The following is a 253,600-nucleotide window of genomic DNA, read 5'->3' on the forward strand; positions in this document are numbered from 1 at the left end:
TGATTTTGGCCGTGCTTTAATCCAATTAGTCCACAAAAATGGTGATTGATTGCGTTCAGGAGCAGCTGTGAAACCAAACCGTTGAAGCCTAAACCACATCAAAGGAAACGTTGCGCTTAATCATTGCTATTTTGGAGGAAATCATTCATTAGCCTGCTTCGATCGAATCGTGGCAAGCCGTGGAAAGCGGACAACGTGAGCTTTTGACGTTTGTTTCGTCTGCTCGTGCACCGGATGGAATTTGAAATTTCGTTTGAATAGTTGTTTTTAAACAATTTTGTGCGCCACAATCAATCAGGTCCCCATTCATCGCAGTAGGTTTCACGTTGTCGGCTTGTTTCAGCAGAATGGTATCCATGGAGACCCTCGTTGGGTTGATTGACACGCATTTTGAAACTCTGTTGATACGCCAGACATGTGCTGCGTTCTCACACAAAACGACGATGCATGGGTTGCTGCGATTGCTCGTCACCTGTCACAGGTCGTTATTTTGTTACAGGAAATGGAGCTTTTTCTAAAATTTGAACAGCAAAAATAACCTTTTTGAAGTCTGTGCCCTATCTTGCGCACTAAACGGCTCCGATCCAAATTTATTCAAATATATTCAGCTGTCCACCTAGTGTATACGCCCAGGTCCAGTGGGAGTCATCCCCTGTTGCACCCATTTTCCGCACACTAAACGAGTGCTCTTTTGATTAATTCTACTCACAGCTTCCCTGAGCTGATAAAATGCATGCAATTTAGCTCACTCTATCCTTCGGTTGATACCACCAATTTTGCCCCTATTTACCTGTGAAATTTTAAAATATTATTTACTTTTTGTGGACACTGTGGTCACGACAATCGCAGCAACCCGTGCCGCTGTGACTGACAGCGGGTGGCAGCATGCCAAACCCTTTTTTATTCAGCGCCAGGATGTGCACAATTGTGCGATTTTTCGTTTCCGGTTTCGTCAGCTGGAATAAATTTAATGGTGGAGCAAAAGTCGGAAAATTTATATTACTTAAAAACAGACAAAAGAGCTTCTGTTGGAAGTTACATGCGGTCCAAGCAACCGGTATCAATTAAGATTCATCTTTATTGCCACTTTCCGGGTAATTTGAGACTGCACTTTCGAACGAAGGTCTGGTCTTTCTTGGGGATTGTGAGTTTGTTTCAGTTGGACGGATTCTAAATGTCAAGGACTGCTACGATTTGATTTCAACCTCATCACACTTCTTCAACCATACTTTCCCCGCACAAATACTACGTCATTTCTAGCCCGGCCATAGATAAGATTATGCACAGACAAGTTTTTCACCGCGCGCCAGAATAATTTTCTGCGAAACCAAAACAGGTGCTCTTACGTGAATCCAGCTAATCACAGCATGCCACGAGAGCAAGTCCGACCTTTCTTGACGTGCACTGTTAAAAATAATACAACATTTTCAACTGTATTTTACCTCATTTATTTTCATTGCTTTTTAACTGTGTACCTGTTTGACTTGATCGCAGTGTGCTGTGCGGGGTTGGTTTGTTTGTACGTAGCGCCCACCATAGCGGTTTAAGGTAACTACGATGCAGATGTGAACTTCGCTTTTACATGAAAAACTACGCAAATCTATTTCCAAGAATTCTAGGCGAAAAATCGTCAACCCAATTTGCATGAGATTGCTTTGATTGCAGTCACGCAGCGATTGGCACGATATGTTCCAGTGTGGCAAGCAATGTTCGAGTGAATATAACATTTCACCACCCTATTTTCGAATTTCGAAATTTGATCCTGGTAGAAAAATAAGGGTAAGCCTCTCTCTCTCTCAATTTTTGGAATTCATACTCGAGCTTCAACTTGAATTATGCTGGAGAGGGATCAAACGAACGCACTCTGAAGATAAAATTTATTCATCACAGTAGCCTGATTATTGAGTTTATTTGTCATTTAACGTCATAAAGCTTTCTAGGCCCAGTGAAAAAAATATAATTTAACTCAAAAATGACGAACTCCTCGTCACAGTGTCCTGATGCAAACAATGATCGAGCTGTAGCTGTCACAGCCCTGCGAAGTATGTTGGCTGACATATCGGGCAGTCAGTCAAAAAAACCAGCTAGAAGTCGCCTGACAAAAAACTTTTGCTAGAAAGAGATAGGAAACCTGATGCAAACAAACGTCCAGCTGTCATGTAAACATACTTTGAATGTGTTGGTAAATTTCTGAATAGAAAGCCTTATTTGGAATTGATCTTTTTCCAATTTTTCAATTTGTTAAATATTTTACATTGTGCAAGAAAAATTCAATTTTTCATCCTCTACCCACTGTCATTTGTCACGGTGATGGCGCGGAAGCTGCAAACGCGATCAATCGAACTTTGCACTTGTTTTTCGAAGAAAAATTCGCCGAACCGACGGAAACTGCGTCAAAGCAAGCCGCGCTTTTGATCAACCGGCAAATCAGTCTACTTCATTTGGCTGATTCGTTTCAGTGCCAACAACTCTGCTTATGCAGAGTGGCAGCCCCCTAGTGCCTACTGGAGCATTGCGGTCACAGACAGTAAGGCTTAAAATAAAAAGGAAAAAAATGAGTGACAAACTATCAAATCACACCTCTGATTGTCTGTGGTATATTTTTCGTTTGAAGTCGTGCATCGTTCGCCGGAATTTGCGTTCCAGTGACCAAAGCCAATCGCTTCGACGACATTTAATCCGATATCCAAAAGTGCCATGGCAGGGAGGATTTGAGTGGCTGGCTTGGGAATGGTGAAATTCTCGGAACCCATTCAATCAAAATGCTTGGTTGGTGAATTTCAACATGTTTGTTGGTTTTTTTTCGTGAAAATAAACGGATTTAACGTTATTTTTACAGTTCATCACGCCAAACCGAAAGAAAGTAGCGAAAATGTTAGGACATAAAAGTGGCACATTCCATTTGCCGGAAAATCTGACGTTTCAACGACGTCGCATTGGCAACGCAACGAAAAAGGTGCCAATCAAGTGTGTCATGGCCTGCTGGTCTTTCACCAAACGTTAGCGACTTACTTTTCTACACGATTTGATGTGCTTTTTGTGAGAACTTCTGATTGTGAATTAGTTGTGAGGAAAAGTTATTTTTGACAATTTTGACAACTTTGACAACTTTGACAATTTTGACAATTTTAACAATTTTGACAATTTTGACAATTTTGATAATTTTGACAATTTTGACAATTTTGACAATTTTGACAATTCTGACAATTTTGACAGTTTTGACAATTTTGACAATTTTGACAATTTTGACAATTTTGACAATTTTGACAATTTTGACAATTTTGACAATTTTGACCCTTCTAAAATGATTGCTTCGAAAAAAACATCGCACGATTAAGTATTTTTGCGAAACCGGAAGTATGTTCTCAACCGCAATCGGAATTACTGTGAGTTGTGACTGTACTGTGTGTTTTCATGATGGTGGTCATCCGCAGACAGTGGGAAAGAGCAATTTACGACAGGTGCAACAAAGGAAACCCGACTCTAGCTGGGTGGGACGATATTTATTACCTGGAAATGCATCATTCATCGAAAAAAAGAGAAAAACTGGAATTGTTTTTCTTGAAATAAGATCAGATCACAACGAAAAGTATTGTTTTTGGTGTGCGATGTTTTCAAACCTGTCAAAATAATTAAAATAAAAAAAAACATACAGTTTTTTTCTCCGTGTTCTAGGTCTGGGATTCCACCCCATCGATTCCAGTGAAAATCCCGCAGCTTCCATCGAAAAAACTTTGAAAAAAATAAAGAACAGTAATCCGTGCGATGTTTTATCTGCTGATACCGTATGTGGAAACTTCGCACGCCATCCGCGGAACCATCGGCCATTAATCAAGGCAACCATCGTCTTTTTGTTTTGTTCGGTGTGTTACTACTTTTGCTGGTTAAGACAAGGGTTACTGCGATGAACGCAATTTTCCTAGTGTCATCCATCTTTTCCGGGTTGAGCGTCTGAGTCTGGGAATAGTAGTAGGCACACGACTGAGGTGATGCGTCAAATTTTCTGGAAAAGTAATATTTTTTTGAGCGATTGATGGTTCAATTTATTTAATTTTATTCTTCTTTTTATGAGCTTCCAAAAAGTCTGGAAAGCGATGAAAAAATTTCAACAGCGTCGTGTGACAATTTACACAAAAAACTTTATGGTTGTTCACATTACTGTGATTGGATTATCTACCACAAAAGTTCAATTCGAGTTTCAATCGCCTTTTATCGTTTTTCTATCGAGCTATTCAGAGCGTATCAATAAAGTTTGCCCTTTCGATTCGTCTTCTTCGAAGAAAATGGAAAAGTTTTCACCCCGTTTTTCATCACAAAATAAGTTCAATATTTCGTTTCCTTTCGCGATTTGTTTTCGATAGCAACTTTTGACGGCTAACTCGATTTCGTCCGATGCTGAGTGTAATGACGTGTCGACCCCCTTGGCCTGGAAAAAGTTTTTTTTTATTCTTCCGATGTAAAGGCTACCAAATTGAACTAAACAATTTCTATTTGATTTGCTGGTCATCACCGAAGGTACGAAATACATGAAAAGTGTTTTTTCATAGTTTACGGCGTTTTTTTTTGCGGATTTCAAGGTTGTTTGAACCCAATTTTGGAGGGTGTAATTTTCTCAGTGTGTCTAAATCACAGGTTGCTTCACTCTTATTCAAAACTACGTAGATTTCGTCGAATTCAAACTTTATCAGAAATTAATTAAATGGACCTAAAATCTGTCATTTACCCGTAAAATAATTTCTGAGTAATACCGGTTGCGATGTCTACTGAGTTATTTCTGATGAAATTCAATGCATTATTTTTGTTTACCTGCTTCTTACATTCATTGCGCAAAATTAGATCGGAAACCATGAATGGTAATGTCACGAATTAATGAATCGTAGTTGGCCATGCCGCGTCATTCCGGAATGGCGTGGCCATCGGCGATGGAATGTTAGGAAAATAGTTTTTGGAATGTGTTCGATTGTTGATTGCACGACCAGTTCCGGGAAGGATGTTCAATTTGACCTAAATTGGGTGCTAAAGCCCTATGTCAATTTTTATGTACAACGATAAAAAACACGATCAAAAACAATTTCTGATCACTTTTTTTCATTTTAATGCATTTTTTTTTTTTTTGACAGGACAACATTTTTTCAATGGATCAACTATGGTCCCCTTGGAACGAGCTGTCAAGTAGGAACTTTTCTGTCAAGAAGGACCGCGAGGTTAATTTTTCAAAATTGATTTAAAAATCCATTTTAAACTCTTTGTGGTCGCACAAAGGGTCATTGTACTCAGAAAAATAAGCTTTATCGCTGTGAACAATAATATCAGCAATCTAAGCTTCATTTTAGGACCCAATTCGCTTTTGTCAAGGATTCTATTTACTCCACCTGCAAGGATTTAGTTTTGTTGATCCAACTTTTAATTAATTTTCCAAAGGAGGAAGCACCGGATATTAGCTTTGGCGGGGGTGGTTGGTCATACAGTCGGAATCTTCTTGTGTGAAAAGAGAGTGCTCAGCTGTCGCAAATAAAAAGAAGGTTTCTTCTGGCCCTGACACCTTGCTACTTTCTGAGAAGCCACGATTTAATCCAAGCAACCGGGGATAAGCAGAAACTTTTCAATCTCAATCTCATGTTGTTATGGCAACACTGACACTGGTTGCTTCGATTTAAAATCTTTCGATTACTGTTCCAAATTGCTCTTTTTATTCTGCTTTACATGCCATCTACAGTTAATGTTAGTGTTTGTTGAACAAGAATCGCTTGGCACGAGCAGTAACAGACCAAATAAAGTAGCAAGTTCATTTTTCAAATTTTCGTACACCCACGCAGCTGAAGCTTGGAGGATTATAGGTAATCCCCGAGGGTTTGTCCTGGATTTAGCAAATCCAGGACAATTTCACACACAGTTTGGATTTTGTTTTAATGGCACGCTGTTGCTCTTAATTCCATTGAGCGGGGTTTACTCGTTTTTTGACAGCTTTTTCGATGAAAAAAGCATTTTCAAACAGATTTGAATTCATTTTTTTGTCTCAAATGTAAGTCATTTGAGAACTGCTTTTATTGCTGCCACGTGCAACAAAGCAGCTTTTATTTATTTTCTGTCTAGAGTAAGTCGCCAGAGAAAAAAAAAACATAACAATAACACAAAAGTACGGGCTCAATTCATGTTGCCCACTTCTTGATGGCGGCTTCTCAGAGTGGATTTCTTCTGGCAAGTGCAATTTTTTGTCAGAAATTATCCTTATTGAATGACGATTGTTTTTGCTTCAATTTGTTTTGACCTTTTAAAAGTGAAAAATTAAGAAAAACATTTCCCTGGAGATTTTTGTCTGCTTATCTGTGAAGCTGACGTTTTGTGTTGACCTCACGCCTACTGCGTTCTCTTGAGTGGGTGGCAGGGAAATGTCATTAAATAACCTCAAATATGGACCAACTTTTTTACTTTTCAAGCATAAGGAACGATTCTCGAATGATTTTTGAATAAATTACGACTCCAATATGGAACAATAGATAATAATCAATCAACGATAAAGAACTGCCTACATTAGTATAATTTATCATCCAACAATTAAAGTGATTTATTAGTTTTGGTTGCACGTGCATGCTCCCTGATAATCACGGCACACTTTGATGCACCCAAAGTTCAGCTTGTCACGTTCCGGTCATGGCACCCTTCGATGCTATAGCAAACCGTTTGACTTGTTCGACCAGCTGATCCGGAATTTTGCGATAAGAGTTGCCATCGACCTTAAAATCTCTAGAAAAAATGGAAAGCACGTTTTAACCATCTTGTGTGTGAGTGTCTCTCCCCTCGGGATTAGTGTCCATCATTTTGAGGGAATTCTATCACGTTTTTTACATTTTTAGAGATGAAAAGAGAGAGAGAGAGAGAGAGACAAAAAGCTGGGTTCAAAAAGTCAATTCAGTTAGTTTGGGGAAAAAAAATGATAAAAATTCGATGATAATTTGTCAAAAACAACCTTGGAATACCCGACAACGAGCATCGCCAACTTAGGGGGAGAGGGGGTAATATGCACCCCCGGGGCAAAATGCACCCCCTGCTTTTCTCGGTATTTGGAAGAATTTTCGGGGGAAAAAATCATAGAAATTGTAAGCTTAACACTGCTAAACCATGCTGGAAAAATTTGAGCATCGTGGTTTAAAAACAGCTTAAGTTATTTGCAAAACTTTAAATTGTTGTGTTTTCATCTAATTTTCATTGAACATTCATTATGATTTTTGAACAATATAAAAAGCATTTATTGTTATTGTAAGTGTTGAGGCATATTTGTTTTGCCATAATCTTCATTATTCTGTAGATAGATGAGTCCAAAACATCAAAAAATGCATTTTTAATTAAATTTTCTGCAAAAAGCGTGGTCGGGGCAAAATGCACCGCTGTGAAGCTCCTTTGTAAAAACAGCGGTGTCATCTAGTGGTGACTAGTGAAAACTGCTTTTACCCGGTGCATTTTGCCCCATGTTGTGGTGCATTTTGCCCTGTTGTTGTAGTGCATTTTGCCCCAATGTTGCGGTGCATATTGCACCGCATGGTTGTTTGAAATGAATCAAAAACATTTTTAGAAATCTGCTATTTTTAAACAATTTTGAGGGTTTCAGAGACTTTTTTCCCTTGGATGACGTTAAATAATAGTTATTTATGAACATCTAATGAAATTCTTTCACAGAAATGCTGTAATGGATGAGAAATCACAGTTTTCCCTTAGGGGGTGCATATTACCCCCTGTCCCCCTATGTTCACCGCCTACTGTTTGCCCTTCCGTCAAACTTGCTCCTCAAACAGCGGTCCGGCTCGGCTTGCTACGATGTTCTTCCGTGAGAAAATCAAAAATCCTTCCCGCATAGACCATCATCCAGCAACGACAGTCGTTCATTGACTACTTGCTTGTCTTCCTCTATGACAAGCAACGAATTCCTCGTAGTTCCAAAACTGGCCACCATGCGGCGCCACCACTTCGGTCAAATCAGCTGTTTGGCAGCGCATGCTCTTTTTGGCGTGGCCTGCCTGGACCAACATGGAGCGAAATTTCGTGGCCAAGGGCATCGCGGCGGGGCCGGATGGGGCAGACGTCCGCGGTTGAGCGAAAAGATAACGGGGGAGGAAAACATTTGTCGTTTTAAATTGGGGTGTCTTTAAAGGCAATCTATCGCCACGTCGTTTTTTCCCTCTTTCACTTATCGGAGAAGGCTTTGCCTTTCAGGCGATTCCATGGAGACGCATGGTAATCTGATGCCAACCGGTCGGATTTTTAAAGGTTATTTTCGGTAAATCCAATTTTGTACACAAAACCTAAACTAACTGCCCACGGGGTTTAGCAACATGTGCCAAACACGCATGGCATGCTTGGCCGGGTTCACATTCCGTTGAAAGAAAAGAGAAGGCGAAATTGATTTTTTGTGCAAAGCCTGCTTGGACTTGTAGTGGGGCTTTGCCAGCTATTTTCTATTATTCTATATTTTCTACTGGGTGGAATTTTCATTTTGGTTAAACTTTGCCGTCAAAAAAAAAAAACGGGAAAACATTCAGTTAAAAAAAAAATGCCAAAAAGTTCAACAACTTCATTATTGTGTTAAGATTATGGTTCATTTCTCTTCCCCTGGAACTGGATTGCCTTCAGGGAAGAAGCAAAAAATAAACAAAGTACAAACTTTCCTAATTGCGGGGGGTCGACCGGTTGCCGCTTTTTGGCCCAGATCCTGGGAACTCACTCCGGTCCAATTAGAAGAAGAAGTTGCCGGGCTCAATCGGTCGACTGATTCGCTAATAAAAAGTTCCGATGAAATTAACGCCATCCGTCGGAACTTTTTCAAAGTTTTTTTTTCGGTGAAATGTTTATCTACGGCTTGGAACGAATTAGTAAAAATATGAATGTGGAGGAAAATTTAAGACATCTTTTTGATGTTGTCATCTTTTTTAAATGGTTGCTACTGTCGGACCCCTCGTGCCGCAGAGGTCAACTGTCAAAAGCGAAAAAGACTCCCAAATTCAAGTGGCACAGTGATTGATCGTACTAAAAATCTATGTTGTGACTCTTGTATCAGTTCATAGCGCACAAATACCGCGCGGCCAAAAATGTTCATTATTCAGCAAATACTCGAAACGTCAAAAAGCGGGGGGCTGGCAGCAGGCGTCGACGACGCCGTCATTTTATTATCTCGCAGACACACCAGTCAGGGCCTGCTTCGATTAGCTCGTTTATTTCCCTCCCCGGTCCAGTTATTATCGGGGAAGGGAAAGGTGGTTGAGGTCTGTTTGAAGTGTAAAATTCAATTTTGAAAACTCGACAAAATTTCGAGTGCGAAAATCGCTTAACGGTGCTGGTTTTATTTTTCGCGCCGAGGGGTCCGCGGATGTTGCGAGAAGAAAAACAGTAAAAACGAAAAGCGGCGAGTGTCGATGACAGAAGGGATGTTGACTTTATTTTCATTCTGTGAGATGTTTTGAAAACAAATAAAGGCATAAAGTGTGCACGTTGTAAGTGTGTACGGGCGGTATTGTTTGTCTTGGGAAATATTGTTCTCTGCGATGATACCATGGCGCAATGTTTGTCAACCCGCAGATGCCTTCGTATACAGTGCACGGCATCGCAGCAGGCGACGACGACAGGGTTGAACAGGACTGAAAATTACTTTTTTAATTTTTTTTAATATTTTTGGTCAAAAATAAGACTGTAAATTGCTATAAATTTATACCGTCAGTGAAAATGGATCCATGAACGGCAACGCCCCTGCCAAGCTGTAAATTAGCTCATCCATGAAAAGCAAAAAGCAATTATCCAGCTTCAATAGTGCAGATTACACCGAGAATAACATCACCGCAAGTCTACTAGCAAAGTGTGCCACGAAATCTCCGATGATGGCGTCTCACCCTGCCTACTCGGATTTTAGAAAATTCAATTAAATCACGCGTTGATGCTTTTGTTTGTACCTCTACGTCCTAAAATTAAGCTCAAATTGGTATTTTCATCGGTTACAACGTATGACCGCAAAGGAATTAAAATGGACTTTAAATTTAATTAAAATTAAAATAATTAAATTAACTTCTTGACAGAAAGTCAAGAATGGATGAACTTGACAACTCGCACCAAGGGGACCAAAAAATGTAAAATATTGTCTCGTCACTTTTTTTTGCATCGAAATAAATAAAGTGATCAGTGATCTGGTATTGAGGCGCGAATCAGTCTATTTTTAAAAAAACCATGCAAAATTTACGCCATTTTCATTCAAATCATTTTATTTATTTTGCATAATTTAGCAAACTTTTTATTCTTTGCTCGCTAAAAACATTGATCTAACTTTCCCGTGTTGGCTCACTCCACGAGGACGACACTTCCGCTCTCTAAATTGAAAAAGTTGCAACATGTCGCGAGAACTTTCCGTGAGACAGGTCATGGCTGGAGGCTGCTGAAAACGAACACTAGCGTACCATTTGAAAAGAGCGTGTAGTGGAAGAACGAGTTTTTTTGGCAATTTAGTTTTGGCACCCTTTTTGAAATGTTTTGTTTCCTTAAAAAATGCAAACACTGCTTACTTAGGTAGAACTCTAGTCGCAAAGTTTATCTTCTGGAAAAATGCTTTATCCGAGTAGGCTGGGGGTAAAAAATGCTTTTGTTGAAGGAAGGTGGAATTTTAACTTTAAAACAAGTTTTTTTGTTTTGAATGAAAAACACACACTGAAGGTGGAGGAGGCGTTTTTCAACACTGGCGTCGTTTGCTGCAGGAATGAAAGTTTTTTTTTCCAGAAAGTTGGCAACGAAAAAAACGAAGTTGGCAACGCCTACTGCGTTGCTGGCGTCACCTGCCGGGAAAGTGCCGTTTTCTGGGATCAACTTTTGCACGGAATTATCCTGGCTAATTACACGACACCGAGCGAGTTGACACCGTCAGCGTCGCTGCCTCTAGCATTAATCGGGTTACTGAGATCAGTCAGAAGAGCCCTCCCTCTCTCGGTTGCATTTTAAATTTCCAGGAAATTTCCATTTTTTTTACTTCGTTTTTTGCAACTCTCAAGTGCCTCTGCGGCCCCCGATGGGATATTCGAATTGAGAGCGATTTCGGTTTCAAACGGACGCATCTGCCTGCGGGAATTCACCACCTCCCATTGTGAAAATTCACCACACGTGCATCGAAGGTTGCTTGCTGCCGAAAAGTCTGTGATCCAAGTTGGCGGCGTTGAAAGGGGGAGAACTTTTGTGGCATGTTTGAAAAAATACTGTTGTATTTTAAGGGGAAACACGTTCGATCAGATTACTGGTCGGGGACTCAGCCGCAGAAATATGGTTTGAAAGATATTTTTTTTAATTCTTTTCATCTAAACCAAACCGTAACATTGTGGAAATCACACACTAGTCACGATATGCATGTATTTTTCTTCACTCTCTGCCTTCGACAGTTGCCATTCAGTAATGCTGTTGGTTTTGTAATCGCATATATGCTATCTGAACATCCGGCAGCTGGTGACTTTCCTCAGAACACACAATCTAGTTGCCGGTGCCAGTTTGTACTGAAAGCCGTAAAAAATCAAAGCAAGCGAGCTGGAATTTCCATAACCGTATGCATTTCAAATGTTTTGCTGCGTCTGCTGGAAAGCGGAAATGTGTTTGAGCTCGGAAAAAGTTCAAGGACAACTAGATGATGTCGTTCAAATATTACGCATTCTTTCTTCTGTTTGATTGTTTTTTTTTGTCCGAGTTTTTATCTTTACAAGAGTAAAGCTAAAAGTAAACATCTTTGTTCAAAACTTGCGCTTACGAAAGGTGCACGCCCGAAATGTCAAAAACGCGCAGTGGTACCAACATTAGAAAATGTCAAGCCGTGGCACACTATTTTTTTTTTTTGTAACGTTGGTGCCACCGCGTAATTTTGACATTTCGGGCGTGCACCTTGCGTAACGCCATCTTCGCATAAAAATCTGGATAACACATATTTAGTCAGTATTAAGTGCAACTTTGTTTCAGATATTTTCGTTGTGCTCAGACTCGCTGTATGGTGGCAATCAATGATCAAAGAGTGCCTTGAAATTTAGCGCACGTTTGCAGCGCAAGTTTGCAGTGCCTGCAGGAATTGCTTCGTTAAGAAAGGTAGAACTGCGAAAAACTTCTCTGCGATTTCCTAGAGGAGCGATGGTTAGAGCAAATCGCTTTTGCAAATTCTGTTGCGTTGCCATCACAACCAAAATGACAATCACCGCTTACTGGGATAGCATTGAAACGACACCAAGCTCAAAGTAGTGATAACGACCGGTATCGCTAATTAGCATCTAACAGCCTGCTATGATCAGTTTGTGTTTGAGCAGCTAACGGCCTGAGTTAAAGTGAAATTGTCTTCGCAAGCCATCAAAAACGAGCATATCTTCGGTAAGATCGCTCGTTACGTTAGATTAGCATAACTTTCCAAAAATTTGACGTGCAGCCGAAAGTTGCTTGCTTTAAGCTCGGTTAGTTTATCTTTCCAGCTTTGGCTCTTTGTTATAACTGCGAGGTAAATTCCAAGTACCTGGTTACCCCTTTCAAACATGGCTCCGCTCGAAGATGCAACTTTTCCCTTATGGAACAACTTAAGCCGGTTTTTGAACTCAATTTTCAGCGCAATTGATGTGGCTGTTCATCGGGAAAAAAGAAAAAAAAAATCATTGTAGATGAACCTTTATTTCTTGACAGCGCATTTTCGTGGGTTGCTGCGATGACATTTTTTTTTAATTGAAAACAACTTAGTTTTCTAGCTATCAACCTGCACAAATTTGGATTCCTCCGACTTGTCCTTTTCCAAAGCCTACTTCAATCTTGCGCTCCTTCTACGAGGAAGCTTTCTCAATAAATTTAAACGGTTCTGTACCATTCCTCTCAGAATCCCATTCCCCGGAAAGGTTTATTTTTTTATCAACAGAGGGACCATCCATAAACCACGTGAACACTTTTGTTGGGAATCTTCCTCGTCCATATAAAAAAAATACTTTTTTATGGATCGTGAACAATCGATGTGGCGTCAGTTGATTTGTTGCAAAGCAAAATGCAAACAAACGAACAAAGCAGGTCAAATTGTCAAACAAGTGCTTGTTTTTTTGATTGTTTGTTGGCATAGTGCAAACCTCCCAAAAAAATGCACTTTTTAGCTATAAATTTTTTTTGCCAACTTTTCTAAAAAAAACATAATTTTTGAAAAACTGAACAAATTCAAATGTCGCCTTTCATAGTCATGAACGAGCTTGACCATCTCTGTAAATATTTTTTTCTCAAAGAGATCTGAAAACTTCCTATAAATTTGCTTAAGGGGTTACATAATGTAAATCGGCAAAACTGCCGAGATATAGCTTTTTGAAGTTTACAGTATAGAAGCAAATCAGTTCAAAACTTTAGTGAAGACTCATCAAGCTGGTCAAAAAGTTTATTTCAAACAAAGCTAAACATATTTTTACTTTTTTTTCATATAGAAAATCGTCAATTTTTTACCGAATATCCAATCATACACTTAAAAAAATATAAATAAAAATATATGATTTGAAATTTTTAGATTTTCTACATCTAATAACTTCATAAGGATGCACAGCAACCAAAAAAATGTTTTTTGTCTTATTCCAAAATAGTCGAATTCACGGACTCCATACTGCCACAAAAATGGTAAAAATTGTCAAACTCTGTTGTGAATAATTTTGTACGCAGTAGGGGAAATATACCCTTTCTAATCAAACACCTGTCTTCGTCATATGGAGAGCATGCTTAACGAAATTCGCCATAAATATCTTTTCACTTGAGCTAACGTGTTCAAAGCGCTTAAGATAAGATATTAATTCCAACTACTGGCAACATGTTCTTTTGAACATGGCTAGTCACTCAATTGAAAAAAAAAAAATCCCGAAACATGTAAATAATTAGCAAGCGCCATCAAACAAAACAGACGTGCCAAGCTTTTTGACGTTTGAGTTTTGACGACCCAGTGAGCCAGTGCTGCCAGGAAATTTTCTCCATAAATGCTACTTTTCGTCAGTGTTCGCTTGAAATTTCATCAAAATTGGAAGCACTAAGCAGACCCAAAAGAGCGCTGGAAGATAAAAAGAACTAAGCTGAAAATAGAAAAATGTTCTCGTACTTCTAAATTACTAAAATGTGTGTAGCAAAAAACTAGGTGCAAAAGCGCTTTACCTCTCTATTTCATACTCTCCGAGATTTCTTCCAGAATTTGGACGATTTCGCAGCCTCTTTAAATGTGCGTCGATCATGTAAATTTTTTGAGTGGGAAATTATGAAAACCTTGGAAATTAATTACGCGCACCCTTCGTCTACAGAACAAAAAAAAAATTAATATTGCTCGTTTATCCGTTTAAAAAAAAAGACATTCAAATTTGTACGATAAGAATACTGAGAAAAATAATGAGAGTTATATTTATTTCATGACAGATCCTATCAAAGCAAGCTTGGCAAGGAAATGAAAAAAGCGTGCTGCTCGGTTGAGTGAGTGACGTTGATTTGTTAATTCATTTTGTTTAACCTGTCTGTCGGACAACCTTCCCAGATCATAACTAATGGACCATATTGTAATAATCTTCTCTCCGTCCACCTTTTTTTGTCGGCAGCCACCCTTTTGGAAGCCATTTGTAATAATTTATGACCGCCGGACCACCTTCCCTCTGTTCGACACCGTAATAATCGTATTTCACGGGATCATTGATCGGAGAAGGGCAGCACCCCACTTATTGCTCTTTCTTTCAACGGTTATTTTTGAGGCAAAGTGTCGTAACAGGCAGAATTAAACCTTTGAATATTTAAATCGAGAAAATGTCGCTTACGTCACTTTGCGCAGTCTCCAACCTCGGGGTTTGTTGACCGCCGAATGTTGCCCATTATTATAAGGGAATTTATTGATGTTAAATATGGTTCGAATCAAGAGAAGGAAACAAAACTAAGCAAGCCATGAAAAGGTCGGGCCCACAAGAGAACTGCGCGTCTCCATTTTGAGTTGGAATCGCTGAATCGTGCTTTGCAATTTAATGTCTGGCATTTTTATATATCTTTATTTTATTTTTAGCAAAAAACGTTCTTTTTTTGTAAATTTTTAATGTCAATCATTTCTTCTACCCGGTGAACACATCAATAAAACATTCTAGTCAGAAATTAACCAACACATTCAAAGTATGTTTACATGGCAGCTGCGGTTTTTTTTTTTGCGTCAGATCTGCTTTCTCTTTCTGGCCATTGTTTTTTTTTTGTCGTATGCGACTTCTAGCTGTATTTTTTTAATGGCTGCCCTATATGCCAGCCAACATATCTTGCAGGGAATGTGACAGCTCGAGCTCGATCATTGTGTGCATCAAGACTCTGTGACGAGGGGTTCGTCATTTTTGGGTTGAATTATATTTTTTACGCTTTATTTGAGATTTTCGCAATTGGGTACTAAAGCCCTATGTCAATTTTTATGTACAACGGTAAAAAACACGATAGAAAACCATTTCTGATCACTTTTTTTCATTTTAATGCAAATTTTTTTTTGACAAGACAGCATTTTTCCGATGGATCAACTATGGTCCCCTTGGAACGAGCTGTCAAGTAGGAGCTTTTCTGTCAAGAAGGACCGCGAGGTTAATTTTTCAAAATTGATTTAAAAATCCATTTTAAACTTTTTGTGCTCGTACAAAGGGTCATTGTACTCAGAAAAATAAGCTTTATCGCTGTAAACAATAATATCAGCAATCTAAGCTTCATTTTAGGACCCAATTTTAATCCAAGCTATCCCCAAATCCAACCAAGATTGTTCTGTTTGTGGATGGCATGCTGCGTTTGTTTTGTTTTTTTTTCTGTTTTTTAAGGTTCTAAAGTCAGCTCAAAACAGTTCTTTGTATCGCAGCGTGATTGAAAAGAGCTTCCAAAACGAAAAGTTTTGCCCAATTTTATTACCTTTCCAGCTGTTATCTGAGGGATTTTCTATAAATTTGTCTAGCATTTGGCAGCCCGGTTTGATTTATGCGTTGCATGTGCACTGTGCTTGAATGTGGCAACTTTTGCGTGGTTGCACCAGAGATCTATTACAGAATGCAGTGCAGTAAAGTACAGTTTATGGCTTTCAGCACTCTGGAAGCACAGAAGATCGAAATATTTATGTTGGGAGCACTTTCGAGCACGTGTTATAGGTTATGAGCCACACGACACGAGCAATTGAAATGCTGGAATTTGAAAGTTTTGACCATGTTTAGTAGCGTGTCCCAAAAAAACACGAAGTCGAGGAATTCAATGTGCTCAGTTCTCAAATGATAGAAATTCATGTTAGAAACAACTCTCTCATACATAAAAACTTTCGGAAAAATTGTTTACCACGTTCCCTGGGCATTTTTTTGAAAAAAGTCAGTTTTTTCGACAATTTCACAAAATCTGCTTAGAAAAATGGAAAATTTTAAAATTTCAAATAGCCTATACCATTAAATGATGGTCTGTGGTCCAATAAACAAGTTAATGTATTGATTTGGCCTTTTAAAACCTTGTTTTCACTTTCCCGGTAGCTTTTATGTCGAAAAATACGAGTTTTGCTTTACTTTTTTCAATCTTTTCCTCGGTATTGAACACAAAAATTTCCTCATATGTGAAAATACATGCATCTTGTAGGAAATTTTCCGCCGAAGATTTTCGTCTAAGCAACTTTGAAGTTTCATCAACTCTGAGCTGAGATATTCCAGTTTTTGTGAAGAAAGAATATTGAATATTTGAAAATGTTGATATTAATCATCATTGGCATACAATATTAAGGATAATTTAAGCCTAATTTGAAGTGCGGCTGTATCGCATCTGTTTTTAAACATGATTGGTTCATCCTTCAATACTAAGGGCCACCTGGTGTTGTTCTCTCATGGCATACTACGTGCTAAATCAATGAATTACTTTTAGCAAATAACTCATATTTAGAGCATTTTGCATTTAAACCAATCGATGCATGTTTGCTGTGTTTCCATGGATACTAATAAACAAATAACAAATCGATGCATCTGTGCTCTCTTATGCTATCTAGATAGGAAAACCAGTAAGCTTAGTACAAGAGCACAGAGGCATCGAAATATATGGTTCGATTGTACGGGGTTGGCAATTGTCCACGCTCCATCCAAAAAAGTTTTTTTTATGGACAATTGACCATGAGAAGGGGAGTGAGCTGAGATTAAAAAAAAATGTCTACGTGATTAATGGATGGATCCCTATAGAATAAATTCCAAATATTAGTGATATTTTTAATTTACCTGAACATCGGATTTATCAACAGGAGTTATAAGAAGGGAGTGTAAACGTTACGTTGTGGTTCAGATCACGGAAATGCGTACAATTGAACCTTATATTTGTTATTTGTTTATTTGTATCCATGGAAACACAGCAAACGTGCATCGATTGGTTTTAAATGCAAAATGCTCTAAATATGAGTTATTTGCTAAAAGTAATTCATTGATTTAGCACGTAGTGTGCCATGAGAAAACAAAACCAGGTGGCCCTTAGTATTGAAGGATGAACCAATCATGTTTAAAAACAGATGCGATACAGCCGCACTTCAAATTAGGCTTAAATTATCCTTAATATTGTATGCCAATGATGATTAATATCAACATTTTCAAATATTCAATATTCTTTCTTCACAAAAACTGGAATATCTCAGCTCAGAGTTGATGAAACTTCAAAGTTGCTTAGACGAAAATCTTCGGCGGAAAATTTCCTACAAGATGCATGTATTGTCACATATGAGGAAATTTTTGTGTTCAATACCGAGGGAAAAGATTGAAAAAAAGTAAAGCAAAAACTCGTATTTTTCGACATAAAAGCTACCGGGAAAGTAAAAACAAGGTTTTAAAAGGCCAAATCGATACATTAACTTGTTTATTGGACCACAGACCATCATTTAATGGTATAGGCTATTTGAAATTTTAAAATTTTCCATTTTTTCTAAGCAGATTTTGTGAAATTGTCGAAAAAACTGACTTTCTTCAAAAAAATGCCCAGGGAACGTGGTAAACGATTTTTCCGAAAGTTTTCATGTATGAGAGAGTTGTTTCTAACATGATTTTCTATCATTTGAGAACTGAGCACATTGAATTCCTCGACTTCGTGTTTTTTTGGGACACGCTAATGTTTAGCTATAATTTGAATTCGGCATCGCTGCTAAATTCTGAAATTCTGAAATAAGCTTCATTTCACAACTCAAATGGTAATCGCAGCAACCCGTAAAGTGTCGTGTCAAGGACATCGCTTGCTTTTTGTTAAAAACGAAAGCATCGCGTGCTTTGTCTGCCCAAGAATTCAATTAAACTCGTAATGAACAAACTTCATCTTGGTCAGGGGGAACCCCTCCAGTTTTGTCTCTGTCAGACGCCACAATTTACTAGCGAATTTATCTTCTTTTTTTTCCTGCACCGAACAAATTCAACAGAAACGTTTAATGAATGGGGAAAAAACTAATTAAATTATGCCACTTGGCTCACAATAGAGCTTTTCAATGAATAGAGTTTTAAATTATAGCGTCGTCGTAGCATGCCATGAATGCCGCGTTGTAGTAGGTGACATGTCGTCCTTTTCACACGGCGACATCGTTACCGTGCCTTTGTGGACATAGTCATGACCTGCTAGACGTGACAGGGTTGCTCGCAATTAGGTCGGAGGTTAAATGGACCAAATTAGCCGAAGCTAAAATTAAGGGTAATTTCTGGGGCATCCTGTCCTATTTCTGGACCTTGAGTGGAGATAAAAAATATTGGAGTCTGTCATGGAAACGTGTTGTTTGACGGGGAAAATCATCAAGATAATTGTTTTTCAAATTTCGATCATTTTGACAATTTTTTTCTGAGAACCAAAATTCTTACTAAATCGAGCAAATACATCTGTCAAACGGACCCTCTAATAACCCGTAAATGAAATAGATCTGATTGGTCACGACTGGGTCGAATTCCGAGAAGAAACAGCTTTTACTGTCTCCGGCAAAATGTGCCCGGCTCGACCGACAAGCCGTTGAGGGACCAAATTTAACCCCATTTTCGTGACAGGCCGGAAAAAACACAAAATCAATGGCCCAGCAATCCAAAACTGTTCAAGGTCACGGCCTAACGGTTTGTCAACTGTTTAGAGTTTTTTTTCTACCAGTCACATAAATTTCTCCGAAAACTGTCAATTTGATTCACCGTGCACGAAAAACCTTTTTTCGTCTCGTCGAACAAATTGTCAAATTCCGAGAACACGTAATCGTATATCATTGAGCAAGTTAAAATCAAATCAAAATCGCTAGATCAAAGAGTGCCACGCGAAATCCCCTCTGTAATTGCTTGACACTTGATCGAATCAATTCCATCCAAGTAGCCAAATAAAAATCACACGATTTTCCCCTCAAAGCCTACTTGATCCTAGTTTGAGCCTTTCTTCCGAAGAAAGTAAAAAAGCGTAAAAATTCAACCCCTTTCTACTCCCCCAGGTGAGTACTAGGAAAATCCGTTCCCAGAAAAAGGGGTCTAACCTTAACTGTGTTAGACATGGCTCCTGACAAGCGGAGTGCTCGAGAATGTGCTGTTTGTCTACGATGATGGCACTCCCCTGGGAGCAAGGTTTGGCAATCTGCCAGCGCACAATGACAAGTATTGTGAAAGCAGACAAAAATCCAAACACGAGCGCAAACTGTCAAAGCCTGTTGCGCCACAGGCTGGTGTACACGCTTACGATAAACCGCTCCATTTTTGTATGGCGCAACAGATTGTTTTGCGCAACAGAAGAGATGCGCACTTCGGTTTGGTGGAAGCTACATAATACCTACGGAGTTTGGTTCGATGCCCCCGTCATGGCCTACTTTTGTAGGACTTTTTCTCTGTGGGATAATCGATGCTCGCGAAACGTTTCAAGAGGGCGCACCTGAAATTTTTTTTCTTGTTTATTCAAAGTGGAAAATTTTGATTGAAAAGATTTTTTACCCATTTTGTGGAATAATCATTTTATGAACCCAACCAAGGACAAATTTGCACCAGAACTTCCCTTTCATGCTGGCGCAGCGAAGAATTGTTTGCATCCCGAGCGGAAAATTGCGTTTCCATTTTCCGCACACACCTGAATGGTTGCTGGGAAGCCTTTTTCCCCGTTGTTCACCTTTAAGCAGGCGGAGCACTTTTTGAGAAAAGAATTTCGTTTGAAAGACTGTCAATGGCAGGCCTCTAGGAAAAAAAAACTTGCGAAAAAGGTTGGTCCAAAACTCAAGGGGACATGCTGCGTCAAGTATAGTACTTCAATCTAGTTTGCCATGATTTCACTTTATTCTACTCTAGATTAAAAAAAAACTATTTAAACTATCCTCAATTTTTTCCAGCATTAAGTGCTCCACTTTGTTCTAATCATTAGTTCATTAAATCCAGATTAATGAAGCCCTTTCAGCTGCTACCAGCTCGGCTAACAGGTGTAATTAGTTACTCTGAAGGTGCCGGGAAATCCACCCAGCCTGCCTAGATGTAGCTCCTGCAGGTGGCTTGAAATTTTGTAATATAATTCCATTTTATTAACATTCAATTTTCAATTTTCCCCTTTTTCCCCACAGTAGGCGGATAGGTTCTCACCACGATCCACCCTAATGACACGGATCCAAATCTAGTGAGCTGAAGCACGCCGACATCAATCAAGCTTGCCACGCTTTCTGCAGGGTTGTTTCCAAGGGAAACGTCACGTTCTTCCCTGGTTGCTGTGATCATTAACAGACAGGTGATAAGCTTTTTCACGTTATTTTGAGATGTAAATTAGATTTAGAAAAGCTTTAAAAACTTTGCTCATTTGAAATATTCGTGTGAATGACCAAACTTTCCGTTGAAAACACTTAACTATTCAAACACATTTAATTATAGGCACTTTCCCTAAAGCAAAGCTCAAAATGAATATTTCTGGAGTTTTTTTTAAAGGTCCAATAAATCAAATTTTTAGTTTTTGCTTTTTGAGTGTTTTTAATACCCCTGACTCAAGGCGGTTTCAAAAACACCCAAAAAGCAAAAACAGGAAATTTGGTTTATTTGACCTTTTCAAAAAAAAAACCTCCAGATTTTAACATGAGCGCGAGCGAAAACTAATTCAGTTGCCACAATAGTACAGCCCAGACTCGATTACACCGGCCAAGAAAGTATTCAAAGTGCAAACTCGCATATTTTGACAGTTGTTAGAAGAAACGTAAGCATGCATACATTTTGCTTTGTTTGCAAACACAAAAAGGAGCGAGTTTGTTTGTCATAATCTAATACTTCCTTCATGAGAATATTTAAATTTAACTATTTTGGGGTTGCTCAACCCTGATTTAATTTTAAAATTCAAACAAAAAAAACACCGTTTTTTTTTCTTTAGTGAACTTTAGATAGTCGAGTCTTGACTGCAATTGCAAGCTTTCTCCCTCGCTATAATCTATCGAGTTTCTAGACAGGAATTATCGCAGTTGGCCATGGCCATGACTGTAGATTTCAACCTCCTTTGCAGACAAATAATACCCTTCAGGGTGGCCAGGCCAACTACGATTGTTTAAACTGCACTGCAAAGTTACACTCCAAAACAGAGTGAATCGCAATTGAAATGAAGTTAGTGTTTGCGATTTGCTACCCTAATTGCATACTTTTAGGGAGGAAATTGACTAGTAAACGATTTTTTTACTCTCGTTTTTACGAGAAGATTTTAATGTTATGTTCAACAGTGTAAACCAAGTCAAACATCACAGATACACACAAAGAAAGATCGTGCAAAGTTTTGGCGTTAAAACTCCCAAAAGCGATCCAATTCTTACCCATTCTCGGAAGATCCGAATACACCATATTTTTGGGATTTTTTGCTTAAAAGTTATCCGCTTTCAAAAATGTCCATTTTTGCGCGGCCGGCTCAAGATTATACCCCGAATAAGCCCGGATTTGGGCCACCCTAGTGATTAATAATATCCTTTAATTTTTGATGAAATATCATTTCAAGAAAATTAATTCAAACTAAATAATTTCAAGTTTCTATAAAAACAACATATTTTGAAAACCTTCCATTTCAAATGAACAACCCAACGTTCAGTAAAACATGAAAACAAAGCCTACTTGATTGGAAAGTGACATGCCAATCCAAAACAACAACAAAAACAAATTCTCATAAATTTTTAAAACGAAATTGGTTTTGAAACTACCTAGTCGTTCAACATGTACCTCAAAACTGAAAACCAAAAAAAAAACAAATATGCAATAAACATTGATTTCACCTACGCGAGCGATATCCCTTTTCCAACATGTTGCTTGCTTGCTGTTTTGGTTGTTGGGCTTAGGGGGTGAAAAAATATCGTACAATATGTATCAGCTTTCCTGATAGGAGCGCATACTTGGAACCAAAATGGGGAGAAGGGGATAATTTCACCAGAAGAAAGTGAGCCCTTTTGGAAAGCCATCTGAGAGGAAAGTGAAAGGAAAACCGAACGACGCTGATTATGTTTTGCAATCAAAGCAACCTACGCTTGTTAAGTCACGAGCTAGAGAGAATATAAAAACAATGGTTGCTATGTTGAATTTTAAACAACCAGCTCAGTTACCATGAACATTATTTGTTTACATATTGACATCATCTGAACATTGTTTGAATTTAATGTTACAGCGATTGGTTGCATTGTTGTATAGTATTTCTCATTGTTTGCGATTCATAACAGCAAAACAGTCAATAACCTGTACCATTCAGATCAAAATGCCATTCATAATTTGAAACGCTTCAACGGAAATTCTTAAAACGACAACTGTTTTATCTTTTTAATCAAACATTATTAATTAACGATGCCTTATTCTCGAAAAACCGATAATCAACAAATCAAACCACGTGGTTACAAATGTTTCTTGTTTTCACCTTGACGGCTGCCTACTTGGATGTCGTTACTCCAGCAATTTAAAATTGTCACGAAACTTTCCACAATTGCACCCCGTAATCGATGGACTACTAATTGAATGGTTTCACCATTCAGGGCTAAATTATTCATTAGAGCAAAGTGGAATGTAGCAGGCGGTGGTTTTCCCACAGGGGACAATTTGTGTCGTGGCATCGCGGAATTGTAGCGGAGGGATTGATTTGATGGAAACAATTTTCTAATAAATATTAAAAAAAAAAAACATTATACCGATTTAAACGCTAAGCATTTAACAGCAAAGCAAAAAAAAATCCACGTTCATCGGTTATTAACGTCATCCACAAATAATTCAAAATGTACCCCACGACATCTTCCAACGTCGACATTCACCGAAAGACTGTTCATTGACTGTTCCTCTGTACTCCAGATAACGCTGAGTTTCCGCAACCGACCACCATGTGGCACCACCAGCAATCAGCTGTTTTACACGAAGTTGCACGCATGCCTACTGCGATCTTGAAGCTTTTTCCGCCAACAGAAAAGCTTCCCAGCAGAAAGCATGGCCTGCTGGCTTCTGATGAAATCCCATGGAGACGCGTAGTGTTTATACTAATCAAGTCGAAATTGCGATTACCTTAGTCAACATCCGTGCGTCGTAGCTCCCCGCAGTAGGCCAGTTGTTTCCAAAAGTACCTACGCTTCAAATTTCAAATAAATTTGGGTATGACTGGACCAACATATTTTAAAACGTTGTCCGCCCGCTGCCCACCACGCTAAGTAGGCGCTTAAAATGTGGTTGACGTCACACAAGAAAATTGGCAAAAATGTCAAAGTGTACACTCAGTTTGTGCAAATTTCGCATGGCTTGCTGTGTAAGCGACTGACGTTCCGATAAAACTTTTAAAGGTTTTTGGTGGTCACTTTTTCGTTTGACACTTCTTAGTTTGTACCCCGTTGGTTTAACAAAGTCAAACTAAAATGTGACGAACTGTCAGTTTTTACACGGTGCTCACGCACACTATCAAATCAAATGTTTGGTAAGATGTGTGAACTCCGTGTAAAAGGGGTGTCAAACTAAAAAGTGACACCGTATAGTATTTTAGTATTTCAGTATTTTAGTATTGTAGCATTTTAGTATTTTAGTATTTTAGTATTTTAGTATTTTAGTATTTTAGTATTTTAGCATTTTAGTATTTTAGTATTTTAGTATTTTAGTATTTTAGTATTTTAGTATTTTAGTATTTTAGTATTTTAGTATTTTAGTATTTTAGTATTTTAGTATTTTAGTATTTTAGTATTTTAGTATTTTAGTATTTTAGTATTTTAGTATTTTAGTATTTTAGTATTTTAGTATTTTAGTATTTTAGTATTTTAGTATTTTAGTATTTTAGTATTTTAGTATTTTAGTATTTTAGTATTTTAGTATTTTAGTATTTTAGTATTTTAGTATTTTAGTATTTTAGTATTTTAGTATTTTAGTATTTTAGTATTTTAGTATTTTAGTATTTTAGTATTTTAGTATTTTAGTATTTTAGTTCTTTTTTCAAAAAAGTGAAGCGAAGAAACCCAAAATAAACCCTTCGATGAGTCGTCCATAATCTTGTGTTGAGTCGTCAACGAAAAAACAAAATATAGTCGTCTCTCAAGAAGATAAAGCCACGACTTGCACTTTTCCCCTCTATCTTTTTTTTCGAAAGAAAATCGCTCCATTTACCTACTGCAGTAAAAGACTACCGTGTTTATGTTGTCACGTGGAAGACATCTCTATCTGTCTACACTCGGCTTGCTTCGATTGCATCGAGCAAGGAAATCCACCGACCTTCGTTTTTCATGGCTTGCTTGGCTGTCGTGCCACTCCAAGTGCACGTACGTGAGTGAGGTTCGGTGTGGCAACCATTTTCGCAGCTCGTAAACGCGGAGGAGCACAAAAACAAGCCGGATCAGAATTTTCCGGAAGGTACTCAACGTCGTAGTTGTTTGGGTCGTTTTATGAGCTCGGTTTACTTGTTTTTACCTTTTCCTCCGCCGAAGGGTCACGGACAACAGATGAACTGACTTTTTATGATAAGAGCATCACAACATGATTTTTTTTAAAGAAAAGTGGCATGCTTAGGCACAAAACTAGCTAGGCCGATAATAGAAATTGCGTTTGCTCTAGAGCAATCTCGTCAGACGAGAATAGACTTGGGAAATATTTTTGTAAAATGCTTGTAGAAGGAATGCGAATAATTTTTAGTAAAAATCAGATTAAACAGAAATGTTCACAAAAAGCTGCTCTACTGGTTGGTTTACTTGGTTTTAGTAAATTTCAATTAACACTCCAGATTATCCAACCGCCTAGTAGGATGAGATTGGGCATTTTTCCTCAGTAATCTTTTTTTAAGCTATGTAAACACAGTTTATGAGTAAAATTATCGAATAGTTTACTTTGTTTTGATAATATTTATTGTTTTATAATTTTCACAAAAAGTTAGATTTTCTCCTGTCCCCAACCAAAGTAAACGTGCTCCGTCCCGTACGTAAACGACCCTGGCCACACGCCAGACCGACGCCAAACGACGCGCGGCAGCTTGTCCCCAACCTCCTTGACGGTCCAATCACCTTTCGGAATTCCGGTCGCCTTGTAAAACACGGCCACGTCCCTGTTGCAAAACAACCGCGGCGGCGTCAAATCTTCCGGCGGTGACCCGTTGAACCGGTCCAAGGTGATTCTGGCCAAAACGGCCCTCAAATAGGCTTGCTCTTGCGGTTCGGGATTCCCCTTGAAGTAGGTTCTCAAATCTCGGGAGACTTTGATTTTGTCCAGCGTGATCCCAGGAAGCGTCACCCAGCTATCCCGGGTCAGATCCGGACTGACAACGTACTGAACCACGTTCAGCTTCACCTCGAGCAGCGTTTTCAACGCGCTAAATTTGACCTGATTCAGGCTGAGTTCCGACGAATCTACGGTGGCGTTGCACGAAACCACATCCAAGCTACCCATGACGCTGAGTTCCACTTCCGGTTCCTGCGCCTCGTCGATCGCTTCCTCCAACAACCCGTCCATCACCGGAACCGCAACCGTTCGAGCCAGCTCTTCGTCCGTGTTCGGTGGAATCGCCGTCTCCAGGATCCGCTCGAACATCTCCATGGCCATCGATTCCGCGCCGCACCAGTCGTGCACGAGCGACTCGTCGGAAACGGTTCCCCAGATCAACCCACTAATAACCTCCTTCGCAATCTGGAACTTTTCCGCGTCCAACTCCAGCTCCAGCTTGAGCGCCTCCAAATTGTCCCGTTCCACCTCCAACACGTAATAATCCGCCGTCAGCCCGCGAATAACCCCCCAAAATCGCACGTTCCGAACGCATTCGCCTGCGGCCAGCGTCTCCAGCTTGCGGTCGATAAAGTAGTCCGTCGACGGCGGTAAAGCAAACCCCATCTGCGCCCACAGCGGAACCTGCTGCAGGACGCTGCTCACCGTCACCGTCGGACCCAATTCTCTCTCCTCCAACGCCCTAACGTAACCAAGAACCCGCTTCGCGCACTCCACCCTGTGCTCGTGCTCCGCCCCCTTCACGTCCCGCACCTCACACTCCGCCTCCACAAAGTGTCCCCGCTTGACCTGGCGGCAGTACTCTTCGAAAAAGTCCACCACATCGCCGGATGTTTCGGTCAGAATGCGCGCAACCAGCCGCATCAACAGGGTGTATCTGAAATAAAAAAGGCCGCCATTTTCGAAAAGTCGACTCAAAAAATGGGTAAATTTTACGCATTGTCCCCGTTGTCGCCTATGCGCGACTGGAGCAGGTTCCGGGCGCTGGATAGGGCACTCTCCAGACTCACCCGCTGCAGGGAACGGGCCTCGGAGGTGGACACGATGTCGCGCTCCAAAAAGGGGGCGGAAGGATCTTGCTCGGTTGTTGATTCGGTGGAAGCCGCCATTTTGTGTGCAGGGCAGAAAGCAAAGGTGACGTCTGGGAAAGGCGTGGGTTGCTTTGATCGGAGCACGTGATTGTTGGCGACGTAGAGTTTCAAAACATATCGATGAAAAAAATCAAATTAAAAATTTCATTTCTTTTTTATTCGCAATTCGCAATTTCGCAATTTTCAGTGTAAGAACGGGCCTTGACCGATCTTATGCACAAGGTTCCCGACGAACACGCACTGCCCTTACACCTACATCTCACCCTTGCTCTGAGTCAGTACGAGCAGCACGCTAGAACACGCTTTGAGTGTTCGTGCCAGGCATGCACACCTTCTTTTCCGGTTACGCATTTTAACTCGGCCGGGGGGTGGTACATTAAGTAGGGTTTGATGTAAGTATAAGCGCCTAACCATTTATAGTGTGCCTATCAATTTTCATTAAAGCAAGTACTGTTTTATTTTTTGTTTGAATTCAAAAACTAGTTGTTATTCTACTGTGTACTGTTTTCTCCTGAAATCTTCCCTAATGTTGAATCGTGTTAATCTGTTGCTATTTCTTCTGTCGCGGTGTTTTGTTACAATGTTTTAGACCTAAGCATGTTATTCAAAAGTTTACCAAAAATACAATAATTTTATGTGTGTGATCATTCAATATATTAAGTAAGGACTCGAACCATACTTGTTTCAAGAAAAGGGCGTAGATTTAAACAATAGACAATAAAGGAAAGCAAACTACATAAAGTTCGATACTAAAAGAATAATTGTAGTTTGAAGGAAAGAAGAGTAGAAGCCGATGAAAATTACATTTTAATAAATAAATAAGTAAATGGGTAAAGGAAAGATCAATGATAAACAGAAGTTAACATCGTTTCGTTTACATATTAAGGTAAACTGTTTTTGTTAGGGAAAACACGTTTCAGTAATTATTGGGAAATGAGAGCAGAAGAGTAGAAAGATGAGTGAAGCAAAATTAAAGTACAGTACTGGTTCGGTAACTGAGCTTGTTTGACTGAACTAGGGGAAATCTACCCATTTTAATCCTAATAAGCGGTCGTGTATGAATGATGCTGGATAATCTAGAGTCTCCCTTGAATTTTACTAAAACCAAGTACACCAACGAGTAGAGCAAGTTTTTGTGAACATTTCTGTTTATTTTCACTTTCACTAAAATTTATTCTATTTCTTTACCAAGCATTTAACAAAAAAAAATCCCAAGGGTATTCTAATCGAGGCGAATGCATTGGGCCACGCCCATTTTTCTAATATCGGCTTAGTTCTTTTTTCTTCCAACACTCTGTCGAGTGTTGCCATTTGCGCTGACAGTTCAAACGAACACTCATGAAAAGTGGCATTTATAGGGAAAGTTTCCTGGCATCGCTGGCTGTGCTGCTGGTGGTGTTGACGGCCAGCCTTTGTTCTTTTTTGCCTTCGTCTCTCGCTCGGTTTTCTTCAGCCTTCGATTGGAATGCAAAGTGAAAATTGAAACGTCAAACGACTTGGCGCGTTTGTTTTTTTGATGGCGCTTGCTAATTTATTACATTTTTCGGGATTATTCTTCAAGTGAGTGCCTTAATAATGATCAAAAGAACATGTTGCCGGTAGTTGGAAGCAATTTCATATCTTAAGCGCCGTGAAAAAGTAAGCGAAAGTGAAAAGTTAATTTTGGCGATATTCATTAAGCGTTTGAGGGATTCTAGTGTGTGTCATTGTGTGTGCCAACAAAATGATGAGAAGTGGTCTCGCAAAATACAAATTATGATCAAAAGTGCATTAAATGTGATCTTTTTGGCCAGTAAGTGGCATACATTTGCGTGCTTACTCGAGGCGGTGCTGTTGCTGGTAAGTTTATAGCCCAAATAGTATTTTTGGAGCTTTAATCGAGCATCAAACTCTCCATATGACGAAGATAGGTTTTTGATTAGAAAGGGTAGATTTCCCCTACTTGGGCTGTAGCCCACTTAAAAAGCAGACAAACGTAAAATAACCAAACAAACCGGAATGATGAGGGGCCACAAGCTGGATGCACAAGCAAGTTCAGCAAATTAGAAATCATATTTAAGTTTTAATGAAATGTTAAGTCAAAATTTAAGGAAAAATTAAAGGTGAGCTCTGAAAGAAATTTAATCAACCATCATTTTACATTTGTAGAGAAAATGTTATGCATCGGTCCCCTCGTCATTTTTCGTTCAGCCCAGTTTACGAGCAGCATTCGGTAACTTGTTGGAAATGTGCAGAAGAAATACCCCGTGCTGCGATGTTCTAGGTACATCCACAACAGTTCGTTCAACATGCTGTGAATCAAAACAATACCTTCTACAATCACAAATGACTTCCCTTTCCCACATTGCCACTTTGTTATAGTTGTCCATGCTCTGCAAAGAAAGGGATGTTAATAAAATATAAAAAAAACTATAAAATAACGATACAAATACTTTCCGGAACCTGAGTGCCATCAGGTTGATGTTGTTGCTGTTGTTTCCAATGTGATAGATATCACACCGGAGACGTCTTGATTCGGTTGTCCTGGTGCGACCGTCCTCCAGTCGTAGACCCAGGCATGACATGAAAATGAAGACAAAAAGATGCATTAATACATGAACTTCTTGCTCACGAATAACCCAATCCCACCCAAAACAACACAGCTAATCTGGGTATGCACCCAAACCAACTGCGTTGTTCCGTGCCCTCCTCATTCGGCTATTTCAATATGATTGTCCTGGAGAATCCTCCCTAAGGATCGTTAAATTCCGAAGTAACTTCCCAAAAGGGCACAACCCCTGTTGCAAACAAACAGTTCACTTTGAATGTGACTGGAATAGGCTGCCTGCTCACACCCAAGGCTACGCTCCATTGAAAAATCACTACGGAACTCCCTAGTGATGGCCGTCCACGCAATCATACTTCGTCATGATAGTGCTACCTTGTCACTCGCCTATACGTCAGTTACGTAAATACATGTGACAAGACAGGGCAATCACCACGATTCGAAACATGGACATCATCGACCGCCAGCTAGACAGATGTTCAAGTCATCATCTAGCATACGGGGAGGCATGAGGATAGGGAACTGATGCAGGACCAGAGCTATACTGTTCAGACTCTCATAACCAAAAATACTAACAACCAACGTTTGGCGGATTACGACAGTCGCAAACAGGACTGCCGATACAGTCAGTTCCGCTCCTTCCAGGATGTCCTGCACCTGGGCATCCCTAGTATCCAAAGGCATTAAAACATAGTTCAAACTAGCAGGACTGGGAACTTTATTTATTGCACTGTGGTTACTTGGAATCTTGCAGCCCTTGGCCGACAAAAAAAAATCATTTCTTTTTTATTTAACAAAAATAAAACATAACTTTTGTAGCTTAAGAGCGAGTTTTTCACCGATGTGAAACAGGTCGTATCGAGGTGCTCCGATTTGGATGAAACTTTCAGGGTTTGTTTGTCTATACATGAGATGATCTCATGCCAAATATGAGGCCTCTACGACAAAGGGAAGTGGGTTAAAACGGGCATTGAAGTTTGAGGTCCAAAAAACATGAAAAATCTTAAAATTGCTCGCATTTCCGTAATACTTCATCAATTCCAACTCTCTTAGATGCATTCGAATGGACTTTTGAAGCCCTTCAAAATGTGCTATAGACATCCAGGATTGGTTTGACTTTTTCTCATAGCTTTTGCAAATTACTGTTAAAAATGGATTTTTTTTAAACCTTAATAACTTTTGGCAACAGCCTCCAACACCCATACTCCCATAGGTCAAAAGTTAGGGAATTTCATGGACTATAAGCCTACGGTATTAACTTTTTGGCCAATCGCAGTTTTTCTCATAGTTTTACGATTTTTCTAGAACAAACATTTAACAACGTTAGTTTTTGCCCTGTAGGCCTCCATAGCGACACTTTTTGGTCTCAATTTCGTCATATTCGGAATCCTCAGAAAATTTCACATTAGATTGAGGTGTTGGAATTTTTAATTTGATTGGAAAAAATGCCATTTAGAATTAATTAAAATATTGTTTAGCATTTTGTTGGATGAGGGGTAAAACAAGTTTTCGCCTACTTGATACAGCATTTGACGTATTGATCATAGGGTGAATAAGATCTATTTCTTTTTTCAAAAATGTTTTATTTAATTATTTTTTTAATCAAAATTACAACTCCAATACTTCTAACTTACGTAAAATTGTCTGAGGATTCCGAATATGACAAAATTGAGACCAAAAAATGCCGTCTTCTTGGCCTACAAGGCAAAAACTAACGTTGTTAAATGTTTGTTCTAGAAAAATCGTAAAACTATGAGAAAAACTGTGATTGGCCAAAAAGTTAATACCGTAGGCATAGTCCATGAAATTCCCTAACTTTTGACCTATGGGAGTATGGGTGTTGGAGGCTGTTGCCAAAAGTTATTAAGGTTTTAAAAAAATCCATTTTTAACAGTAATTTGCAAAAGCTATGAGAAAAAGTCAAACCAATCATGGATGTCTATAGCACATTTTGAAGAGCTTCAAAATACCTTTCGAATGCATCTAAGAGAGTTGGAATTGATGAAGTATTACGGAAATGCGAGCAATTTTAAGGTTTTTCATGTGTTTTGGACCTCAAACATCAATGCCCGTTTTAACCCACTTCCCTTTGTCGTAGAGGGCTCATATTTGGCATGAGATCATCTCATGTATAGACAAACAAACCCTGAAAGTTTCATCCAAATCGGAGCACCTCGATACGACCTCTAGAACAAACCGAGCAGAATCTACAAATACTGCCTCTTAATAATACCTTTTCTTCATTTTTATTCATCATCATCCCTAACTTCCCCATCTTCCAACTCATCGTCCAGATCTATTTTCACGATTTTCTCCACCTTCTCCTCCTCAGACCTCCTTCTCTCCCTCTGCTCCTCCTCACTGCGACTCCGCCTCCGGTGCCTGTGATGCTGATGCCTCCGTACCCGATCCGTTCCGCCGTCCTGCCGGTCCAATTCGATCAACTTCCGCGTGGAAGAGTAAAAATTCCGCAACGTTTCCCGCTTGTTGTGCTGCAACACCGAACTGACCGTCCTGCTGAGGAACCGCTTGTTGGTCTTCTTCAGCGGACACTCGCGCCACCCCAGGGCTCCAACCTGGGCCGCCCGGACCCGGCCCCGCTGCACGTCTCGGTGAATTTCGTCAATCGCTTTCCTAAAAAAAATTATATCAGAATTTTTAAACATTCAAATTTGACCATTCTAAAATTCTAACTGTTTCAACTCCTCCGAGCTCAATCCGGGTTTACTGCTGCCGGCAATGTTGACCGTGCCGACGATTTTGTCCCCACCGGCACCGCCGGCCAAACTCTGGACGGATCCCTTGAGCAGCGCACTTCCATTGGGCATTAGGGCGGCAGCGGGGGCGACCGTTCCGGCCGGAACCGGCTTCGACACGGTGATTGTCTGCACCACTGCTGGGACCACCGGCGCCGGAACGGGGCACGGAACGACCATTCCGGCCGAGATCGGAGCGATGGCGACACCCGCGGGCTTTACCGTGCCCACGATGCGGCCCGGCGTCCAGTTCATCGGTGAGATTTGGGGGAATTTATTTTGGTTTTTATGGTTTTTGTTATTCGATACTGTGTTGTGCTTGGGACCACTTGAAGCATTTGTTTGTAAACAAATCGATAAACGTCAAAGCTCATGCAAGGTTTCTGAGGTTGGCAAGGTTGCTTTTAAATAAGCATTTTTCAGTTTTTTCCGTTTTTTTTGCGTTTTTGAAAATAAACCTTAATTTGTAATTTGTGCGTGAATGATAACCTGTTAGTTAACAACTATTTATCAGGTCAAGAAAAATTAAAAAAATGTTAAATATTGAAGTCAAACGAAATCTCATAATCCGCTGTTCCACTCATTCATAAACCTTGAACGCCTTGTACGGTGCTTGTTACACAAACTTGCATGCAACTGGAATCGTACGCAACATTCTACACAAGGAAAGTCGATTTAGGGAGCGTTCTTATATTTTATTACGCATTAAATGCAAACTTTTGCAAATAGTGAAAATTAGAGACCCTAAATAGGGAGACTGGTCTAAGCTGGCTAAATCGATCTGGCAACGTATGTTTTGAGCTTGGCAACACTGATAAGTTTTGCTGGGCGTAAAGGCAAATGCTCGTTTGGATACGTCAAACTCGTGTCTGTTTGGGTACGTCAAATTCACTTCGACCAGTCTCCCTATTTAGGATCTCTAGTGAAAATCTGTAGTTTTTTTTCAAAAAGGTCCTATAAGCAAAATTTTTATATTTTGCTTTTTGAGTGTTTTTGAATGACCCTGACTCAAGGAGGTTCCAAAAACACCCAAAAAGGAAAAAAAAAATGTTTATAGGACCTTTAAAAAAAACTCCAGAAATACATCCTTTCTGATCGCATTCCTATTATCGTCCTATCAGCACATTGAACATATTGCATAATTTGCAATTTATAGTTTAAATAAAAGCAACCGTGCAATACTCTATTGTTGACTTTTCTAAAAATTGTGCTTTGATAGCGGAAACTGCAAAAGTGATGAGATAAGGGGCCCTTTTATTATTTTTCTGCGCTTCAAACCCGTTTCTGATAACTTTTTTTTGTTTGAATGCAAACAGCATTGGTCCCCTTGGAAAGAGCTGTCAAGAAAGATAATATCTGTTAAGAAACCAAAAAGTTCATTTTTCAAAATTCGTTTTTAACCCTTTGTGGTCGTACAAAGGGTCATTAGCTTCGATAAATATGATTTATTGTAGCGAACCATAATATCATTCACTTAAGCTTAATTTAAGGATCCAATAAGGAAAAAAATAAATCAATATGACCAAAATTACCAGAATTACCAAAAAGACTAAAATGATCAAAACAACCTAAATAACCAAAATGACCAAAATGACAAAAATTACCAAAAAGATCAAAAAGACCAAATTTTCCAATATAACAAAAATGTCAAAAATTACCAAGATGACCAAAAATTAACGAAACGGCCAAAATTACTAAATTGGCCAAACCGATCCAAATGACCAAAATTACTAAACTGACCAAAATTACCAAATTAATCAAAATGACCTAAATAAAAAAAAATACCAAAACGGCAAAAAAAAAAATTGATCAAAATCGAACAAAATTAACTCAATTACCAAATTAACCGCAATAACCAAAACTGTCAAAATGACCAAATTGACCAAAAATTACACAATTGACAAAAGTAATCAAAATGACCAAAAAGACAAATTTGACCAAAACGACAAAATTGACAAAAATGACCAAAACAGAAAAAATAACATAATTAACAAAAGCGATCAAAATGACTGACATGACCAAAAAACAAATTTGACCAAAACGACCAAAATAACCAAATTGACCAAAACGATCAAAATGACCAAAATGGACATAATGACCAAAATAACGAATTTGCCGATACCGCCAAAATGACAAAATTGACCAATACGGCCAAAATGATCAAATTGACCAAAACGGTCAAAAAGTTCAAAATGACGAAAATTGCCAAATTTGCCAAAACGATCGAAATGACTCAATTAACCAAAACGGCCAAAATGACCAAATTGACAATAACAATCAAAATTACAAAAACGGGAAAATAAGACAAAATTGACCAAAACGATCATAATAACTAAATTGTTCAAAACGGTCAAAACGATCAAAATAACCAAAATAGCCAAAACTACCAAAACGACCAATAAGCCAAAATTGACCAAATTGACAAAAACGGCCAAAAGACCAAGTTGACCAAAACGACCAAAATAACCAAATTGACCAAAACAGTCAAAAAGACCAAAATGACGAAAATGACCAACATAACCAAATTGACCAAAATAACAAAATGACCAAACTGACCAAAACGATCAAAATAGCCAAAATGAGCAAATCGGTCAAAATGACCCAAAAGAAAACTTTGACAAAAACGACCAAATTACCACAATTGACACAAAACGGCCAAAATATATAGCCAAAATTGCAAAAACTACCAAAACGGTCATTTGACCAAAAAGACAAAATTGACCAAAACGATCAAAATGACCAAAATTACCGAATTGACCAAAATAATCAAAATTACCAAAACGGCCAAAATGACAAAATTGATCAAAACGGCCAAAATGATCAAATTGACCAAAACGGTCAAAAAGTTCAAAATGACGAAAATTGCCAAATTTGCCAAAACGATCGAAATGACTCAATTAACCAAAACGGCCAAAATGACCAAATTGACAATAACAATCAAAATTACAAAAACGGGAAAAAATGACAAAATTGACCAAAAAGATCATAATAGCTAAATTGTCCAAAACGGTCAAAACGATCAAAATAACCAAAATAGCCAAAACTACCAAAACGACCAAAAAGCCAAAATTGACCAAATTGACAAAAACGGCCAAGAGACCAAGTTGACCAGAACGAGCAAAATGACCAAAACCAAAATGACCAAAAAGACAAATTTGACCAAAACGACCAAAATAACCAAATTGACCAGAACAGTCAAATTGACCAAAATAACAAAATGACCAAAACGATCAAAATAGCCAAAATGACCAAATCGGTCAAAATGACCCAAAAGAAAACTTTGACAAAAACGACCAAATTACCAAATTGACACAAAACGGCCAAAATGATCAATATAGCCAAAATTGCAAAAACTACCAAAACGGTAATTTGACCAAAAAGACAAAATTGACCAAAACTATCAAAACGGTCAAAATTACCAAATTGACCAATATAACCAAAATTACCAAAACGGCCAAAATTACCGAATTGACCAAAATAACCAAAATTATCAAAACGGCCAAAATGACAAAATTGATCAAAACGGTCAAAATGACCAAATTAAGAAAATGATGAAATGACCAAAATGATAAAATAACCAATATGACTGAAATTACCCAAACTAGCCAAATAACTAAAATTACCAAAAGTTACCAAAATATTCAAATCAATCAAGGATTTCACAATCTTACCAATACAATCTCCAGATTTGTGCAATTATTTTATTAATAAATGTTTATTGGTAAAAATGTACATTTTTCACCTATTTTCATCATTCGTTTTTCGAATCTGTCCAAATTAAACTTTCTGCCCGCGATTTCTTCGCTTGTGTTTTTTTTTCTTTGTTTAAAATTTATACAAATGTCACTGATGCTTTTTTTAATGTTTTATTTGTAACATCAACATTTTATTTAGTTTTTTTTTCTGTCTGCTTCTCCAATGATTTCTGTTTGTGCTGTCTTATGTGTGTTGTTTGGATTTACATTTACACTTATATTTTTAAAATGTTTTGTTTTTTTTGCCGTTCTATTTGTCTCCACTTATTTCTCGCTTCACTCTTGATAACCAAGTGTTGTCTGTGTTTAAACGTTATTGTTTTGGGTTGTTTTTAAATATGTTTTCCTGTGTTATTTTGCTCTTTCCTGTTTGTTTGTTTTTTTTTTTCAGATATCGCTCTCTCTCTATTGTTTTCTGTGACTTGGCATGACTGGGCTTTGGTCCCCGATTTTTTCCGCTCTCAAATTTCGCTAGACCGTTTTGCTTTCGCTCCTACTCGTAACAATAACGTGATTTTTTTGTTTGTTTGTTTGCTTTTTTTCGCGATTCTATCTACTTCCTTTTTTATGACAAATTTTCCGTTTTCACAACGCGCGGCGCTGCACACAAATTATTTCGTCGCTTTTTTTTTTGTTGCTTTTCAAAGTGCCTAAAAGTTGTGTTTATGTGACAATGAGATGAATGATTTTACTGCTATTTAGTTTTTTTTTTAAACTTCATTCCATGAAAAAACGGGGGAAAACACTTTTAGCGATTTATCTAAATTAAACGAACGTTGTGTGTGTCTGTGTGGGAATTCAAATGCAAATCCTGTATTATTTTATGAAAAATGGAAAAATGGGTGCCCGCTACAAAATTTATCATTTCATTAAATTTAATAAATATTTATTTTCCTATTAACGACGCGATGAATGTAACAAACAAATTCGATTTACAATTTTCTCGTTAAATATTCTCACTAAAGCGTAATGATGGTGAAATGGATTTCGTAATAAATACTTAACATTACTGACTAAACAAAACCGATTTCTAGCAAATCTATACTAAAGGTGGGGGCAGGTTCGAAGGAAAGAAGTGGATCAAATCAAGTATATACAAATTAAACTCGTAGATTCTTTCTTCATCTTCGTCTCTCTTTTTTTCTGTTGTCTATGATCGCTCGATACTGAGAAAAGCCTTTCAAAAGTTTCCGGTTTTACTTCTTTATTTGAAGAGATCACGTAACAAGTAGCACAGTTTTTTTTTGTTCAAAGCTTTTGAAACTAGTTTTTAAAATGTTTTAAATTCAAAAATGGGATTTTATTGTTTAACACAAAACCAATTTTAATTGCTCAATTTTGTTCTGCCTAGCTGGTGGGATTTGCTTTTCTATTCATTTAAAAATATTGTTGATCAAGAATCAGTCCAAATTCAGCCAAATTCATCCAAATTCACCAAATTGACCTACACAATCAAATTGACCTAAACAATCAAAATGATAAAAATTTACCAAAATGGACAAAATAACAAAATTTACCAAAAAGACTAAATCGATCAAGACGATCAAAATGACTAAAATGAACAAATTGGACAAAATGACTAAAAAGGCCAAAATACTAAAACTAAAAAGACCACATTATCCAAACGATCAAATTACCAAAACGGCAAAAATGCCTAAAACGATAAAAATGACCACATTGGCCAAAATGATCAAATTTACCAAAACGGTCAAAATGACTAAAACGACCAAAATAGCCAAATTAACCTAAACAATCAAAATGACAAAATTGCCCAAAATAAACAAAAACACCAAAACGATCAAAATGACCAAAATGTCTTAAACGATAAAAAAATACCAAATTGGACAAAATGACTAAAACGGTCAAATTGACCAAATTCACTAAATTTACCAAAATGACCACACTGGTCAAAACGATCAAAATTACCAAATTGACCAAAATGGCCAATGCCATTTTTATCGTTTTAGCCATTTTGACCGTTTTGGTAAATTTAGTCCAAACCAAATGTCTTAAACGATAAAAACATACCAAATTGGACAAAATGACTAAAACGGTCAAATTGACCAAATTCACTAAATTTACCAAAATGACCACACTGGTCAAAACGATCAAAATTACCAAATTGACCAAAATGACCAATGCCATTTTTATCGTTTTAGTCATTTTGACCGTTTTGGTAAATTTAGTCGATTTGATCATTTCGGTCAATTTGACCGTTTTAGTCATTTTGTCCAATTTGGTAATTTCGGTCACTTTTTATCGTTTTGGATATTTTGGTCGTTTTGATCGTTTTGGTCTTTTTGGTCATTTTGGTCAATTAGCTCATTTTGGTTATTTTGGTCAATTTGATGATCAAATTGACCAAATTTACCAAAATGACTAAAACGATCAAAATAGCCAAATTGACCAAATTGACCAAAACGATCAAAACGGCCAAAATGGCAAAATTGACCAAAATGGCCAAATTGACCTAAACAATCAAAATTACCAAATTGACCAGAATGGACAAAATAACAAATCTACCAAAATGACTAAAAAGACCAAAACGATCAAAATGACTAAAATGAATATATTGAACAAAATGACTAAAACGGCCAAATTGACCAAAATGGTTAAATTGACTAAATTTACCAAAATGACTAAAACGATCAAAATTACCAAAATGACAAAATTATCCAAACGATCAAAATTACCAAAACGACAAAAAATACTAAAACGATTACTAAAACGATAAAAATGGCTAAAATGGCTACATTTGCCAAAACGATCAAAACGGTCAAAATGACCAAAATGATCAAATTGACTAAATTTACCAAAATGACTAAAACGATTAAAATATCCAAATTGACCAAATTTACCAAAACGATCAAAACGGCCAAAATGACCAAATTGACCGAAACGACCAAAATGGCCAAACTGACCAAAATGGACAAAATTTACCAAAATGACTAAAAATTGGACAAAATTTACCAAAATGACTAAAAATTGGACAAAATGACTAAAACGGCCAAATTGACCGAAATGATCCAATTGACTAAATTTACTAAAACGGTCAAAATGACTAAAACGATCAAAATTTCCAAAATGACCAAATTATCCAAACGATAAAAATTACCAAAACGGCAAAAATTACTAAAATGATAAAAATGGCGAAAATGATCACATTGGCCAAAACGATCAAAATGACCAAATTTACCAAATTGGACAAAATGACTAAAACGATCAAATTGCCCAAAATGATCAAATTGACTTAATTTACCAAAACGACCAAAATGACTAAAACGATAAAAATGACTGAAATTACCACATTGACCAAAGCGATCAAAATTACCAAATTGACCAAAATGATCAAATTGACTAAATTTACCAAAATGACTAAAACTATAGATATCCAAATTGCCAAAACGATCAAAACGGCTAAAATGACAAAATTTACCAAAACGACCAAAATGGCCAAATTGCCCTGAACCATCAAAATGCCCAAATTGACCAAAATGGACAAAATAACAAAATTTACCAAAATGACTAAAAAGACCAAAACGATCAAAATTACCAAAATGAACAAATTGGACAAAATGACTAAAACGACCAAATTGACCAAAATGATCAAATTGACTAAATTTACCAAAACGATCAAAATGACTAAAACGATCAAAATGGCCAAAATGACCAACCGATCAAAATTACCAAAACGGCAAAAATTACCAAAACGATAAAAATGGCTAAAATGCCCACATTGGCCAAAACGATCAAAATGACCAAATTTACCAAATTGGACAAAATGACTAAAACGATCAAATTGCCCAAAATGATCAAATTGACTGAATTTATCAAAACGACCAAAATGACTAAAACGATAAAAATGACTGAAATTACCACATTGACGAAATCGATCAAAATTACCAAATTGACCAAAATGATCAAATTGACTAAATTTACCAAAATGACTAAAACGATTAAAATATCAAAATTTACCAAATTAACCAAAACGATCAAAACGGCCAAAATGACACACGCAATTAACAAAATTTACCCAATTGGACGTCCATTTGGACGTTTTTAACATTTTGGTAATTTTGGTCATTTAGGTTATATTGGTCAATATCTTCGTTTTGGTAATTTTGGCCGTTTTGATTAATTTAGTTATGTTGGCCGTTTTGGTCGTTGTGGTCAATTTTGTCATTTTTGACGTTTGGTGGATTTGATCAATGTGTTCATTTTGATAATTTTGATCGTTTTGGTTGTTTTGGTAATTTTGCTAAAACGGCCAAAATAACTAAAACGATCAAAATGACCAAATTGATCAAAACGGCCAAAATGACAAAATTGAGTAAATTTTGTTAATTTTGTCATTTTGGCCGTTTAACCCTCTACAACCTAACCCCGCCTCTAGACGGGCTTCAATCTGAAAAATCGCCAAAAATCCATTTTCAACCAATTTTTGATCTTTATAAAGCATTGGAAAGAAGAACTCGTAAAATTATAGAAAAAATTTACGGCTGGAAGTTTGACTTGTTTTATGTGACATTGCCAATCATTTTAAAAATGTATTTTTTTAGGTGTCAACTTTGGCTGTGTTTTTTTACTAACATTTCCTAATTTTTTTTTTGCTATTTTTTTTGCCTCTACGCATTTTTGTACAATTTAAATGATAATGGTGCCATTCTAGAGCAGAAAATGTGAAAAACAAGCAAAAATTGAAAAAGTGACTGTAAAAACATGAAAAAATAGAAAGGCAAAATGTTATGATTGGAGGTGGTAGAATAGGCCAAATACTACCAAAAGCAAACATAAACTTAATAAGATAAATGCAAATTAAAATACTAAAAATAAAACAAGAAAAACATAAAACAAGAGAGGTAAAATTTTACGTAGAACAAAAGTTGTTCAAAATGACCTCCTAAACAGGCGAAAAATAAAAATTTTAGAAAAAAAATTTAGGCGGTAGAGGGTTAAGCGACCAAAATGACAATATTGACGAAAACTACCAAATTAACCAATGCAGAACCCCACCAAACAAAAGCAAATCTCTTCAACCAGTTTCGTTTCTACAAATTTAATTAGTTTCCGTTTGCGCCAACTCGAGAGAATTTTCTCCTTCCAACAATTGAAGCTCAGATTTCCCCTCGAAAATCGGATCCCGGTTTTAACATTTTTCACAAATCAAACTTAATAAAAAATCAACCTAAATTTCTCTACCTATTTACAACAGCAGTTTCACACTCTCCTCCTTCAGTGCGCGCCTCTTTTAGCTCCGTTTGCAAGAAAGTTTAAAATATTCACTACACATTTTCGTCCCGCCGACGCCCCTAATTTTCTTTTTTCATTCCCGAAAACCCGGTTCAACCGAATAAATAATCTTAAAAACATGGGTGGAAACCGATTCCGTGTTTTAAAACAAAAGTAAAAAAAAAACAAAAACCTTTAAAGTCAATGCGACGACGTCATGATGATCACGTCCGGTGCCGACTTCCGGATCGTGGACTGCCCCGTCGGATCGTGCTGCTGCAGATCCCGCTCGAGCACCACCTTCTGGTGATGCGGATGATGCTGGTGATGTTGATGGTGCTGATGGTGCTGATGCTGTTGCTGAACATCCGGATGATCGTCCTCGCCGCCACTGCCCACCCCAATCGAAACGCCCCCGCTGAGGTCCTGCATCTCAAACTTGTTGCGGTCCCGACTCCGATCGAGCGTTCCTCCTCCTCCTCCTCCGCCCTGGTGATGGTGGTGGTGATGATGGTGATGTTTGACCTTCGGCGGAGGAGGCGTTACGGAGGGCAGTTGCTGCTGCTGCTGCTGGGAGGAGGGTGGAGGTGTTTGACCTGGGACTCCCGGCGATTCGTAGCCGAACGTCGAGAAGCGTATACTGTTGGGGTTGGGCGATTGGGTCACCTTGTTCTTGAACACGGGCTGGAACAGGGATTCCCTGGGGGGGGTGGGAAGACGAATGAAAAAAAAAAAAAATAAGATTAAACTTGTAACATCCCCTTAAAAAAACCTCACCTCGTCTGACACGCCATGTCGCACATCCCCGCGTCCCCGACCGCATGGTAACTGCTCCTCAGAATATCCTGCAGTTCCTGCTGCTGCCGGATGATGTTCGCATCGTTCTTCAAATCTATCCTACTGCTACTGCTAAACATCCCCCTCCCCTCCACCACTTCCCCCTCCGCCACTTCCCCCACTCTCTCCACGTTCCCCACCCGGTCCTCCGCCCCCTCCTCCCATCGACGGTGAAATGACCTCCCGGTAGTAGCTGTTGGCCGCGTTCTCCAGCACGTTCAGCGGCGGTTCCTTGTCGAAGGCCGGCGGCGGAAACTTGGTAATGTCCAGGTCGACCGGCTTCTTCGTCGAGTGCCGGCCCAGCTCGTTGAGTTTGCTCTCGCGCGACTGCCGGATGTGTTCGCGGATGATTTTGTGGTCGCGCACGATCTTGCGGACGATTTTGATCACGAACGCGATCACCATGCTGGCAAGGAAAGGGAGGTTGGAGTTAGGTTCATGTTTCAAGTTTTGTTTTATTGTAATCTGTGTTACCTGCCAAAAATGAGACCAAATACGACCATGATGATCGTAACGTGTTCCGATTGGGCTTGGGCTTGTTTCTGGAAAAAAGGGAAACAAATTTAGATCACTAAATGAAAATCATTTTTTAACAAAATTAACAGAAATTGGCAAAACTGTCAAAATTGTCGTAGTTTACAAAATAATTAAAATTGTCAAACTGTTTATTTTTGAAATAAATTACTAAATATTAAAAATGTATAAAATTAACAAAAAAAAACTGAAATAATATAAATAAAATATTTATAAAATTGTCAAAATTTATAAATTGTAAAACTAGTTAAATGCTCAAAAAATCAAAATTGTCAAATATGTCAAAAATGTCAAAAATGTCAATATGTCAAATATGTCAAAAATTTCAAAAAATTCAAAAATTTAGAAAATTTCAAAAAAAATATTTTTTTATGAGAATGTCAAAAATGACAAAAATGTCAAAAAAGTAAAAAATGTCAAAAATGTAAAAAAGTCAAAAATGTCAAAATTGTCAAAAATCTAGATTAAATTTTCAAAATAACCTATCCCTCATGGGTTTTCTTTGCAGATAGGACCTATTGAAAATTGAATCTAGAAATGTCAAAAATGACAAAATTGTCAAATCTGTCAAAATGTCAAAATTGTCAAAATTGTCAAAATTGTCAAAATTGTCAAAATTGTCAAAATTGTCAAAATTGTCAAAATTGTCAAAATTGTCAAAATTGTCAAAATTGTCAAAATTGTCAAAATTGTCAAAATTGTCAAAATTGTCAAAATTGTCAAAATTGTCAAAATTATCAAAATTGTCAAAGATGTCAAAATTGTCAAAATTGTCAAAATTTTTAAAATTGACAAAATTGTCAAAATTGACAAAAAAGACAAAATTGACAAATTTGTCAAAATTGTCAAAATTATCAAAATTGTCAAAATTGTCAAAATTGTCCAAATTGTCAAAATTGTCAAAATTGTCAAAATTATCAAAATTGTCAAAGATGTCAAAATTGTCAAAATTGTCAAAATTTTTAAAATTGACAAAATTGTCAAAATTGACAAAATAGACAAAATTGACAAATTTGTCAAAATTGTCAAAATTATCAAATTGTTAAAATTGTTAAAATTGTTAAAATTGTTAAAATTGTCAAAATTGTCAAAATTGTCAAAATTGCCAAAATTGTTAAAATTGTCAAAATTGCCAAATTGTCAAAATTGCCAAAATTGTCAAAATTGTCAAAATTGTCAAATTGTCAAAATTGTTCAAAATTTAAAAATTGTCAAAATTGTCAAAATGACAAAAATGACAAAAAATGACAAAAAAATGACCAAAAAAGTCAAAGATGTTAAAAAATTTTAAAATGTCAAACATTTTAAAAATGTAAAAAAAAAAAATCAAAATTATCAAGGTTTAAAAAAATCTAAATTGCTAAAATTTAAAAAAAATTCAAACTTAATTTTTAAATAAGATTACAAAAAACAAAAAAAAAATGGCAGAAAAAAACTGAAAAAAATATCAAAAATTATTAATAAAATTTTCAAAATTTGTAGATTGTAAATAGATTGTTAAAAAGCCAAAATTGTTAAAATTCCAAAATTGTGCAAATTGTTAAAATTTAAAAACAAATTTGATAAAATTGCAAGAATTGACAAAAATGAAAAAAATAGCAAAAATTAAGTATCTTTATAAAATATAAATACAACAAAGATGAAGTGCAATAAGACATACCAGTTGACATGTAAAAGAAAATAAAAAAATAACAAAGTCAACAAAATCACCAAATTTCACAACTGCAAATTGAAATGCACAAAAATTTTAGAATTCTAAAATATTCTAAAATTCTGAAATTCTAAAATTCAAAAATATTCTAAAACATCCCAAAACACTAAAATATTCTAAATTCTTATTTTATCTAACAAATCTAAAATATTCTTAAATATTTCAAATCATTCTAAATATTCTTAAATTCTAAAATTCTAAACTATGCTTAAAATATATTAAATATTTTAAAATATTTTTAAATATACTTAGATATTCGAAAATATTCAAAAAAAATGAAAAAAAAAATCTAAAATATTCTTAAATACTCTAAAATATTCTAAAATATTCCAAAATAGTCCAAATTATTCTAAAATATTCTACAATATTCTAAAATAACCTTAAAAATTCTAAAATATTCTTAAAAATTCTAAAATGCTAAAATTTTAAAATATTCTTAAATATCCCAAAACATTCTAAAACATTCTTTAATTCGAAAAAAAATAACAAATCTAAAATATTCTAAAATTTCCCAAAACATTCTAAAATATTCTTAAATTTTTGAATTCTAAAATATTCTAAATGTTCAAAATTATTCTAAAATATTCTAAAATGTTCAAAGTCATTCTAAAATTTTCTCAAATATCCCAAAACGTTCTTAAATATTTCAAAATATTCTAAAATGTTCTAAAATATTCCAAAATATTATATAATATTCCAAAATATTCTGATATAATCTAAAATATTCTGAAATATTCTAAAATATTCTAAAATATTCTAGAATATTCAAAAATCATTCAAATTTTTTTAATATTCTAAATTTTCCTAAAATAATTTAAAATATTCTAAAATGTTCTAAAATATTCTGAAATATTCTAAAATTTTATTTAAAAAATATATTTTTTTAAATATTCTGTAATATTTGAAAATATTCTATAATATTCGAAAATATTCAAAAAAATCTAAAATATTCCCAAATTATAAAATTTGAAAATTATTTGACTCTTAAATTCTAACATTTGAAAATATAAACATTCTAAAGCTACAATATTTTAAAAAATCGATCGTGCTTGAGCTTATTTCTGAAATTAAAACGGAAACAAATTAAAATCAATTCATAAAATTTCATTTTTTTAATTGAAAAAAATTACCAAATCGTTGAAAAAATAAAGCATTGAAGCAAATCTATTATTCTAAATTTCTACAATTCAGATATTCAGACTTTCTAAAATTCAAAAACTCTTAAACAGAAGTTCCTAAGCATATAATTTAATAAATAATAAAAAAAAATTGAAAAAATTAAAAGCGTAAAATAACAAAACAATCAAAAATTTTATAAATTAAAAATTCTCAAAATTCTAAAATTCCAACAATTAAAAATCTTATAATCTTTTTGTAATTCCGTCGTGAAACTACTTACTTTTCCTGTCATTCTTGAACGACGAAATAGCCTACTTTTCTGTACCAAAAATAACAGAATCGAATAGCAACACTTTTCAAAATAAATGCTGAAAAGTTCTTCTTTTCAGCACTCAAATGGGCATGAGCATGAGCATGAGCATGAGCATGGTTGACTGCCAATGAGCTGCTACTCCGTTATTGACAGATCAGCTGAAGTTAAACAATAAATCAAAAATGATCAGGAGCCAACCATCCGTTCACTGTTTAACCCCTGAAGACCCCGACTTTATTAGTCAATACCAGCGCCCTCCCAAGAAGCCTGCAGTTCAACTAAAGGGAGGAATGTTAGTCCGATAGTTGAAGTTGCAGACTCATCAAGCACATAGTTTTTCGCTATATACTTGTTGATACCGCTTGAGACCGTTGAATCCACAGCATCTCCTTCAAGCATCACGTGATTATTTTTTTTTTGGGTTGGTTGGATAAGGTATTGAATTTTCGATGCCTCCCGAGCTACGACGCTATGGGGAGGACTTTCATAACAGACCCGTCGCCGAGCCTTCCGAGCAACGATGCTATGGGAAGGTCTTTCTGGTTAACACACAAAATCACTCACACACAGTTATTTTGCTCCACTATTAACTCAACGAACCAAATTGTCAGTGCGTCTTTCGTTCATTATATAGAAATGGCTTTTTCACCGCAAAAAAAAATAAAGCCTTATTCGAAAAATTTAAACACAATCCACCCGACGCCGTGCCTTCCGATCAACGATGATATAGGAAGGGCTTTGAAAATCACAAAAGAAATCACTTTTCACTCCGATTTTTTTTTACGACCACGCGCTCCCTTGGTCAATTATGCACTGATGACGCTGCATTTTCAGAGGGTATTTTTTTTTTCCTTACAGCACACAATACACGACAAAAATGCTAAAAAAAAGGCACAAACAAAAAAAATCACTTTTCACTCCGAATATTTTTCACGACCACGCGCTCCCTTGGTCAATTATGCACTGATAACGCTGCATTTTCAGAGGGTATTTTTTTCCTCACAGCACACAATACACAACAAAAATGCGAAACAAAAGGCACAAACAAAAAAAATCACTTTTCACTCCGAATATTTTTCACGACCACGCGCTCCCTTGGTCAATTATGCACTGATAACGCTGCATTTTCAGAGGGTATTTTTTTCCTCACAGCACACAATACACAACAAAAATGCGAAACAAAAGGCACAAACAAAAAAAATCACTTTTAACTCCGAGTATTTTTACGACCACGCGCTCCCTTTGTCAATTATCTCTTCTTTTCAGCACTCAAATGGGTGCTGAAAAGTTGAACTTTTCAGCACTTGTTTCGAAAAGTAACACTTTTCAAAATTTTTTGATTTAAACGATTTATTGACAAAAAACATGAAAATTTGACATAAAATTTCACTCAGTGTGTGTTTTTTGGAATTGCAAAAAATGTTGTATGGAACTCATTGCAAAACTTGATTTTTTCAGCACTCTTCGTATTTATCCAACTCGGTGAACCTCGTTGGATAAATGTACGACTCGTGCTGAAAAAATCCTATTTTTGCAACTTGTTGCATAAACTACTATTATGATACCAGATTAAAGCCCTAAAAATTCACTTTAGATAATAAAGTCATGAAAAAAATTGTTTGTCTTGTTTTGAATCACCGATTTTTGATAATTCTTTAATAATGGCTTCAAATAATTTGAAAATGTGTCCATCCAAGATGCCGGTGATTGAATATTGAAAAACTATATTTAGATATGTAACCAGCACTGTTACACTCAAATTTTACTGAAATAGGGTCGCAGAGCCAAAATTAAAAATAAAAGCCAAGAAAATAAAAATATGAAAAAATGATGATCGAGGCCGACATGTACTATAAAAATCAAAATCTAATAGTCTTTATTTTTTAAATAAAAAGTAATAAAAAAAATCTAAAAATTTAAAATATAAATCTGAGAAAAGCCAAAAATTCAAGGAGTTTTTTTTAAAGGTCCAATAAACCAAATTTCCAGTTTTTGCTTTTTGGGTGTTTTTGAAACCGTCTTGAGTCAGGGGTATTAAAAAACACCAAAATAACAAAAATTGAAAATTTGGTTTAATGGACCTTTTCAAAAAAAAAAAACTCCAGAATTCACGAACCATTTAAAAACATAATTCTGTTTATTTACAATCCAAGTAGCCCACACGTACCAAGCAAACCCCATAATTTCCCACAAATTCCCCTCCGCAGCGTTCTCCTCTCACCTGACACTCATCCTCGTCCCACCGGAACCGGCAGTTGATGCGCCCGTTGCACCGCAAATCCGCCGAGATGCAGGTCGCATCCTCGCAATCGTACTCGTCATCATCGCAAGCTACAATAAAAAAACATGCGATTAAAAAACCACGGAAGAAAATTTCTCCGCGCAAAAAAAAAAACTCACTCTCCCCCGCCGCCTTCTCCCTAAATGCAGTAAACAGAATCGAGAAGGTGCTGTTGATGGCGGCCGCCTCCGCAAAGAACCGGATGTGCAGCACGTTCGACTTGGACACGACCGAGTCCGCGATCGAGCCGCAAAAGTTTTTCAATCTGGAAGAAAGAAAACGTCAGTTTGCGGGGTGGAGACGCACGGTTCATCACTGCGGGGTAGGTTGAACCGGACGACTCCATCAAAGTGTGCCTTGGCCCTTTGGATTCGGTTGTCGGTTGTCAAGTAAAGTGCAAACAAAGCCTGCCTGCCGGTGAGTTGTTTACTTTGCCTGGCATGCTGATGTCATAAAGATTCAAAACTCTATCTCTCTCTTGGGGAGGGGACACGGGACGGAACTTACCTCGACGGCAGATCGGTCCGCTCGGTAAACACGTCCACAAAATTGCTCTCGCAGTCGTTGGGTTTTTCCAGCTTGAACTTTAGGAACGAAAGCTGAATCTGGAGGGAGAAAAAAAAAACGTGGTGAAAAATGTCAAACGAGATAAGCGGCAAATAAAGTGTGCGGTCAGTGTTCGATCCAAGCAAACACTGGCCTGGCCGTCTGGTCGTCGCAAACGTCAGAAACAAAAAAAGCATGGCGTCGTCACGGCCTACCGTCTGCCTGCTACTGACCTTCCATCCGTCCGGCACCGTGACCACCCACATGCAGTCGAGCGAGAGGGCGTGCTCGACGACGGTCTGCTCCTTTTCCCGGGGGACGTCCGTCCGGTTGAGGAAGCCCTCATGGAGGCCGGACACCTCGATCCGGCAGCCCTCGTCGTCGTAGATGGCTGTTTGAGGGGAAAGAAGGGGGTGGGGGAGAGAGGATGAAAATAGACAAAAAAATAGAATTGAAGCAGGGGCGTAATAAGGGTTTATGAGTATTGTTTTTAAACAAAAAAGAAATCCATTTTAAGGTGAAGCCGTTAATTATTTTCATCATTGAATTGATCATCACTTCAAAATGCTCTGTATTAATAAGAGTTGTTTATGCAACAAGTTACCAAAAGAAGATTTACATTTACAGATACATATTTTTTTGCAATCCCGTAAAACACCCTTTGGATGGAACTGTAAGTCAAATGTCCATGAATTTAGTCAATGCACCGTTTAAGTCGAAACAATTTTGAAAAGTATTACTTTTCGAAACAAGTGCTGAATAGTTCAACTTTTCAACATCCATTTTTTTAAAGTGTTTCTATTTGAATCTGTTGTTTTTGGCAGAGAAAAGTAGGCTGTTTATGTAGGCTAGAATGACAGGAAAAGTAAGTAGTTTCACGACGGAATTGAAAAATTGTATTTTTTAAGCGCGAGCCGTACATTTATTTATAATACGATAAATAAATACGATGAGTGCCGAAAAAATCAAGTTTTGCAACTTTTTTTGCAATTTCGAAAAACACATTTTGAATGGAATTTTATGTCAAACATTCATGTGTTGAGTAAATTCACCGTTCAAAACAAAGAAATATTGAAAAATTTACTTTCCGATACTAGTGTTGAAAAGTTCAACTTTTCAGCACTGGTATTGAAAGGTATTAATTTTCCATTCTGCTATTATTGGTGGATGGAATAATCGCAAAAAATCAATTTCGACCTTTTTTCACCCGCGAAAGAGAGAGGAGGCAAATCACGCAAAAGAAAATCGCATCCGAAATTCTCGAAGAAAATCAATCTGCTGGTGATTTTTTGTGAATTCCCTTGTCAGCACCACTTAATAATGGTGCAAGTGTAGTAGTGAAAAAGATGTCGCGCCGTATAATCAAGATGATGATTTTTTTAGATTCTTTCTACCGATCTTTCGTGCGCGATGCCATGCTCCCTTTGGATTTTTTCTCTTGATGAACGTCCAGAGATTTTCTTTTGATGATGATTATGTCATCGCTGATTGGTAGGGAAAAGTAGGCCGTTTTGTTTCTCTAGAAGGACAGGAAAAGTTGACAGTTTCACAGTGGAGTTGCAAAAATTCAATTAATGGAATTTCAGCACCAAAATAAAAATTATATAATTTTGTAATGGACCCGTGGGGTTTGTCGATTTTATACGGTCCATCCAAACCATTTTTTTGCATACATAAAACGACGCTAACTCCAAATTTTGTAGTATTCATTTAAAATGATCAAGTAATGTTAATTACCGTCAACAGGGGTGACATTGGGTCTGGGGGTGGGATTAGGAAAGTTTTTGCTGAAATTTGTATGACTCAAAATCACCCCTGATGACGGTATGTAATTTGTTCATTTGTTCAAATCGATTTTTCAACTATCGAATTCGGTAAAAAGAAACTAAGTGTGTTACAATCAACACATAGCATTATGTTATATGAGTAATCTTGAAATCTTTATTTGAAAAGGTCCTATAAACATAGGGAATCCCATGGCTTAGAGGAACTTAAAAAAACTCTAAAATTCTGGAAATCTGGTTTTCGACAAATCAAAAATTTGTGTAAAAATACTGATTTTGCAATTGCACAAAATCGATCAATTTTTAAAAGATTTTTTCATAAAGATCTTGAAATTTATCATTTTTCAAATTATCTTGAAAAATATTTAAAAAAAATTCCGGGTTTCAAATTTCTACAGAATTTTATAGTTTCAAAATCTATGAAATTTAACTTTTACTGTAAATATATGAAAATTTGATAAATTTGACAGCAATAAAAAAATCAATTGAATATTCGAAAATATTTGTTTTGAGAAGGGATTTTCTGATCGAGTTGGTGCCTTCGGCACTATTGTCGGAAAAGTTTAGGACTTTCCAGAAAGGGACCATCCATAAACCACGATGTCCACGCTCCATATAAAAAAGGTTTTTTTTAGTATGGAAATTGTGGGGGAGGAGAGGGTCTGAAATTTAAAAAAAGTGTCCACGTGTTTTATGGATGGCCCCAAAAAATTAGTACACGTAAAAAAAATACCGATTTTTTTTATTTTACTTTATATTATTCAAAGTTGATTTCATAAAAAACGTAGCTTTTATTTACGATTTTTTTATATGTTCTTTTGACACCTTTTACGCCTGAATTCAGAATGGTTCAAGTTCAGTACTGTAATCTGGGGGTGAATCGGGACAGCTTTTTCGCAAATAAAATAACAAAAATTATTTTTAGATGCAAAATTCAATATAAACACTAAAACAATGTTCCAAAAAAGTTTTTTTTACAAATTTAGGCCGTTGCAAAGATTCCGTCGCCCCCCCCCCCCCTCCCCCCTCCCCCCTCAAAACAAATCAGTGGGCAAAAAAATATTTTCCCAAAAAACTTTAAAATTTCCATGAAAATTGAAGTCTAATTAACTGAAAACAATCTAAGATGCATTTTCAAGAGTATTTTTTTGAAAGTGCTAAAAACACTGATTTTGAACATTAACAAACGTTGGGCTAGATTAGAATTAAAAGTTACTCTCAGTTCCCTTAAACATAAACAAAGATTAAATAAAAATACGTATTTTAGGAATCTATCTTTTAATTATAAAAATTAAATAACAAAATCGTTTTTTTTTTTTCGTTTAACAATTCATTTTGAAATGTCCTAATCACAAACCACCACATTGTAGGGTGGTTTGTATGGAAAATCCAACTATGCAAAATGGTTTCATTATACATAGGGAATGCTTCATTAACATGCAAAATAGATAGAATTGTCGATTTGGGAATGCATAGAGAATTACTCCTTTGTGAAATTTTCCAATCACTTGATTTTGTGGTCAAAGTCCACTAAGGCCGATGCAAATATTTAAAAAAGTTTTTGTCCCTCGGCCCTGGCCGAGGTCAAAGGGGGAGCAAAAAAATAAAAAAATATAAAAATTTAAATAACAAGCCATAGTCTTCACATTTAAACGAAAAAAAGTGTTTTAAAATGCATTTTACACTAGTTCAGTTGTTTTGCAATCATTAGTTTTCAAAAAATCTAAGATCTGACAAAAACAAAAATTGCAATGAAAAAAAAAAATTGCATCGAAAATTTTCAAAAAATCTTAAGATTTTTTAATAAACCCAAACATGCTAAAAATGATTTTAAACGCAGGAGAATGTATTTTAATTTGATTTCAGCTGGTTGCACTTGAATTTTCATTGAAATTTTGAAGTTTATTGTAAACATATTTTTTTGCCCCCTGATTTTTCGGGCCAATTTTGAAGGGGGTGACAAAAACTTTTAAAAATATTTGTACCAGCCTAAACATAAAAATAAATGGCTTATGGGAAATTCCCTGGCTGTAGAAAAAATAAACCGTTGACCGCTCAAATTAAAGATAAGTTGATGATTTTTCTCTTGGCGTTTTTTTTCAGATTGAATATTAAAATTTTCCATTTTTTTTTAAAGTAAATTCAATTTCTAATTTAATAATTGTTGAATAATATGATCACCGACAAATTTGACAACGAAAAACATCGAAAAGAAGACAAAATCTTTTATATTTCTTTGCGATTTTCAAATAAATTATGCAGTCACCCCTTGCTCCGCCCCTGCCAACCAAGCTAGGCTGCCCCACTAAGGTGTGAATAAACAGAGACCCAAGACGCGAACACGACACCTCTTTGGTGTATAATGAGAATGTCCCCGTAAGAGAAACCATTTTCACCTTTTCTCTATTGATTCCCATCCTCCTCCTCCCAAAACAAACGCGACATAATCTACTCTTTTTTTTTGTTGTGTCTGGTCAATCACAGGGGGGGGGGGTCCAACTCCTTTTCAAGCTAATAAGATAAGGAACCTAACTAAAAATAAGAAGAAACAAAATAAAGAGGATGAAAAAAAGGGACAGCGCCGAAGCGCTTTCGTTGGCATCTGTTTGTTTGCCACTTGAGTGAACTTCATCTCTTGGGATCTAGTAGGCGGCCGGCGGCATTGCTGCGGTTGCGAGCTTAGAAGGTGCTGACAAGTGCTTACTTTGGATTACTTTGATTGTTGCGAAAACAACCTTTCATTGATCGGTCAAGATTGTTGGCGATGAACACACACACAAGCAAGACGGTACACGAAAAGGTATTCCTTTGTTTTGTTGAGAAGGGACCATCCATAAACCACGTGGACACTTTTTTGGGAATCTGTTAACCCCCCCCCCCTCGTGGACAATTGTTCATACAAAAAAAATCTTTTTTGTATGGATCGTGGACAATCGCCATACCCCCCCCCCCCTAAAGTGTCCACGTGGTTTATGGATGGTCCCGAAGGTGAAAAACGAACTTTTCAGCTTGAAAAATGCGCAAACTTTTCACTGGACAGTGACGAAGCAGCGCCACCTTTGGTTTTTTTTTTTTCACCGTCAACTCCTCGCAAGAAGTGGCCAATCTGTCCAAACCGAACATAAAACCTCCATTAAACTCATGAAAAAGCGACAAAACGGCAGACGTGCTCCGACAACTGTTTCGCGCTAAATTACAACACGTTGTCCGCGGGAAGCATTAGCGTTAGCATTAAGAGGAAGAAGGAGGAAAAAAAAGAAACACCGCGCACCGGTAGTCACTCGTAAATAATGAATTGAAAGACTCTAAAGCTAAGCTCATTTATTTTACTTTTTCAACGTACGCTGACGCTGCTGTCCTAAACGAGATTTTTTTCTCATTTTTTTTCAACAGACAGACTTGGATTAGACCAGAGTCGCGTCTGTTTTATTTTCGATTTTACGAGCAACGAACGCGGTCGACGTCGACCACAACCAATTTTTGCCGTCTTGAAAAAAAAGTAATATTAAAAAATTGTCACTATACCCAGCCAACTTTACGCTCTCATAATGGCAATGACCAAAATGACGACGCCAGACGCCACCTTAAGGTGATGCTGCCAAGACGAAGAAGACCAAGCAGGCGACGACGCCAATTCAAACCGACAAATGAGACTAATTTTCCGCGCGCGCACCAAAAACAAACAATCGACTCGATTCACCAGAAATTGAGCGACGACCTTCGCGCGATCCCAGCAACCATCGGAAAAGTGCATTCGAGCTGTCACATTTTCGCGCGCGGCATAAAATGTCAAGAGTATAGTGAATGCCGCGACTGGTCAATGGTTGCTTTGTTGAAAAATACGTGAAAAATGTGCTATTGACACCCCCCCCCCCCCCCCCCCCCTCTTCCCCTTTTTCTACAGTGGGAATTTGGTAGGGAAAAAATACACGCACTGTCGTTTATTGGGTGCAAAAATAATAATAACATTAACATGGCTTTTTTCGTGAAATTGGTGGATGGCACGCGTAGGTCTTTTTTTTACTTTTATTGTTTTTATTTTGGCGTGAAGGTTTTGAAACGGGGAGCGGAAAACAATTTAAACATTGTTTAAAATGTGTTGATTGGAAATTGAGCGGCTATGAATGTAAATTTTCTCTATTTGCAAGCGTAAATATTTTTGTTATATGCTGCACGGGTTACTCAGAATTTCAAAATTATTTATTCATTATTATTATAATCAATAGTCAGGTTCTGATGGTAATTTCAAACATATTTTTGTGATCGCTTTTTATAAGCGCTTTGAAATGGGTTTGATTTGTCAATTTTGATGATTTTGTCAATGTTGTAAATGTCAATTTTGACAATTTCGACAATTTCGACAGTTTTGACAATTTTGACAATTTTGACAATTTTGACAATTTTAACAATTTTGATAATTTTGACAATTATGACAATTTTGAAAAATTTGACAATTTTGACAATTTTGATCATTTTGACAATTATGACAATTATGACAATTATGACAATTTTGACAATTTTGACAATTTTGACAATTTTGACAATTTTGACAATTTTGACAATTTTGAAAAATTTGACAATTTTGACAATTTTGACAACTTTGACAATTTTGACAATTTTGACAATTATGACAATTTTGACAATGTTGACAATTTTGACAATTTTGACAATTTTGACAATTTTTACAATTTCGACAATTTTGACAATTTCGACAATTTTGACAATTTTGACAATTTCGACAATTTTGACAATTTTGACAATTTTGACAATTTTGACAATTTTGACAATTTTGACAATTTTGACAACTTTGACAATTTCGACAATTTTGACAATTTTGACAATTTTGACAATTTGGTCAATTTTGTCAATTTTGTCAATTTTGACAATTTTGACAATTTTGACAATTTTGACAGCTTTGACAATTTTGACAATTTTGACAATTTTGACAGCTTTGACAATTTTGACAATTTTGACAATTTTGACAATTTTGACAATTTTGACAATTTTGACAATTTTGACAATTTTGACAATTTCGACAAGTTTGACAATTTTGACAATTTTGTCAATTTTGACAATTTTGACAATTTTGACAATTTTGACAATTTTGACAATTTTGACAATTTTGACAATTTTGACAATTTTGTCAATTTTTCCAATTTTGACAATTTTTTTTTTCAATTTTGTCAATTTTGTCAATTTTGTCAATTTTGTCAATTTTGTCAATTTTGTCAATTTTGTCAATTTTGTCAATTTTGTCAATTTTGTCAATTTTGTCAATTTTGTCAATTTTGTCAATTTTGTCAATTTTGTCAATTTTGTCAATTTTGTCAATTTTGTCAATTTTGTCAATTTTGTCAATTTTGTCAATTTTGTCAATTTTGTCAATTTTGTCAATTTTGTCAATTTTGTCAATTTTGTCAATTTTGACAATTTTGACAATTTTGACAATTTTGACAATTTTGACAATTTTGTCAATTTTGACAATTTTGACAATTTTGACAATTTTGACAATTTTGACAATTTTGACAATTTTGACAATTTTGACAATTTTGACAATTTTGACAATTTTGACAATTTTGTCAATTTTGACAATTTTGACAATTTTATCAACTTTGACAATTTTGACAATTTTGACGATTTTGACAATTTTGACGATTTTGACAATTTTGACGACTTTGATAATTTTGACAATATTGACAATTTTGACGATTTTGACAATTTTGACGATTTTGACAATTTTGACGCTTTTGACAATTTTGACAATTTTGACAATTTTGACGATTTTGACAATTTTGACAATTTTGACAATTTTGACAACTTTGACGATTTTGACAATTTTGACAATTTTGACAATTTTGACAACTTTGACAATTTTGTCAATTTTGTCAATTTTGTAAATTTTGTCAATTTTGTCAATTTTGTCAATTTTGTCAATTTTGTCAATTTTGTCAATTTTGTAAATTTTGTCAATTTTGTCAATTTTGTCAATTTTGTCAATTTTGTCAATTTTGTCAATTTTGTCAATTTTGTCAATTTTGTCAATTTTGTCAATTTTGTCAATTTTGTCATTTTGTCAATTTTGTCAATTTTGTCAATTTTGTCAATTTTGTCAATTTTGTCAATTTTTCAATTTTTCAATTTTGTCAATTTTGTCAATTTTGTCAATTTAGTCAATTTTGTCAATTTTGTCAATTTTGTCAATTTTGTCAATTTTGTCAATTTTGTCAATTTTGTCAATTTTGTCAATTTTGTCAATTTTGTCAATTTTGTCAATTTTGTCAATTTTGTCAATTTTGTCAATTTTGTCAATTTTGTCAATTTTGTCAATTTTGTCAATTTTGACAATTTTGTCAATTTTGTCAATTTTGTCAATTTTGTCAATTTTGTCAATTTTGTCAATTTTGTCAATTTTGTCAATTTTGTCAATTTTGTCAATTTTGTCAATTTTGTCAATTTTGTCAATTTTGACAATTTTGACAATATTGACAATTTTGACGATTTTGACAATTTTGACGATTTTGACAATTTTGACGCTTTTGACAATTTTGACAATTTTGACAATTTTGACGATTTTGACAATTTTGACAATTTTGACAATTTTGACAACTTTGACGATTTTGACAATTTTGACAATTTTGACAATTTTGACAACTTTGACAATTTTGTCAATTTTGTCAATTTTGTAAATTTTGTCAATTTTGTCAATTTTGTCAATTTTGTCAATTTTGTCAATTTTGTCAATTTTGTCAATTTTGTCAATTTTGTCAATTTTGTCAATTTTGTCAATTTTGTCAATTTTGTCAATTTTGTCATTTTTGTCAATTTTGTCAATTTTGTCAATTTTGTCAATTTTGTCAATTTTGTCAATTTTTTCAATTTTTTCAATTTTGTCAATTTTGTCAATTTTGTCAATTTTGTCAATTTTGTCAATTTTGTCAATTTTGTCAATTTTGTCAATTTTGTCAATTTTGTCAATTTTGTCAATTTTGTCAATTTTGTCAATTTTGTCATTTTTGTCAATTTTGTCAATTTTGTCAATTTTGTCAATTTTGTCAATTTTGTCAATTTTTCAATTTTTTCAATTTTGTCAATTTTGTCAATTTTGTCAATTTTGTCAATTTTGTCAATTTTGTCAATTTTGTCAATTTTGTCAATTTTGTCAATTTTGTCAATTTTGTCAATTTTGTCAATTTTGTCAATTTTGTCAATTTTGTCAATTTTGTCAATTTTGTCAATTTTGTCAATTTTGTCAATTTTGTCAATTTTGTCAATTTTGTCAATTTTGTCAATTTTGTCAATTTTGTCAATTTTGTCAATTTTGTCAATTTTGTCAATTTTGTCAATTTTGTCAATTTTGTCAATTTTGTCAATTTTGTCAATTTTGACAATTTTGACAATTTTGACAATTTTGACAATTTTGTCAATTTTGACAATTTTGACAATTTTGACAATTTTGACAATTTTGACAATTTTGACAATTTTGACAATTTTGACAATTTTGACAATTTTGACAATTTTGACAAAAAATGTCAATCATTTGTCATTTGTCACAAAAATCAAATTTGACAAATTTGCGATCTGGTTTAGAGGATATGATTTTTAAATTAATAGGGGTTTTTTTTAAAAGAAAATATCGAATAAATCTTTAAAGAAATGCACATCTGAAAAAATAATTCTGAAAGCCGAATAAATGTCTTACAATTTCTCTCTGGAACTTTGACAATCGGGTTTTTGAGATACAGCCTCACAAAGAATTCGAATTGACGAAAATGAATTTCTCTTAGTATCACCTAATTAGCCTGTTATTTTGAACTGACGATACCTTGAAAACTATTGGTCCGATTTTCAATGTAAAGAATTGATAATTTTTTGAGAAATTTTCTGAACTCTTCAAAAAATTTCTAAATTTTCAAATCTATTTCTTACTTTTGAAAAAGTCTAAACATAGATAACTTTCCTTATTTCATATTTTCAGACCAACTTATTTTTTTCAGAGATCAGAAAATGTCACAAAATTTTCAATAGTTTTTTTTTTGGAAAATATTAAGAAATAAATACCTCATTTCCGAAAATTAAAACAAATATTCACAGACGCCATAAAGAATTTGCAATCTAGTTTCCATACAATTTTGAGAGCTTTCCATAAAAAAATGATTTGATGTCTTCGACAAAGTTGTATTTTTTGCGTACTAGGGGAAATATGCCCATTTTAATCACTCTAAGCCGTTCGACCAATTCTCATCACTTTTGCCGTTTTCCGCTATTAAATCAACATTTTCAGATGTATCAACAATGGAAAGTTGCTTGCTCACTTTTATTTGAGCTATTTATTACTTTGGAACAGTCAAAAACATTTTATGACAGCTGTAATTCATGATCAAAGTGCTGATAGGCCGATAATAGAAATAGGCTGAGAAAGGGTATAGTTCCCCTACTTCTTATTCTTCTTCTTAGGGAAAGCGACACACTTATAAAAATAGATTTTTTTTAATTTGACTGTTCACTATTCCAATATCATTTTTGGATATGTTTGATATGACAAACAATGCCATCTTTTGAGTTATGGTACAAGTTGGTTAAAATTTGGCATTGTTGTCAATTTTTCGAAAAATAAAGTTGAAAAATTATTATTTTTTGGATCTTATTTAAATGTTAAATTTGCAATCGAAATTCGCTTAGCATAAATTTTGATTATTGTGATTTTTTTTTAAATCTTCTGATTTTCAAATCAATGGTAATATTGCAAAGTCACAAAACACTAATTTTCAACCGTTTTGGTGATGGTTCTTTTTTTTGTGTGAAAGCCCTGTAAGTCATCAAAAAAGTTATTATTTGAAATTCTTTGCCCTGTGGTTCCGAGTATGGCCTACTGTGGGAACGTTTGGTTTTTTAAATGCAACGTGAGATACCAAGAGACTCCATGATAATGCATTTCAATGTCAATTTCCATTTTTTTCAATGTTCTACTCACACGACGTCGGCCTCGGCACGTACTCGTACACGACGACGAACCCGCCGTACTCGATGTTCTCGTCCGAGTGAAAGTGCAGCCACAGAAACCGCTCCTTGGACGTGATCATCGGCGGATACGTCGTTCCGCAGTACTTCCCAATCAGGGTAGAAAACCCGTGCGCACCGTCCCGGATCTGTCAAAAAGAGATTGAAAAAAAACAGCCTACTGTGATGACTACTGTGATTGACGTTTCGCGATTTCATACCTCTAAATAGTCGTATTTACACTCGTCCGACGGTTCCACGTGGAAATGGTCGCGAAAGTCCAGCCGGACCAGGGACCCGACGGGCGCCTCGAGCACCACGACGCAGTCACTGTTGTTGGGGTAGTTCCCGGGCGCCCCCGGGCTGTACAGCATCTTCTGGTCCGGGTTGCCCATCGTGAAGGACTCGCAGTGCGGGAGCGCGGACGCTCCGGCGTATTCCGGCGGAACGGCCCGCTGCGGCCGGATGTCCTTCCGGGCGATGAAGCTGACGCCGCCGTCCCGCTCCAGGTTGATGATGTGCTCGGCGGCCACATTGGGCGTCGGTTCCGTGACGGCCGCCGGCGGAATTCCACCGAGCAGCTGGACCGGCGGCGACGACGTGGCGGAAGTCGTGGATGTGACCGTTCCCGTGGCCGTGGCCAGCAACAGGCAACAGCCGAACAACAGGGACGTCCCAGCTGTCAGAAGGAATGTGTTTGTTAGTGGATCTAATTCAGGGGTGACCAAAGTATGGCCCGCGGGCCAAACGTGGCCCGCGAGGTGATATTTTGTGGCCCGCGGGCCCATTTTGAATGATCATGTAAAATGGTCCGTTGACCACTTCTGGAGTTTTTTTTGATAAGGTCCAATAAACCAAATTTCCAGTTTTTGCTTTTTGGGTGTTTTTAAAACCGCCTTGAGTCAGCGGTATTAAAAAACACCCAAAAAGCAAAAACTGAAAATTTGGTTTATTGGACCTTTTCAAAAAAAAAACTCCAGACTTGTAAAGTTATTTTTTATCTTCAAAGTTAAGGTTTATATTAAACTTTTATATGCGCTAATCTTTTTTATTTTTTGTTAATAAAAAAACTTATGATTTATTAATATTTTGATCCCCACTTTAGGATACAAAAAAATTGTTTCTAATATTTAATGATTAAAACAATTTCACTGGTTTCAATGTGAGTGAAACTAGTAAATATTGTCAAAACTTTCGTCAAACATTTTTAGAAATATAAAAAAAAAAGTTCAAGTTTGACTTAGGTAGAATTCTGTAATATTTGCCAAAATATAAGTTTTCTTTATTAATTTGCAAGTCATAATAACCCTTTTATGAACTGACTCTGAAACATACATTGCACTTCCTTCGGGATTCGAACTCATTACAGTTAGATAATGTATCTGATTGACTACCAACTGATTCAGGCAGACAAGTTGTGGAAATCTGAGGATCAAGTTTGTTGCAAATATTTTTCAAAGCTTTCGTCGATGAAAATCAATCCACCCCTCTACCATTTTTGATAAATTGGCTCGGAAACAAGGCGCAAAAATATATTTCCTAAAAACTTTAAAACTTAAAAAAAAAAATAAATTTAGGTGCAATCAGCTAAAATTAATTAAATATGCATTCCTTTGCATTTAGAATCATTTGAACATGTTTAGGTTCATGAAAAATAATTTAATTTTTTGTTTATTTCCGTTGAAATATGTAAATGTTTTTTCTGTTAAATGTTTTTTTGTCGTATTTTTTTTTTTTGAAAATAATGAATCTTTTAAATCAAAATAACTTAATTTAATTTTTAATAACCTTTTTTTTTTTGTAAATTTGGCCCGCAACCTCATTTGAGCTTCAAATTTGGCCCGGCCTCCAAAAACTTTGAGCACCCCTGATCTAATTGAAGAACGGACTTTTGCATCGAAGGAGGCCGTGGCCAAAAACCTACACGGAAAGGAGTTTGGTCTCGAATTTACTTTTTACAATTTTAACAATTTTTAATTTTTTATATTTGACAATTTTGATAATTTTGACCATTTTGACAATTCAGACAATTTTGATATTTTTGCCAATTTTGACAATTTTGACAACATTGACAATTTTATCAATTTTGATATTTTTGTAAATTTTGACAATTTTGTAAATTTTGACAATTTTGATAATTTTGACAAATTTGACAATTTCGGCAATTTTGACAATTTTGACACTTTAAACGATTGTGTCAATTTTGACAATTTTGACAACATTGATAATTTTGTCAATTTTGATTTTTTTTTAAATTTGGCAATTTTGTCAAGTTTGTCAATTTTGACAATTTTGACTATTTTGCCAGTTTTGATTTTTTTTAATTTTGACAATTTTGTCAATTTTATCAATTTTGTAAATTTTGTCAATTTTGACGATTTTGACAATTTTGACAATTTTGTCAATTTTATCAATTTTGTCAATTTTTCTCAATTTTGTCAATTTTGTCAATTTTGACAATTTTGACAATTTTGTCAATTTTGTCAATTTTGTCAATTTTATCAATTTTGTCAATTTTATCAATTTTGTCAATTTTATCAATTTTGACAATTTTGACAATTTTGACAATTTTGTCAATTTTGTCAATTTTGTCAATTTTGAAAATTTTGTCAATTTTGACAATTTTGACAATTTTGACAATTTTGACAATTTTGTCAATTTTGTCAATTTTGTCAATTTTGTCAATTTTATCAATTTTTACAATTTTGTCAATTTTATCAATTTTGTCAATTTTATCAATTTTGTCAATTTTGTCAATTTTGACGATTTTGACAATTTTGACAATTTTGTCAATTTTGACAATTTTGTCAATTTTATCAATTTTGTCATTTTTTCTAAATTTTGTCAATTTTGTCAATTTTGTCAATTTTGTCAATTTTATCAATTTTGTCAATTTTATCAATTTTGACAATTTTGACAATTTTGTCAATTTTGAAAATTTTGTCAATTTTGACAATTTTGACAATTTTGACAATTTTGACAATTTTGACAATTTTGACAATTTTGACAATTTTGACAATTTTGACAATTTTGACAATTTTGACAATTTTGACAATTTTGACAATTTTGACAATTTTGACAATTTTGACAATTTTGACAATTTTGACAATTTTGACAATTTGGACAATTTCGACAATTTTGTAAATTTTTACAATTTTGATAATTTTGACAATTTTGATAATTTTGATAATTTTTACAATTTTGACAATTTTGAAAATTTTGACAATTTTGACAATTTTGACAATTTTGACAATTTTGACAATTTTGACAACATTGACAATTTTGTCACTCTTGAATTTTTTGTAAATTTTGACATCTTTGACAATTTTGTCAATTTTGTCCATTTTGACAATTTTACCAATTATGACAATTTTGTCGATTTTGCCAATTTAGATTTTTTTGTAAAGTTTGACATATTGATAATTTTGTAAATTTGACAATTTTGACAATTTTGTAAATTTTGATAATTTTGTCAATTTTGTAGATTTTGTAGATTTTGCCAATTTGGATTTTTTTTTTCGTAAAGTTTGACAATTTTGATAATTTTGACAATTTTGACAATATTGACAATTTGGACTATTTCGTCAATGTTGACATTTTTGACAATTTTAACATTTTTGACAATTTTGACAATTTTATCAATTTTGACAATTCCGTGCAACCTCTCACCTGCAATAACGTTGATTCCGACCAGAAGCACTGCTATAAATCCTCGGACACTCATGTCTCTCGATCCTCCGCGGCCACGCCCCTTCCCCCACTTCTCCCCGGCCTCGAATCCGTTTTGTCCTGTATATTTTCAAAAACCGTTACTCCTCGCTTGCAGGCTTTGCTCGAAATTCCAGCCTCGCTTCCTTCCCGTCTCTACACCGGCAACTGTTTCTTCCGAGCTCGTTTGGTGGTGATGCCTCCTCCTCCGCTTGCCCCCTCCGGGACCATCCCCGGAGTCTCGAGTGTCGGGGCCGACTAGATTGAAATTTGTCTTGATTTTAGCACGGGCTCCTTCCGTCGTCTCAGCGTTCTGCTCGTCGCAGCAGGCCTTGGTTCAATCCGGTGTGCACTGTTTCAAGCGAGGGGAAGAAAATAGACAAAATGGGATTAGAAGAGTGTTTTACCCCTCGGCACGCGGATGGTTTTTCATGGGCTGCTATGATAACCAAAGCTTCTCCGGTAGTCGATGAAGATGGCGCTCGCTCGCGATGGCGATGGGTGAAATTAGTGCGATAAATCAATTTCACTTCATTTTCAATCTGAACTTCATTGAAATGTTGCCTCCGGCGTTGTTGATGGGGTATTTTGGGAAGGAGGAGGGAAAGGGAAGTGGAAATGAGGTGGTTAAACGGGCAGGTGGGTGGATTGTCTTGAAGAGTGTGTGTCGGTAAGCAAGATGAATGGAAGTATTTGTTCAGATAAAAATCTTTATTTAGAGGGGAAAGTATTGTTGTCAGACAAGCAAATCTATTAGGAAGAAATTTTGTGAGATTTTCATACATTTTAATTTTTTAATAACTTGTGTTTTAAAGGACCATTTGACCCTGTTCTAAATATTTTTCTGAAAATTGAAAGTGCATGTGTTCAAATTGGCACATGCTCGAGTAATTTTTATCATTTTTTATTAGTTAGTTTTATCCGAAGAAAAATTTTGGCCAGAATTTGGAAATTCGAGTATGAACCATTTATCACCGCTAGCCGGTTCCGGAGTGGCCAGGTCGGCCCAGAGAGCGTCGGCATGACCTTTAATAGTCAGCATTTTTAATATCATAATGTTTGATATGTCGCATGATAAGGTTTCTTGAATATCCTGGAAATGGTCAGATTGGGCCAGACAGCGGCGACACGACCTTAAAAAGTCCGAATTTTAAATTGCAAGATGTTTGATATGTCGCATGATAAGGCTTCTTGCATATTCCGGAAATGTCCTCCAGAGGACACCGGTAACCGGTTCCGGTTGATCCCGTTGAGTCAAAGAACATTGGCAGAAACTCATAATGTCATAACTTGTGATTTTTTTTAAATTTTATATGCAACATGTAGGGTTTCCAGCGAAACTGTCATTGGAACCGGTCTTGTGATATCCTAGAACCGGTTTCGGATTGGCCACAATTATCCGGAACCGATCCCAAACAGTCAGGAGTAGTATGAATTTTCGTTACAACAAGTCCATTAGTAAAATATTGGTCCAAGTTACGATTTTATATGTATTAAAAACGGTAGGAATCTAGTTTTCGGATGTTCTGGGTTTACAGGACCGATTTTCACTTAAGACTTGAGACAGGTCCTTAAAGTTGTGGCTTAAAAAAGCACTTCGAAGGTTACTCCAGTCGGAAGAAAAAAACACTTCGTTTGCAGCCAAAAGATCCAAAATTGTTTGAGATCAGTTGATGTTTTAATATTTCAGTTTAAAACTAAAAAAAAAAACTTGTTTTTTTTTTTGACATAGAGAATGTATGGACAATTTCAAATATTAATCCAAATTATTTATTTTTTTTCACTCTGATAATAATCTTAATTGATTTTACTAACAAAAATATTGATTTGCTCAAAATTTGACAGATTTTTTACACTTTTGCTTAAATTAGCCCATCTTTTAGTTAGTTCAAACAAAAAATGAATAAGGACGAAAATTAATCGTTGAATAAGTCTTGACCATTCTCTACTTGTAACAAATTATTTAATAAATTTCTTTAATAAGTCCAATATTATTGTAAGTTCTAATGTTTTTTTATGCTATATTTTTTAACGAAAAAAGGGATCAACTTGACAAAAACGCCGTTTTACTCAACAATTTTAGTTAAAAATTGTCAAAATTTTGACAACTACTTGCCAAATTTTTTTTTCGTTTTTCTTATTTTCTTGTTTTAACATCAAATTCGAGGTCTGCAACTCCAGTTAAGTCAAAATTGAATAGTTGCTTGCCTATTTAATCTTGGATTTCACTTTAGCGTAGTTTAGGGGTCATATTGAAGCTCAATAAAAAAAAATCTGGAGTTTTTTTTTAAATGGTCCAATCAATTGAAACCGCCTTGAGTCAGGGGTATTAAAAAACACCCAAAAAGCAAAAACTGAAAATTTGGTTTATAGGACATCTTAAAAAAAAAACTCCTAAATTAGACAACAGAATAATTTTTTTCTCGTGATTCGATTATCCGAAATGAAATTTTTCCGAGGCCTTCGGATAATCGAGTCTGGACTTTATTGCAAATTTAAACACACGGATTAAAAAATGTCCGAGAAATCATAAATTTCTTTTAAATTTGTGTTGTGAATTCAAATCCATGCATGAGAATTAATAAAATCATTAATGTCTTTCATAAATTCGTGAATTTACCTTATGATTTAATAATTTCATACATTTAAATTCATAACAAAAATTTAAAAGAAATCATTAAAAGAAATTCGTGATTTCTGGGACATTTTTTTCTCCGTGTGTTGAAACTGGCATTATTTCAGTGTAGACGCACGGTATTTTACTCTTCGTTATCATAACCCACGGAGATTTACATGAGCTTTTAATGCCAAATATGGAAAACAAAGAATGGAAAATGTATTTTTCTACTTCATGTCACAGTCAAATCAAATTTAAAATCTAAAATTAGAATACATGATAGTCTATAAAATCACATGCAAATTATGAATTTTACATACGATTTCATGTAAATTTTGGTACATGTTTCATAATGTTACTTTTTTTGTGTTGGCGGTAAAAAATTGTTCTTAAATTAATCCATGTTAGATATGAATTAACATCAACGTCGTTTAAAGCAATAATAACGACGAACATTAAATTACATAAACCCTGTTAAAATAAATCAGTACCGACGAAGAGCTTGCTGAAATCCCAGAAAACCCCCGTAACAACTCGATGAACCGCCTACTACGATTTAAATTCAAAACAATTTGTAAAATCGAAGCAAGCACTCAGAGAGCCAAAAATACAGAGCCCGGGCAAGGCCTGCTTCGACGGATAACGTCGTTAATATATACATTCAATAATCCAAAGCCTGTTTCAATTTATTTTCCTCCTTCATTCGATTTCTAGGAATAGAGTCCTTCCACCTCCAAGCCCGACCCCCCGCCAATTCCACCGGAACCTCATCTTCCGCATCGGTCAAAGGCATCGATTTCGGGGACATTGACTCGACTGGAACAGACACGCGCGCGCAACGGTATAATCAAAACCGCCTTGTTGTTGCTCAACTTTTCCCGTCTTCTTCTGTCCCACTCAATTATGCCACCCCCTCTCTCTCGATCTCTGTCTCTTTCTTTTCTAAATGGTCCCCAATGACAGGGCATCTTCTTCGGATGTCGTTCACCGTCTTATTGTTGTTCAGAAGGAATTTTCATAAAGCGAAGCAGCAGGCTCTGCTGACCAAACACCACGACTCTGTTCGCTGGCATGGCCTACCTTGATGGCACTGTTATGGTGGGTTGACGCAAGTGCTGGATTTTGACGTTTCAATGGGTATAGATTTCGGAAATCGTGAAAAAAATTATGATTTCTTGAATAAAATTCATGAAATCATGAATAAAATGCATGAAATCATGAGTTTAGTGCGTTTTTTGACAATTGGCGACCTCATTGTTAAACCACCTTGCGTCAAACTGTCAAAAATCGACCTGCGGTAAGCCAGCACCCCGTCGAACGACGCTGAAAAATGTTCGAGGGGCCACAAGAGCCACCTTTTGAATAGAATATCAATTCTCAAGTGGCACACACCGGCGACATTTCGGGGCGATGTCTCCATCTGTTCACTGCGCCATCTATCGGCTCGCTTCCGAACTAATTTAACCCGGGCATGGTCTTCGGGTCTATATGACCCAAGAGCATGATAAAAGTTATCGTAACTTTTGACCTTTGGCACTTACAGAGCTGAAATTTTATGACTTTGTGTATCTTACCAAGACACACATTTGAGCCAAAAATGGACTTCCGGTGGCCACCGGAAGTGCCCCCCAGAAAAAAAGTCACACTTATGGTACTCGGGTCTATATGACCCAGAAATGTTTTTGGCTGCCAAAATTCGGAATCTTGACCGATTTTGGATGTCTTGGCCGCAAATGAAAGGTTAGAATGTATACTTTGCGATTCCGACTGGCAGAACCGGTTTTGGGCACCGTGGCCACCGGGAACCTGCTACAACCGAAAAAAGTCCTTTTTGAGGTCCCGACTTTGAGGACCTGTATCTCCGGAACGATAACACATAGCGGGTTGCTTCCAGTTGCATTTGACGGGTAATAACCTCAACTTTAAGCTCCCGTAGAGATGATTTGTCAAAAGTGGACACCGGTTCCGTTAACCCGGAACATCCGAAAAACATGATTTTTTCAGCTTTTGTTATAAATTCAACACATTAGTCAATTTTTCAACCGGATTTTTGTAAATCATTATATACATACACTACATACTACTTCTGACTGTTTGGGATCGTTCCGGCCAATTGTGGCCAATCTGGAACCGGTTCCAGGGTACCACCAAAACGGTTCCAATAATGGTATCGCTAGAAACCCGTCATGTTGCATATCAAACTTCATGAAATTGAAAATTATGACCATCTGAGGTCATGCCGATATCCTCTGACCCAACCTGGTCACTCCGGAACCGGTTACCGGTGGCCACTGGGGGACACTTCCGGAGTATGCAGGAAAGCATATCATGCGACATATCAAACGTCATGAAATTGAAAATTATGACCATCTGAGGTCATTCCGATATCCTCTGACTCACCCTGGTCACGCCGGAACCGGTTACCGGTGGCCACTGAGGGACACTTCCGGAGTATGCAAAGAACCCTACCATGCGACGTATCAAACTTCATGAAATTGAAAATTATGACCATCTGAGGTCATGCCAATATCCTCTGACCCAACCTGGTCACTCCGGAACCGGTTACCGGTGGCCACTGGGGGACACTTCCGGAGTATGCAAAGAACCCTACCATGCGACGTATCAAACGTCATGAAATAGAAAATTATGACCATCTAAGGTCATGCCAATATCCTATAACCCAACCTGGTCACGCCGGAACCGGTTACCGGTGGACAAGAGGGGACACTTCCGGAGTATGCAGGGAAGCAAATCATGCGACATATCAAACTTCCTGAAATAGAAAATTATGACCATCTGAGGTCATGCCGATATCCTCTGACCCAACCTGGTCACTCCAGAACCAGTTACCGGTGGACACGGGGGGACACTTACGGAGTATGCAAGGAAGCATATCATGCGACATATCAAACTTCATGAAATAGAAAATTATGACCATCTAAGGTCATGCCGCTATCCTCTGACCCAACCTGGTCACTCCGGAACCGGTTACCGGTGGCCACTGGGGGACACTTCCGGAGTATGCAGGAAAGCATATCATGCGACATATCAAACGTCATGAAATTGAAAATTATGACCATCTGAGGTCATTCCGATATCCTCTGACTCACCCTGGTCACGCCGGAACCGGTTACCGGTGGCCACTGAGGGACACTTCCGGAGTATGCAAAGAACCCTACCATGCGACGTATCAAACTTCATGAAATTGAAAATTATGACCATCTGAGGTCATGCCAATATCCTCTGACCCAACCTGGTCACTCCGGAACCGGTTACCGGTGGCCACTGGGGGACACTTCCGGAGTATGCAAAGAACCCTACCATGCGACGTATCAAACGTCATGAAATAGAAAATTATGACCATCTAAGGTCATGCCAATATCCTATAACCCAACCTGGTCACGCCGGAACCGGTTACCGGTGGACAAGGGGGGACACTTCCGGAGTATGCAAAGAACCCTACCATGCGACGTATCAAACTTCATGAAATTGAAAATTATGACCATCTGAGGTCATGCCAATATCCTCTGACCCAACCTGGTCACTCCAGAACCAGTTACCGGTGGACACGGGGGGACACTTACGGAGTATGCAAGGAAGCATATCATGCGACATATCAAACTTCATGAAATAGAAAATTATGACCATCTAAGGTCATGCCGCTATCCTCTGACCCAACCTGGTCACGCCGGAACCGGAGGCCACTGGAGGACACTTCCGGAGTATGCAGAGAAGCATATCGAATCAAACGTATCAAACTTCATGAATTTGAAAATAATAACCATCTAAGGCGGTGGTCACCAAAATGCGGCCTGCAGGCCGTATGTGGCTTACCGAGGTCTTCTGTACGGCCTTCGGGATGGTTTTGAAATTATTTTTGAATCCGGCCCACTTTGCGTTCTCATATGAAGTTCGCTAGAGAAATCATGAACTAAGTTTCTTTAAAAAGAAAAAAATATGTTTTTTTTTTGACGAAATAACCATAATTGATTTCTGGTTTCTACAATATTTATAAGGTCGTGGGAAGTAATTAACTAGTGGTGCCTTATTTTCCTGAAGAATTTATAAAACGATTAAATTACTAAATTTGGAAATAATGAATATGAAACATTCATTCCTTTAAAAATATAAATTATGAATGTGATAGTGTGACAAAAACTTTGTTTTATCTGGGAATCACGTTGCTAAAAATACTAAGAATAAATAAATATCCAGCAGTTCTAAACATCAGATCACTTTCTGACTAAAACTTGTTAGAAATATTGAATAAGGAAATTATAAAATATGAATTTCGGACTAATATTTTTTGGTTCAATTTTGTTATCCTAAAAAATCGACAGAACATAAAAATTCTATTAGATTATATTTTTGATCTTTTTTTTGTGCCCTAATCTTTGATTCAAAATGAAACGAGAAGATTGTACTTCGTACGAAAAGATCGTAAAAAATTTCAAAATCATTGAAAAAACACTTTTTTATCTTGTTCAATTATACAAATTTTTCGAAGCAAAATAAACTTCTAAATTTCAATCAATATGATTTTTTCCTATAACATACGAATAATTCAAAACTTATTACTGTTACTTCAAAATTCACTCAAAAAATCATTGAAAAATATGATGAGAAAAATTTATGAAGGATGTTGATTTTTTTTTTCAATTGATTATGTATAATTGGTGACAATTTCTAAGTTGTCAAAAATTTAGTTGTTTGTCAAAATTTCAATTTCAAACTATTCAACTCTACAACTTATTTTTTAATTATATATTTAACATGTTGCCCACGACTCTGGGGCAAATTTCCAAATTAGCCCGCGATGATCAGCTGGCTGAGGACCACTGATCTAAGGTCATGCCGTTATTCTCTGACCCAACCTGGTCACTTCATAACCGGTTACCGGTGCCAGTGGGGGACACCTCCGGAGAATTCAAGGAAACATGTCACGCGACGTATCAAACATCATGAAATTAAAAATTATCATCATCTAAGGTCATGCCGATATCCTTTGACCCAACTTGGTCACTCCGGAACCGGATACGGGTTGCCACTGGGGGACATTTCCGGAGGGTCTGTAAGTTAGGTAATTTTGGAAGGTTCAACTAAATTTATCTACTACAGAAAATTCAAACCGCCATCAATTAAATGGTTCCGGAAGGGTAATCGGTTGTGTAGCTGCTAGTGTGATTGCGTCCACATTTCTTGTGACGAGTAATGTGTCATCACGCCTTCTATCGGATGGGAAAGTAGAACGTCGGTTCCAGCCTCAGTTGTTGTACGGTCATTTGATCATTCCAGTTTTCTCCCAGCTATAATTACAATCAACACTCCAAACCAAGCCTGCTCCGGTGGAGTCGCTGGCGGCGGTTGGACTCCCAATCCAAAGGTTGTCAGTCCGAACCCTGGGATGGAAGGTTCCTTGGAAAATAAAAAGGATTTGGTGCTCTCTCCATTAAAACCTTTTAAATCTTAGGTTCGAGAAGAAACTTCAAACTTGGTTCTTTGCATGTTTCACAAATTTCCTCCATTCCCAACCCATTTTCGGTTCCAAATTAATCAGGATGGGCCGGAGGACATGAACTTGTCTCCCAGTGGCCAAGTTGGATTAAAAAACGTGGGCAAGACCTTTGGTGGTCATAATTTGCAATTTCATGAGGTTTGATATGTCACATGATATGCTTCCTTGCATACTCCGGAATTGTCCCCCAGTGGCCAGCGGCAACCGGTTCTGGCGTAACCAGGTTGGGTCAAAGAATAGCGGCATGTCCTTAGATGGTCATTATTTGCTATTTTATGAAGTTTGATATGTCGCATGATTTGCTTCCCTGCATACCCCGGAAGTGTCCCCCCGTGGCCACCGGTAACCGGTTCCGGCGTGACCAGGGTGAGTCAGAGGATATCGGCATGACCTCAGATGGTCATAATTTTCAATTTCATGAAGTTTGATATGTCGCATGATTTGCTTCCCTGCATACCCCGGAAGTGTCCCCCCGTGGCCACCGGTAACCGGTTCCGGCGTGACCAGGGTGAGTCAGAGGATATCGGCATGACCTCAGATGGTCATAATTTTCAATTTCATGAAGTTTGATATGTCGCATGATTTGCTTCCCTGCATACCCCGGAAGTGTCCCCCCGTGGCCACCGGTAACCGGTTCCGGCGTGACCAGGGTGAGTCAGAGGATATCGGCATGACCTCAGATGGTCATAATTTTCAATTTCATGACGTTTGATATGTCGCATGATATGCTTTTCTGCATACTCCGGAAGTGTCCCCCAGTGGCCACCGGTAAACGGTTCCGGAGTGACCAGGTTGGGTCAGAGGATATCGGCATGACCTCAGATGGTCATAATTTTCAATTTCATGAAGTTTGATATGTCGCATGATATGCTTCCCTGCATACTCCGGAAGTGTCCCTCAGTGGCCACCGGTAACCGGTTCCGGCGTGACCAGGGTGAGTCAGAGGATATCGGCATGACCTCAGATGGTCATAATTTTCAATTTCATGAAGTTTGATATGTCGCATGATTTGCTTCCCTGCATACTCCGGAAGTGTCCCCCAGTGGCCACCGGTAACCGGTTCCGGCGTGACCAGGTTGGGTCATAGGATATTGGCATGACCTTAGATGGTCATAATTTTCTATTTCATGAAGTTTGATACGTCGCATGGTAGGGTTCTTTGCATACTCCGGCAGTGTCCCCAGTGGCCACCGGTAACCGGTTCCGGAGTGACCAGGTTGGGTCAGAGGATATCGGCATGACCTCAGATGGTCATAATTTTCAATTTCATGAAGTTTGATACGTCGCATGATATGCTTCCTGCATACTCCGGAAGTGTCCTCAGTGGCCACCGGTAACCGGTTCCGGCGTGACCAGGGTGAGTCAGAGGATATCGGAATGACCTCAGATGGTCATAATTTTCAATTTCATGACGTTTGATATGTCGCATGATATGCTTTCCTGCATACTCCGGAAGTGTCCCCAGTGGCCACCGGTAACCGGTTCCGGAGTGACCAGGTTGGGTCAGAGGATATCGGCATGACCTCAGATGGTCATAATTTTCAATTTCATGAAGTTTGATATGCAACATGACGGGTTTCTAGCGATACCATTATTGGAACCGTTTTGGTGGTACCCTGGAACCGGTTCCAGATTGGCCACAATTGGCCGGAACGATCCCAAACAGTCAGAAGTAGTATGTAGTGTATGTATATAATGATTTACAAAAAATCCGGTTGAAAAAATTGACTAATGTGTTGAATTTATAACAAAAGCTGAAAAAATCATGTTTTTCGGATGTTCCGGGTTAACGGAACCGGTGTCCACTTTTGACAAATCATCTCTACGGGAGCTTAAAGTTGAGGTTATTACCCGTCAAATGCAACTGGAAGCAACCCGCTATGTGTTATCGTTCCGGAGATACAGGTCCTCAAAGTCGGGACCTCAAAAAGGACTTTTTTCGGTTGTAGCAGGTTCCCGGTGGCCACAGTGCCCAAAACCGGTTCTGCCAGTCGGAATCGCAAAGTATACATTCTAACCTTTCATTTGCGGCCAAGACATCCAAAATCGGTCAAGATTCCGAATTTTGGCAGCCAAAAACATTTCTGGGTCATATAGACCCGAGTACCATAAGTGTATGTACGAAATGAAGACCATGGCCAGGTTAATGGCATTTTATCCTCATCTTGAGACGCCTCCTCCTCCTCCTCCTCCTTGAGACACCAATTTCAGGGGGTCGAAGTAGGCGCGGTGCGCTCTTTTGTTGAGTGGATTGAAACGTCTTCTTCACGGTTACTTTGCCTCTTCTAGCCAAAATTTTCCCAGAATTCCAGGACTACTAGGATCGGAGAGAGAAAAATCGCTTCGCGTGGCAAAAAATTCACGCACTGCTGCGTTATGTTTTATTTTCGATTCTTTTTATTTTCCCACGGAGATTGAGTGAAAATTTGGTTCCAAAAAAAAAAAAAAAAATCTTCCCGGAAGAGTGTGTAAAGTGGATTGAATCGGGATCGGCCATTTGTCTTGAGGTTAGAGGCGCTAATGGCGGCCAAATTCTCGGATGATCGATCGAATTTATCTAGAGAGGAAAAAGAAGGGGGCAAAATTTGTCGAACCGGAAGCGTCCGAGAGCCTTCGGGCGAGTTGATTTTGATTGATGAAGAGACCCACCGCCGCGAGTTCTTTTGCGGCCAAAAAGGTAATCTAGCAAATTGGCAACGGAGTTCGGCCGTGATGTGTTGACAATAGGGTCATCAACCATCCGATAGTGACGTTTCTTAAGGGAGGGGGTCAAATAAAGGTTATGTGATTGAATTTTGGATGATTTGAGAAATCTTATCAGAAATTCACTTCCCATTTCTTCAAAACATACTGAATATATTCAGCACACATACAAAGTTAACATTTTCCAAGTAAATTTCCGTGAAAATCCAAAAGAAAACATCAAAGAAGCCAGAATTCCCAAACCCTTCGAGCGGCAGATCTGTGTTTTTAATTTTTCAACAAGTCACGCTCCGGCAAACCACCACTCAAGGCCTGCTGGGTTGCTTGATGCCAAAAAAAAAGCTCGAAACTTCCTGCGGGAAATGTGGATGCACGGAAAAAATAGTATTCTGGAAAATCGAATTTTACCTCACGATTTTTGAACTTTGAACATGAGACATAAAATATCCAGAAATCGTGATAAAAAAATATTTAAGTGTCAATAAATGTTCATTTTTTTCATGAGGATGCTCACAAAATTGTGATTTCATTAATGCATGGAAAATAAGTGTCAATGAGTTGAAAAAAAGTGGCGTCGATTAAATTCACTTATTATGACAATTTTTAAGGAAATTACGGATTGGTTTCATGAAATCATGAACTATATTCATTAAAAGCATGGATCAAAGTTTCGATTATCCAAAGGTTTGTATAGGACTTCGGATAATCAAACCTAAAAAAAACGTTTGTTTAGTTTTTTTTTTAATTTTCTTGTTTTTTTTTACATCAAATTTGAGTTCTATGACTCCATTTTAGTCATATTTGAATAGCTGATTGCCTATTAAATAACAAAATACATATTTGAAATATTTCGTCACCGCCATATTGGCCGTCATCTTGGACATAAAATTTCAAATTTCAATTCACTTTCAAATTCACTTTAGTTTAGGGATTATGCTTAAGCTCAACAATCAAATACAAGGCAAAAAAAACAATTTTTTTTCGAGGCCTTCGGATAATTGAGTCTGGACTGTACATGACTGTATACAAAAAAAAATCATAGTTCATATTATAAAATCATGGATCCGTATGATTCATTCTCATTCTTATTCTTATTCTTATTCTTATTCTTATTCTTATTCTTATTCTTATTCTCATTTCTCATTTCTCATTTCTCATTTCTCATTTCTCATTTCTCATTTTTCATTTCTCATTTCTCATTTCTCATTTCTCATTTTTCATTTCTCATTTCTCATTTTTCCAATTTTTTTTTCTTGAAAAGGTCCTATACACATATGAAAGACAATAGGTTATAGGACCTTTTAAAAAAAAAAACTCAAGATTTCTAATTTCTCATTTTTCATTTCTGGAGGTTTTTTTAAAGGTCCAATAAACCAAATTTCATGTTTTTGCTTTTTGGGTGTTTTTTAATACCCTTGACTCGAGGTGGTTTCAAAAACACCCAAAATGCAAAACTGGAAATTTTGTTTATTGGACCTTAAAAAAACTCCAGATTTCTTATTTCTCATTTCTCAGTGTCATTTCTCATTGTTATTTCTCATTGGAATTGTCATTGCCATTCTCTCTCCACTCTCTCTTTCATTCTCTCTCTAATTCTCTCTTTCATTCTCTCTTTCATTCTCTCTCTCATTCTCTCTCTCATTCTCTCTCTCATTCTCTCTCTCATTCCCTCTCTCATTCTCTCTCTCATTCTCTCTCTCATTCTCTCTCTCATTCTCTCTCTCTGTATCTCATCTGTTTTTTTTCTAATCTCCTTCACTTATTTTCACTGCATCACTAACACACTCTTTCTCTTTCGACCTGTTTTTTGGACACTCTTCCCAGTTTGCTCACCTACTTCCTCTCACTCGCTCACTTACTCACGTTCCTCCCTCACGTTCCTACTAAACTCCCACACGATTATTTTCACCCTCACTCAGTCACAACGAAACCCTCTCGATTTCGTGACCAAAACAAGCAAAAGATTTTTTACTGATCAAAATTTCACACCAGAAACGTAAAAAAGGTTTTGAACCCAGGAATAATATTCACATGTTCATAAATTTAATTCGTGCAAGAGTGACAAATTTTGAAAATAAAGAATTCTAGAAAAATGTTTAATGAGGGAGGGAGGGGGGGGGGGGCTTCACGAATAAAAAGTCGTAAGAAATTAATATTTTCATGAACTCATGAATTTGTTTCATGAAACCATGAATAATATTACACAGTGAAACCTCTTTTTACGCTACGTTTTTTTTTTTTTTTTCTCGTTTTCTCTTAAACTGTAGAATATTTTTGCAAGTTTTAAAAGCCGTTTTGTAGATCCAAACAAAAACTACAAAATGCTTTTTAACAGATTCAAAAATGTTGCGTCTTCCAAGAGCAATCGATAAATTAGGAAAACGTTACGCATCGCGTAAAAAGAGGTTTCTCTGTACACAATGTTTTCATGAAATCTGGCGAAAAAAAAAGTCGTTATGGAAAAAATATTTGTTTCATGAAAATATTTTCATAATTTTGCCAAAAACATTTTTTCCGTGTATGTCACCTTTCAAACAGGCTTTTGCTTACATTTCAACCTGTTTTCAAACCCTGCTTCGTTTGCACACGCTCACACTCACTCGGGCTTGATGATATTATTTCAAATGTAGATCTCATCGTCGGCCACGGCACTCTTGGATGGTTGGGCGAGAGTTCGATGGGACCATGTCACACAGCGTCGAAAGGACCTCATGCAGAGAGAGCGATATAACGTTATTAAATTATTTTCGTCATTTCTTCCAAGTTTGGTGTGAGGCGCTCGAAAATCAAGCAGATGCAGCATCACGTTTTTCCAGCCCGGTAGTCACCGAAACGTCAAAGCTTTTTCGGTTATCGAAGGAGGGGAGGGGGGTCGGAGCCGGAATAATTTATTACATTTTATATAATGAGAACACATCGGGCATACATGGGGGAACCCCCCCACCCCTAACTTGCAAAAGGTGATGAAGAATCATCGTTCTTTCACGTTTTGCCCCCCCCCCCTATCTTTCCTTACTGTTTCCCTCCCAACGTCCCTGGCGGCTGGCAATTCATCACCGACGACCTGGCCCTGGCCAAAAGGTCGCCCAGGACACAGACACAGACACACTTCTCTACCTGAAAATTCGTCCCTCCCGAATGTATGCTATTTGGAGCGTTCCAATCGAGACCAGACCGACACCCCCTCCCCTTTACATTTTTCCCCTGCTACGTCCTCGTGGTGTCGCGCCCCTGGGGTCGGTAAATAAACGCAATGTGACGTTTGTGACCGTGGAAGTGGCGATTTTTTTGTTCGGTTTTGCATGTAAATTGTGTGTGGTTTTGAATTTCGCTGTAATTTTTGCGCGACGTTGGCATTTTATCAATTTGACAGTTTGACAATGGAGGAGGGTAGGCGAAATGGGATCCAAGTATGTCATGATCGCAAAATGCCTAATGACAGTTGGTAATAAAAATGTCTTTGCTTTCATCGCCAAAGTTTGAATCCTGTCACAGCAGGCCTTGATTTATGCTTCGAACTCTTCCGGGGTCATGAAAAAGGCTCGTCCATAAAATCCTCCACCCGCAAAAATCGCAAACTCACTGGCAGTAATCCGATATGAACTTTACGCCCTGCGTCACCATAAAAAATAAGCACGCGAAACATTAAACAAAACAAACAAAAAAAAGTTTTCTGGTGACATAAAAAAAATCTGTCATTACACGACGCCACACAGCAAGCGTTGACACATGTTTGGCACGTTAAATTAGAACGCACACGTTTTTCAATTTGTTGACACAACAACCGCCGCCGCAGGCTTCGACGTCCCATAAATCAATGCAGATTTGGGGCACATTTCGTCGCCATCGTGCTAACTTGTCGTACGTGCATTTTGGGCCAAATTGAGTTAAGAACGCCATTTTGTGCAGCTCACAATGCCTCACCTTTTGACCTTCACAGATCCCCAAAATTCGATTTCAATCCTGAGATATTCAACAAAAACCGAAAAAACTCCGTGCATTTTTGTCACTTTATATATGAAAGTAGTTTCAATCTTGTCGTGCTATCTTGTCACTCCATGAAAATTGATGTAAGTGCGACAAAAGGCCAAAGGGATTTCAGGCCAGGAAAGTCAGGATGCGTTTGTCGCACGTACAAGCTAGACTACAGTAAACATTTGTAATTATTACTCGGGACTCCAGCAACCAACTTCAACCAAACTTTGGGACAATGCACAGAATGGTCAGCCAAACAAAACGTGTTTGTTATTGTTTACATTGCGTGCTCTCGTTTTTGTATATTCAAGGTCAAACATTAAAACGCGTTTTCCTCGGAACGTCAAAATGGCGGGTGCGACAAGATAGCACGACGACGTCGATTTGGGCCCTTAATTTCGCCCCGCAAAAAAAAAAAAAATGTCCCGGAAAAAATCCCTCCAAACCCATAAAAAATAACAAACGACACTTCATCATCCACGTAGGCGGTGCATCCGCTTCCGCTCCCTTCCGCTTTTTAACGACTCTCTCGCCACGCTCTCTGACAGATAATAACCCTTAACCCGACCCTGAGGTGACAGCTCCCGCGAGGTTGATAAACGCTCCTGCACCAATATCGCTGGTGTCATTTCCGCAATCGCAGTAGGCGCGCACCAGCGAGAAAGAAGCCAATCAACAGCTCACTTCCTCTTATTACACGTCCTGATCCTAGCAAGCGACGACGACGACGATGACAGCGTAAACGACACTTGGCTTCAGTAATAACAACAAGTACCACCCCCTCCCTTAAGTGACTGATGTGTCTCCCCCCTCCTCTCCCCTTAAAAGTGGTTCTCACGATGATGAGCAAAACAAAAGGCCGAACAGAGAGAGAGAGAGAGAGAGTGGGAAAAAAAATCAAGAAAAAGTGCCTCATCATGGAAAAGCCTACTTCGAGGGCACGCACGGAATTGTTGAACTATGTGTCACGAAGTCGGAGTAGTAGGCGAGGAGGAGTGAGGAAGAACTGCAAGTGCCAGAGTGAGTGACGACGAGCTTGTTGGGCTTGGTGAAAAATCTCGTCACAATCACGTCAAATTTATCTAATCTAGTAGGCGACGATGGCGGCGGCGAGACGAGCAAGACTTTAAAAAGGGGGAAATCGCGGAGGAAATTGTATTTTTTAGCTGTAAACAATAAGATTGAAGGATTTGGTTTTTATTTTTGTCTTGTACACATGATTGTGTATTAATTTCAGTTGAAAAATTATCTGTACCACAATGAATTAGCATTTGCCAATTATTTGTATTGGTTTTACCTGTTGACAATACAGTCCAGACTCGATTATCTGAAGCCTCAATTATCTAAAGTTTCGATTATCCAAAGGTTTTTATGAGATTTCGTATTATGAACAAAAAAAATGAGCAATGCGACCCTATTTTAGTCAAACTTTAATTGCCTAGTTAATCACCAAATACTTTTTTTTTCAAAGTTTCATCACCTTCATTTAGGTCGCCATCTTGGATTTGGAAAATCTAAATCACTTTGAAGTAGTTTAGGGGTCATACAAGGTCAACTATAAAAATAAGACACCGAAAAAAACATTTTTCCATGATTCGATTATCCGAAAAACCAATTATCCTTCAGATAATCGAGTCTGGACTGTATTTTAAAAAAGGATATGATTTAATATCAGCGATATATTTTTTATCCATCTCCAATAATATTTTTTTATCCATCCCCTAAAGTACTGTCCACAGAGTAATTTGCAACAAAGTTTGATTAATTTTAAAATTCCATTATTGCAGGATTGGGTCCGTAAGTTTGACAATTTTGGAATAAGAATACAACAACTTCCTTCGTTGCTGTGCACCCTTAAATAGTTTAAGATTGTCCATTCCTGAAAATAGTTTTTTTCTAAAAGTTTTTTTTAGGTCTCACCCAAACAACCCTCCATTTTCTAATGTCGTTATCTCGGCGACTTTTAATGTAAAAATATGAAAAAATCGTAAAATTTTCTGATCCTTCCGAAAACAATATTTTGATTTTTTTGCCCTACTGAAATGTAGTACAGATTTAAAAAAAAATCAAAATATTGTTTTCGAAACGATCGGAAAAATTAGAATATTGACGTTCCATTTTTATATAAACAGCTGCCAAAATTGTATAGAGACTTTATAGGTGAACCAATGACACACAATTACTTCTTTGGTCATACGAAAGGCCCCCACAGAGTTTGACAATTTTGACAATTTTGACAATTTTGTCAATTTTGTCAATTTTGACAATTTTGACAATTTTGACAATTTTTGGCAATTTTGACAATTTTGTCAATTTTGACAATTTTGATAATTTTGACAATTTTGACAATTTTGACAATTTTGACAATTTTGACAATTTTGACAATTTTGACAATTTTGACAATTTTGACAATTTTGACAATTTTGACAATTTTGACAATTTTGACAATTTTGAAAATTTTGACAATTTTGACAATTTTGACAATTTAGACAATTTTGACAATTTTGACAATTTTTACAATTTTGACAATTTTGACAATTTTGACAATTTTGACAATTTTGACAATTTTGACAATTTTTGACAATTTTTGACAATTTTGACAATTTTGACAATTTTGACAATTTGGACAATTCGGACAATTTGGACAATTTGGACAATTTTGACAATTTTGACAATTTTGACAATTTTGACAATTTTGACAATTTTGACAATTTTGACAATTTTGACAATATTGACAATTTCGACAATTTTGACAATTTTGACAATTTTGACAATTTTGACAATTTTGACAAATTTGACCATTTTGACAATTTTGACAATTTTGACAATTTTGACAATTTTGACAATTTTGACAATTTTGACAATTTTGACAATTTTGACAATTTTGACAATTTTGACAATTTTGACAATTTTGACAATTTTGACAATTTTGACAATTTTGACAATTTTGACAATTTTGACAATTTTGACAATTTTGACAATTTTGACAATTTTGACAATTTTGACAATTTTGACAATTTTGACAATTTTGACAATTTTGACAATTTTGACAATTTTGACAATTTTGACAATTTTGACAATTTTGACAATTTTGACAATTTTGACAATTTTGACAATTTTGACAATTTTGACAATTTTGACAATGTTGACAATGTTGACAATGTTGACAATGTTGACAATGTTGACAATTTTGACAATTTTGACAATTTTGACAATTTTGACAATTTTGACAATTTTGACAATTTTGACAATTTTGACAATTTTGACAATTTTGACAATTTTGACAATTTTGACAATTTTGACAATTTTGACAATTTTGACAATTTTGACAATTTTGACAATTTTGACAATTTTGACAATTTTGACAATTTTGACAATTTTGACAATTTTGACAATTTTGACAATTTTGACAATTTTGACAATTTTGACAATTTTGACAATTTTGACAATTTTGACAATTTTGACAATTTTGACAATTTTGACAATTTTGACAATTTTGACAATTTTGACAATTTTGACAATTTTGACAATGTTGACAATGTTGACAATGTTGACAATTTTGACAATTTTGACAATTTTGACAATTTTGACAATTTTGACAATTTTGACAATTTTGACAATTTTGACAATTTTGACAATTTTGACAATTTTGACAATTTTGACAATTTTGACAATTTTGACAATTTTGACAATTTTGACAATTTTGACAATTTTGACAATTTTGACGATTTTGACAATTATTACAATTTTGACAATTTTGACAATTTTGACAATTGTGACAATTTTGACAATTTTGTCAATTTTGTCAATTTTGTCAATTTTGTCAATTTGTCAATTTTGTCAATTTTGTAAGTTTTTAAATTTTTAAATTTTTGTAATAAAATTCCAAGAAATTGTCGAAATAAGCTGATCACAAATAAAAATCATAGCAAAAGAACGAGAAAGCAAGTTCAACTAACCAAAATTATGTCAAATTTTGAAAGTTCCGTAAAGATGTTTAGATGAAAAATATTAGTTTTTTTCAATGTTTCATTCTGATGTTTTTTTTTAAGATAAGTTAAATCGGCTAAGAAATTTTGAATGATTCTGATGACAGCAAACTTTCCCGCGTTACACCGAAATTTCCAAAAAGACAAACATCTCCCTTTCTAATCACTCCAGTCTACTGCGATCCAGTCGTCTTGTAAAATGGTTAGCCAAAAATCCCGTGCTTTCCCGGGAAAAGCTCTGCCTCCTCACCATCCAAGTAGGCGCCACCGGCCGTGCTTCACTCTGATAAGAGGCCAGGGCACAACTGGGGATTTCGGCTCCAGTCACGTTGGGTTATCATCTTTCGGGGGACACGGAGCTGTTTACATTCCATTTTAGGAATAGAAGGCAGTGAAAGTTGTAGTTTTGCACGGAGGGAAAACCGGGCTGTCAAAATGTCTAAGTTGGTGCAAATTTTGCTTTTTTTTTTTTTTGGTTAAGGGAAAGGAAGAAAATATCAATTTCAGCTGTGAATTTTTGGTTTCTTCTTCTTGGAAAATGTTCGAGGAACCACTTGGGACGCTTAAGAGCCACTAAGCTAGAACTTTGCTCTCAGAACCAGACGCGCGTACACACACACACAGTAAAGATGTGCTGTTTGGATAAACACGACGATGAATTTGATTAAGGCTAATGCTGCTGGGCTTTTTGTTTCTTCTTCTTGCTCCATTCTATTCCGTTTCACCACCCCCAACTCAAGTCAATACAGAGAAGTGAAATGCTTCATTTTCCCTTTGTCTGTGTGTCTGTGAGGAGGATGGAGGGGAGGGGGGGGGTCTATAATATCCCCGAAAGCAACCCTCCTGAGCGAGTAAACACAACTTCTGTGTGTATAAGTAACAAGTGAGATTTAGGATTAATGCAGACGCGCTGTATTTGCTTTTTGTAGAAACGTAGAGATGAGAGCAAAACATGGTAGGCTGTGGAACGACATGGTAACAGAACGTACTAGAAGTAGTAGTTTCCGGTTCCAGGCAGCATGCCATGGCCTCTTTTCTGAGCTTGACACGGCACGGCTTGGAGCAATCGTAGTAGGTGCTGACATTTGCAAGAGCAGCACCAGCAGCAGCAGCAATTCATCGTTCAAAGGACTACTAGATCCGGCTTTGAAAGAAGAAAAGCAAATTCTATTAAATTAAATGTCAAGAAAAGTAATTTCCTGCAAAAAAGTTGGTCAACTCGATTTGGCACTTAATTCGAACTTTACCGAAAATAGCACAATAGATTAATTCCTGTGCCTTTTTTTCCTTTCTCGGAATTCTTCCACTTTTGCAGACCGGTCGAGTGTCACGTTTCTGTGGCTGTCAAAGTTTCACGTATTTTGTTGGGGCAAAACCGCACACGCAAAGATGGCGGTGGCAGGGAGGACGCAAAAAACGAGCATGCCAAAGACGGATGAGAATTTGTGTGCGCCTTCAATTTTCTTCCAAGTTGTGACCACCGCCTGCTTCGGTGCGAGACGTTCCGGATCCACTTGAAGGTGATCCGGTTGAGTTTTTTTTTTTGGTTGAGGTCATTGGCGTTGTATTAGGTGACGATTTCCTAAACATTGAAATTTTTTTAAACAATTGTCATAAACATTGACGTTTTTAAAATATTGTTGAACACCAAAATCCCTCCTTCCCGCTGTGTAAGCTTGTGTAAGCCTAGTCTCTAATATCAGTGGGATTTCTTTCATTTTTATTCCTTTTGCACAGAACGACACCATTTAACTTTAACTCCAAAATATGTATTCTTAGATTTTCCTTAAGCTTATGGCAACATTTCACTATGCTTCTAAAATATGCCCCGTGGCATTTTGATTGAATCTGTGCATCGTAGCACTTACACCGAATAATCAACTCCAACTCCCAACTGCAACTCTCAACTCCCACTCTTAACTCTTTCCTAATTTCAACTACACTGATTCTAAATCTAACTTAGGCTTTTATACTCTGAAGCGTTTTTAGTCAAGACGCATGCGCAATATTCATCTCTACGGGAGTAGCTCAGCCACGTGCGTTTTGACTACACCGCGTTGATCTTGAAATCTTTCTGCTCGAAAATTCTCAGCAGGGATCCTGGCAGAGTTCATGACCCTTCTGTTTTCGCTTTGTGCTTTTCCTTCCATCCTCCTACTGTGTTTATTTATATCTTAACCTACGTGCTCCTAGAAATATAACACTTGACTCGTGTCAACATGTGTTAATGAGTGCATCTGAAGATGTTGCACTTCGTCTGATTGTAAAGACCAATGTACTTCTGACAAATTCTTCCCTGTTGGTCGAACTAAAAATCTAAATTTATATTCTGATTAACTGAGGGTCGCTACATACCCTTACACTACCCAGCTAGATGTTTGTCTGCTAAGATAATCATCTACTGTAAGCCTAACGCTGGTTCTTGATAAGCGTTGATTTTGAAAAATATGTTTTTGTATATCTGAGTACTAAATATAATTGTTGTTCACGTTCTGTTGTCTCCTCTGCGTTGATATAATTGATAAAATAGCTGGCTTGATAATTCGTCGATGTTGTTCTTCACTTGATTTTTGGTTTGAAACTTGAAAACATTCAATAAACTACATAGATTGAGACATTTGACTTTGTTGATTTGACTATAGTGGATCAATTCTGCCAAACATTATTTGATACATTTTCCTTCTTGTCCTTTCCTTGATGCTTTTTTCTTATTGCATAGAGATCTGCGTTAGTCCTTCTTTGTGTTCTGCAGTCGATAAAATTTTCGTGGACCTCAATCGAAACTTTTCATTCCATTCCATAAGATCTGATTGTAGTGTACAGATCATGTTTCATCATTTTGCCATACTTGTTCCTTTCCATTAGATCCGAGAATTGTATTTGGATGTCTTGCCTTAATTGTCAGTTTTGATATATATTTTTCCGGTTGAGAAGTTTTTGCTCTTGACTGAACAAACAGAAACTATTCCATGTAATATAATTTAGCATCATAACCATTCTTTGCCTTGTATCATATACTTCACTCCATCATTGTTATGTTCCACCATTTTTTTATACAACTCATCTCCTGTCTCAATTTTCTGCAATTTATGAATGCAATACTTCCAATAATTCGTTGATGCCAAATGTGTTGTCCGAAATGTTGTAGTTGTATTGCTGCTATCCGCTGTATCCGAATGTTAACGTTTGATGATATTTGTGTTCGTGTAGGTGAGATTTTACATATTTGTGTAGTGTCGTGTTACAGATTTTTTTTTTTTTTTTTTGAATAATTTCCTAAGTGACTATCAATTTAACAATTCTTTGTTTAAAGTTGATATTAATCATTGTAGCAAAGTATATTATAATTATAATTTCCTAAGCCTATCCTGCATCTACTGCTCATTGTTTTTGTTTTTTTAGTTTAAAATTTAATCGGATGCCTTTCTTTTACTCTAATAATTTTAAATCTACACTGGCATTGGCTAAAAAGTTTTTCAAAATATTAGTTTTTTATACTTACTCCGCTTTCTCAATTGAAAATCTTCAACTTCATTTTTCGATAAAATTTGTCTTTTTGTAAACTTTTATTTCACATTTCCATGAATCTTTTTTTTTTCAATCGATAGGGTGCGTAGTGAATAAATTTCGTCTGCGAAATTACCTTCCCCTTTCCTTTCCCAGGTAAAAATAGGTTGGTTGCCGCTGGTCCTAAAATTCTAAAAGTAGAAAACTTGACACAACTGTTAGAGAATTCCATCAAACATTACATTTATCTCGACCCATACACATATCACACTCTCATACATTGCGGGTAATTACTCCTCATCCCATCATTAATTTTCAATATTTTGTTTTAAAGTTTAATAATTGTTTAACATTTGTATGTCGTTATCTTAAAACATATTTCATTTTGAAAAGTTGTCGACGTCACTAAAAATTTATTTTAAATTTTGATATTTGTTTTTCTGTATACCGAATCTACTAAATTTACCAATTATGATATTCCTCATTCTTCTTCTTCTTTTTCTTACTCTTCTTCCTCTCTTAATACCAAACATTGATTCATCGTCCCTTTGTCTTGCATTATGTCTTCTACACAAAAATTTAATTTACCAGCAAGCAAATATAAAAATGCAAAATGTGACACATTATGCACACAAACTCCCCCCTATCGTTGCACCATCTAAGATATTTAAAAGTTTTCCATTTAGATAATTGTCTTCTGCTTGAATGATTTGTTTTAAATCTGAAACCTTGATAATTTGGTTGATTACATTTTTAAACCTTATGTTATATTGTTGACGCTACTCTCATATCTTCTTGTTCATTAACCATATTTTTCATTTTAGAAATAATATCTATTCCATAAACTCCATTGTTAATTTAATTTGGTAGCGATATACAATTACAATTTGTGAAAAGGACAAACTTAATTTGTTTGGTTCCGATATTTGATAAACATGATTTTTCCAACCAACTTCAGATTCCTGACACGGCCTCGATAAAATCCGATTTTGTTCCATGAATATTAAAGCAACTTTGATCAGTGAGTAAATGATTTGTTCAAGAGTTATAAGTCTCTTAGGTAAATTTCACTATTTTTTATAAGTTTCTTTTGTAATTTTCACTAAACAATGAATAATTGTCCAGTTTGTTCTTCGTATTTTACGCCTCTAACGATTTTTCCCATCTTTTCCTTGATAATGCTTTTACGATTTGTATTTAGTTTGCTTATGCTTATTTAAAAATCCATTTTGTTTTGTTATTTCTTCTTCAGCTCTCGAGACGTTTTTTAGTGATAATTAATAATTTTCTCTGAAAGCTACAAATTGTTAATAAAGTTGCAATAATAAACACACTGTCGATTCAAATTTATTTGTTGCATACGAAAAAATCAACAATATAAAATAACCCACTTTAAGAATGAGATTCCATATTCATAAAAGGAATTACAGTTATAAAAACACACGAAAATTATACTTCTTTTCTCCTTCTTCATTATTTGTTTTTGTGACTCTTTTTGGTGCACTTTTTATTCATGAGCTTTCTCAGCATTTCATATAATTTGGTATATTCACCATTTCTTCGATATAGATTCCTTTGATCGTGCTTAAAGTGCTAGTAACTTTTTAGTTATTTTCACACCATCCCTATATTATAATTTTCATCGACAGTTCTTCACTATCAAAACTTTAAATTTCAATTGTCATTTCAGCTCGTTTTCCAAAGAGTGGAACGAAAAATTAATCAATTTTGGTTGCTAATACACATGTTTATATTAAAAGTCATAAAAACAATGCAAAAGTATATCATTTACTCATGTTGCGATTAATTATTATTTCTATTGAATGAATACAGAATAGTTCATTCTAAATGTGATCAATAATTCAAGTTTGTGAATGCTCCTCGTGGGGTGCAAATCTTATCGATCTTTTTCTGATTTTAAATTTGTTTGATTATTTATAGAAAAATACTGGATAAATCGAGTTGTGTCATTCAAATTTAAAAACAAAGCCTGCATTTTGTGTACTTCTCTAACTTGAATTGTCAGATTAACGATGGATTGGATTGTTAGTTCAGTTCTGGACTCCTGAATTTATTTTTCTTCATCAATGGATATCAATAAATCGTACTTAAGTTCAAAATATTAGATATTTTTTAATTACTTGTCTGACAAAAAGTCGTCAAATTTAAATAACGCTTACTGCCAGTTTCATTCTCTTACCTTGAAAATCATATTAATTTTTTTAAAGTAAATGTTATTCAGTTTTTTTTCATTTATTTTAATGTTTTTATATGGCGTGTTAGCTTTCTGGGTTCAAACAAGAATTCCTTATTATGAAATTTTCATAGCAAAATCACACCTTTTCCTCCTTTTTAACAACATTCTGCCTGGCGTTTTCATGATACATTGGCTAAATATGTCAAATATTTTCATTTTTGAATCTTTTAATAATCGCAAATATATATTATAAAACTAAAAAATCAATGATTTTTTTTTAAATTGATAGTTTTGACAAAAACGCAAATAAAATCATGACGTATTTATGAAAAAATATTTAATTTTCCAAAAGTTGAAATTGATGCACGACTGTTTTTATTTTTTTCAAAGTTAAAAAAAACTATTGGATTTAAGAATATGATGTCTTACATACAACTGCACTAATTCACTCAAAGAATAAAATTTAATTGAACTTACCATAATATTTCCATGATCGTAACTGTCATGTTCTCGCATTACAATTAGTTTCCAGAACCCATTTCTCTTGGCTGGCTTTTTGGCTGGGATGTTCTCCATTGCTGTGGCTGGCGTTTCGACACATTTTTTTTCAATAATCATGGCTTTGGCCTGTTAACTTCACTCTTCACAAAATGTACCCATTTCCTTGGCTGGCGGCTCGATAAATTTTTTTCGATGATCGTTATTTTTAAGCTTCACAAAACTTCAGTTGCTTTCCATGGTTTTGGCTGGCGGTTTGACACATTTTTTTGAATCATCATGGCTGGCGTTTGAACTGCCATCTTCACTCGTCACTAAAAGTTTCCTTTGGCATTGGCTAGCGGTTCGACACTGGTTTTTTCACTTGTCCGAAAATAACGTTCCTGTTTCAATTGAAACTTTTACGCTGTCACCACTTTGTGTAAGCTTGTGTAAGCCTAGTCTCTAATATCAGTGGGATTTCTTTCATTTTTATTCCTTTTGCACAGAACGACACCATTTAACTTTAACTCCAAAATATGTATTCTTAGATTTTCCTTAAGCTTATGGCAACATTTCACTATGCTTCTAAAATATGCCCCGTGGCATTTTGATTGAATCTGTGCATCGTAGCACTTACACCGAATAATCAACTCCAACTCCCAACTGCAACTCTCAACTCCCACTCTTAACTCTTTCCTAATTTCAACTACACTGATTCTAAATCTAACTTAGGCTTTTATACTCTGAAGCGTTTTTAGTCAAGACGCATGCGCAATATTCATCTCTACGGGAGTAGCTCAGCCACGTGCGTTTTGACTACACCGCGTTGATCTTGAAATCTTTCTGCTCGAAAATTCTCAGCAGGGATCCTGGCAGAGTTCATGACCCTTCTGTTTTCGCTTTGTGCTTTTCCTTCCATCCTCCTACTGTGTTTATTTATATCTTAACCTACGTGCTCCTAGAAATATAACACTTGACTCGTGTCAACATGTGTTAATGAGTGCATCTGAAGATGTTGCACTTCGTCTGATTGTAAAGACCAATGTACTTCTGACAAATTCTTCCCTGTTGGTCGAACTAAAAATCTAAATTTATATTCTGATTAACTGAGGGTCGCTACACCGCTACGCCCATGGCTTCACCCATAATGACTTACTAGTTTTCTTTGTGACACGTTGCCATGGTCGTCGTCACCGTATCATCATCGCCATCTTCATCGTCACATCCGGTCATCACAGAAAAAAATAAGACAAAGAAGAAAATCCCCCGCCAAGAAGAAGAAGAAGCAACCCCAGCGCGACTGAATTTTCGCGCCGGAAAACCTACTTCTGGACTTTTTCCTCACTTCCGGTGCGTGCTTCTGGCTCATCCTTCCCCTACTCCCCCCTCGCGCCACCGGATCAGGAATCTCCAGTTTATGTCGTTCAATAAATAAGCGTTTTATTAAATAGGCTTTTTTATGGCCCCGTCGTTACTCATCGCAGTAGGCGTGCCATGAGGAGAAGGGGAGGGGGGGTCGGTAGTAGACATTGATATGATCACGTTGACGTTCGATGTAGTCGCAAGATGCTGAGCAGAATTGAGTCATAGCAGCGGCAAGTAGTAGGCTGCTGAATTTGATTTTTCAATTGATTTTAAATGAAAATGGGCATTTCTCACTGAAAAGTCCTACTTCTGTTCGGTAATTCAGAGCCAGCCCAGGTCGAATAAAAAATAAAAAATTAAAATTCGTCAAAGTTCATTCTTAACATTCCTAAAATTCCTAAAATTCTAAAAATTCTTAAAAATTGTAAATTTTTAAAATTCTCAAAAATTTTAATCCATAAAATTTCTCAAATTTAAAAAACTCATAAAATTCTAATAAATTCTTTCAAAATTCTAAATTCTTAAAATTCTAAAGCTTAAAATTCTTAAAAATTGTTTTTAAAATTCTCAAAATTTTAATCCTTAAAATTTCTCAAATTTTAAAAACTCATAAAATTCTAATAAAATCTTTAAAAATTCTAAATTCTTTAAATTCTAAATCTTAAAATTCTTAAAATTCTTAAAATTCTAAAAAATTCTAAAAAATTCTTAAAATTCTTAAAAATTCTTAAAATTCTTAAAATTCATAAAATTCTTAAAATTCTTAAAATTCTTAAAATTCTTTAAATTCTTAAAATTCTTAAAATTCTTAAAATTCTTAAAATTCTTAAAATTCTTACAATTCTTAAAATTCTTAAAATTCTTAAAATTCTGAAAATTCTTAAAATTCTTAAAATTCTTAAAATTCTTAAAATTCTTAAAATTCTTAAAATTCTTAAAATTCTTAAAATTCTTAAAATTCTTAAAATTCTTAAAATTCTTAAAATTCTTAAAATTCTTAAAATTCTTAAAATTCTTAAAATTCTTAAAATTCTTAAAATTCTTAAAATTCTTAAAATTCTTAAAATTCTTAAAATTCTTAAAATTCTTAAAATTCTTAAAATTCTTAAAATTCTTAAAATTCTTAAAATTCTTAAAATTCTTAAAATTCTTAAAATTCTTAAAATTCTTAAAATTCTTAAAATTCTTAAAATTCTTAAAATTCTTCAAATTCTTAAAATTCTTAAAATTTCGTAAAATTCTTCAAATTTCGTAATATTTCGTAAAATTCTTAAAAATCTTAAAATTCTTAAAATTCTTAAAATTCTTAAAATTCTTCAAATTCTTCAAATTCTTCAAATTCTTAAAATTCTTAAAATTTCGTAAAATTCTTAAAATTTCGTAAAATTTCGTAAAATTCTTAAAATTCTTAAAATTCTTAAAATTCTTAAAATTCTTAAAATTCTTAGAATTCTTAAAATTCTTAAAATTCTTAAAATTCTTAGAAGTCTTAAAATTCCTAAAATTCTTAAAATTCTTAAAATTCTTAAAATTCTTAAGAGCGAGTTTTTCACCAATGTGTAACAGGTCGTATCGAAGTGCTCCGATTTGGATGAAACTTTCAGCGTTTGTTTGTCTAACCATGAGATGAACTCATGCCATATATGAGCTCTCTACGACAAAGGGAAGTGGGGTTGAACGGGTCAGTTCGTGGAGTCATCTCGAGCGTTTCGGACGTGTTTAAAGGAAGCTGGTCAAAAGTGAGAAAGTACTGCTATTGTGTGCTGGGCTTTGTCCCCAAAAACAATGGAACCAAGAAGAGAAGCTACAATCAAGATCCATTTTGGAGCTCAAGGTCAAAAGCCAACAGACGAAGAAATATTCAATTTCTTCAAGGAGAAAAAATGGACTGCAGCAGAATTAAGCGCGATGTACCGCGAAAATTACTGCGTTTTCGTCCGGTTCCAGTCGGTCATTCTAATGCGCAGAGCCTTGGAAAAACTCGGACCACAAGAAAAGTTCACTTACGCGGATGGAAAATCGGCCAGAGTCAACATATTCGAAGCGTCTGGAGCATTCAAGTATGTTCGGATTTTTGGACTTCCCCCGGAGGTGGAAGATATTCAGATAGCGGAAGCGATGGGCAGGTATGGGAAGATTCATCACCAGGTGAGGGAGCGCTTTGCAGAGGACACTGGTTTTCCTATCTGGAATGGTGTAAGAGGATTGCTCGTAGAGGTTATGTTGGATATTCCGCCAAAGCTGCGTATCCAGCGTGTGGAAGCAAGGATATATTATGATGGACTGAAAAACAAGTGTTTTATGTGTGGAGAATCGGGTCACCTGAAAGCAGGTTGTCCAAAGAAAATTGGAAAAGTTAAGAACACACCAGGAAAGGGAAGCTCATTTGCGGATGTTTTGGTAACGGGTACAGTCGAATCACAACAACCGAATGTGGAACAGGTGTATGACAACGGAAAACAAGTAGTGGGAGTAGAACAGGAATATCAAGCAGCTCAGTTAACCAGGGAAAGCAAAGTTGATGATTGCCAAAAGGAAAAATGTAACGTATTCATGGAAAATTTAAAACAAGAACAGTTAGTAATACCGCCGTACAAAGGGAAGAAGAAAGCCGAAGATTATCATAGAAGATCTCGATCAAGATCACCTTTAAGGGAAGCGTGTACAGATGATGAAAGCTGGTAAAGGTTTATTGATGTATCCTTATTATTATAAATAAATCTCAGAAAACAAAAAAAAAAAAAAAAAAAAAACGGGCTTTGAAGTTTGAGGTCGAAAAAACATAAAAAATCATAAAATTGCTCGCATTTCCGTAAAACTTCATCAATTCCAACTCTCTTAGATGCATTCGAAAGGTCTTTTAAAGCACTTCAAAATGAGCTATAGACATCCAGGATTGGTTTGACTTTTTCTCTTAGTTTTTGCAAATTACTGTCAAAAATGGATTTTTTTGAAACCCTAATATCTTTTTGCAACAGCCTCCAACACCCATACTCCTACAGGTCAAAAGTTAGGGAATTTCATGGACTATAAGCCTACGGTAATAACTTTTTGGCCAATCGCAGTTTTTCTCATAGTTTTTCGATTTCTCTATAACAAACATTTTACAACGTTAGTTATTGCCCTGTAGGCCGCCATAGCGACACTTTTTGGTCTCAATTTTATCATATTTGGAATTCTCGAAAAATTTCATACAGGTTAGAAGTATTGGAGTTGTAAATTTGAGTGGAAAAATTGCCATTTAGAATGAATAAAAATATTTTTTAACAATTTGTTGGATTAGGGGTATAACAGATTTTCGCCTACTTGACGTTTTAATCATAGGGTGAATAAGATCTATTTCTTTTTTCAAAAATGTTTTATTTAATTATTTTTTAAATTAAAATTATAACTCCAATACTTCCAACTTGCGTGAAATTTTCCGAGGATTCCGAATATGACAAAATTGAGACCAAAAAGTGTCGCTATGGCGGCCTACAGGGCAATAACTAACGTTGTAAAATGTTTGTTATAGAGAAATCGAAAAACTATGAGAAAAACTGCGATTGGCCAAAAAGTTATTACCGTAGGCTTATAGTCCATGAAATTCCCTAACTTTTGACCCATGGGAGTATGGGTGTTGGAGGCTGTTGCAAAAAGATATTAGGGTTTCAAAAAAATCCATTTTTGACAGTAATTTGCAAAAGCTAAGAGAAAAAGTCAAACCAATCCTGGATGTCTATAGCTCATTTTGAAGTGCTTTAAAAGACCTTTCGAATGCATCTAAGATAGTTGGAATTGATGAAGTTTTACGGAAATGCGAGCAATTTTAAGATTTTTTATGTTTTTTCGACCTCAAACTTCAAAGCCCGTTTTATCCCACTTCCCTTTGTCGTAGAGGGCTCATATTTGGCATGAGTTCATCTCATGTTTAGAATTCTTAAAATTCTTAAAATTCTTAAAATTCTTAAAATTCTTAAAATTCTTAAAATTCTTAAAATTCTTAAAATTTCTAAATTTCTAAATTTAAAATAAATTTGTTTAAAACCTCATTTTTTTTAATTTACAATATTCCAGAAATTTTTTAATATTTGAAATATTTGAATTCTATAAAAAAAATATTTTTTTAAGTTTTAAAAATAACAAAAGTAAGGATTCTCATATTTAAAAAGTTATCAACAAATTTGAAATACTTTAAATTCTTAATGCTTTGAAAATCCTAAAAACACTTCAAAACAGAATGTTCTTAAAAATTTTAAGCATTCTTAAAAAATAAAATTCGTTATACATACTCCCAAAATTCTTGAAATTTTGTTTAATTCTTAAAATAAATAATATAAGAAAGTTCTCGTATGTTTATTGGTTAAGCATCCAGTTTTAATTCCGTTAAATTTGCTGTTTCCACTATTTGAAAAAATAACATAAATTTGGAAATCCCAAAACATTAAATCGTTTCGGAAAATTTTACACTCACACACGGGTCTCCGCAGCCTGCTTCGATGGTGGTGGTCAGGTCACCCCGTCAGATTTAGGATGTGTGGCCCAATAAATTTCGCATCCGCGTTATCTCGGCCTACTGCGATTATTGCTTTCGCGTGGATGGACGCTTCCGACTGAAAATTAGTCACCCTGTCGGAAGGAAGGAAGGACGACCGTGCGGAATTAGTTTATCGAGTGCGTGCACGGTTAATTTAGCGTGTCCAATTCCGGCCACAATTTGGGTGAAACTTTTTTTTTTTAGGCTATCAAAATTTCAAGGGAATTATAATCCGGTGCGTTGGTGGGTGTAAAATCTAATTGAATTAATGTCCCATGAAATTTCGCATTAAATCCGCACAACAAAAGAATCATCGCTGGAAAATAACCGTAAAATCCTTCCTTTCGGGCAACCAAAATCTTCTGACGAGAGGTTAGGTTGGAGAAAAAAAAATAGCCAAGAGGACACCCCGGCTCATTGTTGTACTTGCAAAAGTCCGCCTCAACGCCTCGTTTTTGTGTTGTCGCCGAAAGCCATTTCGTCTATTAGACCTACTGTTTATGTATAGGTTTACGGCTTTGCCCACCCCTCGTACCCCCCACAAAACCCTTGTCCTGAACCACATCCGGTCGTCGATCCTAGCAGGCCGTGCGATGCTGACGACAGTTGGCAGGAGTCAATCTCATCCTCATCTCGCTTCTTCCTCTTCTTTTTTTTGCGGAAACTTTTTGCGCTCATTTACAAGTTTAATGGAGAAAGTTAACTTTCGTTCATCGCGTCCAAACACCACCGCCCAAATAGTGAGTGGGGGACCCCTCGCCAAAAAAAAGTCTTCTTCGAGGGGACACTCAATGGGGAGAAACACCAACCGTCCAAGTAGGCGACGCTCACATCTCTGTGCGTATCTGACGGGGAAATAAACTTTTACGTTTTTTGCTTCTTAATGGGCCTGGTCAAAGTAGGCGTCGAGTTGGACAAGAAGAGCGAGCGTCTAATCTGTGGACGATATCATCTCCTGGCAACCATTTGTTGGTCCTCCAAACGCCTGCTGCGTGTTCGCGACTTGGTCTGGCCAAAGCCTGCTATCAGGTTTTCGGGAAAATTATGAACCCGAAAATGTGCGCGCGGGAGCTAATCTTTTAGCCGTTATTTAGTACCTTTGACTACACGCCACATCCGTGCGTACAGAGATTTGTTTTTACAGATTTGGGCACTTTTCGGTGAATTTAGGTGGATTGAAAAGTTATTTTCTTTTGTCCGAATTGAGGGGCGTCTGAACGATAGAATTGGTACTTGAAGTTCATTTTTTCTTTGTTCGAAAAAAAATAATTCAAATAATTGAAAACTGTAAAAAAAATTGAAGAGCTCAAAGAATTTTAAAAATTTTATGAATTTTATGAATTTTATGAATTTTAAGAATTTTAAGAATTTGAGAAATTTGAAGAATTTGAAGAATTTCAAGAATTTGAAGAATTTAAAGAATTTGAAGAATTTGAAGAATTTGAAGAATTTGAAGAATTTGAAGAATTTGAAGAATTTGAAGAATTTGAAGAATTTGAAGAATTTGAAGAATTTGAAGAATTTGAAGAATTTCAAGAATTTTAAGAATTTTAAGAATTTGAAGAATTTGAAGAATTTGAAGAATTTGAAGAATTTGAAGAATTTGAAGAATTTCAAGAATTTGAAGAATTTAAAGAATTTGAAGAATTTGAAGAATTTCAAGAATTTGAAGAATTTAAAGAATTTGAAGAATTTGAAGAATTTGAAGAATTTGAAGAATTTGAAGAATTTGAAGAATTTGAAGAATTTGAAGAATTTGAAGAATTTGAAGAATTTGAAGAATTTCAAGAATTTTAAGAATTTTAAGAATTTGAAGAATTTGAAGAATTTGAAGAATTTGAAGAATTTGAAGAATTTGAAGAATTTAAAGAATTTAAAGAATTTAAAGAATTTAAAGAATTTAAAGAATTTTAAGAATTTTAAGAATTTTAAGAATTTTAGGAATTTTAAGAATTTTAAGAATTTTAAGAATTTTAAGAATTTTAAGAATTTTAAGAATTTTAAGAATTTAAAGAATTTAAAGAATTTTAAGAATTTTAAGAATTTTAAGATTTTTAAGAATTTTAAGAATTTTAAGAATTTTAAAAAATTTTAGAGTTTTAAGAATTTTAAGAGTTTAAAGAATTTAAAGATTTAGAATTTTAAGAATTTGAAATTTTTTAAGATTTTTTTAGAATTTTAAGAGTTTTAAAATTTTAAATAATTTTAAGGATTTAGAATTTTGAGAATTTTAAAAAATTAGAATTTTTTATAAATTTAAGAATTTTAAGATTTTTTTATAAATTTTAACAATTGTAAGAATTGTAAGAATTTTAAGAATTTTAAAATTTTTAAAATTTTTTAGAATTTTAAGAATTTTAAGAATTTTAAGAGTTTGAAGAATTTGAAGAATTTTAAGAATTTTAAGAATTTTAAGAATTTTAGGAATTTTAAGAATTTTAAGAATTTTAAGGATTTGAAGAATTTTAAGGATTTTAAGAATTTAAAGGATTTTAAAAAATTTAAGAACTTAAAGAATTTTAAGAACTTTAAGAATTTTAAAAATTTTAAGAATTTTAAGAATTTTAAGAACTTAAAGGATTTTAAAAATTTTAAGAACTTAAAGAATTTTAAGAACTTTAAGAATTTTAAAAATTTTAAGAATTTTAAGAATTTTAAGAATTTTAAGAATTTTAAGAATTTTAAGAATTTTAAGAATTTTAAGAATTTTAAGAATTTTAAGAATTTTAAGAATTTTAAGAATTGTAAGAATTTTAAGAATTTTAAGAATTTTAAAATTTTTAAAAAATTTAAGAATTTTAAGAATTTTAAGAACTTTAAGAATTTTAAGAATTTTAAGAATTTTAAAAATTTTAAAATTTTTAAAAATTTTAAGAGTTTTAAGAATTTTAAGAGTTTGAAGAATGTAAAAATTAAGAATTTTAAGAATTTAAAATTTTTAAGATTTTTTTAGAATTTTAAGAGCTTTTAAAATTTTAAAAATTTTAAGGATTTTGAATTTTGAGAATTTTAAAAATTTAGATTTTTTTATAAATTTTAAAATTGTAAGAATTGTAAGAATTGTAAGAATTTTAAGAATTTTAAGAATTTTAAGAATTTTAAGAATTTTAAGAATTTTAAGAATTTTAGGAATTTTAAGAATTTTAAGAATTTTAAGAATTTTAAGAATTTTAAGAATTTTAAGAATTTTAAGAATTTTAAGAATTTTAAGAATTTTAAGAATTTTAAGAATTTTAAGAATTTTAAAAACTTTAAGAATTTTAAGAATTTTAAGAATTTTAAAAAATTTAAGAAATTTAAGAATTTTAAGAATTTTAAGAATTTTAAGAATTTTAAGAATCTTAAGAATTATGAGAATTTTAAGAATTATGAGAAAAATAAGAATTTTAAGAATTTTAAAAAGAGTTCTATAAAACCTACTTTTTTAAATGTCTAGGTCAAAACGTTGTTTTGGTTCCGTTTGAGCAACCTGCCAAAAATGTATGGACTTACGTAATTTTTGTTCTTATGGATCAAACTGACTTTTTGCTCAGGTATTTAAAAACGTGGGTTTTAAAGAAAACCTAGATGTTTGGGTGTCAAAAGATCGGAAATGTTATGCCCTATCCGATGCCACCTAGGTTGACTAATGAATCGTGGGCAGGTTCGGATGCCGGCGGATCTGCCGACGACGTAATTCCGGGTTGGTACGAAATTCCAACGAAAAATCTATTCCATCGATATAAAGACCCTCAAACGGTGTTATACGCACCCCAAAATGTTTATTTACCAATTCTATGGTAATATATTGACATTTAGTTGAATTAAAAGTTTGCAAAATTATGTTTAGATAAGTTTTATATAGAACTTTTAAAATTATATAAGCTTTTATGCTAAGTAGTAAGTAAACATTATATTCAATCCAATTTTTTTTTGTCAGTCAAGGATGCCTTTTTGGAGTTGGGAGACTGGATTTATGGTGATTTGTCAACAAATAACTTGATTTATGTTAATTTTTCGAAAGGTGTACAAACTTTTTTTGCACCTTTTTTATTTTTGCAACAGTATTTGTTATCGAACTTTTTATAGAAATCATCTTTTCATGAGCTTTTTGTAACAAAATATTCGGTATGAGTTTCTGAACAAAACGTAGTACTAGCTTTCTGTCAAACTTTAAATTGTTTACATGTTTCATCACAAAATGTGCACTGTGCCCAAGGGGTGTAAATACTTTTTTTACATACTAGGCATTTTAGGATACTTATTCCTGATCTTATTTTAATTAGGCTTGAAATTTGATATTTCGTTTTTTTTTTTATTATTTGCCACCCTTCGACATTGATCAGAACTATGGGATAAAAACCTTGAATAAAAATTATTCTAACCTAATTGTCATGGAATGTAGATGTCGATGTAAATGTAATATTTAAGTTCAAAATATTGATTTTTTTTAGATAAAAAACGTTATCTTGAAAAAGGAAGATAACAGTAATATTTGAGATTACAGTTCAGACTCGATTATCCGAATCCTTAGCAAAAATTTTACTTCGGATAATCGAATCACGAATTTTTTTTGTCTTATTTTTTATTGTTGATTTTTAGTATGTCCCCTAAACTGCCCCTGATCGCATAAATGTCCCATATGCATTTTCATCGTTTTTGAGTTATTGATGCAATTTGGTTCGAAATCGTGTGCTCTTTCAAAAGAGCCTATAACATCCTTTACTTTGTTCTAATGCTTTGATTTTTTTATAGGCAATCAAATTCAACTTTGACTAAAATGAAGCTGCAGAACACCAGATTTATGTTAAAGTAAGAAAAAAAATTATACCTAAATACCATAAATACCTTCGGATAATCGAAACTTCGGATGATTGAGTCTGGATTGTATTTTCATGCTTCCAAAAATGAAAAATATTCCTCTTCCAGGAAAAGTTCCCACTCTCAATTTAATCACTTTTCCTGACTCTGAAGCTACACCCCCAACCGATAGATTGACATTCCTCGAATTTCACACGTGTTGACAGGCAGCGCTCGGCTCGACCCATCCAAAATGTCACATTACAACTCGTCACGTTCACCTTAATCCTCGAGCAAAAAAAAAAAAAAACCCACCCACACAATCTCTAGCCGGAAAATCTCGCCAAATTTGTGACCTGAAAATGTGAGTGCGGAAGCCTCGCCAACAAAATCGCAGCAGGCTGCACCGACCTTCGACATCAATCTAGTTAGCCGGTGGCAACGACTCACTCATTCATTCGTTCATTCATCCAAGCAAACCGCCACCATTTCGGTTGACAGATTTCGAATTGGTTCGTAAAATTGGGAGGACGAGGGTGACCGGGATGTACCGAGGAGGGGGAGGGGCGTTCAAACCAGGTGTGCTCGCACGCCGCCGCCTGCTGCGATGGGACACGCGGCATTTTGCTTACATTTTCTCCTCTCGTGCACGTAAATGCGCTTTTATGTAAATAAATGTGTTGGCACATGAATTTTAATTAGAATTTCGGCTAGGTTCGGCATGGCAGAGTCGTTCTAAGGGTGTCTTGCAAAATCAGATAAAACTTTACGCTTTGCCACCTCGCTTCCCTTTTGGGAAATTTGCCTAATGAAATGAGGTGTGTTTGTGTGTTGAAATAATTAAAATATATTCAAACCATAGTTTCAACAACTCCCCAACCCATCCAAGTAGGCGCTGGTTGATCCAGTAATTTGTAATAATTGACACTCTGTCATCGCGGCGCCGGGAGGCCATTAGAGGCAAACCATCGTTTCGCGGTTCCGGAACGTCCCCGGAGAGATGGCGTGGCCGCCACCGACCACAACCGGTCCCAAACTCCCTTTAGGAGGCACACAAGATGGTTCTGTTCTGTTCGCCGCGAACCCTAACCTCTCACCTTCGCTCCGCTCCCCAGAAATGACAAATGCGAGCCAGCGCCACCTGCGATGACGATGATGATGACGATGTTTTGTGTGTTTGGGGACTAGAATCGACGACTTGTGGGCCTGGGTTTTTGCGTCCCGGTGAAATAATAATGGAATATTGATTAATTGCTCTCCGGCGGAAACGCCGGAACGCCGAGCCAAACAGGGCGTGAAAATGATACTTGTAAACAGGGGTGTGTTTTATTATGCAACATTTGCGCCATTTTTCTGCACGAACCCACCTTTTTCACCTTACCTCCCATCCAAAAAGGTGGTGGTGTTAATTTGATGGGAATAAAAGCTACAACACGAAGCGAGAAAGGTGGTTCAACAAACGAAACGGGAATAAAAGCTCATTAACGCGAACGAAACGGAACGGCACCGCCTTCCTCCTTAACGAATCGTAGTAGTAGGCTTTGCCGCTTCATCTTGTTGGTTTTTCCACTAATAGGGTATCCCTTGGCGCGGGGGGTCCACTAGTCTTTCAGGAAGCATTTGTATTTTTTTTTAGATTTTTAGATTCATAAAAAACAGTAATAAAGCAATTCCCCACGAAAACAGCATGACTCGAAAAAAAAGTTCTCAGATCGGGCCCAAAATTTTTCCTTGGTCGAAATAATTAGACACGTATTGTTTTGTTTGCCCATTAGGGTGACCTACGCCGTGTTAGGGTGGTCCGAAAACTAGCAATTTTCGTCGATTTTTGCAAATGCCAAAATACGCAGCTCTTGGTACCCTAACATGTATAGGTCACCGCTAAAATGTTTAATTTATCCCAGTTTTAGTGAAAAAAATCGTTTTTTGCAGATTTTGTCATTTTTCCGGTTTTGCGGGCGGCGCGTCGAAAAAACCCAGTTTTTATTTTCAAAAAATCGTACCTCGGAATATTGAAAACATCGCAGTTTTTTGATATGTTATGTAAAATTTTCCGACGAATCTAATAAAAATATTTTCAGACATAGGCTCTTTGGTCCCGAGACCTTCAAAAGAGCATTTTAAGTTTTCATTTGACCTTTTCAAATGCTAGGCTAGATATTTGAAACTAACTATTTTTCCTTAAAATCCTATCCTATCGTTTGCGCTCAAGACAGCTAAAATCGGTTGATATGGTGCGGAGGTATGATTTTTAGAAAAATCTGGTTTTTGCAAAAATCGACGAAAATTGCCATTTTTCGGACCACCCTAACACGGCCAAATAAAAAAATACGGGTCTAATTATTCCAGCCAAGGAACCCCCAGAAAAATTTTGAGCCCGATCGGAGAACTTTTTTTTCGAATCATGCTATTTTCGTGGGAAATTGCTGAATAATGAAACTAAAAATCATTTACAGTCGACTCTCTGGCTGTCGATCTTCTCGATATCAATAATTCTCCATCTATCGATGAATTCTTCAGTCCCTTCAATCTGCATACTTCAATTATCTTCATTCCTCGATATTTTCCCTTGCTTGAAGGATCTCTTCCTCGACGGTCCCTTGGATTCTGTTTGCTTAAAAAATCTCTTCCGGTTGTCAATAATTTCACTTTCTCATGGCTTGCATAGACATTTTTCTTGGCGAAACGAAGCTTTGAACGAAGCCATTAGTTTGTTTTTGTTTGATGGACGTTACCATGATTCTCTCCCATAGCTGGGTATCAAGAAAAAAATATTTTCAATCGAGTCGTTCTGTAAACTGATGATTCTCTTCCTCGACGGTCCCTTGGATATTGACAACCAGAGAGTCGACTGTATTTAGCATTTCTTGTTTTTCCAAAAGACAAATCATACATAAGTGAACTCTGTTTTAATTTACAGAAGCCTTATTCCAAACTTGCTTGAGGCCAAGCACAATTTTAAATCATTTTTTTTTTCAAATGCCAACAATCAACGTTAACTTTTAAACTTGATCCTGTTACTATTAGAATGTTAGCCAAATTTTTAAATTTAAGCCCTTTTAAATGTTGGTCTCGATTTTAAAATTCCAATCTAATCTAATTGATTTTAATCAAACACAAACGCAACCAGTCCGAAGAAAGATGGGATACATTTCTTGGAAGTTTTTTTTAATAGAATAACAATCATATCAATACAGCCCAGACAAGATTATCTGAAGTCCTCGGATTTTTTTTTACATCGGATAAAACCGGCAAGAATTTTATTTTAAGATTTTGTCGATCGGCTCGGCTATGGCCTAATTTCTAATATTTTGAGACAAAAAGTGTCACAGTTGTGGCACTGTTAAAAATTACAAAATATAAATAAACTTCAGAAAAAAAAAATTGATGAAAGTAATAAAATTTTAAAATATTTCAATATGGAAACTGTCCCCCATTTTTTCAACGTATCAGTAGTTTTCACGATATCGTCGCTTGTAAAATGAGGGGTCATACAGTAGCATTAAAAAAATCATGATATTCATTTTTTGGCAGGCCATTTAAAAAAAAAAGTAAAAAAAATCCAGAGTTTTTTCTCAGCCTGTCAGTAATATGTTTTATTTATGGACGAGGATCGACACTTTTTAAGGGGTTACATACATGTAAATTGGCAACAATGTCAGAAGTTGGTTTGTGGACAAACTTCAACTTTTTTTAAATCTGCTTTCAGTTCAGGACATTAAAATATACATTTTCATTTATTAACAAAATAAATTTGAAGACATTTGGTTGTATCATTGCCGAGATACACAGAAAAAAAATCATGGTAATATTACATCTGGGAAGGGGTACATCTTTTATGTCAGAAAAAATGTGTAATTTTACCTCTGGAAATGTGTAATTTTACCACTTTTCTGGTGTAATGTCACTTTTTTAGTCTAAATTGAGGTAAAATTACATCATAAAAGAGGTAATATTCAACCTTCCAAAATTACAGCTTCCAAATTTACATTATTTTTTTCTGTGTACAGCTATGAATTTACGGGCTTTTATCGGTACACAGAAAAAATTAATGTAAATTTGGAAGCTTTAATTTTGGAAGGTTGAATATTACCTCTTTTATGATGTAATATTACCTCAATTTAGACTGAAAAAGTGACATTACACCAGAAAAGTGGTAAAATTACACATTTCCAGAGGTAAAATTACACCTTTTTTTCTGACATAAAAGATGTACCCCTTCTCAGATGTAATATTACCATGATTTTTTTTCTGTGTAGTTTTCGGTGAAATTAAACTATCTTCTTCTAAGAAACTAGTCATCTATCCACCTATCAGTTTCATTTCTTCTAATTTGTGAGTTTAATTTCACCGAAAACTACCGATAAAAGCCAGTAAATTCAACAATGTAAGGTGATTAAAACAATTTGGGTAAATAAACAATCAGTCCCAATATTGAGCGAGATACAGCTATATAAAGTTAGCATTTTCAAAAAACGGGTGCCACGCTCAACACTGCCTTGATCAAATCGGCTCAAAATTTTGGTGAAGACTCGTTAAACCGGTCCCGTGTGCATGACGAAGGCCGATTTTCAAAAAGTTTATTTTTGAAAAAGATAAAAAATATTTTTATGTTTTTCACATAAAAAATCTAAAATTTTTGATTTTAGTTTTTTTAAATGCAAAATTTCAAAATCGGGTTTCGTCATGCACACGAGATATGTCTTGCGAGTCTGCATCCCAAATTTCAGCCAATTTAGTCTATCTCATCTCGAGATATCGTGGCACCCGTAAATCAACTCGGTGTTCAGAGAAAAACGCTAGCAAAGTTTGACAATTTACTTTGCGCATGGCAAAATTTTCAGCTTAAATCGTCTGTAACTTACTTTAATCATAAAATATCTTGAGTGATTGAAAATCATCTTTTAAGCTGATTTAATAAATTTTCTGTAATATGAAATTTTGTGATTTTTTACATGTTTGTAGCCCCTTAAAAAATGAAGAAGGCGATATTTTCGAAATATTCACCCTAAAAATGGCTGTAATATCTAAAAAAAAAATCAGAGGAGAAAGAAAAATACAGAAAATTTTATATTTCATTAAAAAAAAGTTTGACAATCGAGGTCAATCTATTATGAACACCTTTCTAATTGTGTTTCAGTCTAATATTGCACTTATAGGCTTTTTACAAATTTTTAATTTTGAGACCTCATATCAGAAAAGGACCACAGTTTTTAAGAAATTGGAAATTGAAAAATATCAATGTAATCACTTTTTAAATTTTTAACAATAGCAATCTATTAAGCATTTTGTGATACTCTCTGCTCTCTGCATAAATGTATGCGAATGTTTACTATTTAGAAAAACAATCAAATATTTGTATTTCAGAACTGAAAATCTGACATAAATGTAAAATTTTGGGGAAAGAATATTCCAAGAATGATTTGTTTTTTTAAGGAGTTTTTCGAGTTTTTTGTGAAGTATATTTTTTTTCATTTATAAATTGATAGATGAAAAATAAATTTAAATCCTCCCCCCCCCTCTTGTGAAACATACAAAACAAAACTTTTTGTATGGAGCGTAGAAAATCGGTATACTTCTACCCGTTTGACAAGCCACGGGTTAGTTATCCCACAAAGTAAACCCCCAAAAGGATCTCCCAAAAACCTCCGAAGTTACCCCATGATGGATTCGCCTCACGGCCTACTGTTGGTACCCATGAACTGCGGTGAAATTAACGCTTCCACCAAGACCAAGGGGCCTTACACCCACTCAGTAGGCTGGCAGTCCATAAGTTTGTTCGGAAATCACTTTCACCCTGTTAATCTTTTGTTCCTCCCGCAGACTCACGCTCGATTCATAATTAAAGTGTTAATTTACGCCCCCCCCCCCTCGCTCTCTCTCTCTCTCTTCTCCGGCCTAAAACTCAATCACCTCACTAAACTAGACCGAGGGGGAAGCCACACCTGTTGGGTTTGACAGCGTTAGTTTGAGGAAGGAGGGTGAGTGGTTAAAATGGGATAATTTTCAATTTCCTTTTCTATCCATTATGGAGCACCCTGTGGGCGACGGTTTCCAGGTGGGGAAAGGTGAAAACACAATGAAGCTGTCATAAATTATTCGAAACGATTGTTCAACACTTAATTGCAACGTTTTAGATAATGTGGATGGAAATTTATGGGTTTTTGTTTTTTTTTTTCTGAAGGGGATGGGTGATGTTGGGATCATGTTTACTGAGTGAAACAGTCATTTTAGATTGTTTGAATTTTGGGTAATTTATCGAACAGTTACACAAATCTAAGGGCATTTCAACCTTGGTTACGAAACGCCCACCTACTGCGATCAAAGCGGGGAGCGTTCACGCACGGTTTAATTTACCAAATGAGTTTACTTAAAGCATAAGCATTTCCATGAAACATCAAATTACCACCTGCTTTTTGCTACCCATTTCAAACTGGAAGGAGGAGGGGAAAAACCAACGAACCCTTTCATGTCGAAGCGAGAGAGCTTTTACATTTCTGCCTCATTTAGTGTGGCCACCTCCTCCCACCATCATCACGGCGCGGCGCTGTAGTTCCGGAGCCACCTTCCGTTCAAAAACTCATTACTGTCTTCACTTTGGATTTAATTTGCATTTCGCACACAGTTCACATTTTCCTACAGGTAACGCTCGATTTCCGGAACTAATTAGTGAAGTTTTCTTTGGAATTATGGAAATGTGAAAATTGTAACCAAGAAAAGCGAATAAAAAATCATGAATTCATGAATATAAGTTCACGATTTTGTGAATGCAGCTCATGAAATTATGAAAAACTCAATCTTAAACTGTCAATTTAAAATTAACAAATCGATCAAGTCAAATTAAGTCTTCATCACCTTAAGTAGTAGGCGTTGCGTCCTTCCCCACCTCCCCCAAGATGCCATCAAATGCCAACGCCTGCCTGGATGCCACCGTGGAATTCCCACCCTTAGAGGCACAAAATGCCAATATCAATAATCCTCGCGCGAGAGGAGAATAATCATAATAATAACACAAATGGAACTGTGCTAAAGTTGAGTGGTGGGTGGTGTTGGGTGGCACACCTGTTAGACAGAGACAGAGAGAGAGAACCCAACATTGAAAGGAGCTTTTGAGGCCACTTTTCCGGCCAATTAGCAGAACAAGCACACACAGCAAACTCGGCACAGAGTCGGAATCGGTTTATTGATTGAGCTAATTAGGCGATTCCAAATTCAAAGCATGCTCTGACGGGGTAAATATTGTCGGCTCTGGATTTGTGTGACGCCACTCGATAAGGGATATGACGCAAAGGGAGTGCGAGAAAAAAGATCTGGGATCAAAGGAGGCGGTTGCGTCCTCAAGGAGAGTGGACCAAATTAGGACTCCTCTAGGACAGAGTCGAAGTGCATTAGAAGATTGTTTAAAAAAACCACCAAAAAACTTTCAAAACTGTCACAGCTATCACATTTTTTTAATTATTAAATTGTCAAAAATGTCAATATTGTCAACATTGTCAACATTGTCAAAATTGTCAAAACTGTCAACATTGTCAAAATTGTCAAAATTGTCAAAATTGTCAAAATTGTCAAAATTGTCAAAATTGTCAAAATTGTCAAAATTGTCAAAATTGTCAAAATTGTCAAAATTGTCAAAATTGTCAAAATTATCAAAATTGTCAAAATTGTCAAAATTGTCAAAATTGTCAAAATTGTCAAAATTGTCAAAATTGCCAAAATTTTCAAAATTTTCAAAATTGTCAAAATTGACAAAATTGACAAAATTGACAAAATTGACAAAATTGACAACATTGACAATATTGACAAAATTGTCAAAAATGTCAAAATTGTCAAAATTGTCAAAATTGCCAAAATTGACAAAATTGACAAAATTGACAAAATTGACAAAATTGACAAAATTGACAAAATTGACAAAATTGTCAAAATTGTCAAAATTGTCAAAATTGTCAAAATTGTCAAAATTGTCAAAATTGTCAAAATTGTCAAAATTGTCAAAATTGTCAAAATTGTCAAAATTGTCAAAATTGTCAAAATTGTCAAAATTGTCAAAATTGTCAAAATTGTCAAAATTGTCAAAATTGTCAAAATTGTCAAAATTGTCAAAATTGTCAAAATTGTCAAAATTGTCAAAATTGTCAAAATTGTCAAAACTGTCAAAATTGTCAAAATTGTCAAAATTGTCAAAATTGTCAAAATTGTCAAAATTAACAAAATTAACAAAATTGTCAAAATTGTCAAAATTGTCACAATTGTCAAAATTGTCACAATTGTCAAAATTGACAAAATTGTCAAAATTGTCAAAATTGTCAAAATTGTCAAAATTGTCAAAATTGTCAAAATTGTCAAAATTGTCAAAATTGTCAAAATTGTCAAAATTGTCAAAATTGTCAAAATTGTCAAAATTGTCAAAATTGTCAAAATTATCAAAATTGTCAAAGTTGACAAAATTGTAAAAATTGTAAAAATTGTAAAAATTGTCAAAATTGTGAAAATTGTGAAAATTGTGAAAATTGTGAAAATTGTGAAAATTGTGAAAATTGACAAAATTGTCAAAATTGTCAAAATTGTCGAAATTGTCGAAATTGTCAAAATTGTCAAAATTGTCAATATTGTCAATATTGTCAAAATTGTGAAAATTGTGAAAATTGTGAAAATTGTGAAAATTGTGAAATTGTGAAAATTGTGAAAATTGTGAAAATTGTAAAAATTGTGAAAATTGTAAAAATTGTGAAAATTGTGAAAATTGTGAAAATTGACAAAATTTTCAAAATTGTCAAAATTGTCAAAATTGTCAAAATTGTCAAAATTGTCAAAATTGTCAAAATTGTCAAAATTGTCAAAATTGTCAACATTGTCAAAATTGTCAAAATTGTCAAAATTGTCAAAATTGTCAAAATTGTCAAAATTGTCAAAATTGTCAAAATTGACAAAATTGACAAAATTGACAAAATTGATAAAATTGACAAAATAGTCAAAATTGACAAAATTGACAAAATTGACAAAATTGACAAAATTGACAAAATTGACAAAATTGACAAAATTGACAAAATTGACAAAATTGACAAAATTGACAAAATTGACAAAATTGACAAAATTGACAAAATTGACAAAATTGACAAAATTGACAAAATTGGCAAAATTGACAAAATTGTGAAAATTGTCAAAATTGTCAAAATTGTCAAAATTGTCAAAATTGACAAAATTGACAAAATTGACAAAATTGACAAAATTGACAAAATTGACAAAATTGACAAAATTGACAAAATTGTGAAAATTGTCAAAATTGTCAAAATTGTCAAAATTGTCAAAATTGTCAAAATTGTCAAAATTGTCAAAATTGTCAAAATTGTCAAAATTGTCAAAATTGTCAAAATTGTCAAAATTGTCAAAATTAACAAAATTAACAAAATTGTCAAAATTGTCAAAATTGTCACAATTGTCAAAATTGTCACAATTGTCAAAATTGACAAAATTGTCAAAATTGTCAAAATTGTCAAAATTGTCAAAATTGTCAAAATTGTCAAAATTGTCAAAATTGTCAAAATTGTCAAAATTGTCAAAATTGTCAAAATTGTCAAAATTGTCAAAATTGTCAAAATTGTCAAAATTGTCAAAATTGTCAAAATTGTCAAAATTGTCAAAATTGTCAAAATTGTCAAAATTGTCAAAATTATCAAAATTGTCAAAGTTGACAAAATTGTAAAAATTGTAAAAATTGTAAAAATTGTCAAAATTGTGAAAATTGTGAAAATTGTGAAAATTGTGAAAATTGTGAAAATTGTGAAAATTGACAAAATTGTCAAAATTGTCAAAATTGTCGAAATTGTCGAAATTGTCAAAATTGTCAAAATTGTCAATATTGTCAATATTGTCAAAATTGTGAAAATTGTGAAAATTGTGAAAATTGTGAAAATTGTGAAATTGTGAAAATTGTGAAAATTGTGAAAATTGTGAAAATTGTAAAAATTGTGAAAATTGTAAAAATTGTGAAAATTGTGAAAATTGTGAAAATTGACAAAATTTTCAAAATTGTCAAAATTGTCAAAATTGTCAAAATTGTCAAAATTGTCAAAATTGTAAAAATTGTCAAAATTGTCAAAATTGTCAAAATTGTCAAAATTGTCAAAATTGTCAACATTGTCAAAATTGTCAAAATTGTCAAAATTGTCAAAATTGTCAAAATTGTCAAAATTGTCAAAATTGTCAAAATTGACAAAATTGACAAAATTGACAAAATTGATAAAATTGACAAAATAGTCAAAATTGACAAAATTGACAAAATTGACAAAATTGACAAAATTGACAAAATTGACAAAATTGACAAAATTGACAAAATTGACAAAATTGACAAAATTGACAAAATTGACAAAATTGACAAAATTGACAAAATTGACAAAATTGACAAAATTGACAAAATTGACAAAATTGGCAAAATTGACAAAATTGTGAAAATTGTCAAAATTGTCAAAATTGTCAAAATTGTCAAAATTGACAAAATTGACAAAATTGACAAAATTGACAAAATTGACAAAATTGACAAAATTGACAAAATTGACAAAATTGACAAAATTGTGAAAATTGTCAAAATTGTCAAAATTGTCAAAATTGTCAAAATTGTCAAAATTGTCAAAATTGTCAAAATTGTCAAAATTGTCAAAATTGTCAAAATTGTCAAAATTGTCAAAATTGTCAAAATTGTCAAAATTGTCAAAATTGTAAAATTGTAAAAATTGTAAAAATTGTAAAAATTGTAAAAATTGTAAAAATTGTAAAAATTGTAAAAATTGTAAAAATTGTAAAAATTGTAAAAATTGTAAAAATTGTAAAAATTGTAAAAATTGTAAAAATTGTAAAAATTGTAAAATTGTAAAAAATGTCAAAATTGTCAAAATTGTCAAAATTGTCAAAATTGTCAAAATTGTCCAAACTGTCAAAATTGTCAAAATTGTCAAAATTGTCAAAATTGTCAAAATTGTCAAAATTGTAAAAATTGTAAAAATTGTAAAAATTGACAAAATTATAAAAATTGTAAAAATTGTAAAAATTGTAAAAAATTGTAAAAATTGGAAAAAAAATTGTAAAAAATGTAAAAATTTTCCAAATTGTCCAAACTGTCAAAATTATCAAAATTGACAAAATTAACAAAATTGACAAAATTGACAAAAATGTCAAAATTGTCAGAAATTGTCAAAATTGACAAAATTGACAGAATTGTCAAAATTGTCAAAATTGTCAAAATTGTCAAAATTGTCAAAATTGCCAAAATTGTCAAAATTGTAAAAATTATTAAAATTATCAAAATTGTCAAAATTGTCAAAATTGTCAAAATTGTCAAAATTGTCAAAATTGTCAAAATTGTCAAAATTGTCAAAATTGTCAAAATTGTCAAAATTGTCAAAATTGTCAAAATTATCAAAATTGACAAAATTGTCAAAATTGTCAAAATTGTCAAAATTGACAAAATTAACAAATTGACAAAATTGACAAAATTGTCAAAATTGTCAAAATTGTCAGAAATTGTCAAAATTGACAAAATTGACAGAATTGTCAAAATTGTCAAAATTGTCAAAATTGTCAAAATTGCCAAAATTGTCAAAATTGTAAAAATTATCAAAATTGTCAAAATTGTCAAAATTGTCAAAATTGTCAAAATTGTCAAAATTGACAAAATTGACAAAATTGACAAAATTGACAAAATTGACAAAATTGACAAAATTGACAAAATTGACAAAATTGACAAAATTGACAAAATTGACAAAATTGACAAAATTGACAAAATTGACAAAATTGTCTTTTTGACCAAAAATCGATTGTTTTTATTTTAAAATGTAAGAAAAAATCAAAATATCTGAAAAAATAAAAATTCGAAAACGATTTTTTTTTAGTCAATTCCAAATTTGTTTTGTGTTTCCTAAAAAATATGGTTGGAATTTATTTGTAATGTAATCATCCCTAAATACGTGCCTGCACGCTCGCAGCAGCCCTCGAGGAAACCATCAAAGTAGGCGGTTTCTGTTGACGGAATACTGTGGAAGAGAGGAAAATAGGCTTTGATTAGCAACATGACTGGACGTGTTTCGGCGAAAAAGAAATGGAAGCGAATTCGAAATTGCCACGATTCATGAGATAAAAATAGAAACGATTCTACTTGAGTGCCGGGCGGCAACGGAGCAAAACAAGATGTCAAACCGTCCCCATGGTTACCAGGTGTGGGGCAAAGGGTAAAGACCCAATTATTGTTCCGTTATTAATATAATTTTTAAACGGTTGCCTTGTTTGCGCGCTTGTCGACAGCATGCAGTTTCATTTTCTCTGACTTGACTAAATATTCAACAGCGAGCGATAGTCTGCCCCCTATCTGGACGTGTTGGAACTAAAAGCTCGCGTCGTAGCACAACATTTTAAAATATTTACTTGTCAAACTTGCTTTTTTATTACCATGCTCTGTTGTTGGCACCCCTTCACCGTCATTCGCCGTCCAAAACTTGCAAAAAAAAGTTCTCCTCTTTAAAAAACGGACTCAGCAAAACAAACAAGTTTCGTTCCCCCTCCCAAGCCGTCCCACGGCCGGAACATAACCTCACAACCCAGCGACCGGGAACGCGCGATAAGAGGTCGCGCGGCCTTGGCGTTGAAGTCCTTTTTTGAAAATTTAATTTCACAATTAACGGGTGAATGACAAAGTGAGAGAGCAACTGCGGCAACTTTTCCGGCTCCTTTTTTTTCGTTAACTTCCGGCCATCTGACGTTTGGGTACCGACGACTCAACCAAAGTAGGCGAGAGACATCCGGTGGATCGAAGTAGGTGAGCTCGGTAGTAATTTGCCACCTTAATCGAGGAGGGATCGCGCGCTCGCGTGTTAATTAAGAGCTTTCGCGCGCGCGAACAAGAAGTGTCATGGCATGCTGAGACCCTTTTTGCCGCCACGTGGAATGAGGAGAAATCCCGGGGTTGATTGGTTGGTTTTGGCATACATTATTCAAATGCCATCTTCACCGCAAGGGTGAATGTTCAGAACTGACGTGACGCGGTGCGAGTTGTCGCGCTGCTGATTGTGTGCACACTACTTTAGCCGTCATTTGCGTTACTAATTGATGGTCTGTTTTTATTCTGCATGGCAACTGATGGATTTGTGGTGGGGGGGAGGAAGGAAGGATGAGGAGTGGGGGCGGTATGAATAATTCATGGCAACTGTGATTCATTTTCATCTATTTGCTCGGAGGGTGTTAACCGGATTGGAAACTAAGGAGCAATGCACCCTAATCAATGTTGTTGTAGTGTAAAGTGCCACTTGGGTGAAATTGAATTTCGGAAATTTTATCAGAAGTGAACTGTGTTGACATGAGCTTTTGGCAGATTGGATTTCAAATAATGGATTGGAGACAAATAATGTTCAATTATTATGTTTTAGAGCAATTCCAGCACAAAACTGAAATTTTTCAGGTACTTTTTTCTCGACCCTCCCCGATTTCAATGAAACTTTGTTATCCTACGCTTACATAAGCCATTTTTGTGTATATGGAGCCAGTTTCACTCGATAATGACATTTGAGAAGGGCGTAAGTGTTTTAAATATTTTTGTATTTCGTAATTTAAATATCGCTGTATCTCGAAGCCGTTGCATCGTATCAATAAGTGGTCAAAGACAAACTTGTAGGAAATTTGACGGGCTTTCCGAAAAAAAATACACTGAAAGAAAAAAAACACTCCACTTTTATGAATTTTTTTGATTTTTAAGTTTAAAACTAAGCTAGTTACATTGCTCATAACTGAAAACGTAATATTTTTTCAGTGTAGTATAGTAACCTGAATAGTAAATAATCTTAAATCTGTAAGCCTATGCATCTAATTGAAAAGTGGTCAAAGACAAACTTATGGGAAATTTGTCGAGCTTTCCGGTAAAAATATTTTCGAGACTGAAAAACCAAGTCTGTCGTATAAAAATTGCCAAAAACCATCAAAAACCCTATTTTTTAGACATTTTTATTTTTAAAATCGCTGTAACTTCACAAGGATTGAACTTAGGACAATGGTCAATATGGAGACATTAATGTAAAATTGGCTGGAGAATCGACTCTCGTGTTCGGTTTTTGAAAGTTTTGATGTTTAGAGCACTTTTGAAAAAAAAAAAAACAGTTTCAGTAAATGATTTTTGTATTTTTTTTTTTTTGGGTGAGTTGCTCCATCCTGCATTTTTCGTGAGTCTTTTTGTAACATATTAGGCTATTTTCACAAAAATTTTGAACGAAAAAAATCGGGGGCTCACCTTCAAATTTGACTTTTAAACTTAGAAAATCAAAAAATCTCATAAAAATGGAGCGTTTTTTTCTTTCAGTGTATTTTTTCGGAAAGCCCGTCAAATTTCCTACAAGTTTGTATTTGACCACTTTTTGATACGATGCAACGGCTTCGAGATGTGTGTGTGCAACCAACCAAACGGGACCACGCGGTCGCTTCTTACAAATTGAGTTGTTTCCATGTATTTTTAGATCTACATTCTATACATGCAAATAACTCGCATAGGCATTTGGATGGTGTTAGCTCTGCCGAGCTTCGGTGACCCATTTCTACGCTGGCTAGCCGAGCGCGAGGTCCCTCAGCTTGAGTCGACAAGCCCCGCCCTGAAGAACGTTTGCATCAATCGGATTCAAACGTTATTTAGAACTTCCGAACCCTTGTCAAATGGACAAGGACCCAGCGCGTATATAGTAACAGTAACAGTATTCCTAATTCCAGTCATAGCCTACCCCAAGTCGCGATGGCCTAGTGGTTAGCATTTTTGCTTACCAATCCAAAGGACGGGGGATCGAACCCCAACTCGAGCGGCTTTGATTTTTCGTTCATTATCAGAGTTTCAAGATTTATATTTCCTATAATTTCTCGTTGGGAGCAGATGGGAGTCGAACCCAGGACCATTCGCTTACAAAGCGAACACCGTAACCAGTCAGCCACGACCGCTCCTACGATGCAACGGCTTCGAGATACAGCAATATTTAAATTACGAAATACAAAAATATTTAAAACACTTACGCCCTTCTCAAATGTCGTTATCGAGTGAAATTGGCTCCATATACACAAAAATGGCTTATATAAGCGTAAGATCACATGCCTACAAAATTTCATTGTAATCGGAGAGGGTCCGGTACAACCGATTCCTTATTTGACATGGAATTGAAAAAATACAAAAAACCAAAACTACAAAAATAATAAAAACGACCAAAATCACAAAAAAGACCATAACAACTCACATTACAAAATTTACCAAAATGGCAAAATATCCACAAATAGGAAAATTACGAAAATAATCAAATTCCAAAAAAAAACAAGATAACAAGAATGGCAAAAATGACCAAAATGTCAAAAATTACCAAAATAAGAAAATGAATAACGTGACTATAATGAGAAAAGTCGTAAAAATGAGAAAAAATATCAAAATGACCCAAATACTAAAATGACCAAAATAACCAAAATGACAAAAAGGTCATGAAAGACAAAAATACCCAATATGATCAAAATGGCAAAAATTACAAAAATGACAAAAATCCCAAAAAATGTCCAAATTACAAAAATCACAAAAATCATAAAAAAATGTCCAAATGACCAAAATGATAAAAAAAAGTTTATGATAAAAATAGTTAATTACAAAAATGACAAAAATGGCAGAAATTACAAAATTGACAAAAAAAATCACAAAAAATAAACAAAATTAGCAAAATGACAAAAATCCCAAAAAAAGACCCAAACGCAAAAATGACCAAAATGACCAAAATAGCCCAAATTACCAAAATGATAAAAAGGCAAAAATGACTAAAAGAGAAAAATATCACAAAAAACTCAAATCAGCAAAATGACAAAAATCACAAAAAAAAAAACAAAAATTACAGAAAGACAAAGATGGTAAAAATTAAAAAAAAACGAAATAGACCAAACTAACAAAAATCACACAAAAGACCACAATCATAGAAAATGGTAAAAAAAAAACAAAAACGACAAAAAATCACAAAAAAAAAAGAATAATATGACCAAAATAACAACTTTGTGATTGTTGAGACCCAAATGACGAAAGAAGTAAAATAACGAAAATACGAAAATGACCCAAAATTACTAAAATAACAAAAATCACAAAGATAACCACAATGTCTAAAATTCAAAAAAAAAAAAAATAATACGAAAATGTCCAAACCACGAAAAAGACCCAAAAATGACAAAAATATTAAAATGACGAAAATAAGAAAATAAAAAAAAAAGATAAAAAGGCAAAAATTTAAAAAAACGAAAAAAGACAAAAAATCACAAAAACAAAATGATCAAAATAACAAATATCACAAAAAAAAGACCCAAATGACAAAAATTACCTAAATTACCAAAATGACAAAAAAAAACCAAAATCACAAAAAAAAAACTAAAATGACCCAATTGTCCAAAATGACAAAAATGGTAAAATGACGAAATACGAAAATGACCAAATGATTAAAATGGAAAAATTACAAAAATGACATAATCACAAAAATTACAAAAGAAAAAACAAAAAAAAAGAATAAAATGAATTAAATAACAAATATGATCAAAATGAAAAAATGCAAAATTGACCTAAATCACAAAAAAGACCCAAAAATTACAAAAATTGTAAAATGACGAAAATAAGAAAATTAAAAAAAATGACAAAAAAAGCAAAAATTAAAAAAACGACAAAAATTACAAAAAAAGAATAAAATGATCAAAACAATAAGCAAAAAATAAAATAATATAAAAATTTAAATAACAAGCCATAATCTTCACATTTAAATGGAAAAAGTGTTTTAAAATGCATTTTACACTAGTTCAGTTGTTTTGCAATCATTGGTTTTCAAAAAATCTAAGATCTGACAAAAACAAAAATTGTATCGAAAAAAAAGATTTTGCATCGAAAATTTTCAAAAAATCTTAAGATTTTTTAATAAACCCAAACATGCTAAAAATGATTTTAAACGCAGGAGAATGTATTTTAATTTGATTTCAGCTGGTTGCACTAGAATTTTCATTGAAATTTTGAAGTTAATTGAAAAATATTTTTTTTGCCCCCTGATTTTTCGGGCCAATTTTGAAGGGGGGGGGGGATGACAAAAACTTTTAAAAATATTTGTACCAGCCTAATTACAAAAAAAACTCAAGTTCTGCGAACTCATTTTAATCAAATAAGCATAGTTGATGGCCTATTAAATTGCAATAAAACATTTTTTTTATTCTAACCCCGCCATTTTCGACGCCATCTTGGATTTTGATATTTTAAATCACTCTAGTTAGTTAAAGGTTCATGCTTAAGCTTGATAGTAAAAATAAGACAAAGAAAAAAATCGTGAGGCGATTATTGCAAGTGATTTTTTTTGGAGACTATCGGATATTTCAATCGATTACAAAAATTAAAAAAAAAACACACACACTCAGATATTATAAAAATGAAAATGACAACAACAACAAAAAATCCCTAACAAATAATTTCACAGTCTCCGACTTTTCTTGATTCCAAGACGCGTCATTGTGTGTTGCACGCAACTTTCCCCTTCCTATGAGAAGAAAAAAAAGCTCGTAAAAACGTCGCAACAGACAACAACACAAAAAGAAACCACTGTGCGTGCAAAACGACCACAATTTTCCACCCTCTTCAAAAAAAAGATCCTCCAGGAAAAAAAACGTCAGATTCCCAAAAAAACACCGTGCACCTCCACCGCGTGGGTCTGACAGTCGCAGTTAGTCGACTCGGTCATGGCATGCTGCGATACAACTGGTACAACTGGTGCGTGCGACGTTCTAGGTTATGTTTCGGAAGTCGCGCTAATCTTGCTGGCTTGCTCTGTGTGTCAGAGGCTGCTAGGTTAGGTCGTCGTCGCTTCTGCTGCCGCGGGCCCCTCTGTGAACGATTGTTGATTTATGTATTTTGACAGAACGAGAGAGCGACTGTTTTTACACCCGCGCACACAGCTGGGACGCTGTGACTTTCTCCGGCTTTGGGAATAGAACCAGAACCCAGGACTCGGGAGCCGTCGAGTCAGCACAAAGATGAAGCCCGGCATGTTTGATGTGTACAATTCGTATTTCCTGCCGCGCTCAGCAGAATCTACTGCCTCCTCTCGCCCTGTCTGTTTGTTTACTCTGGGCACGCTTTTTGCTTCTTTGATTGCCTTTGGTTACACGCAGTAGGCGCACGGCCTACTACGCTGGAAGCACGAAAGTTTACCCTGGAACAACACGGCTCCGCGCTGCTCGTGGAGAGAGCGAAAATTTGCCTCGCTGTCACTTTGTTTGCCGTAGATAAAGAACTGTAATCTTTCCCAATTTACAATTGATCTACTCCATTGTTTGTGAATCTTCCACACGTGTTTGCACAATCGTCGGTTTAGAGAATGCGTTGGCACACACGATTTAAGCGGAAGGTAAACACGCAAACACGCTGCGTGTTGCGAGTCGACGGAAAAATGGCGGCGCTAGGTCAACGCCTGCGGCACCGATTCCACGAACGGCGCCCGTTCCGACTCGGCCCTAGCAGTTTTCCTGCGTGCTCACTTGCCGGGAAGAGGAAGATTTAATTTTTACCGAAAAAGATTAAATCTCGCACGAGTAGTTAGCTGCCAAAGTCGCGAAGTGGGCCGAAGTAACAGATGCAAATTAAAATCTTCCCGAACGGAAAGTTCCCATCAACTCGTTCCGAAAAGCTTCCTAAATACACATTTCCGGCGCTACCGCGCCCCTCTCACAGCCGGAAGGGAACAGATTAAAAGAATACCGCCGCCACTTCGAGTGTGTGTGTGCGTGGGTTGAAGAAGAACCTTCATCACGTTCCCACACAAACCTCGAACCCCATCCCAAGTTTCCCAATTTGTTCGAGTCTTCACCGCACCAGGTTTTCATCGGAGTCTCCAGGGATAGATTCGCGCGCAGCAAGCCATGCCTCGAAGCTCCGCAAAAGTATCGACACACAATAGAGGAGGCCATGAGAGTTGTTCGGAAGAAATGAGATACACGCTTAGATAATTTGGGGCAACTTTTTCTGCTTTTTTTTTGGGTACTTTTTCTTGTTTGGGGCGGCGTACGTGTGGAAATTTTCGGTTCGTGCTGAATAATGTCGATGAGGTTGGTTTTCCCCTCATGTTCGCTCGTGTTGTTGTTAGCACCCCAAAGGAAAAGGCACCATAGATCATGCCGAGGAGAAGCCTTTGGCAATCGAACGTTTCTGCGGTTTCTGTGGTGTTGTTTGAACACAAGGAAAAATAGAGCACGTTTCTTGCGGGGAAAATTAGAAGCTCACCGGAACTCAACGCGTCAAACTCAAACAAGGTTATCAAAAGTCAATCGAACAAAAAAAATCCAAACTTTGTGTCCGACTTTTAACTGGAACACCCTATTGCAGCAAGGAGCGCACTTGAGACGAATTCTTCCCCAAGCAGCCACATCTTTCGCCACTCATATCCATGCAGGTCCCATAAATCGATTCTCACACACGAGATCCGAGCAGGCCGAGAAGAGACCAATCGGCGGCGGTAGACCCATAAAGCACCAGTCGCGAACGCACGCAACAAGATCGCAGCAGGCCGAAATTACGAACGCACACACACACGCACATTTTCATCACGTACGGATTTATGTACATGAGATTTTTTTTTGCTTTCCTCTCTCGGAAGAAAACCGCACAAAACACACAATAGAACCCAATAAAACCGCACACTCGGTCCGTCTTTGTCTGACAGCTTCTCCGGGGCCATGACCGCAACAAGGATGCGTGAGCAAGACAAAGAGAGAGAACGAAGAAAAAAAAAGCTTTTCTTTGGTTTTGGAAATTGCTTTAAAATTTTAACACACAAAGCATGCGGTTACGACCCGTTGGCGTTGTCGTTGGTCGTTGGGAATGACTTTTATGAAGGGGAAAAGGTATTCTTTTTGTGTTCGGAAAAAGCAGTAGGCGATGATGCGATGTGCGATGCGGGCACGCGATAAGGATGGTCTTTTGGAAGCGGCGGTTTGCTTGGATGGGGGAGGCATTGTTGGTCAAAGTTTTCTTTTTTTTATGATTTTGGGGGAAAATTGCTTTTGAAGATGGTTTTTAATAATTTATTTAAATGCTTCAAATTGAACCGTCATAAATTTTCTTATTTTAGTGTTTTCTTTCGTTTTACATGCAGTATTTATTGTATCTTAAACCTAATTCAATGTAATTCTATGATTTTTTTTTGACACGAATAATAAAAATGTATTTTATTGAGATTTTGTATAATTTTCGGTACATTTTCTCAATTTGAAATTACTATGTTTTGTGTTTTTTGTAATTTACGTTTATTTGTGTTTATGTTTTTTTTTTGCATATTTGTTCAGTTTAAAAAAGAAAATTCCAAATGCTAATGCTAATGCTAATGCTAATTTGTTCAGTTTAAAAATATTCCTGAAAATCTAATTTATAACTTGTTTCTTCTTTTACAATCATCTCGTTGGACATTGTTGAGCCGTTCTTGACATTTGTAGAGCTTTTCAGGGCGAACATATTCATGAATTTTGGTTGATGTTTGCAAAAGTTATAAGCAAAAACCGGTTTAAAAATACTTATTTTGGTTTTACTTCCCTTTAATCAGTTTCTAAGCAAACTAACTGGACAATCACCACATACACATGACGAAATCCAGTCTGCAACGCGCTAAGATCACCATTGCGAATGCGAATTTAGCAAAGTAGTTTATAATGGCGTTTTGCTACAATTTTTCTGAAGACACCGAAGCGCTATCTGATCATGTATCTATTTCTGTCATTTTGAGCATTAATGTTATTTTAATCATTTTGGTCATCATGGTAATGTTTTAAATTTTAGTATTTTCGTATTTTATTAATATTTTCTCTTTTAGCCATGGTCATTTTGGTATTTTTGTCATTTTGTTCTATTTTTGTTATTTTGATAAATTTTGTCATTTAAGTTCTAATTCAGTTATTTAAGTTATTACTACCATTTTGATCATTTTTGAATTTTAATTATGATCGGTCATTTTGTTTTGATGATTTTTGTAACTTTGATCATTTTGGTCATTATGATATTTAAAAAATAATATAATAATATAATATTTTAATATTTTTTGGAATTTAGGCCAATTTTCTATTTTTGGGATTTTTGTCATTTTCGTTTTCTTTTTTTGTGATATTTGCCTTTTTTGCTATTTTTGCAATTTTTGTCATTTGATTTGATTTTTTTTTGTTGATATATTTCTATTTTAAGTGTTTTTTTTTAATTTTTGTAATTTTTGTCATTTTGGTAAATTTTTGACAATTGGACAATTTGGTAATATTTTTTTTGTCACTTTACTATTTTTATCATTTTAGTAATTTGAAGTTAAACTTTGGTATTTTTTCTATGTTTGCGATTTCTGCACTTTTTGCACTTCTTTAATTTGTGTCATTTCGGTCATTTTCGTCATTTCGGTCAATTCGGTCATTCTGGTCATTCTGGTCATTCTGGTCATTCTGGTAATTATGGTTTTTTGGTCAGTTTAATAATTTTTGTAATTTTTGTAATTTTTTTTATTTTTGTAATTTTTTTATTTTTGTAATTTTTGTAACTTTTGTAATTTTTATAATTTATATAATTTATGTAATTTATGTAATTTATGTAATTTATGTAATTGATGTAATTTATGTAATTTATGTATTTCATGTATCTATTTCTGTCATTTTGACCATTATGTTATTTTTGTCATTTTGGTCATCATGGTTATGTTTTAAATTTTAGTATTTTTGTATTTTATTATTTTTTTCTCTTTTAGTCATGGTATTTTTGTCATTTTGATAAACTTTGTCATTTAAGTTCTAATTCTGTCATTTAAGTTATGACTACCATTTTGGTCATTTTTGTATTTTAATTATGATCGGTCATTTTGTATTTTGGTCATTTTTGTAACATTGATCATTTTGGTCATTATAATATTTAAAAATTAATATAATAATATAATAATATAATAATATAATAATATAATAATATAATAATATAATAATATAAAAATATAATACTTTAAATTTTTTTGGAATTTAGGCCAATTTTCTATTTTCGGGATTTTTGTAATTTTCGTTTTCTTTTTTTGTGATATTTGCCTTTTTAGCTATTTTTGCAATTTTTGTCATTTGATTTGATTTTTTTGTAATTTTTTTGTAATTTTTGTAATTTTTGTAATTTTTGTAAATCGCCCTATTGAAAAAAAATATTACAGATATACAAATTGTAATTGACAAAAGCACCAAAAAAAGAGAGTCCTAAAGTGAAAGACAGTCGGAAGCCAAACCCATCGAGACGGATAATCGGTTTTATTTATACAATTTTCCTCTCCCCTCGGAAGAAAAGAGAGGACGAGAGAAAATCGCTCTCGCTTTCTGATGTGTTTTCCGCTGACCGAACGAAACTGGTCAGTGGTGTATAGAAAAAGTGAGGGAGGGGCACTTTGGACAGCTCCCGCGGGGAAATTAAAGTTCAAAGTGGAAATTTAGAGAAAAGAGAAGGGTGAGGCGAGAGGGGCAGGGTGGTTCACTTCTTTTTGATGTTTCTTTCTGGTTATTTAATCGTTGCGCAGGGAGACGAGCAAGAGAACCGCAACATCGCTTTGGTCAATTTGTTTGCGATGTTTTTTGATGGTTGTTTTTCGATGGGTTTTGGGGAATTCGAGTTGGCCAAATTGCCAATTTTGATTATTTATCATTTAGTTTAATTAGGAGCAGCAGGAAGCGTCTTTTATCTCGGAATCTTCAAAACAAACAAACTCAATCAAAGCAGTCTGCGAGATCTGGTCGCGATTAATCACGATCCATCTGTCAAACGGATCGGAACGCTGGCGGTGGCGACATCTTTGGTCGACTTTTACGAACGATGCCAATGGTCGTCATCGTCGTCGACGCCGTCAGGGTCGTCTTTTTTGATGGTACATTGAAAGTTTTGGCCGCCTCGCATCGTAGTAGGCCGATGCCAACTGCTGCCCCGTCAGAAAGAGGACAGGTAGGGGAGAGGGGGAGGGGGGCGCTTATGTCAGACAGACGAGCTGACACGTCGACTAGCACAGCTCTCGTGACGGAGACTGATCCTGGTCGTGCAGCGAAAATTCTTGTTTTGTCGCGAGAGTGTTTCAACCTGTCAGAGTCGGAGGCGAGTAGCAGTTGTAGGCGGTGTAGTAGAACATCGTTTCCATGGTGAATCACTTCCGGAGTTCTGTCGCTCAACGCTTTCCAGCGAATTTTCAACACAACAAAGTAGGCGGGGACGAAAAGCCAATCGTCAAAAGCTTTCACCGAAAATCCTCAGCCTTCTGCGCCACTTGAGCTGCACCAAATTGACCAAAAAGTATTTCAAAGCTTCATTTCGTCGATTTGTTCGGCCATAAATCGACCGAAATTGGCTCCCCATTCAACTCCCGCCGAAAAAAGGCACCACCGAAAAATCAGTCAAGCTTCGAGTAATTACAAAGACCTTTGCCAACTCAACAATGTAAAACATCGTGAAAGGCCCCCCCCGGAAAACTTGCCCAATTTCCCGGGAAGAAAGGAAATTCGGAAATATTTGAACCCCCCAACCGCACAACACACAAAACGAACGAGAGCGAGTTCAGCTTCCGATTGGTCAATCAATCGGAAGATTATTCCGGGGGTCGCTTCTGTTGACCAAAGTGGGTTCGCCCCTTCCTCCCCTCCCTTCAAAATTTCACTCGTTTAGGGAATGTCCCTGAAGTTTTTGCAAGGTCCGTGTGGGAGCACCAAAGAATCAATTTAAAACTTACGCATCCGGAAAAGTTTTTCCTTTGGACCGGTTGAGGCGAAGCAAAAGCAGGCCGTGCCATAAAGAAGGAGCCATGGCAACAGGAAAGTCTTCAATCATTGTCAGAGAGTGCTTCGATTTGCGAGGGAATTGGAAAATTCTTGTTGAGTGAGGGTAAATATCAATGGGATTTAAATTCAAGAAAAAAGCAAGAATGTTAAGTATTTCTTTCAAGATTTTGTTATGTATGAAAAAATAGAACAAAGTTTTTTACCATTTTATGGTCTTTTTTCCAGATCAGCATACTTTTTAGAAATAACCTATGCATTAGGGAGCGTTTTTTAGTTACGTAACGCAACAAAACAGAATTTTTGTATTTGACAAATGATTGTATGACGTTCCCCAGAATGTAGCGTTCCCCAGAAATGTTTATCGTGGTGATTTTTATTATTTCCCAAATTTAAAAAATTTAAAAAATTTAAAAAATTTAAAAAATTTAAAAAATTTATAAAATTTAAAAAATTTAAAAAATTAAAAAATTTAAAAAATTTAAAAAATTTAAAAAATTTAAAAAATTTAAAAAATTTAAAAAATTTAAAAAATTAAAAAAATTTAAAAAATTTAAAAAAAATTAAAAAAACAAGAATTTCGCTGCACGATCAGGATCAGTCTCCGTTACGAGAGCTGTGCTAGTCGACGTGTCAGCTCGTCTGTCTGACATAAGCGCCCCCCTCCCCCTCTCCCCTAACTGTCCTTTTTCTGACGGGGCAGCAGTTGGCATCGGCCTACTACGAAAAATTTAAAAAATTTAAAAAATTTAAAAAATTTAAAAAATTTAAAAAATTTAAAAAATTTAAAAATTTAAAAATTTTAAAATTTAAAAATTTAAAAATTTAAAAATTTAAAAATTTAAAAATTTAAAAATTTAAAAATTTAAAAATTTAAAAATTTAAAAATTTAAAAATTTAAAAATTTAAAAATTTAAAAATTTAAAAATTTAAAAATTTAAAAATTTAAAAATTTAAAAATTTAAAAATTTAAAAATTTTAAAAATTTAAAAAATTGAAAAATTTAAAAATTTAAAAATTTAAAAATTTCAAAATTTCAAAATTTCAAAATTTAAAAATTTAAAAATTTAAAAATTTAAAAATTTAAAAATTTAAAAATTTAAAAATTTAAAAATTTAAAAATTTAAAAATTTAAAAATTTAAAAATTTAAAAATTTAAAAATTTAAAAATTTAAAAATTTAAAAAATTAAAAATTTAAAAATTTAAAAATTTAAAAATTTAAAAATTTAAAAATTTAAAAATTTAAAAATTTAAAAATTTAAAAATTTAAAAATTTAAAAATTTAAAAATTTAAAAATTTAAAAATTTAAAACATTTAAAAATTTAAAAATTTAAAAATTTAAAAATTTAAAAATTTAAAAAATTTCAAAAATTTAAAAAATTAAAAATTTAAAAATTTAAAAATTTAAAAATTTAAAAAATTAAAAATTTAAAAATTTAAAAATTTAAAAATTTAAAAATTTAAAAATTTAAAAATTTAAAAATTTAAAAATTTAAAAATTTAAAAATTTAAAAAATTTAAAAATTTAAAAATTTAAAAATTTAAAAATTTAAAAATTTAAAAATTAAAAATTTACAATTTTTAAAAATTTTGAAAATTCAAAATTCTATAAATTTTAGAAATTTAAAAATTTAAAAATTTAAAAATTTAAAAAATTTAAAAATTTAAAAATTTAAAAATTTAAAAATTTTAAAAATTAAAAATTTAAAAATTTAAAAATTTAAAAATTTAAAAAATTTAAAAAAATTTAAAAAAATTACAAAAATTAAAAAATTTAAAAAATTTAAAAAATTTACAAATTTAAAAAATTTAAAAAATTTACAAATTTAAAAAATTTAAAAAATTTAAAAAAATTAAAAAATTTAAAAAATCCAAAAAATTTAAAAAATTTAAAAAATTTAAAAAATTTAAAAACTTTGAAAAATTTTAAAAATTTAAAAAATTTAAAAAAATTTAAAAATTTTAAAAATTTAAAAAATTTAAAAAAAATTAAAAATTTTAAAAATTTTAAAAATTTTATAAATTTTAAAAATTTTAAAAATTTTAAAAATTTTAAAAATTTTAAAATTTTAAAAATTTTAAAATTTTTAAAATTTTAAAAATTTTAAAAATTTTAAAAATTTTAAAAATTTAAAAATTTAAAAATTTAAAAAATTTAAAAATTTAAAAATTAAAAATTTAAAAATTTAAAAATTTAAAAATTTAAAAATTTAAAAATTTAAAAATTTAAAAATTTAAAAATTTAAAAATTTAAAAATTTAAAAATTTAAAAATTTAAAAATTTAAAAATTTAAAAATTTAAAAATTTAAAAATTTAAAAATTTAAAAAATTTAAAAATTTAAAAATTTAAAAATTTAAAAATTTAAAAATTTAAAAATTTAAAAATTTAAAAATTTAAAAATTTAAAAAATTAAAAATTTAAAAATTTAAAAATTTAAAAATTTAAAAATTTAAAAATTTAAAAATTTAAAAATTTAAAAATTTAAAAATTTAAAAATTTAAAAATTTAAAAATTTAAAAATTTAAAAATTTAAAAAATTTAAAAATTTAAAAAATTTAAAAAATTAAAAAATTTACAATTTTTTAAAAATTTTGAAAATTCAAAAAATTCTATAAATTTTAGAAATTTAAAAAATTTAAAAAATTTTACAATTTTTTTTCAAAAATTTCAAAAAAATTAAAAATTTAAAAGAATTTAAAAAATTCAAAAAAAAATAAAAAAAAAATTCAGAAAATTTTAAAAATTTAAAAATTCAATAAAAAATTAAAAAAAATAAAAAAAAATTTAAAGATTCCAAAAAAATTGAAAAAATTACGAAATTTCCAATCATAGCATAGCATAGCATTGGTGTCTACCCGTAGCTGCTACTTCGTTATTGACCAGGACCCCCAAACATTGCTCCGTGGACCACAGATGAAAAGTAGGAACCAATCATCACCCCTTCGCAATTTTCAAAGGTCCCTATCGTGCTGATCAATACCGACGCCGGCCACGACCAGTGGTAAGACACGGGGAAGTGGATGGGAATGTTAGCCGATACTTGAGTGATGGGACCGCCAAATCGACTGCGTCTCCGACAAAGTATCACATGAGTTTTGAGGGGTTAGTAAGATGGGAATGAGGTCAGAATTCACTGTGGTAGGTGATGCGACCATAAGCAATTTGTTTATCGGTTGAAATTTTAAAAATCTTAGGCAGCCGGCTGCGGAAAGATAGCTATCTAGGGATTTAAATATAGTATTAATTTGACCGCGATTCTCCAGAAATTCTCCGTCGGCGTCCCTTCCGATCAACGGTGATGTAGGAAGGGCTTCATTTATTGAAATGATTTTTTATCATAAGCCTTAAAAAATATTCGACGGCGTGCCTTCCAATCATCAATGATATAGAAAGGGCTTAATCCAGCAATACGACTTGCTAGTCTCAAAAAAACAGGTACGTTTTTATAGAAAACTATAAATAGAGAACAACACAAAAAACTCATCGGCCAACGAACGCGAGTGAAAAAAAACAATGAAAAAAAAGAAGGTAAAAAAAACAGAACTGCGCGTCCCGAAAAGCCACACTACTGATGCCATTATTTAATTATAATAGCCAATCGCCCCATGCACTCGAACAGCGATACAAAAGAGACGGAAAATAACACGAAAAAAACAGGACTGCGCGTCCACACAGGCACCGCACTACTCAAAATTACGAAATTTCCAATCATTCTAAACTTTTCAAAGTTTTCAAAAGTTTAATTTTCTCTTCTTTAAGTAAGGGAAAAATTCTTGACCACTTACACAACTTTTTAAATTTGTTCTATTCAACAGAGATTTTCCTTATGAAAACAAGAAAGAAAACAAGAAAAAAATCTTCAAAGCGAAAATTCAACTTCTGTTAGCAGTTATCCCAGTTAAGTTTTGACAGTTTTCCCTTCTTTAAAGAAGGTGAAATTCAACTTGTGTCAGGAGACATTCTTAAAAGATGGAAAAATAAATCAGTTATTGTAAGTCAAGAGAGTTTTCCTCTCCTAAAAAAGAAAATTCAATTTTTGTCACCATAAACCAGTTTAGCAAGTGTTTTTAACACAATTATAATAATATTTTTTGTTGAAAATTTAAATCATCATGCAAAATTATCAATTTGCCAAAGGTCCAATATGTCAAATGGAATTATATTAAATGAAACCCATTATCCAATTTAAGTTTTTACAAGCATTTTTCTTCTCAAAATAAAAATAGCATCGACGGAAAAAATAAAGTAAAAAGAAACTGCAAATTATTCGGCATTAGTATACCAATTTAACATAACTGAACAAGAAGCGATTTTTTTTAGAATAATAGAACGAATTTACATTTTCTGTTATTTTCTCAAAAACTGTTGTCAAAAAAATTAAGGAAAATTTCTTGGCATGGGTAAAATTACTTTGTCCAATTCTCATATTTTCTAGGAAATTCCAAAAAATCTAATATTTGAAATTATTTTGCATCAATTTCTAATATTTTTCGAGAAAGAAACTTTTCTGAGGAATGGTTTTCTGGGGAACGTGACACAATCAAAAAAATCTAAAATGCACAATAAGATGAATCCGGACGTTTTGTTCAATCATAATTTGACCATAGACAAAGAATATTCTTTTCAGAAATGATTTTAAATTAATTTTACAGTATTTTGAAAATGAGCAAAATAATGATTTTTTTTCGAGGCATAAGAATGTTGAATAATAAAAAGATTTATTGAAAGCTAATGATTGGCAATATTACGCATTTTTTACCAATCTTTGTTTAAAATTTAGAATCAACGGCTTTAAATTTCAATTTTTATTTCTAGCTTAAAAAACATGGTTAAGCTCACAGACAAATTAACTAAAACTACCAACCTTAAAAGGTAATAATACATTTTTTTAATATCTAGCTTAACTCTTTCAGTTCTGATAGGTCATATTGTCAAAAATTTCTAAACCACCCTATAATTTTTGCATTGTCTTATATACATTTTTCCAACATTAAATGATTTTTTTTATAAAGACCTGAAAAACTTAATGATTTTGTAATGATTGTTCGTTTTTGGAAAACTATTTCAAAAAAGACCTTCAGGTGCGGTGCGGACATAAATTTTGGCGTCTAAATGTCCAAAACCCATATCCGTATAAAATATGATTTTCATGCTCACTATTTTTTGACAGCTTCAAAACCCGTCTTACCTCATCAAAGCTATATGCTTTGACCCATCTCTACGGCATATTGGTCAGAGAACGCACTCGAAGTTGACACGAACGAAACTGAGCTCGCCACTCAAGCAGCCGCTCGAAGGCACAAGCTCTCTTTTTTCTTTTCGCTCTCTCTCTCTCTTTTACTTGCGTGGCGACAGCAGTCGTTTGAAAGCAGTCAAGGGGATAGTGATCGAAATTTCGGTTCAACGAACGTTCCTTGTACGAATGTATTTCCGGTTGGGGTCAAATAACCGTGTGAGTGACTTTACGTTGCTCGTTGAGCAGGCCGAACAAACGAATATGTCGTAAAATTGAGGTTTATAGGAACAAAACCGAATCGCTTCCCAGTCTTTAGCAAACTATAAACTCATAACGAAGGCTTCATAAAGAGGGTTTTCTAGTCATTTTTAAGCCTCTCGATTCCAAAAAGGCAAAAAGCGATGTGACAAAGACAACACTGGCACACACTCCAACGTCAGTCACACACACCAACGCGACACATATGCAAATGGAAACCCCTCCAATCGTAGCAACCCAACGCCGACGTCGTCGTCGTGCACCGACCTGGAAGAATGTAAACGTCAAACTTCAAAGGCGACTTTGTTCTCTTTGCCGGCTGACTGGGATGACATGGCCTACTGACTTGGTGGTGGTGGTGTCGCCGAGCAAAAAAAAAAAAAGATAATGTCATGCCGGTCCCATATTTGCAGAATCCTCCTCTTCTTTAAATTATTCACACTTTTGTGGGCGGAATCGAACCGAAATTTTGATTTATTCGTGAAAGAGTTATCCGGATTTACGTCGTCGTCCCTGCGGTCAATTTTTCACCTCCCCTACCCCTCCTTCGGGGGTTGATAATTGGAATGGCATGTCCATATCGAGTGACACAGACACGGAGGGAAAAAAAAAAGATGAAACAGAGTTGAAATAGGGTGACTGGTGCACACCGGGTCACCGGAAAGGGCGGAAAGGCGAGAGTTGACATGTTCATTATCTGGTCGGGCTACCGTCCGGGACCGGTCGTGGTCATCCACTCTCTCTGACTGTCTCTCTCGCTCTCTTGGTGGGAACGCCTCAGATGGGTTGATGATGCTGATGATGCTGTGGGTATTTTTTTTTGTGGTTTTACTATTGGGGATAAAGGGGAAATGTGGAGATTGAGGTTAGAATCTGGCGAGGAGAAATGGGATGTGTATGTAGATATCTAGCAGGGTTCGGTCCCCGGGGGGAACCGGGTCTCGTGTTCCCTTTTTTTGGGGGAAGCGTTAGTATATAATAAAAATAATAATTCCTGCAAAAACGTCCGAAGGTTAACCCCATTTGTGCGGTTAACAAGGTTATAAAGTGGGCAAAATGGCGGTTTTTAAGTGATTTGGGTCTGTGACCCAAACGAAAAGGTTGCAAATTATTTAATTATCTGAGATTTTATGAATTAACTTTATTCCCGGGACGGCCATGGCTCATTTTTGGGGGATGGAAATTCAAGGAACCTTCCCTCATCGATCACGCACACACATCCGGTGACATTTTTTGCTTCCATTTCCCCAAAAAATGGAAATGATGTCACACGCATTATCATTACAATTGCGCATTTTCCTCCGTGTATTCCGATCGAAAACGGAAAACCGTGCGCCGATTTCGGCACCTCCATTATCACAAACACCCAGCAGGCCATGACTTCACGCAACCCGCAGCCTACTACAACTTTCGGAAATCTGCTCTGACGGGAAACGACTTTTCCCCGGCATCGTATCATCATTGGCACACCAAAAGAGACCGATAGAGCGACTCAACGCCAACTGCGATGATGTTCGAAGTTCATCTAGCATATGTTGGACGTCGTCGTCGTCGTTCCGTGCACGGAAGGTAGATTCGACAGACCTCAGCTGGCACTTTGCGGTTTTAGCCACCCTCTACCTCCCCCGCAAAACTGGCTGCGGAAAGCCGCAAAAATGTGCCGCCACAAATTCTCCGGTTTATGGACCCGCACGTAGCAGGCCTTGGGAAAAAGGCGCCGTGCGACGCCCCCGGGACCGGGGTTTATGGATTACTCACGAAATTTGAGCCGCAGCACGGGGTGACTCATCGTCATCATCCTCGTCGATGAACGATGCCGGGGTCAGCAGCGAATTGAGATCGCAGTAACCCGGAAAATCGGAGGCCGTCATGGTAACGCTGAAAGGGTTGGGTCCGTGATTGAGATGGATTTTCGATGTGGTTGTTGGTTGCGGATTGGCGTGCAATGAGTTGGACGCGTAGTAGGCTGGCTTTTCCTGTCAGAAATCATGAAGGGTCTATCAAATTAAGGGAAGAACGAGGAAGAACTCAAATCTACCGTCAAAACTAAACGAAACGAAACAGTAAAAAAGAAATCTTCAATCGTACTAAAGATTATTTCCCTGAACAAAATGCAAAAAAAAACTAAATTGTCACGACTGTCAAAATGTCAAAATGTCAAAATTGTCAAAATTGTAAAAATTGTCAAAGTTGTCAAAATGGTTAAAAATGACAAAATTGTCAAAACTGTCAAAACTGTCAAAACTGTCAAAACTGTCAAAACTGTCAAAATTGTCAAAATTGTCAAAATTGTCAAAATTGTCAAAATTGTCAAAATTGTCAAAATTGTCAAAATTGTCAAAATTGTCAAGATTGTCAAAATTGTCAAAATTGTCAAAATTGTCAAAATTGTCAAAATTGTCAAAATTGTCAAAATTGTCAAAATTGTCAAAATTGTCAAAATTGTCAAAATTGTCAAAAATGACAAAATTGTCAAAACTGTCAAAACTGTCAAAATTGTCAAAATTGTCAAAATTGTCAAAATTGTCAAAATTGTCAAAATTGTCAAAATTGTCAAAATTGTCAAAATTGTCAAAATTGTCAAAATTGTCAAAATTGTCAAAATTGACAAAATTGACAAAATTGACAAAATTGTCAAAATTGTCAAAATTGTCAAAATTGTCAAAATTGTCAAAATTGCCAAAATTGTCAAAATTGTCAAAATTGTCAAAATTGTCAAAATTGTCAAAATTGTCAAAATTGTCAAAATTGTCAAAATTGTTAAAATTGTCAAAATTTTCAAAATTGACAAAATTGTCAAAGTTGTCAAAATTGTCAAAGTTGTCAAAGTTTGACAATTTTGACATGTCAAACTTGTCAAAATTGTCAAAATTGTCAAAACTGTCAAAATTGACAAAATTGTCAATATTTTCAAAATTGTCAAAATTTTCAAAATTATCTAATTTGTCTAATTTGTCAAAATTGTCAAAATTGTCAAAATTGTCGAAATTGTCAAAATTGTCAAAATTGTCGAAATTGTCAAAATTGTCGAAATTGTCAAAATTGTCAAAATTGTCAAAATTGTCAAAATTGTCAAAATTGTCAAAATTGTCGAAATTGTCAAAATTGTCAAAATTGTCAAAATTGTCAAAATTGTCAAAATTGTCAAAATTGTCAAAATTGTCAAAATTGTCAAAATTGTCAAAATTGTCAAAATTGTCAAAATTGTCAAAATTGTCAAAATTGTCAAAATTGTCAAAATTGTCAAAATTGTCAAAATTGTCAAAATTGTCAAAATTGTCAAAATTGTCAAAATTGTCAAATTAGTCAAAATTGTTAAAATTGTAAAAAATGTAAAAATTGTAAAAAATTTCAAAACTGTCTAAATTGTCAAAGATGTATAAATTGTCAAAATGGTCAAAATGGCCAAAATTGTCAAAATTGTCAAAATTGTCAAAATTGTCAAAATTGTCAAAATTGTCAAAATTGTCAAAATTGTCAAAATTGTCGAAATTGTCAAAATTGTCAAAATTGTCAAAATTGTCAAAATTGTCAAAATTGTCAAAATTGTCAAAATTGTCAAAATTGTCAAAATTGTCAAAATTGTCAAAATTGTCAAAATTGTCAAAATTGTCAAAATTGTCAAAATTGTCAAAATTGTCAAAATTGTCAAAATTGTCAAAATTGTCAAAAATTTCAAAATTGTCTAAATTGTCAAAGATGTATAAATTGTCTAAATTGTCAAAGATGTATAAATTGTCAAAATGGTCAAAATGGTCAAAATGGCAAAAATTGTCAAAATTGTCAAAATTGTCAAAATTGTCAAAATTGTCAAAATTGTCAAAATTGTCAAAATTGTCAAAATTGTCAAAATTGTCGAAATTGTCAAAATTGTCAAAATTGTCAAAATTGACAAAATTGTCAAAATTGTCAAAGTGACAAAATTGAGAAAATAGTCAAAATTGTCAAAATTGTCAAAGTTGTCAAAATTGTCAATATTTTCAAAATTGTCAAAATTTACAAAATTGTCAAAATTGACAAAATTGATAAAATTGACAAAATTGACAAAATTGACAAAATTGACAAAATTGACAAAATTATCAAAATTGACAAAATGTATAAGAATATAGCAATTAAGGTAATTTAAAAACTAAATTTCAACATAATGTGAAAGTAACTTCAAACCATCCCCATTTCATAAGTTCAAGCGCGGAAATCTTATCAGCAATAAAACAAATTCTGCGATATTAAAAATACATCCATTTCTTACGCGATTCCTTCGCTTGCCCTCTTTCTCTACCACAATGTACAGCGATTTGTTCAAAAAGCAATTACATCGCGTTTCCTCATTCTCCCAATTTTCACTCAATTTTCCCGACAAAATTTGCCCTCTCCCCTTTCCCCCGCCGTGTTCCCGTATTTTGAATAAACATTTATGATTGCGTGAAACCGCGGTTCGATGCCGAAAAAAGAAGAGCAAAAACAATAATTTCTACTTAGCAAACTGTGTTATTGCTCGCTACCCAGCGTAGCAAGCTGCGTTTTTTGTTATTGTTATTTTTAAAATGGCGACCCAGTTTCGTCCGATGTTTCTCATTAGAAGCGGAAAAACTTCATCCATCTTCTCCACCTGGTTCTTTTTATTACTGCACATTTCCAAGAAGAAAAAAGCCCTAATAAAAAAGAAAAAGAAGCAACAAAAAAACTCATTGTTGTTATTACTCAGACACGCCATTTTCGTTTACACGTTCCCTGGGGAGCATCGAAGTAGGCGTTTGCAGCAAACTGCTACACTTTTTACACGAACGGCCAATCAAAAGTGCGCGAGTAGGAAACTGTGTGTATGCATGGCCTACTACAAGTCGTTCGAACTAAAAAAATCGGACCGGCCATTGCAATTTGTTTCTCTTTTCTTTTTTCCCCCCTAAAACCTCGAGGCAGAAAGCAAAAGAAGAAAAAAGCCTGACGTTCCGGCTTACGACGAGATCCAGTGTTCCCAGCACAGGTAATCACCCCAGAAAGGGTTCACCGATTCTGCACTGGTTACGGTGTCGGGTCGGAGTGTTGTTCTTTGCGAACAATAGGACCGGTGTTGGGTAAAACTGAGCAAGTGAAAGGAAATTGAGAAGTAATCTGGTGTGCGCCGTGCACATACAAGGCGGAAGGAGGGAACAGATTACGGCGAACGCGTGGAGTCGATTCCAAAGGAAAGGAACCTGTAAGCAGGAAACGGAATGTGGGAACAGAGCTGTCAAAAGAGTTCTATTTTACAAAATTGTCAAAATTGTCAAAATGACAAAATTGTCAAAATGACTAAATTTACAAAATTTACAAACTTTACAAAATAAACAAAATTTACAAAACCTACAAAATTTACAAAATTGAAAAAATAGAAAAAAAAATACAAAATTTACAAACTTTACAAAATTTAAAAAATTCACAAAATTCACAAAATTTACATAATTTACAAAATTTGCAAAATTTACAAACTTAACAAGATTTACAAAATTTACAAAATTAACAAAATTTGCAAAATTTGTAAAATTTACAAAAATTACAAAAATTACAAAAACTACAAAAATTACAAAAATAACGAAAATTACGAAAATTACAAAAATTACAAAAATTACAAAAATTACAAAAATTACAAAAATTACAAAAATTACAAAAATTACAAAAATTACAAAAATTACAAAAAATACAAAAATTACAAAAATTACGAAAATAGCAAAAATTACAAAAATTACAAAAAATATAAATTCAATTTTTTTTAAAAATCAAAAATTTCAAAAATGATAAAAAAATCATAAATTACAAAAAATACAAAAATTACGAAAATCACAAATTTTTTAAAAAATAAAAAGAATTTCAAACTGTCAAAACAGTGTTACAACCTATTTGATCGTAGTGGATTGAGCATAATTTCATTGTTGGCCAGGACAAATTGCTTTAATTAATATTTAACAGATTGTTCAAACATAACTTTGAATTGAAAATTTAGACTAAGTTCAGCTTGTTGGTATAACGTATATTGATATTTTTTCAAATATCTGCGATCTGCCATCCCTTACTGACACTTGTGTTTTTAAGTATTAAATTATAAGTATCATTTATATGCTTTTTAAATTCGAATTTAAGAAACTTTGATAATTTAACGTATTTTTTAATCATAACAACATGATTTCTTCGCTTCAAATGTGTTTATCTTTTAAATCATTTGTTTCCGACACAAAACCAATAAATTTATTGCTTTTATTTTTAATGTTTCAAAAATTAATTATATGAACATTGAAGCAAAAGCAGTGTTGCCAATACAAATCAAAATCGATAGATTTCAAGATTTTTTTAATTGAAAACTTTTTTCTGGCCCGTTTTTCTCATTGGTTGGTTGTTCATACAATTTCAGCAACTGTCAATACAAATTAAAAAAATAATCGCTGGAAGCGATCGATGTACTGTTTTCTCACCACCCTATTTCGAATGGAAGCACTGTATCCGCCGCACAAGAAAAAATGCGGGTCTTATTATTTTGACCGAATTGAAGCACTTTTGATTTGGATCCTTCCTGTTCGACGTGAAATGGCTGTATAAAGTGATAAAAAAACGTTTAAGGCCTAAATTTACGACTCTTTGTTGCATTATTTCTCAAATTTGTCTGTAAATCCCCAGATATCACAAAATAAAACAATTTTAGTTTACAGATGTAAGTTAACATAGATTGTATGATAATATTAGTCTATAGTCTGACACAAAAACTACTACTTAAAATTCTGAAAATGCGTAATTGTGTAATTTTACCATAAAAACTGTGTAAAATTACATAAATAAGCAGAAATGTGCGTCTTATAATATGTGTTTTTAATTTTTGCACGTAAATTTTGGTAAAATTGCATCATGAAGAAGGGGAAATTACACCATAAAATTTGAACTTATTTTTTTAACTTTGTTAGAAAGTTTTTTTGAGGCGAAAAAGTGATTAAAAACTAATGTTTCGAAGGTTTTTTTTATTGATTCCTACCCCTTGTGTCAAATTTCACCTCCTTGACTCTTCACGGGCTCCTTTGATTCGTCGTGGGATAGAGCCCACCTGGTAGGGGAGGCACGTGATTTTTGGACTGTGAGCGTTTTTAAAGTGGAATATTGCATGGAGCACACACACACAAGAATAGGAAGGGTAATTTCTGCAGGCACAAAACGGTGTAAATCGCTTTACAAAATGGTGTTTTTATTTTGCCGTTCGTCGCTCGGCGGGTGCTGGGAAAAAGTGAGAGAAAATAGTGCGATTAACAAAAAGCAGAGATCTTTAAATATAAGTGATTTTTATCACTTTGACCTTTTGAAAAAAAAAACAGGTTTTACTTTTGAGCTCTGCATTTTGACATGGTAGGAGCCGTTAATGACCAACATCGTGATTCTGCTCTCTGCTGTTAGCAAAACCAACATTACATTATTGTAAAGTTTGTGAACAAGTTTATAACTTTCTAAAAGGGACCTTCAACACGTGTCCCCCCTAACAAGCAAGCCATGACACGTGCGCGCTACAACGTCCCCCAGACACGGCATGCTTCGATGCGCTTCCTAACCATGTGATCAGCGGGGAACAACCACTAAAGTTACAGTTTGACGGTTTCGCCATTAAATTCGCCAACAATAGAGCCCGCCGACAGACTTTTCCTCCAGTAGAGTCCCTTCCATCAATAGAGATGGAGACCATTTGCCGAAATGATACATTGTATTATGGAACTCCTCCCTCTCCCTTCTACACCGCTTTCAAGATGAATAGAAATGGGGAAACGAAGCAGTTTGAATAAAATATTTTACTACATCATCATCCATTGTAGTACGGTGAAATGACGATGGCGAAAAGGGGTTTTTCCCCGTTCCATTCTTCGACTTTATCTATCAACCGCACCCAACCCGCTCACATGTGCTGCTCCCTGGTGGGCTATAGTTGTACCACTACTCTATTTCGCTACATCCGAACCGAAAAAAAAACACAAAAGCCTCCTGGGATCAGCCCGAGCGTAGTAGGCAACAGCGAGAGCATAAAATTTTATGAATCTCATAACGTCGAAATCAATTGATATCAAAATTCCCATCGCTCGGAATGTTCGAAAACAATTTGGTGTATGTCGTCGTCGTCGTGTTAGCGCTACACAGAATCTTGGGTTTCCGGCTCATGTAACAAAACCCGGGCCGGCAGAACATCTAGCAAAAGATGAGAGACATGAGAAATGGCGGACAGATTTTCCGGACAACACGGAAAGGTGTTTGAAGTTGTAGTAAATTTTCAAAAATTGTAAAAAGTACAATGTTTCAAATAATTAGAAATAGATATTTTGCCAATATTAAAGCAATTCCTTGTGTAAAAAAATCCGAGAAATCGATTGGTGATGGTTTTATCTACCGCAAGAAAAGGCAAAGTGTCCATTTTGCCCCAATTCCCCATTTTTTACATTTTTTCTTAAAAATAAAAACAGTCTATATTTAGAGCGGAGGCTTCATGCAGCCATCCAAAATGCACTTTACTTATGTGAAAATGTCCCAAGAATCCAGTAAAAATAACCACTTGCACCGCAAAAATCATTCATTTAACTCCAATTCCGCTATAAAAGCATTTTTGGCCGTTTTCAAATGTTAGGTCAGATTTTAAAAATCTGAAAATATTAGAATGACGATTTGCACTTGATAGTTTGACACATTTATGATGATAAAAATAAAAAATATGTATTTTGCGATTGGGAAAATTGGCCTAAATCTTAAGGAGCGGCCGTGGCTTACTGGTCACGGTGTTCGCTTTGTAAGCGAATGGTCCTGGGTTCGATTCCCATCTGCTCCCAACGAGAAAGTATAGGAAATATAAATCTTGAAACTCTGAACATGAACGAAAAACCATAGTCGCTCGAGTCAGGGTTCGATCCCCCGTCCTTTGGATCGGTAAGCAAAAATGCTAACCACTAGGCCATCGCGACTTGGTGAGCTATGACTGGAATTAGGAATACTGTTACTATCAACTATATACGCGCTAGGTCCTTGTCCATTTGACAAGCGTTCGGAAGTTCTAAATAACGTTTGAATCGGATTGGTCCAAACGTTCTTCAGGGCGGGGCTTGTCGATAAAGCTGAAGTACCTCGCGCTCGGCTAGCCAGCGTAGAAATGGGTCACCGAAGCTCGGCAGAGCTAACACCTTCCAAATGCCTATGCGAGTTATTTGCATGTATAGAATGTAGATCTAAAAAATACATGGAAACAACTCAATTTGTAAGAAGCGACCGCGTGGTCCCGTTTGGTTGGTTGCACACACACACACACACAAAACTAATTCTTCAATCTTTTTATTTAGTTTAATTTCTATATAAACATAAATGTATCAAACTATCAAGTGTAAATCGTCATTCTTATGTAAAATTGTCTGATCTTTACGATACATTTTTTTTTAGATTTTTAAAATCAGACCTAACATTTGAAAACGGCCAAAAATGCTTTTTTATCGGAATTGGGGTTAAATGGACCCTAGATGATTTTTGCGGTGCAAGTGGTTATTTTTACTGGATTCTTGGGACATTTTCACATAAGTAAAGTGCATTTTGGATGGCTGCAGGAAGCTTCCGCTCTAAATATAGACTGTTTTTTTAAAAGAAAAAATGTAAAAAATGGGGAATTGGGGCAAAATGGACCATTTGCCTTTTCGTGCGGTAGATGAAACCATCACCAATCGATTCCCCGGATTTTTTTACATCAGAAACATTATTTTTCATACCCGGGAACCAGCCGCGTTCAATAAAGTCCGATTTTAGGTTCGATTTCGCCCACTAGCAAATGGTAGACTACTCAGAAAAAAAAATGATGGTAATATTCATCAGGAAATGGTGACAGATTTTGTGGCAAAATAAATGATAAATTTTACCCCAGAACATGATGAATTTTCATCAGTTTTTGATGAATATTTAACAGGTTCACATTTTTACAAATTTTTATGTAATATTACACAAATAAAGAGGTAATATTCAACCTACCATATTTTCAACATTCCAAAATTCAACTTTTTTTTCTGTGTATTGAATGATATGTTTTTACATTGACAAATGACAAATCAGTTCGGTTTGATAGTTGTGACCAAAACAAGCAATACACCGAGAAAAAAATGTTTCAGAAATTGTGCATTTCGATTCATAAGTTCTTGAATAATTCAGTTCACGATTTTCGTGGTATATTCACGAAATTGAAAATTAAATTTTGAGAATCAATGAGTTCTTGGTTATTTTTCACGCCAATATAAAATAACGAAGGTTTGCGAACTTTGATTCATGAATACGTAAATATCACTTGTCATGAAATCATGAAAGTTTTTTATGAAATCATAAAAAAATATGATTTGTAGGGCGTCCAATCCAGAGATTTCCCGCAAATGTTTATCTTGATTTAAAAAATTGAAAATATTGCTTTCGAAAAGATCGGAAATTTTCACGAATGTCAGGGTCGTTTCAACAAAGTTCAAAAAAGGAATTTTCTCAGCTTTTCAAAAATATTTGTTTTAAAAGTGTGCAAACATGGGCACAAATTTTTAAAAAATGAATAACTGCGACTATTTTCAAAAAAGTTACATAAAAAAGACTTTAACTTGAAAACGGTGCACGTTATTAAAATTTCACTGAAGTACTTTTTGATTGCGATTTTACATCGAAAAATGAAGTTGAAAAATTTTTGCGAACAATATTTCGATTTTTTGAAAAAAAAACAGAGTTGATTCAAAAATTTATAAATCAGTCAAAGATTTTTTGCCCATTCTGAAAAGTTGGCACTTGATGTCCCGTTAAACATATCAGAAAATTAAAAAAAATAAAATAGTGTTTTTTTTTGCAAATCAAGTTTTAGTGACAAGAATTTAAACTAAAAAATCACCATTTTTTTAACGTGTATCATTTTTTTTTCAGTGTAGTCCATATCCATACCTATAACATTGCCCAAGACACCAAATCGATCAAAAATTTCCTTCAAAAGATACAGATTTTGGAATTTCCATACATCATTTTTGTATGGCCAGCTGCCAAATTTGTATGGAAAATTATATGGACAAACTAATGGTTCAAAAAGGCTTCTTTGGGACTACCGAAGGTACTAAAAAAGTTTCAGTCGGATTAAAAAATACAAAAAAAACGAATGACCGAAATCTCAGAGAATTGTTCTAGTGCAAAATGTATTTGAGCAGTTCTCTAGGATTTCGGTCATTCGATTTTTTTTGTATTTTTTAATCAGACTGAAACTTTTTTGGTGGCTTCGGTATGCCCAAAGAAGCCATTTTGCATCATTAGTTTGTCCATATAATTTTCCATACAAATTTGGCAGCTGTCCATACAAAAATGATATGTGAAAATTCAAAAATCTGTATCTTTTGAAGGAATTTTTTGATCGATTTGGTGTCTTCGGCAAAGTTGTAGGTATGGATATGGACTACACTGGAAAAAAATGTTATACCTACGGTAAAAAAAATTGGTGATTTTTTTATTTAACTTTTTATCACTAAAACTTGATTTGCAAAAAAACACTATTTTTATTTTTTTTATTTTTTGATATGTTTTAGAGGACATAAAATGCCAACTTTTCAGAAATTTCCAGGTTGTGCAAAAAATCTTTGAACGAGTTATGAATTTTTTAATCAATACTGATTTTTTCAAAAAATCAAAAATTGGTCGCAAAAATTTTTCAACTCCATTTTTCGATGTAAAATCAAATTTGCAATCGAAAAGTACTTTAGTAAAATTTTGATAAAGTGCACCGTTTTCAAGATAAATCCATATTTTGGTGACTTTTTTGAAAATAGTCGCAGTTTTTCATTTTTTTAAATTAGTGCACATGTTTGCACACTTTTGGAAAAAATATTTTTGAAAAGCTGAGAAAATTCTCTATATTTTGCTTCTTCTTTAGTTGCGTAATATTGAATGCTTGGCCCTTTTGAAATGTTAGTCTTGATTTGAAATTTTTGAAAATATTGTTTTCGAAAAGATCGGAAAATTTCACAAATGTTTCATATATTAACATTGAAAATCGGACCATTAGTTGCTGAGATATCGACATTAGAAAATTGTGGGTTGTTTGGGCGAGACTTAGAAAACATCAATTTTCCTGTTTTTAAACCTTTGCATTGCAATATCTCAGCAACTGAAGGTCGTATCAACAAAGTCCGAAGAAGCAAAATATAGAGAATTTTCTCAGCTTTTCAAAAAAATTTTTTCCAAAAGTGTGCAAACATGTGCACTAATTAAAAAAAATGAAAAACTGCGACTATTTTCAAAAAAGTCGCCTAAAAATGGATTTAACTTGAAAACGGTGCACTTTATCAAAATTTTACTAAAGTACTTTTCGATTGCAAATTTGATTTTACATCGAAAAATGAAGTTGAAAATTTTTTGCGACCAATATTTCGATTTTTTGAAAAAATCAGTATTGATTAAAAAAATCATAACTCGCTCAAAGATTTTTTGCACAACCTGAAAATTTCTGAAAAGTTGGCATTTTATGTCCTCTAAAACATATCAAAAAATAAAAAAATTAAAAATAGTGTTTTTTTGCAAATCAAGTTTTAGTGATAAAAAGTTAAATAAAAAATCACCAAATTTTTTTACCGTGTATCATTTTTTTCCAGTGTAGTCCATATCCATACCTACAACTTTGCCCAAGACACCAAATCGATCAAAAAATTCCTTTAAAAGATACAGATTTTTGAATTTTCATACATCATTTTTGTATGGCCAGCTGCCAAATTTGTATGGAAAATTATATGGACAAACTAATGATGCAAAATGGCTTCTTTGGGCATACCGAAGGCACCAAAAAAGTTTCAGTCGGATTAAAAAATACAAAAAAAAACGAATGACCGAAATCTCAGAGAATTGTTCTAGTGCAAAATGTATTTAAAACCCTTTTTTCATTGAAATGTTAAGGCTTTGGCTTGTTATTTAAATTTTTATTTTTGCACCCTTTGAACATTGAAAAATATTTGTACGGCCTAATCATAGTACTTCAAAAAAGCAAAAAAAGAAATTTAAGAAAACATTTTTTTTTTTTGTTTCATGTTTAATGTTTAATGATTAATGTTTTAAGTTTATTTTTTTTAATTTTTATCACAGAAAGTGTGTAAAAACACATTTGTGAAATAGAGGAAAATCACATTGTAAAACAGGCATTTTTTTTACTTTTAAGGTAAACCACCTTTCCGTGCAGTGCAATTGTACTCGAACATTTTCCCCACAAGAACAGACGAAAACAAAAAAAACCGCCAAGATTACCTCGATTTTCCTGCACATCGCAGCAGGCCGTCCATTCCGAATATTAATATTCAAAGCCGGCTCCACACCGGTTATTCGCTCTCAAAGTCGTTGTGTGTTTTCCCTCCGTGTGTAATCTGCAAAGGCGGAACGTCTCGCACACACTATATATAAATCGGAGTAGGCCGGCAAAACCGAAAACTGTCCTTGGACTTATCCCTTTACTAGTCGACGTCGTCGTCGTCGTCGTAGTCGTCGCAGCATGCCATGCCGGGGCTAGGTTGGCTCAGCCAGACCAGGCCAGCGGGTTTTTCGGTCATTTGATTAATGAATTGAGATTATGCGAGTGTGTGTGTGTGTGTGTGTGTCGGGGTTTGAGTGCGCGCAAAAAGGAAGATTTTTCGGTTTGTCCCCCGGCCAAATATTGAACCATTAGTTTGTAGGACTAGGCCCGACGAGCTCTCGCAGTTAGTCGAGCAGAACACACAAAAACGGCCATTCGAAACGCTTCATCATTTTTTACACGACTCAAGCCTGCTGCTGGTCGTTATGTTTTTCTCGTGGCCATCTTTTAGGTTGTTTTTCGGCGTCGTCGTCTTCTTCTTCTTCTTCCAGGTTGCTACGAGATGTGGTGTGCGGAAAACGGTCCAAAGCGACCCCCCACCGACCAGCGCCGCCACTGGCTTTGGCTTTATTTTGGAGTAGATATATTAGCTAGATATTTGTTTTACACCGGACCGGAGAGAGAGAGGACGAGACTTGCTTGATTCTGGGGGGAAAATTTTCATCAAAATAAGAAAAATGAGAAAAGTTAGCTGAAAGACTGCCAACGCTGGACAATGTTGTTCAGCTTAACTGGCTTAATCAATATTTATTGAGCAGAGTAACAAACATTTGAGAAGCTAGTAAAATTTTCTGAAGAAAAATACATGAAATGTTTTAAATTTTACTTTCGTTTCGTTGTATAATATTCTCGAAAATTCTAAATTCATACTGAAAAAACTATTTTTTTTTTTTGTGAACATTTCGAGTGCTTCTTTAAATACGAAACATTTCCGATCATTTGAAACCAACTAAAATTTTGAGAAATTTTGACTAAATTCAAATTTAGTTCGGGAATTTCCAACAAATATCCAAAAGAAGCCATTTTGCATCATTTGTTGGTCCATATAATTTTCCATACAAATTTGCCAGCTGTCCATACAAAATTGATTTATGAAAATTAAAAAATCTGTATCTTTTGAAGGATTTTTTTGATCGATTTGGTGTCTTCGGCAATGTTGTAGGTATGGACTCAAAAAACATAATACACGGTAAAAAAATTGGTGATTTTTTAATTTAACTTTTTGTCACTTAAACTTGGATTGCAAAAAACACTTTTTTTTATATATGTTTTAGGGGACGTCAAGTGCCAACTTTTCAGAAATTTCCAGAACGGGCCAAAAATTTTTGACCAAATTATGAATTTTTGAATCAATACTGTTTTTTTTTTTTTCAAAAAATCGCAATATTGGTTGCCAAAATTTTTTAACTTCATTTTTCGATGTAGGTCGGCGTAAGTCACCCTAATGGCCAAACAAAAAAATACGGGTCTAATTATTTCGGCCAGTGAACCCCTAGAAAAATTTTGAGCCCGATTGGAGAACTTTTTCTTCGAATGCTGTTTTCGTGAGGAATTGCTGTAATCAGTGCTGAAAATGTCAGGGGTCCTGACGCGAATATCGGCGACGCATACACGATTTTTTTCAGATCCATTCACTGAACCGCAAAACCGTGACATAAACAAACCCGACTCAGTCGTGAGTGCCCTAGCTCACTGAGCAGCTGCAATGCGAGGCAGTAGTCGACCAACGCTCATTCGACGTTGCACGCACACACATAAAGAAACGAGTTTTTACACAAAAAGTTGGTATTTATACGTGAAAATGCAATTTTGAATATAAGTTATGGTTGTTTTAAGTGTTTTGTACAGTCTAGAATCATTCAATTGTTTAAAAATAGTCAAAATAGTGTTTAGAGAGGATTTTACGAGTCAGTCATACGACACGAATTGAGTGAGTGTAGCTCATTTTTTCACGTCTCTCATTCTCCAGCAGCCGACCGGCACGAGTCAGGCGGCAGTGGTTGAACGGACACAGTAGGCTTACAGTCAGATGCTAGCAGTGAACTGACATTTTGGTTTGCTTCATGTGTACGCTGGGTTGGAAACATTTTGCAGGCCTGGCTGTAATAAGGATAAAACTTATTTTAACATGTTTAACGATAAAGGTGAATCCGTCTATCATTTTCGAGGAATATTGATCATTACTATAAAATGCTCTGTATCTCGTTCAATTTAACGACTTTCTGCACTATTCTAAACCATTTGTAGAAGGATTTTTTTTTTCAAAATATTGTCAAAGAAGCAAATTTTATACAAATTTTAAAATAAAAAATAAATTCAAAACAAAAATATATCAAAATACAAAAAATACTCAACTAATGAGGATTTAAACAAATATTGGACAAAGTTTCAAATTTAGTTCGGAAATTCCCAAAAGTCAACAAGCGACCCAACCTACCTTGAACCTAACCTCAACCTCAAGATCGCAACACCACCTCTTACGCAACTCTTCCCCCCCTTGAGAAATCTAAAAATCAAGGCCAACTACGCGCGCCCCGTGGACCACCCACCACACCCATCTGTGGTCCGTCAAAGTAGTCGGTCATCGGCGGCGTGCGTTTCCGTTTTGGCCAACCTTCATGGCCAGCAAAGAGAGTCATCTGGCCCACGGGCCGCGCACTCGTGACCATGGCGACACAAACAAATGTCTTTTCTCACCGTCGCCGCCTGCCTTGATGCGGGGAGGTGAAGAAAAAAACACATGTCCTGGGACCCTTCCCGGCGATGACGACGGTAGGGCCGTAATAACCGATATGTTATTAGTGCTTTTCTGGCTGCAGAAGGGCCCAACAATATTTTGGACGAATGACGGCAATCTGTTTTTTTTTTTTCGGTTCGGGTGGTGAGTTTTATGGCACACCGGGAAAAGAAAAGCAGGAAATGGTCCGACGACGGAAAAGTCCATAAATTTTCCGTTCTAATACTCTCCCGATCAGAACCGGACAGATACCGGAAATTGGAGGGGAATTTACCGGCCAAGTGGTCGGAATTTTAGTGGCCTTTTTCCCCCACTTCTGGTTGGAATGATGAATGTGTGGTCGGGCGGCGATAGAGAAATTTATTTGCCTCCGGGCTTATCGAGGTTGTTTTCAATTGATTGTGGGATTTTCTTCCGTGTTCGGAAAAGACCCCCCCGGAAAAAAGACGCGGCCCGCACTAAATTAAGGCCAGTAATGGAAAACAAGAGAACGAGCGTCGCAGAAGTTGCAAATTGGCCATTTCCCGAAAAAAGAGCGCGCGAGTCGCGGACATCAGACACAGAGTCGTTCTAATAAATGTTTATGAGATGGAAAGTTACACAGAACAAAGTAGGCCATCAGTTTGATTGGCAAAAAATCCACTCCGAAATTGGCATCGAAGCAGGCCCATCATGAAAATATGTTCTTGTTTATTCCAAAAACAAGCTGCAAACGACCACTTCCAAGGATCAGCAGGCCATGGAGCTTGATTGCAATTGAGAGCCTGCTGTGAGCAGATGCTAATTAATGCACAGCAATGCCGGTTTTGGCCGGAGGCAAACTTTCTTCCCAGAAAAAGAGGCGCTAGGGTAGCTGGTGCGGTGTTGGTTTAAAATTTCCCACCAGATGTCTCTGCCCAATCGAGTACAATTTGCATGCAATTTCAGGACTCTTGCGTGCGATATTTTCACTGTGTGCAGCGTTGCCCAAACTTCCACGTCACAGAACAACAGATTGACGTTTGTAATTAATCTTTTTTTGCGCTGTCGTCCCCCGAAATTGCCGATAACGCAAGTGTCAGCAAGCTCACCGAAGGCTGGTAAATAAATGATGCTGCCGACCTTGGTCGGGCACAAAACTAGCCTGACAGTTGGTCCCCACCAAAACTGACAGCTCCTCGTAAATATTCCGCTCAGGACGAACAGCTTAATAATAACAAACATCGACGTTTCTCCCCTCCCCATGGCCTGCTGCGGGACACGGGTTGGGCCATCCGTTTCCCCCCCTGTCACGGCCTACTATCTACTACCGTAAGAAGAAACAAAAACAACCGAGCCTCGGGTTGCTGGGATTTTTTGCCACCTCGGTTAACCTTAAAAAGTTTTCTTATTATTCCGTCCCCTCCCTTCGTGTAACCCCACCCAAAAAAGAAACCCTTCCTCTTGGCTAAGCTACTCGCTACTTGAAGAAAAAAAAAAAAGGTGAAATTTTCTTTTGTGTATTTTCCGCGAAACAGCTTTTTCACGCCTGCCGGCGAGGGGCGCCGCAGATCGATTAAAAATATGATAAATTTGCTGTCGTCGTGTTCGCGAAGATTTGCCATTAATTATCACCCAGGAAAGAAAGAAAAGAGCGCGGCAAAATGACGAAGGTGGCGCGTGAAAATAGCACGCACCTTGCGCGCCTTCCGCCACCTTGGCCGGTTTGACGTTTGTCTACACGCTGCGCGAGGGTTGGTCAAAGTGGGTGATTTTCAATTTCAATCAATCGTTTAACGCCTAACAAAAGCAATGATTTTTAAAACCTTTTTTAAATCGTTCGCGTTGAATCGACACATCAGGCTACAACTGTGGCGAGTTCCACGAAAACAACGCCAAGGATAACTAGATGTGGTAGCTTTGAGAACCGCCATAGCCCGGCTCTAATCGGATTAGGGCGCGCCGCATTAATTCACACCTGATTAAAGTTGCATTGCACACGCCGAAAGGCGCGATAATTTACCCAAACCGTACTAATTTGTCATTATCGTGGAGGAGAAGGGTGGTGGTAGAGGGCGCACTCATTAGCATAAACTATCGATGGGATGTGAAACGATGACAGCTGACGTCGTAAATTTCCCCGCGCGGAGTCAGCACTGAAAACGATGATCAAAGTGCGATTGATTGCTTAAAGGGGTTGATTATTTCGAAGAATTTAAGGGCTTTTATCAGGCATCATCAAAGGATGGAGTTGAAACTTTGAATATAACAATATAACAATTCACTTATTTTACAGGCCTAATGTAATTTTAGTCATTTTTGTAAGTTTTATAATTTTGAAAATTTTGACAATTTTGACAATTTGGACAATTTGGACAATTTTGACAATTTTGACAATTTTGACAATTTTGACAATTTTGACAATTTTGACAATTTTGACAATTTTGACAATTTTGACTAGAGGTGGGCAAAAATAGAGCGAACCGCTCAAAGAGCCGGTTCATTGAAAAGAGCGAACGAACCGTGGCTCACAAAAAAAGAACCGCGGTTCTTTTCTAAACTCCGCTCTTTTGTAAGAACCGTTTGAATATGGAATGATTTTTGCTATAAATATAATTTATTGAATTTCCAAAAAATGTTAAATTTGTTTTTGAGAATTGAAAATGCAATTTCAAAAATTGCAATGCTTATAAAAATTAATCCCAAAAGTAAACGATTTTCTAAACGAAATGAAATAAACTTTTCAGTGTGCAACTGATTGTTCATATAAGTAAAAAACTTTCAATTTTTAATGAAAATAGATGTCTTATTAACTGAAAACAATTAAAAATTGAGATCGATCAAAAATATTTTGATTTTTGGTGAAATTCCGTTGCACAGTACCTAATGCAGAAGTTTTTTTTTCGGTTTAAAAAAAAGGTTCATCATTACTTCGATAATTGAAAACTGATGATTGCAAAACAACTGGGGATGTGTAAAATGCATTTTTATACTTTTTTTTTCATTAAAATTTCTTGCTTTTATTTTTTTGTGACTTTGGCCAGAGTAGAGGGACATAAAGTTCAAAAAATATTTGGTATGGCCAAATTTATAAAAGTCCAATGTGAAATAACTTGTAAAATCACACGATTCTTGAAAAACCCCTATTCATTAAAATTTTGCAAAAAGAGTGAAAGAGCCGTTCAAAAGAGCGGCTCTTTTTAAAGAGCGAACGAAAATGAGCGGCTCCTAAAAAAGAGCGGTTTTGCCCACCTCTAATTTTGACAATTTTGACAATTTTGACAATTTTGACAATTTTGACAATTTTGACAATTTTGACAATTTTGACAATTTTAACAATTTTGACAATTTTGACAATATTGACAATTTTGACAATTTTGATAATGAGCAATTCTCTGAGATTTCGGTCATTCGATTTTTTTTGTATTTTTTAATCCGGCTGAAACTTTTTTGGTGTCTTCGGTATGCCCAAAGAAGCCATTTTGCATCATTAGTTTGTCCATATAATTTTCCATACAAATTTGGCAGCTGTCCATACAAAAATGATATGTGAAAATTCAAAAATCTGTATCTTTTGAAGGAATTTTTTGATCGATTTGGTGTCTTCGGCAAAGTTGTAGGTGTGGATATGGACTACACTGAAAAAAATGATACACGGTAAAAATTTTTTTGGTGATTTTTAATTTAACTTTTTGTCACTAAAATTTGATTTGCAAAAAAACACTATTTTTAATTTTTTTTATTTTTTGATATGTTTTAGAGGACATAAAATGCCAACTTTTCAGAAATTTCCAGAATGGGCAAAAAATCTTTGACCGAGTTATGATTTTTTGAATCAATACAGATTTTTTCAAAAAATCGAAATATTGGTCGCAAAAATTTTTCAACTTCATTTTTCGATGTAAAATCGAATTTGCAATCAAAAAGTACTTTAGTGAATTTTTGATAAAGTACACCGTTTTCAAGTTATAACCATTTTTAGGTAACTTTTTTGAAAATAGTCTCAGTTTTTCATTTTTAAAAATTAGTGCCCATGTTTGCCCACCTTTGAAAAAAATATTTTTGAAAAGCTGAGAAAATTCTCTATATTTTGCTTTACTGAACTTTGTTGATACGATCCATAGTTGCTGAGATATTGCCATGCAAAGGCTAAAAAACAGGAAAATTGATGTTTTCCAAGTCTCACCCAAACAACCCGCCATTTTCTAATGTCGATATCTCAGCAACTATAAATCCGATTTACAATAATAAAACATGAAACATTCGTGAAATTTTCCGATCTTTTCGAAAAAAATATTTTCAAAAATATAAAATCAAGACTAACATTTCAAACGGGCCAAACATTCAATATTACGCCCATTTGAAATGTATGTCTTGATTTTAAATATTTGAAAGTATTTTTTTCGAAAAGATCGGAAAATTTCACGAATGTTTCATGCTTTATTATTGTAAATCGGATTTATAGTTGCTGAGATATCGACATTAGAAAATGGCGGGTTGTTTGGGTGAGACTTGGAAAACATCAATTTTCCTGTTTTTTAGCCTTTGCATGGCAATATCTCAGCAACTATGGGTCGTATCAATTTGCCAAATTCACTAAAGTACTTTTTGATTGCAAATTCGATTTTACATCGAAAAATGAAGTTGAAAAATTTTTGCGTCCAATATTTCGATTTTTTGAAAAAATCTGTATTGATTCAAAAAATCATAACTCGGTCAAAGATTTTTTGCCCATTCTGGAAATTTCTGAAAAGTTGGCATTTTATGTCCTCTAAAACATATCAAAAAATAAAAAAGAAATAAAAATAGTGTTTTCTTGCAAATCAAATTTTAGTGACAAAAAGTTAAATTAAAAATCACCAAATTTTTTTTTACCGTGTATCATTTTTTTCAGTGTAGTCCATATCCATACCTACAACTTTGCCGAAGACACCAAATCGATCAAAAAATTCCTTCAAAAGATACAGATTTTTAAATTTTCACATATCATTTTTGTATGGACAGCTGCCAAATTTGTATGGAAAATTATATGGACAAACTAATGATGCAAAATGGCTTCTTTGGGCATACCGAAGGCACCAAAAAAGTTTCAGCCGGATTAAAAAATACAAAAAATAAAATTAAAGAAAAAAGACCGATTCCGTAGAGAACTGCTCTAATTTGAATTATTTTTTATATTTGAATATTTGAATATTTGAATATTTGAATATTTGAATATTTGAACATTTGAATATTTGAACATTTGAATATTTGAATATTTGAACATTTGAATATTTGGATATTTGAATATTTGAATATTTGAATATTTGAATATTTGAATATTTGAATATTTGAATATTTGAATATTTGAATATTTGAATATTTGAATATTTGAATATTTGAATATTTGAATATTTGAATATTTGAACATTTGAATATTTGAATATTTGAATATTTGAATATTTGAATATTTGAATATTTGAATATTTGAATATTTGAATATTTGAATATTTGAATATTTGAATATTTGAATATTTGAATATTTGAATATTTGAATATTTGAATATTTGAATATTTGAATATTTGAATATTTGAATATTTGAATATTTGAATATTTGAATATTTGAATATTTGAATATTTGAATATTTGAATATTTGAATATTTGAATATTTGAATATTTGAATATTTGAATATTTGAATATTTGAATATTTGAATATTTGAATATTTGAATATTTGAATATTTGAATATTTGAAAATCATTGTCAATTTTGTCAATTTGGTCAATTTGGTCAATTGAATATTTGAATATTTGAATATTTGAATATTTGAATATTTGAATATTTGAATATTTGAATATTTAAATATTGACTTTTACAAGGAATTGGTGTTTTTCATGGATTTTCATATTTTTATGGAATCGGCTGAACAGGCTGAACTTTTTTTTTATCGCAATCAAGTTCTTAGTACCATAGAATAAAAAAAATGAATTAATAAGTCACGGTGAATTTTCTTTTCTTTTCTTAGCTAAGCAAATTATTTTTTAATTTAAATTCGTTATTACGATTTCAAATCACAAAATAATTTACTTTGCTAAGAACCACATACAAATGACAAAAAATCATGAATTTTATTCATGTTCACGCATGTAGGGGAACAGCATCTAATTCCAGCGTGCCTCTAATGTTGGCAGGTAAGAACTTTGACATTCAATTAAAGCTAATTAAAAGCGTTTTCAACTGAAATCGAGTGATAAATAGCTCAATAAGAAGTGAGCAAGCAAGTTTATATCATAAGTTTTGCAAATTTAGTTGTTTAAATAGTGAAAATCAGCAAATTGGATGGAATTAGGTGCGAGTGATTAACCTGCCAAAGATACGAGAATTTCCCCTATACTGGATAATTCTTGATCAAAGTTTTTCTAAAAAAAAAAATGTAACATAAAAATTATGATACACGATACTGGATTTCGTCATGTTTATGCGATGGGTTTCCAAGTTCAAGTTGCCTATCTCCAGGGACAAGGATAGGGGGGTTTGGAAGACGGGAATTGTTGAAACTCGACTTTTTCAAACAGGATAAGGGAAAATCTCCACGGTTTTTGAGAAGGTTAATGTTTAGTATAATTTTTTTATACCGCAAATTTTGTTTAACTTATTCCCTTTTAAAATTGTATAAAATTGCAAAATTTGTACAGATTTCATAGAAAAAAACTAGTGTTGACCTCCAAATAAGCCTGCTTTGAATAATAGTTCGTAGAAGTGCACCAATGCCGAGGAATTCAAGGACCTGTTTCAGTTTATAAAGGTTGAAGGTTGAAAACAATACCGATCAGATATTGTTGAACTAGTTTTGTAAAACAATAGACCGGCTAATGATTGAATTTTCCAGAACACCACCCATAACCCATAACCTAGAGAACCGCATGTTTTTACTGCAAATTGAACCAACATGGCCTACTATTTTCGTGTGTAAACAGATAATTAGTTCCTAACACAAACCCTGCTTAAAATAACAACTTTCCTCCTAGCCCCTTTTCCCTCGTTGCCCAAAACAACACAACCACCATTTTAACGACCCACCGTGCGTCCCCATGGAAACGCATCAAATCCCAGCGTGCCATGAATATATTCTCTGCTTCTCCTATCATTACTCGGCGCGTGAAGTGGACCTTCGCTGAGGCGTGACAATTTGATTACATTTTATTATATAAACATCAACACTTACCTCACAGTCACAGACAAATTGAATTCTGGGGAGCTGCGTTTTCTTCTTTTTATTTATTTATGTTTTCTTTTTTTGGTGTAGATTTTTCACTCAACCACCAACCCAGATCTGCCTCAATCCAGTGAGAGAGAGAGTTTTCTTCTTCCCTCCGTGCTTCACTTCACCTCAAACGATAACGATGTTACGTTTCCCTTCTTCTTCTTCTTTAAATTCTTCTCGTGCATTTTTTCCCTCCGTGTATCGCGCGTCTATTTCGCGACTTTCACGCTTCTCGGCGCGACGCGACGCACAGCATGCTTGGATATTTATCCAAATTCCTTCCCGCAAACACACACACACACACGCAAAAAAATGACAACGCTTGCTTTGGTTTGAGCGCGTTTTCTCTCTTTCGCGCGCGTTCGCTCGCACTTGTCGTGGCCACCTCTGATGGATTCTATTTTAAGTTATATAATGTGATCCAAACATTCTTCTTCATTTTTCATTCCCCCCCTCGCTGCTTCTCCTCCGTGTCACGACTGTCACGGCGACAACACATATTTTCGGCTCTTTCACTGTGTTTCACGACCTTTCCCTCCTCTCTCTCTCTCGCTCTCTTGCCTTTCACGCTAAACTTTAATAGATATTTTTACTTTTTTAATACTCTTTTGATGCTTTTCTCTTTTCTTCCAACACTTTTCGCATTTTCTTCAAACACAAGTTTTTTGTTGTTGTTGTTTTCTTCTTCCTCTCGCCACCAACTTTTCGGCTAGATTCTCGGCTAAAAATTCACACTTAAAATAATAATCTTTTAATTTCTCGGCATCCCACCGCAAATCCCACCCCACGCTCTCCACTTGACATTCCCACCCTTCTCTAGCAACCGTGTCCCGCCCATCGACAAAGGTGTGCACCGCACTCGGTCTGGGCACTCGTCGTGATAATAGTCAAGAGGATCTCCACTCTAAACTGTCACCTCTTTGTTGTCGGTTCTCTTCCTCCTTCTTCTTCTTCCGTCCTCCACTTGGCTTTGTCCCCTCGAGTTGCAAAATCCGGTCGTTATCCTTTTTTCTGCCTTGTTGAGCTTTTTTTACTCCCCCCTCAATTTCACCTCTTATCTCTTCGCGCACTACTTCCAGCGCTCTCAGCGCACCGCTCGATGAGGATCATCAAAGAAGGCCGGGCCGGGCCAGCTGCTTCTGTCCTGTCCCAGTTCCCATGGGAACAAACACACACAGGCACACAGTTTGACAACCGCAGCGCGCACACACAAAAACAATTATATAACTTTTGTGTGCGACATGGAAATCACTTCATATTGCAAGAGGGGAAATAGTGGAAGGGAGGGAGAGAGCTGCTCCCTCCGATTTTTTTTTTCGTTCCTCTCGCCGCAGGATCGACGAAGCTCGCAGCATGCCATGCGGACGCGCGATGACGTGGTTGGAGATGCATTCGGGGACAGGGTGGCGGGACAGTTTGTTTTTTCTTTTGTTTTTTTTTTCAAGATTTTTTGATTGGAAAATTTAATCTTATTTTACTCCTAAAGTTATAATTATTTTAAATCCTGGAGTTTTTTTCCAAAATGACTCGTAAAACTATTGTTTTGTTTTTCAATGTTAAGGATTTAAAGTATGGAAAAATGTTCTGCTCTTTTCTATAATTTTAATTTCCTGAATACCTAGATATTTTGGAAACTAATGATTGCAAAAAAAAAAACGATTTTTCCTGTGATCATTTTGAGCAACTTTTGTTCTAGGAAAAACTTCTTTTGTTTATGTTTTTCGTGTTTTATTGTTAGTATTTTAATTTGCATTTATCTTGTTTAATTTATGTTTGTTTCCTATCATTACATTTTGCCTATCTATTTTTTTTATAAAGTGGCAAAATTAGCATTCAAATTGTAAAAACAGCGTAGAGGCATAGTCTGGGACACTACAAAAATGACTGCATACAAATGTTATTAATAAATACAGTCAAAGTTGACTTCTATACAAATTAAATTTTAAGAAACATTAGCAAAGTCACATAAAACAAGTAAAAATTTTAGGAGTTCTTCTTTCCAATGCTTTTTATACACCCAAAGGAAAAATATACCTCAAAATTTGCATTAGTGGATTTGCTGCAGAAAATGTCACATTTTATAACATTTTTTGCAGCAAGCCCGTAGATCATTTTTGCCTGCGTGTAAACATTTCTGCGATCTGCAGTTCTCACCAACACATATAATGCTGGCCCGTCTCTGAGCAACACTTCAGAGAGAAGATTATGTTGGTGCTCTTTCAATCTCAGTTCATCAAGCGTCCATAGCGCGGTGGTAGCGTGTCGGATCAATAACCAAGAAGTTGGTGGTTCAATCTTCATTCGGTTAAGATTTTTTTTGTGAAATACAATCAAAAAGCTGTCAGTAATGTCGATAATTGTCGGTAACGGGCAAAAATGTCATAGTCGAGATGGATCTTCTACGGTCTTAGACGTCAACAGACAGAGCAAAGGAAAAAAAATGTCATACCCATATATCGCAAAAAATGCATGAGGACAGTTTTCATGCAGATTTTGATATACTTTCATGCCACCATGTATCACAATCATGCGACCGCCGGTTGGGTGTAGATCAAAAGTTGGTTGAAAATTGATTGTTGTCGAATTTTTAGATCGAAGCCCGTCTAGAGGCGGGATTGGGTTGTAAAGGGTTGAAACACTTTTTTTATTCAAATATTGGAAACATGGCTCGTAATTTCAATATGTTTACTTTGTAAACCACATAGAAAAACTGTGTCAGCACAAAAATAGGTTTTAATTCAGCACCCCTCTCCCTCGTTTGCAATTTCCATACAAAACAAATCTTTTTGCTATGGAGAGTGGAGTTCGTTAGTTTAGAATTCCCGGGGTTTACCGGTTTATTTCCGGATTCTATATTCAAAGTTATACACAAATCTTCGGATAATCGAGTAATATTCGGATAATCAGTAGAAAAAGATAACTATTATTTTTAAAGATGTTCTTCTGTTTTCGTAAGAACTAAATAAAATTAAAAAAATTATGAAGATCCTTTAGAATCTATAAGCTAAGTACAAAACTCTGAAAGATAGAGGTCAAGAAAAGTTGCGCAGACTTTTCGTGACCCGTTTCGTGAATTTAAAAGTTTCGAATTTTCGAAATGTTGAAATTCATTTATTTTTAAATTCCTGAAATTTATATTTTTTGATATTTGCATTTTTGATTTTACAATTTTCTGAGTAAAGAATCTCTTTTTAAATTTTGGTTTTTGGAATTATTAAATTTCAGAATTTTACAATTTTTTTAAAGCTTAAAATTTTTAAATATTTGAATTTCTGAATGTCTTAGTTCCCAAATTTGAAAATTTCTTAATTTTGTAATCCCTTAATTTCAATTTTTCAAAATTCTAGAAAAAATGGAGTTTTTTTCATATTTGTATTTTTGAATTTCAATTTTTCTGAAATATTGAAATTGAAATGTGGATTTTTTTTAATTTTCCAAATCCTTAAACTTTTTTTCAGTTTTAGACTCCCGAAAAAATAAGTTGATAAATTGAAATAACAGGCCTCGGTTTCAACATTTGAATGAAAAGAGTGTTTTAAAATGCATTACACATCTGTCCAGTTGTTTTGCAATCAAAAGTTTCCGAAATTCTAAGTACACTCAAACCCCGATGGTTTGACACCAACTGTTGTCAAACGAACGGGGTCACTTTTTAGTTTGACACCCCTTTTACACGGAGTTCACACACACTACCAAACGTTTGTTTTGATAGTGTGCGTGAGCGCCGTGTAAAAAGTGACAGTTCGTCACTTTTGAGTTTGACTTTGACCAACCAACGGGGTACAAACTAAAAAAATGTCAAACGAAAAAGTGACCAACCACCGGGGGTTGAGTGTATTGACTAAAATTTTAGATTTTGGGAAAAAAATAGTTTTTGCGGTGGTGTACGTTGGAATTCCATAAAAGTTCAAAATATTTTTAAACGAGCCCATACAAGCTAAATATGATTATCAATGTAGAATCGGGCATTTAAGATTGTTTTCATTTGAGTAGACTTCAATTTACATTTAAATTATTATTTAAAAAAAAATCTCCTTGATTTTTCGGATCAGAATTTTAAATTTTGTTAAAGCTTAAAATTTTTAAATATTTGTATTTTTGAATTTCGATTTTTCTGAATTATTGAAATTGAAATGTGATTTTTTTTTTTAAATTTTCCAAATCCTTAAACTTTTTTTCAGTTTAAGACTCGCGAAAAAAAGTCGATAAATTGAATTTACAGGCCTCGGTTTCAACATTTGATTGAAAAAAGTGTTTTGAAATGCTTTACACATGTGTCCAGTTGTTTTGCAATCAAAAGTTTCCAAAATTTCTAAGTATTGACGAACATTTTATTTTTGCAAAAAAAAAAGTTTTTGTGGTGGTGTACATTGGAATTCCATAAAAGTTCAAAATATGTTTCAATGAGCCCAAACATGCTATGATTATCAATGTAGAATCGGGCATTTAAGATTGTTTTCAGTTTATTAGACTTCAATTAACATTGAAATTTTTCTTTGAAAAACATTCTCCTTGATGTTTCGGACCAATTTTGAAGGATGGGGCTACATAAACTTTGAAAAATATTTTCAACGGTCTAAATTTTGAATTTTATAACATTTATTTTTGACTTATCAAATTATAGGATTTTAGAATATTTGGAAAATAAAAATAACAATTTAAAAAAACCCGGTTTTGCAGAAAAAAACATGTTTTTCTTCGATTTTCAAAGTGCATAAAAATTCTCGGATTTTTTTCCAGTTTTAATGGGCATTTTCCCGAGGTGGCCACCCTGAGTTAGAGCAACCAGTAGCAAACATAAGTTTTTTTCAGAACGTGGTTTACCGAGTTCGATAAATACGACATTACAAAAAAAAAATCGATTTTCTAACGAGTTGCACTCAAGTTCTATTTATACAACTTATCAGTAAAGCCGTTTCACTTTTGGACTTATTGCAAATATATATACAGCAATTCCATTTCAAAAGAGCCTAAACCGAAAAAAAAGTTCTCCGATCGGGCTCAATTTTTTTCTGGGTGTTCCTTGGCCAAAATAATTAGACCCGTATTTTTGTGTTTGGTCATTAGGGTGACCTACATCGTGCTAGGGTGGTTCGAAAAATGGCAATTTTCGTCATTTTTCGCAAAAACCACTTTTTTCGAAAAATCATATCTCCGCGCCAATTCATCCGATTTTAGCTGTCTTAGACGCAAAAGAAAGGTGATGAGTTTGGCTATTTGAGAAAAATAGTAAGAAGTTCCAAAAATCTAGCATAACTATTGAAAAAGTCGTATGAAAACTTAAAATGGCGTTTTGACCGTGTCTGGACCAAAGAGCCTATGTCTGAAAATATTTTTATCGGATTCCTCGGAAAATTTCACATAAAATATCAAAAAATTGGCGATGTCGAACCGTACGTTTACAAGATATGATTTTTTGAAAATAAAAACTGAGTTTTTCGACGCGCCACGCGCAAAAACATGAAAATGACGAAATCGGCAAAAAATCAACTTTTTTGACTAAAACTGCGATAACTTAAAAATTTCAGCGATGACCTATACATGTCTGGGTACCAAAAGTTGCGTCTTTCAATTATATATATGTTAATTATATAATGTATATATATATATATATTTTTTTTTTTTTTGACAGCTGTTGAAAGGTAATCCATATCTCAGCTCAGGATAACTACTGCACCAATATATTTGTTAAAGCAACCAAATAAATGAAATGAAATGAAATATTTTTTTGACCGCAGATAGGAAAAAGAAATAAAACATGGATATTTTTTTATTTCATAGATATTTATAAAAATTTCGACAGCAGCGTAACTTTTTTAGATAATTTTTTTTTATGCTTTTTGTTCCAAAATTTTAAAAGTTGGGCTTGAAAAAAATTACCCTTTTGCATATTGACTTTTTGTCATTTTTAGGTTTAGTTTGACGTTTACTTTAAGAAAAACACATGAAATCTAGTACTTTGTTTGGAAACTTATTGAAAGCAACGCCAAGTCTGTTTGTCCCATCGTTGTACGTATACGCATAATTGTCCCACCAAGTATTTTCTTTCACGAAATTATCAGTTTTACGAATTATTGTGTTTTGTTTATCTATTGTATAGCAAGAGGATTACAAAAAAGAGTGATAAACTGCTAACTGGGATGATTAGGGACTTATGGGGTGAATAGGGACCGACGGGACAATTATGCGTAGAAACACAAAAAACGGTCGAAATATTCGATCGCGTTTTTCTCAGTTGCACTTTTTTGAAAATGGAACAATTATGCGTAGAACGGCAGTATAGTGCAGCAGCAGTAGTGGGAATCATTCGAAAATCACGTTATGCTTTCTCTTTTCTCAGCACACAGATTAAAACTAACTACTTGATGCACATTTATTTTTATTTAACTCATATTTATATTTAAGATTTTACCTCACAAATGCGTTTCTCAAAAATCTTTACAAAACTTTCCAAATTTTCGTTTGGACTATCCGTTTAGTTCAAGAGATATTGAACAATACAAATCTGGAGTAGTTTTTAAAATGTTTCACAAAACTAAATTTTTATGTTTTTGCTTTTGGGTTTAAAAAAAAACAGCCAAAAATCACAAAAATATGATTAGGTTTTAGGAAAAAACTCAGGATAATTTCCTTATCTGGAGTTTTTTTTTTTTTTTTGTAAAAGGTCCAATAAACCAAATTTTCATTTTTTGCTTTTTGGGTGTTTTTGAAACCGCCTTGAGTCAGGGGTATTAAAAAACACCCAAAAAGCAAAAACTCAAAAATTGGTTTATTGGACCTTTTCAAAAAAAAAAAACTCCAGTTATGATCAAATTACAAAATTCTCAACCCAAGCACCCACCCTGTCGAACGAAAATGAAATTGAGAGAGAGAAAAAAACAACAGGACTACTAGATGTCATTGCTGTCTAAGTTGCTGTTTTTGTTGTTGTTTGTTCGAGCTAACAGTACTTTTCCACCTGCTCCTCCAATAACGGTATTGGTGCATCGTCATGGCACACTCGGATGCCAGGCTGGAGGAAAAGCGCACAAAGTTAAACAAAAAGAGAGGAAACGAGAACGAGAGAGAGAATCACCTCTCTTCCTCCTCCTCCGACGGTGTCAACGGTAATCCACACCAGCTTAGCCGGTAAGCTCCGAGGCAAAAGCTCCGCTAACTCAGCTCGTTTTTGGAGTGTTAGAAGTTTTGTGCACACTCACACATGCATGATTTTGAGTGCGGAGCGGAAAATGAAGATTGGATCGTAGCAAGCGGTGGAGGAGCAAAAATTGACTGCACCACGCGCGACGCGATTCCTTTCGGCATGGCCTGCTACTAGGTACCACTCTATATTGATGATGTTGGTGGGGTAGATTCTATAGGTGCTACTGCGTTTCGATGGCGCGTCGGAAAATGGGGCCACAACACGAGCGTGCACTTTTATTATGTAGGTTAGGACGCCGGCAAAATGATCTGCCTCAATTTTTGATTGCGGAACAGCTGCGCACTTTTGAAGAAGGGGGTTAACCCTTGGCTAATGATGGATCTTTTTCTGTTATTATAAAATTGATTTAAATAACATTAATAAATTTTAATTTAATATCAGATCTTAAATTGTAATTTACCCCGCGTCTCCACCAAACAATTCAAACAAAATTGCTTAAAAAATGCAATAAAACAAATCCCGCCTGCTTCGATGACATTGTTTCCTGTCAATCAAGCAGTAATACCAGAAAAGAATTTGAATTAAAATCCCCACATTTCCAACAATCACTGAATACCACACCCGGATTACAGATCACATTAAAAGTACGACTAAAGTCCGACGTGGGCACGCCACCAAGCACTCCCGGGGCCCAGATTATGGCCAATCCGATTAAATTATTTAGTGGTTTACCTCAATTGTTTGAATTTCCACACCCATTACGAGGGTATTATCCGCGGTGGTATTAAAATCCATAAAAAAAATACTCGAAAAAACCCCGCACCCGCCATCTTTGATTGATGTCCGCGTGGTGGTGGAGTGCGTACGTTAAGGCAATGGCCCAAACAAAGTCCTAAATTTCAAAACAAAACGCCTCTGCCTCTGCTGAGTCGACGCCGCCTACTGAGAAGAGCTACCACGCGGTAAATCATCCAAGGAATCCCCCTCCCTCCCTGTCTTGCTTTTTCATGTTTGTAGCAATCCTTCGCAAGTTATTTGTTGTGGAGTTTATCATTGTCACAGTGGGCGATAAAATAAATTTTCATTTGGTGGAAACGAAAAATTGTGAATTAACAATACTGCAATTAGTTAAATTACGGCGAAATCTTAAATTTTCCCCTTGGCCTACTACGACTTGAACGCAGAAATGTCTGTAGTACTACACACTCTAAATTGTTTCGCCTTGGTTTTCAGATTTTAGTTCCTCCCCCACCCCCAAACCTCCCTCCTCCTCTTTTCGCAGTAGTTGTTATTGCTTTCTAGTAGGCTATGAATGTTGTGTTGTGTCGTGGCACCGAATTTAGCAGCTGCTCTGTCTGGCTGAGAGATTGGCTTTTTTGCACTCACACTCGCTCTCTCTCTCGTTCTCTCGCTCACACTCACTTTGGTTTAGTGCGTGTCCCTGACGTGCGACTTTTCTCATTGGTTTGGCGTGACAGGCAGCGTGAGTGTGAAGGTATGTGAGAGGGAGGAAGAGGGGAACATTTGAGAAGATTGGTTTGAATGGATTGATAGTTGTTGAATACATAACTTGAATTAAAATGTGCTCAAGTAGTCATATTTGATTTTTAGCGGATTGCAGACTGGAGTTCGCCATGTATAATGATTTTTCATAATTGCCTAGGAATTGACAATTGGGAACAAAACCAACTCCAGCTGAACCAGATTCTCACCACCATGACAGCCGTCCATTGCTGGTCCCTTTTTTTAAGGGGACAAGGGAAAATCTCCACGGTGTCCCCAAATGAGTTTCGCTTGGAGTTGAACGATTTTTGGGAAGGTATAAGGTCTAGGATGCGCTCTAAGCAAGCGTTGCGACCAATTGCGTAATGTGTTTAAAAAAACAAATCTTAGAATAATAGAATCGAAAAACTCAAATTAGACTAATTTGTTTATCCCTTAAGGCCATTGCAAATATTTTTCAAAGTTTATGTCGCAAAACTATAACTATTAAAACTATTTAGTGTTTTTTCGATGAAAAACACGTTTTTTCGGAATTCTGAGAACACCATCAAATCGGGCGTCTAATTTTACATAAAAGTCCCTTTGACACCAAAATTCTATCCCATGACCGTTTTAGGCTGCAAATTATCGCATGCTCAAAAATGAAAGGGGTCGTACCGCCCCTCCGTCACGAGATATAAAAAAACGGACCTCGAATTCGTGATCAGGGACAAAAGTTACCCCTTAGGACAAAGTTTCACGCAAATCGAAGAGGGGTCGGGGCAGCTGCTGTGTGAGTTGACGAAGAATTACCCATATAGCTTTTTGCAAATGAAAAATATGAATTTAATACGAACAGCATGGTATAGAATCGTACTGAGCTTGGTGGAGAAGTGTTCAAAGTACCTCAAGAAGCGGTATTCAACATATTTTGAAAAGTTAGTTAACTAGCTTAACAGCCCAAACAAGGTAAATTTGGAAAATGTTTGAATCATGCTGCAAAACCGGGTTTCGGTGACAATACAAATTTATATTTATATGAAAAACTCATTTCTAATGAATTTTGGTCAAATTTAGAACTTTTTATTCACTTAACGTTTTATATATGTAATTTTTGTTAAATGTTATTAAACTTAGTTCAACAAACATTAAAGTGTATTTTTATCAAATGAAAAATTTAAAGAAACCCTACTGTTGATCAATTTGACGTGATTAATTCATTTTTTTCACTTTTAGGCTGAAATTTGTAAAGGAGGTATTAGACTATGGCATGGCAAACAAACAAACAAACCTTAAAAACAAAACAGAGACTATCAAGTCACTCAGGATTTTAAAATAATTTTATTGAACGAAACTGTTTTTAAAACACTATCGGATACTTTTTTAAAAAAGCATTAATCTAGAGTTTTTTTTATTTTTTAAAGGTCCAATAAACAAATTTTTTATCTTTTGCTTTTTGGAGTATTCAACCCTGACTCAAAGCAGTTCTAAAAACACCCAAAAAGCAAAAGTTGAATCTTTTGTTTTTAGGACCTTGACAAAAATCTTACTAGTTGAAAAATATTTGAAAATTAATTTGAAATCCTGTAAATGTCATCCCAGTTTACGGTACAGTTCAGACTTGATTATCCGATGCCTCGATTATCCGAAGTTTTGATTATCCGAAGGTTTGTATGGGACTTCGGATAATCGAATTTGTTTAGTTTTTTTTTTATTTTCTTGTTTTTAACATAGAATTTGAGTTCTACGACCCCATTTTAGTCAAATTTGAGTTGTTGATTGCCTATTCAAAAAAATGCATTTTTTTAATTATTGCATCGTTGTCATTTGGCCGCCAGCTTGGATTTAAATTTTTTAAATCATTTTAGCGTAGTTTATGGGTCAAACCAAAATTAGACAATTGATTTTTATCCGAGGGCTTCGGACAATGGAGTATGGACTGTATTTTAATTTTATTTATTTTTGAAGAAGGCATGCAAAACGTAATGACAATATTCGAAATATTCAAGTAATCGTGTAAAAATATGTTAATATTATATTTTATATTTAGGATAAACATAAAAAATGAGATTACATTTTACGTTAAGTTAACGAGTTATCAGTTTATCGAGAGTTTCATTTTTCTAAAAGGTCATATGAGCTATTGCGTTTCATATACTTATAACCTCTCATCTTGTTTTGGATTTAATTTTATTTAAAATATAGGTAATTTTTCCAATAATGAAAAATAGCTAAACCGATCTTTTTTTTGGCAAGGAAAAAATTAAGAGGGCTTGAAAAAATATTTGCAATATCCAACTTAAAGGGGTTACATTTTAAAATATTTACTGCATAAAAACTATTGTCAAACCCAAATTGTCTTTTAAAATATTTAAGGCCGATGCAAATATTAAAAAAGTTTTTGTCCTCGGCCCTGGCCGAGGTCAAGGGGGAAATAAAAAATATAAAAATTTAAATAACAAGCCACAATCTTCACATTTAAATGAAAAAGTGTTTTAAAATGCATTTTACACTAGTTCAGTTGTTTTGCAATCATTAGTTTTCAAAAATCTAAGATCTCACAAAAACAAAAATTGTATCGAAAAAAAAAGATTTTGCATCGAAAATTTTCAAAAAATCTTAAGATTTTTTAATAAACCCAAACATGCTAAAAATGATTTTAAACGCAGGAGAATGTATTTTAATTTGATTTCAGCTGGATGTACTTGAATTTTCATTGAAATGTTGAAGTTTATTGTAAAAATATTTTTTTGCCCCCTGATTTTTCGGGCCAATTTTGAAGGGGGTGACAAAACTTTAAAAATATTTGTACCAGCCTAAGTTATGTTACAGAATCAATCAGAACTGTAACTATAAGTTGGGTATAAAAGTAAAGAATTTTAACACTAATTTCATAATAAGTTATTGATTACATCTTGTTTTTTTTTTTTTCTAAGTTCAATCAAGTATTTTTAAATTTAATAATAGGCTTTCTCAAATTTTATTTTAATTTGTTGTCTTTTTTGAGAAGGGAAAATAAAATTTAATTTCAAATTATTCAAATTATTTTCAAATTATTTTCAAATTTCATGCAAAATGTCAATTTTAATGAATTAATCTTAAAGGTTAAATTAAAACACGATCTAGGGTTTTTTCTCAAAATTTATTTTCCCTAAAAGAGCACGCAGCTAGCAACATCTAAACATAGAAACATGTACCCTCCCTGTAAAGGCTTATGAATTGATCTCAGTTGAAAGGTTCTCCAAATCTCTGAATTGCAAATGTAACATCCTGGAGCAGAACTGTTAAATTCTAATAAACACCAATTGAATTGAATTGAATAAATTAAAACACGAAATCAAAAATACTGTTTTTGTGATCAGAGATTTTTTTTCCGTAATTTTGTTCCCAAATATCGAGAACAGCATTTGATCAAATTGACACGATTTAAGCACCTTTTGATTTAAAATTTTCCATTAAACTTTCAACAACGAATCTTTAGTTTAAATATTGAAACAATATTATCATAATTCATGAAAACTGCAGGCCATACGTGCGTCGCCCAAACGTAGACGTGAATTTTAAGAACCTAAAATGCATACATTTTCCCTCGGAAATTGCACTTCCCAAACACCGACGTGAACTCCAAGTACTTAGAATGCATAAAATTGGTCACCGAAAAAGCGCTTTCCTAGCATGGATGTGAACTTTAAGTACCAAGAACGTGGTGAACAATAACTAGTGTATACTAAACTCCTAAACTGAGTTGAACTACGTTACTCAACGCTATTCTGGTTATGTCACGGCAGAACAACTTTGATTTTTTTTTTCGTGATGTTACAAACTTTTGATAACACTTCTTCAAACACCCCTCAAAGTCCCTCTCCTTTCCTCCGCCGCACACTACGAGAATATTGATTGCATTTTTGCATCATCATCATCTTCTTCCTCTCCCGTTTTTCTTCACCCTCTAGAAAAACTATCGAACTATACTACCACACAGAAAATGCAAAGTGACATTTCAAAAAAGCGTCAAACTGATCAGCGTCCTCCCTCAGAGCTGTTTTGTCGCGCGACGTCGCCACGCCGCCAAATGTCACTTTTTCAGGGCCAGCTTGGATGCACTTGGTCGCGACGACACCAATCTTTGATTTCGCACATTCCGAAAAGTGTGCAGGCAGACACAACGCCCTCAGCCCCTGAGTGGGCCATGAAAACGCATTGCTTCCGTCTCGCTCTCTCTCACGCACACTCATATGATAATTGCACTAGCTTTTTTGTTAGTCGGGGAGTGCATCACCACACGATTCACAACCATTCACTACTCTGACGGGGGAATGTGTTTGAAGGACTCTCTCGTGCCATCATGGTTGCCCTGGACACCGTCAACCAAAATGACCTCAGGAGGAATCGTTTTCTGACACATTCCCGGTCGTCGGTCGCACACGCAGCAGGCTGCGGTTGATCCGGCGGCGATCGTGTTGGGTTAAAATTCCAACCGTGAAAAAAAGTGAAAGAATCGCACGCGTGTGTGTGTGTGTTCTTTTCTTAGCCTGCTGCGAGCGAGATTTTTTCCTTTCCACTTTTGTTAAGTTGACCGTGTGCCGTGACCAGGACGGTATTCACCACACACGACCACCACCCCCCTCCGAATGACCACGAGTTGACGCGGTCTCACTCACTCTCACTAAGAAGAAATCGACAAATTTTGCTGACCAAAATCCGTGACGAAATCTGACGGCGGTGTGTCCTTCCACCCACTGTGTGACAGATGCGCGCAGGCAGTGTGGTGTCCTCTTCCCTAGCGGAGGACGACCCCCGCGACGACCAAGTGACACTTCCGGACCAGAACCGACCGCGACCGCGACGACAACGAAACCACGTCTGCTCCGCACGAGCGCTCGAAAACTTCTGAAAACTCTCTCACACGCAGCATCCAAGAACACCATGACCACCGGGTGGACCAAGAGCAAGAGAGAAAAGTGGTGATTTTCCGATGCAATTTTCCACAAACACACAACACAAGGGGAAGAGAAGAGAGCGAAGCTTTCGGTGAAGGGAGAGAGCGGGTGAGAATTTGCTCACTGAAATGCACTTTTGTCGGAAAATGAGAAAAAGAGAACGTGAGGGAGATAACTCACAACAGCAGCAGCAGCAGCTGTGTTGTGACAAATTTCACGGAACCGAGAAGGGTTGGTGAAAATCACGGCGGATAATTGGAAATTTCACGGTGACGGTTGAATGAGGAAGGGTTAAAATTCACGGATGATTCACGGTGATGCGTTTGGTTTGATTTAAGTTAGCAAAATATTTAGTTATTTTTTTTTTATTTTTGTTCCAAAATTATTTCTGACCTTGGTATTCAAAACAATTATTGATTATTGATAACACTCGTATTAAATGTTCCAACGTGCACGAATTCATCATGCAATACAAAAACAATTCAAGTTTGTTTGAATTTATGATATAACTTTCAGAAAAATGATTATTTCTACTCCCTTTCTCTTAATTTTCTCTAAAATTTTCATTAAGTGTTGATTTTCAATTAGAATTTCGTGCCTGTTTGAAAACTTGCGAGTGAAAGCGATAATACAGAGGGTATTTTCACCCTTTTGCGTTCCTCACTGAGGAAAGGCTATAAAATCACTCGAAAAATGAACTTCTTAAATACACCTCCTAGATATGTCTGTGGAGATGTGTGTAGACATGATTTTTTTTCCACACGATTTTCTCAGAACTGGCTGAACCGTTTTTGGCTGGATCCACCTTATTCTGTTCGTTTTGGGGTCCCCTAAGACCCTATAAAATTTTATTCTGTTTTGTGAAGTACTTTTAAAGTTATGCTATGAAAAAGTTTTTTTTTATAGATACAAAAAAGGGTGATTTTTGCATAACCTCAAAAGGCCGGGTATTTTTGTTTACGTGCGAGAGTCGCGCCAGATGTGAAACGCCCGGTTGCCATATTGCATATTTTTTCTGGAATAGTCTGTATAAGATTTTTTTTACACATAAACTTATTTTCATCAAGTCTTTTTCGGTGCTGGAACTTGATTTGAAAACAATGCAAACTTCGGGGTTGAATTAAATTGTTAATGTGAGGAAGGCACCAACCACCTTATGGTGGAATAAGAAACGTTTTTCTCATTGTTTCTTGTAAAGTATTAAAACATATATAGTGGTCAGCTGTTATTTATCGAGAAATAATTCTGTCAAGCTTCTGTGAAGTTTACCATGACAGTTGCGAAAGTTTAACTCCATGTTACCGGCTCACATCTCTGTTTTTAATTTCTCGATAGCAATTAAATTATAAATAACCGCTGACCACTTAATTATGCAAATCAAATGCGCATCTTTAAAGGTTGGCCCGGTTTTTGAGAAGCGCGTCCCAGACCGATTTGAGACGAGATTTCTAAAATTGTCAAATACGGCAAATTTTTGAAATCACGTTTTCGAGCACTTCCGAGCGTTTTATCGCAATACTGAGTGCATTTTGCTTCTTTTCTACTTTTCTTATGAAGTTTAAGACAACTAGTTTTTTCGTTATGAGATTATCCAAAGTAATTTTTTATTTGAAGGCTATTGGATAATTGAGTGTTGACTGTACAGTCAAATCTTTTTATCAATTTTTCTGCCTCAAAAATAAAAAAAAATAAAATTTAAAATATAAGCTACGGAATCAACATTACGATGGAGAATTGGTTGTAAAAAGCATTAACACCAATACATTTGTTTTTCAATTATTGGTTTGAAAATTCTAGTTTTGAAGATTTTATTTACCTGGTGAAAAAAAACTTTTTGTGGTAGTGTCCATTAATTTTCCACCGAAATTTAAAATATGTTTAAAAAATGATAATCAACACAGGAAAATGCATTTTAACCTCAACATTAACTATCTTCAGTAAAAAAAATTGGTTTTGAAGCAGTTCTTGAAAAAAAAAATTTTTTTTTGCCGCCCTGATTTTTTTCGTCAGGTTTGAAGTTGAAAGGTATGGGAGGGGGTGACAAAATCATCAAAAAATATTTGCAATGGCCTATTTTGAAAGTAATAAATTATAAAAAAAACGTAGGTTCCGACAATATTTTTTTTAAGAATATGTAAAATTTAATGACCGAGCCACGTAGCCCAGTGGTAACGCTTCCGCCTCGTAAGCGGTAGATCGGGGTTCAAATCCCGGTTCGGACCAACACAACTGATGATCTTTTCCCTTCTGGATTCGATTGCTTAGTAAAGGGAAGGTAGTGTATCGTCACAAACTGGACCTTATCACGACACCTTAGGGAGGCGACCTATGGAATGTTAACATTAACCTTAACATTTTAACATTAAGTTGAGAATGAAACTGCCACTGAATCCACTTTGTAAATGCCGGCCCCGATACTCTTCAAGGGTGTTCCCCTCAGGAACAGGGAAAGATTTACTTTACTTTTTATAAAATTTAATAACTTTAATTCAATGAATGTTCTATAAATTATAGTTCTAATACAGGATTTTACAATAGTAGTTCAAAGATTTAGCCCTTTCAACTGAGATCAATTCAGAAGCCTTTTATTTTTACAGTTACATTTTAGGAAAACAAAATTGAAAAAAACCCTGGATCATAGAAAATTTAAAATCAAATGCTAATTTTCTAGTTTGCAATTTGACTTAGTTTTATTTCTTCAACAGAATTACCCCTTCAAAAATGTTTATGAATTGTACTTCTAACGTCATACCCGAGCAGACGGTAATAACTTTTGAATATTTTTTTTATATTTGTAAATACTAGGCCAATAACATTTTATGTTATTTATAACAAGATGAGATTATGTTATTCGATTGTTATTGTGATAAGAAACTTAGGGCATCTCCACCGCAGGGACCTAATTGCGTTGCAAAGCTAATTTGGCACCCGCGTCAAACCCACCGCGGTACTTGTGCGAGAGCTAATTTAGGTTCGAGTTCATTCGTGTTCATCCGAATCTAAACAAAACTCAGGTTAGCTCCGGGATCTACCGGGAGCAAATCGTCTAACGGATGGTTTTTTCAAGCAAAACAATTACTTTTGACAATCTGGGGTGATGCAGTTTAGTTTTTTAGGTCAGATTGGGGCTGTGATTGATAAATTTTGGTCAACGCATTGTCGATCAACTGCCGGACATGCAAGAGACAAGTCATGTGTATTGAGCAAAAAGCAAAATTCAAGCAAAACATTTTAAATAAGCCAATGCGGTTTTGAAAACATGCAATCCTGATCTTAAATTCCTAAATTCTTAAATTCTTAAATTCTTAAATCCTTAAATTCTTAAATTCTTAAATTCTTAAATTCTTAAATTCTTAAATTCTTAAATTCTTAAATTCTTGAATTCTTAAATTCTTAAATTCTTAAATTCTCAAATTTTTAAATTCTTAAATTCTTAAATTCTTTAATTCTCAAATTCCTAAATTCTTAAATTCTTAAATTCTTAAATTCTTATATTCTTAAATTCTTAAATTCATAAATTCTTAAATTCCTGATTTTTTTTTTTAAATATTAAGCTTTTGGAATTTCGACTTATAATTTCTGTTTTTTTTTTTAAATTGTTGAGCTCTTTAATTAATAAATACTTTAATATTAAAATTGTTATTCAATTCTGCATATTTTTTATTTTCAATTTCCAAATTTAAGAATATTTATTATTGAGTTTTTCAGTCAGAAAATAGATATTTGTATGATAATTGTCAAGTTTTTTTCACTCTTACTTCATTTCGATCCCGTCCGTGTGGATAAATTGGACAGTGCACTGGATTCACAATCCAGAGGTTACTGGTTGGTGGCCGACAGCTAAAAAGACAACTTCTTTTTTTACTCCATTTCGACCAAAAAACTATATCTGTCCTTTTAATTTCAAAATTCTGCATTTTGAGATTCGGTAGGGATTTTCAATATTATTATATCGAATACAAGATTATTAAAACGTTTGTGATTTTTAGTCGCATTCAAAAAGGAAAATTCCAATTCTTCGATTTTTTCATCAAAACATATTGCAAACAAGCGCCGCGAGAAGAAACGTCAAACGCCACTTTTCGTTTTTGTTACTTTTTAGTTGCGTACCGCTTAAGAAAAATCTTTTCGTGGCCCTGACCGTTTCTTGGTTGTTTTTTTATATGGGGTTGTTATTTTTAAATGAAATGAAAAAAATAAATAATAAAAAAACGCATTCGTAATTTTATCTTACTCCCCACTGACGTAAGCAAGATACACCCTTTGTTTACAAACTCAAATTGGCCCAATTACATATATATTAAAATTTTAAGAACAAATTTAAAAATGTTCAAATCGGTTAAGTTATTTTTAAATTTTGAACATTCATGTTTAAATTTTCTGTGATGGTGTGCTTATATTAAACATAGGTGGCTGATTATTTTTCATTTAAAAATACAAAAAATGATGAACTCCACAATTTTTCAATTAAATAAAATCGTTTTGAACCAAATTACTCATTTCTTTAATATTCATGAAAATTTGATAATCAAAATAAATGCATCTTCAACCAAAACAAATACAAATAATTCTAAAAATCGCTGAAAAAATTAGCCACCAGCAGCTCGGGGACTTCTCGAGCACCTATCTTGGCTACTCGACGGATCCCCGATGAACTTTTTCTTCGCTGAATGAACTCGAAGGCTAATTTAGCTTTAGCTTTGCTACCCGCGGTGCGAAAGTTGGGGTGCAAACATGTCGGGAGCAAATCGGATGAACTCTTTTAAAAATTTGAAAATGATATTTTATTGATGTAAGCAAACAATTAGGACATATAATGCAATTGGAAGCATGTTCTATCATACTAGAACATAGTTTCATTGATTTTGATCAACAAAACGGCTAAAATTGGAAAATGAATAAATTAGATCCCCGCGGTGGGCTTGATTCAGTAGCCAAATTAGCTCCCAGCGGTGCGGAAACGTGTATTAGCTACGGAGCAAAGCTAAAACTGGGGATCCAACCGATAGGTTTGCCACGCAATTAGATCTCTGCGGTGGAGATGCCCTTATAACGGTTTCAGTTATTCTTCGAACAAATATTTGTTATTATTTTTTGTTATTTTAACAACTAATCCGATCATCACAATGACAGTTGGAGTTATTCTTCCATCACAAAAAATTTTATTCCCAAGTTGTTTTTGCTTTCAATCAATATCAGACCAATAACAAATTTTGTTATGATAACATAAACTGTTATTCAACTCTTATGCAAAAATTGATTTTTCAAGAAGAATCCATAACACTTTCTGTTCTTTTGACTGTATTTGTTATTGAAATGGTATGAATTTTGTTATTACCGTCTGTCCGGGTTCTTATAGAAGAAATTCTCAACTAATTTGTCAATAACCCCCGTTGTAATCAAATCATAAATTTGAACATACCTTATAAAACCTATTTAAAAAACGCATTAGAAATGTCAAACTGACTCTAGAGCTTGCAAGGACTCAGTCATCTGTCCAGATACCGTCCAGACTCGATTATCCGAAGTTTCAATTATTCGAAGTTCGATTATCCAAAGGTTTGTTATATGAGAACGAAAAAAAATATTTTTTTTTCGTGATTCGATTATCCGAAATTTTGATTATCCGATGTGAAATTTTGCCAAGGTCTTCGGATAATCGAGTCTGGACTGTATTCAAACAAATTGTTTTGCAAATGTTTTTGATAGAAGCTTGCTTGCCCACTTCTAAGCTATTTATCATTTTGGCAAATTTTGGTTTTTGGATCTTTTAGGCTTTGGCACAAGATGGTCACACTTGCCAATTTTTGATCATAAATTTGAAAACTGGATTTTTTTTTGCTTTAATTTTAGAATCAGTGGGTTGAATCTCAAAACTCTTTGACCGTGACTTCGTGAAAAATCCCCCCTCCCACCACCAAATCGACAACGAATCACCAGAGAGAACCGTTAAAAGGAAAAATTATTAGATTTCCGCCGCTCATCCCCGCTGCTGCGGGACCCCGTTTCTCCTCCGACGAGGAGGACGCTTCCTGTACCAAGCAAGTGTACCCAAGTGGGGCTGCTGCTCCTTCGTCTACACACTGCAGCAAAAGGAAGGGATCCCAAAAGAGGGAGAATTCTTCCCCCCGGCACTTCTGCCATTCTGCTGCTTGGCCTACTGCGATGGCTCGAGTGGGATGAGGACGCTTTCTTGAGAAAAAGTTTGAGACCCCGTGAGAGAGAGAGGGATTGAAAAAGGCAACAAAATGGAAAACAAATTTCAAGACTCTGAACGGGTAGAGTCGGAGAAGCGGAAGGAAAACAGTTAAACATCCCGGAGGTGGAACGACGAAAACGACAAAACTGTCACGCCGTGAGTGGATTCCGTCCGGTTTTGAATGTTTCCTTGATTACGAGGACGCGTGGAAGACTTTAAGATCTCTCGCGGGAGTAGGATTTAATCATGGCTTTCTGAAGTAGTAGAATGTGCGCGCCTGCTTTGATTTGGACACCAATTCGATATCTATGCTATGGGACTTGAGTGGATTCTTGCATGGAATATGGCTTTAAACTTGCATGCAAGTTCAGTTGCCAATTCAAGGAAATTTATGGGAATTTCTTTTCATATCAAATTAATTGATTTTTGCATTTATTTATAAATACATTTTTATTAAATATAATTTTGAGCATATTTCACATACAAATTACACAAAAAACTTACAAATCGACAAAAATACCACGAAAACTTTGAGTTAGATTTTCTTAATATACATTGCAAAATATTACTTACAGTTAATAGATTCTTTGACAAGCTTTTAAACTGTTTATAATCTCTCTTAAGATAGCAAAAATGTTTTATCTTAAGTTTACAAGAAAAAAAACAAAATCTCTTTGTTTACTTTACACAATTACACTCACTTCTTCTTCTCTCCGGAATTTGAAATTGCGATCGTAATCCGATTCCCGTTCGAAACGGCCGTCGACGAGCTCCGCCCACCAACGTTGGCCACCGACGAGCTCCGGCTCAGTTTCACCTGCTCGTGGTCCCCACCCCGCCCCCCATTAATCTGAATCCGTTCCACCAAATCCTCCCTCGATTCGCTCCTCTGCCTCAAATTCGACAGCGACAGCGTCTTCTCCAGCTCGTGCTTCAGATTCCCCACGGAACCTGCTCCGGGCTTCCTGCCGCCGGGAGGCACCTCCCGCTGATACTCGCTAATCGTGACGGCGATCGGCTTTTGGGACTTTTTCATCGTGGCCGGACCGGTGCCCTGGGGGCAGAAGTAGTACGACGGCGGCCGGACCGGCTTCGGGGACGGATTGGTCAGCTTGAACGACTCGATCGATTCCAGCTCGGCAATGTCGCCGCTGGCGCGGGCCATCTCCGTGGCGGCCACCCGGCCCATCGTGCCCTTGGTGGTTCCGGTGGGGGCCGGTGCCGTGGCCGGCGGTCGCACCTCGATCGGCAGCTTGTCTTTGGAGGGGGCGCGCTGGAAGAAACAGAAGAGCATGCCATGACATTTTTCAACTTTCGAAAAGCACGTGTCAATCTGTCAAGCAGTTTTCTGCTCGGGGTGCTGCTAGAGATGTGAGCAGTGATTTGAAGAGAAAATTTGACAGTTGACGTGAAAGAAACGGAAATTCACTTTGCTGACAAATTTTGCTGCTGCAAAAACGCGATTTTAACTTGAAGTCGCAGTGAAAAGTGAAAATGAGTGTGGCAGGATAGGAAAGAGAGCATTTTTTTGTGTATCATCTTGGAAAAGGAACATCGTACCAATGAAGGGAAATGAAAAATATTGAGAAATTCAACAAACTCACCTTCAGCTCGGCGTTGTCAAACCCGTTCTTGAACATCCGCTTGTGCACCGCTTTGAACTCGTCCATCAGCGCCGAGTGCCGTGCCAGGTCCGTTCCGGGTGGCCCACCGACGGAAGCCGTCGGTTTCAGTCGCCTCTCCTTGAGTCGGTTCTCCAGCTCGGTCAGCGCGGCCGCCGGTTCCAGCGCGTTCGCCGAGCTGAGCGACGAAATCGACGGTGTCTGCTTCTGCGCTCGTCGCTTCAACTCCTCGGAGATTGCGTTGCCGAGACCTCCGCTGGATGGTCCGCAGTCGGCGATTCCGCTGCTGGCGCTGGAATCGGCAAGACTGACCGCGGATGGACTTCGCTGCTGTCGGTTCGTTCCGAGCCCTCCGGTCTTGTTGAGTCCGTTTGGTGGTGGAGGTGGAGGAATCTTGTCTGCAAAGAGTGGAGGAGGTGGCGGGATGTTTGACCCTCCGGAACCGTTCGTTGCGACCGAGTTGGTCGAAGCACTTCGGTGAACCTCCACGATGATTGTTTTGGTTTCGCTCTGCTTGGATACGAAGCAGATGTCCGCGAGTTTGCTGGAACCTGCCTGGCCTCCATCAACAGAATCCGTCGTCTTCTTGCCGTTTTCCGACATTAGCGAATTGTTGACCACAGCTCCATTCTCCGAAAACTCGATGATCGTCGTATTATTCCTCCGTCCGGAAACGGTTCCCCCACTCTTCGGTCCACCCGATCTCTCCCGATCCTTTCCCCGCTGACCATTGGAAATCGATTCCTCCCTAACAATACTCAACCTCTTCGCGGCAGAATCGCCCCAGCACGGACTCTGGTCCCCATTGACGCTGCTCGCACTGCTGTTGTACCCGCTGCTTTCCCCGGGGAACATGTCGCTTCCGGCACCAGGCCGGACCACAAGTTCCAGCACATGCGAAGCCTTCATAATGCTAACCGCTTCGGCAAACGTAATATCCGCAAACTCCCTCCCATTACAGGATAAAATCTGATCCCCCGGTCGCAATCCGGCCTCCCTGGCCACTCCGCCCTCCTTGGTGAACTGCACAAAAATACCCGGCTTCCACTCGGGGCCCTTGCAGATCCCGCAGCCCAGCTTCGTCCGCGGTGCCACCGACAGGATCACCTTGATGTCCCTTCCCGGCGGTAGCAACTCCTCCATCGTTCCGCCGGAACTGCTGCTGGCACTGCTCGTGCTGCTGCAGCTGGTCCTCGAATCGCCGTCCCGATGCTTTCCGGTCGTACTGGAGACCACGTGCCACGTCAGCGGATCGCCCGAGCGTCTGAAAAAAGTCATTTAATAGCAGAGTCAAATAAATAAAATGGCAAAATTTCAGAATTTTAGAATTTATGGATTTCTAAAATTTACAAAATTCAATATTATAGAATTTCATGATTTCAAAATTAAAAAACATCAGCATTTTATAGTTTAAAAAAATAAGAATTTATAAACTTTAAAATTTAAAAAAAATTGACAAATAAATCATTTTTTTCAAGTTTGAATTTTTGACAGTTTTGAGCTTGACAGTTTTGATTTTTTTTTTACAATTTTGACAATTCTGTCAATTTTGACAATTTTGTCAAGTTAGACAATTTTGACCATTTTGAAATTTTTAACAAATTGAATTTTGAAATTTTTAGCAAATTAGAATATTTACAACAACACACACTCTCACATACACAATATCTTTATAACCTACCCAATCATGTCCTCTTACCCCGCTCCCCATGGGATGTAAGTGGCACTTCACAGGCTAACACAATCATTACCTTTCCTTGACACAACCGTACTTGGACTGACTTGACCCTAGCTGTCCCACCTCGCTCCGCAAAAAAAAAATTTGGCAATTCTGTCAATTTTGACAATTTTGTCAAGTTAGACAATTTTGACCATTTTGAAATTTTTAACAATTTTGAGTTTTTTTAAGCTGTCAATTTTTACAAATTGACAATTTAGAATATTCCCAGTCACGAAATATTCTAGCAGAGCTGGTTCTGTCAGAATCCTGCTAGAACGATGGAACATTTCTGCTAGAATGCTCTAAGAATATCCTGCCTTGTAAGAACTCTGCTAGAATCCTGCTAGAACGTCGTGACTGGGTTCTGACAATTTTCAAAATTTTATCAATTTTTAAAATTTTGACAGTTTTTACCAATTTGACAATTTTGGCAATTCCGTTAATTTTGTCAATTTTGTTAATTTTGACAATTTTGTTAATTTTGTTAATTTTGTAAATTATCACAATCTTGTAAATTTTGACGACTTGAACAATCTTGTCAATTTTGACAATTTCAACAATTTTGACCATTTTGTAATTTTTTTTTCAATTTTGACAATTTTGGCAAATTTGTCAATTTTGTCATTTTTGACAATTTTAATAACTTTGACAATTTTGTCAATTTTTTCAATTTTGTAAAATTTTTCAATAATGAAAATTTTGTCAATTTTGACAGTTTTGATGATTTTGACAATTTTGTAAATTATGACGATTTTGTCAATTTTGACAATTTTGTCAATTTGACAATTTTGACTGTTGACAATTCTTACATTTTTGACAATTTCGACAAATTTAACAATTTTGACAATTTCGACATTTTTAAACAATTTGGACATTTTGTTAAGCTTGACAATTTTGAAATTTAACAATTTAGAAATATTGTCAATTCTCAAAATTTTTGCAGTTTCCTCAATTTTGACATTTGTGACTATTTGTCAATTTTGACAATTTTGACATTTTTGTCAATTTTGACAATTTTGTAATTTTTAACAATTTTGTCAATTTTCCCAATTTTGTCATTTTTGTCAATTTTGTCAATTTTGACAATTTTGACGATTTTGACAATATTGACAATATTGACAATATTGACAATATTGACAATTTCGACAATCTTGACAATTTTGACGATTTCGACAATTTTGAAAATTTTAAAAATTTAGTCAATTTTGTCAAATTTGACGATTTTGTCAATTTTGTCAATTTTGACAATTTTGACATTTTTGACAGTTTTGGGACCATCCATAAACCACGTGGACACTTTAGGGGGTGTATAGCGATTGTCCACGCTCCATACAAAAAGTTTTTTTTTGTATGGACAATTGTCCACGAAGGGGGGGGGGGGGGGTACGAGATTCCCAAAAAAGTGTCCACGTGGTTTATGGATGGTCCCTTTGACAATTTTGAGAATTTTGACAATTATGACAATTTTGACAATTTTGACAATCTTGACAATATTGACAATTTCGACAATTTTGACAATTTTTGACAATATTGACAATTTTTGACAATATTGACAATTTCGACAATTTGACAATCTTGACAATTTTGAGTCTAGGGCGTCCAATTTTCCCGGGTTTTGAATTTCCCGGGAAACGGGAAAAATATTTTTGAAATCCCGGGAATTCCCGGGATCCCGGGAAATTTTTTAAGCAGTCATAAAATGTATGTTTTCATAATATTTGATATGTTTTCAAGCTCAATAATAATAATTGGTGACAATCTACACTTCAATCTAAACAAGGACGACAGTTTTTAAATAACTTAAAAGAAATAAAAATTGTTTTTTTTTATTTAAAAAAAAGTTCAAATTTAAATTTTCAATGTTATTCAAATTAAATAAGCGTTTTATAAATAAATTTCTTCTATATATTTAAATATATGCCATAACTAGAAAAGCTAGACAAATTTCTTTGAAAATATCTACAAAAACGAAAAGCGACAACAACACAAGAGTTTTTTTTTTTTTTGAAAAAAAAGTTCCTATAAGCTATTGTCCTTCATATTTAAAAAAAAAAACAGTCAATGCAAAATTTTAGATAACTGTTGAATGTTTTATTTTATATAAAAAATATGTTAATAATTCTCTTTAAGTTACTACCGTCAACTAGGGAAAATCAGGAATAGAGGCTGAAAAGGTACAGAAGATTTCAGAGCAATACATTTGGAAATCGGTGTACTAATTTTTTTTTTCTGTTCCTGTTTTAACCAATGTTATTCAAAACACGATGCATTTTTTTTCTTAAATAGCTGTCTTATTTCGTTACTTGCCCCAAAATCCGGAGTTAAATGAAAAATAATTTAAGATGATAATTTTCAATTATAATATCATAAATATAAATATGATATAGTCTTCAAAAATACGAAAAATTAAATAGAAAATATTTATTGCGCCAGGCATTTTGCGGATCTATGACTAAACTATAATCAATTTTCTCTTATCAGTCAAATTAAAGCTGATATATGCCGAATACAAATTTTAATGCTTTAAAGTTCGTATCGATTACTATGTATTTTACTGTTCATCTATTTCTACAACAAAATTTGAATTTTCAGACCAAAATTTGTTTTTTTTTTTCAATTTCGGAAATTCCCGGGACAAATTATGAAAATTCCCGGGATTCGGGAATTCCCGGTTTTGGAAAAATCCCGGGATTTTTGTTCCGGGAATTCCCGGGATGGACGCACTAATTTTGACGAGTTCGACAATTTTGAAAATTTTAAAAATTTGACGATTTCGACAATTTTGAAAATTTTGAAAATTTAGTCAATTTTGTCAAATTTGACGATTTTGTCAATTTTGACAATTTTGACAATTTGGACATTTTTGACAATTTTGACAATTTTGACAATTTTGAAAACTTTGACAATTTTGACAATTTTGACAATTATGACAATTTTTGACAATTTCGACAATTTCGACAATTTGACAATATTGACAATTTTGACGAGTTCGACAATTTTGAAAAATTTGAAAATTTGACGATTTCGACAATTTTGAAAATTTTGACAATTTTGTCAAATTTGACGATTTTGTCAATTTTGACATTTTTGACAATTTTGTAAATTTTGACGTTTTTTTACTTTTTTTACAATTTTGTAATTTTTTGTCAATTTTGATAGTTTCGTAAACTTTTTCAACTTTTGGCAATTTTGACAATTTTGACAGTTTTGTCAATTTTAACAATTTTGTAAATTTTTTTTAATTTTGTCAATATAAACAATTTTTTTCATTTTTGACAATTCTTACAATTTTGATAATTTTGTAATTTTTGACAATTTTGTCATTTTAACAATTTTGACAATTTTGACAATTTCGACAATTTGGCAATTTTGACGATTTCGACAATTTCGAAAATTTTGAAAAATTTGGTCAATTTTGTCAAATTTGACGATTTTGTCAATTTTGTCAAATTAGACAATTTTGACATTTTTGACAGTTTTGACAATTTTGACAATTTTGACAATTTGACAATTTTGACGAGTTCGACAATTTTGAAAATTTAGTCAATTTTGTCAATTTTGTCATTTTTAACAATTTTGTCAACTACGCCAATTTTGAAAATTTTGAAAATTTTGACAATTATAACAATTTTTGACAATTTCGACAATTTGACATTCTTGACAATTTTGACGAGTTCGACAATTTTGAAAATTTTGAAAATTTGACGATTTCGACAATTTTGAAAATTTTGAAAATTTAGTCAATTTTGTGAAATTTGAAGATTTTGTCAATTTTGTCAATTTTGACAATGTTGACATTTTTGACAATTTTATAAATTTTGACCTTTTTTACAATTTTGTAATTTTTTGTCAATTTTGATAATTTCCTCAATTTTTTCAACTTTGATAATTTGGGCAATTTAAGACAATTTTGACAATTTTGTCAATTTTAACAATTTTTTCAATATTTAAAATTTTGTCAATATAAACAATTTTTTTCATTTTTGACCATTCTTACAATTTTGTCAATTTTGAGAATTTTGTAATTTTTGACAATTTTGTCATTTTTAACAATTTTGGCATTTTTGACATTTTTTAAAAATTTTCAATTTTGTCAATTTTGACAATTTTGACAATATTGACAATTTCGACATTTTGACAATCTTGACAATTTTGACGATTTCGACAGTTTTGAAAAATTTGGTCAATTTTGTCAAATTTGATGATTTTGTCAATTTTGACAATTTTGACTTTTTTGACAATATTGACAATTTCGTCAATTTTGTCAAATTTGACCTTTTTTTTAATTTTTTTACCATTTTGTAATTTTTTTGTCAATTTTGATAGTTTCGTCAATTTTGTCAAATTTGATTATTTTGGCAATTTTGGCAATTTTGACTTTTTTGACATTTTAGACAATTTTGTCAATTTTAACAATTTTGTAAATTTTTTAAATTTTGTCAATATAAACAATTTTGTTATTTTTAACAATTCTTACAATTGTTACAATTTTGTCCGTTTTGACAATTTTGATAATTTTGAAAATTTTCTCATTTTTGTGAATTTTAACAATTTTGTCAATTTTGTCAATGTTGACAAGGTTGACAATTTTGACAATTTGTACACTTTTAACATATTTGCAAATTCTATCAATTTTGTATTTTTGTTTCTTTTTGTGGCTCAACATGTATGAAGTCTGAAAGCCCAACCCCCACACGACTCACTCTTTCACCGGAATTATTCCGACGCTGCGAACTTTCAGCACCAGCCGCTCCTGGTTGGCCACAAACCCGGCCAACTCTCGGTGCACCGCATCGTCCACCTGGTAACCGTTAACCCTGACAATCTGATCGCCAACCTAAAAAACAACAAAAAACCTCATAAATTCCTCCTGTCAACTTGTTTCAGTGCACCTCCTCTACTAACCCTCAACCCCTGCCGGTCCGCTTCGCTGTCCTTCTCGATCGCCGACACGAAAAACCCGGTTCCGTACTCCAGTCCTCCACGAATCGAAAAGCCAAAATTGCCGCTCACCTGGAAGTGATGCGAGCCGAAGCCCTGCGGCCGACATAACCTCACCGTCCGTACCCGTTGGCCTCCGCCTCCGTCCATCGTTCCGACGAGCCGATCCTTGACGGCGATCGCCGAACCGTCCATCATCCGGTCCGCGCCGGATGTCCTCGTCAGGGTGTGATGCCGCGGCGCATGGTGATACACCGTCGGTGACCTGAATGTGCTGGCAGCACTGCCGCCCGATCGTACGTTGCAGTAGTCGGCCATCTGGAGCTGAAAAAAGAAAAAAAAGAAAGTTTAGTTTCGATTTCATGCGCGCCGCAGAATCGGACGGGATCGGATCTCGATTTTTTTGGTTGTTGATTTTGTTGTTGTGGACATCGAAGTAGGCCGCGAACTTGATTGTGTAACGCCCGGTCACTTATTCGCTCGAAAAAGTGACAATAATTCACTCCACCGAAAAAAAAAATTATGACCTGCAGCGTTTTGATGTTTTTATTTAGCTACCGATCAGGTCTCCGATCGTCGGCACCTTAAAGAGACCCAACCGGTAATTTGTACGTCCCCTTTTTCGTGAACATATCGTGAAGAAGACGAAGAAGAATCGATTGGATAACGCAAGGGGGTGACACATGTAGGGTGCGCATAGTAGGCCAGGTAATCAATCAAGGTGGCGGTGGCGGAGAGGTGCCCCCAGGGAGGAAATTACGCCAAAACCGGTCCCCGCGAACACGCAGGTGCGATGATCTCGCGGCACCTAACCTCAAATGTCGCTTCGCAGCCGCCGAGATTAGGAAGCGCGCAGTAGGCTTTGCGTTTTCCCACGCGCGCGTCAAGATCGTGACGCTCATCGCGACTCATCATAGCAGGCCTATTAACGCGACGCGACCAAATTAGTCCGCCATTGTTTCGATGATGACGATGCGCGCGGGCCCTTGGAGATGACAGGTGTGGCAACACTGGCTTTTTTATGTGTTGGGATGGGATAATGTTATGATTACGGATGTCGAGCGATTTATTGCGTCATTGCGTTGAATGTGGAAATCTTCCTGGTTGCTTTTGTATTCTAATTAAATCGATTATTCTACAGAGATCTCTTAACCATTCTAGTTAAACAACCCTATTAAAATCCACAGCCTACTTAGTACGTTGACGTTCTTGACGTTTATCTGCTCTAACGCCCAGATGTTTGCGAATTGTTGCGATAAAAACGTGTACTTGTGGCGGAGTGCATAATTAGTAAACAAACAAACGCAAACAAAGAAATGCCTGTCGAAGAGTGCGTGAACGTGTCTTGCGGGGAGGTCGCGTGCACGATCACAAGGAAATGCCAAGTGCAAAGTGCGTGGCAAATCGAAGCAGGCTGGGTGAGTTACTACCGCAAAATTAATTTGTACAATTTGTTTGAAATTCCACTTTGACATCCGTGTTGTAGATGAAAAAAGATTTTTTCAAAGAGATAGTTTTATTTATGAAAAATCGTCCAATTTTTAAAAGTTGAAATCGTTACTGATTGTTCAGCAGTTGAAAAAGTGGTCACTAGATTCAGTAAACAATTTGAGTATGTAATTCAGATAAAAAAAAGATTGAAGGAATTCTGTGAAATTTTAGGTATATTCGAATCTAATCCCCAGCCCGAAGAAAGCATCTTTTGGAGAACCTTTTGGTGTTCTCGAACCTCCCCGACCTCCTTCAAGTGGCCAGGCCTACTACGTTGCATTAACCGCAGGGAGGATTCGGCGAACGGTTCACGTTTCACAGCGTGGATACACCCTGTTGGAAATGAAGTATTTAGTCATTTTTATTTGGATCTTGTAACAAAAATTCAAACCTTGTGAAAATTTAAATAATATTTAGTCGTTTCACATTTTGAAACTAAATACATTTAGAAATTAAGGACTATTTTTAAAATTACTGTTCATGTAAAATTTGAAGCATTTTTATAACAGAACAGTTATTAGCATAGCATTGGTGTGTACCCATAGCTGCTACTTCGTTATTGACCAGGACCCCCAAACATTGCTCCGTGGACCACAGATGAAAAGTAGGAACCAATCATCACCCCTTCGCAATTTTCAAAGGTCCCTATCGTGCTGATCAATACCGACGCCGGCCACGACCAGTAGTAAGACACGGGGAAGTGGATGGGAATGTTAGTCCGCTAAATCAGCTGCGTCTCCGACAAAGTATTACATGAGTTTTGAGGGGTTAGTAAGATGGGTATGAGGTCAGGATTGGTAGGTGATGCGACCATAAGCAATTTGTTTATCGGTTGAAATTTTAAAAATCTTAGGCAGCCGGCTGCGGAAAGATAGCTATCTAGGGATTTAAATATAGTATTAATTCGACCGCGATTCTCCAGAAATTCTCCGTCGGCGTGCCTTCCGATCAACGGTGATGTAGAAAGGGCTTCATTTATTAAAATAATTTTATATCATAAGCCTTAAAACATATTCGTCGACGTGCCTTCCGATCCTCGATGATATGGAAAGGACTTAATCCAGCAATTCGACTTGCTTGTCTCAAAAAAACAATCGGAACAATCGGATCGTTTCTATCGAAAAATATATAGAGAACAACAAAAACTCATCGTCCAACGAACGCGCGAACTAAAAAAAATGAAAAAAGAAGAAGAAGAAAACCAATCACCCCATGTACACAAATAGCGACACAAAAGAGACGAAAATAACACGAAAAAACAGGACTGCGCGTCCCCACAGGCACCGCAATACTCCATTTTTATAACAGAACAGTTATTTAGCTTGAACTTCCCCAACATATATATTTTTTATTTTGTTAAAATTTGCAAATCAAAAAACGATATTCAGTGAAAATTGATTTAAAAAAAAAAACTATTTTATTGAAAATTTGTCTTGTTACTGGACAACCAAAAAGCATCTGGTGAGAATTTCTGTTTTTTAGTTTTCAAAAATAATGTTTTTTCATGAAACGTTACCACAAACAAACATAGGTGAATTGTTTTAACATTGCATCAACCAGCAGTTTCAAGATCAATTTGCAGCAATTCCCCACGAAAACAGCATGATTCGAAAAAATATTCTCCGATCGGGCTCAATATTTTTCTGGGGGTTCCTTGGCCAAAATAATTAGACCCGTATTTTTTTAATGGTCATGAGGGTGACCTACGCCGTGTTAGGGTGGTCCGAAAATGGCAATTTTCGTCGATTTTGCTTATTTCAATTCCGAAAATTTTGGTACCCTAGCATGTCTAGGTCATCGCTGAAATTTTCAAGTTATCGCAGTTTTAGTGACCTGTTTTTTTTAAATCGTATCTCAGAAAATTTAAAACATAACTTAACCATTTTTTGATATGTTATGTAAAATTTTCCAAGGAATCAGGTAAACAGTTTTCATACGACCTTTTCAAATGTTAAGCTAGATTTTTGAAACTTCTTACTATTTTCCCCAAATATCTAAATTAATCACCTTTCTTTTGCGTCTAAGACAGCTAAAATCGGAGATATGATTTTATGAAAAAAGTAGTTTTTGCGAAAATCGACGAAAATTGCAATTTTCGGACCACCCTAACACGGCGTATGTCACCCTAATGGGCAAACAAAAAATACACGTACAATTATTTTGGTCAAGGAATCCCCAGAAAAATTTTGAGCCCGATCGGAGAACTTTTTTTTTGAATCATGCTGTTTTCGTGCGGAATTCGTCGCCGTCGCACAGTGGTCGGAAACGCAAATTTAGCAGGAATAATTTATTTCCGCTTCAGGGATGCATTTTCGAGCTTCGGTGTCTAAGAAGCATTTGATAAAAATGAAATTCTACATCTTTTGGTCAAAACGATATTAGGGTGGTCCAACAATTTCTAATATTTTCAAAAACTATCTTTGCTTCTAGATAAGATAGAGGTATACTTTCTTCAACAGTATTGTAGTACTAGCCATTTCAAACAACTTTGTCGAAGACACCAAATCTCTATCTCTTAATCTGATCATTCTACAGCATTTTATATGAAAAGCAGTAGGGTAGCCCATCAAAAAAGTGTTTTTATTGCGTATCTTTTTTGTATTATTTTTGGCAATTTTGGTGTCTTGGGGACATATTTAAAGCATAAAAATACGCGTCTTTTGAAATGTCAACGAAGTCGCTAGGTCATTTTGGTAAAAGTTACAGCGTTTTTAAAGTTTTAATAGGCCTTTTCAAATGTTTGTATCTTTTCGAGGGGACACAAAAAATACGCTCCGCGGTGCATCTGAAAGCTCAAAACTTCGTCTTTAATATGAATATAACATCTCAAAAGGGTTTTTCTTAAACCCAAGTTACAGCGATTTAAAAATGGTCATTTTATGAGATTTTGTACCATGCTCTATGAGAAAATTTACATGAATATCGCATTAATCAGTATCAAAACTGCTCTTAGTGAGCTCAAATGCAGGTAAAATTGGTTTGGGGACAAACGTGGTCGAACCTGGTTTTTGTGGCAACTAGGGTGGTCTTAGATGACATAGGGTGGTTCATATTCGTTCACTCTTATAAGATATGATTTTTTTAAATTCGCATAGAAAGAAAAATTAAAAAAAAAACATTTAAACAAAATTTAAATACATAAACTGTTTTAAATAGTAAAGCAGCTGAGGATAAGATATCTGATTAGGGTGGCTCAAATTAATTAGAAAATAAAAAGATTGAAGATTAAAGATTTTATTCCTTAGAAAATGTATTTTAACATATTATTATTCCTCTACGTTTTGGTAAATCGTCTTTTATTTGTATTTTTTTAAATAGGATAATACTTTCCATGCATTTTCTTTGACAAAAGGATTCATTTTATATAATTAGTATGCCAATACGAGGATCCTTTTCCAATTTATATCTTTTTACCTAAAAATTTAGTACCAGGTTTTACAACAAAACCTGAACACTAGCCTAAAAGATGTTTCCTTACAAATATAACAAATTTTCAGAAATAAAATAAGAGTTTTGGGAAATCAACTTCAATAACAATTTCTAAAGTGTGCATTTTTCCCTGAAACTATTTTAAGGGTTCAAATCATAACCTACAACTTTTTCAAGACGCTAAATCGATAAGAAAAAAAACATGATACTTACGAATATTCACATTCCCATTTTGTATGGAACAACTAATGATGCAAAATGGAACCCTTTAACACAGTAAATGCATGGAAAGTTTTATCCTATTAAAAAAAATACAAATAAAGACGATTTACCAAAACGTAGAGGAATAATAATATGTTAAAATACATTTTCTTACGAATAAAATCTTTAATCTTTTTATTTTCTAATTAATTTGAGCCACCCTAATCAGATATCTTATCCTCAGCTGCTTTACTATTTAAAACAGTTTATGTATTTAAATTTTGTTTAAATGTTTTTTTTTTTTATTTTTCTTTCCATGCGAATTTAAAAAAAAAACATATCTTATAAGAATGAACGAATATGAACCACCCTAGGTCATCTAAGACCACCCTAGTTGCCACAAAAACCAGGTTCGACCACGTTTGTCCCCAAACCAATTTTACCTGCATTTGAGCTCACTAAGAGCAGTTTTGATACTGATTAATGCGATATTCATGTAAATTTTCTCATAGAGCATGGTACAAAATCTCATAAAAAGACCATTTTTAAATCGCTGTAACTTGGGTTTAAGAAAAACCCTTTTGAGATGTTATATTCATATTAAAGACGAAGTTTTGAGCTTTCAGATGCACCGCGGAGCGTATTTTTTTGTGTCCCCCTCGAAAAGATACAAACATTTGAAAAAGGCCTATTAAAAACTTTAAAAACGCTGTAACTTTTTACCAAAATGACCTAGCGACTTCGTTGGCATTTCAAAAGACGCGTATTTTTATGCTTTAAATATGTCCCGAAGACACCAAAATTGCCAAAAATAATACAAAAAAGATACGCAATAAAAACACTTTTTTGATGGGCCACCCTACTGCTTTTCATATAAAATGCTGTAGAATGATCAGATTAAGAGATAGAGATTTGGTGTCTTCGACAAAGTTGTTTGAAATGGCTAGTACTACAATACTGTTGAAGAAAGTATACCTCTATCTTATCTAGAAGCAAAGATAGTTTTTGAAAATATTAGAAATTGTTGGACCACCCTAATATCGTTTTGACCAAAAGATGTAGAATTTCATTTTTATCAAATGCTTCTTAGACACCGAAGCTCGAAAATGCATCCCTGAAGCGGAAATAAATTATTCCTGCTTAATTTGCGTTTCCCACCACTGTGCGTCGTGCTAACTTGTCGTACGTGCATTTTGGGCCAAATTGAGTTAAGAACGCCATTTTGTGCAGCTCACAATGCCTCACCTTTTGACCTTAAAAAACCAAACCAAAAAAGCTCCGCGGACTTGTGTCACTTTTCATATAAAAGTAGTTTCAATCTTGTCGTGCTATCTTGTCACTCCCTGAAAATTTAGGTAAATGCGACAATTGGCCAAAGGGATTTCAGGTCAGGATGCGTTTGACGCACGTACAAACTAGACTATCGTAAACATTTGTAATTATAACTCGGGACCAAACTTAGGGGCAATGCACAGAATGGTCAACCAAACAAAACGTTTTTTATTGTTTACATTGCGTGCTTTCGCTATTGTTTATTCAAGGTCAAACATTAAAACGCGTTTTTCTCGGAACGTCGAAATGGCTTGGAATGGAATGGTTTGGAATGGAATGGATTGGATGATTGGAAACTCACCACGAAAACTTTGAATTCACCACCGCTTCGCGCGTTTACAACTAGGTGGCTCTAGTGAAAAGGTTTTTTTAAATGTATTTTTAACGAGAATGTACAATGATTGATATCTATTTTTCTGTATATTCTTATTTGATGTGTGCGTGGTATGTCGCCTGTCGAAATTGCACCAGCGTTTCATGGCTCTAAAGGCAGGTATGCGTGATTTTCGAAATAAAATTTCCATTTTAATGCACAATTTCAGATCACAATAACTAGCATTTCTGTACAAATTTGATAAACATATTGATTATTACACCTTGAAGGAATAATTTGAAAATTAATAAATCAATAAAATATTAGGAATAGAGCACACCTGTTTTTATCTCAGTGCCTTGATAAAACCAAAAAAAATCAAATTTCAAGTTCAACTTTTCAAATTTTGAAGTGAAGGGTTTTTAAAGCTTGTCTTTGAAAAATGTTTGCAACGACCTAAAAAGAACTTTAAAAATTATTAAAAAAAAAAAAGAATTTGTATTCTTTGTTTGTATTCGTCATTCCCCCTGGAACTCGCAGTAGGCTCTGCACCGACTGAACCTTACAGTCAGTGGCGTGGCGGTGACGGTGACGGCGGATTCGCCTGTTGGTTCTGGATGGATTGTGCGGGGTCATGGCACCCCTTGATGGTGATGTTTTCGTTCTAATATCCACAAAGCGCCCAGACCGAGAGAGAATCAGCAGAGCAGAACGCATGGCTTGCTGCTGCGGTGGTATGCACACGCAATGTGATGGATTTTTTTTTCTCTCTGGTAGAATGTTGAAGGAATATAATTTAAAAAAAATGGCGGACCGTCTCGGGAAGAACTCGCAAGTCAGGTTCGCGTATGGTTCACAGGTGGAAATTATGCGGCGTTTTTTTCTTATGTTGAAAAAAAAATGAGAGATAAGTGCAACAGTTGTTTGCTCATGACTAATTGGGTTCCAGCTAACTAGACGGGAGCGATGAGTCATTAACGTTACCGTGCAGAATTACGGTAAATTTTAGTAATTTGAAGCGCTGGCAGCACTGCCTCAGGCATGACCTCCAACCTTCGATTGCTTATTGCTTCGTTTTGTTTTCGAGCAAAGCCTTTTTAATGGGCGGATCATCATCTTCATTTTGGTTGCCATTGTTGTTCACCGAAGATCACCGAAAACCCATAAATACCCGCGCAGTTTATTGCACCCCATTTTGGTCACTATGGAATCGGTGCAATTGGTCATGGAGCTGTCAATTTTGGGCTTCTTTTTAACGGGGGGAGAGCCCTATTGTTGGACGCGCGACCTACAATCATCCGAGTAGGCTACCACGGCATAATTGGGTAAAGACTGTATCGATTTGATCTCGGTCCGACAATTTCTGGCAACCTTGAAAACCCAAAACACAATCGGCGTCAATTGGTGCGAGTAGGCTGTGAACACCAACTACGCCGGACAGAAGGCGTCAACGCAGATGGACAACAAAGCCTACTAAGCTCCAAGTGAGGCTATGTGAAACCCCGGGCGGCGAAAAGTCTGCGGTTGCTGCGACCGCGGCTCGACAGACGGGGGCTGGTTAGTAACTGGTTTAGCAGGTGAAGTCGACGACGGCGACGAGGGGTGATGCAATTGCGTGATTATGATTACGAGGTTTATGCTCAAGCTCGCATTATCTTTTTCTTTCCTCTGGTACGGGTTGTGTCGGGGTGTCACACTAAATGTTTCGTTTTCTCCATACCCTCTAACGCTGTGGGGAGCTGTCATTCAGGTTGCCATAACGACGTTTGATGGTTTATCTTGGAGAGCTGGTCGTTTTCTGGTTTTCTCGTGGCACATTTTCGAGCCCATTGTCCAACGTTATGAAGCTGGTGTTTGATTTGGTAATTGTTTGGAACAAATTGACCACCACAATTCAAACCCTAGCGCTGTTGATCCGTCACAATTTACAAGACATTGAGGATTACAAAGTTGCAGCGAGAGGGTAACTTGACTTGTAGATAGAAAACGTAAAACGTAATGGAAATTTCGTGAGATTTGGCACATCAAAGCAGGCGACGACAAGCTTGATTAAATGATTCGTTTTGATTTTATGTGAAAACATGTGAATAAAATATCTCGACCAGGTTACAATCTTTTTGAAATGATAGGATTGATAAAAGTCAAATAACATTTTACATAGGAGTGAATAATGTAGGGTTTTCCAAAATTTAAATTAATATTTTCCGGGAAACTGTTTTGCTGTATAATTATCAAACCTCATTACAAATTTAAAATGACAAAAATGCTGAAACTTCAGAAAATTTCATTTTGTATAAGAGTAAATATTTTAAAGCTACTCTAAAAATAGTTTGTTTTTTTCTGAAATGCAGTTTTGTAGGAAAATTAGTAATCCAAATTAACAAATGTTGAAATTATAAAAATTCAAAAATCCCAAAAAATCTCATTTTTATAGCAGTAAATAATGTGGTATTTTTTCCCAGAAATGCGCTTTGTTTAGTTTTGTCAAGAATTTATCTATCCTAATATTTATTTTTTACAAAATACAGTGCAACCTCTTTTGACGCGGTGGCGTTACGCTTTTTATTCCGTCGATTTCTCTAAAAACATATAATATTTTTGCAAGTTTCAAAAAGCGTTTTGTAGATCTGAACAAAACCTACCAACTGCTTTTAAAAGATTGCAAAATGTTGCGTCGATCAAGAGAAAAAAAAAACGTAAAAAAACGTAACGCACCGCGTAAAAAGAGGTTTCACTGTAGAGCAATTCTCTACCGAAACCGGAAATGGATTTTATTTGTATTTTTTGATTTGGCTCAAACTTTGTGGGGGCCTTTCCTATGACCAAATAAACTTTTTTGTGTGATTGGTTCATCCATACAAGTCTCCATACAATTTTGGCTGCTGTCCATACAAAAATTGTATGTAAATATTCAAACAGCTGTAACTTTTGAGTGAATTTTCTGATCAAATTGGTGTCTTCGGCAAAGTTGTAGGTATTGTTGAGGACTTTTGAGAAAAAATAGGTACACGGAAAAAAATTTGCAGATTTTTTAATCAACTTTTTTTTCACTAAAACTCAATTTCCCAAAATACATATTTTTTGATTTTCGAGATTTTTTGATATGTTTTAGGGGACAAAAATCCGCAACTTTTGAGTCATAGAGAAACATGGTCAAAAATGTGCCGCCGAGTTAGGAATTTTTGAAAAAATAGTGATTTTTGGGAAAAATCGAAGTTTTATACAAAAACAAGTTTGACATTACTTTTTAATGCAAAATTGAATTTGCAATCGAAAATTACTTAACAGATTTTTTTATAAAGGGCTCCGTTTTCAAGATATAACCATCGAAAGTTTGATTATAGCGAAATATTTGCAGTTTTTCAATTTTTAAAAATAGTGACCATGAGTGACCGTTTCTAAAAATATTTTTTTTGAAAAGTTCAGAAAATTTACTATAAAATTGTCTAAGAGATATTGAAGATTGGACCTCGGGTTGCTGAGATAGAGCCGCTTTAAGAAAAAGAAACACGAAAATTGAAGTTTGCTTAATCTCACTAAAACAACCCACCATTTTCTAATGACCATATCTCAGCAAATAATAGTCCGATTTTCAATTGTAATACATGAAAAAATCGTGATCTTTTCGAAAAAAATATTTTGAATTTTTTTAAATCAAGACTAGCATTTTAAATGGGCATAATATTCAATGTTTGGCCCTTTTAAAATGTTAGTCTTGATTTCAAAATTTTCAACATATTTTTTTCGAAAGGATCGGAAAATTTTACGAATGTTTCATGTATTAACATTGATATTTGGCCCCTATTTGGTCATAGGGAAGGCCCCCACAAAGTTTAAGTCAAATAAAAAAATACAAAAAATAAAAATGGTCGAAATCGGCCGATTTCGTAGAGAGTTGCTCTGTGTAAAAAAAATTAAAAACAAATTTAAATAACTATATTGATTTTTTAAACTATTAAAAGTAGGGCGTCCAAATTTCCCGGGTTTTGAATTTCCCGGGAAACGGGAAAAATATTGTTGGAATCCCGGGAAATTTTTGAAACTCGCATAATATCTATGTTTTGATTATATTTGTTATGTTTTCAAGCTTAAACTAATAGAATTAGCTCAATCATATTAATTCATGATAATCTACATTTCAATCTAAACAAGAATAGCTTAAATGAACTACAATATGATTCTAAATAAATGAATCTTATATAAAAATTTTTCTTTTTTATTTGACATGACCAGAAAAGCTTGTAAAATTTCTTTGAAAATATCTTTAAAAAAAACAAGAAACCACAACAAATAAAGTGACACCAGTCAATGTAAGATTTTAGTTAAGTTTTGAATTTCATGTTTCAAATAATAAAAGTTTATGCAACAAGTGGCAAAAAGAAGATTTTTTCAGCACGAGTCGTACATTTATCGGATGAATCTCAATTACTTTTTCAAAATGTCCTTTGTACATAGGAAACTCTTGACGCATTGATTGTTTTGAAAAGTAATCTAGAAATACGACAAGTCCTAGAAAAAACAAGTTTTACAAAAAGCTGCTTACATTTTTTTGCAATCCAGAATCCCATTTCGAATGGATTTTTTGCAATTATCTATGTTTAATAAATTCACCGCGGAAAAAAAAATAAAAAAAAAACAAAACAAAACAACTTCTCAAAAAAAAAATTGCACAAAAACATATTTTACAAATTATCTAACGCCAACTAGGAAAAAAACAGAAATACAGTCTGAATAGGTAAAGAGATTTTAGAGAAATAAATTTGAAAATCGGTATTCCGTGAAACTATTTTGTTCTTTTCCTGTTTAAACCAAAGTCGTTCAAAACATCATGCAAAAAAAAAATGCTAAATATATGTCTCAATTCGATTCATTTGTCCTGATTTGCCCCAAATGCCGGTGTTTGATAAAAATAATTTGATTTGATTTTTTCGAAATTCTAACTCATAAATATACGTAGATCTTTCAAAAATATATAAAACCAAAAAAGAAGTATTTAAAGCACTAGGCAGGCCAGATCAACTAAAATTTTAACAGTGTTCCCTGATAAACCAAATATATGCCGAATAAAAATTATAATACTTTAAAATAATTATCGATTATGAGGGATTGAACTATTCATCAATTGCAAGAACAAAATCGGAATTTCTAGACCAAAAACGCATTTTTTTTATTTCGGAAATTCCCGGGACAAATTATAAAAAAAAAACCCGAGATTCAAGAATTCCCGGTTTTAGAAAAATCCCGGGAATTTTGTCCCGGGAATTCCCGGGATGGACGCACTAATTAAAAGAAAACAAAATAAATCGTTTGAATAAACGATTCCACTATCAAAATAAGGATTGACTGCATTTTGCCAAATCTTACAAAATCATTAACATAATAATACATTGGTTACGGTAACCTGTTTGTTTACACATGTTTAATTTATTTTGCAAACACTACAATGAAAACACATTTCGACGAAATGACTATTCGGCGAAGCGTACCAGCTCCGACCGACTATTGGTATCGCTTGGCGTAGTAGGCGTTGAGTGGAGGTTGGTGTGATGCTAAAAAGGTGCTATTTGTGCGAACACGTCGTCGTTCACGCATCATAATAGGCGGTGATTTGTACGGCATCAATGGGTGAAGCAGACCAAGAAGAAAAAGAAGCTATCATTGATGGCGTTATTCAGAAGGTCTTTCAATCGGGAAAGACTAAAGACGGTGCTCGTGGGGCAATCTTGCAATTATCGTACGGATTTCTTCAAACGAACGCACCACGGGTCGCCCAATCGAAGCAACCTTTGCGTGCACCGGCAGTCATTTATTACGATTCAATATTGTTGGTTAAACGGTTTTCTAGGTCGAAGATGGCCCTGCAAGATCTTTCATCAATCACGGCGGTGGCCCCAAGAACCATCAATTGTTCGCTTCCAAATTTCGACAGACCGACCGCGACCGACCTGTCGGCGGCACATTTACCCTACAACCAAGAAGAAGGGGCCATCGCACTTTTATTTGCATCTCAACTCAACTCCTAAGCGTGACGCGGCACCTTAAGTGAAGTGAGGGCCCTCTCGTTTGAAAAATTACTTAATCCACATTTTTGCCCGCGTGTCTACATGACCTCTTCAGCAAGCAACGCCGCTTCACTTAGTAGGCCGCTGACAGAAAACTAAACAAGATGTTTCAAAGGATGGGGGGTCCCACGATCGAAGCAGCTCGTGACTTTCGCACAATCCCTGGCGCGGGGTAACCCCTGGCAACAACCGATCATCTTTAATCAACACCCCTCAGGCCTACTAGATTGTGTTTACCTGCGTATAAATGCGATGAATGATACCCCTTCTCTCTATCTATGTGTGTGTGGAGTGGGGCGGAACAAACGAATTGGAAATAAAAATTCCATTAATTTCAATGACTCATCCCTGGAAATCTTTTTTTTCTGCAAACCCCCTCTCACACATATTTTTCTGCATTCTGTAAACAAACAACAATCCATTCACAACCTGAAGTGGGCTCTGCTGGAGCTGCCGTTGCCATAACTTCCTGTCTCGAAATGTAAATTTCGAGAGCGCGCCCTCCCCGCCCCCTCCGGCAAATATAAGAAAACAGAGGAAAATAACAATGGCCAAACAATTGAGAGTGCCACTATGTAGCCATTCTCGGGAGTGACATTGAATTTGGTATGAGCGACTTTTTTTTTCACGAAGCAATTTGAACACCAACCAAGGTGACAGGGTGACCGATTTGTTCGGCAAAAAAATATTAAAGTATTAATTTCAAATCGCTTTAATTTCAAAATTCTCACACCAAAACCTCCTAATTACACCTGACCCACAGGAAATCTAGTAACCCGGGGGTGCGCAGCGCACCTGACACGCTGTCAAAATTAATATGAAAAATCCCTCTCATTTCCGCCCGCCGTCATCGCAGTAGGCATCAAACCGTAGCGCCCCCTCGACCCCCGACAAACAGAGCAATCATCGGGCTGCGGGATTTGTATTAGTGTAGAAAAGGGCGGATTCCATGGCAAGGTGCGAAATTTTGAAAATGTTGGTGTTTAGAGCTGGAGAATGACTTTTTTTAAATTTTAATTGTTTTAAGGCTGGTACAAATTTTATTTAAAATTTTTGTCCCCTTTGAAAACTGGCCCGAAAAATCAGGGGGCAAAAAAATATTTTTTCAAAAAACTTCCAAATTTCAAATTTAAGTAAAATCAGCTGAAAACAATTTGAAATGCATTCCACTGCGTTTAGAAGCAATTTTATTATGTTTGGGTTGATTCTGTTTTAATTATTGCAATTTTTTTTCGCTAGGATTTTTGTTTTCGTCAAATCATTTTTTTTAATTAAAGATTGCAAAACAACTCGTCGCCGTCGTGCTAACTTGTCGTACGTGCATTTTGGGGCCAAATTGAGTTAAGAACGCCAATTTGTGCAGCTCACAATGCCTCGCCTTTTGACCTTCAAAGATCCCCAAAATTTGATTTCAATCCTAAGATATTCAATGAAACCCAAAAAAGCTCCGACAATTTTTGTCACTTTTCATATAAAAGTAGTTTCAATCTTGTCGTGCTATCTTGTCACTCCCTGAAAATTGATGTAAGTGCGACAAAAGGCCAAAGGGATTTCAAGTCAGGATGCGTTTGACGCACGACTACCGTAAACATTTGTAATTGTAAGTGCATCTCCAGCGCGGGTAGCAAACATCGATGCAAATCAAATTTGCACCCGACGTCAACCCCACCGCGGTTCCTGTCGCGGTAGCATATTTGCTCTCAAATGGAATGATGCACGGAAAAGTGAATCATGCACGGAAAAAAATTAAATTGTTTTTTTATGTACAAAAAAAAATGCCAAAATTAAAAAAAATATTAAAAAAAAAATAAAAATTTAAAGAAAATTAAAAAAATAAAAAAATTAAAAAAAAATTAAAAAAAATTAAAAAACAATAAAAAAGTAGAAAAAAATTCAAAAGATTAAAAAAAATAAAAATCAATAAAAATTGAAAAAAAATTATAAAAAAATATAAAAAATTATGAAAACTTAAAAAAAATTGAACAAAATTAACAAAAAAACATAAAAAATATTAAATTTTTTTAAAAAAATAACAAAATTAAAAAAAGTAAAAAAAATAAAGAAAATTAAAATAAAATTAAAACAAATTACAAAATTTAAAAAAATAAAAAAAAACTCAATTTTTTTTTTTAAATTAAAAAATTACAAAATTTAAAACTAAATTAAAATTAAACCAAATAAATTCAAAGAAAATAAAATAAATTGAAAAAATTACAAAAAAAAATTAAAGAGAATTAAAAAAAATTAATTAAAAATTAGAAAAATAAGTAAAATTTAAAAAAAATACAAAATTTAAAAAAAAATAAAAACATTTAAAAAAATTAAAAACATTTATAAAAAAAATTAAAAAAAAGTTCAGAATAAAAAAATAAAAAATAAATGTAAAAAAATAACAAATTAAAAAATTTTATTCAAAAAAATAACAATATTAAAAAAATGGAATTAAACAACAAAAAAATTAAAAAGACTGAAAGAAATGAAAAAAATAAAAAGAAAATTGAAAAAAATAAGCTATTTATATTTAAAAAAAACACTACAAATTAAGCTTTTTGAACGTTTTTTGGAATTTTTGTATTTTTGAATTTTAAAATTTTCGAAATTTTAACTTCTTGAATTTTCGAATTTTAAATTTTTTTTGTTTAGATTTTTTTGAAAAAAATAAGCTATTTAATTCTCAAATTTCTACAAAAATACATTTTTATCTGGGTGTTTATTGGGTAATTTATTAGGTTTCAAACGGATGATTTTTTTTTGTACTAAAATTTAAAAAAAAAATACCGAATTTTTGATGATACTCAAATTTTCAGAATTTGCCAACACACAGCAACATTTTGTATGCGTTTTCACTTTACTGAATAATTGTTGAGAAATACTAAAATTTTCACAAAATATCGTATTTTTTAAATACCGTAATGCTGAAATTTGTATGACTCAATCTCACCCCCAAGACCCAATGTCACCCCTGATGACGATACTAACATTTAATTTGCGATTTGAGTATCGTACAAAGCGTTTGATTTTTTGCAGTTTTCTTTATTTCCACAAAAAATTGTATTTTTTGAAAATATTTTTTTTTAACGAAGCTAATTTTGTAGTAATTTTTTCTCTCTGTTTATTTTTTTTTTTGCAATATTCATAAAATATTGTATTTTTCTTAAAATAGTCGAGTTTGCAATATGAACATCAAACGAACTGAAATTTCGTATGAATTTTCACTTTAATAGAGTTTCGTTTTGAAAATACTAAAATTTCACAAAATCCCGCAAGTTTGAAAAAAAATATGTTTTTTTCTGTATTTTGTAAAAAAATGAATATTATTCAAAATACTCTAATGATGTGAAAAAATAAAAAAATCGCTTCGATTGTTACCCATAATTCAAATTAAAAAAAAGTATTTTCGAAAAAATACGGTATTTTATTGAAATTTGAGTGTTTTACAAAAATGCTCTGATAAAAGTGTAAATGCATACAAAACTTTGCTTCGTTTGATAACTTCAAAGAAAAATTATAATAATTCGAGTACTTTCGAAAAAAATGGTATTTTGCGAAAAAAATAGTGTTCATACTTTGGAGCTATATTGCCAAAATTATATGCTAAGTGAAAGCATTGAACATGGTTAGATAATGTAAATTTTAGATTTATTTTTAAAGTCTGAACTGTTTATTTCCACGCATTATGAAGAAATAACCATAAACAGATATTTTCTTCCATTTTTACCAAAATTCTACCAAAAGACATTCGGCGATTAATCCAGCACCCAGTCAGTCAGTCTTGCAGTCAATAAGACCCACAACACAAGAGAAAGAGGTGAGGTTCGTGACAGAGGCAACGCGATTTGCCCTTAAGATCGCGCGCATCAATCGCAGCAGCCTACTGCGACGATGATTGATTGGGTGCTCCGTCGTTGTATTTTGCGTATTTTGGCCCACCATCCGCACACAAAAGTAGGTTGGCCGACCAATCATTACCCCGAAAGAGAGTAGTGGAGCTGCAACTGGAAATCAACTGGAAAAGATGATTACAACCGCGCTTCATTTGATACTCTATTATTTTTTTTTCATTGTTTCACGTTATCATCCCGCGGAGTCGGGCAATTTGGCGGGGAGCGGGATGTACTGTCCGATATCGATTTAATTGAATCGGTTTTTGCTTGTTTGCCGTGGCCGCGGCATCGGGGTTCCGTTTTCAATTTGTTTTTTTTTTTCGTCGGTGAAACGTGAAACCAATAATTTTGAGCCCAATTTCGGTTTAATTTCCGAACGAAAAAGTAAGCAACACAGTGAAATGATTGGAAATTCGACTCTCGCCACACCATTTTGGAGGCATATGTGTGTGTGTTGGTGTGTGAGCTCCCGATTTTCCACCTTTTAAACCGATTCAATTAATGCACTTTGTTCGTTTCGTTTGCGTCAAATGGGGCCGAAAATGGAGCCGAAAATTTCACTCTTGTTTGAAGAAAAACTTAATGGACAATAAAAAAATGGAAATTTTCGAAAGCCGCAAAATATAATTAATAAGGAAATTTACCTAGAGGTAATTGTGCAACAATTGCATTAAAAACATACACGCTAATTGCGGGGACCTCGAGTCAAATTACTCTTTTTTCAAGTAGAAACTCAACCGAGAGAGGAAAATACCTTAAGCTACTTAACGACGCAGTAGTACTTTAGTATGTTTGTTTACGTTGCCTGGCAACCACCACCTCTAATTGACAAACGGCTGCTGCTTGTTGCATGAGAGCTCGCACGTGGTGGATAAAATCAAAGCATGCGGTGGCGGGCTCTGTTTATTTTGGACAATCAGGCTGTTGTGGGCCATTTAGCGCCAACTATTGTGTCTCTAAGTGTGCCTTGAGACTCGAGAGGGGTCTCTCAAGAGTGTGTGTGTGCAATCTGTGATTTATTGGCTGTCGCCTTTTGTTTGGGGGCAGTGTTGCCAGTTTGGCGATTTCAAATTTCAAATTGTTGTGATTTTCGAAACAACTCTATGCCTACTACGTAAAGCCCCTGTTACACCATCACAAAGCCACCCGTCATAGCCCACTAGACCAGTCCAGGGAAACCAGCTCTAGCCAGATGGTCGACTCCCTCCGGCTTGGTGGAAACCGGCTTTTTTCCTCAACTATTTTTTTCTTTTCTTTGCATATTCCAATGATAGTGGAATTTCTGCATTTTCCCGCTACAATCCCCCTGCCCTACCCCACTTGCCAAAACTCAATTCAAACAGAATGAATATTAAAAACTTGCACCTTCAATATTCTCGCAAGCGCGCGGCGGTTGTGGTTTTGGTTTGAGGTTCGTTGGTTTTTTATTTGTAAGTTGTTATTTTTTCGATCTAGAAGAGAAGGAGCAGGAAAAAAAACTGCAAGCTTTCTTTCTTCCTTTTTGCTGAACAGAGTCGAACTAGCGCGCGAGAGTTGCAGTTTTGGCTAATTTGACAGGATTTTACCTTGGTGCGAGGGATCCGTTAAAAAAAAAACAAGGAGATTCCTATGGTTTTAAAAGAAAATCCTGATAAAAAAACCCGATTTAATCCCACCAGGGGTGAGATAGAGCCTTTCTTACAAAAGAATATAACTTCTCTCAATTTACAACATCGACTTGATACAAAAAATCTTATGATGAAAGCAAGGGATTATTAATGATGTGTTTTCTAAAAGAAATTGAAAACGCAATTTTCACCTATCGAATATTTTTAATCGTACAAATTCTTAGCTTCCAATGCGCAAGTGACGACACACACCGCGGTTTTGGTTTTCTAGTTTTGGTACGAGCCCAAAAACCGAACAAAGCAGGCGCAAAGCAAAACCGAGTTAACCGCACAGTGGGAAGTTTGCCATTCAGCGTCTACGAAAGTGAGAGAGTCAGAGATAGATATTTTTACAACCGCACCACTACACACTCAATCGCAATACCTTAGGTAGATAGCCATTGGCGTCGCGAGCATTGAAAACTTTGAAAACGATATAAAGCTTAGAAGCTTCGAAAGCTCCTATTGGAATCCAATGAACTCTGTTAAATAAAACGACACGACAAATGAAGCCTACTTAAAGGCGATTTTAGGAGCACACGGGAAACAAATTGATTGTACCCGGATGAATGTCCTATGTCAAAAAGTTTTTGCATAAACATTGGACAGTTATGCAAAAACGGACAGAGCAAAAGAAACCGAAAAGCTACGATATCTTACATGTTGAAGGAAACATCGGTAGACAAGCTACTACGAACGAGTATAAGTCGAGCCGAAACATATGCGCCAGCATTCTCGCGCCAGTATTCGAAGCTCAACTTGACAACTTGTCGACTTGGCGACGAAGCGTCGAAAATCGATGCAGTGTGATTTTTTAGCGATTTTTCGGTTTAAAATTCATGCTGAATCGACATGTTTACGAAGCTGGAAATGACGTCCTGGCTTAAAGTAAAACCTATACCTTTCTTTAGTAAGAAAGGCAAAAAGTAAATCGTTCTAAAAATTGATCGGGATTGCCGATCGATGTCGAATTTGTTTCAGATGCTCACTCATGGTCTGTACTATGAATGTAGCAAGAAATTTCGAATAAAATCAGAAATGAAAAATGTTGGCGAAGGTCACCAGGAAGGCTTTTACCTTTTTTTAGGGATTTTGTTTCTTATGGTAGGTCAATCAAACGGCTCTAACTCCAGAACCATATTATGAATCTGGATGAAAATTTGGGAGGTTGTAGGGCTCGAAAAATGCAATTTTTGAGATAAATAAAAGGTATGAAAATGAAAAATTTTGACCATATTTTCATTTGAAAACTGTGTATTTTCTGGAAAAGTCTAGACACATCCGAAAACAGATGGATATTTCGAAATTTGCGCGGCAACTCGCCCAGGTTCAGCACACTAGCTTTCATCTGCATTTAGGAGAATCGAAATCGGATTTATGGGAGCTGAGAACGGCGCGACACAAAATTTTGCAAAATTTTACCACATACGAACATCACTCGACCTCCACGGAATTTATTTTCTCAAAATTCGAGGGTTCGAGATAGACGAGTTCTGTCAAGGTGAATCGATAGAGCGTCGAAAATCGATGCAGTGTGATTTTTTAGCGATTTTTCGGTTTAAAATTCATGCTGAATCGACATGTTTACGAAGCTGGAAATGACGTCCTGGCTTAAAGTAAAACCTATACCTTTCTTTAGTAAGAAAGGCAAAAAGTAAATCGTTCTAAAAATTGATCGGGATTGCCGATCGATGTCGAATTTGTTTCAGATGCTCACTCATGGTCTGTACTATGAATGTAGCAAGAAATTTCGAATAAAATCAGAAATGAAAAATGTTGGCGAAGGTCACCAGGAAGGCTTTTACCTTTTTTTAGGGATTTTGTTTCTTATGGTAGGTCAATCAAACGGCTCTAACTCCAGAACCATATTATGAATCTGGATGAAAATTTGGGAGGTTGTAGGGCTCGAAAAATGCAATTTTTGAGATAAATAAAAGGTATGAAAATTAAAAATTTTGACCATATTTTCATTTGAAAACTGTGTATTTTCTGGAAAAGTCTAGACACATCCGAAAACAGATGGATATTTCGAAATTTGCGCGGCAACTCGCCCAGGTTCAGCACACTAGCTTTCATCTGCATTTAGGAGAATCGAAATCGGATTTATGGGAGCTGAGAACGGCGCGACACAAAATTTTGCAAAATTTTACCACATACGAACATCACTCGACCTCCACGGAATTTATTTTCTCAAAATTCGAGGGTTTGAGATAGACGAGTTCTGTCAAGGTGAATCGATAGAGCGTCGAAAATCGATGCAGTGTGATTTTTTAGCGATTTTTCGGTTTAAAATTCATGCTGAATCGACATATTTACGAAGCTGGAAATGACGTCCTGGCTTAAAGTAAAACCTATACCTTTCTTTAGTAAGAAAGGCAAAAAGTAAATCGTTCTAAAAATTGATCGGGATTGCCGATCGATGTCGAATTTGTTTCAGATGCTCACTCATGGTCTGTACTATGAATGTAGCAAGAAATTTCGAATAAAATCAGAAATGAAAAATGTTGGCGAAGGTCACCAGGAAGGCTTTTACCTTTTTTTAGGGATTTTGTTTCTTATGGTAGGTCAATCAAACGGCTCTAACTCCAGAACCATATTATGAATCTGGATGAAAATTTGGGAGGTTGTAGGGCTCGAAAAATGCAATTTTGAGATAAATAAAAGGTATGAAAATGAAAAATTTTGACCATATTTTCATTTGAAAACTGTGTATTTTCTGGAAAAGTCTAGACACATCCGAAAACAGATGGATATTTCGAAATTTGCGCGGCAACTCGCCCAGGTTCAGCACACTAGCTTTCATCTGCATTTAGGAGAATCGAAATCGGATTTATGGGAGCTGAGAACGGCGCGACACAAAATTTTGCAAAATTTTACCACATACGAACATCACTCGACCTCCACGGAATTTATTTTCTCAAAATTCGAGGGTTTGAGATAGACGAGTTCTGTCAAGGTGAATCGATAGAGCGTCGAAAATCGATGCAGTGTGATTTTTTAGCGATTTTTCGGTTTAAAATTCATGCTGAATCGACATATTTACGAAGCTGGAAATGACGTCCTGGCTTAAAGTAAAACCTATACCTTTCTTTAGTAAGAAAGGCAAAAAGTAAATCGTTCTAAAATTGATCGGGATTGCCGATCGATGTCGAATTTGTTTCAGATGCTCACTCATGGTCTGTACTATGAATGTAGCAAGAAATTTCGAATAAAATCAGAAATGAAAAATGTTGGCGAAGGTCACCAGGAAGGCTTTTACCTTTTTTTAGGGATTTTGTTTCTTATGGTAGGTCAATCAAACGGCTCTAACTCCAGAACCATATTATGAATCTGGATGAAAATTTGGGAGGTTGTAGGGCTCGAAAAATGCAATTTTGAGATAAATAAAAGGTATGAAAATGAAAAATTTTGACCATATTTTCATTTGAAAACTGTGTATTTTCTGGAAAAGTCTAGACACATCCGAAAACAGATGGATATTTCGAAATTTGCGCGGCAACTCGCCCAGGTTCAGCACACTAGCTTTCATCTGCATTTAGGAGAATCGAAATCGGATTTATGGGAGCTGAGAACGGCGCGACACAAAATTTTGCAAAATTTTACCACATACGAACATCACTCGACCTCCACGGAATTTATTTTCTCAAAATTCGAGGGTTCGAGATAGACGAGTTCTGTCAAGGTGAATCGATAGAGCGTCGAAAATCGATGCAGTGTGATTTTTAGCGATTTTTCGGTTTAAAATTCATGCTGAATCGACATGTTTACGAAGCTGGAAATGACGTCCTGGCTTAAAGTAAAACCTATACCTTTCTTTAGTAAGAAAGGCAAAAAGTAAATCGTTCTAAAAATTGATCGGGATTGCCGATCGATGTCGAATTTGTTTCAGATGCTCACTCATGGTCTGTACTATGAATGTAGCAAGAAATTTCGAATAAAATCAGAAATGAAAAATGTTGGCGAAGGTCACCAGGAAGGCTTTTACCTTTTTTTAGGGATTTTGTTTCTTATGGTAGGTCAATCAAACGGCTCTAACTCCAGAACCATATTATGAATCTGGATGAAAATTTGGGAGGTTGTAGGGCTCGAAAAATGCAATTTTTGAGATAAATAAAAGGTATGAAAATTAAAAATTTTCACCATATTTTCATTTGAAAACTGTGTATTTTCTGGAAAAGTCTAGACACATCCGAAAACAGATGGATATTTCGAAATTTGCGCGGCAACTCGCCCAGGTTCAGCACACTAGCTTTCATCTGCATTTAGGAGAATCGAAATCGGATTTATGGGAGCTGAGAACGGCGCGACACAAAATTTTGCAAAATTTTACCACATACGAACATCACTCGACCTCCACGGAATTTATTTTCTCAAAATTCGAGGGTTCGAGATAGACGAGTTCTGTCAAGGTGAATCGATAGAGCGTCGAAAATCGATGCAGTGTGAGTTTTTAGCGATTTTTCGGTTTAAAATTCATGCTGAATCGACATGTTTACGAAGCTGGAAATGACGTCCTGGCTTAAAGTAAAACCTATACCTTTCTTTAGTAAGAAAGGCAAAAGTAAATCGTTCTAAAATTGATCGGGATTGCCGATCGATGTCGAATTTGTTTCAGATGCTCACTCATGGTCTGTACTATGAATGTAGCAAGAAATTTCGAATAAAATCAGAAATGAAAAATGTTGGCGAAGGTCACCAGGAAGGCTTTTACCTTTTTTTAGGGATTTTGTTTCTTATGGTAGGTCAATCAAACGGCTCTAACTCCAGAACCATATTATGAATCTGGATGAAAATTTGGGAGGTTGTAGGGCTCGAAAAATGCAATTTTTGAGATAAATAAAAGGTATGAAAATGAAAAATTTTCACCATATTTTCATTTGAAAACTGTGTATTTTCTGGAAAAGTCTAGACACATCCGAAAACAGATGGATATTTCGAAATTTGCGCGGCAACTCGCCCAGGTTCAGCACACTAGCTTTCATCTGCATTTAGGAGAATCGAAATCGGATTTATGGGAGCTGAGAACGGCGCGACACAAAATTTTGCAAAATTTTACCACATACGAACATCACTCGACCTCCACGGAATTTATTTTCTCAAAATTCGAGGGTTTGAGATAGACGAGTTCTGTCAAGGTGAATCGATAGAGCGTCGAAAATCGATGCAGTGTGATTTTTTAGCGATTTTTCGGTTTAAAATTCATGCTGAATCGACATGTTTACGAAGCTGGAAATGACGTCCTGGCTTAAAGTAAAACCTATACCTTTCTTTAGTAAGAAAGGCAAAAACTCATTGTTAGAAGACTGCGAAAAAAAACATATTGAAATAAAATGTGTGCACTACCCATAAATGTATTTTGGTTTTGTGGATTTAAAAAAAAAGTCCTATTGTATAAAAAAATATTAATAAAATTGTGCGTAAAAAGACGAAAAAAAATACTCGGTTTAAATTGAAAGAATTTCCAAAACAAGCGGAAATTACATTTTCATATTTTTTTATGGATATCTTATTTTTGAAATAACCGGCAACACTGCCAAATGAAACACAAATATTAAGTTTGAGTGAGCGTATGATGTGTTTTTGGACAAAACATTTGCTTACTACATTCAGAGTTCAATTTGTTGGGTGGTGACGCGCGGTCAATTATGTGGCATTGTGTGTGAAAAGAAAAGAATTTTATTTCGTGTTTCATCCTGGTTGGCTTGCCCACAAGCAGAAGAAAATCAGTTCAATTTGTTGGGTGGTGACGCGCGGTCAATTATGTGGCATTGCGTGTGAAAAGAAGAGAATTTTATTTCGTGTTTCATCCTGATTGGCTTGCTCAAGTCCTTCCTACATCATCGTTGATCGGGAGGCACGACGTCGTGTGAATTGTTGCATTAAAATAAGTTCAAGTATTACTGTAAATGACTGTAAAAAAGTCCTTCCTATATCATCAATGTCGTCTGGGTAATCGTGATGAAAAATTACATTTTTTCAGTATTTAAATACCTGAGCGCGAGTGTTTTGGTGTGCTAATTAGAAAGACCTTCCCATAGCATCGTTGTTCGGAAGGCTCGCCGACGGGTTTGTTATGAAAGTCCTCCCCATAGCATCGTAGCTCGGGAGGCAGCGAAAAGCCAATACCTTATCCTACTAACCAAAAAAAAAATAATCATGTGATGCTTGAAGGAGATGCTGTGGATTCAACGGTCTCAAGCGGTATCAACAAGTATATAGCGAAAAACTATGTGCTTGATGAGTCTGCAACTTCAACTATCGGACTAACATTCCTCCCTTTTGTTGAACTGCAGGCTTCTTGGGAGGGCGCCGGTATTGACTAATAAAGTCGGGGTCTTCAGGGGTTAAACAGTGAACGGATGGTTGGCTCCCACTGATCATTTTTGATTCATTTTTTAACTTCAGCTGATCTGTCAATAACGGAGTAGCAGCTCATTGGCAGTCAACCATGCTCATGCTCATGCTCATGCTCAAAACATTTGCTTACTACATTCAAACCCCGTTGGTTTGACACCAACTGTTGTCAAACGAACGGGGTCACTTTTTAGTTTGACAACCCTTTTACACGGAGTTCACACACACTACCAAACGTTTGTTTTGATAGTGTGCGTGAGCGCCGTGTAAAAAGTGACAGTTTGTCACTTTTTAGTTTGACTTTGACCAACCAACTAAAAAAGTGTCAAACGAGAAAGTGACCAACCACCTGGGGTTGAGTGTATTTCGTTCATTACATTTTTTCTGTTTCGTTCATAACCTGATTAAAGGATAACGTAATGATTCGAATTCCCGGACGCTTCGAAACCCGGACACTTCATCTTGTTTTATCAATTATTTGGATATAAGTTTGCATTATGAATGTCAAAACTGTGTTATTTGATGAATTCCAACATCAACTTTCATTTAAAGTTTGTTTGAACGCTATAGTTAATGTCAAAACAATTAAATACAATAAAATTTTAGGTTTACCAAAAGTGCGAAACATTTCACTTGAAATATTTCATAGGCTTTCGAAGCACCGGGAAGGCACAGCAGAAATTTATGGTTTCGATTTCCTTAAATTCTAGCAAATTTTTATATAAACTATCGATTGTTTTAATGTTAACAGCTTATTTGAGACCTAAAGAATGCCATTCACTAACATTTCAGTCCAAATTTGTGCAATTCATAAGTAAAATCGAGTGTCCGGAATTCGAAGCAAAAGTGTCCGGATATCGAATCAGCTTTTATCAGTGTCCGGGATTCGAAGCACAACAAGTCATTTTAATTTTCAAATGCTGATGAAATTTTTTTAGAAAAGACATATTTTGCATGCATTTTCTTGAAACTGAGTGTTTATACTACGTCCTGATGATATTTCTACATTTCCAACTTATTACATGATTTTTTGCCAGCTATAACAAAAATGATATGCTACTAAGTGTCTGGATTTCGAATCATGACGTTACACCAACCAACAAAATCGGTAACATTGCCGCAAAGTTATGTGCATTTGGATTTTGACAAAAATGAGCCTGTACGATCATTTTGGCCAAGGGTTGGTTGATATTTAAAATACTTTAAGTGTAGAGCCTTTCAAAATTTTCTTTTAAAAAAATCGGATGAAGTGAGAATCTGTTAACGTTTTCGCGTCGTTTTCTACCTGTATTGTAAATTATAAAAATTAAAGTATTTAAAAATTGTCTATACTTAGTTGTTTTGGAAACTAATGATTGCAAAATAACTGAACATGTCTTTGTATAATTAATTTTAATACACCTTTTCATTCAAATGTTAAAACCCCGGCTTTTAATTTCAATTTCTACTCTTTAATGATATTTCAATCATATTTTAATCATATTTTAAGTTTTTGTCCCAAACAAAATATTGCAGATATTTTAAATTTTAATTGAAAAAAAAAATAATTTTAAATTTTAAATTTTAAATATTTTTTATACACCCAAACGAAAAATATATCTCAAAATCTGCAACAGTGAATTTGCTGCAGAAAATGTTATATTTTATTACATTTTTTGCAGCAAGCCCATAGATCATTTTTGCCCGCGTGTAAACACGTCAGCGATCTGCAGTTCTCACCAACACATAGAATGCTGGCGCGTCCCCGAGCAACAATCTAGAGAGAACATTATGTTCGCGCTCTGTCCCTCACCATTCATCAAGCGTCCATGGCGCGGTGGTAGCGTGTCGGATCAGCAACCTAGAAGTTGATGGTTCAATCCTCGTTCTGTTAAGGTTTTTTTTCTGCAGTACAATCAATCTGCCGTCGGTAATGTCGATAATTGTCGGTAACGGGCAAAAATGTCATACCCCCATATCGCAGAAAATGCATGAGGACAGTTTTCATGCAGATTCTGATATACTTTCATGCTGCCATGCATCAAAATCATGCGACCGCCGGTTGGGTGTATAAAACCAATTAGGGACCATCCATAAACCACGTGGACACTTGAGGGGGGGAGGGGGTGTATGGTGATTGTCCACGCTCCATACAAAAAGATTTTTTTGTATGGAAAATTGTCCATGAGGGGGTTCGAGGTTTCCAAAAAAGTGTTCACGTGGTTTGTGGATGATCCCTTAAAATCCCATTCAACTACAGCTTACTTATAGCTTTTTCAACTGAAATCGACTGATAAGTAACTTATGCAAAATTTGTTGTTTAAATAGTGAAAATCAGCAAATTGGATGGAGTTAGGAGCGAGTGCTTAAGGGTGGTACAAATATTCTTAAAAGTTTTTGTCAATCCCCCCCCACCCCCCACTCTTCAAAATTGGCCCGAAAAATCAGGAGCAAAAAAATATTTTTACAATAATCTTCTAAATTTCAATGAAAATTCACGTGCAACCAGCTGAAATCAAATTAAAATACATTCCCCTGCGTTTAAAATCATTTTTAGCATGTTTGGGTTTATTAAAAAATCATAAGATTTTTTGAAAATTTTTGATGCAGCATCTTTTTTTCGATACAATTGTTGTTTTTGTCGGATCTTAGATATTTTGAAAACTAATGATTGCAAAACAACTGAACTAGTGAAAAATGCATTTAAAACACTTTTTTCATTTAAATGTGAAGTGAAAACTATGGCTTGTTATTTAAATTTTTATATTTTTTTATTTTTTACGACCCCCCCCCCCCCCCCCTTCACCTCAGCCAGGGCCGAGGGACAAAAACTTTTTTAAATATTTGCATCGGCCTAAGTGGTTACATTCATGTAAATCGACAAAAAAAATGTCAAGGTTTGGTATGAGCAAAAACAACAATTTTTTTAATCTGTTTTCCGGGCATCAAAATATGCATTTTCAACTATTAATAAAATAAATTTTCCGACATTTGGCTGTATCATTGACGAAATACAGCTATTTAAAGTTAACAGTTTTGACCAAATCGGCTCAAATTTTTTCTCGTTCTCGTTCTCGTCAAAAAGTCTCGTTAAACTAGGCTTATTTGCATGACGAAAGCCGATTTTCTAAAAGTTTATTTAAGAAAAGTTAAAAATATTTTTATGTTGTTATTTAAGAAATTTTCAGTTTAAGATTTTTGTTTTTTTTTTCAACACAATTTTAAAATTGGGCTTCGCCATGCACACGGAATATGTCTTGAGAGTCTTCATCCCAAATTTCAGCAAATTTGGTCCATCCAATCTCGAGATATCGTGGCACCCGTAAGTCAATTCGGTGTTTCGAGAAAAACGCTCAGAATTTTTGACAGTCCGCTTTGCGCATGGCAAATTGCAAACATAAATCGTCTTTTGCTTACTTTAATCATGAAATATCTTCATGGAAGTTTCAGGAGTGATTGGAACACATATTTTGAGTGGATTTAATCAATTTTCTGTAATATGATTTTTATTAATTTTCTACTTGTATGTAACCCCTTAACCTGCCAAACATACGAAATCCCTTAGTTTGTTTTTATTTAATCAAAAAAGATATTTAAAACAATTTATTTTAACTTAAGGGTTATCCTCCCAACTGATCCATCGCATCGGTTTGGGATCAGCTGCAAACTCCGGACAAAACTTTGGCGGAGGGTGAACGCCTCACCACCACCACCAGAACAGCTGGCCCGGCTCGATCTCAGCAGCCTTTGCCTTTACCTGCGCCAGGTTAACTGTATTAGCCTACTAAAGGTGCACAGCGCCCTCAACACCACCGCCGCCGCAAAGTCACCGCCTGCTGGGAAAAAAAACAGCACCAACTTCCAACTCCCTGCCCGTCAATGCCCTCCGTCTTTAGCTGCAGCGCCTACTACGACCAGTCAGCTCAGTGTGAAAAAAGAACTGGTTGTGAGAAAATTTTGATTACGTCGTCGTCGTCGAAGCCGCCATAGACAACGGGGCAAATTAAGCAGCTGAGAAAAGCATAACACCGTTCAAGTTGGGGGGGAGCTTTTTTGCTGCTGTTGTTCTTCAACCACTTCTAGAAGTGTGTACAAGACACGGGGGAGAGGAGGGTCTGGGAACGGGTTTTTGGGGGTCTCTCTAACTTTATTTTCGGGGCGGTGGCGCGCACAAACCAGAGTTACGCAAATATTTTGCCGCGGCGACAAGGAAAAATGTCGCACAGAAGAAAAAAAAAAAGAGTCACAATAAAAACAGACCAGAAGGTGGGGACCTCCGGTGGGGTCGCGTTGCTTCTAGCTGGTGACATTGTGGAGTCAGCAGCGGCAAAAGTGGCCCGCGGCCTACTGCGATGAGAATTCGGAAAAGCGGAGCAGACCAAAACAAGACGAAAGAAAAAAAAACTTTTGTTTTGGTTGTGATCTTGGATTATTTCGACACTTTCGCGCGCGCTTGACGACTTGGAGAGTTGGCTAGGCTAGATCAATGCCATCTCAGCAAGCCGCGAGATTCTTTCGCAAGCCACTTAATTAATTAGAAGTCGAGGAGGAGATGGACGGACGCGATGAAGTGGGAATTGAGCGTGCTGAAGGGGTAATTTGGATAATTTGGCACTGGACAAACAAATTTCGAGTTGATTTCTAGAATAGATTTTGTTTTGACTGACGAACTCAACTCAGAAGTTGACCAAAAACAAAGCGCGTACAATATGCGATCTAAAAAATAAACCCGTTTCGAGTGATGGTATCTCGCGACTGGGTTGCCAGACCATTTTCATATTCAATAAAACTTATTAAATAAACCATGATAACCATTTTGAAATAATTTTAAGAAATTTACTGCCCGTGTTTGCATCATTCCTCATTTAAGTTATTGATGTAGTTTGTTTCAAAATAGTGTGCTCTTTCAGAAAAAAACCTGATATACAGTACATTGATCTAGAAATCTGCAGGAAATCCAGTTTCTTTTGCTAAATAAGCATATGTTTCATAAGCATAAGCCTTATGTTTCTCAGCTTGCTGTTTTTGCATAAGGGACATTTATGCAAATATAAGCAGTTTAAATGCTTAAGTTGAACCCATAAAATTTACGCTTCCTAAAACCGACGTGAACTTCCCTGTTATGGGAGTGGAGATATACATCACGTAGTCCTTTGCCATTCCGGTTATGTCTGTGACATAAATTCTTTGACTGTGACTAACGGACCATCCGTAAACCACGTGGAAACTTTTTTTGAAATCTCAGAAGGGGGGCAAACAAATATTTTCTCGAAAAAATAAAAATTGTAATGGAAATAGAACTTCACTGAACTAAAAATACTTTTTAAATTCATTTTCCTGCGTTTAAAATCATATTTACTTTGTTTAAGTTCGTTTAAAAATAATTTCATTTTTTTAATTCCGATGCACAGCATTTTTTTTATTTTCTGTATCTGTTTAAGGAACTTTGATGGTATGCAGGGGCGCCGACTCTGGGGGGGCACTGTACTTTTTGCCCCCCCTAAAATTTGGCAGGGGGGGCAGCCCATACATTGTGCCCCCCCAGAAATTTTGGAAGAAAAGATATTTTTATTTCAAATATAAAAAAAAACAGAAATAATTGAAAATAAATGGAACATTGTTTGTACACACCGATAGAATTCTTGTAAGCGAATCCGTAAAATAGCTCAAAAACATTTGTTGTTTTCGAAATCGCTGAAATTTTTTGAACAAAATCGTTTGCAATTTTCTGGATTTAGATGCATTTTTTTCTAAATCGACAACGTTTTATCTATACCACTGTGCTCTCTAGGAAAATCAGTACGCTTAGTACAAGAGCACAGAGGCATCGGTATATGATTTGAGAGATGTCGTCAACATCGATTTTACGGATTTGCTCATAAGATTTCTATCTGTGCATGTTGTTCCAAAAACAAAACCAATGTACTTTTTCCATAGCACCTCCCGGGCAGACGGTAATAACAAAATTCATGTCATTTTAATAACAAATACTGTTAAAATAGCAGAAAGTGTTATGGAATCTTCTTGAAAAATCCATTTTTGCATAAGGGTTTAATAACAGTTAATGTTATCATAACAGAATTTGTTATTGGTCTGACATTGGAGGAAAGCCAAGACAACTTTGGAATAACATTTTTTGTTATGGAAGAATACCTCGAACTGTTATTGGGATGATCGGATTAGTTGTTAAAATAACAAAAATTAATAACAAAGATTTGTTCGAAGAATAACTAAAAATGTTATTAGTCTGTTATTACAATAACGATCCAATAACAAAAAAATCATAACGGGGAATAACAAATCATGTTATAAATAACTTAGAATGTTATTGACCTAGTATTTTCAAATATCAAAAAATGTTATTCCCAAGTTATTACCGTCTGCTCGGGCTTATCTACAATCAAGCTTACGCAAACTCTTGCGAAAACAATCGTCAAGTTTTCAAACGCAACATTTCTTGATTGCTTTACATTTACAAAAATGCTGATAAATTCAATTATTTTTTGGGTAATTTTGGAAAGGATTTGAAAAGATTTAAAATACATTTCTTAACCGTTAACCGTTCTATACCAATTTTAGCCGAAAAATACAATTGTTTCAAAAAAAGTAAATTTTTGAAATCTAGCGCACCGCTTTACTGAGACAATTCCACATTATAAATTATTTATGATCGATTTAAAAAAAATAAAAAGGCTATAGAAATTTTAACCTGCAACCTCAAAAAATATGCATAAAAAATCAGGGAGTAGAACATAATACTAAAAATAGAATATTAAATTCTTAAATTCTTAAATTCTTAAATTCTTAAATTCTTAAATTCTTAAATTCTTAAATTCTTAAATTCTTAAATTCTTAAATTCTTAAATTCTTAAATTCTTAAATTCTTAAATTCTTAAATTCTTAAATTCTTAAATTCTTAAATTCTTAAATTCTTAAATTCTTAAATTCTTAAATTCTTAAATTCTTAAATTCTTAAATTCTTAAATTCTTAAATTCTTAAATTCTTAAATTCTTAAATTCTTAAATTCTTAAATTCTTAAATTCTTAAATTCTTAAATTCTTAAATTCTTAAATTCTTAAATTCTTAAATTCTTAAATTCTTAAATTCTTAAATTCTTAAATTCTTAAATTCTTAAATTCTTAAATTCTTAAATTCTTAAATTCTTAAATTCTTAAATTCTTAAATTCTTAAATTCTTAAATTCTTAAATTCTTAAATTCTTAAATTCTTAAATTCTTAAATTCTTAAATTCTTAAATTCTTAAATTCTTAAATTCTTAAATTCTTAAATTCTTAAATTCTTAAATTCTTAAATTCTTAAATTCTTAAATTCTTAAATTCTTAAATTCTTAAATTCTTAAATTCTTAAATTCTTAAATTCTTAAATTCTTAAATTCTTAAATTCTTAAATTCTTAAATTCTTAAATTCTTAAATTCTTAAATTCTTAAATTCTTAAATTCTTAAATTCTTAAATTCTTAAATTCTTAAATTCTTAAATTCTTAAATTCTTAAATTCTTAAATTCTTAAATTCTTAAATTCTTAAATTCTTAAATTCTTAAATTCTTAAATTCTTAAATTCTTAAATTCTTAAATTCTTAAATTCTTAAATTCTTAAATTCTTAAATTCTTAAATTCTTAAATTCTTAAATTCTTAAATTCTTAAATTCTTAAAAAATCAATTGATGTATCATAATTTTGAAATTTTCTATTTTTTTCAACATTGAATTTTATTGTTATTTCTAATTTTCTGATTGTTTAAATTTCTGCTTTTGATTTCTTAACATTTTCAAACCATTAACCCTAGATTTATTTATACTACAGTGAAACCTCTTTTTATGCGATGTGTTACGTTTTTCTAATTTGTAAATTTCGCTGGAACGACGCAACATTTTTGCAATCTTTTAAAAGCATTTTTTAAGTTTTGTTCAGATCTACAAAACGCTTTTTGAAGCTTTTAAAAATATTGTAGGGTTTAAGAGAAATCTACGAAACAAAAACCGTAACGCCACCGCATAAAAAGAGGATTATCTGTATTTTTTTTTATTTTAGAATATTTAATTTGGTGTATCTGTTATTTTTATCTAAATTGCAGATTTGAAAAATTGATGTTTTTTTAATTTGTATTTGTATTCTTAAATTTCTGAAGTTCTAAATTTTTGCTTTTTACTTTTGTTTTTATTTTTAGAATATTTGTATTGTTGGATTTCTAAATATCTGATTATTTTTATTATTGACTGTTACTTCTAGAAAATAACTGAAAATATGCTAATGCGAATGAATTCGCCTTCAGAACATATAAAAAAAAACCCCCAATTAACATTCTCAATTACGTTTTAATAAATTATCTATTTCTAAAAAAATGGATTCCGGATGAAAAAATCCGTATCACATCGTAATAAAAATATTAAAATTCGTGATATACAAGAAACTATAACATCTAATCGCCACTTTTACCTATCGATTTCGGAAAACAACCGTGCCCCCCCAACATTTTGGACTAATCGGCGCCCCTATGGTATGCATGAGGACTAAAGCAAACAAAATTGATACGACAAAAAAATTGGCTTATTTTTCAAAATATTTTTTGAAACTAAAAATTGATTTTCAACGAAAAACTTAATCACTTCAGTGAAATTTTGATAAAGTGCACCGTTTTCACATTTTAGCCATTTTTGGGTAACTTTAAAAAAAGTCGTAGTTTCAGTTCAAAATTCAAAGAGCAGAGAAAATTCCCTAAAATGTGCTGATTTTGAACTTTTTGATGCGGGCTTTGGTTGCTAAGATGTGTTCTGCTCTTTATTTCAAATTTATTTTCAAATTTAAAAAAATTGACTATATTTTTAAATTTGGAAATAAATTTAAATATGTCAAAAATCAATTCGTGACTATAACATTCGATAAAACATATTTAAAAGAGCAGAAAATTTAGCAAAATTTTCAGTGAAAATCTAACCATTAAATCCCGAGATATCAGTGATCAAAAAACGTGGGCTGATTGAGCAACACTGACAAAATCAGGATTTTTTTAGCTATAAAAAAATTTTTTTTTGGGAATGTGCGAGCATGGGCACCATTTTTAAAATTGAAAAATTGCGACTTAAAAACAATACTTAAAAAAGCTATAAGGTGATTTTTTTTAAATTATTCATTAAACATTTTTTACAACTCCTGGTTTATCTAGTCTTTTCCTGAAATTTGTGAAATCTCTGTCATCCTAGATTTTTCTAGAATTTGTACTATATTTGAAGTGTGGTAAAATATTAAAGAGCTAGCAACCATGTCTACTGTTTTGTGCACTAAGCAGCAAATTCTTAATTTTCATGACATTTCGTTAGTTTTGATGACATGTCCACAATTGTAACAGTACAAATATTTAAAAACATTTTGAATGGTGCCAAATCAAACCAACTCCCATCCAAGTTGGCTAGATTCTCCCACTTGAAAAGAATAACATTGTGTTTCTGTCCACTCCAAAGCCTGGCAACAGCTCCAATTCTTTCCCCAACAACAAGTCAACCCCAAAACATGCAATTGAATAATTTCCTTGCCGTGCTTAGCAACGCGTCACGTCACACGACAGCCAGCCAGCCCGCGTTTCCGCGCAAAACATCCGGATTTTTAGCAAGCAAAAATGCCATAATGATTACACGCGATGTGTCTGGAGAGCAAAAACAAAGGAAATTTGCACCAAACTAAGCGATTGTCATGCTCACGTCCGCGCAAAACTCCGCTTTCGCGTGACTCCCTGGTGATCTGTCTCAGGTGGAAACGAATCTAATCTGGTGCCAAATCAGGCTTCCCAAAAAAAAAAATGGCAGACCTCATGTTCGTGGAAATTAGAATTCGGGGATCGCTATCGCGGCATGCCATGCTGCTTGCAGCCAAAACAATTGAATTTCAATCATTCTAGATGGCGTGGCCTGCTGCTGCTGCTGCGGCGGACAGATTATAATTGTTTACATGACATTTCGTGCCAAAGTCACGACGAATGGCAGGCATGGCATGCCATGATGAGGGAAAAAGGTTCTCGCGTCGCGTCATGAAAAATGGTCGCCGTTACAACAACAGATGGGAATCGGTCGAATTTTTTTTCTTCTGTTTTCTCTCGCCCTGGAACGCGAATTTATTACATCACGTGGAAAATTTATGCACCCGCGCCGTGTCGACCTTGGTTAAAAAACAAAATTCGTGCCACCGCTACTTTGAGGTTATGTAACGAAAACGAGACCCTTCGTCACACGGTTCGACTGGATTAGACTTAATTTCTGCGTGGCGGTGGATGGACGTTATGCTGCTCGTTTTCAACCAGTCTGGGGCTTAAACATGAAAAAAGGAAAAAAAAGGGCGAACGAGGGAATGGTAATCGCGTTTCCGGGTGAGTAAACATCATCATCATCCTCGTCGGGTTTCTCTCTTACTTATTCTTTACAGAGCATATTTCTCGGTGTTCCTTTCAATTTATAACTTCTTTTTTTGTTCGAGCAAAATACGTAAGCGATTTTCCACGTTCCGCGTATCAGCCCTTTCGAAACGTTTTAAACTTCAATAGTGCCTTCAAAGAATTTTTTTCCGCGATTAGACAATATGAAAGCTTAGAAAATCCGTCTGCAATCGAAGGTTGAACGAATATGCTTGAGCCAAGCCCTTGCACCTTAACCGTGCATCAAAGATCGAAGCATGCGCTCACTAGTAGGTATAGGCAAAGCATGCTTCGATTTTGTTGTTGTTGTTGCTTGCGCGGAATAAGAATGTTTCCACAATCGATTAGCCGGTTACGGGTTGATCAAAGCAGCCCAGCTGAATGGCGGCTGTTTTGCGATATGTTTGTGGATTTTTTTTGCCAACTTTGCAAAAGGGCGTTGAAACGGAAAAATGTGTACTTTGTTGGGAAATCTGATGCAAGGTTTCGGAATAGAAAAATCGATGAAATTTTATGTTAAAATGCAGATCATTGCACATCGAGGAAACCCTGAGAAATCAACATTAGCTTAACAAGCTCAAAATCACATTTTTACAAAAGTCTTACTTTTAAGAACCACCCTAAAATTTCGTAGTTTTCTTTAATTACTTTTCAGGATAATCTCGAATTGATTTGCAGTTTGCGACAAAGTTGTTCAGTTTTTTTTGTACTCCATACTTCAATTTTTAAACTTTTTCCCTTGCCTTTATTTTTTCCCTTTACCTTTATTTTTACCAAATTTTGCATGTTATATTGAACGTTAACCAATTTGGTCGAAATCATAAAAAAAAATCAAGCTATTTTTTTTATGTCACCACAAAGTATAAAATTCTAAAATACAAACTAGTGCGTTTTTCTTTGCGATTGTTAAATAAACATTGCAAACTCAAGCTTCTAAATCAATAAACGATGAGAAACCAATAATTCAGTCATATTTCCATCCAAATTCAAATCAAATTATTCGCTCTACAGCAATGCCTTGGCGTTCTCGATTGCGAGATTCCTACTCGAAACTAGGTGTCTGCCTGCCTGGACTGAGCTAACGACCTAACCACTAGGTTAGAACGGGGCCAACATTTACTTCCCTGTCCGACGGAAGGCGTGATCAGACAAATTTCGTCTCAAAATTTGCCACCGGGAACTTCTGGGATCAAACCCAGGCCGACTGGGTGAGAGGCAACCACGCTTACCCCTACACCATGGTCCCGGCTTCCATCCAAATTGTTGTTTCGAAAAAAAGTTGCATAATTTTGATAGAGACTTGCTTGCAAAAGCAGCCAGGCCTACTGCGTTAAGTTAGCCGTAAAGATGTTCAATTAGTAAATATTTTATTAGTATTCTATTGTAAAAATAGAAAACAGGCATTTGCAAACATATTTTAAAATAATCAATGATTTTTTTCTGAAACAGTATCTTTGACAGGAATGTAAAAAAAATGTGTATTTATTTTTTAAATGTAACTTTATTAATGTGCACAGCAAAAGATACAGTTTTATACACGAGCAATTCCAGCTCAAATCAGGATTTTTTCTGGTACTTTTGTACCCGACCCTCTCCGATTTCAATGAAACTTTGTAGACATGTTATCCTAGACCTATATAAGCCATTTTTGTGTATATGAAGCCAATAGTTCTCGAAAGGTAAGGTATTTAAATATTTTTGTATTTTGCAATTTAAAAATTACTGTATCTCGAAGCAGTTGCGTCGTATCAAAAAGTGGTCAAAGACAAACTTGTAGGAAATTAGACGAACTTTCTGAAAAAAATACACTAAAACAAAAATACACGCCACTTATACGAGATTTTTTGATTTTTAAGTCTAAAACTTAAATTTAAAGGTGATGTCACGTTTTTTTTTCGTTCAAAATTTTTGAGGAAGTAGCCCAAGATGTTACCAAAAGACTGACGAAAAATGCTGGATGGTATGTCTCTTCTTAAAAAAGACAAAAATCATTTACTAAAACTGTTTTTTTTTTAAAGTGGTCTAAACGTCGAAATTTTCAAAAACCGGTAGTGGGAATCGATTCCCCAGACAATTTTACATAAAAGTCTCCATATTGACCATTGTCCTATGTCCAATTCTTGGGAAGATACAGCGGGGTTAAAAATAAAAATATTGAAAAAAATGCTTTTTTTGTGGTTTTTGACAATTTCTATATGACAGACTTGGTTTTTTAGTCTGCTAAATATTTTACCGGAAAGCTCGTCCAATTTCCCATAAGTTTGTCTTTGACAGCATTTCAATTGGATGTAAGAGCTTTTTTAGTCTGGGGAATCAATTCCCAATACCGGTTTTTTGAAAATTTCGACGTTTAGACCACTTTTCAAAAAAAAACAGTTTTAGTAAATGATATTTGTATTTTTTTAGGAGAGACATACCATCCAGCATTTTTCGTCAGTCTTTTGGTAAAATCTTGGGCTATTTCCTCAAAAAATTTGAACGAAAAAAAATCGTGACATCACCTTTAAATTTAAGTTTTAGACTTAAAAATCAAAAAATCTCGTATAAGTGGCGTGTATTTTTGTTTCAGTGTATTTTTTTCAGAAAGTTCGTCTAATTTCCTACAAGTTTGTCTTTGACCACTTTTTGATACGACGCAACTGCTTCGAGATACAGTAATTTTTAAATTGCAAAATACAAAAATATTTAAAAACCTTACCTTTCGAGAACTATTGGCTTCATATACACAAAAATGGCTTATATAGGTCTAGGATAACATGTCTACAAAGTTTCATTGAAATCGGAGAGGGTCGGGTACAAAAGTACCAGAAAAAATCCTGATTTGAGCTGGAATTGCTCGTGTATAAAACTGTATCTTTTGCTGTGCACATTAATAAAGTTACATTTAAAAAATAAATACACATTTTTTTTACATTCCTGTCAAAGATATTTTTTTCAGAAAGCTCGTCCAATTTCCTACAAGTTTGTCTTTGACCACTTTTTGATACGACGCAACTGCTTCGAGATACAGTAATTTTTAAATTGCAAAATACAAAAATATTTAAATACCTTACACCCTTCTCAAATGCTGTTTTCAAAAACTATTGGCTCCGTATACACAAAAATGGCTTATATAGGTCTAGGATAACATGTCTACAAAGTTTCATTGAAATCGGAGAGGGTCGGGTACAAAAGTACCAGAAAAATTCTAGATTTGAGCTGGAATTGCTCACACACAAAAAAGTGCCAACTGATGGGATTCATTCAATTCCAGCAGCAGCACTCACAAAGAGGACTGGCGCTTTTGCCCGCTCGGCCATCAGAACGATGTGAAGAGTATAAACGCCAGCATGACAATCGAGACCTAAAAACGCTTTTAGTTATTTTATTTGTTTGGAAAAAAAATATGTTCGTTTCAAGAGCATTTTTGGATTCAGTTTTGCATGCTTAACAACTTTACTAAAAATCCGGTTAAATTTTTCAATAAAGTGCTAGATTTTCCACTTTTATGAAAATCTTCACATAAAATCCACTTTTCATGCTATTTTTATTTTTACGGCTGTTGGGAAACCCACTTTAGGGACCATCCATAAACCACGTGGACACTTTTTGGAATCTCAACCCCCTTCGTGGACAATTGTTCTTTTTGTATGGAGCGTGGACAATCGCTTACACCCCCTAATTGTCCACGTGGTTTATGGATGGTCCCTTACCTTCCTTTAAGTATATGTCTTGAGCTACGGTTTGCCACTTCGCTTGGAAACGATGATTTTAGCGGATTGCATACTGGATTTTGTCATGTTTATGCGATGATTTACCGAGTTCAAGTTGAATAATTGATAATTGTAGAACCAACTCAACCTGAACAGATTCTCAAAATCTCCACCGCACACCACACCCAAAGTTAAAGAACGAGGGGATAGTCCTCAAGAAAAGAAACGTGAGGAAAGTGCTATTTTGCGAGAGTATAGTCCTCTCGCGTGTTCATTCGTTTATTGGAACAGTTCATTCCATTGAGTGGCTTATATGGACAAATGACCTCCACTTAGTCACCGAACCATGGTGGCCCTTACGGCAAAGGCACGGTTTAATATGCCGAAGGTCTTGGGTTCGAGTCTCGGTACCGGTACTTTTTTTTGATAGATGAACTTTTTTTGAAGATGAACCCATGAGTAAAGTACTCTCGGTAGTTTCGGGATTTATCTTCTCAGTCCGCCCACAGTACCATTTTACTACCGAATCGTGCTCTTTATCCTCTCGTATGCCGATGTCCAGTTCTGGGTGAAGGGACAAAGATAGGAGAATCAGAAGACGGGAAATGTTAATGCTCCACTCCCCACGGTATCCCCATGTTTTCTCATTTCTAATGGGATAGCTTTAAGTTCTTCTCATCAAGCTATGAAGTCATAAGTTATCACCTGATTTCAGTTTAAAATGCTTTTTATGAGCTGTAATTGATCGTCACAGTACTGATATGCCAACATTAGAGCCACGATGGAATTACATGCTGCCCCCTATAAAAAATAAAAGAACAAATAAAAGATATTTTTTCAAAATATTGTTTACTGTAACTCTTTTGAGAAAGATTTTAAAAAAAAGTTAATTGATAAAAAGAGAAATTAAGAAAATTGTAACAATGTTTATAAATATTTACGAGATTGTGCCTCGAGCGAAAACTGCATTGATATGATTGATTGACATTGAGAACTAAATAAATAATTTGATACAGGAGACTCTCTCGTTGTCGATATTGAAGGGACCATCGAGAGCGGGAGTTATCAAATTATAGGACGAAAAATCAAAGCAATCTATTTGAAGGGACTGAACAATGTAAAGACAGCTCGAGCAATACTGATATCGAGAAGATCGACAACCAGAGAGTCCACTGTATTCAAGTGACAGACTTAAACGAAGTGCACTGCTCAAGCAACGAACCTCAAAGCGCAGCCTACTTTGAGTCAAAACACAAAACGCAAATCCAGTGCACTCGCTTCATCAGCAATTTTCACCCTGGCAACGGGTCATCAACGCATGGCATGGCATACTTTGGTGGTGCTTCCCCATTTCAAGTTTTAACAAAATCAGGTTGTAACTGTTACGAGCGCACACCACAAACAAGTTCTGAAACACGGACCAGAAAGCCACTCATATGTGGCGGCTGGCTACGAAAGGAAAGAACAGCTGCTGGCCTGGATGAATGGCAAAAGAGGTAAAAGACAAGACGTGGAAGAAAAGCGGCAAAAGCCACCGAGAACAGCTAACATGAATGAAGAGCGAGAGAATGGAGCTGAACTGTGAGCCCGAACGGAGATAGCCCATTACGGACTTCACCTCACATCTATAAAATGAAGAGGTGGGGGAAGACCACTCTAATAAGAATAAACGATCCGAACCCAATATAAAGAAAAGAAAAGAAAAAGGGCCAGCAAAAATGAACTTACACTTTTCAGCGAAGGTTGCTGCGCGATCCCGCAGTTGATGATGAACGACCGACGACGTGGGAAGAAGCGCGATCGTAGCAGTCTATGAGATTCCGGTGTTTTGCTGGGGCAGAGTCCACTGAACTGAACTGACGACGCTTGCTTGGATGCTGGCCTGGCCTCTCTTCCTGTTGCGCAGCGCGTTATTGTTCTCTCCGCACCAAAGCCAACAAATCCATTAAAGATTCTTGAACCGTGTCCCCGCGCACTCTGCTATTCTTCCGTTCCCGTACTCCTTAACTCTTTCAATTTTGCGCTGCCAGAGCACTTCAACTGGCACGTATTTATCCACTTCTTCTTTTGTTTCGCAAAATTTAACCCTCACGCGCGGCGAGTGGGAGGAGAAGGTCTTCCTGAAAGCACCTAATTGCTTAATTTTTTTCCGCCTGTCTGACCACTTCACTTTTTATCAATTTTAGCAAACAGTGCTCTTACACATCCTAGCCCATCTCCTCTTCAATATTTCGCGCAGAGTTATTAAAATTCGTGAACAAATCCGACACGGTTGCAGGCCCAAATTCCTCGTCACAGTAGGCGACGGTGATGACGTCGATGACGCCACGGCTGGCAATAGTTTGCACCAGAAAACATGTTTTTTTGTTGCTCGCAAACTCTGTTGAAAACAGTTCGGCTGTGGATGGGAAAAAATGGGATTGAATTAGTTGTGTTTTTGGTCGGTCAAGAGGAAAATTAAAGTGTTGTCAAATCGAAGTAGGCTGCGACATTAGAGGCATACACACGGCAAATATTCATTTAAAAAATACGGTTCAAATAAGCTAGCTTTTTAGATTTTTTTTGTAATTTTTCTAATTGTAATTTTGTAACTGTCAAAATTTGTCAAATTTGTCAAAATTGTCAAAATTGTCAAAATTGTCAAAATTGTCAAAATTGTCAAAATTGTCAAAATTGTTAAAATTGTCAAAATTGTCAAAATTGTCAAAATTGTCAAAATTGTCAAAATTGTCAAAATTGTCAAAATTGTCAAAATTGTCAAAATTGACAAAATTGTCAAAATTGTCAAAATTGTCAAAATTGTCAAAATTGTCAAAATTGTCAAAATTGTCAAAATTGTCAAAATTGTCAAAATTGTCAAAATTGTCAAAATTGTCAAAATTGTCAAAATTGTCAAAATTGTCAAAATTGTCAAAATTGTCAAAATTGTCAAAATTGTCAAAATTGTCAAAATTGTCAAAATTGTCAAAATTGTCAAAATTGTCAAAATATTCAAAATATTCAAAATTGTCAAAATTGTCAAAATTGTCAAAATTGTCAAAATTGTCAAAATTGTCAAAATTGTCAAAATTGTCAAAATTGTCAAAACTGTCAAAACTGTCAAAATTGTCAAAATTGTCAAAATTGTCGAAATTGTCAAAATTGTCAAAATTGTCAAAATTGTCAAAATTGTCAAAATTGTCAAAATTGTCAAAATATTCAAAATATTCAAAATTGTCAAAATTGTCAAAATTGTCAAAATTGTCAAAATTGTCAAAATTGTCAAAATTGTCAAAATTGTCAAAATGGTCAAAATTGTCAAAATTGTCAAAATTGTCAAAATTGTCAAAATTGTGAAATTGTCAAAATTGTCAAAATTGTCAAAATTGTCAAAATTGTCAAAATTGTCAAAATTGTCAAAATTGTCAAAATTGTCAAAATTATCAAAATTGTCAAAATTGTCAAAATTGTCAAAATTGTCAAAATTGTCAAAATTGTCAAAATTGTCAAAATTGTCAAAATTGTCAAAATTGTCAAAATTGTCAAAATTGTCAAAATTGTCAAAATTGTCAAAATTGTCAAAATTGTCAAAATTGTCAAAATTGTCAAAATTGTCAAAATTGTCAAAATTGTCAAAATTGTCAAAATATTCAAAATATTCAAAATTGTCAAAATTGTCAAAATTGTCAAAATTGTCAAAATTGTCAAAATTGTCAAAATTGTCAAAATATTCAAAATTGTCAAAATTGTCAAAATTGTCAAAATTGTAAAATTGTCAAAATTGTCAAAATTGTCAAAATTGTCAAAATTGTCAAAATTGTCAAAATTGTAAAATTGTCAAAATTGTCAAAATTGTCAAAATTGTCAAAATTGTCAAAATTGTCAAAATTGTCAAAATTGTCAAAATTGTAAAATTGTGAAATTGTCAAAATTGTCAAAATTGTCAAAATTGTCAAAATTGTCAAAATTGTCAAAATTGTCAAAATTGTCAAAATTGTCAAAATTGTCAAAATTGTCAAAATTGTCAAAATTGTCAAAATTGTAAAATTGTAAAATTGTCAAAATTGTCAAAATTGTCAAAATTGTCAAAATTGTCAAAATTGTCAAAATTGTCAAAATTGTCAAAATTGTCAAAATTGTCAAAATTGTCAAAATTGTCAAAATTGTCAAAATTGTCAAAATTGTCAAAATTGTCAAAATTGTCAAAATTGTCAAAATTGTCAAAATTGTCAAAATTGATTGTGTCAATTGTGTCAATTTTGTTAATTGTGTCAATTTTGTCAATTTTCTCCAATTTTCTCCAATTTTGTCAATTTTGTCAATTTTGTCAATTTTGTCAATTTTGTCAATTTTGTCAATTTTGACAATTTTGACAATTTTGTCAATTTTGTCAATTTTGTCAAAATTGTCAAAATTGATTGTGTCAATTTTGTCAATTTTGTCAAAATTGTCAAAATTGATTGTGTCAATTGTGTCAATTTTGTCAATTTTGTCAACTTTGTCAATTTTGTCAATTTTGTCAATTTTGTCAATTTTGTCAATTTTGTCAATTTGACAATTTTGAAAATTTTGAAAATTTTGAAAATTTTGAAAATTTTGACAATTTTGAAAATTTTGACAATTTTGTCAATTTTGACAATTTTGACCATTTTGACAATTTTGACCATTTTGACAATTTTGTCATTTTCGTATTTTATTGTAAATTTTGTGTTTTTGCATATTTGTATTTTCTTTTTTGAGTTGGTAAAATTTTTCAAATCTAAAATATTTTGCAGCTTTTGCAATAAATCCCCTTTCCGTGTTAAGAAATAAAAACCAAAAACATTGGAGCAATTTCAACCACAACAAATTAACAATAACACCGCCCAGCAAAACATAATCAAACACACTCGACACCAGCAGCAGCAGCAAAGTAGGCTGTGGGTGATGCAGTCAATGGGACACATGGCCCACTATGTTCGACAGCGCAGGTTGTTTTGTTGACCGAAAAAACATCCCTCCCTCACGACTTTGCCTACTCCACAGCCTGCTGCAACGGCGTTGGTTCGATGTTATTTTATTTAGTTATGGGTACTATTTCATAACATCATCCTCTCTTCTCCGCGCGCGTCACCTACCCCCTTTTCAGCAACAAATAACCACAAGTGCTTCTCTATAATGCTTATGTTCGCGAAAAAATGGCTCCCTGCGAAACATCGCATCTCATTGCACGAAATTTCAAGGTATTTTGAAGCTGGAAGGTGTTCTCATCACACTATTATTTATTTTTGAGTTTGAGTAAGATTGTTTCAGTTTAAAAAGTTTTCAGAAAATCAGTCATACCTCAACAAACTCAACATACTTTGCTGAAAAAAATGCATCTCCCCCAGCAAGCTCATATATTAATGCCACCCAAAAGCTGCTCTACCTCCCTTTGCAGTACTAGTAGTAGTAGTCGTAGTAGAAAAACAACTCTCAGCAGCCACTCAACGCCTGCTTTGACTCGCCCCCCGGCACCACCCACCCCCAACCGTCGAATTTTTTTCCACCCATTTTCCGACAACAACAACAACACAACGAACCACTCAAATGCAGATGCACACCCCATCCCTCATGGCTTGCTGCGATGGCTGCTGTTGCAGCTTCCCACAATTAATAATTATTTATAATACACATATCTGACAGCTAGCGCACATGTTATGGGAGACGGACCATAAAGCAAAAGCTTCATCATGACATCGCCGCCGACGACGACGATGATGATCGAAGTTGGCGGCGAAATGTCAAGACGGCGAGCAAATGGGCACTTTGCCTTGCTTGGAAATGGAGAAAAAAAAGTTGGCTATTTTTCAGCAGGTTGAACTCACTTTTGGTCATTTTTTATCATCCAAGCAAAATATTTTTTCAAATTTATTCAGAGACGTTTTGTTGAGAAAACAATAGACATGTGATGAAGAATATTTATTTTCGCCTATTTAGTCGAAGTGGAAATAGCTGTAGGATCACCCCAAATCGAAAACGAGAAATTAAAGTCGACTTTTGAATCTACGTTAATTCCAAATTAAACCCTAGAATAAAAAAAATCTTTGCATTTCCATGTCAAACTAGCTTGATCAAAATTAAAATTTCTCCAATATGCCATCCACAATTGACTTCTTTTCTGAGAAAACAAAAGAATCTTCGGCGAGTGTTAGTGAACGAGGAAAAGAGAAGGAGTTATTGAAAGAGAATACTTATGCATTCAATCACGAGAAAGAGAGAACTCACAAGCTATAGTGACGTCGCAATAACTTTTGATATTTTGGTGCAAGAATCATCAAATGATAGTTTTTTCTATCACTCATTTACAACACTGCGCATTGCATACAATTTTATATTATGTGTTTATATAATGTCCAATAAACAAAACTTTTTTTTGCTTTTGGGTGTTATTAAATACCTCTGACCAGTGTTGCAAAAGAGTGATATAAAAGCTATCAATAGATTATCTCTGCACCAAAAATATCCGAGAGTATAGCGGCCGTCACTATAGCTTGTGAGATCTCTTCTTGTGTCTCGTGATTCCCAGCGATACCATTCTCTCTCTATCACTCCTTCCCTTTTCCTCGACTATGCGCTCTCACCGCTGAGTCTCTCAATCTCTCCGAAAACTGCAATGAGAGAACGCGAGATGGCGATTAGGAGCCGACCACGCATGACGCCCCTTCAAACTGCGTTTGCAAAATTGGTTTTGTGGCGGCTTTTGTGGTTAAACGCTGTTGCGGTAGGATGTTCGTGGAAGCGAGAATGAGAGAGAAAAGGAAAATGTCAATCGCGAGTGGGTAAACACGAAAACGTGTTCGGCTATGTTCGGCGCTGAGAGTTTCAATGAAGAGAGAAGAGCACTTGTATTTGAGGCATGAATATTCAGGCGAGATAATTGTAGTTGCTGAGAGCTGATATTTTGATATTTTAACAACCCTGCCTCTGACTCAAAGCAGTTTCAAAAACACCCAAAAATCAAAAAAAAATAGTTTATTGAAACTTTAAAAAAACTAGAAATACACATTTCTGGGCAGTTAAGAACCCAATTAGGTTCAAATTGATGATCATTTCACTAATTTGATTTCAATGATAAAAAATCATAAAAATATCAATAATTTCAACAAAAGTTTCTGAGAACCTGAAAACACTATTTAAAAAAAGGAGAAAATGTAAGAAAATCTTAAATGATTTGAACTAAAATGGGGATTATATCCTGTAAAAAGATACATTTTTCATAAATGACGATTTGAATGCATTTATGTCAGTAGAAAAGGTTTATTTTTGTTAACTCTAATAATAATTGTGAGTTGAAATTTTAAAAATCCCTTTTTTTAATAGTCAAATTGTGACAATTGTGACAATTTTGACCATTTTGAATATTTTGAATTTTATGACGATTTTGAAAATTTTGACAATTTTGAATATTTTGAATTTTATGACGATTTTGACAATTTTAAAAATTTTGACAATTTTGACAATTTTGAAAAATTTTGACAATTTTGTCAATTTTGTCAATTTTGTCAATTTTGACAATTTTGACAATTTTGACAATTTTGACAATTATGACAATTATGACAATTTTGACAATTTTGACAATTTTGACAATTTTGACAATTTTGACAATTTTGACAATTTTGACAATTTTGACAATTTTGACAATTTTGACAATTTTGACAATTTTGACAATTTTGACAATTTTGACAATTTTGACAATTTTGACAATTTTGACAATTTTGACAATTTTGACAATTTTGACAATTTTGACAATTTTGACAATTTTGACAATTTTGACAATTTTGACAATTTTGACAATTTTGACAATTTTGACAATTTTGACAATTTTGACAATTTTGACAATTTTGACAATTTTGACAATTTTGACAATTTTGACAATTTTGACAATTTTGACAATTTTGACAATTTTGACAATTTTGTCAATTGTGTCAATTGTTTCAATTTCGACAATTTTGACAATTTTGACAATTGACAATTTTGACAATTTTGACAATTTTGACAATTTTGACAATTTTGACAATTTTGACAATTTTGACAATTTCGACATTTTTGACAATTTTGACAATTTTGAGAATTTTGACAATTTTGACAATTTTGACAATTTTGACAATTTTGACAATTTTGACAATTTTGACAATTTTGTCAACTTTGTAAATTTTGTCGATTTTGTAAATTTTGTAAATTTTGTTAACTTTGAAAATTTTGTCAATTTCGTTTTTTTTTCGTATTATCTTGTATTTTTGTATTTAAATTTTTAATGTAATTTTTTATGTTTTTTCTTAACAAAAATTATTTTTTCAAATATAAATTTAAAAATTTAAAAGCACAATTTGAGAATTTGAAAAAATAGAAAAATTATGTTCAAAATTGTTTTTTTATTTAAGAATTTTTAAAAATTAACGGGTTTTTTTGTTTTTTAACTTGTCCACAGAAAAGGCATTTTGTTACACTCTAATGGTAAACATTTGAATGGAAAAGAATTTTAAAATGTATTTTACAATAGTTTTGCAATCAATAGCATTCAAAATATTTCGTTGGAAATTTGTTTTTCGCGAATAAATAAAAACTTTTTGCGGTACTGTTTATCGGAATCAAACAATCCAAATATTTTAAAATAAAGCAAAAATATAGCTTCTCAAATTATAAAAAAAAAATATTTTTAATTATCAAACATTTAAAAATTAGAGGAAAATATAAAAATTAAAAACGTTTTTTTTTAATTCATACATAACTTTTTTCACTCTAAAATTTTCATATTTTTCAAATTGTCGAATTATTTTTTTTAAATTACGGACTCGATTATCCGAAAGTCTGGAAACAATTTCACTTGCATAAAAAAACGTTGTTTTACACTATAAACAATTATGTACATTTGGAAGGATTTGGAAGAGTAATAAATTTGCACATTTTCAGAGGCATAATAACACATTTTTTTCTGACAAAAACATGTACTCCTTCCCAGATGTAATGTAACCATGATTTTTTTTTACTGTGTATATTTGATTGTCTAGCGTTAATTTGACTCCCGCCTTGTATTATGGATTTTTTTTACTTTAAATTTTTAATTTAAAATTTCCCAAATTATCTTTCATTTTGTTGTTGAAAAAATGCATTAAATAATGCGAATTACAGAATTTTTTATTTATTTAGGTTTTTTTTTGACAAACAGTACAAAAATACAGATCTTTTTATTTTGAATTATTTATTGCTTTCCACAAAAAAGACGAATTCTCTCATACTTCTCAACGTATGCTAGCGCTACTGCTGAGTGTTTATCTTATAAGGATGATTGTTTGTGATAGATGTTTGAATGATAAATAACATTTATCATTTCATGAATTTGAAATAAATTTTAGAATCAGTGTAAAATTAGTTAACAACCCCTAAAGAACAAACACACACAAAAATAAAGTATAAAATTTGTAAGAAAAACTTTTCTGACAAGAAATGTTGCAAAACATCACGCTTCTCAAATGATACAGATTGACTAAATGACATATTTGAAATTAAAACTAACAATATTTATCAATCACGTAATATTACGATGTCGTTGTTAAACAAATTTAAACGTGACAATCAAAGAACGGATAACTAGCTTCCTTTTCACTGTCAGTGTATGTTTACAATGTAACACAATGCCATTGTTCGTATTACTTTCACGGAGTGTTAGATTAATTTGAAGGTCGTGTTTCAAGTCATAACAAGACGAGATCTTCGCACAATGGTCACACCTCAAAAAAATTTCAAACTTAACTTTTTTAAAATTTAACCTCTTTTCGGCAAAGCCAAATTAAAACTAAACAAAGTTGCATCCATTCTAAACTGCTAGAACCGCTCACAAACCTTCCGCAATCAAAGTAATCACCGACCAAAACCGATTTTATAAAAACACGAATGATATTTCACAGATCACAGCCTACTGCTACCGCGCGCTCCTCACACTCCCACCCATAAATCAAGACGCGAAATAATCCAACCAAAGCCAACTTTGACGAAGCAGTCGTCGAACCAACAAAAAAAAGTGAAATGAAACTTTTATAAAGTAATTATTCACATCACAGATCACCGCACACACATGTTTGCGACGACGACGCTGACATGGTGTTGGTGACGATCCATCAAAAGTTGACCTCTCGCAGACGCGAGATCATCGAAGGGGAGCGGCTTGACGACACCATGTTCGGTCCAAAGTGGGTTCCGATAGGGCGAAAATAGGTGCATGCACTGCTCCACACACGTCATCAACGCGCGTCTTTTGGTCCATTCCCAAAGTCAACGTCTCGTCGTCGTCGTCGGCATGGCCTGCCAAGACCTTCTCCGGCGACACGGCTACTACGATGCTGCTTTTGGAAGTGAAGCAGCAACCAACAACAACAAAAAACACGTCTTTCTTCATATCCGTCAAGAGGTGTCTCCCCCGAAGGCACTTTTGCTTCAAGTCTCTCCAAAATGTCGTCAGAGTGTGAGTGAGTGTGTGTGTGTCGCAAAACTTGGACAGATCAACGTTTTCACTTGTTGTTTCGAGCTGTTGTTGCAAAAATTTACACGTACTCGATCAAAGCGAGCTTCCTGCAGTGAAATTATGCTCAGTTTTGCCCCACAAACCCCGCGTTACGAGACGTTCCAGAAAGTGTCCCTCATTTGCATAAACCGATCACAACTGGACCACCACAAGTCTTGGAAAAACAAAAAACAAAAACAAAGAATTTGCACTCCAATTCCGAACTGTTTCACCCTTCTTTCGGTCACAATGGCGAAAATAATATAGTTAGCCCAGCGATTAAAAGCAATATCATTGCAACCAGGTACGTACTACCAACTCTTTCCAGCAAAAGCATCCACTCAATATCGTAGTAGTCGTTGCTTCCACCAGCACCACCGTTTTGTTGTGTTGTTATGGTAGCGCGCCGCCGAGAGATTGCACACCAGCCCAGGCCAACTAGATTTCCGAGGGAATGTTACGGCTGGATGCCTCCCTGCTTCCTTTGGCAACAAATACACTTGACACAACCGAACATAAAGCACAAAACCCCTCGCGATCGTAGTAGCCACGCGCGCGAATCAACTGAACTCGACAAAGTAGGCGATCGTACTGAGCTCCAGTCGCCAACCGCGATCGCCACACAGCAGCAGAAGGCCATGTCGGGTGAGTTCGGTTCGGCGAACCACCATCGAATCGCGTGACTTTGAACCCCTCGCGAAAGAAGAACGAAGCCTTATCAAAATTCCACAGTTTGACGGTGTGGCACGAACGCGCGTCGCAACTCACTCTCTTTCGCTCCTCTCAGAGTGGCACTCAAAGTAGGCGCGAGCAAGGGAACTCACGAAACAGGGAAGGGTTCGTCGCTTGCGGATCGCGGAGCAAGTCTTTTGCTGTATTTTCGTTAGAAGACGGAAGGCGCGATCGCGATCTGTTCGTGTTCTTGGGCTTCTTTTTAGTAACAGTAATGAGGGAGAGTTGAGTGAATAAAAGCTTTTTAATTGTTAACAAATCATTCTAGTGTGGTTTTTGTAAAATAAAGATCGTTAAAAAATAAAGTTGAGTTGAATCGATTTTTCATTTAACTGAAACTCAACTAGTTTTTTTTTAAACCGAAACGAACGATGCTTCAAAATTTATGAATTATAATTTAGAATATTTTTTCATTAATTCTCGACCAGATTTTTTTCCGTAGAAACATTTGAAAATATTTCAAAAATATTTATAAATATTTCGAGAAGAAAAGTTCTTTAGACATATTTATTTCTCTTGATTTATTTTAGTTTGGTTTTAAATAATGTTTACTTCTTTTTAAATAAAAAGTAAATGAAATGACTTTAACTTAGATCTGGCAACCCTGTCATAAGTAATGACTTCAATCTAGCCTCGATTATTTAAAGGATTGTATGGGACTTTGAATAATCGAATCATTAACAAAAAAATCTTGTTCTATCTTCTTAATTTTCCCATAAAATTAGAGTTCTGCGCCCTTTAAAAAAAAACGGTTGATTGCCTATTAAATTACAAATGCACTTTCTCAATTTTGAATCACCACCATTTTGGCCGCCATCTTGGATTTAAAAAATCGGTGAAACTATTATAGATATCTTCTTATAAAAACTGCATACAAACCCGTTAAAATACTAATCCAATGGAGTTTTCATTTTGATTTGCAGCTCGAAACCGTGAGGAGATAGAAATTTGGTTTAAAAGAGACTTTTGTACAAAATTGGACGTCTCAATTTAAAAAAAAAACGTGTTTTTCATCAAAAAAGTAAAAAAAAATAGTTTTCAAAAATCGTGAGAAAAAAAATTGCCATAACCCAGAGAAGTATTTGTTTCAATTAGAACATAAATTTTCATTATCTAGATTAAATTTTCAAAACAACCTATCCCTCATGGGTTTCCTATGCAGATAGAACCTTTTTAAAATTTAATCTAGATTTCACAATTACATGTTTTTTTGTAACTTTGCAGGGTTACTTTTAAGAGTGCATCAATCACTCAATCGAGTGCTTTTGAAAGATTTTTTTTCGAAAATTCAGCAAATTTTCGAATAATTTTATAACAGAGATCTGGCAACTCTGTCTGAAAAGCAAATTTAACAGCTTCAAAGTGACCGAAAATAACTAACGAAATAGTCTTAACATCCTAAATTCACTTTTATGCATCATTAAAACCAGATTTTTGAAATTTCGTCATTTTATTATGCTCTACTACTGTTTATTTTGTTTTGTCTTAGATTAAATAAAAAAAATCCAGATAATACGTCTCTTTCTGATTTGTGGTCCTAAAATTCTAAATTTGTAAATAGGATAAAAGTGTAAAAAACAAATATTTTACAAAAATCTTGTATGTGATTTTTTTAGCGAACCCATTTTGAAAAATGTTGAGACAGAATCTTTTGTTAAAATGAAAAAAAAAAAAAACAAATAGTTTACGATTTTTTGAAATTTTATTTGTTATTTAAAAATGTCTGCCAATTTATTTTATTTTTTGAAAAAGCAGCTGTTCTTTTACGAACTCACTTCTTGTAAAAATGTTCACAAGAGGGCAAACAAGCCTTTAATTTTTAGAATCACTTTATGTTCCCATTTTTTAAAGAAATATTTCCTTCTACTTAATTTTTTATTGAAATTTTTGAATCATTTTGTTTCTTTTCCAATAAAATTATTATGCACAGAAGAAAAGTAAAATTGTTAAAAGTTGAAAATTTGGATGGTTGAATTTTATTTCTTTTTCGAGTAATTTTACCTAAATAATGTGTTAAAAAGTTAAATTCTTCAGGAACTGATGGAAATTTCACCAGTTCCTGATGTAAAACTACACATGTTTGTGTACAAAATCGGTCACCACTTCCCATTTCCCCCTCGGCTCAGGTCAAGGTCGAAAGAGGGGGCAAAAAAAATCAAAAATATGAAAATTGAAATAACAGCATTTGAATGAAAAAAGTGTTCAAAAATGCATTTTAAACTTTTTTCAGTTATTTTGGAATCGTTAGTTTTCAAAAAATGTAAGATTTCACGAAAACTAAAAAAATAGTGTAAAAAAGTTTAAAGCGGTACTGTACATCCAGAAATTTCAAAAATTCAAAAGATTTTTTAATAACCATGCTAAAATTATTCTAAACGCAGAAGAATGCTTTAAATTGATTTGATTGAATTTTGAAATTTTTCGAAAAAATATGTTTTTTGCCCCCGAGTTTTTGAGCCGATTTTGGAACTTAACTGATTTTTATTCCATATTTTTAAAATATTTCAATTTCTATTTTTATCAGGAAGAGTGAAGTGGAGAGTGGAAGTAGATCTCAGTTTTCTTTAGCTTAAATATAATTCAAAAGAGCCCATAATTTTCTTTTACGATAGATTTCAACCTTGAAAGCCATACATTAATCAAAACCCACCTACGCAAAAAAAAAAAAAAAAAAACAAAGTCCAAAAATTGCACTAAAAACCGAGAAAAAAAAACCGAAATTTCTCCGCCCCACAGCAGCCTACTTGGATCTGGCGCGCGCGCGGGGTTAAAATTGAAAAATTACCTTCCACATTTCCATCGATCATTTTCCCCAAACATGAGAAGACCTCTTCCTCTCTCTCGTGGTCGGTCAGAGAAAAAAAAAACAATTTGGTAATTAAAACGGGAACTCTCGAAGCACTCTCTCTGTGGTTCGACTGTTTTGTTTTTTTTTCGGTTCGATTTTTTTTTTGTATTTCTCCATTCAAGCAAAGCACGCTTTCCATGGGGGCCACACCGATTTCGAATTTAAGCCACTTTCGGCCAAATTAAAATACCGTATGTGGTATGATGGCCAGAATGGTCCCAAATCGGGGAGGAGGCAAAAAAAAACGAGACTGATAACGTTGCATTTGATTGAACCGTTTTTACCCCCTAAAAAAGAAGGAAATTAGTACGAGAGTCGCAATCATTACGAATCCACCCCCCATTGTAGCAGGCTCTACGTGCTCGAACGTCAAATCGGTTTGACCAAACGGTCAAATTTCACGTCGTCGATCTTGGATTCAAGCAGGCTGGCTGACTGCCTACTTGGATGCTGCGGTGGAGCAAGACGCGGAACATTCCTACCCGAAAAACCGGTCCCTTAAAATTTCTCATTAAAGTGACAGCGGCCGCGGCAGCGCGGCGAAAGCAAAATAACATCAACAACATTCGATTTCAGTTTCTTTCCGCGAGTTTTGTCAAGCTTGCTCAACGACCGCTCCGCGTCGATCATTTTGCCTAACTACAACCACCAATACCATTTTAAATAACCAATTCCAAAGTGGTGCCACACACACGCAAGGCCGTTGGGCCGTTAAACGAGCCCCCCTAAACTGTTGAAAGAGAAGCGGGCAAAAACAAGTAATTTAACAACATATTGCGTTATTTTTCCGCTAAGCCAGGCACGACGACGACGACGACCACCTTCAACGAAACCGCGATCGCAGCATGCCGCGGCGTCAAGGTAAGGAAGGAAGGCTGTTTTTAAAAACCAACTCAAGACAAGATTCAAGATCAACTAGAGAAGGCGCAGGTTGCTACGATCGACGATCGCAGCAACAATGTTGTTTTGCTTAGTAGGTATAAAGGGAGGAATGATTAGATTATTACATTCGGTGAAATTATTACGCGTGACGCGAGAGATGTCGATCTTGAACGGGGTCTGGCTATGATTTAATCGGTGATGGATGCAGAAAAATGCCATTGCTAACCCTTTGCAGGAGTTTTTCTCATAATCATTTCCAGAGACAGTTTCAAATCAAATCCAAAAATGAAGAGAACTTCAACAAATGTTTGATGTAATGTTATGTCAAAAAAATCTTTTGTCAATTTTAAAATGAAGCAAATCTAGGATTAAATTAAAATAAATAACATCTAGAATTAAAACAAAAAAAAATTAACATAAACTTTACAAAAGTTTTAGGTTTGACTTTTAAAATCAATTTTATTTTAACCTACTCAAAATTTAGATATTTTTTATGAAGCATTTGGTGGTCTCAATCTTTACAACGGTTCACGTTTTTTTAAGATTGTCTGCTTCGATTTCTAAAAAAAAAGTCGCAAAACTTATAAAATAAAAAATCGAGAAAGAACTTGATTATCCAAACCCTCGATTATCCAAAGTTCGATTATCCGAAGGTTTGCATGGGACTTCGGATAATCGAACAAAAAAAGGTTTTTCGTTTTTTTTCTTTTTCTTGTTTCAAACATCAAATTCGTGTTCTACGACCATATTTAAGTCAAATTTAAATAGTCGATTGCCTGTTTAAAAATAAAATGTTTTTTTTTTTTTCAATATTTTGTCACCGCCATATTGGCCGTCTAGTATTAAAAAAAAAATAACTTTTGCGTTGTTTAGGGGTCATATTTGAGCTGTACAATCAAAAATTAGACAACTAAAAAATATGTTTTTCGTGATTCGATTATCCAAAGTGAAATTTTTCTGTGGCCTTCGGATAATCGAGTCTGGACTGTACGTGAAGTTATCAATATTAGCAAAACAGCGTTAAATTTGTAAATTTTTTGAATTCTTGAATTTTGTAATATTTTAATTTGCTGAAATTAAAAAATTTTAGCAATGGCATTATTATGAAAATGGACAAAATTGATTTTTTTTCATATTCTTAATATTTGCATATACTTTTTTTCATTGATTTTGTAGTGTTGACAAAATTCGACAAAATATACTTTTTCATAAATTTTTTAGTATTCTCAAAATAAGAAAAACAATTAAAACTCTTCGAATACGTCAAATATATAAAGTGTTGGGGGTAAAAAATATAATTTGCTAAAACATAAAATTTTTATCGAATAAAACTTGTAAAATAGACTTACTGAAAAAGCACTTTTAGGTTTTTTTAGAAATTTTAAATTTTGGACCACACAACAACAAGGAGACAAAAACTTCGAATAAAATATGTAATCAAAAAATCGCTAAAAAGAGAATTGAAGATAAAATGTATAAACATTTTTAATCTTAGTTTTATCTGTGAAAAACAATGAATTTTGTAAAATTTGTAAAGATCATTAAATTTGCTAAATTCTAAAAATAAATACCCTAATTTATTTCTGAATTATTGTCTACGTTTTCGCTAATTGACATTTCTTAGTTTTTTTTTAAATTTTATTATTTTTTTTTGTTTGGATGAAATATTGTCCATGCACTTCTTATCCCAGAATAAGTTTTCTGATCGATTTGGATCGATTCGGCAATATTGAAGTTCATAATAAGGACTGATTTAACTTTTTATCATCAAAAGTAGAAATTCCAAAATCTTTTGTGCATCTTTTGTGGCTGAGTTTAGGATGGTGGATGGTGCAAAATCATGTACCGGAATTATAAATATGATAATGTTTGCAAAAAAATCGAAAATATTTCAATTAATTTACACTTGCAAAATCTAATTTTCAAACGAAAATGACTTAAAACATTTTTCCGTTTTCAAGTCATATGTATTTTTTGTTGAGTTTTTCGAAAAATATATGTTTTTTCAACTTTAAAATACTTTTTGTAGGAAAAAGTCCTCTGCAATTTTTTTTTGCAAAGCAGAGAAAAAATTTAAAAAAATATTTAATATTAATATTGAGTTTTTCTCAGTGTTGCCTAATCAGCCCTAATTGTTCAACTGACAATTTTTAGTTCCATTTTCAATATCGAAAAATTAAACTTTATGTGAAAATATTTTTTTAAATATTCAAATGATGCCTAACATTTAAAATGTCCAAAATTAATATTTTTGCAATTTTTAATGATAGACTTAACTTCTACCCTAAGTATAGATTCAGAATGGAATTGCAAAATACAATCCAATGATTCTTTAAATTTTTAACTTAAAAGGCAAGCATTACATGGTAAAATAGCAAAACATTATTTTAGTCTTAAAAAAGTGCACTTTATCTAAAACTATGCAATATGTCTTTCGATCAAAAAAAAAGTTACAATTTTCAAAACATCATGACTTGTCTAGAGCTAGAATTTTTCCTATGTTCAAAACTAGTAACCTTTTTGTAAATTAAGAGTTTTTTGACAAATTTTGATAGTGAAAATCGATCCAATAGTTTTTGGAACGAATAACGAATGCTTTTCGGTTTACTCTTAGAAAAGCTAATTTGTAGGAGACTTTTCCATCTTTTCGAAACCAAAAAAAAAATCATTCAGGTTCTAAAAAAAATCATGTTTTTTTTAAATGGCAACACTGCTTGAAAGATTGTTATTTGAAACATTCAAAAAAAATTTTGTTTACTCTTTAATTTGATCTTAAAAATCACACCTTCTTCTTAGTCTTAGTCCTGACAGGGCTACCATGCATTTCGTCACGGCCATCGCCGGCTGTCGTCGTCGTCGTCTGCCTACTGCGATCCACGCGATCTCGTGCCTTTACGCACACGTGCACGTAGATATCCCAGCAAGCCATGAGAAAGAAAGAAAGTGCGAGTTTATCAGTGACTCACTGACATAACTGTGAAAATGTTTTTTTTTTTTATGAAGAAATTTAGATCTTGACCAGTGCGATAAAAACTATAATAACAATCAACTTCAAAATAAAATTGTTTTTTTTTTTTTGCTGTGTACTCTTACGAATACGCAAAATCAACGCCTGCTACGCGTCGAGGACATCGTCCATCATCGACTGCGCGGCGTCGATCGTTTAGTATCGAAAGCACTCTCACTTTTTTTTTGTCTCCCTTGCTCACATCCTCTCTTCTCTCTGGTTTGTCGTCGATCGGGAGGCAGCTCTGGAAAGTTCAATCACCATTTTTATTTCGATCTTCGTTTTGGATCGTTTTACGTTTATTACCGCTGGAGCGATTGACGAACTGTGATTTATTTTCGCAATAGGACAGAAATCAACGAAAAGAATCGAACAAATTTTCTCTTCATTTGGCAATAAAAATGCTTTTCGCATGTGAGCAATTCTCTACGAAATCGGTCTTTTTTCTTCAATTTTAATTTTTGTATTTTTTAATCCGGCTGAAACTTTTTTGGTGCCTTCGGTATGCCCAAAGAAGCCATTTTGCATCATTAGTTTGTCCATATAATTTTCAATACAAATTCGGCAGCTGTCCATACAAAAATGATGTATGAAAATTCAAAAATCTGTATCTTTTGAAGGAATTTTTTGATCGATTTGGTGTCTTCGGCAAAGTTGTAGGTATGGATACGGACTACACTGGAAAAAATAATACACGGTAAAAAAATTTGGTGATTTTTTATTTAACTTTATCACTAAAACTTGATTTACAAAAAAACACTATTTTTAATTTTTTTATTTTTGATATGTTTTAGAAGGCATAAAATGCCAACTTTTCAGAAATTTCAGGTTGTGCAAAAATCACTGACCGAGTTATGAATTTTAAATCAATACTGATTTTTCAAAAATCGAAATTTTGGTCGTAAAATTTTCAACTTCATTTTCGATGTAAAATCAAATTTGCAATCAAAATGTACTTTACTGAAATTTTGATAAAGTGCACCGTTTTCAAGTTATAGCCATATTTAAGTGACTTTTTGAAAATAGTCGCAGTTTTCATTTTTAAATTAGTGCACATGTTTGCCCAGTTTTGAAAAAATATTTTTGAAAAGCTGAGAAAATTCTCTATATTTTGCTTATTTGGACTTTGTTGATACGACCTTTAGTTGCTGAGATATTGCAATGCAAAGGTTTAAAAACAGGAAAATTGATGTTTTCTAAGTTTCACCCAAACAACCCACCATTTTCTATCGTCAATATCTCAGCAACTAATGGTCCGATTTTCAATGTTAATATATGAAACAATTGTGAAATTTTCCGATCTTTTCGAAAAAATATTTTTGGAATTTTCAAATCAAGACAAACATTTTAAAAGGGCGTAATATTGAATGTTTGGCCTTTGTGAAATGTTAGTCTTGATTTGAAAATTCCAAAATATTTTTTCGAAGAGATCGGAAAATTTCACAAATGTTTCATATATTAACATTGAAAATCGGACCATTAGTTGCTGAGATATTGACGATAGAAAATGGTGGGTTGTTTGGGTGAAACTTAGAAAACATCAATTTTCCTGTTTTTAAACCTTTGCATTGCAATATCTCAGCAACTAAAGGTCGTATCAACAAAGTCCAAATAAGCAAAATATAGAGAATTTTCTCAGCTTTTCAAAATATTTTTTCAAAACTGGGCAAACATGTGCACTAATTTAAAAATGAAAACTGCGACTGTTTTCAAAAAGTCACTTAAATATGGCTATAACTTGAAAACGGTGCACTTTATCAAAATTTCAGTAAAGTACATTTTGATTGCAAATTTGATTTTACATCGAAAATGAAGTTGAAAATTTTACGACCAAAATTTCGATTTTTGAAAAATCAGTATTGATTTAAAAATTCATAACTCGGTCAGTGATTTTTGCACAACCTGAAATTTCTGAAAAGTTGGCATTTTATGCCTTCTAAAACATATCAAAAATAAAAAAATAAAAATAGTGTTTTTTGTAAATCAAGTTTTAGTGATAAAGTTAAATAAAAAATCACCAAATTTTTTTACCGTGTATTATTTTTTCCAGTGTAGTCCGTATCCATACCTACAACTTTGCCGAAGACACCAAATCGATCAAAAATTCCTTCAAAAGATACAGATTTTTGAATTTTCATACATCATTTTTGTATGGACAGCTGCCGAATTTGTATGGAAAATTATATGGACAAACTAATGATGCAAAATGGCTTCTTTGGGCATACCGAAGGCACCAAAAAAGTTTCAGTCGGATTAAAAAATACAAAAAAATCGAATGACCGAAATCCTAGAGAACTGCTCATGTTCAGAAATGTGCCCTTTTCAAAACATTACCACCCAGCAAAATTGATCAGCACGCGATTGCTTTGATGAGGCGTTCGTGCGTTCAACTATAGTCTAGGTGACGATCGGGCAGCGGAGCTGCCCCGCGGAAGTGGAATCGAATTCGATCGGAAACGGTGCGGTGCACGAAAACACGCGCTCCACAAATCCAAATCAAAGCAGGCCATTGTTTCGGAAATTTTCGCGCATTTCTTTGCCGAGTTAAATTTCGACAAAAGTGAACGTTTTGAATTTGTAATGGTGCAAAGGCGTAGTTTTTATGACTTTTTTTTTCTTGCAGCAGTGATTTGGCACATTTAAGTGTGGTGCGCTAGTGTTTTGTAATCGATGCTAATGAGAAATGCTGGCTGGGCAATGGATGTTTAATTGAGCGTTTCGTAAGAGGGCGAGTTTCCGCACTGGAATATGCAATTTTTGGGATGAAACGAGCATATTGTTTACTAATCAGCGGGGAATGCTTTTGCATTTTGTTCAAATTTATCACTTTCTCTTTTTTTATTGTTAATTATGAGAAATTTCAAAGCCTTAACAATTTTTTTAAGGCTTTTTTTTGCATCTTTAAAATATTTGCCCTCAAATGAAAAAATATAAAAAATATGTTTTTTTAAGTTATCAATGAATTATCAAACAAAGGATTATGCCAACCTTTTGCTTTGTTAAACAAATTGAATTTGCAGCACAAAAAAAAACAGAAAACGTCGAAAAGCCCATCGAAATCGTAAAGTTCATTATTTATTAACAAATAACACCACTTTGACAGCTAGAATCAGTGCTCGCGATACCATCGAGTCGCAGCAAGCCACAGCCAAAGACTCCATCAAATTTCGATTCCTTTTTTTTCGCACGGCGCCTACTGCGAATATTTTCGACCGTGGGAAAACCGGAAAGAGCCCAAATTATTTCAGGTCGCGATTGCGTGCCACAGATAACGACGACGACCCAGTCGAAAAATGTGTTACATTTTTATTCACATTTCACCCCCTCCTCCGATTTGAATCCTTGTAAAAGTGTCGTTTTTATTTTTTTGCTGGCAAAACCACGTGTTTCGTTGGTTCTTCGATTTTCGCCGCAAAACAGAAGGGACTAAGAAAGTCATGCCCCAGACTACTAGACCGTGCGGAGAAGGACTTGTTAAAGCGGAACCAAAAGGGAAATAAATTATCGCTCTGCTTGTCTATGGTCGCACCATATGGCGTGTGATTATTAGAAAAGAAGGGGGTTTTTATGTGCAGCCCAAAAGGGCTTATTATTAAAAGCAATGAAAAATACATAAACACACACACACACGCAGATTTGCGGAGTGGGAAACCCCACAACAAAGGAGGCGCGCCAAGTGTCATGGATTCCATTTCCGGTCCAAAAATAAAACGCAAAGAAAAAAGGGGGAAACAAACGAACGGTTGGCACTTTGGCCACTTTGAAGATCGCAATGAAGCAATTACCTTTTGGATGCCAAAAAAAAGGGTCAGGAGAAAGGGAGAGGGGGAGATGTAAATGAAGGGCTTTGCACATGTTTCCCTCTTTTTTGTGTGAGGACGACAATCGGGATAATGCCCCACACTTGAAATTCCCCCCAAAATCGAGGTCGAAAAGGGGTTGCAAATGGGTTTTAATAATTGTTGGTTTTTGTGAAATGTCACGTCGCGCGAGCCGGCAAGCGTCTTTTAATGCTGGAAGCTTACAACGTGTCGCGCCAGTAGGCGGATTTGGCACGTGTGGTAATGCTGGAAGCATGGAGTAGCATGGAGCTTATCCCGTCCTAGCAGGCGCGTTGCTTTTGAATTTTCCGGGGATGGAATTAATTGGGACACTTTATCGTTGGTACGCGGAGCAAGGTGAGAGGGATTTTTGGGACAAAGTAGGCTGTGCGATTGAATGGCAGACGATCTTTGAGACAATCAGATTAGGAATTCGGCAAAGGAAAGATTATGATTGTGGCAATTCTCATAATCACGTTTAAATGTTCATATGGCTCAAAGGCAGGGGATTTTCATTTCATCGTCCTGGAATTTCGTATGGAGCCAATGACAAATTTAAAAGATGATATTTTCATAATAAATTTTTCATTTTCAAAAATCTAAAATTTAAAAATTTATAATTTCTAAAATTTAAAAATTTCTAAAATTCTTAAAATTTTAACAATTTTTAAAATTTCTATAAAAATTAAAAATTATAGAATTTCTAGAATTTTTATAAAAATAAAATTATTAAAACCCGTCTTAAAATTGTTAAGTTCAAAAAATCTCAAATTTCTTAAATTAAAGAAAATCATATATTTCTTAAAATATAAAGAATTCTTAAAAATTATAAAATTCCAAAAACTCTTAAAATTCTTATCATTATTAAAATTCTTAAAAAAATAATTTCTTAAAACTCTTCAAATTCTTAAAATTAAAAATATCTCAAATTTCTTAAATTCAATAAATCTCAAATTTTTTAAACTTAAAAAAATTCTTACAAATTCTTGAATTTTTTAAAACTATAAAATTCCTAAAACTCTTAAAATTCTTAAAATTCTCAAAATTCTTAAAATTCTTAAAATTCGTAAAATTCTTAAAATTCTTAAAATTCTTAAAACTCTTAAAATTCTTAAAATTCTTAAAATTCTTAAAATTCTTAAAATTCCTAAAATTCCTAAAATTCTTAAAATTCTAAAAATTCTTAAAATTCTTAAAATTCTTAAAATTCTTAAAATTCTTAAAATTCTTAAAATTCTTAAAATTCTTTAAATTCTTAAAATTCTTAAAATTCTTAAAATTCTTAAAATTCTTAAAATTCTTAAAATTCTTAAAATTCTTAAAATTCTTAAAATTCTTAAAATTCTTAAAATTCTTAAAATTCTTAAAATTCTTAAAAATTCTTAAAATTCTTAAAAATTTTAAAATTCTTCAAATTCTTAAAATTCTTAACAACTTTACAATTCTTAAAATTATTAAAATTCTTAATATTTCTAAAATTTAATTTAAAAAAAATAATTGAATGATTTACAATTATGAAATTGAGAAATTATTAAATAATTAAATTATTAAATTATTGAATCATTAAATTATTAAATTATTAAATTATTAAATTATTAAATTATTAAATTATTAAATTATTAAATTATTAAATTATTAAATTATTAAATTATTAAATTATTAAATTATTAAATTATTAAATTATTAAATTATTAAATTATTGAATCATCAAATTATTAAATTATTAAATTATTAAATTATTAAATTATTAAATTATTAAATTATTAAATTATTAAATTATTAAATTATTAAATTATTAAATTATTAAATTATTAAATTATTAAATTATTAAATTATGAAATTATTAAATTATTAAATTATGAAATTATGAAATTATGAAATTATGAAATTATTAAATTATTAAATTATGAAATTATGAAATTATGAAATTATGAAATTATGAAATTATGAAATTATGAAATTATTAAATTATTAAATTATTAAATTATTAAATTATTAAATTATTAAATTATTAAATTATTAAATTATTAAATTATTAAATTATTAAATTATTAAATTACTAAATTATTAAATTATTAAATTATTAAATTATTAAATTATTAAATTATTAAATTATTAAATTATTAAATTATTAAATTATTAAATTATTAAATTATTAAATTATTAAATTATTAAATTATTAAATTATTAAATTATTAAATTATTAAATTATTAAATTATTAAATTATTAAATTATTAAATTATTAAATTATTAAATTATTAAATTATTAAATTATTAAATTATTAAATTATTAAATTATTAAATTATTAAATTATTAAATTATTAAATTATTAAATTATTAAATTATTAAATTATTAAATTATTAAATTATTAAATTATTAAATTATTAAATTATTAAATTATTAAATTATTAAATTATTAAATTATTAAATTATTAAATTATTAAATTATTAAATTATTAAATTATTAAATTATTAAATTATTAAATTATTAAATTATTAAATTATTAAATTATTAAATTATTAAATTATTAAATTATTAAATTATTAAATTATTAAATTATTAAATTATTAAATTATTAAATTATTAAATTATTAAATTATTAAATTATTAAATTATTAAATTATTAAATTATTAAATTATTAAATTATTAAATTATTAAATATTAAATTATTAAATTATTAAATTATTAAATTATTAAATTATTAAATTATTAAATTATTAAATTATTAAATTATTAAATTATTAAATTATTAAATTATTAAATTATTAAATTATTAAATTATTAAATTATTAAATTATTAAATTATTAAATTATTAAATTATTAAATTATTAAATTATTAAATTATTAAATTATTAAATTATTACATTATTAAATTATTAAATTATTAAATTATTAAATTATTAAATTATTAAATTATTAAATTATTAAATTATCCTAAATTCATGATTTGGCATTTCTCAACTAATCAAAACAATCTTTTCCCCTGGAATGATTTTCAATCTTTTATTCTCCCCCTCAATAAAACTCCCCCATCAACGTGATCCGCTGCAAAAACGGCTGCGCCTTGCACGTCAACAGCCCATAATTCGTGGCCCACGTCCCGTTCCGGCTCTTTCCGTTTTCCCTGACCCGCTCCAGCATAACCCTCGCATCAAAACTCTTCTGGTACACCTTCGTCTTGAACATGTTCTGCACCATCTCCGCAATCGTTCCGTTGAGTCCCTTCTGCTGCTGCTGCGGAACCTGCCCTCCAACCGTAGGCGGAATCGCCGACTCCCCGTCCGCCACCGCTCCCGCCCTGGAACTATTCTCCGAGAAGAACTTCTTCGCCTGATTGGCTTCGTCCTGTTCGTCGTCTTCGTCTACGGTCGTCGCTTCCGGAACTTCCCGCTCGCCGGTTGTGACGTCCGGAGGAGTGCTCTCGTTCAGCTTGAGTGCGGCCGTTGCGCTTTTGTCGTCGGGATCGCGGGCGGAGGGGGTCAGTTTGACGGTGGTCATCCGTTCCGGATCGTCCGTTGGGGGTTTCGTGGTTGGGGATGGGGCGATTGGGACGATCAGGCTGTCGTCGGAGGTGGAGAGATTCGTTGGGGATTCGTTTTGTTGGGATTTGAGCGATTCTTGGGCGCGCTGGAAGGCCTCTTCGAGACGCTTTTTGGCCAGGGCTTGCCGAGCTTCGGCCAGTTTGGCGCCGAGTTCTTCGAGGACGGCCGCCGGGATGGAGTCTTCGATTTGGGCTTCGACGACGGAGATGTTTTCCACTTCTTGGGGAGGTTTCAGCTCGGGTTCTTTTGGGGTGCGGGTCAGGTCGAGCCGATCTCCGGCGAATTTCTCCCGGCTGTAGCCGGCGAAGAGGTTTTGCTTTGGGGTTTCGTGACAGCACCGGAGCATGGACGGGTCGATCGGATGGGCTTCGGTGTTGAAGATGTAGCCGCCGGCATCGATTATGCATTCGCCGTGGGTTGTGTTGATGACGGTGCCGACGCGGCCATCGTTGTGGATGAAATTGTCCGGATCGAACAGGAGGTAGAGGTATTTGGTGGTTTCCGCGAGGAAGAATGACTCCATCCGATCTTCCTTGTGATGATCGCGGACGTTTTTGATCGTTGCGTAGCCGCAAGGCGTCTTGGCACTGTACTCAATGCTCCGGAGGATGTCTTCACCTACTTCGAGCAGGTACGGATCGCCGGTAGCTCGATATAGGTACATGACCGACTCGATCAGTTCCGGCCGGAGCGGGTAGTTTTCCCGATTCGCTCCAGCTTCAGCGTTTGGAATGTTGTAAAATTCCGGCAAAAATCCGTACTGCTTCCAAACGGTGTGATAGTTGTGGAGGGTCTTCATGGCCACGCTTGTGTCCCCAAACAGACTCAGCACTCCCGGCCAGTACGCTTCCAAGCTCTGAAACACTGGCAACGTGACCTGGCCCTTGTTCATCGAAACCCAAACGTGCCAATCGTCTCGCTTTAAGTACTTATCAATGGCTTTCCTCCCCTCATTGAACATGTGCATTAAATCCGGCTTATTCAGCATGATTGCTCCCTTCACCAAATACTCATAGTACGAATCAACCCCGGCGCCAATTCCCGCGTCCTGCGCCGTCCATCGTCCAGTCTGCACATCAATATGATTCCCAAACAGCCCAATCGACGACCGATGATTGTACAACGAGTACAACGCATTCAACGCCACCTCCTCGTAGATCGGATCCCCCGTCAACCGACTCAACGCCCCAAACTCCACCACAAACGTCCCAATCCCAGCTGTGCAAGTCACGCTCGTCTCCCCATAAGGAACTCCATACTTCAAATTCACCGTCCCGTACGGCATCCCCGTCCTCGTATCAAACGCCGGCAGCAACCGCTTCGCTACATCCTCCGCCAACCTCAGCAGCGGCCCATTACACGGCCAACCCTCCTCCAGCTCCACCCCCGCCTTATGACTCATCAAGTGCGCACTCAACAGTCCTCCCACAATCCGGATGTTCGTCTCAAACACCGAAACGTTAATGTCACTATCGAACGACTTTTGCTCCAGCAATCGCACCACCCTCCGGAACTCCGAATAATTCCCCATCACGGCCAGCGTGTCCAGCGCGTCAACCAACGTCAGCGAGTAACTGCCCCAGGTGTCCACTCCGTCGCAGCTCAACGGCCGCAACTCGTCGTACTTGGACGCGTACTTCAGATAGCCGTCGTACGCGTGCTGGAACATGGCCCGGACCTCCTCCCTGCGGGGAATCGATTTCGTGGCGTTAACGATGGTAACGGCAATAATTCTAGAGTACTTTTTCAAGAGGTTCTGTACGCGTTTTATACCCTAGGGATCACGGCATACTCGGCGAACCAGGCTTCCAACGTTACCCCAGCTTCCGGATCGTAACAGAACTCTCGGATCCCGCTTGAACACGGTCTGGAAACATCCTTCTTGTCTTGTTGGTTTTTCAGTAGTCAAAATAAGAATGATTTATTTCTCTCCGACAGCCGCCTTTTATACCGTAATCCTGAGGGATGGCATGCCGCACCTGTGCTGTTAGAACCTTTTTGAAAAAGTATTCCAGAATAATAATTATTCTTCCACTGTACTGTTTTTTCCCCATGGATTGCTGCGATCAGCACAAAACTTTTCCCACAAACCTCACCTCAACCGCAGCATGTCCTGTTTGGTGTACTTCCGCAGGCAGGAAACGCTCCCCACGAGTAGTGTCACCAGGAGCACCAGCAGGAAAACGTTCCGACTGCCGCCGGAACTACGGAACCGCTTCATCTTTGGTCGCGACGACGGTGGACACGACATCAAAAGTTTGATTCGATTTGCCGACTACGATCGGAGAAAAAACAACACAACACAAAACGGGACTTATCAGCTGTCAAAAATGGGTGGGTGGGTGGTGGGTGGCAAAACAACAACAGAGCGAACGCTTGCGCTGGTGGGGTGCGTTCACGGACCTTTGTTGATTTTTAACTGCAGTGCACACGCACGGAGAATCAGCATTACACTTTTTGCAGTTCGATTTTACACCACCGACTAGTTTCAACCCTCGAACTGAAAAAGGTGTAAAATGCGAACTGCAAAAAGTGTAAAAGTTACACGTTTACCAGTTCAGGGGTCCGAACTGAAAAAGGTGTAACTTTTGGACTTAGAAAATTTTGAAGATTCTGCGGAAACGTTTCGCTTGCTGTCAAATCGGGACTTAGTGCAATTTGAATTCTGGTGGTCAGAGGAGTTGAAATGGTAAGTTTTGCGCCAATTAGGAACAGTTGCCGGAAAAGGCACCATTCCAGTTCACCCTGACCGGAAAACCAAGAATTACGGGCCAGTGAATGTTTTTGTGGCCGGATTCGTTTGAATTCTTGGTTCTTCGGTCTGGGGGAAGCGAAATTCTATCTTCCGGCAGGAACATAAACAAATCTGTCGGTTGCGGCAAGAAAGTGCAAGATTCCGGTTCCCCCAGACCGGATAACCAAGAATTACGGGCCAGTGAATGTTTTTGTGGCCGCATTCAGTTGAATTATTGGTTCTTCGGTCTGGGAGAAGCGAAATTCTATCTTCCGGCAGGAGTTAACACAAATCTGTCGGTTGCGGCAAGAAAGTGCAAGATTCCGGTTCCCCCAGACCGGATAACCAAGAATTACGGGCCAGTGAATGTTTTTGTGGCCGGATTCGTTTGAATTCTTGGTTCTTCGGTCTGGGGGAAGCGAAATTCTATCTTCCGGCAGGAGTTAACACAAATCTGTCGGATGCGGTCAGAAAAAGAAAATTCCGGTTCCCCCAGACCGGATAACCAAGAATTACGGACCAGTGAATATTTTTGTGGCCGGGTTCGGGTTAATTCATGGTTCTTAGGTCGGAGGAAGTGGAATTCATGGTTTTCAGACTGGAGGATTTTCAAACTGAAAACTAACCCAACTTTTTTAAACATGTTTCCAGGTGAAGCTAAACCGACGCTAAAGTGAACCCAGCGCGCCACGGAACGCCACTGAACGCGCATGTTTTTGTTGAGAACCGGTTCCAGATGGACATGCTGATGGATTTGAACAAGGAGTACCTGCGTTAGATGGGCATCACGACGATGGGGAAATCATTGCCATCCTGTGCCACTCGAAGACGGTGTGCAACCAGTGTGCCCGCGACCGGGTGCTGTCCTCGCAGTCGGCAGTCGTCGAGGGGTCAGTGCTGCCGGAACACTTGGTCTATCTGGTCCCGGTAGCGGCGGTTTCCGCCACGCTTGAGCAACCCACCCAAATCGGCGGTGTCCCGTAAGATCCTTTCTCTTCAGGAGCGCTGAAGAATTTGCCTTTAACCCTTGTTGACCTTTTCAGGCCCCAGCTTGGCGGTGTCTCTGCCGAGCAAATCACAGAAACACTATTTAGAGCACAAATCAAACCTCCGGATGGCGGCGGATCTACCACGAACATTGTGCGCATCATCAACGAGGGTTCGGACAATAAGGCATCGGTCGTGTCGACGGTCGGTAGCTTAGGCAGGCGGAGTGCCGTCTTCGAACCGCTCGAGCGCAACTCCAATGACGGGGAGAAGGAGGATGGAGAATTGAAAGACGACATTGACGACGCCGGAAACGGAAGGGAACTGCCGAAGAAGATGGCCTCGAAGGTCACGCTCAAGGATATCGAGGCGCTTGGGAAGAAGAGTGACAGTTTCGGCGGCGGCGGCGGTTCAATCTTTTCGCGGCTGGGCGAGAAGAGCAACCAGAGAGAGAGCAAAGTGACGAAGTGCCCGCCGGGATACTGAAGAAGTCAGGCTGCCTCACTAACGTTTAAACTTTTTCAGCAACAACCCACCCGCAAACTCCTCCCAAATCCAGAACGTCATTCCGGTAAAGAAGATCCCTGCCAAGGTGGTCACGGCAGGTAACGACCAGTCGGTCTCCTCGCGACGGCGCAGCTTTGACCGCATAAACTCGGACGTTGAGCTGGCCATATCCGTATCCTTCTAGGCGGCGGTGGCGCTCTTATCCCAGCCGTGAAACATCAACCGCCCTTCCCAAAATAAACAGCCAACTCCGGGACCTCATCAGGAACAACCGATGGCTTCCTCTTTCTCCCCCAAACCTGTAGTGACAGCTATCAACAATCAACTCGGAAAATCCGTTGTTCCCGATCCGGGGAAAAGAAGGTCCGACTTCGCGACCCGCCGGATTTTCTACTGAAGGTCAACCCGAAAGCCGTTCTAAGTCTCATCAACATCATCGACTTAGTGCCACAAAGCGATCGATCGGATTGAAAATCCGGAGAAATTTGGACGGGAAAGAGTTGTTGCCGGTGGCGCTAAGTTTCCGTGACATCCGTCAGGACCTGTGGATCCGGATGGGCATTGCCAAGAGGCCATGGCCACTCCCTGCAACAAAAATTACGCCATGACCTGAGAGCGGAGTGCGTGAACTTGAATTTCAGCAAAAATGTCAATTTCTCTATTGTGAAATAAAAAAAATAATAATTGTAAACAATTTAGAATATAATAAAAAATATTTGATGCGCCAGTTTTTATTGCAATTTAATAATCAATAAATAAAAATCCGAAACAAAATGAAAATACGCCCGCATGTATGCAATTTTCCAACCAGTGAAACGGGTGAAACGTTTCAATTTCAATTTTACACGAAATCCAGTTCGACCTCTGTTACACGAAAGTATATCCTCCGTGCGGAGGATAGGCATTACACGAAATCGAGTTCGATTACACGAAATTCAGTTCAAGTACGATTACATACTTTCGTGTAACAGAGGTCGAACTGGATTTCGTGTAAAATTGAAATTGAAACGTTTCACCCGTTTCACTGGTTGGAAAATTGCATACATGCGGGCGTATTTTCATTTTGTTTCGGATTTTTATTTATTGATTATTAAATTGCAATAAAAACTGGCGCATCAAATATTTTTTATTATATTCTAAATTGTTTACAATTATTATTTTTATTTCACAATAGAGAAATTGACATTTTTGCTGAAATTCAAGTTCACTCCGCTCTCAGGTCATGGCGTAATTTTTGTTGCAGGGAGTGGCCATGGCCTCTTGGCAATGCCCATCCGGATCCACAGGTCCTGACGGATGTCACGGAAACTTAGCGCCACCGGCAACAACTCTTTCCCGTCCAAATTTCTCCGGATTTTCAATCCGGATCGATCGCTTTGTGGTGCACTAAGTCGATGATGTTGATGAGACTTAGAACGGCTTTCGGGTTGACCTTCAGTAGAAAATCCGGCGGGTCGCGAAGTCGGACCTTCTTTTCCCCGGATCGGGAACAACGGATTTTCCGAGTTGATTGTTGATAGCTGTCACTACAGGTTTGGGGGAGAAAGAGGAAGCCATCGGTTGTTCCTGATGAGGTCCCGGAGTTGGCTGTTTATTTTGGGAAGGGCGGTTGATGTTTCACGGCTGGGATAAGAGCGCCACCGCCGCCTAGAAGGATACGGATATGGCCAGCTCAACGTCCGAGTTTATGCGGTCAAAGCTGCGCCGTCGCGAGGAGACCGACTGGTCGTTACCTGCCGTGACCACCTTGGCAGGGATCTTCTTTACCGGAATGACGTTCTGGATTTGGGAGGGAGTTTGCGGGTGGGTTGTTGCTGAAAAAGTTTAAACGTTAGTGAGGCAGCCTGACTTCTTCAGTATCCCGGCGGGCACTTCGTCACTTTGCTCTCTCTCTGGTTGCTCTTCTCGCCCAGCCGCGAAAAGATTGAACCGCCGCCGCCGCCGAAACTGTCACTCTTCTTCCCAAGCGCCTCGATATCCTTGAGCGTGACCTTCGAGGCCATCTTCTTCGGCAGTTCCTTCCGTTTCCGGCGTCGTCAATGTCGTCTTTCAATTCTCCATCCTCCTTCTCCCCGTCATTGGAGTTGCGCTCGAGCGGTTCGAAGACGGCACTCCGCCTGCCTAAGCTACCGACCGTCGACACGACCGATGCCTTATTGTCCGAACCCTCGTTGATGATGCGCACAATGTTCGTGGTAGATCCGCCGCCATCCGGAGGTTTGATTTTGTGCTCTAAATAGTGTTTCTGTGATTTGCTCGGCAGAGACACCGCCAAGCTGGGGCCTGAAAAGGTCAACAAGGGTTAAAGGCAAATTCTTCAGCGCTCCTGAAGAGAAAGGATCTTACGGGACACCGCCGATTTGGGTGGGTTGCTCAAGCGTGGCGGAAACCGCCGCTACCGGGACCAGATAGACCAAGTGTTCCGGCAGCACTGACCCCCTCGACGACTGCCGACTGCGAGGACAGCACCCGGTCGCGGGCACACTGGTTGCACACCGTCTTCGAGTGGCACAGGATGGCAATGATTTCCCCATCGTCGTGATGCCCATCTAACGCAGGTACTCCTTGTTCAAATCCATCAGCATGTCCATCTGGAACCGGTTCTCAACAAAAACATGCGCGTTCAGTGGCGTTCCGTGGCGCGCTGGGTTCACTTTAGCGTCGGTTTAGCTTCACCTGGAAACATGTTTAAAAAAGTTGGGTTAGTTTTCAGTTTGAAAATCCTCCAGTCTGGAAAACCATGAATTCCACTTCCCTCCGACCTAAGAACCATGAATTAACCCGAACCCGGCCACAAAAATATTCACTGGTCCGTAATTCTTGGTTATCCGGTCTGGGGGAACCGGAATTTTCTTTTTCTGACCGCATCCGACAGATTTGTGTTAACTCCTGCCGGAAGATAGAATTTCGCTTCCCCCAGACCGAAGAACCAAGAATTCAAACGAATCCGGCCACAAAAACATTCACTGGCCCGTAATTCTTGGTTATCCGGTCTGGGGGAACCGGAATCTTGCACTGTCTTGCCGCAACCGACAGATTTGTGTTAACTCCTGCCGGAAGATAGAATTTCGCTTCTCCCAGACCGAAGAACCAATAATTCAACTGAATGCGGCCACAAAAACATTCACTGGCCCGTAATTCTTGGTTATCCGGTCTGGGGGAACCGGAATCTTGCACTTTCTTGCCGCAACCGACAGATTTGTTTATGTTCCTGCCGGAAGATAGAATTTCGCTTCCCAGACCGAAGAACCAAGAATTCAAACGAATCCGGCCACAAAAACATTCACTGGCCCGTAATTCTTGGTTTTCCGGTCAGGGTGAACTGGAATGGTGCCTTTTCCGGCAACTGTTCCCTAATTGGCGCAAAACTTACCATTTCAACTCCTCTGACCACCAGAATTCAAATTGCACTAAGTCCCGATTTGACAGCAAGCGAAACGTTTCCGCAGAATCTTCAAAAATTTTCTAAGTCCAAAAGTTACACCTTTTTCAGTTCGGACCCCTGAACTGGTAAACGTGTAACTTTTACACTTTTTGCAGTTCGCATTTTACACCTTTTTCAGTTCGAGGGTTGAAACTAGTCGGTGGTGTAAAATCGAACTGCAAAAAGTGTAATGCTGATTCTCCGTGCATGCGGACTAATTTCCCCGACAGAAATGTGTAGAGCAAATAGTTATGTCGGGCTTTCACACACAGATCGATTGTTTTGCTTTTTGTAGATATCGAGAAGATCATCGAGTTAGGAATTCAACAATCCAGACAGAATAACTAGAGCAAACTTTAAAAAAATATGATCGCATTCTTAACAAAATGCCAGGTTTTTAAATTAACTTTTATTCTCTAAACTGCCGTTCTACGCATAATTGTCCCATGTCATTTTTGGACGAATCTGACTTTTTATCATTTTTAAGCTTAATTTTACGTATATTTTCAGAAAAACACATAAAATGTAGTACTATGTTCAGAAAATCATTGAAAACAACACCAAGTCTGTTTGTCCCATCGTTGAACTTCTACGCATAATTGTCCCACCAAGTATTTTCTATCACGAAATCATGAGTTTTATGGAGCGTTTCATCTTGTGTACCTGTTTAGCTGTAAGAGAATTACAAATAAGGGTGATAAAATATTAACCGGGGTGATTAGGGACATATAGGGCGAATAGGGACCCTTGGGACAATTATGTGTAGAAACACAGAAATCGATCGAAAAATTTCAGTCGCGTTTTTCTCAGTTGTCCTTTTTTGAACATGGGACAATTATGCGTAGAACTTGCGTAGAACGGCAGTAAAGGTGAATTAAAAAAAAAACGTATTTTCTGATTTTAGATTAATTTTAATGTTTTAGGGGACCAAAAAATACATATCTGGAGTTTTTTTTTTTTTTTTTTTTTGAAAAGGTCCAATAAACCAAATTTTCAGTTTTTGCTTTTTGGGTGTTTTTTAATACCCCTGACTCAAGGCGGTTTTTAAAACACCCAAAAAGCAAAAACTGGAAATTTGGTTTATTGGACCTTTTCAAAAAAAACTCGAGGTATGAGCCATTACCTTGAGTTCATTTTTTAGAACAAAAAACTTATTTATCTGCTATATCTACTCAGAAATATAGAAAAAATAAATGAAGTTTTTGATGTGCCATATGAATTCATGCATTCAATAAATTAAAAATTCAAGTTCAATTCAAAGCAAACTAAAAATCCAAAAAAAACTGTAAAAAAATAAAATGCAAAAAAAAATTAAAAAATTCTAAAATGCAAAATAAAAATCCAGAATACAAAAAAAATAAAATTAAAAAAATTTAAAGTTACAAAATTTAAAAAAAAAATCTATACTTCAGAATTTGAAAGTTCCAAAATCAGGGGATTTAAAAATATAAACACAACTCGTACCAAGAGTTGCATTCGATTATGCGAAGGTTCTCGCCAAAACGTCACTCCGGATACAGTCATCCCACTTTTTTGGAAAACTTTACAGATCGGCCAATATTAAAAAAATCAAAAATTGAACATAATGATTCGCTTTTACCCTTATTTGAAAGCTTTTGTTGTGACCATTCGATTGGTGTGTCGAAAAATTGTTTGTTTTAATGTTAATGTTAATTTTTTGAAGAAAAAAACATCAACCCACGAAATCTACAATTCGAAACACATTTTTCTTACAAATGTAAAAAAAACCGTGGGTTCTCTACAGAAGTATATATTTTTAAATTCTACGGTCAACTTAGGTATTGTAAATACAGTAGTTGTTCGGTAAATGGGCGTTGTTTAACTGGGCGCTCGATAACTGGGCCGTAGCCCACTTAAAAAGCAGACAAACGTCAAAAAACCAAAACAAACCAAAATGACTGAGGGGTTAATGGATGCAAAAATCATATTCAATAAATAAAAAAAAAACTTTTTTCAAACTTTTGTTTAATTTCAAGTCACAATTAAAGAAATATGAAAAGTAAGCATTGTAAATAAATTTGAGTAACTTTTATTTTTATTTTTCATCGGGAAAATGTTATGCATCGGTGGTCTCCTCGTTATTCTTTGTTCAGCCCAGTTAACGAGCAACATACGGTGACTGGGCTACGTTCTCAACCCAATACCGAACAACTACTGTAGTTTGATAATTTTTTTTGTGGAATTTCAATTAATATTAGGTGTTTCGTAATTGCGGGGGGGTTATCATCCCACAATTATGGAACAAGCAATTTTGTGTTCTTAAATTTTAAAATTTAAGAATACAAACATTAAAAAAAATTCTTGTTCAAAAACACGATCATTAAACTTAAACTTAACTTAAACTTATTAAATTTAAAAATTCAGAAATACAAATACAATATAAAAATCATGAAAATAAACATTAAAAAAAAAAGTTAAAATAAAACAAAATTGAAATGTAAAATAAAATTAAAATTGAAAATCAGAAAAACTGAAATTCTTTCATTTATATTTTCAAAATCTTCCATTTAAAAATTCTGATATCAGAAAACTAAAGGATTAAGAAATAGAATTTTATGTTTTCCGATTTTTTTAATCTCTATGTTATGAAATTGTAAAATTCTCAAATTTAACATTATTGAATTGAAAACTATCAT

The 253,600-nt window shown here is 35.0% G+C and overlaps 6 protein-coding genes across 7 annotated transcripts; 1 reads left to right on the plus strand and 5 right to left on the minus strand.

Moving 5' to 3' along the window:
- Positions 1–25,295: 25,295 nt before the first annotated feature.
- Positions 25,296–26,749, minus strand: LOC6050067. The gene is made up of 2 exons (XM_001866700.2): positions 26,577–26,749; positions 25,296–26,517 (listed from the first exon to the last, which is right to left on the minus strand). Exons 1-2 carry the CDS (start codon positions 26,747–26,749, stop codon positions 25,296–25,298), a joined length of 1,395 nt encoding a protein of 464 aa, XP_001866735.2.
- Positions 26,750–31,467: 4,718 nt separating this feature from the next.
- On the minus strand, positions 31,468–32,384 carry LOC6050066. The gene is made up of 2 exons (XM_001866699.2): positions 31,971–32,384; positions 31,468–31,910 (listed from the first exon to the last, which is right to left on the minus strand). Exons 1-2 carry the CDS (start codon positions 32,285–32,287, stop codon positions 31,523–31,525), a joined length of 705 nt encoding a protein of 234 aa, XP_001866734.2. The 5' UTR covers positions 32,288–32,384; the 3' UTR covers positions 31,468–31,522.
- An 8,776-nt stretch (positions 32,385–41,160) lies between these two features.
- On the minus strand, positions 41,161–164,605 carry LOC6048469. Its single transcript, XM_038252072.1, is given in 13 exon segments — positions 41,161–41,716; positions 41,794–41,933; positions 41,935–42,259; positions 42,328–42,395; positions 47,752–47,861; positions 47,931–48,076; positions 48,319–48,416; positions 48,591–48,748; positions 59,113–59,287; positions 59,360–59,817; positions 62,808–63,198; positions 151,070–151,837; positions 164,391–164,605. Coding segments are annotated over 11 exon segments (2,232 nt in total). The 5' UTR covers positions 62,863–63,198; positions 151,070–151,837; positions 164,391–164,605; the 3' UTR covers positions 41,161–41,217.
- A 6,686-nt stretch (positions 164,606–171,291) lies between these two features.
- On the minus strand, positions 171,292–229,053 carry LOC6045741. Of its 2 annotated transcripts, none has more exons than XM_038252048.1 (6): positions 228,766–229,053; positions 219,684–220,353; positions 179,116–179,475; positions 178,914–179,047; positions 172,473–173,754; positions 171,292–172,141 (listed from the first exon to the last, which is right to left on the minus strand). In XM_038252048.1, the coding sequence occupies exons 3-6, from the start codon at positions 179,467–179,469 to the stop codon at positions 171,566–171,568; spliced, it is 2,346 nt and encodes a 781-aa protein (XP_038107976.1). In that variant the 5' UTR covers positions 179,470–179,475; positions 219,684–220,353; positions 228,766–229,053; the 3' UTR covers positions 171,292–171,565. The 2 variants fall into 2 exon arrangements, with proteins under 2 accessions (XP_038107976.1, XP_038107980.1); XM_038252052.1 differs by lacking the exon at positions 228,766–229,053 and adding an exon at positions 227,796–227,886.
- A 13,672-nt stretch (positions 229,054–242,725) lies between these two features.
- On the minus strand, positions 242,726–245,594 carry LOC6045722 (ER degradation-enhancing alpha-mannosidase-like protein 2). The gene is made up of 2 exons (XM_001862989.2): positions 245,388–245,594; positions 242,726–244,976 (listed from the first exon to the last, which is right to left on the minus strand). The coding sequence occupies exons 1-2, from the start codon at positions 245,540–245,542 to the stop codon at positions 242,765–242,767; spliced, it is 2,367 nt and encodes a 788-aa protein (XP_001863024.2). The 5' UTR covers positions 245,543–245,594; the 3' UTR covers positions 242,726–242,764.
- A 1,072-nt stretch (positions 245,595–246,666) lies between these two features.
- Positions 246,667–247,703, plus strand: LOC119771146. The gene is made up of 4 exons (XM_038266569.1): positions 246,667–246,676; positions 246,750–247,005; positions 247,069–247,479; positions 247,538–247,703. The coding sequence occupies exons 1-4, from the start codon at positions 246,667–246,669 to the stop codon at positions 247,701–247,703; spliced, it is 843 nt and encodes a 280-aa protein (XP_038122497.1).
- The last annotated feature ends 5,897 nt before the right edge of the window (positions 247,704–253,600 follow it).

Source organism: Culex quinquefasciatus, chromosome 1 (genome assembly GCF_015732765.1).
Source record: "Culex quinquefasciatus strain JHB chromosome 1, VPISU_Cqui_1.0_pri_paternal, whole genome shotgun sequence".
Classification (NCBI taxonomy): Eukaryota; Metazoa; Arthropoda; class Insecta; order Diptera; family Culicidae; genus Culex; species Culex quinquefasciatus.

Coding starts and splice junctions, on each gene's coding strand:
- LOC6045722 (XM_001862989.2), bottom strand. CDS start 245,542: ATGTCGTGTCCACCGTCGTCGCGACCAAAGATGAAGCGGTTCCGTAGT. Junction 244,977..245,387: donor CAGGACATGCTGCGGTTGAG/GTGAGGTTTGTG, acceptor GATTCCCCGCAG/GGAGGAGGTCCGGGCCATGT.
- LOC6045741 (XM_038252048.1), bottom strand. CDS start 179,469: ATGGCCGACTACTGCAACGTACGATCGGGCGGCAGTGCTGCCAGCACA. Junction 179,048..179,115: donor CGGACCGGCAGGGGTTGAGG/GTTAGTAGAGGA, acceptor GTTGTTTTTTAG/GTTGGCGATCAGATTGTCAG. Junction 172,142..172,472: donor TTGACAACGCCGAGCTGAAG/GTGAGTTTGTTG, acceptor TGTTTCTTCCAG/CGCGCCCCCTCCAAAGACAA.
- LOC6050067 (XM_001866700.2), bottom strand. CDS start 26,749: ATGGCGGCTTCCACCGAATCAACAACCGAGCAAGATCCTTCCGCCCCC. Junction 26,518..26,576: donor GGCGACAACGGGGACAATGC/GTAAAATTTACC, acceptor TTTTTATTTCAG/ATACACCCTGTTGATGCGGC.
- LOC119771146 (XM_038266569.1), top strand. Junction 247,006..247,068: donor ACCCAAATCGGCGGTGTCCC/GTAAGATCCTTT, acceptor TGACCTTTTCAG/GCCCCAGCTTGGCGGTGTCT. Junction 247,480..247,537: donor AGAGAGAGCAAAGTGACGAA/GTGCCCGCCGGG, acceptor AAACTTTTTCAG/CAACAACCCACCCGCAAACT.
- LOC6050066 (XM_001866699.2), bottom strand. CDS start 32,287: ATGAACTGGACGCCGGGCCGCATCGTGGGCACGGTAAAGCCCGCGGGT. Junction 31,911..31,970: donor AGCTCGGAGGAGTTGAAACA/GTTAGAATTTTA, acceptor AATTTTTTTTAG/GAAAGCGATTGACGAAATTC.